Source organism: Rhinolophus hipposideros, assembly GCF_964194185.1.
Source record: "Rhinolophus hipposideros genome assembly, chromosome: 7".
Taxonomy (NCBI): Eukaryota; Metazoa; Chordata; class Mammalia; order Chiroptera; family Rhinolophidae; genus Rhinolophus; species Rhinolophus hipposideros.
The window spans coordinates 65,728,699-65,960,011 of NC_138053.1; the positions used below are offsets into that span (position 1 = coordinate 65,728,699).

General features: G+C 38.5%; 2 protein-coding genes and 1 long non-coding RNA gene across 7 annotated transcripts; all 3 read left to right on the forward strand.

The window, feature by feature from the left end:
* The first annotated feature begins 24,234 nt into the window (after positions 1–24,234).
* Positions 24,235–115,900, forward strand: ANKRD55 (ankyrin repeat domain 55). Its single transcript, XM_081052868.1, has 12 exons — positions 24,235–24,292; positions 24,454–24,544; positions 55,123–55,245; positions 60,053–60,183; positions 63,799–63,908; positions 72,669–72,729; positions 82,497–82,625; positions 95,509–95,693; positions 100,823–100,990; positions 104,564–105,222; positions 112,036–112,128; positions 114,236–115,900. The coding sequence occupies exons 2-12, from the start codon at positions 24,487–24,489 to the stop codon at positions 114,355–114,357; spliced, it is 1,839 nt and encodes a 612-aa protein (XP_080908994.1). The 5' UTR covers positions 24,235–24,292; positions 24,454–24,486; the 3' UTR covers positions 114,358–115,900.
* A 15,177-nt stretch (positions 115,901–131,077) lies between these two features.
* Positions 131,078–168,037, forward strand: LOC308500085. 3 transcript variants are annotated; one of them, XR_013993684.1, is made up of 7 exons: positions 131,091–131,246; positions 131,507–131,606; positions 135,237–135,340; positions 152,076–152,227; positions 158,185–158,406; positions 164,863–164,921; positions 167,069–168,037. It is a non-coding gene; the product is annotated as an uncharacterized lncRNA (long non-coding RNA). The 3 variants fall into 3 exon arrangements; XR_013993683.1 differs by lacking the exons at positions 152,076–152,227; positions 164,863–164,921; positions 167,069–168,037 and having other exon boundaries at positions 131,078–131,246; positions 158,185–160,566; XR_013993685.1 differs by lacking the exons at positions 135,237–135,340; positions 164,863–164,921; positions 167,069–168,037 and having other exon boundaries at positions 131,097–131,246; positions 158,185–160,323.
* Positions 168,038–175,292: 7,255 nt separating this feature from the next.
* IL6ST (interleukin 6 cytokine family signal transducer) lies at positions 175,293–226,620 on the forward strand. 3 transcript variants are annotated; one of them, XM_081054521.1, is made up of 17 exons: positions 175,293–175,565; positions 187,477–187,564; positions 194,311–194,389; positions 199,169–199,474; positions 200,367–200,487; positions 203,503–203,669; positions 204,200–204,354; positions 205,858–206,017; positions 208,109–208,191; positions 208,856–209,066; positions 209,832–210,014; positions 212,032–212,133; positions 212,303–212,449; positions 212,816–212,956; positions 216,601–216,697; positions 220,419–220,500; positions 221,315–226,620. In XM_081054521.1, exons 2-17 carry the CDS (start codon positions 187,556–187,558, stop codon positions 222,053–222,055), a joined length of 2,784 nt encoding a protein of 927 aa, XP_080910647.1. In that variant the 5' UTR covers positions 175,293–175,565; positions 187,477–187,555; the 3' UTR covers positions 222,056–226,620. The 3 variants fall into 3 exon arrangements, with proteins under 3 accessions (XP_080910647.1, XP_080910649.1, XP_080910648.1); XM_081054523.1 differs by lacking the exon at positions 194,311–194,389 and having other exon boundaries at positions 175,298–175,565; XM_081054522.1 differs by lacking the exon at positions 175,293–175,565 and having other exon boundaries at positions 187,526–187,564; positions 194,314–194,389.
* Positions 226,621–231,313: the final 4,693 nt, after the last annotated feature.

Here is a 231,313-nt window from a genome sequence, read left to right on the forward strand (position 1 = left end):
AGTTGTACAACAAATATATAACATTGTTCATGGCTCCTGGTGTGCCCCCAAAGAGAAAGGTGGATACTGTCTTCTTTTAGATTTTCACTTTGTAGCAACAATAGGACTGATGTTATAGACTTTATAAGGAGGGTCACATTTCCCCAAAGTCCAAAGTTAGAAAAGGTGCATGGCTTCATGGGCCGCTCAGTATTGTAATTCAACAGTTAAAAATTACTTAGGAAAATGTTTAATTTCTTGCTAGTCCTTGATAGAAAAGACGATTTTATGAGCCTGTTGGCTATAGTTTCAGAAATGGTTCATACTGGAAGATCTTCTTGGCTAATCAGATATTGTTCCTTTTTCTCTTCTGGTCTGAACATGATGGTGCTAAGTGATTTATTTTTAAACCTACCCTGGAATCACTGTTGTGTTTACTCACATGTTTTCTAGTCATGTTTTCATGAGCCCTGATTTGCAGTATTTGCTCATTTCTGTAGTGTAAATACTCCTGCCATGGCCCATGTCAAGCCACCAACATGACGTCACTTGACTAGGTGGTAGGAAGAGGTGTAAACAGTTGTCTCTCGTGAGTTTGTATGAGCACCTCTGGTCTGGATGCTTGTGTGTATCTATAAGCCAATTAGACCCACCTACTTAAGCATTGTCTTCAAACTGCCGCTAACTTAAAAAGAAAATTCTGTGCTCTGAGGAGATAATGGTTGAGGAAATAGACTAGAGTCCTTTTTTCAGAGTGTTCACACACTTTCAGATGACTGTCCTGTATCCATGACCAACTGAGGGATTCTTGCTGGGAGCAAGTGGGATGGGAAGAGTACAGGTGAAAGAAAATAATGTTTTGTAAGCAAATTGTTTTGAAGTCAAAACCAACCTTTGTGGTAAAGCATCTGGGATTGGCCATCTCCTATGTCTTCATGGTTCTGTTTTTCCTGGAGAGAAGTGCAAACTTCGAGAAAATTCCAGCTGGGCTCCTGTATGCAGGATTTGTAGGTCTTAGGGTTAAAGATGCCACACAGTAAATGTAGCCTGCACTCTTTCTAAGACATAGAGTACCTCTGACCCCCACTGGCTGCTGGGATTGTTGCATCTCAGGGATAGTCAAGGCCCCTTCAGAGCACTGCATTTCCCTAACTGTATGTGAGTCTTCCTCAGGAGTTCCTTGACCAGTTTCTCTTGCTGTATGGTCAACATTTTTTATCTGGTTGCCATCTATTTTTCATTGATTTTTTAAAAAATTTTAAACTCTTCATCTGTTTCTCCTCTGGAGTGGCAGACATTTCTACTGCCATTATGTTATATATGGATTTTGTTTGATCTGACAATAAGCCAGGAGAAGGTCTTATGTTGTTACACATGTGGTTCATTTTGATTTCTCTTGTTCTGGTCCTTTTGGTGACAATAACCAGGGATGCTTCTTTGTTTACATGAAGTCCTTCAGTGACCTATTATGGGTTGGCACCGGAAGCCCATCTGTCTTGTGGTCCATCTGGTAGAGCAAAAGCACCAGCCACAGCAATGCAGTGGGCATAGGGCAGGCCCTAAGGATCCCACGAGGATCCAGGGCAGTTAATGCAGCCTTGGGCCCGTGGGCAATAAAGCCTAGTCTCTAATCAAGATGCTCCATCTTAGAGCCTTGAGGTGTCTGATTCCATCCCTCATTTCCGTATTTCTATGGTATCTCTCACCACAGTACCTTGGTAATCTGACTCATGAGTTGCACTGGACTAAAGCAAGCTGGGAGAAAGGCAGCGTGTTTGTGGATGAGGAGCATGCCTTCCAGGGGGTTTGCTCGAATGGATTTAGCAAACTCCACTGATTTCTAACCTCGCGTTTGAAAACAAAACAACAGTTGTAAGTCACAGGTATTTTCTAAAGGAAATTTGTTTTTCAGTACTCCAGGTGAAATTAATTTTGCTTTTAGATCAATGCTTGAATCTAATTGTTAACACACTTTACAAAGGGAGGCTTATATCACTATTGCTATCTTAGTCTTCTCTCACTATCTTATATCATAACCCAAGTATGACTGCCCTTACTGTTTGCCTCTCTAAGTATTACTTTCAAAGACCAAATTCAGGGTTTCTTATCCTACGGAACAGCTTTCTGCTCTTGTTTCTCACAGCCAGCAGAGGGACCCCAAGGTAAGGCTCCGACTGAGTGTGAGGAGATTAGGCTACTTTGTTGTGATGAAAGATCCCCTAACTCTCTAGAGAAGTGCCATTTCACCCTAGGGTTTCCCAGCACACATACAAAAGGCTGGAGAAATAGAGCTAATGTCTCCTGGGACCATAGGTACAATAATCTCTATTTGGGGCTGAGAAGAGCTTTGCAACCACATCTCCCCCTGGCAGGGAGAGAGAAAGCATTTAGTGCATCTTTTGAGAATCATGAAAACTAAATCATGAAAAGCAGCGGAATCCTGGACCTACGCCATTATTCATCATTGACACCACAAAGCCCCATAGCTGGGGTGTGGGGAGAGGAGATGCGGAGATCAGGGACCAACTCAAGCTCATCATGCTCTCTTGGCCAATCAACTTTATAAATGTCCTATTCTTCATTGATATTATTTTGTCACTTATCACATTTTTCTCCTGTTTTTTTTTTTCTTCCCTATCCTATGGATAATGCCCCAGTTGTGTAGAAAACAATTTTTGTCTTAATATAATAAAATGTATATAACCGTCATGTAAACCACTCTGTGAACTTTAAATGTCAGTGTCTATAAATGTAGTATACCTATCATGTAAAGGGGGTGTATAGGGCAATGCAAGGGCCACAATCAAACATAAAAGCTGGTCCCTGAATCCAAGCTGTCTTCTTAAGAAGGTGAGGCATAATCCAAAACAAGCAATAAGGAAGTATCAAATAATCCATTAATGATAATAATGGTAATGATATTAGCTACTGTGCACGGAGTCCTTATCCTGTTCTCGGCACTGTGCTAAATGCTTTCTATGCATTATCTCATTAAATCCTCGAAACAACTTTATGAGATAGGTACAATTATACTTCTCTTTTTAAGGATAAGGAAACTGAGGCATACAAACTAACTTGCCAGGATTTGATTCCAGGCTGTCTGACACCCAAGACCATGCCCTTAAATATCCAGCGATCTATACTGCTCATCAGAGCAACAGAAGTTCTAAGGTGGCAGATCAGCGTGTGCTGGAGGAGGCCTTCTTGGAAGAAGGATCATCGAGAGTGTGTGTGGTTCATGGGGAAGAGAAGAAGGGGGTGACAGCACACACAGGTGGAGAAGTGAAAATGTGCAAGGCATGTTGGGGTTCCAAGAATAAACCTGCTGCCTGCTGCAGATATTTTGTGCATGGACACAAGTGGATGGAAAATGGTAGTCCAATGGGAAAAGCAGATTGAAGCCAGGTTATGGAAGGACCTCCTTGAATAACACCTTTAGAAATTGAGGTTGAAGAAGGTAGAATTGGAGCCAGGACAGACAATGAGTAGATCACTTCAGTGATTCCCATGTGAGGTGACAGAGTAAGTACCTGAGCTGTAGGTTGGAAATGCCTACCAGAGAGGAGATGTCCCCGGTGGGGTCTAGCTAAATTATGGCCTCAGGCACTTTTAATTCTAATCCCTATCAGAAAGTATCAACTACTATTATATTTTTCAACTTTGGCCTAGTCACCTAAAAATAATAACTGTCTGTGGCAGGTACTTTACCAAGTTCTTTTCATATACAAGTGTACCTTTTATTCTCACAACACGTGAGTTTAGAAATTAATATCATCATCGTGTTACCGATAAGGAAACTGAGACTCAGAGAGCAAATGATTTACTAAGAGCCTCCCAAATAAGAAATGACCATGACAAAACTCAAACCCACATGATCTTACGCCAAATCACAAATGCACTCTACAAATACTGACTGAGCAGTCATAGTACATCAAGCACTGTGCCAGATCTTGTGTGACAAATAACCTTGTCACTTTAGGGAGGTCATGGCAATTGTATGAATAAAAAAGTAGAATTGATAATGATAGGTGACAACACCTGTCTTAAGTTTCAACATTTGTAATTGGGAGGAATGTGTTTTAAATAGTGAGAGCACTTTTCAAAAGTAAAAAGGTTAATTCAAATGCAGTTTATTTCATCTCTCACTTATGCATGAGGGTAGCTGAAAGGGGTCAACTGCCTTTCCTAGATAGTGGGGCCATAAAGTGATGAGTTTGATTTCTACAGTTTGCCAAGAAAAATCACTCATCAATTTATTCGCTTCTTTCTAAGTAAAGGAGGCAAGCCCTGAATGATACCAGCCTGCCACCTTCTGGAGCCAAGCAGAACTAACCCAAAGTTCCAGGGACGCATGATGTCGACTATGTATGGGCCATCTAAAAAGACTGTTCTCTCCTTCAAATCTTAGAGTGTGAATTGACACCCTGCAACTGCTCCCAGCCACCCTCTTTTTAATAGGTTGAGCTTGGTGAAATGAAACTCTGAGGAATCTTTCAGGAAAGCAAGTCATAGAGGATTTGCAAGCAGTGGAATCAGGCCTAAGCACATATCTAACTAGGCCACTTAACTAGCTATCACTTTGAACACGTTATTCAACTTCTCTAAAGCTCAGTTTTATTGTCCTTAAAATGAGATTTCTACAAATCAAATATATGGTGACTGAATGAGTGAATGAAGAGAAAACATGAATACATTTTTGTTGGTTGGATTAGGAAAAAATATATGTTAAACACTTATAGCATATGACACCAAGACAAAAAAATAAATGATAGCTATGAGGTATTTTCAATAGAGTAGAAGTTATATAGAGGAAGAGAGGTTATGCATTTGACTGTATACACTTTGGTAGGACTTGTTATCCATTAATGTGTGTCTGTGAGATATTCAGAGATTTTAAAAACAAATTTTGGAGGAATAATTCATGAATTATTGCACTTAATCCTTATGGAAACCCTATAAACCAGATACTATTATTCCCCCATTTTGCAGATAGAGAAAATGAGACTCAGCAAGTTTAAGTGTAGCAGACACCAGCGGTTGTCTACCCAATACCCACTTTCCTTCCTTGTTGGCAGAGTTCAATTTTATTCAGATGTCCATCCTTCCTCAGGTGTCTCTGATCTATATACATATTTGGGAACCCCACTCTCCTTGCTGGGGATTGGCTTAGGCAGGAACAAGTGACCAAGTTATATTTAATAATTCATAAGATGAGGTCTGCAGGGGGCTCCTAGGAAAGGATTAGTAGCTAATAAAAAGATATACATGGGAAATTTCTTTTCTTCCATCAGATGTGTCTGGATGTGACTCAGGGAACCAAGAAAAGTAGCTAAAGACAATATCAATACATAGAAGACGGCAGTGTAGAAAGATGGGAAGAACCTGGGTTCTTCCTGATATTATCGAGCCATTGATTTAACCAACCCTAAAGAAATTGTACCTTAGGCTTCTTAATATATGGATAATACATTATGCTTCTTACTTAAACCTTTGAAACTTGGTTCCTTGTTACTTGCAATGAAAAGGTTCTTAGTGGATTCATTAAGTAATTTAGTAAGGGTCACAATCCAGCAAATGGCAGATCCAGCTCTTAAACTCCTCACCCTCAGTCCAGGGCCCCTGGCTAATGACAGGCCTGAGACTACAAGAGTGGGAACGCTGAGCAGCATGAGGACCCTGGGTGACTCTGGAGAGTCACTGAACAGAAGGGGAGGAGACACAGAACACTGGACAGGATCATCCCTGGGATGAATTTGTAGCCACTCTTATTCCATTTATCAGAGCTTTCCAGATCTGAGAAATCCACTTCCTTGAGAATTTCTTATTTACTCTTTTCCTCTCTACCTCATGCTCCCTACATTGCTTGCATAAACTTTCTTGACATACCTCTGAGTTATTAAGAGTTAATAGTTCCGTTTTACTTTTATCTAAAAGTTCTAGGACAATTATGGTTACATGTGCTTTTCCTTTTGAACAGTGGTTGAGTTCTATAGATCCGTCCAACTAAAATCATGACCACCTATTTTTTTAAAAATAATTTTCAGCAGAAAGTTCTGGAGCCATATGTAGTTTAATCTTTTTTCTGTTGAAAATGAATGCAAAACAGCTTGAGTTTGATTCATTAAGTTAATAGGGTTAATTCTTTGAGTACAATTTTCATAATGTTTTCAAATGTTAGAAAGTCATTTATGCTTTGCCTCAGCTCCACCTTCTAGTGCAGTTCAACCTGAGAGAGTAATAATTGATCTTTTCTTATTACCTCCTACATCCCACACTGACCTCAGATCTTAGATGAGTTAATACCACCTGAGAAAGGGATTTAGAGCAAGTTTTGTTTTATTTCCCCAAAAAAATACTTCTGCACTACACAGCCATGACATAATAGCTTGCATCGTGCTAACTCTGACTTCAAAAACAACTATAAACATTGGACAAAATACATAAAGCAATTTTCTAAAGGCATCGGAGACAAGCACAGACAAGAATTCAAGGAAAGCTCATGACATGACTTCTTCATACATCTCAGATATTTTTCTGAAGACATTTACAAATTGCAGGACAAAGATCTATAAAACAATAGTCTTACTGGGCTAAAGAGGCCAAAGTCAGAGTTTGGAGTAGTTTGGAATTTTGCTACTTGGGAAGCAAAGTCCTGGAAAAGGGAGAATAATGGAGAAAGAGACTAAGATTCTGCATACACATTCCCTAAGCTAAATTCCTGAGCTGAGTATGCACAGGAGGGAAAAAAACAGCTGGATAGCTAAAGAACTGATATCAGAGATTCCAGCAGTACTAGGGAGGCAAAAGTCATAATGACATCCTTACTAAGGTAAAGGTGGCTTGCTAAACATCCCAGGCTTTGAACTGAAACTTTAGAAAGGTCATGCCTTAAGAGTAACAGCCATGCTCTAGCAATAAGGAGCATTCCATAGGAATAAGGGAAAACTGAAGTAGACTAGCCCAAAAAAGCAAGTTTTCACAAGATCTCAACTATCTGCCTGCCAGAAGAAAACTTAACCTTGGAAGAAGAGAACACCATCTAAAGTCTCTATAATTTTTCATATATATATATATATATATATATATATATATGTGTGTGTGTGTGTGTGTGTATATATATATATATATATCATATCTGACATTTAACCAAAAATTACAATGCATGTAAAAATATAATTTAAAAAAATTAAAAGGATACAATTACTGAAATCCAAGTGAAAAATATGTTTAATAGAAAAAAAGATGTATAGGTGATTCAGATATTGATATTAACTGACAGGTAGTTTAAAATAACTGTGGTTAATATGTTCAAGAATATGTAGGAAATGGTAATCAAAATGGAAGAAAAGTTGGAGAATTTCAACAGAGAAGTAAATCTAGTTTTTTAAAAGAGCAAACAAATAAATAGTAAATTTTTAAAATCACCAAATACATTACTCATCTAGAATAAATCTAATGAAAGATGTGCAAGACTTCTACACTGAAAACTAAAGAAAATCACTGAGAGAAGTGAAAGAATATACCATGAATATGGAATTCAAAGATGTAACATTGTTGAGATATTCTCTCCAAATTCATCTTTTGATTCAAGGCAATCCCAATAAAAATCCCAGCGTATTTTTTTATTGGTGGAAATTGATAAGCTATTTGTAAGATTTATATAGAAATACAAAGGAAAGGACCTATGAGTAGAATGACTAAGGCAATCTTGAAAAAGAAAAACAATATCAGATATCAAAGCTAGAACAATTAAAATATGTAAGTTGGTACAAGAATAGGTAGTACACCATGGGATAGAATAGAATTTAGAAACAGATCCACACCTATACAATCAATCACTTGATTTATGACAAAGACACCAAAACACTTCAGTGGAAGAAGGACGATCTTTTCAATAAGTGGTGCTGTCCTAAACGGAAAAGAAAGAACGCTTGACCTTTCTTACACCATACCCAGAAATTAACTCATGATGGTTCACATGCCTAAAGGTGAAAAATGAAACAATAACACGTCTGGATGTAAACACAGAAACTGTCTTTAAGACCTCAGGGTAGGCCACAGTTTCTAAAACAGGATACAAGGAAATACTGATAAATTGATTTTAATTAAGAACTTCAATTCTACAAATAACACTGCTAAAAGAATGACAAAAGCAAACCTTAGAGTTGTGCATGCATTCGCGCGTATGTACACAGACACACACACACCCTAACAAAGGATTTATATCTAGAATATATATATTTTTAATTCTATAAATTGATAAGAAAAAGAATTTTAAAAATTGGACAAGAATTCTGAGCAGGCACATCACAAAAGGAGGATATAAAAATGGCCAATAAGCAAATGAAAAGGTGTTCAGCATCATTACTCATGAGGGAAATGCAAATTAAAACCACATCTTGATACCATATGTTGCTTAGACTCCAGAAATGCCAATATTTCTCCTTGAAAAAGCAATTGCAAAACCACAGCTCTGAATACCAGAAAGTAAATTAAAATAGGTGTCAATAATTATAAACAGCCTAGTTTAATTCAAAGAGTGAGGTTTCTGTTAAAAGTTTTCATCTTGCAGTGAAATAAATTTTAATTCCCCATTGTAGTTACGTAAGTTACTCTTGCCAACCTAGTACAAAAAATGAAATGCTACAACAGAAACCTCATTCTTGAAATTAAGCATGGCTGTTCACAATTATTGAAATCTACCCAAATGCACTTTCTGATTTTCAAAACGGTGGTTTTACAATTGCTTTTCCATGAGGAAACATCAGAGAAACAAGATTGCACAATATTTCAAAATAACCTCTTCAAGATATGGGATTTAGCCCAACAGATGTGATAACATTGCAAGAATGTGTCTGTTTAAGTGAACAATGAGAAAGTCTTGTACATGGAAATGCACAACACAATGAAAACGTGTACAATTTACACTCTGGGAATGAGACATTGGGTTGGGTGAGCCTGTAGTTTAGGCCTACATCCACTTGGTTTCTTCCATCACTGGCCATTCAGTACTCACTGCTCTGCTCCATGTCACTGGTTCTCAAAATGGCGATCTTTATGAAATCTATGATCTGATTATTTCAAAAGAAGACTTTTTCCATTACCGTGTGGTTGAAGGCTATTTTCTATGCTTATTAATGTTGTATAAGGGAAGATGTATGGAACTGAGAAACTGAAGAACCAGTGGAAGCATGGGTTAAAATTGTGCATTATTTAGCAAGCCCTTGCTCTCTCTACCCTACTGTAAAATGGCTTATTAATATCTTCTCCCTCCTGTTACATTCTGCAACATAGATGAACTTTGAGGATATTACACTAAGTGAAATAAGCCAGTCACAAAACGACAAACACTATCATATAATACCTTAATCCGCTTATATGAGGTATCCAAAGTAGTCAAATTCACAGAAACAGAAAGTGGAATGGTGGTTGCCAAGGTCTGATGGGAAGGGGAAGTGGGAGTTAGTGTTTAAAGGGTGTAGTCTGGAGGTCTGTCGCACAGTGATGGAAATATACTTAATAGTACTGAACCTGTATATTTGAAAATGGTTAAGGGTTACAATGGTAAATTTTATGTTATGTGCTTTTTTCCACAATTAAAAATAAAGATGTGATAAAAATAAAATCTACTCCCTGCGGTCTCCAGACCACAAGTGATTGTTCCTTCCTTTAAACCATTTGAGCTTCTTAACTTAAGGTCCACAAACCCCTTAAGGTGTTTATGGATAAATTCAGGGATCCATAAAACTTGAATGGGAAAAAATTGCATGTTTCTTTCCATTAACCTCTAACTAAATGTAGCATTTTCCTCAGTCACAACTCACAGTGGCATTAGATGTAATATAACTTTGTCATCAACAGAAATCACATATATTTTCGTATCATATATATAATATATATATCGTAGATATCTCCAAATATTGTTTATGATCAGCCTACTTCAAAATTACTGTAGTTATCAACGCTACCACTAAATCTTGCTATGTAATATGTTAATACAGAAGCTTACGTGTATATAATAGTACATAATAACATTCAAAAAAATTTTTATTATATTGCTGTGTAATCGGTTTCCTTTGCAATTTTATGTTTTTTATTTTATGCATTTATCCTGATAAGAAGTCCATAGGTTTTACCAGACTGTCAAAGAGGTCTCTGGTACCACCAAAAGAAAGAAGGAAGGAAGGAGGGAGGGAGGGAGGGAGGGAGGGAGGGAGGGAGGGAGAGAGAGAGAGAGAGAGAGAGAGAGAGAGAGAGAGAGATTATGACCCCCATGCTAACTTATTATTATTATTCTGTCATGCTCATCCTATAATATGTTATGTAGATGGCCAGACACCTCATTTAGGCTAGAAGCCACAGCTTTCATAGAGTCTGGCTGAATGTCTTGCATATATTCAATGCTCCAGATGTTTTTGTTGATTTATTAATAGTATGATTCAATGCTTAGGCCTGGAGTTCGACTATCCCTGTTCAAAATCTAGCTTGGGCAAGTGACTTAACCTCTCCAAGCCTTAATTACCTCATCTGTAAATGGAGCTATTAATACTACCTATCTCATGGGGCTTTTGTGAGAATTAAATGGAAAAAAAAAAAACACTTAAAGAGACTAGCATAGCATCTGCCGCATAGTAAACTCTTAATAAAAATTAACTGTTAATTATGAACATATTATCCATGTGAGTTTTGAATGAAACATTAAAGGCAGAATAACAAGCAAGGATCACTGAAATTAAAGGGAGCTGAGAGGGTAGGGGAGAGAAGGGGGTGGGTTGGCTGCTTCAGAGAATATAATCAGGGAATCGAATGGAGCAATTAAGCCTTACCACGCTGACACTCCTAGTGGTAGAGAGCTATGTGTATTGAAAAGTTTAATAAATGATTCCTGCCTCCTCTCAACTCTCAAAGTTGCAGGTACTGGGCTAATGTATCATTCCCAGAAGGTACCTGTGATAATAAACCAATGCTGATTTCCACTTACAGAGCAAGAGGCAGCATAGAGCAGTAGACAAAGAGCTGGGTTGGGCCAACACACCTCTGTGGCTTTTGTCTTCTCTTTTGTAAAAGCATCGTGTTGACTGGATGTCCTCTAAAAGCTCTTCAACTCTAAACCTCTGAGATGCTCTGAAGGAATTTGTGTTTATTTGAGATGATATGTTATATCCGCATAGCTGGGTCTTAGAGTAGCTAAGCGCTGCCACCTGACTTAGAGGTACTAGCCTTGGAGGGTACATATAATTGACCAAGGGGCAGGAAAGGTTCTGAGCACACAGGACTTGTTTTGAAAAGTGGTCTAAGGAGGTCATAATATAAGACCCATGAGCCATCAGAAAAGGAAAATGGGACAGCAGAAGATGCAAGATGGACAGGGGCACCAGAGACAATACTTAGTTTATACCTATTCAGGCACAGGAAATTGGATTTTTTTAAAAGATAATACTTCTCTTTTTTGATTATTGGGAGGTTAGGAGTACAGGAGGTCTGAGAATAGGTAGCTTATTTATGAAGCATGTTAAGATCATGAACAATGGCAGCAAGCATTGGTCAAAGCATTCAATGAGTGTCCATTACATACTTCTTGATCAGTAGTTAATGAATGATCTCCTCGAATACACCATCCTAACTTAGCTATTTGGCTTTTCACTAGGAGAAAAACTTAAGAATTCTGTTTTGGATCCTATTTGTTATGGTAAGCATAGAATTTAATACACAGGAGTCTGTCCCACACAAGCAAAATTGTGTGATCATTTGTTCAAGTACTTAAACAAACTGATTTCCTCTTGTGGAGTCTATCATTGCCAAAAAGGGGTTCAGAAATCACCACAGCCACCTTTTTGTTCCCATCAAATGTTATTAGTAAACTGATGCTGAAAATCATTTCTCTCACATATCAGTGTATCAAACAAATAGCCAAAACTTTTTTTTCAATATGTTCTTTGTATCTTGAATTATAACAAAGAGGATATTATAATAAAATGACAACTATGTTCCTATACCCACAGAATTTCAGTTTGTTTGTTTAACTGGATAAAGGAAAGTTTTAGCTTGTTGTCTAATTGGAGAGTCAGAGGTTAATTCAAATTTAGCTCTTGAAAATTATTGTTTTATCTTCCTAAACCTATTCATACCAAAAATTTCACGCTGCAAATTGAGATCTCTTTTTCCTCCCCATTTCTCAATTTGAATTTCAATAGAATTTCTTTCCCTGCGGGAAAGTGGGGGAAATGTCAGAAAAATAAGCTCTGGAAGCTTAAATCCTACAGAGAGGTGAAATATTCCATCAAGCTAAACTCACCTAAAGGCTGACACATTGCTGCATGAGTAACTCCAATAGCAAATCACTCACAAATAGGACAAATTACGTCAAAGAAGGATTCAGGCGTTGTTTCACCAAGAAACATATGCTGGGTCAATATGACACCAAAAAGATGGTCACGTTAGGGACCCAAAGCCTATCAAACGAGTTGTTTAGCATAATGCAGACCAAGTAAAATACATAACAGTTTGACTCACTTTTTAATTTCCTGCTTTGTAAGCTTAATGTAAATCTGTTTGTTTCAACATCATTTTCAAGGGGAAGTAAATAGATTTTTTTTTTAATTGTGTCTTACAAAGAGATTGTGAAATCACAAAGAGATTGCTGGTATCATTCAGCATTTCAAAACTGTTATCTGGCACAAACACATGTGAAAACATCCTTTTGGACAGCGTGTAAAGGAAACCCCCAAATCCCTTCATGTCATTAAATTGTTGACGATGTATTCATGCAATGGGAATGCTGCCTCAACCAGCCAAGCAATACTCCAAATTTCCTTATTTTTCTTCCTATAAATAAAAGACAATTATTTTCTCTGATGATTATTGGTTTAGTTAGCAACTCTCTGAGTCTGTTTATAAAATGAGGGTAGTTAAGACAGCTTTTTGTTCTAGTATGGTTTATGATTCTCTAAATGTTGGGACTTTGTCTCAAGACATAGGACAGGAGGAATTCAGAGGTTACGAATTTCCTGAGAGGGAAAAAAGAGATTTGAAAAAGAACTAGAAAGAGAAGAGATAGATGATACCAGAGAACTACCAGACTGCAAGCAGGAGAGTACAATGATGGAGTCCCACTTCTCTATTTAAGGGGTCAGATCTGGGTCCTGTGGTTAGTTTCATTAACCCTTTCATCTTCCTGCCTTAATCTTCCTTCAGAGAGAAAATCCTTTCCAAACTCCTGGGCTTATTAACTCCTGCACATAGAGGCCTAGATCATGACAAGTCCAGAACATGACATTTGTTCAGGCTCTGCGGAGTCAGCCCAACCTGGATAACTGGATAATAAAAATATGCTATTTTTATTAGCATAAAAATAAAAAGGCAAGAGTTCTGAGTGATTTGCTGGGCAAAATAATTCATTTCAGTTAAACAAGTATTGATGAGAACTTGAGCCCAGTCTTGTGACATCAACTCCACCTTTCTTTCCACCATACCACACTACCTAGGCTAAACTGGCAAGGTCCCACTGTTACTACCCAAATAATGCTGTATTCTTAAGTGACAGAAGCCCTGAGATTTGCGGAAGATGTTGTTTAAACGTGCATGTATTTCATAGCAGGTATTACCGAGCAACTCCCCCAGCCATTAAAAACCTAAGCACAGCCATAGGCGAAGTGGATCCTAACAGTTCCGTTGGAATAGGTTTCCATCAGGGTATCTGCACAGCAGCACCTGCGCCCAACAACTCTTAGAGCTGAAATTGCAATGGATCAAGGAGTGGTTGGGTGCTCAGGAAGGAAAGAGCACATGCAGACTTTTTCTCCCCAAAATCATGTCAGGAAAGGGAGAGCAGACCCATCTAAAGAAACATCACAATTTTGTTTTATTTTGTTTTCATGATTAAAATATGTGAGCATGCATGTAGGCTAAGGAAAAGGATCTTGAGGAGAGAAAAGGATGACGTTTCCAAAGAGATGGAATAATTCGTAAATATATATTAGAATTACTATGTGTAAGGCATTGCTCTAAAAGCTTGACATATCTAAATCAACTTAATTCACTCAAAAAACTTATGAGGAAGGCACTGATGTTATTCTGATTTTACAGATAAGGAAAATGAGGCATAGCTTAAACAGTCAGGTTATGAGACTGGGATTTGAACCTAGCCAGTCAGGCTCCAGAGACCATGCTCTTAATGGCTATGCAAGTCTGCTTCTCTAGGAAAAATATTTGTGTAGGATGAGGTACACTAATGGTAGCCTAGCATTCTCAGGGAGAAAAGACACTTCTGTTTTTCTAATAGATGGGGATAAGGAGAGTCTAGGGGTAGGAACTGAGAAATTTAGAGGATAGGAGAGAAAAGTTGAGGGCATTTACATTGGATGGCTAGGCTGATTCTTAAGGTCCATTAAATTCAAAACCATGTTGTCAGAACAAATACACAGAGGGATATTACCTCCCTACTTGCTATGGCAGGTTCCATTTTCCAGTTAATCTACCAGCTATAGTTATTTAGATAAATGAGTGAAAACTTGTGACTGGGCCAAAGACCTATTCTATGGCACTCATATGTGTTTTCTTCCTACCTGCTCTGATTTAAGCATGCTTATCATTGGACAAACTTTGGAGAAAGTTACTACCCTAGAATCTGTCCTGACATTGTTCAGCTTGGACTCTGATGTTTCCTGTAGAAGGGATCAAAGCTATTTCAGAACTCCAAAAATTCTGAAATTATGCACAGCCATTTCTTTGGAGAGACAAAGGAGCATTGATCAGTCATGGAATATGGTAGAATATGGCCACACCTTTGCAGCCAGCAGCCAGTTTTGAGAGGCTCTTTAAAAGAACCTCATTATAGAATTCCTTGAGCAGGAAACTGGTATGGAATACCCAGTGCTAAATGATGTGTCTCAAGCTACAAGTGCTGGAAGAATTCAGAAAAGATAGCTAAGTAAGAGTAATTCACATTCATTGAGCACTTTTCGGCACCATGTACTTTACATGGAGTGGTGTGGTGGTAAATCTGCTCTAAAACAAACAAAAAAAACCCTGACTGAAATTTGCCAATTTTTGTGGTGCAAATACTCCCAACATTGCCTGTTTCAAGCTACCAAACTACCTCACAAATTTCCTGAATACTTAACAGGTAGTTAGCACTAGAGAGCCAGCAGGCGCTAGTTCCAGCACGCCACTGATTTGTTATCTCATTTCATCTTTAAAACAACCTTTTAAGGTGGGTTACCATTATTACCTCCAGTGTACATATTAGAAGAAATATTTAGAGAGTTTTAATAATTTTCCCAAATGCACAGAACTAGAATGGAGCAAAGCTCTGAGGGAAATTCAGGCTACATGACCCTAATAACATCTAGCCATGGGCCCACTCCTTCTTTACCCTGAAAACAGCAGTAGAGTGGTAACGGTTGCCAGTCACTGACTAATCTCCAGCTCTGACTCCCTTCTGTTACAGATAAATTTTCTGAGGCCCCTTGGAGCTTAGTTTATATTTCTAGGACTTTTACTATACAATAGAAAGCTTCTGTGTAAAAACCTGTAAGTGTATATTTCACTTAGCATTTGAAAGATATTCTGACCCCTTGTTACACAAAGGATGGACCAACTACCAGCATCATCTGGGAACTTCCTCGAAATCCAGAATCTCTGATCCCTACCCAGATCTACTAAATCAGAATCTACTTAAAGACAATCCCCAAGTGATATGTGTGCTCATTAAAATTTAGGCAGCATGGCATTAGCCTGCAATAATCATATTGGGGTGTTCAGGAACAAAGAGTGTCTCATACTGTATGTTCTTCTCGCCGTTAGCAGGGACTGGCACTAATACAATAACACAACCCATCTTTTCCTGTCCCCTTGGTGGCTGTCAGGGGTAGAGTTTGTGGTCACAAAACAGCAACTCTACAGAGTGAGACTTGGCCTCATAAGCAACTATTCTAAGCAAACAGCCCTAGGTTTCTCTTCCATTAACCTACTTAGTAACCTCAAATTTTGTTTTTCTAACTGTACAAGAAACTTTGGAAAACTGAGTTCAACTAGTTTCCTCCCAAAGATTTCCTCTCAGAGAAATTAATGTAAAGAAAAATACCTTTTAAAAATACCAGAGTCTGCCAGGAAGGGGAGGAGAGGAGGAGTGAGATTCCTGGAGCCAGACCTTTATGGCGTGCTAACTTAATTCAAACCACAAGACTTCATTTGAACTTGGCCAATAACTCATGTGTTGAAAATAGAAGGCAAAAATATATGGCCAAAGTTAGAACTTAAAACAAAAAAAAGTTTGAGATGTTCAGCAAATTCACCATCCACACAGACATCTAAAAGCATTTGGATTGGGTTTGTGTTATACTGTATTTCTGTCTTTTCCCAAATGAGGAACTGCAATTGAACATATTCGTAAATCCCCAAGATTTCCAGTTGAGATAGAAATCTAGAAATGAAACAAATGCAATCCAGAGAAAGAAAAATTCAAAAATATCAACTTGAGATGTTTAAAGTTATTCTAATGTGTGGACACCCATGGAAATAGCAATCCCTATACCAGCCAGTACAGTACTAGCCTAAACAGACCTAACTGGGATAACAGCCGAGAAGACCCTTCACATTTTTCATCTAGACAAGGTAGGTTAGCAAACCTGCTTCTTAGAAAGCAGAAGAGCAGCTTTTGTCAATGGGATAGAGGGCTAGAAGGAAGAGCATTCTGTCCACCCAGTTATGTATTCTTGCAGAAGCTGGTCATTCAGAGATATTTCCTCAGGCTTCTGGTGACTAACAATGGCATCCAAAGACACTGAGATGCCAGGAGACCACAGAAGATGACCTCCTAAATCATCCCCAAATTGAAAACTTTCTGTGACTGGGGACCACATACCTAGTTTGGTAACCACCTTATCTCCAGCACCGTGACCATTACCTGATACGTAGTTAGTGCTCAATAAATATTTATGAATAATATTTATGATTAATGAATAAAGTCATTGCTCCAGATTAACCTGAATGCTAGAGATGCCTGATAAATACTCACTAGCTTCCCATAATGATGTGCATAAAAGTAAAAGTTTATAAGAGCCTGCAAACTGAAAATAAAAGGAAAACATAGGGGAAAGTCAGAAATGGGGTGTCTGCACTAACTTGGAATGGGGTTGTGCAGACTTGGAAGGGCAGGAAGAGAGAAAAACTAACAGTGGAGTCAGAAGGCTTCTATCACCTACTTCACCATTTTGCCAAAAGTTGGATTTGTCTCCTTGGATACTTCATGCTTAGCATTTAACAAACCAGTACCTATTGCTGGCTACTGACTACATGCATAGCACTGTTTGGACACTGTGAGAGACAGAAGGCCTATCATTCAGCTCATACCTTCTGGGCGCTCAGAATTTAGTTGAGAGTGTAAGAATAACATGATTACATAACAAATGAGAAAACACAATGCAAAGTATCAGCAGGAAAGGTGTCCCAGTATAATTTATGATTAAGTACCAAATACGGTAATGAACGTTGAAATGGGCAGAGAAATCTTTATAAAGGGGATATATTTTGAGCTATAAAAGTCTCTGACACATAATAAGTGCTAAATGTTTGTTTGTTTGTATGCTTGCTTGCTTGTATGAGTGAATAATGGATGAATGTTAAAAAGTGGGAGTTATAAGACCAAAGCAATATAAAAATTGCCTTAAGGATAATATGTATTAAGGCATATGTACATATACATATAGAGTATATATATGTATGTATAATATATGTATATATATATATATATATATATATATATATATAATACAGCATATTTTCCAGGGAGAAAGTTAATTTTGTTGCTTCATGAAATGGCTGAGCATAATACAAATAAATAGTTGGAAATCTAAAATGACAGCATAAATTTTCAACAGTGTTCCTCCAGAATTTTAGACAAGAATCTACCATATTTTACCGTATATGATCTCCCACATATAATGCACCTCCACATTTTTGACCCAGACTTTCAGGGGGAAAAATCTTTTATTTTAATTTCTTAATTCAAATTTTTATTTGTTTACATTTAGGTACTTATTTTTTGTATTATAAAGGAATTTTAGCGTTTATTTTTTAACATATTATGGTATAAGAAATTTTATGTATCAAATATTACAAAACACAAGAACAGATACAAGGTACAAGAAATTTTATGTACCGGTAACAAATTTATGATATTTACGCATCATAGAAGGCCAAGAACTCTTCGCATTGCAAGTTTGTCGTAAGTTCAATAAAACCAATTATTATATCCCAGGGCATTATTTTGCATATGGATATCGTTGTTGATTTCTAGAGTTACACTTTTAACTTATATGCATAAGTAAAAGAATTAAAAACATTTATATAGATACGGAATTAGTATCTATATAAATGTGCATGTATAATGCACATGTATATTGCACATCCTTAATTTTCCCTCACAAATTTGGGCAAAAAAGGTCCATTATACATGACAAAATATGGTAGCTCTAAATAAAATAGTGGAACTCTTAAGCATATGGGTTATCCTCAGAAAAGGTCCAAATTAGCTTATGAACACTGTGTGTTGATTTTGAAGGAATGACCTTAGATGTAGTTTATAAACCTTGACTCCAAGGATAGCAGCAACCACTCTTTTGTCATGTGGTCCACAGTTCTTTTTCCATGGTGGATAATGATTTTGAGCAGCCACTGCTTCTTCATTTGCCAACTGTGTTGGTCTCATAGAAACATCTAACCATGGGTCAGGTTGAGGGGCAGTATCAAGGTGAGAAGTAGTGTGAGGTCAGAGGGGATGAGAGTGAGCCAAGCTTCTGGGAGTTGTGGGAAAGAACATATCACCAATGAAGCAAGCCCAGTTCCAAAGGGATATAAGCTAAAGCAGACTGTAGATGGATACAAAGGAAGACAATGATTGATGCTTGATGAGTGGCTCTTGGGTTATATAATAACAATGATGGTGATAATGATGATCTTTCAGCTTGTCTGGGCTCTTCAGTGTTCTATGTTCTTCAATGTAGCCAGGTTTCCTTTCCTCTTCCTCTGCCCTCCTTTAAATTGTGACCCATCATTCCTGCTCAAAATAAGGAATATGGATGAACCAGTTAAACAGCCTTTCCTTAAGATCACTACAAGATCCTATAAAACAGCACTGTCCAACAGAAACAAAATGTAAGCCACAGATTAATATTAATTTCTCTAGTAGGCAAGACATATTCAAAAGTAAGCAAAAGGAAAATTTTTTAACTGTAGTGATACATTGTATTTAACCCAATATATCTAAAATATTATAACAATATATAATTAAGAAATTATCAGGGGGATATTTTACATTATTTCATACTAAGTCTTCAAAATCCAGTATGTATTTTACACTTCCAGCACATCTCAATTTGAACTAGCCACATTTTAAATGCTCAGTAGCCACATATATTAACTGCCAGCTACCATATTGGGCAGTGCAGCTTTAGAAGCTCTCAAATGATGACTTATAAAGATCGAATTAAAGTCTCAAAAAAAAAAAAAAACTAAGTCTTTGTAAGAGAGCAAATCCTATTTATGAGGGCACCACGCTTACAACCTAATCACCTCCCAAAAGCCCCACCTCCAAATACTATCATCTTGGGCATTAGGTTTCGATATATGAATTGGAGTGAGGGGAGCACAAACATTCAGTCTATAGCAAGCACTGTGGAAATAATTATGAAAAACCTGAATTATTTAAGTTAGTATTGATTAAAATTATAACTGATATTATACATCATGAATCTCAACAAAAAGTTTTAAATAAAGCAGGTGTTGATCAAAATACTTTGAAAATACAAAGTGCTGGTTAGTTATTAGCCTTTAAGTAGATTTGAAAATAAGGTTAGAAAAAAGTATGTGTCAGTTACCATAAAATTAACTTTTTTTTTGAATTTTTTAAAATTTATTTATTGGGTGACAATTGTTAGTAAAATTACATAGATTTCAGGTGTAAAATTCTGTATTACATCATCTATAAATCCCATTGTGTGTTCACCACCCAGAGTCAGTTCTCTTTCCATTACCATATATTTGATCCCCCTTTACCCTCATCTCCCACCCCCCACTCCCCTTACCCTCTGGTAACCACTAAACTATTGTCTGTGTCTATGAGTTTTTGTTTCTCGTTTGTCTTGTTCTTTTGTTGTTTTTGGTTTATATACCACATATCAGTGAAATCATATGGTTCTCTGCTTTTTCTGTCTGACTTATTTCGCTTAGCATTATACTCTCAAGATCCATCCATGTTGTCACAAATGTTCCTATATCATCTTTTCTTACTGCCGAATAGTATTCCATTGTGTATATACCACAACTTCTTTATCCATTCATCTATCGAAGGACATTTTGGTTGTTTCCATGTCTTGGCCACTGTAAACAAAGCTGCAATGAACATTGGAGCACACGTGTCTTTGTATAAATGTTTTCAATTTTTGGGGGTAGATACCCAGGAGAGGGATTGCTGGGTCACATGGTAATTCTATTCGTAATTTTTTGAGGAACCTCCACACTGCCTTCCATAGCGGCTGCACCAGTCTGCATTCCCACCAACAGTGTATGAGGGTTCCTTTTTCTCCACAGCCTCTCCAACATTTGTGACTATTTGTCTTGTTGATGATGATAGCCATTCTGACTGGGGTAAGGTGATATCTCATTGTGGTTTTTATTTGCATTTCTCTGATGATTAGTGATGTTGAGCATTTTTTCATATGTCTATTTGCCATTTGTAAGTCCTCTTTGGAGAAATGTCTCTTCAGGTCCTCTGCCCATTTTTCAAATGGGTTGTTTGTTTTTTTGTTGTTGAGTTTCATGAGTTCCTGTATATTTTGGATATTAGCCCCTTATCGGAGGCACTGTTTGCAAAAATCTTCTCCCATTCAGTTGGTTGCCTTTTTATTTTGTCGATGGTTTCTTTTGCTGTGCAGAAGCTTTTAAGTTTCATATAGTCCCATTCGTTTATTTTAGCTTTTACTTCCCTTGCCTTTGGAGTCAAATTCATAAAATGCTCTTTGAACCCAAGGTCCATAAGTTTAGTACCTATGTTTTCTTCTATGCAGTTTATTGTGTCAGGTCTTATGCTTAAGTCTGATCCATTTTGAATTAATTTTTGTACATGGTTACAGACAGCAGTCCAGTTTCATTCTTTTGCACGTGGCTATCAAATTCTCCCAGCACCATTTATTGAAGAGGCTGTCTTTCCTCCATTGTATGTTTTTAGCTTCTTTGTCAAAAATTATCTGTCCATTTTTATGTGGTTTTATTTCTGAGTTCTCAATTCTGTTCCACCGGTTTCTGTGTCTGTTTTTCTGCCAATACCATACTGTTTTGATTATTGTAGCCCTGTAGTACAAGCTGAAGTCAGGGAGTGTGATACCTCCAGTATTTTTTTTTTTTCTTAAGATTGCTTTGGCTATTCAGGGTCTTTTGTAGTTCCAAACAAATCTGATGATTTTTTGTTCTATTTCTTTAAAAAATGCCATTGGGATTTTGATGGGGATTGCATTAAATCTGTATATTGCTTTGGGTAATATGGCCATTTTAACTATTGATTCTTCTAATCCATGAGCACGGAACGTCTTTCCATCTTTTTGTGTCTTCTTCAATTTCTTTCAAAAATGTCTTATAGTTTTCAGCATATAGGTCCTTCACATCCTTGGTTAAGTTTATTCCTAGGTATTTTATTCTTTTTGCTGCAATGCAAAAGGAATTGTTTTTTGTATTTCTTTTTCTGAGATTTCATTGTTAGTATATAGGAATGCAATGGACTTTTGTTTGTTGATTTTGTAGCCAGCAACTTTACTGTATTCGTTGATTGTTTCTAATAGCTTTTTGGTAGAGTCTTTAGGGTTTTCTATATATAGCATCATGTCATCTGCAAAGAGGGACAATTTAACTTCTTCATTCCCAATCTGGATGCCTTTTATTTCTTTCTCTTGCCTGATGGCTCTAGCAAAGACTTCCAACACTGTGTTGAAAAGCAGAGGTGATAGGGGACAGCCCTATCGTGTTCCTGAACGTAGAGGAAAGGGCTTCAGTTTTTTACAATTAATTATGAGATTAGCTGAGGGCTTGTCATATGTGGCTTTTATTATGTTAAGGCATTTTCCTTCTATACCTATTTTATTATCTTTGTGTCTCTTATAAGGACACTTGTCATTGAATTTAGGTCCACTGGGATAATCCAGGATGATGTCAACTCAAGATCCTTAACTTATTTACATATGCAAAGACCCCTTTTCCAAATAAGGTTATATTCACAGGTTCTGAGGATTAGGATGTGGATAAATATTTTTCAGGGGTCTCCACTGAGCCCATTGCACCCTCCCTGAGCTTAAGCCTGGAAACTCTCCCCTAGTGGTTGGTCAGCTGGGCACTCATCGGGCTCAGCTCATTTGCTTTTCTCCTCCCAGAGATTGTTGACCTACACTGACTACTGTCTGAAAACCATTGTTTCAAATATTTTACCCAATTTTCTAGTTGTTTAAGCAGGAGAGTAAATCCAGTCCCTATTTCTCCAGTATGCCTAGAAGTAGAAGTTGCACCCACGAGTGTAAGTTCATTGAGTGTAGAGACCTTTTTCTGTCTTGCTCACAGTTGCACCACCATTGCCTATAGAAATGAATGGAGCGTAGCAATCCTTCCATAGCAACTGATGAATTAATGAATGAATGAATGAAAAAGGAAGTTAATCTAAATCCTGAATTTTCCTCTTGTTTAGGACCAAGTGGCCACAACTCCTTTTACTTCCATCAATTGGATGAGCTTCAGCCATCTCTCCTTAGCTGCATATCTGCTAGAGTAAGTCAGTTTCTTCCCCACTCCACTTTCAGCCCTCTCAGTTTGACTTTCATGGTTAATGTAAAAAATTGGCACTGAGACATGTAAGAGATTTAACTATGGAATACATTTTTGGTAATAATTTATAAGAAGTAGGTTCTGTCTGTGTTTTAAATAAAAAGAACACAGGGCACGTTTGGGGGAGGAGCCCATATGGGGAAGGTAAGTGAGTACATACTTGTCATAAAGAAATGAGGCTGGACAATGTGTTGGAAAATAAATGATGGTGCACTGAGAAAATATGAGAGGGAAGAAACGTGTCTATCAAAGAATACAATTTATAAATTATGTCCATCCATATCAAAAAAAAATGTGGCTACATATGAAAAAAATGGTTTCTACTTTCATTTCCACATTCACACACTAATTAAGTTAAAGAAGAGAACAGTTATTACTATTATCAACAGCATTTATTAGAGCATCTGTTATATGGCTGTTTGACTTACCCAAAAATCTGATTGTGTCTTGAATGTAGAGCTTTGTTAGTTTATTTTGAATTGATCAGATTTGTAATTACAAATATAAAATAATAGACACTTGTTATAATAAGCCTAAAACTACTGAGGTAGATAAAGAACAAGTTAGAAATTTCCTACATTAATTGCAATCCTCGGAGGTAACCAATATTCACAGTCCCGTGTGTATCTTTCTATAACTTCTTCAGTGTTCCTATGAACATATATAAACATGTTTATAAACACAGTGGGTGGTGGCTGGTTTTATAAAAATTGTAAACAAATAAAATATGTAACTTGGTTTTTTTTTCACTTAACAATAGATTAGAGACAGCCCACCAGATAAATATATATAGATTCACCTCCGATTTTTTAATCTAGAGTATGAATTTACTATCATTAATTCCACCAGGTTTTCGCCACCCAATATAATACTGCACTAAACATCCTTGTGATTGCAGACTGTTTTAATTTTATAGTCATGGATATCTGAGCCTTGAAATATAACCGTTCAAATGCCACTTCCTTCCCCTCATTCTCCCTGTCATTGGGAGAACGGGACTGAAGGGAGAATAAAGATGAGCTGTAAAAGCCTATAATGACTCCATATAGCACATGGCCAGCAGCCTCCTGCTACAATATTTACGTCCTATTCCATTGAGATGGCACTCTGTGCTCACATGACCCAAATGCAGTTCTCACTCCACCAAGAACACAGCCGAATCCGAGCTGCATTGGCAGCTTCGCACATGCTCTGTCTGGCCCTGTGAATCCTCACCCATTGAGATTTCTTTTGGTTTAAAGCAACATTCCAGCTGCTGAAGCTCTGTGACCTTGAGTGTTTTCCTGGCCAAGATCCAAGGCAGGTGCCCATCGCCTCCCCACCCCCAAATACTGTTTTTTTTAGGGCATAAGCTTTTTTGTATATTTGTTTAAGGATGGAAGGTGCACAATACTTACACACAGGTATAGCTGATGAATGAGACCATGAGAAGTAACTATTTTCCTGGCAGGTATTACATGAATAATATTTACCTAGTTCAATCATTTGCCTTGACAACAAGCTGCAGCCCTAGTGCACTTTTAATTCTGAAACAGGGGTCTTGGCAAGTGATGCTGTTATCTGACGGTTGTGTTGACTATAATGTGTGAGATGGTGTTTTCTTTTCTCTAGAGACCTGGATGCTTTTTTCCATTCTGATGGTAAATGATGAGACAGGCAACCATGGATTTCAGCACTCCATCTGTGTTTGATCAGCAAAAAGGTAAAAATGCTGCTTTAACATAGCCTTTGTTTTTTCACATCTTTAGTCCAACAGTAGGGATTTTGCAGTTGTAAGGGGAGATGAGAGGGTGTGTGTGTGTGTGTGTGTGTGTGTGTGTGTGTGTGTGTGTGTGTGTGTGTGTGTGAGATGGGGAAAGAGGATTTCACATAGAAAACAAACCTGTTCTAAATAAGCTTATTGTCTGTTTTTCTTGTTAAAGTGCTCCTATTTACAAATTTTGAAAATTGGATTTCAAGCACACCAGCCATTTCAGATAGTATTATCTTTATTCGCATTTGGTTTTTTTCTTTTCAAGTCTTTTAAAAAACATTAGAATCAGTAATACAAAAAGAACAAATCATGTATCTCTTTTCAATCTATTGATCTAATATCTCATTGCTATGGTTTCATAAATATCTCTTGATTTCCTTCACAAATAGATGTTGCTCAAATTTACTCTGTAGTTGAGATATTATCTCATCTGTGGTTGTATAATGGCCTATCACTATGTTATCATTTGCAATGACAGGATATATCTTTCTTAATCATAATATCCAGAGTAGAGGTAATTTTCCCCATGAAAAAATTGCTGTGAAATTGACCCATCCTTATAGAAAACATGTATTCAGCCATAGTCTCATTTTGCATATGAAGTGTGTATATATACATATACATAGTACCTATGTGTAATTATGCATTTTTTCTATGCATGTACAGGAAATTCCTATTCTGTAGGTGTAATAAATATTTTTAAAATATATTTTTAAATATCTGATATCTCAACCACTTTCTATAATCTCTTAGTATTCTTCAGGATCCTAAGGTCCTTTGGTCATTTACTTGTTTTGGCTACAACATAAAAATGGTGGTTTGTAAAAGCCTCATTAAGAAAATTCACTGCTTCCTTATTTTTCCCTTGTCTTGCTCTAGACCATAGCGTGTTTTCTACCCTTTAAGCTGCATCTGCTTTCATGAGTGAATTATTGTAGCTCAGCGTTTTCTCAAATAATAGATTTACATTTAGATTTCTGAGTAACTATATGTATGTGTGTATTATATTTGATGTCCAACAATTTGATTTCCTCTCATTTTGAACAGTGTGTGCGCGCACGTGTGTGTTTGTGTGTGCCTTCCAAATGTGCTGGTTCACACTGTGTTTGGATATGAACACCGTGGAGAAAGTGATTGTTACAGCTGTGCCCACCACCATCCTCTCCCCTTTGTACATTTTGTATCACTGATGGCAATCAGCAAAAGTGAAAATATGCCTACATCCAAAGACCTCATACTGCCTTTAAAAAAATGGCATTGTTGAGCTGTGCAATCCAAAGAGGAACACAATGGGTCTATTTTTTAAGACTAATTTGGGGGAGCGGGAATTGACTGCAGAGAACTAGTCCTTCATAATGAATTCATCTGTTCCTGTGTGTATCTCCTAACAAAACTGAGCCCAAACATAGTTAAAATATTAATGTACAATATTTATTTTCCTCTAGTACCTTTCATATAAACAATTCACACAGCAATTCCTCCATTCTAGGCTTGATTCTTTCCCAAGTAAGTTAACCCTTTTCCTGACATTTCTGTCTCTAGTTCTCAGTCCTTTCTCTCTAGAGGTGTTGTGGTGTGGTGGCAATAGCATGGGCCACATAGGTTGGAATGGAAGATCAGCTATTTCTAAGCTGTGTGATCTTAGCAAGTTACCTAAACTCTCTGAGCCTTAGTTTCCTCAACAATAAAATGGAGGAAATGATGCTTACCTAGCAGGGTTGTTGTGAGAATCTAAAATAATATATTTTTAAAAAGCACTTGTCACATTGCCTAATGTGCAATGTACTTTCAAACTGTGGCTGCTTTTGTTATTGTTATTGCTATTATAATTATTACCATCCTGGACTGTGAGTTCCTCAAGTGCAAAAGGTATTCACCTTTCAATTTCCAGCTTGAATTTAGCAGTTCTCAGAACAAATGAGGTCTTAGTTAATGCTGGTTGACTGGATTACATTATTTTTTTTTATTTTAGATCTCCAGGGTACCACTTAGAGCAACCCCTAGAATAATAATTAACTAAACGATATCTGAATAGCTCTATTACCTCACTAACCCTTCTACCTTGTTAAAATCATGAAAGGCCTTAATAGATTTAGACCATTATGTAGACTGGAAATACCATATTGTTGGGCAAACCATGACTTTTCTTTCAAAAAGTTGAGTGGGGGGCTTTAATAGAGAGTTTTCCATGAATTCTGAGTGTCTGGGGAATCAAAACTGGCTTTTTATGCAGATGTTGACAAAAAACATTACATCAGGAAGAACCTTAGAAGTCATGTAATCCACTGGTTCGCAAACTTGGGTACACATCAGAATCACCTGGACAGATTCTGAAAATGCTGATGCACGGGCCTCACCCCTGGAGATTTCCATTTAATTGCTGGGCCATGACCTGACAAAAGCATCTCAGGAAGTTCTAATGAACAGCAAATACGGAAGACCACTCATCCAATCCATCCCCCTAACATCTCAGGTGGGGAAAGTAAAGCCCAGACAGGTTAAAAGCTGGGGTTTAATAATAATAACATGCAGCTAATTAGTAAGAGGAGCCTGAGACCCCAGAGCTCTCTTGTTATTGTTATTGCTATTATAATTATTACCATCCTGGACTGTGAGTTCAAGTGCAAAAGGTATTTGCCTTTCAATTTCCAACTTGAATTTAGCAGAACAATAGTAAGCTTCTTTTCCTGGGCGATTTCTGGCCCTAACAGCTACTCGGGGTGGGTGTGGGGGTCAGGCAGCTCTAGAGAATGGTTAGCATTGGACACTTGAAAAATATTATGTTGGTGTCAAAGTAATTGCGATTTTTGCAATTATTTTTAACCTTTTAAACCGTAATTACTTTTGCACCACCCTAATATGACGCATAATGACCTTCAGGGCCCAAACAAGGTGGATTTGGTAAGTCTGCATCCCTCTACCTTCCTTTTTCTGTATTTCTCTCTACGTTGTGCATCTAGGTAACAAGATATCCGGCTTAGGGATCCATAGACATTTGCTCAAGTCCTGTCTGTCCTCTTCCCCGTTGCATGAACTTATACAAACTGATCTCTTCATCTGTAAAATGTGGATAATATTATGTATGCGCAGGGCTGCTGGGAGGCTTAAAGATCGGCTTTTCTGACTGGCCGAGGGGCTTAGGACCATGTCTCTGGCTCACTTGGTGAAATTATGAGGGAGGAACCCTGACTCCTTAGCGATCTCCATTCCCGCCTGGTGCTCTTTGCTTTCACCATAGCAACGTCCCTTCTGGTCCCACGTGTTCTTCCTGGCTTTCTTCCCTCTCAAAGCCCGCAAGCAGGAAAGGACCTGTAGTAAAATCGTTTACTACAGAACATGGAGGTTCTTACTGAAACTGAGATGTTCTGTAACTGAAGAGATTTGCATTTTGAGCTTTGTCTCCCGTTATGGAAAGACAAGCTTTACTGTGCCTGAGGAAGAACACCAGGCCTCAGAGAAAATGGAGTGAGAAGTGTGGTCCGAAGGGCCTCACCCACCCTGGCTCTGCCCAGATTCTGTGAAAAATGTGTTTGCTGAGCCCACCCTCACCGGTTTTTCTCAGGTAGAGTTGTTGAGAGAATAAGAGTAGGGGCTCAACCCTTCAGCCCAGATTAATACCAAGCATTGGTGTCCTAGGTGCTGTAAGAAATTACCACAAACTGGGTGTTTAAAACAACAGAAATGTATTCTCTCACTAGTCTGGAGGCCAGAAGTATAAAATCAAGATGTCAGTAGTGGGTGTGCTTCTTCTGGAGGCTCTAAGGAAGAATCCTTCTTTGCCTCGTCCAGCTTCTGGCTGCTTCTGGCCTTATTACTCCAGTCTCTGCCTTCTCTTCTGTGCATCTCTGAATTCTGTGTGTCCTCAAAACTCCCTTTACCTCTCTGTTAGAATGATATATGTGATTACATTTAGGGCCTGCCCAAATAATCCAGGATAAATAGCTATTCTCAAGATCCTTAACTTAATCTCATCTTTTGACATATAAGGTGATATTCACTCTTTTACCATATAAGGTAATAACTGTTTCAGGGGATTAGGGCGTGGATATGTCTTCAGGGTTACCATTCAGGCTGCTACATGGCATGAAAAAAGGTCAAATCCTTTCTCAGAAAGCATGCAGCCTTGTGACTTAGTTTTTGGTAAAATCCACTTATTTAAGCTGGAAGGAAATTTGGTATTTGGGAATGGGGTGGAGAGGGTATCTATTTGGTGCAGACTCTGTGCAGACATAGATTATATCGTGACAAGAACTAATGTTTACCGAGTACTAAATAGAGCGAGGCTTTGTGCTGAGGACTGTACATAGTCTAGCTCATTTAATTCTCACATCCGTCCCACTATTATTTCTACCCTTTTACCAGTGAGGAAATTCAAAAAGGTTGTGACTCACCCAAGGTTACCACAGGACAAAATGGCAAACCTGAGATTTAAGCTTTAACCTGCTTGACTTCAAAACCTGTATTCTTCCTATTACAGTACTCTTCCTTGATCAACCATAAATTTTAATGAAGAAATAAGACATCAACAAAAACTCAAATTAATGAGGATATTTTTTCACAATCAGGCTGTTATTTCATCGTGTTATGGATTTTTAAAGCTCCCGTATGCAAACATACTGGTTTTAATCTCCAACTTTTCATCTAAAATGGAAACGCTAGACAAAAAGAATTGACTATGAACCAATTTGCTCTTTGCTGAAAAGACAAAAGTTAGAATTCTGGTGTGCCAACCAGATGCCTCCAAAGGAAGAATAATCAGGTTTTGAAAGGGGCTTGGGAAGAGAGCAGAAAAAAGGCAGGCAAAGGAGCTCGAAAAGAGGGAATGATGTCGGCCCAGTGGGTGATTTTAAGTTCACAGGAACACTGAGATTTCTGTGGTTGATTTTCAGATTGATGGTCCAGCTAGAGGAAGACTAGCTGGCAGCTGACCAATCCACAGATTTGGAAGTATATTAACTATTGTTTCTGGTCAAAAGCGCAGCCTTCTCCCTCTCTTGGCCAAGAAAAAGAAGAGAGGGCAAAAGAGAGATGGGAGAAGAATTCTTTCTCCAATGCTCTTGCCCACTCAAAATCACGCCTAGGCAAACATGTTTGCTGGAATCCTATCCCTCCCCTTTCTCTGCCTCTTTTTTGTGCTGCCCTTTTCCGGCACACAGGAACCTCCCTCTCATCAACCATCTTCTGGGAAAGCTTGTGACAAACCAGTTCACTCCTGGCCCCTCTTGTGGACCTAGCTAGAGCTAAGCTTCAGACTGATCTTATCCAAACAGCTACCATTCACAGCCTTCGACAGCTCTACTGTTGGGAATGGGGCCCCTTGCCCAAGTATGTATCCCAAGGAGGAGGATGTGGGAGTGGTATGCAGAGGGAATGAGGGCCCACCTAGTCAATCAGATCTCCAGAGTCAACCTGATGTTATATCCCACAACATGGTCAGATCACCTTCAGAAGCTTCAGAAGGCAAACCCTCAACTCAGCCCCTTGTCCCAAAGTCATCTGGGTTACCACACTGAGTTATTCCTATCATCTCTATTCATAAATTCCACATTTCTTTAACAATTATTAAGCAACTATGTTGGATAACTGATATCCATAGATTTTTCCCTTTGATACATCCATTTGGATACAAAGATATTTTAAATAAAAGCCACTCAATTTGTAGCTGTTTTTGTTATCAAGCAAGTGTGAAACAAACATCTCACCCATCTTCAAATATGGGACAAGGTGAGGGTCTAGATGCATTAAGGTCCAAGGTTGGTGTAAAAGATGGTTATGAGCTAGACACCATCTTGCAGAAAGACCACATCCAGCTAGGAGTCACATGTTGAGCACACCTATAACTCTCAAGAAGTCTGTCGATCATTCAGTGCAAAGTGCTTGCTGATTCTGAGAATTCACTTATATCATGAATGAGCTCAGATTTTCTGATTTATCTCTTAAAATCATGGCGGTTTTACCCTAACATTAATTTTAAACTTGTAAATAGGTTTGTGTACTTAGTAAGGGCTCTTAGTTTGTTTTCTCTTTGTAAAACTTGAAAATAGCACTTGCTCATTGATGAGAGTATTCTTATTTTATTGGTTGTATTGGGGTAGGGAATGAAGGAAAAATGTCCCACACTACAAAGGAAATACTTCCATTTCTAAACATGTCCTCAGAATTTTAAAATACACATACATAATATTTAATAGTATTCTAATTCTTTTTTAATTTTTTGTTTGAAAATAATTTTGAACTTAAAGAAATATAAGAATCATATACAGAACACTTGTGTATTTTTTACCCACATTTACCTAATATTAACATTTTACTCTATTTGGTTTATTGTTTGCTCTTTCTCTATCTGTGTCTCTCTCTTCCTCTCTCTCTATATGTGTGTGTATATACAGAGGGTGCCAAAAAAATGTATATACATTTTAAGAAAGGAAACAACTGTATTAAAATTACACTGATGGTAACCACTTTAAGCACACCTTGTAATTGCAGAAGTCAAACATGACTTGTATTTATCTTTTGTTACCGGTATATATTGAGTATTACAATTTTAATACAGTTTTTTCCTTTCTTAAAATGTGTATACATTTTTTGGCACCCTCTATATACACATATGTATTTATGTGAATACATAGAGATGATAGATGATAGATAGATAGATAGATAGATAGATAGATAGATAGATAGATAGATAGATGATAGATAGATAGATAGATAGATAGATAGATAGATAGATAGATAGACAGATATCCTTATCTATGTGTATTCTTTAATCTGTCTGCATTTCAATTTTGTCTGTTGACTCAAAAATGTCTTTCACAGCATTTTTCTTCCGGTATAGGATTCAGTCTAGAATTAGGTATTATATTTCATTGTCATATCTTAGTATCCTTTAATTCTAGAACATTTCCACGACTATCTTTGTCTTTTATGACATTAACATTTTAAAAATTATACTCTCTCTTTTTTTTTTAAATACTTAATTCCGCCTGCTAACTACTGAGTTTGTCTGATGCTTCCTTATGATTAGATTTAGAGTATGCATTCCCAGCCAGAATACCACATGGGTGATGCATTCATCTCAAGTTAGTACAATATTGTTGAAATTTTTTAAAATGGTAATTTGAAGCTACTGATGTTAACACTATTAGATGTTGACCAGTTCTTACAGAGCTTTTAAAATATTGGAATTCTTTTTCCTCATTAACATCACCTTCTCCAAAATATTCAAGTGATAAGAAAATGAATTCAGTATGGAAAGTGTTATATTCGCTTAACTAGCAAAAGGTTCTGTTCTTCAGAGTCTCTAAGCCCCAGCCTGTACCTACCCTCTTGGCTGCTAAGATGGGCCCATGAAAACTCACCTTCCACCCTAGGGCTGGGGGTAGCTTCCAAAAGGAAACAGAGAGTTCAAACCAAGAATATTAACCAGTATCAAAAACCAGAAGAAAAGCAATAATTCTGGTTTATTAAGCAGCTCCCATGTGCCAGGCACTGTGCTAAACACTATTCCTATTATCTCACTTGATCCTCAACATAGCCTATGAAATACATCCAATTTCCAGTTCATCTGAGTTTATATGATTTGCCCAGGGCTATACAGGTTAAGGGCAAAGCTGCCTTTTTAACTCTTGCTTCTGACTCCCCAGCACTCCTCAAACTCTTCTTAACGATCGAGTTATACTTTCTGGATTCTTATAGTCCACCCCTTCAATATCTTTATGACCCCCGGCACAAGAAGGAAAAGAAAAGCAATTGTGGTTATATTTACTCAGGCTGGGCCAGCTCCCCTGAGCTGGGCTTTCATTTGAAGTGAACTCTGCCCAATGGGCTCAGCTCAGTGAAAACTGGCCTCTTCCAGAGTAGGGGAGGATCCAATCTCCATGGCAGCGTGCCTTTGGAACAAAGAAGGGCACCAGCATCCTAAGAGGAGGAATAGGTTAAAAGGGTGGGATTGCACTGGAATGTGACCTCTGGAATTGATGCGATGGGAACTGGAAATTTGCAAAGTCAGGGCTTGGGTTCCATCACAGAAGCTTCCAAAGGCAGGTTCTTTAGCATTTTCCTATTCAGTCCGTTTGTTCTATGTAGCAACAAATTGATGTTTTTCCAAGAGAGAGTTCAGAGAACCCCAACCCTGTAACAAAGGTCACACATAAATGGCAGTTGATAAAAAGGGAAAAGAATTAGTTTAACTTTGACATCCTGTGCTTTGATCATGAGTAACCTTGAGATCATTCCTTTGCTCTCTAACTCAACACAGTAAATCGGAACACAGTCTGGTATTTAAAAATAAAAATAAAATTATTTTTAAGAACCATGAGAAGGACATCTGAAATTCACCTACATTGACACTTTTATCCTTCTGATTACTTAGTGCTATTCAAAAATGGGGCCCTAGAGTTTTGGCCGCAACTCTGCTGACTCAGCATGGACCCCTGAACATAGAAAGGAGTGGAGATGGGCTCAGAGGAGTCTGGTTTTAGGTGGTCACAGCAGAAAGTAATTTAAGGATCAATTCTGGGTGTTTTGCCTCAGAATAGTGGTACTTATAGAATTGGAAGGAATCCCAGTGAAATGTAATCCAACTCCCTCCCTTTTTATATGTGAAAGTGGAACATAGAGGGGTTAGCGGTGATATAGTGTAGTGAACTATGATGGCTGCTAGAGCCAAACTGTGAGGTTGAAGTCCCAGTGCTGCCACTTGCTATGTAACCCAGCTCTTTAACAACTCCATACCTCACTTTCCTAGCTTGTACATTAAGATGCTGCCACTACAAAGGATTGCTTGTAAAGATTGAATTAATGAATACATACGAAGCACCTGCAACCATGCCCGGCCCATAGTAATCACTCAGTAAGTGCTAGCCGTGGTCGTAGGATTGTTATGAAGATGGTGATAACAGTCCTCAGAGGATTTTTTGTAAAGATCTAATGAAGTAATACATACAAAGCACTTGGAACCATGCCTGGCCCAGAGTCATCACTTAGCAAGTGCTAATGATTCTTACCAATGACTTACCTAAGGTCACATGGGCCATGAGTCTTTCCAGATGAAGATATCCTCCCCTCAAGCTGTGCACCCCTCTGTACTGAATTCATGGCATAGCACCCCTTTTTTAATCTGGAGATGGGAAGGGGCCAAATTTGCCTGAGCAAGAAAACCACATCAGAAGGAAAATAATTTTCCAGGAAAGCTCATAGGCCTTAGCGTGCTTCTACTTTCCCTTTCCTCTGTTTCTGGTATTTGTCTTCTAAGATTTGCCTTCTAGATCAAAGTCTTCCTTTTGCACAACTGTTAGCTTCCACTCTCCGTGCTGGTACCAGACAGATTTCTAGATTCTAAGCTGTTCTAGGAATATATCTAGTTTTGAGACAGAACCTCACTTTTTAAATTGTTAGTTTCATAATGTTTTACTATTTGATAGAAGAAACCTCTTTTAAGTGCTCTGTTTTATTTTTTATTTTTTTCAATGTTATTAGATATTCTTACCCATTTTTTGTTTCCTCTTTTTGTTTTTGTTTTTGGAATGATAATACATTCAGACACTTTCTTCTGTTATATCCTTCAATAAAGTTCTGTAGTTTTCCTCATTAAGATTCTGAATATATATAAAAAAAAAAAAAGATTCTGAATATATATTCCTGGGTATTTTATATTTTCACTGTAATGAGTTATTTCCAATGTAAGGAGGAGTTACCTTCTTCCTTATATTATTTAATATAGAACTATCTAGTATTATATTTAGAACTGACTAACTTAATTAGATTTTATTACTTCTAATTATTCTGTGGTTAATTCACCTGTGTCATCTTGGTCAGATGGACTAGTTTCAAATTCTGCTCTGTTACTTAATAGCTGTGCAAAATTGGGGAAATTACTCTCAGTTTATAAAACCTCAATTTCCTCCTCTGTGAATGGGGCAAAAGATATCACCTACTTTATAAAATTGTTGAAACAAATAGATAGCCAACTCAAATGAACCAGTTAGGGCAGTGAATGGAACATAAGTCATCTGTAAACGTTAACTATTATTATAATAATTTTGCTCTTTCTTTATGAATATCATCTCATTTCTTTTTGCCTCATATCTTATTGTGTTAAAGTTTCTCTTATTTCTTTCTGTGTTGCTTTGCTATTAGGTGTGATATTTGCAGTTGATTTGAAATAAATGTACTTAATTATATTAAGAATGTCATCTTTTATTCTTAGACATTTAACATGTTCTAGCAAGAGATAAATCAAATTTTATCAAATACCTTTTTATTCTTTACTCTTATAATCATGTATTTTCCCTTTGCTCTATTGGTATAATGTATTTTATTAATGGATATCCTAAAATCAAACATCCTTACAATCTGACAGAATTTAATTTAAAACTTAGAATTCACAAATTGAACTTGTCTGTAGTTCCCCCTGTGTGTGTCTTTACAGTTTATGCTAGCCTTAGAAAATAAATTAGAAACACTTCACTCTTTTTCTATGCTTTTAAAAGAGCACTTTAAAAGAACTCACTCAACCTCACTTAAGAATCTTATGCTATTACTACGAACTTTTTATTCTCCCTGGTGTGTAACCAACTTTTCACGGATGTGTTTCACATTTTGGATTAATGTGTAAAGTTTACTTTTGCCATAAATGACTATAAACTCTAGCACAGTGATGTCTGCCAGGCAGAATGTTGAGCCAAACACATGTGCAATAAAGTGGAGAGAGGGGGACAGCCTGCTGTGAGGAAGAGAGAGTGGAATGTGGAATGTCTGTCCAGCACCATAAAGGGTCACAAGTTCACTAAAAGCTTTGCCCCTGAGTGAGCAGGTAGTTGTAGACAACTGCAAGTGGGTCAGAAGGTAGAATCTGAGGCCTGACAGCCTACAGCCTTATCTGAGTTTCACCAATTTCTACCTGTGTGGCTTTGGGTAAGCCGTTTTCCTGCCCCATCCATAAAATGGGAGTAATTGTAGTGCTTATTAGCGCCTACCTCACAAGGTGACAATTAAATGAGCTGATTTATAGAAAGAGCTTAGCACACACAGTGCCTGGTGCACAATAAGCAGAACGTAAGTGTTGACCGTCCTTAATGATGGTTATTCAGACAGTGACACAATGCTGAAGAGACCCCTGTGAGCAGTGTGCTAATGCTTTCATAGGTGTAGAAGTGATTGTGTGTGTGGCAGTTTTTACTAACTTCAGGGTTATTCTAAACGTACTGCTTCAAACGTACTACTAAAAATTCTAGAATTCAAAACTGTGCAGGAAACACAAAAAAGCTAACTAAGAACCTCGACTGTGGACAGACCACAAGACTCTATGGAATGTGACTGAGGTGCACTTTGGCCACCTCCCCAAATTCATGTGTACAGTACTATAGAGAGGGTAGTCTTGAGGTCTTTGCTCCCTGAGCCACAGTTTCAGTGAATGGTCTGTAGAAGGAGCCTCCTGGTAAGGCTGCCATGACAAATTTGCAAGGAAAGAGAGAAAATCCAAGGATTGACTATTTCAAATAAAATTAATTACGACATACAAAAATCAGTTAAAATTCTGTATTAATTATAATTAAATGTTAACAAATAAATAATTATAAGGTTCCATGGGGATGACCTTTCTGATTATAAAAACAATGAAATACATATTTTATATTCAATATCGATAGATTTTGACTATATAAACTTTGAAAATGTATTTTTCAAAAACCAACTAAAACAAACTGAGACTGTAAGTGGCAAACAAGGAAAAGTAACTGTGACATGGATATTGGATAAAGAATTGATGTACTTCCTGTATAGAAAACACTTTCAAATCAATTAGATAAAGACAAATACCTTGACATAATAAAACGTAAAGGACACCAATAAATAATTCATCAAAGGGCCATAAACATATGAAAAAAGTTCTCTCCCTGGAACAATAAACAATAAAAGAAATGGCCATTGAAAACAATATACTATGCTCCTTTCACATCAGTATTAATTTTAAAAAACTTAATGCACAGTGTCATTAAGGATGGGGTGACATTTGTACTCTCAAGCACTGGTTGGGAAGGGGTCAACCTCTCTGGAGGGCAATTTGACAGAATCAAATCCATTAACTCCCAAGTTCACTTTTAGGAACGTGTCCAAAGGAAATAATCACAAATGCACCAAAGGACATATATGCAAGAATGTTATAGTATTATTTAGAATAGCAACAGAATTTATAATTCCTCCAAAAAGAGAAACAATGTAAGTGTCCAATAATAAGAGAATTGATTAAATCAGTTGTGCTAAGTTCAGTCACTAGGATTTAATGCCACATTCTATTAATATAAATATAATAACATTTTCAAATTTACCTTATGATGTGGGACATTATTTATGATCTAATGTTAAGAGAAAAAGAGCAAAAATGAAAATATGGGGTGGGCCGGGTGGCGCAGGCGGTTGGAGCTCCATGCTCCTAACTCCGAAGGCTGCCGGTTCGATTCCCACATGGGCCAGTGGGCTCTCAACAACAAAAAACCAAAAAAAAAAAAAAAAAAAAGAAAATATGTACAGCATGATCTTATTTTTGTAAAGAACAAATATGTAGGTGTAACACCAGCATAACACTCAGAACTGTGATTAGCTGTTACAGCATTAAAACCTCTTCAAACCTTCCAATCAGTAGGAATTTCCTGATCCTCACCCCACAGATGATTTCCCAGGAATACACACACTATCCACAATCCAGTAGCTAAAAATTATTGGCCCCACCTCAGCTGTTAGGCCTCCCTCCATCCCGATGGGGCCTCTGACAAACCAGTTATTGTATCCCACTGATATCACCCTTGATATTATTATGGAAGGGGATTTCAGGGCAGGGCAGCAGGGAACTGAGATGTGCTTAATAAATGAGTAATAAATTGGCCTTGGTGTTAGCAAACATCACACTGGATCTCAGAAAATTGTAGTCATTTTCTTCAGTTTCTATCATGTGCTCCAATCCATAGAAAGATCACAGTGTGGGAGATTTGGGATTTGTATCACTACCTTGGTCCTGTCCCAGCAGCAGCCACTGCCCATAAATTGTAGCCACAGGCATGAGACCATTGTCCTAATACCCGAGGGTACTACCCACCTCAGGCTGTAGCACCTTCCAGAATTTTCTCCCTCCTCTTCTTTGCCTCCTGGCCTCCAGGATGTTTGGACCTTTTCATCCCTTTGTTTGTTCCTTGGAAACTTACCTTCTCTTTTACATGACCTGTGGGTTGGGTTACCACTCATTTTCAGCCATGTCCATTCTGGGCACAGGATGGGATCAGGAGACAGTTAAGATTTTGAGGAGGAAAATGGAAAGGGCAGAGGCTCACAACTACACACTCTGAAGCAACTAGACCCTTCAGGCTTCCAAGCTGCCCCTGCTGCCAGCACCTCTCTCCACTCCTGCATCATGTTCCACAGGTGGGTGGGGAACAGAGGCTCCAGGACAGAAGTTGGGTAGAAAGGAAGCCCGTCCTGCCACATAAGTCAAGTGCATACAATACACCAGCATCTTGATGGTGATTACCTTTGAGTATATATTTTCTTCTTATCTGTATTCTCATAATTTTTATAATCCAAAGGAGTATATAAAATAATATATATGATGACAGATCAAGTACATCAAAATATTAGGGGATAGCACTCAGTGCGTCAGTTTCTTTAAGCACCCAAGGTGATTCTAATATATAGCCAAAGTTGAGATCCAGGGATGTAGTCAACCTCTCATTTTACAAAATAGACAACTGAATCTAGAGTGGTTCACAGTAAAACACTTAGCTAACTTCTTCATTGTTCATAAAGAGAATTCTTTATGAGATTCAGATATAAGTCAAATCTCTTAGTTTCTGAAAAGTCATTTCTATTGTCACTTTTTAAAGATTTTTATTAAAATGTAGCTAATATACAATATTTTATTAGTTTCAGGTGTACACCATAGTTATTCAATATTTATATACCTAAAGAAGTGATCACTGTAAGTCTAGTAACCATCTGACACCGTACAACATTGTTACAATATTATTGACTATTCTCTATGCTGTACATTACACCCCCATGACTCATTTCTATTGTCACTCTTTTAGACCTCACAATATTAAATGCTCAGAGTGCTGGTGATATAGTTTAAATCAGCCTTACTTAAACCATATATCCATAATACTTGAGAGTTGAGGGAAACTGTTCACTTACTTCAACTCTATTTAAAATGCTAGTGATATTCCTTATAAAATTGTCTAAAGTAACAGAAGACTTCTTCTTCCATCACTTTTCCTAACTCTACTCCCAAGGATTATGAGGAACAAGCCTTCATTTCATATATCTTCAATTTGCCATTTGGAAAAGAATGTGCAAAATCAAGTCAACAAACACATATCTATCAAATATCTATCACATATCCCACACTACTCTAGCTTCTATCATCTAATGTTAAGATTTTTTTTTCTGTAATAAAGGCAAAGCCATGCTGCCAAAATTCTCGTGTGGTCACGTGACAGTTGATTATTCACTAGGTTGGGTTTTATTCTCTGCCTTTATAAAGCAGCAATGAATCCAAGGCAGATTCCAGCAACAGCCCCAGTGTCATGAGACGTGAATCCATTTGCAGTGTGTTCAAGCATCTTTAGGAACCCATGAGACAGCCTTCCAGCAGCGACTGTCCATCTGACTGTGAACAGAAGGCACGCATAAATACTTTACAGGCTCAACACAATTTTAAAGAAAATGTAAAGAAAGGAGAGATCCTATCCAATTTAGGAATGAATTGGTGACCAAGAGGCAGACAGGAGAGTGCAGACAACAAGGACATCCGTGGAAGGCCGGCTGATAGAATGTGGACGCACTGGAGCTTTAGGAGCAATGCAAAGCTGAAGGACGGCAGAGAGATAAACTTGTTTGATCTCTGACACTTGGACCAGCCGCCGCAATTACATTCGCTTTCTTAAACTATTTTCAGGAGATCAAGGCACTAGGGGCAGTTTTACAAGTAGCCACAATAGAGGGCCACTAGGCAGATGCTGTTTAAAAGACCCAAGGAAGACCCCTCCTTCCCCAAATCCCTCCCAGCCCAATAGTCATTGTTCACAACAATAGGTGATTCATTATTTGGTTCTCATAGATGTGAGAAAGACAGAATGCCAAGCAGGAAAGGAACCTTAGAGGCCAGCCTCTACTCAACCCAGGTTATCTCTTCCTTCAAGAGCATCCTGAGACGTGTTTGGTCGGGAGACGTGTTTGGTCGGAACCTGCTTAAACATGACTAGTGATAAGGAGCACGCTAGCTCATAAGGTAGTCCCTTCTAGTTCTGAACAGCTCTAGTCATTCAAAAATTTATTTATGCCAATGTCTACCCACCAGAACTGGTTCTGCCCTCTGGCTCTACGAAAAACAAGTCTAAACTCTCTTTCAACTTTTTAAATATTTGAAAACAGCTGTCATGTACAACTGAGTCTGCTCTTCTTCAAACTAAACAAGTCCTGCTTTTTCACTTATTCCTCACCTTCCAAAGTCCCCAGTTAAAATGGCAAATACTGGGGCAGCTGATTAGCTCAGTGGGTTAGAGTACGGTGCTCTTAACAAGGTTGCCAGTTCAATCCCCACATGGGCCACTGTGAGCTGCACCCTCCACAACTAGATTGAAACAACTACTTGACTTGGAGCTGATGGGTCCTGGAAAAACACCCTTAAAATAAATAAAAGTTAAAAAATAATGGTAAATACCTAGGGTATTTCTGGAAAGTTAAAAAGCTAGGTGGAGTCATACATTTGATCCAGAAGAAAGCAAGGGAGATCAGAGAAAGGGTGGTCGAAATAACAATACTTGACTTACTTTTCAATTTCCAAAGGCCAGCTAGGCCAGCACAATCCTTCATAAAATTTATTTAAGACTCACACCTTCCTAATTACCAAAAAACTACTTGACACAATAGTTTAACATTAAGGAGATTTCCACAAGACTCCAATGGGTGAGACAATTCACTGAACATGCAAACTAAATCAATCAATCTATTGTACACATACTGAAAGCCCTCCCCTATGCACTAAAGATTGAGGTCTTACTTTTTAAGAATTAGTATCATTAAAATGAAAGTGCATTCTGCGTGCATTCTAGAGAGGCATCATTACCGAAATTCAACACAGACATGCTTCTTAAAACAGCAAATTCCATTCCCCAGCCCCCTCCTGCCCACCTCCTCCTTCCGGTAGAGATGCTAACTGGAATGGCATTCACAGGTCAGGAGAATCACCCGGAGGAACAATGCTGAGATTCAAAGACATGCAACATGTGTTGCATCACAAATCTGGTTATGAAGAAAGGTCTGATTGTGACCAGATATTTACCCTTGAGATAATATTGTTGGGAGACTTCCTCCCCAAAGAAAGAAATTCCTTTTTTGTCACTCCTATGGCATGAAGGTTGCTTTGAGCATTTGTGCTCTCAGCAGTACACGCAGAAAGCTTGGAGCTATTTTTCTCTTTAAAATGTTACAACGAAACTCTTTTTCCTCCGTCTATATGACTGGCACTTTATAAAAACACTCTTAAAGCCTCAGTCAAAGCACCCTGAGGGACTGGAGGAAAAAACAGAAGAAATAGTAAAATGGTTCAGCTCACAAAAATCTCTGCTGCCTGCTAAGCAAGGAGAAGGGTCTCATTAAGGGGAAAGAAAACAGAAGTTCCTCTCCATGTCAAAGAAGTAATATTGATAACAATAATTGACATGGTCTGAATACTTACTCTATGCAAGGTATTACTCTAAGCACTTCAGATGGATTAACTCATTTAGCTCTCAGTACAGCCCTAGGTAAATCTTATTCTTATCCCATTTGACAAGCGGGAAAAGAGAGGTTAAGCTACTCACCAAAGTCACACATCTAGCAGGGAAGTGGCAGTGCCAGGATTCAAACTCTGGAGGTGGGGTCTATGCTTTTGCCATTTTCCTGTATTGCTTTCATGTCCGATACATGTGATGAGTCACATGAAACTAATTTGGTTTAATGCCAGCCAACTGTATCAATGACCTTAAACTTGTTCCTGCATGACTAGAGTGTTCCAGACTAGCTTTTACTTCTACCCAGCAAAACCGGTACCAATCCTGGTTCAGGGTCCAGGTCAAGGCCCACAGAGATTTTTTATCACCAGTGGGTGGCAATATTGTCACATGGAGCCATCTGGGTTCCGTGAAAGCCTGGAATCCTCCTTGAAAGTGGAGGAATGCCTCACCACCTTACCGATAGGTCATTCTAGGCAGCCCCCAAAATACAATTTCTCTACTGTCCCCAAAGTACCCAGGATAATCCTGCCGGAGGAGAAAGGATCTGAATTAGGAGAATGCCCAGGAAACTATTCATTTAAGTGATTCTCCCTCTGTCTTGCAACAATATCCCTGGTGTATTGCAATTGTAAATTACATACTAGTCTTCCCATTAGGGCTTGTCTTTCTTAGGGGCAGAGATTCTACAACCTTTGAACCTGCAGTTTCACTTGCCTATGGTAGACGTTGAGTAAATGGATGAATGATTAAACTTTAGTTCTTCAGAAGTCATCAATTCTACTCCAGGAAACAATCTAAGGAAGATCTGCAGACTTCTTCGTAGTTGCCCAAAATGAATCCAAACTTCACTGTTGATGCTAGGGTGAGTTCAGCCACCCAAGTATCCTCAGAATAGAATGAACCAAAGAAAGCCTCTCAAGACCATCCTGGTCTGGACTCTTGAAACTACAATACCCAATCTGTCCTTGCATTGACCTGGCCCTTCTACAAAACAGTCAAAGCTTAAGAAGAATAGATGTCAAGCTGACCTCTGCGTAGATTCAACAAAGTGAGCCCAGTAATTGGTGCATCAAGGGCTTTCTCATGAAATTCCACAAAATCCCCAGGCAGAGTCACTGTGTGAAGCTCTAGAAAAGGGGCTCACATTTGTGTAAAATCTGAGAAGCTCTGAAGGTCATCTAATCAAAAATGTTTCTAGCAGCCTGTCATATGTCTGAAATCCTGCTATTAAAGAGCTAGGCCTTAGGGATAAGGTGGATAATTTATGATACACCCAGAAACCTGTTAAGGTTTGTAATGATGGGAAATAACATCTATCCTTCCAATTTTCAGATAAAAATTTTAAATATGCACTTATTTCATTTTTTTAGTCTATTAAGATATTTATAAAGGTCAGAATTAGAAAAATACATGTGTATTTTTTCTTTTTCATAGCTTTGTCAAATATCAAGGACTTGTTTTCTCAGTTATAGACTCACTAGGCTCTGTCTACCTTTTAGTGGTAGCATGTAAAGCTAGTAAGATACTCCTCTTTCACTATTTAAGAAAAAAACTTGGTTTACTTTGATAACTATAAAAATATGAAATCATTATAGAGAATTTAGAAAATATAAGAAAGTGCTAAAGAATATCCAAGAGATTATCTCTATTGATGTTTTGATGCATGTACTTTCAGTCTTTTACATATTTCATATATATATATATATATACATACATAGATGATATTTTATGAAATATAATCTACATCTGTTCACACGCTTCTTTCTTCCTATTTCTTTGTGTCTCTTTTCCATTTTCTCTACTTTCAGTCTCTCTTCCTCTGTGTGAATTCTGGAAGTTTTCTTTATGTATCCATACGTAAGTCTATCTGTTTAACGTTCACACAGTTAGAGAAGCAAGAGCCATTCAAACTGTGCTCCTTTTCTAAGCTGAATGGAAAGAAAGATGATAGATGATACCAAAAAGAGAGATACTAGAGATACTCGACAGACAGACAGACAGACAGATAAGGAGAGAAGGAAGAATTTACATATTATTTCTTGATGTCGATCTTCTGCAAGTCTTAAATGCTTTTGTGACCTTTGGTAGAAAAATTTATTTCTTGCCTCCATTTTAGATTTCATAAGGACCATTAGTCATTCATCTCCTTGTACCATTATTTATACATCTCTTACTCATTTTTACACACATTGTTTGGACTGTTTCAAGTTTAGGCCTAATAATTTGCACTGACTGCAATTTAAATTGACTGTTTCTACAAAACCTTTACAGATGCCCCTTCATTTCCTATTTCCTAATCACTCTGTGGTTAGTGTGATAGCTCAGGAATAGAAGGAACTCTAAAGTACATTCTGTTTTGCCTCACACATCTTCCTTTCCCCTTACCCTGTGCTTCACTCTGTGTCTGAATTCCTTTGGCAATAGACTTCGTTGTTGGCCATTGAGCCAAAATTGGCCATCTTCAATAACAGGAAGCTCACTGCTTCTTGAGGTGACCCAGAACATTTGTACAATGCTCTAACAATTAAAATACTCTTCTGTCTGTCACTTTCCCCTACTATTTTTAACTGCTGGAGTGTCACAGAACAATTTAACCATAAAATTGTCTACTTAAAAGCTTTTTGAAAAACAATTCTATTTACCATAGTATAGAAAAGAATAGAATACTTAGAATAAACTTAACAAGGAGATGAAAGACTTGAACACTGAACACTACAAAGCATTGCTGAAAGAAATTAAAGAAGATACCAATAAATGGAAAGACACCCTTTATTTCATGGATTAGAAGACAATATTGTTGAGATGTTAATATTACCCAAGGAGAGTCCATATGATCCCTATCAAAATCTCAATAACGTTTTTCCAAAAATATAAAAATCTGTCTTAATAGTCATGTGGACTCTCAAGGGACCCCAAATAGCCAAACAATGATACAAAAGAAGAACAAAGTTGGAAGTCTCACACTTCCTGATTTTAAAATATACTACAAAGCTGTAGTAATCAAAACAGTATAGTACTGGCGTAAAGGCAGAAATATAGATCTATGAAATAGAACTGAGAGTCTGTAAATAATCTCATATATCTTTGGTCAACTGATTTTCAGTAAGGGTGCCAAGACCATTCAATGGGGAAGAATTATCTTTCAACAAATAGTGCTGGAAAAACTGGACAGCCACATGGCAAAACAATGAATTCAGACCCTTACCTTAACATACATACAAACAATAACTCAAAATGGATCAAAGATCTAAGCATAAGACCCAAAACTATAAAACTCTTAGAAGAAAACAGCTTCATGTCACTGAATTTGGCAATGATTTCTTGAATATGATGACAAAAGTATACACAACAAAAGAAAAAATAGACAAATTGAATTACATCAAAGTTAAAGCATTGTGCATCAAAAGACATTATCCACAGAGTGACAAGGCAACCAACAGAATGGGAGAAAATATATGCAAATCATATATCTGATAAGGAGTTAATATCCAGAATACATAAAAGAATTTTTACAACTTACAACTTAACCACAACAACAGCAAAAACAAAAACAAAACCCAAACAACCCAATCAAAAAATGAGCAAAGGGGTGGCCAATTAGCTCAGTTGGTTAGAGTGCAGTTCTCTTAACAGCAAGGTTGCCGGTTCAATCCCCACATGGGCCACTGTGAGCTGCACCCTCCACAACTAGATTGAAATAACTACTTGATTTGGAGCTGATGGGTCATGGAAAAAGCACAAATAAATAAAAGTTTTTTTAAAAAATAAGCAAAGAACTTAAATAGACATTTCTTCAAAGAAGATATACAAATGACCAAGAAGAATATGAGAAGATGTTCCACATCACTAATCATAGGAAAATACAAATCAAAATCATGAACTATCACTTTATACCTATTAGTCTAGCTATTATTAAAACAAATACATGAAACAAAAACAAGAAATAACAAGTGTTGGTAAGGATATGGGGAAATTGGAACCCTTGTGTACTGTTGGTAGGAATATAAAATGGCACAGCCTCTATGGAAAACATATGACCCAGCAATTTCACTTCTAAGTGTATACCCAAAAAGAGCTGAAAGCAGACTCCGAAAGAGATATTTGTATGACCATGTTTGTGACAGCATTATTCACAATAGCCAAAAAATGGAAACAACCCGTGTCCATCAGTGGATGAATGGATAAATGAAACATAGCATATACATAGTACAATGGGATATTATTCAAACTTTAAAAAGAAGGAAATTCTGGCACATGCAGCAACATTGATGACATTCAGACATTATGCTAAGTGAAATAAGTCAGTCACAAAAGCACAAATACTGTTAATTCCACTTATATATGAAGTACCTAGATTAGTCAAATTCACAAAGACAAAAAGTAGAATGCTGGTTTACAGGTGGTGAGGTAGAGTGAAGAATGGGGACTTTTTGTCTAATGGGTAGAGTTTGAATGATGAAATGAGTTCTGGAGATGGATTGTGATAATGGTTGCACAACACTATGAAAGTACATTATGCCATTGAACTGTATCCTTAAAAATGGTAAATGGAAAATTTTATGTTATGTATATTTACAATTATTCTAAACATTAAAAAAAAAAAAGGCCTTCAAATATCTAAAGGTTACCATCATGACCCATGGTATTCTCCAGAATAAACACATCTGTTTCCTTCCATTAGTCGTCATGTGACATGAAGTCCATTCATGTCCCATTCTGGTCACTTGCCTCTGAATGTTTTCTAAGCGCCTATAGCCCATTTAATCTATGGGCCATAGACCTCAACCAGTTAAAAATGGAAAAGATCTATTACTTCTGTCAGTCTAATTACTGACTATTATTAATGCAGCCAGAGTTCCTACTAGTTTATTGTCACACTGTTTATTCCTATAGCACTAACTGCCCAACTAAAACCCTACTTTCTTTTCTAATATGTCATCGCTAAAACCTTTTGTTGGTTAGAACTCTTTCAGTTATTTAAAACAAAAACACATAAAATCTATGCAAGCTGACTTAAGCAAAAAAGGAGTTTATTGGCTTATATAAATGTGCCAGATATGGTGCTGGCATAAGCTGTGGTTTTATTCAGGAGTTCAAATTATATCACCAGCCCTCAATTATTTCCTTCTCTTCTCCCAGCTCTGCTCTTCTCCTTGTGTTGTCTTTATTCTTAGGCTCTCCACCCATAGCTCCCAGTTTCATGGATAATGGAACAAAGCAAGAGTATTGAAGTAGGAATATTTCTCTGAGTCCCCAAATGGTATAGGGTGAGTGCTGGGATGTGTCTTGTGAAACCGAAGAATGGAAACACAGACCCAGGAGAGGCAAAGCGTTTTAAAAAGAGGGTAGTTTATTGAAAGCAAAGAGTCAATGATCTTGAGCAGGAGGGGGTCCTGAATAGGGGTGCCCAACGTGGGGCAAAAGGTCCTATTCTCATATCTTCTCTTGTCCATTTGAAGAAGGGAACTGGCACCTTCTAATGAAATTCATCTACCAGATTTTTTGTTGCTGTTGTTCTGCTTGCCCATCCTAAAGGAATAAGCAAAATAACCCACTCTTATCTATCAGATCTGCTCCGTTTGTCAGGCCAAAAGGAATTTTATGATTAACCTCAAGACATTGTTACATTTTTTCCTGGAGAGAAGGAGTGATTTCAAAATCTGAAGTTTTAGGATATGGCTGTCTTTGTGTCTTTGTTTATTCCACTAGGGACCTCCCTGTCTACCTAATGACATGCTAACTATCCTGTCTCAGTCCTCCCTGTGAAGACGTATCCCTAACTGCCATTGGGGGATAGGGACCAGGAGCATTCTAGCTACTTCAGGCTGAGGAAGGGTGTAGAGAGAGACCGGCAGCTAGGGCTTGTCCAGAGGTCTAGCTAAGGGTCCCTGGTAGATGAGCGAATCCAGGTAAGGATATCTGGGTCTCTGAGGCTGTGGTAGCCAGACAGCAAGTGGTTTGCAAGACAAGCTGAGATAAATTGTAGGCAGCAGCAGGAGGTAATCTCTACAACAATGAATAAAAGGAAAGTGAGAAAGGCTTCTTTAAGTCCTGTTAGGCTTGGAAGCCAAGAAGTAAGGAAGGATAAATCTAAGTCAAAGGATCCTGTCCGTTGTTTAATGGTGAAAACTGTTATGAATTTGTTGGACTATATTTTCGATGAGCTGAGAATTGTCAGAAAGATTGAAACAACATAGTCCCTTAAAATTCTCACATCCTTGATTGTGTTTGAGAAAGAGGTAATCTATGGCAGCTCTGTTCTCAAGAACTGCTTCTCTGACCTGTCCTAACTCTTGTCCCATGGCATGGATAGCCTGTGAGGTGGCGCTTAGGGCTTTTGCCATTGAGCAAGCTATGTGATTAATTTCTACATTTAAGGCAATGGTTATAGCAGGAACTACAAAAAGAGACAAAAAACATGTTCAACTGGGCTGAATAAATGTATATCGCTGTCACAGGTGGAATCCGAAGTAAGCTCTCTGTGATGTCTAGTCTGATGAGGCTTTTCGGGTAAAAAGACAGTCTTCCCAAAGAGCAGGGTCTCCCTGTGCTGCAAGCTGGGACATAAGAATAGGCAATCTCTCCACAAAAGAGAAACCATTCAGCCGGCAATTTGACATGTGCATTAGCATAACTCATAGAGGTGGTAGTGTTACATTTTAGGCTGTTACTGACTGAAAGATTAAAACACTGGTTGGGGCAACCTGTGAAAATAACACATTGATCAGCTGGAGTTACAGTTCTAACCTAAAGATAGAACATGCTCGTGTCCTTTTCAGTGGGGATGGGTCCCCAATTGCAGATGTCAGAATGAGATATAGGCTTATTAATAAATCAAAAGATGGTGTGGTTTTTTTTCTGATTCAAGGGGGTGCAGACTCCTACTAGACAGGAGGTGAAAGTTTGCTCAACATAGGTTCCTCCTTTAAGACAAAAATCTGATACAGTCATTATAGTTTGGCTAAATCCATACATTTTCGTTTCTCTGAAACAGTATGGGTCTCTCTGGAGTCCCTTTGTAAAACACCGTTAAAAGGAGTAAAACTTGATAGGAAAACATGATGTATTAGATGTCAGAAATTGTCCAGAGGTCAATTAAAATATAGCCCAAGAAGATAACACAAAATATTTCTGTCCCTAGAACTGCTCAATGTGAGTAATGACAGGAAGGAGGGGCCGAGTCTAGGACAATATGTGTAAGGGATGCAGTAAACATTTGAGATTGTTAATGATTGGTATTAGACCTTTTCGTGGCTCAGTTTTTAGAGGGTATTGTTTCTGGCAAGGAAACAGAGTGAGGTCCTTAAGAGGAATGTGGACCGGGGTGGCTTAGGCATGACTGGCAATTGGTTAGGGCATGACCAATTATCCCCTGTATGGCCCAAATATTGGGGTTGATGTTGGCTTCTATCCCTGGGAGGCAACTAGGAATACTTCCAGGAGCTAGGAGAATAATAGTTCCCATCTCAGTCATAATGTCTCTTCCTAGTAGTGGGGTAGGACTTTCTGGCATTATTAGAAATGAATGGGAGAACAGTAGGTCACCCGATATTCAACCTAAGGGCTGAGAAAAATATTTAGTAACCAGCTTGCCCATTACTCCATGGACGGTAACACATTGATTGGAGAGGGGCCCTGGATTGGAGAGGAGGACAGAGAATGTGGCTTCTGTGTCTAGAAGGAAATCAATAGATTTTCCTTCCACTTCTAGGGTTACCTGGAGCTCAGGAGTCCTGAAGGCTAGGTGGGACAGGGGAGCCACTGGTAGAAGCCCTGGGCCCCATCAGTCCCGGGTGGAAGTCTGATTAGACGAAGCTGGCTTCGGGGGTAGAGGCCTCCAGGGACAGTCTGACTTCCAGTGATCCCCTTCACAGATGGGACAGGGCCGCGGAGATCTCTGGGTTGGCTCCGGTTGCCGTGGGCATTCTCTTCTCCAGTGACAGGACTGTCCACATTGGTGGCAGTCGGATTTTCCCCGGGCACCCTGTAAGGCAGCCACTAGCACTTCTGCCTTGTTTCTTATTTTCCTCTCCTTATCTTGGGCTTCCTCCTAGTCCCGATCGTAAAAGACAGAGTTGGCCACCTTGAATAAGTGGTCCAAGGTGCCTTCAGGACCAATAGCCATGTTTTGTAATTTCTTCCAGATATCTGAGGCAACCTGGGTTATGAATTTGTCCTTTAAAAGAATTTCGCCTCCGGGGGGAGTTTGGCCCTATAGGAATGTCTTTGATTAGGGCTTCCCGGAGCCGTTCTAAAAAGGCTGAGGGATTTTTCTTCTGAATTTTGGCTAATAGTAGATAGCTTTGAATAATTAATGGGTTTAGCCCTAGTTCTCTTCAATCCTTCTAAAATGCATGCCAGAAAGTGTTTTCTTTGCCAAATTCCCATGGCTGTACCAGGTTCCCACTGTGGATCTGCAGCGGGTACTGCTCATTGTCCTGTAGGGAAAGGCTCCTGAACAGGGTCCTATCCTGTTCTCATTATATATGAAGAACTGTTCATCTCTAAACTTTTCGGCAGCTTGCAAGGCGGCTTGTTTTTCAGAACTCATGAGAGTCTAGTTTAAAATTAACATGACATCTCTGCAAGAGAGGTCAGAGATCTGGGTCAGGTTCTGGAAGGCTTCTGTATATTTATCAGGATCATCTGAAAACTTCCCTAGGTCTCCCTTTATTTGTCTAAGGTCCTGTAGGGGAAAAGGGACTTGAACTCTGGCAGGCTCAAATTTTCCTGGCATTTCTTATAAAGGAAGGAGATTTGCTCCTAGCTGAGGGCACTTTTGTACAGGAGGTCCTGGATAAAAAGGGCAATGGGAGGGAGCAGGGCAAGGGCCAGGTCAGGAGGAAGACTAGGGAATAGTGGTTTGGGAGGGTCTTCTGACTGGGTGCCTCCTGTGTGGGCCTCCTTGGGGAAGCGTCCCATTGGAGGCTCTTTTGAAGGGGTGCCCTTAGAAGGGAACTCCTGTAGAGGAGGGAGGCTAAAAATTACAGCCAAAAGAGCCAGATCAACTTTAGATTTTTTACAGAGGTTTGGGTTGTCCCTCAGTGCGAAAAAGGCCTGTACATATGGAATTTCTGACCATTTGCCTTCCCGTCTGCAAAATAGATCTAGCTGCACAATAGTATTGTAATTAATACTTCCCTCTGAAGGCCAAGTTTTCCCATCTTCCAATGTATATTGGGACCAAACGTCAGAACAAAAGAAAACTATGCACCACTTCTTCAAAGTCTGAGGGGCAAATTTGTCCCAGTGTTTCAGGATGTAATTCATGGGGCTGTAGGCACGTGAGGGCTGATTGCCCATCTGAAAAGGAGAAAGAGCAGAGAGGCGTCCCTTCCCAATTCATCTCCCACAACTTGGTCTAGGATGTCTCTTAGAAACATGGGCCATGGACATCGCACTACTAATTCTGGGGCGCGTGAGGGAGACACGGCATGCCAGGGATTAGTCGTGTTTACCTGGGCTACCTGGTCCGTGCCTCCAGTGGGTGCCTACCCAAATCTGTGGGTGGGTGTGACCCCGCCTGAATGTTTGGTGCTGGCCCACAGGCTGATAAAAGGGGTGTATGCATCTACTTTGAGCGTCACAAAAATTGGTAGCGCAATTAATATAATGGTGGCCTTCCACATAAAAATACTTAAAGAGGGAGTATATACTTAAAGCTTGTAAGGAAGGCACACAGTCCAGGCAAAAAGGGGAAGGAGGAGGTTTTGAATCCCAACAAGTAAGGGGAGTTAGAAAGAGGAATTGGAAGCCCCAAAAGATTTCAGACATGGCCTCTTCCTTAAGAAAAAGTGAGTCTGGAATATGCTGCTTTTTTCTGAAATTTTTGCCAGTTGGCTGGCAAAAGCAAAGGTGGAAAAGTAAAGTGGCAAGATAATTGGGGCCCCATGGGTGGAGTCCCCAGTGAAACAGGGCTGCTAAACAATTATCAAAGGATTTACAACAGGTGGGAAGATCACAGAAACAACAGTGAGATTTGAGGTGCATGCCAGGACACTTCCATTTGCGCTTTAAAACCTGAAGGGGATCCCAATAGGGGAAGTGGAATGAGGATATTAAATGCCAGTAACTCTTATCCTGAGTGACAAGGGATGTCCTCTAAAGGAAGAGATTCATGTTTTTACCTTAAGATGTCTTGAGGTAGGCAGGGTGTGTTGAGGAGGTCTCGCAGGGAAGAGACCTCAGACCAGCATCTCAAAACTGAGGAGAGACGGTGACAGGATGAAAGAACAGCAGAGACAAAGGAGTCATCCTGCTGGCAACCTTATGGGCAATCGGGCTGGGAAGGGACCAGAGGGACCTTTGGGAACCACTGTAGATTAGCCATGATCAGGAACCCTCAGTTGTCTGCAAATGCCCACAGTCCTGGCCACGCGCTAGTATTCAGTCTCCTCGTGGAAAGGAGGAATAGGGAGAAAGTAATAGAAAGGGGGAGGGAGCCTCCTCCTCACAAGAGAAAACGGTCCGACTGGGGACAACATTCCCCTGGCTCAACTGGAGGGGATTGATCCCAGCCCTTCCGCAAAGCCTTACCTCCGAGGCTTAAGAGTGGCGACCAGTGTTATTTGCATTTAAGTGGCCCACGGAGGCCCACTATTTGTGTGACAGGAGAAAGAGACCAGGAGAAAGAGACAAGGAGGAAGAGACAAAAATTATGAAGGCCCACAAGGTGGGCAAGTAGAAAAGCACAGATAATATTTACCTCTCCTTCAATCCTGCGATGAGCCCCCAAATGAAGTAGGAATAGTTCTCTGTGAGTCCCCAAATGATGTAGGGGACTTTTGAGTGAGTTAGTGCATGCTGGGATCCTGTCTCGTGAGACCGAAGAATGGAAACACTGACCCAGGAGAGGCAAAGAGCTTTAAAAAGAGGATAGTTTATTGAAAGCAAAGGGTCAGAGCTCCTGAGCTGGAGGGGGTCCCGAATAGGGGTGCCCAGGGTGGGGCAAAAGCTCCTATTCTTATATCTTCTCTTGTCCATTTGAAGAAGGGAACTGGCACCTTCTAATGAAATTCATCTACCAGATTTTTTGTTGCTGTTGTTCTGCTTGCCCATCCTAAAGGAATTAGCAAAATAACCCACTCTTATCTATCAGATCTGCTCCGTTTGTCAGGCCAAAAGGAATTTTATGATTAATCTCAAGGCTTTGTTACATTTTGTCCTGGAGCGAAGGAGTGATTTCAAAACCTGGAGGTTTAGGATATGGCAGTCTTTGTTTATTCCACTAGGGACCTCCCTGTCTACCTAACGACATGCTAACTAACCTGTCTCAGTACTACTCCCAGCAACCCCAGTCAAAGTGACATCATTGTCTTTCATGGGTTCTTATTGGGGCACATCCCTGAACTAATCTGTGGCCAGGGTAATGCTTGTGTTAAAGGCTTAGTTCTAGATCACATCTTCTGCCCCTGAGCAGAGATATAGTCAACTCCACTGAATCAGCCTAGGCGTTGAAGGTTAGAGGAGGTAATCCCTGGAAAATAATCAGGTTAAGGTCACCAACCGGTGAGGGGATGTTGAGCAACAAGAACGATAGGTTTCAACAATCTTTCAGTTAGTTCAATTGGGTATATTGTGGACTAAGTGAGATACATTACCCTATGTTTATCTCTAGCAAATACAATCTTATTAGAATCCTTCTCACAAGTTATTTTGGTATCCTAATTCTATCAGGCAATGATATCCTTTCTCTCAGTTGTATGTGCTCTACAGTGTGATGAACATGCCTGATAGATTTTGTTGCACTCAGTAATGAACACATTATAAACATGTTTATATATGTTATATAACATGTAAGACATAAACAGGCTATAAACACAGAGCTCCTCAGCCCACCACCAGGATCTTCCTTCCAAGGTGATACCCCCAGCTCCGTCAGATGTGGTCATACAACCAGATACCAGGTCTATCTTTGTTCTCAAGTCTGGTCTCTGTTTCTTGTGCCAAAAAATATCATGCCTGAACAATCTTAACAAAATGTCTAGACTCGTGGGAGGATTTCTAATAGACAATGTTGTATGCAACATATGGATTCTTCATTTAGCCATCACCCAAGAAAGACCTTTTTAATCTACATGGCTCAGATTTCTACTGATCTCTAAACCCACAAGAAAAAAGAAACAGTAATAGTAGCAAAATATATACAGCATTTACTACATGTCATGCCTTGTTCCAAAAGCACAGAGGATTATATATTAACTCATTTATTCCTTACAATAAACTTATAAGATAGATGGTTGTCATAATCATCAGAATCTAAGGAAAGATGACAAAGACAGGACACTAAGGTTCAGAGAGGATAATTGGCCCAAGTTCACACAGCTGGTTAATGCAAACCTGGATTTGAACCCAAGTGATGCAGCTCCAGAATCCTTGCACTTACCACAGAAGTAGCATTTGACCTTGACACTTCTCACCCCCCACTTCCGGCTCCTGGGCAGATATATAGGAGAATCCCTTTCAAAAACAACAACAACAACAATAACAACAAACCTATCGTGGATAAATTAGAAAGCAACCATTCACTTTTACTGTCGTAAGTGAATGATGTTCCATAATTAGCTCCACCTGGCACAGGTCAACTGTTAAAAAATCATTAATGACTTCTCAGAAATACTGGGACAGAGAAACCAAACCAAAGTATTAGGACCACTGCCAACTAAAGATCAATTAGAACTCTCAAGTACCTCTGGCATGATGCTCACGTTAGTAGAAAAACTCAATATAAAAAGCTTTTCTTACACGTACATATTTTCCCTGAACAATGGCTGTGCATGGGAGAAATCCTATAGGTAGAGGGGCTCAGCACAGCGTCTCAGTAGGGGCCTATCTCCCTGTGAGCAGAACTTGCCTTCCAGTCCTTCCACTGCTCCTTTAAGGTTATTTGAACCACACTTTTATTGTCACCTTTCGCAGTACTACTGGTTGAATTGTGCACAAAGGTATAATACAGGTGGCTACCAAATTCAAAGGAGTTGCATACAGCTCGGTTCCTTCTAGAAACACTAAATCATGAAACCCCAAAGGTTCAAATGAAGGAGCTTTTTGTGAAGAAACTGCATGCAAAGATGATACAGAGTTGAAAACAATGTTTGTTCCCAAAGGGAACCCAATGAAAACTGGTTCTTGGGAGGAGGAACCTCCTGGTCGGAGAGAAGCAGCTACCGCTAGACACTACACTAAGGGAAGACAGGAAGAAATGTCCAATTTCTCTCTCTTCTCCCCACCAGTCTCCTGCCACTGCCTCATGGACAAGCCAGAGCAGGAGGGGTCCTGGGTGATGCAATCAGCAAGGGTTGGCCCTCAGGATACAAAGCAGGGCAGAAAAAGTATGGATAGGACATCCAGAGGACAGAGAATAATAAGGTGTACAATGTCTCTTTCAAAGTTAGATAAACTGAGTCATTGAAAGGAAAAGTGATGTGTTTCAGATATAAAAGGGAAACCTGGAATGAAGATGCAGGCCTTATCTGGTCTCACTAATTTCCAGAAGACTGAATGCCTAGAGGAAATCACAAAATCTCAGGGGACAGCTAATCCCTTATGCTTCTTCCCATGTTGTACTGATGACGTTACAATATGGCCCAGACTAGTCCACCTTTCTTCAGAAGTGGTGAAAGTGCATGTGAAAAGGGTGATTCAGCCTTCTGCCTGGATTCAGCAGAGAGCTTTTCATGAATCACTTGTGTGGGTGACGATTTGGATGTTCTTCTTTTAGTGAATTCGCTCCACACAGTAAACATGTCTGTTTGATTCATGAAGGTGATTCATCTGAGGAAATTGACCTGACCATGGTGCATCAGGCAGCTTCTAACGGAGATGTCAATGCTCTGACTGCAGTGATTCGGGAAGACCCTTCCATCCTAGAATGCTGTGACAGTGAAGGTGAGCAATGGCTGCATTTTGAAGCCTGCAGAATGTTCTGCTCTATCCTTTTAGAGGGATTCACAAGTGAGCAATGTTAATAAACTTATATCTGAAAGGCCACTTTGATATTGGATTGTCAAGAAGTAGCCTGCTGGGGGCTGTGTGCAGGTCCCTTGGTATTTCTTTAAATAAGGGTCTTGGATACAAAGCTTCAAATGCATTTACATCACCTCTTATGATGAAGCCACTTGGTTTGAGTTTGTTTTCCCCTTCTTTGTATAAATGACTAAAGTAACTAGGCCAAGAAAAGGGGTATGGAAAGAAAAGGCAATGGACAATGGGACAGTGTGACTTTTGGTAGTGATGGATATTGGGACAGTGTGATTGTTAAGGCAGAGAGCAAGGACTTCTGCTTCTGGGAAAATGCAGTAGATGTACTTTTTTCTCTAGTCTTTTTGCTAAACACAATGGGAAAAAAACCCAGATATCATATGTAAAATAAACATATTCTGGAAAGTGGAGTTAAAATAACAAACTGGCAAGCACTGTGGCACCAAAGGAATGACACAGTGGTGAGTTTCTTGGGTTTTCCTTTTGCCTTGTATATCCCAGACTTAGAGCTAAAGAAGCCAGCAATCCAGAAATTCAACACGCACAGACCAAAACACCCCCAACGGAAGCCTGCTCTCTCTAGCCAAAGAACCAGGACAGGAACAGCCTGACAAGACAGAGAAATTTTAGACAACAATGACTGTACTCCAGCCAAACACCACCAAAAAAAATTATGGGCCCAGCCCCACCCATTCCAGCAAAGACCAAGTGAGGGAGCCTGGACCTCCACCTCCACTTGGTGATAATGAGATCATCCGTCCCCTACCTGTTGTGGTATGAGAATTAGGACTTTCACCGTCACCCAGCAGTAATGAAGAGTCTTCTCCCTCAGATGTCAGTGAAGGCTAAGTGGGGAATCTGGACTTCTAATGGCACCACCCCTCGCTTCCCCTTTGGAGTGGTGTCAGAGGAAACCAAATAAAATAGAGGGTGTAAGTAAGATTAGGCGACTCAGGACATAACATACCAAATGTCCGAGTTTCAATAGAAAAATCACTTGTCGTGCACCATGGAAGACTTCAAATTGAATGAAAAATACAATCAGTAGATGTCAACACTGAGAAGACAGACGTTCAAATTATCTGATAAAGATTTTCAAGTAGCCATAAAAAAGGGGGCTTCAATGAGCAATTACAAACATGCTTGAAAAAAAATGAAAACACAGACTCGGCAAAGAAATAACAGATATAGAAGAACCAAATGAAAAATTTTAGAACTGAAAAAATACAATAATTACAATTTAAAACTCCGTGGATAAGCTCAGCAGCAGAAATGAGCCAATCAGAACAACTGAAAGAAAATACACTTAAAAAGAACAACAACAAAAAAAGAACAGAGCCTAGGAAACTATAGGACTATAAAAAAAGATCTATCATTGGTTTATCATCCCAGTATTTCTGGGAAGTCATTAATGGTTTGGAACCAGTTGACTTGTCCCAAAAGGAGCTTTGGATTCCCTTATGATGACAACAAAGTGTTTTGTAAAGTAGAATCGTTGCTCCCTAATGCATCCATGGTAGTGTTTGTTCCTTTGTTTGTTTTTAGAGCAGACTTACTTATGCATCTGCCTTGGGGCTAGAAGTGGAAATGAGGAGAGTTAAAGGTTAAACACTCCTCATGTGATAAGTGTAAGAGCTGTCAGACTGGGTTCAATCCTGACTTGTATTGACTATGAATGGAAAGGAAGATACAACATATCGGAAATCTGTGGGACACACCTATAGCAATGCTAAGAGAGAAATTTATAGCACAAAATACATTGATTAGAAAAGAGGAAAAGTTACACACATCATTGCCACCCCTTCTTGCAGCTGGGGTTTTTAGAATTAAAAATACAAATAAATAAAAAGTAGAAAAGAGGAAAAGTATTCGTCGATAATCTAAGTTCTCACCTCAACTACCCAGAAAATGAAGAGTAAAATAAACCCAAAGTAAACAAAAGGAAAGAAATTAATAAAGAATAGAAACCAATGGTATTGAAAGCAGAAAAACAATAGAAAAATCAATGAAAAAAGGAACTGATTCTTTAAAAAGATCAATAAAATTGAGAAACTTCTAGCAATAGTACTGACAAAGGAAAAATGAAAGAAGATACCAATTACCACTATCAGGACTGAAACCAAAGCTATCACTACAGACACTGCAGATACCTCAAGGATAATAAGTAAATAAAACAAAAAACACTACATACACAAATTTGACTGTTTAGATGAAATGGATTAATTCCTCAAAAAAGATAAACAACCACAATTCATCCAATAGGAAATAGATAATAGGAACAGCCGTATAACTATTAAGGAAATTAAACTCCTAATTTTAAATGTCTCAGACAAACAAACCTTCAGGCCTGAATGGTTTCACTAAAGACTTCTATAAATTTTTACATAATAATTAATTTTAATTCTAAATAATCTCTTGCAGAAAAGATAAAAGGAGGAAAGTTTTCCCAGCTATGTTTATGAAGCTGATATTACCCTGATATCAAAACCAGTAAAGACAATATAAAAAAATAAGCCTAAGCCTACGGACCAATACTCCTCATGAATATAGATTGAATATAGATATAGATATCCTTGTCAAAATATTAGCAAATAGAATTCAGTTTCATATACATATAAATTACACACAATGACCAAGTGGAATTTGTTCTAGGCATATGTCTGGTTCAATATTTGAAAATCAATAAATGTAAGCCATCATATTAACCAGCTAAAGGAAAAAGGTCACATGATGATATCAATTAATGCAGAGAAAGTATTTGACAAAATTCAACACACATTCATTAAATATTCTCAGAAAAATATGAATGGAGGGGAACTGCCTCCATTTGATAAAGAGTATCTACCAAAACCCCCTTTTACTTAATGGTGAAAGACTGAATGCTTTGCTCCTAAGATCAGGAACACAGCAAAGGTATCCACTCTCACTCATTCAGCGTAATGCCAGAAGTACTAGCCTGTGTGTAAAGGCAAGAAACGGAAATAAGAAGCATACACATTGAAAAGTGAAAGAAAAATACTGTTCCTTTTTTCATGGTTTGATTGTTGATGCAGAAAATCTTAAGGAATCTACCAAACATTCCTACTAAGTGAGTTCAGCAAGGGCACAAGATATACATTCAATGCACAAAAACAAATTGTATTTATATATGCTACACATGGACACCAAAATTAAAACCACAATGCCATTTATTTATTTTTTCTAAAACTGTAGTTTAAAATTGCTCAATTAAAAATACTTAGATATGAATATAACAAAATATGTGTGGGACTTGTATACCAAAAACTATAAAATGCCAATGAAAGAAATTAGAGAAGATCTAAATAAATGGAGAGACATATCGTGGTCACAGATTGTAAGCCTCAATATAATAAGCATGCAAAGCTCCCCAAATTCATATAGGTTTAATGCAATTTCTATCAAACACCAGCAAGACATTTTTGTAGAGAGACAAGATAATCTAAAATTTACATAGAAAGGCAAAGACACTAAAATAGTTAAAACAATTGTGAAAAAGAATGAAGTGAGAGGAATCAGTCTACCCAATTTCAAGACTTAGGTAGCTACAGAAATCAATGGTATTGCTGAGGACTAGACACAGATCAATGGAAAGGAACAGAACTCAAAAAGAGACAAATGTGCTCAACCAATCTTTGACAAAGGTGCAAATGTAATTCAGTGGAAGAAAGCCTCTTCAAAACATGGTGCAGGAGCAACTTGACACCTATAAGCAAAAGAGGAGGAGGAGTGGGTGGGGAGGAAAGGAGAAAGGAATGATGCCACCATTTAAGACACAGCACTTCACTGCTGTTTTTCAGCCAGTACAGATGCCTGAAAGAGTATTAGGAATGAAAGATCTGGAGAAAATTTGGATTGCTGGTTACAATCTTTCACTGAAAACAGCAGTCCTGGAATCTATCCATTCTCAGGGATCTCTAAGGATCATAGCTTGTAATTCACTCAGAGAAGAATCACAACCTCAACGTGAATGTCCAATCAAAAGACTTCTAAACAAGCCTCAGCTGGGCAGGGGATTGTGTCTGTGTTTGGTTTCTCCACCAGAAGGAGTGTGAAGCACCTGGAGTCTGCCTCGCCAGTCTGGCTTGTTCCACCATCAACATGTATAATTTTATCTGTAATTTCATTCAGGAATAAAGCACGTGAAAAACTAAATGTGTTGACCTATATTGATTCCAAATACAAGAAGTATTTCAGTACAGGAGGCCCCTTTTAGCAAGAATGTGTGCAGCCTAAGGCCACGCTACCAACACTGCGCAAGACTTCCAGTGAAAGTGTACTGGACCTGTCTGCCTGGCTGGAGTTGCTTTCCAAAAACTCTTCCAGATTCTGCATTGTTCAAGCCAAGTCCGGATAAACCTGTCTGTTACTTCCTAAATTATGCTGCTTCCCAAGGTATTCATAAGCAATTTTAATCATCTGTGCAATATGTTTTAATCAACCAATTCAATTACTATGAAATTACAGAAGATTAAATCAGGCCAGTAAAAGACATAGTTTATATAAACGTAGCAACAATCACCTTCATCTGTCTTACTTCAATCCCATACAGTTCAACACCTGGGTTTGTGTTGAGAGGAGTTCATTTATTGGTTCATTTATTTATTATAATAAATGACCAGGCCAATAAAGTCTGCTCATGAGTTTTACCAGCCAAACATGTTTTTAAAAAGACTGTTGAAATGTCTCATTCCAGGATGCACACCGTTGATGCATGCGGTTTCTGGACGTCAGGTGGACACAGTAAAGCTGTTGTTGAAGATGGGCGCCAATATTAACACCCAGGACGCTTATGGCCGCACAAGTCTATGCCTGGCAACCTATCTGGTACTGACTGTATCTGTCACGGGCACGAAGGAGTGGGGTGGTCTAAATGCATCTTTCTGGGGTCCTACCTGCAGAAGTTTGTGTTCTTGGAGGGTGCAGCTGTCCAGTGGAATTAGAACTTGAAGCTTTGCAGCAATCACCTATGATGTTTATATCACCACTTAGAGCTGGTTTCGTGGATTTAAGTCATTTTGGACCTCCCTAACAATCCTCTAAGTTAGAGTTGATATTGCCATTAGAGAAATAGTCTTTCCCATAGAACTGCATCAGCATGTCCCTTGGGGCATTTCTGGACACACGTGGTACTCCTTCTAAGGAGGCTCTCCATTAATACCCTGAGGAGGCAGCAGCACTCAAAACTGCAGGTAGCGTCTGTGGGTAGGATTAGTTGACGGGAAGGTCAAGAGTGAGGACTGTGGAGAATGATGAGAACTGGGAAGAGTGGGGGGTAGGGAGTAAGGGAGAAATACCAGGCTCTTAAGGGGCAACACCAAGCATAGGACTCAACCCATAATCAGTGCTCAGGTTAAAAATTGTCAGTCCTTGTCACAAGAAATTTCAGTTCAGCATTTCCCAACATTAGAGCAAGCATGGTAAGGCTTACTGAAAATCTTCAAGCCCCTCTCCTCTCCTCTCAAATCCTCCCTGAAACCCTTCTGGGAGACCCCAGTCCATGTCAAATAAGTCCTTAAGGCCACATGAGGTTTCATCACTCTCCTTCCCCTCCAATGAGGCTCCTGGAAACCTTCACCTTACTGCCAACGCAGCCCCTTACCTCTGCTGTCACTGCCCATTGATGGAGGTGGATTCGCCTGGGCCAGCCCTGCGGTGTCCTGAAGCTGCCCCCCTAAACTACAACACTTCCCCTCCCCAGAACCACACCTTCCTGCTAAGCTCTAGCGTGGATTGCGATGAGGCATTGCCCGGTTCTTACAGAGATTGTCTTTAGAAACTACTTTTTCATTTTCTATTTGCATTTCCTCTTTCTCTAGGACTCAACCTACAAATCTGGAAATAATTTTTCAAAGTATTGGAGTGCTTGTTTCAAATGTAGGTTCTGGGCGTACACCCTAGACCTCCAGTGTCAGACACTGGAAGCCAGCTGTGGGGAGACGGGGTTCTGCATGTTAAACAAACCTCCCGGAAATTTTTATGCCTGCTCAAATTTGAAAACCAGTGGTCCATGAATACTGGGTGAAGTTCAATATCTCAGAGAGACATAGGACTGCCCTCCCAGGCCCTCTTCCTTTTACCATATGCCCTAATAACTACTCTTGCTATGGAGTAATTTTTTTGGTGTGTTTGAACTGAGGAAAAGAGAAAATTTGAATCAGGGCATGGAGGAAAGAAGTAGAGATGGTTTCTAAAGTTGACGGCTACTAGCATTTAGAATAGAGTGAAACCAAGCTGTACTTCTTTCCAAATTCTAAAATTCAAAATTTCTGTTTTCTTGGGTTAGACAGCTGCTTAAAGGACTAAAAAGAAGTACTCCTCTAGGTTGCCTTAACTAGGGACTCCACAGAGGTGCCACCTTTGCAGACAACTCTAGCAACTAATTCTGAGGAGCTATGTGAGGGAAGTTTGCCTGCATGATAGCATCACCCTCTTCATGATGCCCCCACCTCTGTGTGGCAACCCAAGGCAGGAACCCCCTGCTTTCTGAGGCTCCATGAGAAGAGCACAGGAGGGGGGGAGGAGGGTGTCCTGGGATTGCACTCTTAAGCCCATCACTCCCTTCTCGCAAAGTTTGAATTCAAGTAAAAAAGAGAAACCTGGGAAAGGGGGCACTTAAAAAGTAAGTCTCAGTCACGGCTCCAAACTCAGTATATAAACGTATTTAACCACAGGTGCACAACCTTAGACAAGGCCAGTGCCTCCTTCCTCATTTGTAAAATGCAGTAAAAAATAATATCCTAAGTTTATCGCAATTGAAGGAGAAACACATGCAGAATCACCCAACATATAGTAGGAACAAAATATTTGTTGGTTCTGAATAGTGACCATGGGTTTCAGATGTATTCAGTAGTTTTCTGAAGAAAAAAAGAAAATCTCATACACACATAGTTCCAGGAAATGTTGCAAAATAATAAAAATGTTCCAGACCCTCCTCCATCAGATTTGTTTTTCAAAACTATAACAATTTGGCAACTCTGAAATTTGTTCAGTATGCCTTTCTTTTGCGTCTCCTGGTCATATTTTTTCTTAATCATAGAACTTGATAACTTGGACATTAGCACTAAAACCAGACTTAATGCTTTAGTAAACTATGACTCAGGACTTAAAAATACATTTAAGATTTAGATATTGGTCAATTCTACAAAACCATGTTCAATATTATAACCTATGAATTTTGCTGTACTTTTGTTGAAAGATTTTTGCCAGACTTTTCAAAAACAAAAGATTCTTTTCTTATCATTATCTTTCTTCTTCTCCATGCATTTAATAACGTTTTGATTTTTATTGCTTCCCATATTGTGAAGCAATTGTCAGTCATCTTTCTCATCTTAGTAGGTAATCTTGAGGCTTCACTATACATGAATGGAGGAAGGTCAGAGAGAAAGATATCGTATTACTCTTTATCATAATAGTTTTATCTACGTATAAGTCTACTTATAATTAAGTAACCCAAGTGGTTGTGGATGAATGTAGGAGGCATTCTCCTTGGCAGGTGAGCCAAACTTGGTTACCAGTAGCGTTGGCTCAGTTACTTAAAGAACTATGGAACAGAACAGGAGACTAGCCTGCAATTATATCTGTTCTTTGAAATGAGAAAGACGGTGGGGAACTGATCCAGCTGTAAGGGCTGACCAAGGAGGGGACAAGGATGAGATGTGGCAGTATCAGTTTCAATCTGGAGAATTAGTAGGCAGCAGGGAGTTCATACAACATGTACTGGGGAATTCATAAGTGGGTAAAACACAGCAATGGGGAACCTTTAGAGAGTGCTGGTAATACCTCCATATTCAACATCAGAAAAATCAGTCAACAATGTGGCAGGGTCCCAACCATTATAGTAGGGCTCAGGTTAGGATTCTAGATGTTGGGAGGGGGACTGATTAGAATGAACAATGTATTGTACTTGTGGTTACTAGAAAAGGAACTTGAAAAGAAGACCAAAGCCTGTTTATCAGATATAGATAAACTAAGGCACAGAGTGGAAGCTGGGGCTCAAGAATGATACAGGAGCCCACATTTTGGAATTAGACCATGGCCTTCAGGTCAGACCATTGACAAGCATAATTTGGAGCTAAGCCCGTAGAATGACAGGCTAGAACTGATTAATCACCCCTATCTCATGCTCTAGGACCTGAGAATAAAACTGAAATACCAGTGAGTGGCCCTAGAAATGGAGAGTGAGAGGCAGAAGAAAGAGTCTCGGGATTACTTTGCATCTGACAGTGTAAAGGTCCTCCAGAAAACTCAGAAATCCACACATCAAGACCTTCAGCCCTCTGTTGAGGTGTCTACACGGAGTTATGCTTTAACCACTTAAGTCAAATAAAACATTTCTATAGCTAAACCAAGAAGAAAGGAAAAAGAAAACTAGAGAAAGTTTGTTGGGCTATGCTATGCGAGGTTATGTTACATAATGAAGCGGTTGCTCTTGTATTTCAGGGTTGGCTGGAAGGCTGTGTGAGTCTGCTCAGAAATGGAGCCAAACACAATATCCCAGATAAAAATGGCCGCCTGCCACTGCACGCTGCCACTGCTGAACCTGATGTGAGGTAAGTAGTCATGTTTACAGAGCATTCAGGTTGGGAGGGGCCCAACTTGGATTAGAAGGTCATCTACTCCAACTCTCTGTGGCAAATCAAAACAAAATCCATCCTTTTTTTTTTTTTTTTTTTCTGAAGTAGGAGCAGACAGAACTACATCTTAGTAAATCAAAATGTTCTGGAATAATCTTAAACTCCAATGATTCAAACCCTTTTCTCCTAGTCTGGTTCAAGCAGAAATGCTACTTGTCATCATCTGAATTCATATATTCATTCATTCAATTAATCAATTATTAATAATTTATTGAGTGCTTTTTTATGGGCCAAGCACTCTTCTAGGCACAAGCAGTTCCACAGTAAGCAAGACAGTGTCTCTGACGTCACAGAGCTTACACTCTAGTGAAGGAGTTAAGAGGCACACTCATAAACAAATAAATAGGATAATTTAAAATAGTGATGAATGCTATGACGAAAATAACACAAGGTAAAGGAGCACTGAGTGGGCAGAAAGGTTAATGTCTGAGTTCAGAGTCATGCCAACATTTATGGGTTAGAAAAGGTCCAGCAAGAAGAGACAGGGGAGACCAGTCGGTTAGAAGGAAAACCAAGAGTGTGTGCTGCTGGAAGCCATGTGAAGAAATATATTCAAGTAAGTTGAATGATCTGGGCCCCATTCTTGTAAAACAATTGAGCAACAAAGGAAAAAGTTTTGCCCAGACCAAGTATAGCTTCCCCAATCTTCTGTGTTTAAATAGCTTCAGTCTTTTCAATCTTTTGAAAGCCCCTCACAGCAGCTGATAACAAGCATTTCCTGCTGTGGAATCAGCAACATTCTGGATGTTTCCCCAACCTTGGCTGCATAGAACATGACTCTGACAGAAATTGAGCATTCTCAAGAGCTGGGCCTCGGGCCAGCATCACGGGGTGCATACTGGGTGTCTCTCCTTTATACCTTGTGTCCAGAACTAAAACTAAAGCTCCGTGGGGGTTGAGGAGACCGAGGCCTCTTTTAGATTGATAGGTAACAGGATTTCTTCATTTCAATCTGTTTTACACTAAAATAAAAGGGTTTGGGAAATTCCAGGACTATTCCCACCAAGCCTTTTCTCTTATTATCATTGGATTAAATCCAGGAATAACAGAAAGCTACGATTTACTCAAAGCCTAATAAAACAAGGAAGTTTAGAGAAGAAACAGCAAATTCAGAGCCAACAATCAATAGACATCATAAAGGGATGACTCCTTTTGATGAATTAGGAAAAAAAAAAAAGAATGTCTCTTCTAGACAGCCCACAAAAATATTTAGTCATAAAATCATACTGTTTTCCAAAGAATAATCTTTAGAAAACATGTTGTAAATGTATCTTATAAGACTATTCTGCTGGTTTTGCTCTACTTAATTGCTTTTATTTGCATCACGCAGAGTGGTTGTTTCAAAATCTACCTAACTGATTCTGGAAGATAAATTCCTACTTTAGTTATGGTAATTATAGCTGTTATAAAAAATAAAACCCAAAACTTCAGGGTTTTAACACAATACAAGTTTATTCCAATGTAGTTGTTCCTGGATAGGGTTGGGGGTGGCTCCTCTCCACATGGTAATTCAGGGACCCAAGCGTCTTCCATTTTGTGGCTCTGTCATCCCCTAGGATTACAGAATCCTCTTTGTTCAGCTGCAAATAGGGAAAGAGGAGAGTAGAGAAGTCCCACTTATTCCTTTAAAACCTCAGCCTGCAAATGACAAGATTCACTTTGGCTCATATTCCATTAACATGCACTAGCCATTTAGCCACAGCTGGGTATAAGGCCTGTTGCGGAATATAGTCCCTGACCAAGAATCCACCTACCAGCAATGACTGCAATCCAAGAAAAAAGGGCACAAATTTCGGTGAAAAGCTGTCTCTGCCGTCAAGTTCTCTTGTCTCTGCACCTGAGGGGTGAACTAAGCCTTGTCAGTCAAAATCACATTAAAGGTCAATTTGGTCTGTAGATTAGGCTCATCATCTGAAATCACTGCAATAATAAATTAAAAACCAATCCAAGTATACTTCCTCTTTTGTGGACTTATTAGTCTCTTTCATATTATGCCCACTGGTGACCCTCAGCTGTCTAGGACCTATACTACAATACTGTAACTGAGATAACAGAGTGGTGGCTTCCCTTCTCTAAAAATTGTACCTAATGATCCAGCCACCACATTCGGAAAAACTAAAGTCAGAAAAATAAACATCCTTCTGTATGGTGATGAAATATTTCTATTGTCCTAAAGGGACACTTAATCAATTCTGGAAGATAAAATTTTGCTTCAGTTATGCTAATGCTAGCTGCTGTAACTAGTAATATCCGAAGATTGAGATTAACTGTCCCAAAACCAAAAATCATCATTTCTGGTAAGCATTCTCCAAAAACGAATTGGGTTAAACCTTAACAACCCATATAGCAAATTAATTGGTTTTGTTACCTAGAGAACATTCTAAACTAGCTTGCCTTAAAGGATTCCCTATGGCATTGCATTGCATTGCTTAAAATTAGATGATTTTATTATTGCTTTACTGAGAAATCTGATGGCCATGCAGACTTTGATAACATCTCTATAAAATGTTTCAAGCAGACACTAGCCACTTCATGCTCCATAGAAGAGAAAGTTGGCCTTCACTTGCCCATTTGAGAGTCACCATGAACTCAGAATGGCTTTCTGAGAAAAAAAATTTTGGTCTGGCTTGTAAGTATTTATCTTAATTTTATAACCATAATGCAGAAGGGAGTGACCTTCCGTTAAGCCATGTAAACCTGCTTCATTTTCCCAAGTGGACACAACCTCAGGTGAGCGTGGCTAACTACTAAAGCATGGTCTGCACTTACAACAGGGATGATAACATTTACCATGTTCTGAGGACTTCCCAGGTGCTGTCTCGTCTAATCCGTACCACACCTCTATGTGGTAGGTAATATCTTGATCCTCATTTTATGGATGAGGACACTGAGGTACGAAGAAGTAATTAATTGCCTAGTGCATGTGTGAAGATACGTAACCTGCCAGTGGGTCTGCTGTGCTCACAGGAGTCACTGTTGTGGACCCTACAGAATTTATTTTAATGGCCAGATTTTGTCATTAACCCTCAGCCTACACTGAGAGGCCTTATAACAAACAGCCTTATAAAACTTATCTCACTGAAAATATTGGATTTATTACAGCATTCAAAAATCCTTTATGAGAATCCACAAGAAAAACAATTTACTAAAGAAGGAATTGCTGTACTTCTCCTGATAAATTATTTTTTATTTTTACTATGTGGACACTGTGACTTATGATCATGTTTCTTTCTTTGCATGTTTAGAAAACTGAAAGTCCCATGTGTGTCCAATCTCTGGCATATGTGTGACCATAATTACATTGTCTTTGCCCACCCTTGTTTTCTCTTTGCCTAGTTTCTTCACTTGTAATCTTATTTTACTATATGTATCTGAAATCCACCTGAAATCCTTTTTGGACTGAGGAAAGGAGTGTCCAGAAGTGGCAACTAACGAGTCAGACTGACTGAGTTTGAATCTGACTCCATCTCTTACTGACGATATGATCTAGGGCAAATTAACATGCCAAGGCTCAGCTCACTTTCTTTTCTAAAACGTAGGGATAATACAGTACTTAGGTAAGTAGGCAGAAGAAAATGAGAAAATGTGTGGAAAGCACGGAACACGGTCAATCGTCAGTGTTCAGTAAGTGGGGGTGGTGATGATGAGGGTAATGATCATGATGATGGAAGGTAGAAATAAAGAAATACCATAGGTCAGTGCTAAAGAATGAATTCCTGCTACTGCCACCCCACCAGCTCTCACCCTGGCTTTCCTCACCTTAGCACACACAGGTCCACAGAAAATATGTCCATACACACAGGTACATGCACGTACAGTCCTGGACCCACTGACATACGTACACATTGACGTCAAATGTCGTCAGGGTATGAACAGTGCTCCTATTTGTGTCGATCCTGGGACACACACATAGAGCATAGCTAGACTTTAGAACCCAGTAACCACCAAATTCAACCATTCGACATCCCTGAAACTCCCCTCCCTGCCTTTGGTAGTGCACATACATCTGTATTTTTCTTCTAATCATAAGCACATGTGCGGGCCACACTGTAGCCTCATATTCAGGTATTGGTACTCTTTTTTAAATCTACTCTTAGATTTACAAGCAGCACGCACCTTGCACTCAGTGTTTGCTGGAGGTTACTTAGAGCGAGGCTCAAACTGAACCTACTTATAAACAAGCCAAGGGGACACTTCAGTTAATCCTTTGCCTCCAGAGGGATTTGGTTCTCTGATGGAAACAACTCAAAGCAAACCAATCAGTTCCCATATATAGCCTTAGTTAAGCTGCAGCTCAGTGGGGATCTACACTGATGCAAGGATACCTGATTTATAATTATGAAGATGAAGGCAAGTTGGATGGACAAAAGCAAAGGAGTGTAGGATTTATCTCATGATTCTCCTTCCTGCTTTGAACCCTTAGCTTCTCAGTAGGTCCAAGTTTTCTCGCTTTCAGCTCCCCATGGCTTTTCTTGCTTCCTTGGCTCTGGGACATTCAGAGGGCACCCCTATGAAAGAGGGGGAATGATCATTAAGACAAAGCTCCAAAGAGAACGGAGCTGTGTTTGTACAGCGCTGTACATGCTAGCTTTGGAAGGCAAACAGCTATTTCCTTTGAAAGCAGCCACAGGGCTCTCTGAAGGTCTTTTTCATAGTCTCCATGGTTACGGGCAGATTTTTCCCCTCCTCTACCCTCCCCCCACACACAGAAAGCACCAGCAGCTCTGTCTCTTTTCATTTCGCTTGGTTATAGCCATAAGGAGGAAGGAAAACATTTCTTTGGGGTCCTGTTTTCTGGTTTCCAGGTGATGCATTCTAATCTGAATACCTGTTTCACTATAGCAATCTCTCACATCCAGGCAGCTTCAGGGACAGGAGGGCAGGTGGCTGGCTTGGGGACCCTTTTCCCTACTCATCATTGGCCAGATCCAGGGCTGTGAGCCCAAGGGGCCAGCAAAACAGGGAAGCCCACAGAAACAAACTGCCCCCAGGATACATCTAGCTCGTCTCTCTCTCTGCCTCTCTAATCACTTAATGGTGATCAGGGAAACCCAAAATAGAAAGGGTAAAAAGAATTAATCATTATATAGAACTTATTATGGCATGTAAATGTCATTCTAAGTGCTTTATATGCATTGATTCATTTAAAGTCACAACAAATCTTTGAGAAGTAGGTGTAATTATTATCTCTGTTTTACAGATAAGAAAATGTAAGCACTGAGAGTTTCCTAGCTTGCCCAAGGTCACTGGCTGGTGGGTAATGGAGCCAGGGATGCTGACTGAGGTAGTCTGGCCGCAGCATCTTATCACTCACCACCCTGCCTGTCTGGGGTCTCTCCTGGTGAGGATCTGTGTGCACTGCATATACTCCTGCCTGAGAGCAAGACAGTGTGAGCTGGTGCTAAGAGAAGACTGGGCTGGGAGTTGTGGGAGAAATACTCCTGGGCCACCTTAGCACGAAACAGGAATTCTAAGAGAACGACAACAACAACAACAAAAACCTGTGAGGTCTGTAAGTCCTCTGGTAATTAAGATATTAATAGCTGTGGGACAAGTATGTTGCAAATCACACGCAGAACAGCATGGAAGCACCAGGCTGTAAACTAGACACCTAGTTTCTAGTCCAGGCTGGGTCACCAAGGCAATATGTGATGGCTTTGGCAAGCAATGTAGCGCCTCAGGCTGTTACTTCTCCTAAAAGAAGAGAGAGGATCCTTAACTGTAAATTTCTGTCCAGCTTTGGAGATCCATGTGTCTTAGACACTTAGGAATCAAATCGAATCATGTGATATAGATTAGCATATATCAATCAGAGTCATGGCATGGAAAACATGGAATATTAAAAGAGGTAACTGAAAAAGTTTAGTGAAAGACTGTTTGAAATTAACCAAGAGATGGTGACATAACGCCCTACCCCCACCTCCCGCCAAAAAGCAGGAAAATATTCCACCCCTAAACTGAAAGGAGTAAAGAACGGGGCTGTCATTGGAAACTGCTGTGGTAGTCGTTGTAGTTGTGACTGCAGGAGAGGGGGCCACCTGGCAGGAGCCGATGCCTCAGGTTGAGGGAAAAAGTCATTGTCAGAAAGGGAAGTACCTTCCCTGTTTCCTACTGCCAACTCTCTCCCCGGCCAAACCCAGTGGGACGTCAGAGGGTAAGGGAGCCTGGATGATGAAGTCGTTGGACGGGAGCCTCAGAGCAGGACATTCAAGGCAGAGAATGGATTTGAGAGGCCAGTAGAGAAGTATCCAGGTACAGCGTTTATCCCATGACTTTTGGGGGCCCATCGAGGATGTGACAAGAGGTCTTTCTGTCCCCACCCCCATTCTCATCTAGTGCGAGCCCCACTTCTGCTCTGAAGTGGCTGCAGCAGATCCTGTCTGGCTATACATGTCGTCAGTCTGCTCAGGGCTAGCCGAGGAAAACCAGATTGGAACGCAGCTGACCTCTCGCCTTTCCTTCCCACTCTCCCCCAGGGCTTCAGAGTAAATGAGCCCTAGAGAGTAAACAATAGACAGCAATGAGAGAGAGAGAGAGAGAGAGAGAGAGAGAGAGAGAGAGAGACCAGTTACCCTCCACTCATAAAGCACCTATAAGGGAAAAAATATCCAGTAGTGGAATATAATTACAAATATAAAAACAGTGTTACCCCAAATGCAATTATCTTTACAGGATTTTGCCGTCAGATGGAGGAATTCTAGAATTCAGAAATGAAAAAAGAGATGTGCTGCTTGCAGTCATAGCCTGTTCCTTTAAAGTCCGTTTAGTAGTTTTGTGCCTGTCACGTTATTCAGCCCTCATCACCATTGCTATTATCTCCATTACGGAAGTGAGGATACTGAAGCTCAGAGATGTCATGCAGTGGTGAGGCCAGAAATAAAGCACACTATTATCCTGGCTCCCAAAAAAGACCAGTGATAAGACTGAATTTAAACCTTGGGCTTCCTGGTTATTTCACCTCCACAGCAAATAACCAGAAGCCCACCTGTTGAAGCTCTCCTTGTATTGTGTTTATCGTGAATGAAATCTGGTAAGTCCCTCTTCTATTGTAGGTAGCAATTTAATACTTAGGACTTTAGACATCATCCAAGCTGAGAGACAATGAAAACCTGACTGGGGAGGAGGCAAAACCATTTCATTCTTCAAACAGTTCTTCCAAAAATAATTTCTGAATTTCCTTCATTGTCTCCCTGTAGATAGTCCTTTATCGCCTTAATGAGCATATTAGTTTGCTGAGGCTTCCATAACAAAATATTACAGACGAGTGGCTTAAACCACAGAAATTTGTTTTTCCACAGTTCTGGAGGCTGCAAGTCCACAATCAAGGTGTCAGCAGAGTTGGTTTCCTCGGCAGCTTCTCTCCTTGGCTTGTAGATGGTCACGCTCTTCTGCCTCTTCACATGGTCTTTCCTGTGTGGGCGCACACCTCTGGTGCTTCCCTGCTTGTCCTAATGCTCTTATGAGAACACCAGTAAATTGGATTGGGGTCACCCTAACGGCTTTGTTTTAGCTTAATTACCTTTTCAAAGGCTCTACCTCCAAATATGGTCACATTCTGAGGCACTGGGGTTTAGAGTTTCAACACATAAATTTGGGGGAGAATCAATTCAGTCATAACAATGAGTATCCACTGATTAATTCATTCAGCACCTTTCTCAGTGGTTTCCAAACCTGACGGTTTACCAGAATTTCCTGAACAACTCTTTTAAACTGTAGAAGCTGGGCTTCTCTCTAGACCTACTGAGTCAGAAACCCTAAACATAGAACCTATGTATTTGTGGTTTTAAAAAATCTCCCCAGAGAATTCTGAGACAGGGCCAGGGTTAAAACATTTAGGGTTAAGTGTTTTGGAAATAACATTTACTGTGTTCCAGCATGTTTTAAATGCTGTACACATATTATATCATTTCGTTCTCACACTGCACTGTAGGATAGACACTTTTTATCACCCCCATTTTACAGATGAGGACACTTAGGCACAGAGAGGTTAAGTTATGTGCCTGCAGTCACAGAGCTCATCAGTGATACTGCTGGGATGTGAACCCAGGCAGTCTGGCTCCAGAGTCTGGGCTCCTAACCACTAAACTCAATTGCCTCTCTCCCACAGATAGAATGTTGGCTTCTGTCAACCAAGTATGGGACCCCAGTGGGATAAGAATTTGAACTTAGGAATCATTGATAGTTGTTTCACACTGATTAGTGTCACTTCATGCTTAGATATGTGTATGTTTTACAGAGAATAAACAAAGTTGTAAATGCTAACTGCCTCCTGGTATAATCTACAGATTTAAAAGACATGACATATGTACCTAGTGGTGAAGTAGTTTGAAAGCACTCTATAAGTTTATGTAAATGAATAAAGAAAAACACTAGAGGACGTTGGTTCTTAAAATGCACACATAGGGACAGTGGGCTGGGGAATAAGATGAGCCTAAAGATTCACTTTCTCCATTCTCTTTTGCCCTTCCAGAAGCACTAAGATACAGAGGAGGTAGAAGTAGAAGGGAGAGGTATTCTATTCCTCCCAGGTGCCTTCTTACCTATCATGCTGGCTTCTTTTCCATGGATCTTTTCCTTAGATAACTGGAAAGGGCCCACCTCCACCAGACTGTATTGCTAATGTTGTGTTCTCATACAGATTCTGTTCTTTTGAGCTGCTTCTGTTTTCCTTTGCAGGCTCCTAACAGTCCTGATGCAACAGTCAAATCTCAGCGAGATTAACCACCAGGACACTGAGGTGAGCCAGCCTTCAGAAGGAACAGTTGACCCTTGTACACATGGGGGCGGGGGTGAAGGGGTAGGGGGGGTTCCGAACCACTGTGCTTCCTCTCATAAATGTGCCAGGAGGTGATCCTGAGAGGGAAGCATGTGTCTCTACTACTCATCCTCAGGCAAAAATGTATCCCCACTGTGGGTATGGGCAGCTTCTAATAGAAAAGGATTTATCGCATTAAGTACTTAAGCCTTTAGCATACCACTGAAATTTTGTAATTCCCCTCTGGTCATTGGAAAACAGATATTGCTCTTTCCTGTCTTCTCAAGTCCCAGAAACTTCAATGGCAAGCTATGGCTGCCAACACTCTCTCTGAATAAAAGATGTCAGATAGATAATAATAACAACAGGCTTCCTGTTCCCGAGGCTACATTTTTGCCAGTGATCACAATTGCTGTCTCTTGCACAAGGCTTCCACAAAGATGGCACAGCACTCTTGAGCGAAGTTCCTGAGGGAGGGTGGGTCAGCCCCAGGCAGAGTCATTCCAGAGTACCTTAGGGTCTTGTTGTATCTACTTGACTCTTTTAAAAAGCAGGACTGACTCTCATTAGCCAGCCTGGTTTCCTTAACAAGCTTCTTAGCACCAATTTAAAAACCTGGGTTTTAATGGAATATTTTATAAATATATGCTTGGTTTGGCTGCACTTCACTAAGAATGTCTGATAACTTGAAGAAAATACGATAGCAATGAAAATGCACATGCCCCCAAATGCCAAATTCCACTATCAAGGAAGCCAGCTGGCCTATTAGGGGCTCCCCTCCCACCCCCAACTTTCTGGAGCCTTCTGATTCAAGGCCTCCTCCATGCTGGCTTGGCTCGAGTGACCACACCAAAAAGCCCCTGCTTCACAATCTGGGTTGGATGCCTCCCGACTTGGTGGTCACACGCTGCTTTCATTCCCCGTGTCTGACGTGGTTTAAAGCAAAACAGCAGAAGAGAGAGCATTGCACTGTTTTAAACTTCTGCTTTAAAAACAAGAACCAGAGATGGGAAAGCACACTCCACATCACTCAGCCCATGGTGTGAAAGGGAGCTTGAGTATTCACAGCTTATGCCAGCTGATCATGAACTTCTAGACTTTGGGCAAGTTGCCAACCTCTTCCTCCACTCTCAACTCCTACCCTCAGACCCCAAACTGGGGCATATTAGAAAGGAGACAAATTCAGTCATTAATATCCTAAAGCTAAATTCCCCTTTTAGACCTCCAAATATTTCCCAGTAAAGTGATGGTTCCCTGTTTTTCCCCACCCTGGAAGGCCCCTTGCTGGTGGATATAATGAAAGTAGACACAGATCTTTCTAACACTGGTACTTGTAACACATTTTGGATAATATGTGGTAAATGTTGGGAAAGTCTCATGAAAAGTGACCTCTCTGAGGAGTTTCCCCCTGCTGATAAACCAGCATTCTGACCCTTGGCTTTTAAGCGCAGAGCGCAGGGGCCTCAAAAAGGACACTTCCCACCGAGTGTTGCAGCTTCCTCTTTGGGCCATGTCACTGCATAACTGCATGTCTGAAACCAATCTGAAGCCAACTGCTAATGCTTGCCTGTGTTTTTCATTTTACGTAGATGTTTGTCATTGCTAATGTGAGCCAATTCATATAAACTTGGAAGGGCTAGAGCTCTTTGCCAATCTGAAATAAGGACAATTCTGAAATGGAAAGAACATAGCCCAGGTTTTCTTTTTCATTCATTACCTTAGTGGAGTTCCTGTGTTTGGCTTCTCAGTGCTCTGAACAAGCAATCACCTATTTTCCTCCCCTCCTCAATATTTTTCCAGTGAGCTCCAAGCACAATGCAGTCTCCATTAAATATGAGGGGGTAACATTAAAGCATAGGCACACACACGCACACACCCTGCTACAAAACAGGAAGCAAAAACCAGCAAAGGCAAAAGAAATGAGAGAAAAGGTAACTTAGTGCTGGTGAAACATTATGGTTTCCTGATGACAAGAGAAAAGAATAAGGCATATCCTTACATAGTTTGAATGAAATTATTTTCCAAGAGTAACTGAAGGACTCCCAAGCTTGTCACAATAATGGCTAAACATTAAAGGATCAATTAGTAGAAATGCAAATCATTAAGTGATATATTAGATTGTAAACTAAAACTAGAGAGAGAGAGGACGAAGAAAATGTATGTTTCTGAAACCATTCGAGAACTGCTCAAGTAAAACAAAACGTGATATCACTTGATATCAGAGAGGTGAATATCATTTTAAAGGCTGTGCTGATTTGCGCTCAGTGACTTAAAATAATTTTTTTGTATTACTAGTTTTTACTTATATAATACATAAGCACATTTCCTTTTTAAAAATTTAAATATTACAAGTGATAGTAGGAAATCCTGGATGACTTCCACCTCACCATCTTAGCCCTGGGTAATCATTGTTTGATGTGTCTCTTTCCCAATCTTTTATATATTGTCATAGACACTATGGAGTATAACATAAAAGGTATCATCACACTCTATCTGTTGTTCTGCAACTTTGTTTTTTCACTCAAGGATATGTATGTCTTAGAGCTCTATTCATATTGACATCTATAGATCTGGCTCATTCCTTTTAATGGCTTCATAATGTTTCCCACTGTAGTACCCCCCCATCGATGGTTCCACTTTCTGAGGTTTCAGTTACCTGCAGTCAACCGAGGCCCGAAAATATTAAATGGAAAATTCCCAAAATAAAGTTTTAAATTGTGCACTGTTTTGAGTAGCACAATGAAATCTCACACTGTCCTGCTCTGGGACGTGAATCATCCCTTTGTCCAGCATCTCCATGCTGTATATGCACCTGCCCATTTGTCACTTAGTAGCTTTCTCCATGATCAGATTGACTATCTTGGTATAGCAGTGTGTGTGTTTAAGTAACCCTTATTTTACTTAATAATGTCACATTCACGTAACTTTTCTTACAGCATATAATTGCTCTATTTTATTATTTGTTATTATTACTGATCACTTACAGTGCCTAATATATAAATTAACTCTTATCATAGGTATGTATGTACAGGAAAAACATTTTATACACACATACATACACACACGTGTGCGCACATGTGTGGGGGGAGGTTCAGTATAATCTGTGGTTTCAGACATCCACTGGTGGTCTCGGAACATATCCCCCATGGATAAGGAGAGATTACTCTACTATGAAAATACCTCTACTTATTTTTCTATTCCCCTGTGAATGAACAATTCAGTTGTCTCCAGTTTTTCACAACAAGCACTATTCTAAGGAGTATTCTTGTATCAGCATCCTTGAGTATTTTTTACAAGCATTTCTCTACAAGAAGAATTGTTGAGCAGTAGAGTATACATTTTTATTTTTAATTTCTATGCCTGGTTGTTCTCCAATATAGCTGTATTAATTTATAGCTCCACCCACAGTGTAAAAGGGTGTTTGTTGTTGGTTTCCTATTGTTGGATTTTCTTGTTGTTGGGTTAATCTGCATATCCCTGATAACCAGTCAGATTGAGCGTCATTTCATAGGTGTAACGGTCATTTTAATATCTTCTTTGTGACTTGCCTGTTTAGATCCTTTTGGGTTTGGGTTGCTTACCATTTTCTTATAGAGTCATGGGTGTTTATTTTATATTTTGAACATCGATCCTTTGTTGGCTGTTGGGTTGCAAATATTTTCAGTCCACTGCTTATTTTAGAACTGTTCATGATGTCTTTCCTTGTACAGAAATTTTTCAATATGATATAATCAGAATGACCATTCATATCTACTATTGCTTTTGCTTTTGGCATCTTTTTTAAAGACCTCCCCTACCCTCAGGGACATGACTACACTATGATTTTAATTTGTTACAAGTTTCTTTTTTAAATATGTGGTTCCATTTCTGAACTCTTTGTTCTGTTCCAGTGATCCGTTGGTTTTTGTTTTTTCTCTTTCATTAACCACACTGCTTAATAAAGTGAAGCCATCCACACTGCAGAGTTTAGAACTGTAGGAAAAGGGAGATGGGTCAGATTGTCCTTTGTGCTTTTGTTCTTCTGAACGTCAGAGGACTCTCTGACATAAAGAAAGGCTTTTCTACTGCAGCTACAGGGAGAGATCAAGTTGCTAGACTCCTGGAATTGAACCTCTCTCTCCTGCTCTCATTTGAGCTTTGACGGGAAGAACACCATGAAGAGGGGCTATGAGCTGAGGGCATCTGGGTTAGGACTTCCCATTTATCCAGAGAAGCACTGTTAGGCATGGTATTTAGGATATATTGTTGATCCTACCTTAAATGCACGTTCTAATTTAAGTAGATTTTGGTGAATGGCCTGGTAATCCAAAGTTCCATTACAACAGCACTGGAGAAAACAAATCCAAGTTGCAAAAACAGATGTGAACATTTGGGTATAATTCTTAGCACTACATGCACTTATCACATACCTAAAATATAGCCACAGGCAGAGAGTGTACATACACTATAAAGGCAAAATGAAAAGAAGCAGTCCCTGGCTTAAAACATCTTTTTACTTTACAGTTAACAAGAGGTAAAATAATAGAACATTTTTTTAAAATGCACCAGAATTTTTATCCTAAAAATGAACACTTCAAAAAATTACTACTCCTAGGAACCCTCACTTCCTTCTCTCCTCGATCCCCCATAAGTCTCTCTGGAGGCAGATCATGTCTTTTTCATCTTGTACCCCCTACACTCCAGTTCAGTAACTTGCACATAGCAGATAAACATATATATATATATATATATATATATATATATATATATATATATATATATATATATATATAAAATATATAATTAAATGATTAAACTCAAGAAAAATTCGTGCATTTCTCTCTAAAAGTGCCATTCTGAAACCTTGAAAACTGCTAAGCACTTAATCAGATTTCTGGTTCTGAAAACACAAAAGTTACAGTGGTTTTGGGAAAAAAATGTTTTGAGAAGCTGATAGGACTTGTAAACCCTTAACTAAAACTTGGGTGGCACAGGCTCTAGGCTCAGAATTACTCATCTGCACAAGAGCGCTGTTCCAAAGCACCCCTGCTGCGCCCCCACCAGTTCCAGCATCATGTAGTCCTATCAGCAATCTCGAAATGCATCCGAAGTCAACTAAAACTTACCATTTTCCTTTGCAACATGCTGGAGAGTTGTGTTCCTAACTGAATGTGAGTTACTCTTCATTCTTTGATCTAATACTTTTTGTTTTTCAAAAAAGTGAAATTCTACTGTCACCAGGACCATCTGGGTGTTTGTGGCAACATACCTGCCAGTAACTCCTAGATTTTCAGCCCCTAAGTGTTTTGACCGCCCAATGAGTCCTCAGTGAAATCCCTGCGAGCGGCTAGTAGCAACACAGTTTGGATACAGAACTTACATTCGACAGACTCTGGTATTTTATACTCCTCATGAGCCTTGATAAACTGCAATTCACTAATTCATTCTTCCTGTAAACATTTCTTGAACACCTACTGTGTGCTCGGTGAGGTGGGTTTGCCATGGTGAATAAGCCCCAGCCTCTGCCTTTCAGTACATCACAGTTTAATCATGATCTATGTCACTGAGCAGGGCACATGCCAGTCGCCAAGCCTGAAGTCTGCTCCTTAAATGGCCACCAGCGTCCTAACAAAACACAACCATGTTGCCTGCCAGCTGAATAGAAACTGAAAGAAGGAGAAGGGGGCAGTTGTAGAAAAAGTTCCTAAACAAAGTGTGTTGTGCGATACCAAGAGCTATACTTGAGCTGATTTTGAAAATTTTGGTTTTCATATTACTTACTCTAAGAGGATTTAGTTTTGTCATTAGCCCAATTGAAAAAAATAGTAACAGGTAATTTCCCTTGACTTGACTGAATATTTGCAACCTGTTTATTGTAATATAAATATACAATGTATTTTTATACTATATGTATTATAATATATATTCAGAGAAGTAATAGAGTACTTCATGTCTCTATTTGAGGCCATTTAGAGGATCGACAGTTTCTGACAGTGATCCAAAATCCCTGGATGGGGGTGGAGGAGAGGAGAATATATATATTTCAACACCTTACAAAAATATTTGCCAGCTGCACTTTTAGGAGGCGACTAGAAATAATGATAAATGAAACAAATAATAATATAGAGTGACAATCCTTATACTAGTGAGAACCACTACTTTAGGAAGTGGGAAGACTCTAAATCCAGATAAAAGTCACAGAGAAAAGAATTTTCCAGCATCTGAGCTCATTTCCAAAATGAAAATCTACCAGCACGATGTGTGAAAAGAGCAACTTTCCTCCAGAGTTGAAGAGACCTGGATTTGAATCCCAATTCTGCCATGTACCCAGTCAATTGCCTTCGGCAAATTAATTAACCTGTCTGTGCTTCAGTTTCCTCACCAGTAATACTGCTAAAAATAGCTTAGGATTATTGTAAATATTCTGTGAGGTAACATATAGGAAGCTTTTGGCACCAAGTAGGTATACAAAAAATGGTAGTCTTCCTCTTCCCCACCTCACTCCTTTCCCAAAGCATGCAAGCGTTGGTTGTTTTGGGTTTTGTTTTTGTTTTTGAAGAGAGGGGTTGTTGTTTTCAGAGACTAACTCTTTAAGCCTAGCAGCTGTGGTGAGGAGACAAGGATTAACAGTCATAATCACACTTTAGTTCACAACCACATTCTCACACTGAATTCTCACATCACTAAATCATGTCTCTGGACATAGTGATTGCCATCTATCTCACTTGGAGCACTCATCAGAAATTCTAACAAGTTCCCATAGATGATTTTGGTAACAATGATCCTATCAGGCGAGTTCATTTCTATAAAGGAGGAGTCATGTTCAGCTTTTCTTTTATCTTCTTTTTAAATTAAAGTTTATTGGGGTGACAATTATTAATAAAGTTACATAGATTTCAGGTGTACAATTCTGTAATACATCCTCTATAAATCCCATTGTGTGTTCACCACCCAGAGTCAGTTCTCCTTCCATCACCATATATTTGATCCCTTTTACTGTCATCTCCCACCCCCCACCCCCATACCCTCTGGTAACCACTAAACTATTGTCTGTGTCTATGAGTTTTTGTTTCTTCATTTGTCTTGTTCTTTTGTTGTTTTCAGTTTTATATACCACATATCAGTGAAATCATATGGTTCTCGATTTTTTCTAGCTGACTTATTTCTCTCAGCATAATAATCTCAAGATCCATCCATGTTGTTGCAAATGGTACTATTTCATCTTTTCTTACTGCTGAATAGTATTCCATTGTGTATATATATATATAACACATCTTCTTTATCCAATCATCTATCGAAGGACACTTTGGTTTCCATGTCTTGGCCACTGTAAACAAAGCTGCAATGAATATTGGAGCACACGTGTCTTTATGGATAAATGTTTTCAGATTTTTTGGGTAGATAGCCAGAGAGGGATTGCTGGGTCATATGGTAATTCTATTCTTAATTTTTTGAGGGACCTCTACACTGCCTTCCATAGTGGCTGCACCAGTCTGCATTCCCACCAACAGTGTATGAGGGTTCCTTTTTCTCCATAGCCTCTCCAACACTTATTATTTGTCTTATTTGTATTATTATTTGTTGATGATAGCCATTCTAACTGGGGGGAGGTGATATCTGCCTTTCTTTGTGTGTATGATTTTAAAAAGTAAGTCAAATTTTACAAAAGCAAAAAATATCAATCAAGAACAGCAGTGAAAAGTTGTTCATTCCTTTAGTAAGTATTTATTTAGCATGTACAATGTGCTTCGCACTTCTCTAGGCTCCAGGTATTCAGAGAGGCAGACAAGGGCCTGCCCTCATGAAGCTTACACTTCAGTGACTTCAAAATTGTCTTGATTCCTTTAATCCTGGAAATTGGTAGCACTTCATGATGAAACCAATGACTGAAACAAATGGGACTCAGCACTAGAAAGGGGAAATCCATACATAATAAAAGAATCTTATTTCCTTGAGTTAAGATGTCTAATTCCAATGGGCCAAATTAAAAATGAAGAGGACCCACTGAAATGCATTGAACGATTCTGAATCACGAGTAAGTATTCAACTGATGGAATAAGAACAAAGAAGTTCCATTGCTTTTAGACCAGCATTCTTTTCCATATGGAACCAATTTCTTGAAATATCCTCAAGAGTATTTCTGGAGGCTCAGTGTTCTATGACTGAAACTTGAAACTTGAAAGCAGCCCATTATTCAATGATTTAGAATATGAAACTGGTCAAGGGGATTTAACATTTAACCCCAGTGCCCCAACAAACTCCAAACCCTGGATTCAGTTCCATACTCACTCATGGACTTGCGGACTTCTCTAGAGCTGTTTCCTCTTTCATAAAATGAGGAGAATGGCGCCTGTCAAAGTTAGCTAACTGCTATAGCAAACAACTCAAAACCTCAGGGTCCTGACACAAAACAAGCTTATTGCATAGTCCAGTGCTGGTTGACGAGGTGGCCCTGTTCTAGCTGATCAACCAGAGTCCAGGTTTCATGTCACGATTCAGTCTCATGTCCACACTTGTCTGCTGGAGGCTGGGGAATGCAGACTGTAGGAAAAGGAAAAGGAAATAGAGGTTGGTGAACTCGTAGTAGACTTCACCGTGAGACTTAATGCAGAAGATTATTTGGTGGATTAAGTGAGACAATACACATAAGAACTCATAAAGACCTCCGGATCAATAAATATTATAATCCTGGGATATTAGCCCTGCACTTCTAACTAGGCTGAGGTCCATCTCTTCCGCTCATCTCATTGTGGATGGAGCAAAGAAGGCTAAGATAGTCACTCTTACCTTTATAGTATCTGCAGAGATGAATATAAAAAGAGAAGCTTTAAAGCTGCCCACACGCTTTGCCCCTTTACCATAATCTAGCGTCATGTTAGATATATTTCATGTAATTGACAGGTGTGGGCAAGGAGAAGAGGCCATCAGACTTCATCTTAGTAAATGATGCCAAAGGTGTGTGACCATAAACTCTGAAAGAAACTGGGATTCACCAGATTAACTCATCCAGATCTGTTCTCCAACCTGCCACAGTGATTTCTTCTCAACAGTGTAGATCAGATCATGTCAACATCTGCTTAAAACCCTTCAACTCTCTCTCCATTAACTTTAGAATAAAATCCAAATGCCTCATACAGGGTCCCCATCGGTATCCCCATCCCCTACTCCCTGTCTCCCTCTCCGACCTCATCTCACGTGGCTCTCCTCTTGTCCTCATTCATTCATTCATTTATTCATTCAACAGCTAGTTCTCTAATCTCTGTTGTAGTCCCTGGGGAAACTTCAGTAAAACAGTGCCCCGTCCCCATGATGGGAGATGGTATCCTTGCGTGCCCCCAGTGACAGGTGCTTGCCGTCATGACCTACTGCTTGCCAAGTTTGCAGAGGCCCATGCAGAACAGACCCTGCCCGTGTGGTCATTCTGTCACAGCACTCCGTGTATGTTCCTCATTGCATTCAGCAGTCTGGAAAATCCTTTGGCTCGTTCCTGTGTATTTATTATCTGTCTTCCTCTATCACGGTGCAATTTCCATGAAAGCAAGGATCTCGTTTATCTTATTGACTGTAGTATCCTCAACACTTGTTTGCCTGGCACAAAGCAGAAGCTCAATAAATATATATTGAATGAATGATTTGAGGGATGAATGAACTGACAGGCAGCAACCAACCTATCTGGTGACGGCCCTCTGGCCAGGGGAGAAAGTATGAGCTCTGTTTTCCTTCCTGATAGCCTGTGTTCATCTCTGTCCCCTCTGATTTTGATTTTGTAGGGAATGACACCACTGCACTGGGCAGCTTTCCACAACCAGCCTCAGCATACCCAAATGCTGCTGAAGAAGGGGGCAGACCCCACCCTTGTGGATAAAGACTTTAAAACGGCTCTCCACTGGGCAGTGCAGGTGAGGACGTATCTCAAGTTTGAATGGTCTAAAGCAGTGTTAACAAGGCTCTATGTCAGACAATAGGAAAGGAATTAGCAAAGGTACAGCCTTAGTATTGATATGTTGTTTGTGTGTATGACAGAGCAAGATGCATGGTACTCTCCTCCTCTCCATTCGTATCCAGAGGGCCAAGAGCCAGCCTGTCACTTTGGAGGGTTTGAGTGCATCCGTTGTTGAGAAGAAACTCTGCCAAGATACAGAGCAGGAGGAGTGATAGAATATCAGGCAGAACCTGCCTTAGCCATTTTACACACATGCACACACACACACACATGCATGCACACATACACACATACACACATCTTTCTCATTGTCTCTCTTTATCTCAATGCTTGTCACTGGCGCACAGTACCCCAGGGTAAACCAAAGATTGACTAGGAAAATTCCTTCAAAGTCTTTGGACCATGGCTGTCTTCTTCCTTCCAAATCTTCCAAAGCAGAGTAATCCCTATGCTGAACCATGAAAATTGTGGCTCATGACCCTACCTCACTATCTTCAAAGGGAGTCTCTATGAGAACACACCACCAAAGAAATCAGAATAGACCCCAGAAGTCTGCAGTCCAAAGACAAGAAAACTGAGAACAAAGTGAAAGAATGACCATAGCTAACATTTCTTGAAGTGCTTTCTATTTTGAAGGGGAGTGACTAGCTAAGAGTCATCTATGCTGTCCCTCAGAGGAGAGCGGTACTAGTCTCCTTTGAGAAAACTGCCAGCCCTTTCTGTCTTTCGATGCCTCACATAAACATCCCCGCTGTTTATTTCCATCAGCCCAATAAGGGCACCCCTGCTGAACTGCTGCCAGGATCCTTGTGAGAGGAGTTTCTGCCCACCCTGATGGTGGTTTCACTCAGGTGTTTTCATGAGCCACGAATGGTAAGATGAGCACCTGGCACTTTCAGGGTGACAAATGTGCCTGAGATCAGGGGAAAACAGAAGTGATTTGAAAACTGCTCTGTTTTTGTCTCCCCAATCTTGGCTGCAGTTACTCTGTACCATCGCCAGCCCTGGGCAAAATTGAAGTGAGCCAGACTTGTTTTTGTCACCTCCACCTGCCCTCAGCACCCTGCTACATACTTTCAGTATCTAATCGCCCTCCCTGCCCCCCTCACACCAGTCCCTGTGCAGGGCCCAGTCCTGCGGCTGGTCAGAGGTCACCATCATAGCAGTGGCCCCAGTGGCCACCTGGCTGGGGATCCAAGAAGTGTCCCATGTGTACCGGTTCTTAGCTTAGGTTAGAGTGGTGAGAATCAAGCATTTTCTGTATATTCACTCTCTGATACTACCCCTGCCTTCTGCTGCCGTAGATCTGGGATGGGGCTCACATATGTGCATTTTGAAAAATTTCCCCAGGTAATTCTGACCAACATGCTTCTTCTACTGCCTATTCCTCCACCCCACCCCCAATTTAGAGCTGCTGCTCTACACTTGGCCCTGATATGGAACGATCATCAGTGCTTGTAAAATGATAGATGTCCAGACCCACTCCAGACCTTCTCAGTTGGGCTTTTTGGGGATGGGAACCCCTGTTCTAATTCACAAAGAGGCAATTTGGCAAACCCAAAAGACCAATGCACTCGACTCAGAAAATCTGAGTTTGCATTGACAGACCTGGCTTTCATCTGAGAAAAATCACCAGCAACTGCTTGGCTTAACTATCAGGGTCTCTTTGGGGTATGAATGAGACTGGCATGACAGTGATATGTACTGTTTCCCTTAAAATAAGACCTAGCCATACAATCAGCTCTGATGCGTCTTTTGGAACAAAAATTAATATAAAACCCGGTCTTATTTCACTATAAGACCAGGTGTCATATGACATAGTAAAATATAATACAATACAATAATGTAATATCAGGTCTTATATTAATTTTTGCTCCAAAGAACACATTAGAGCTGACTGTCGGCTAAGTCTCATTTTCAGGGAAACACAGTAGTGATCTATGTAATTGGAAGAGATAACTATTTTTATTATGGTTCCTGATTTCTTCCATGTCAGCATGGTTATCTTACCCACATCTTCAGTTTTTCTCTCTCTACTAAATTATATAGATTTTAACCAGCTACATTGATTTCACTCGTGTCTGCACATTAGAATCAGCTGAAGAGTTTTAAAACAATACTGATACCCAGATTCCCCACCCTTAGATTTTCAGTCAGTTGTTGTGGGGTGAAACCCAAGCATCAATATTTTCTTTTTTTAAAAAAGATTTTTCTTAAAATATAGCTAACATACAATATTATATTAGTTTCAGGTGTACACCATATTATTCAACATTTATATACCTAAAGTGATCACCATGATAAGTCCAGCAACCACCTAACACCATACCACGCTATCACAATATTATTGACTATATTCCTGATGCTGTACATTACATCTCCATGACGTATTTGTTTGATACCTGGAAATTTGAACCTCTTATTCCCCTTCACCTTTTCCCCTCCTTTTCAAATTTTTTAATTACAGTTGACATTCAATATTATATTAACATTATATTAATTTCAGGAATACAGCATAGTAGTTAGAGATTTATATAATTTAAGACGTAATCCTTTACCCACCGGGCACTATAGACAGTTATTACCATATGATTGGCTATATTCTCTATGCTTTACTTTACATCCCCGTGACTGTTTTGTAACTACCAATTTGTACTTCTTAATCCCTTCACCTTGTTCACCCTGTCCCCTAACTTCTCTCTCTCCCATCTATCACCCCAATAAATCCAGTACCTATCTGACACCATAGTTATTCCAATATTATTGACTATATTCTTCATTCCCATGACTACTTTGTAACAACCAATTTGTACTTCCTAACCCTTTCTCTTTTTCTCCTATCCCCCTAACCCCCTGCCCATCTGGCAACCATCAAATTGTTCTCTGTATCTTTGAGTATGTTTCTGTTTTGTTTATTTTGTTCTTTAGATTCCACATATAAGTGAATCACATTGCCTATGTCTTTCTCTGTCTGACACTCCACTCAGCACAGTATCCTCCAGGTCTATCAATGCCATTGCAGACGACAAGAACCCATTCCCTTCCATGGCCAAGCAATATTCCATCGTATATATGTACCACCTCCTCTTTATCCCTTCATCCATAGATGGACACCCAGGCTGCCTCCACATCCTGGCCATTGTAAACAAGGCTGCAATGAACAAATGGATGCGCACATCCCCTCAAAGCAGCATTTTGGTTTCTTCAGATAAATACCCGGAAGTGGGATTACTGGGTCTCTTTTAATAGCCTTTGTTTTAAAGTCTGTTTTGTCTGGTATAAGTATTTCTACCCCAGCTGTTTTTCATTTTTTTCTGTTTCCATTTTCATGAAATACCATTTTTCCATCCCTTTACTTTCAGTCTGTATGTGTCCTTTGATCTGAAGTGAGTCTCTTATAGGCAGCATATGTAATGGTCTTGTTTTCTTATCCATTCGGCCACCTTATATTTTCATTGGAGCATTTAATCCATTTACATTGAAAGTAATTGGTAGCAGATATGTAGTTACTGCCATTTACTATTCATATTTTTTATCTTTTTCTGTCTTAAAGTCTCTAACATTCCTTGTAATACTGGTTTGGTGGTGTTGAACTTTAGCTTTTTCTTGTCTGGGAAATTCTTTATCTGTACTTCAATTCTAAATGATAGCTTTGCTGGGTAGAGTAATCATTGTTATAGGTATTTGCTTTTCACCTCTTTGAATATTTTGTGCCAATCGCTTCTGGCCTACAAAATTTCTGTTGAAATATCATCTAGAAGTCTTATGGGAGCTCCTTTGTAGATAACTAACTGCTTTTTTCTTGCTGCTTTTAGGATTTTGTCTTCAACCATTGGCATTTTAATTGTAATGTGTCTTGGTGTGGGCCTCTTTGAGTTCATCTTGTTTGGAACTCTCTGTGCTTCGGGCTTGTATGTCTATTTCTTTCACCAGGTTGTGGAAGTTTTCTGTCATTATTTCTTCAAATAGGTTTTCAATTACTTGCTTTGTCTTGTCTCCTCCTCATACCCCTTTGATACAAATGTTGGTACACTTGATGTTGTCCCAGAGGCTCCTTAAACTATCCTCATGTTTTTTATTCTTTTTTCTTTTTGCTGTTTTTATTGAGTGTTTTCTGCTACCTTCTAAATCACTGATTTGACCCTCTGTTTCATCTAATCTACTGTTGATTCCCTCTAAAGTGTTCTTCATTTCAGTTATTGTGTTCTTTATTTTTGACTGGTTCTTATTTATGTTTCCTATCTCTTTGTTGAAGTTCTCCCTGAGACCATTGAGCATCTCTATAACCAGAGTTTTGAACTCTGCGTCTGGTAGATTGCTTGTCTCTATTTTATTTAGTTCTTTTTCTGGAGTTTTGTTCTCTTCTTTCATTTGGGAAATGTTTCTTTGTCTCCCAATTTTGGCTTCTTCCCTGTGTTAGGTAGGGCTGCTATCTGTCTCAGTCTTGGTAGAGTGATCTTATGTAGTAGATGTGCTGTGGGACACAGTGGCACAGTCTCCCTCATCACTTGAGCCAGGAATTGCAGGTATGTCCCTTGTGGGGGTTGTGTGCGCCTTCCTATTGCAGTTGAGCCTTGACTGCTGCTTGTATGTCAATAGGAGGGATTGACCATCAGGCTAATTTGTTGTGAGGCCTGGCTGTGACTACAGTGGAGGAGCTGTTGTGTAGGGGCTGACCCTACAGAGCAGGATTTGCTTTAGCAGGGCCCTGGTACCTTCCCAGTCAGCCCTTTGGGTGTATTGTCCTGGGAAGCAGCTGGGTTATGCTCTTGCTTAGTCTGAAGCTGGCCACCAGCCGTGCAGCCCTGGGGCATCCTGTGAGGGTACCTGCCACAGGCCAAGTTCAGTCACAGCCTGTGCCCTGCCTGGGGCCATCTGATATAAACCATAAAGAGTCTACAGATGGTCTCCACCTGCAATGAGCTTGGAAGTGCCTTGAGAGGCCACACTGTAAACTGAGGCCAGCTGCCACTATTGCTGGGCTTGGGGCTGTTCTGCAAGAGGTACAGGATACAGCAAAGCCAGATACTGCTTGTTTGGGTTTTGTGAACCTTTGATGGTTTTAGGAAAGTCCACAGCATAAGCCAAGAGAGGTTGATTGGATGGAAAAGCCATTTGAAGCAGCTTGGGTGTGCCTGAAATTTGGGTGGGGCAAAGTCTCAGGGAATCACCAGGGCGGGGCAGACAAATCATGTTAGCCAGGTCGATGGAAACTCAGGTATGGCAGCTGCCTGTGTCTGCAGGCCAGGATGAGGGAGAGTTCAACAAAGAAACAATGGGTTCTACCAGCACTTCTGTCTTGGAGAAAGCTGCCTCTCCAGCCCTTACCCTGCAGCCAGACAACTTAGTTCCTTCCCATATGTCCCTGGTGCCTTTCTAGCTGCTGTCCCAGTGCTGGAGCTGGAGCTAAGAGGGAATGAGTCTGTCAGTGAGACAGTCTGTCAGCGACTAAGTCTGCTCAGGTCTTTAAGAGGAACTCCAGCTGCCATCTATCACACTCAGTCACAATCTCCCCTGGTTTTCATAGCCAGAAGTTATGGTGACTTCTCTCCCTGGTACTGGAACACTGGGCTGAGGAGCTTCCTGTGGGGCTGGGACCCTTTGCTCCTCTGAAGGGAAACCTCCACAGTTGAGATATCCCTCTTGATTTTTAAAGGTCTCACAAGGTTGTGGGACAAGCCCAGTCAGCGTCTCTGCCCCTCTACCAGTCTCGAGGTGGCTTCCTCTGTATGTCATTAGAGGTAGGACTTTTGTTCAGTTAGACTTCAGGCAATTCCCAATGATGGTTGTTCTGTAGTTTTGTCATAATTTTGATGTGGTGATGAAAAGAGGCAAGCACGGTGTTTACCTACTCCACCATCTTGACTGGCTGATATTTTTCAAAGCGTCCCCTCCCTCCAGGAGATGTAATATGGAATTAGGGTAAAAACCGTTATGATAAATTAATTCATATTGATTGGTGCTAAAACCCTATCTAGCCCTACCCAAAATATTTGCATTTGACCATGATTTTGTATAAGCATAATGTGTCACTCAGTTTTATACTCAATCACTTAATAAATATTTATTGAGCACCAACTGTGTATCTGGCATTAAGAGTAAAAAGATTAACAAGATGAGTCTCTTTTATAACCCCTACAACTGTATATAATATTGTATGTGTGGATATATGAATATGTTACATATACTTTTCTGAGGAAGGAATCTGCAACTCTCTTCAATTCCTCAATGAGGATTGGTGACTACCCCCAAAAGGTTAAGAATCACAACTTCGGGAGGAACCATGTGCCCTCTCCCTCCCTGTGGTTAGTAATAAAATTCAGAAGTGGTATGTTCTGCCCTTTACACTGCAAAGAAAACTAAGGGTAATTCCAAATGTCAGCTGAAACCATAATTACATTTGCCTACTTTAGCCTTCTTATTCATTTACTGTGCTTCCCCGAAAATAAGGCCTAGCTGGACCATCAGCTCTAATGCGTCTTTTGAAGCAAAAATTAATACAAGACCCAGTCTTATTTTACTATAATATAAGACCGGGTCTTTAATATAATATAATATAATATAATATAATATAATATAATATAATTAATATAATATAATATAATATAATATCAGGTCTTATATTAGAACTGACGGTACGGCTTGGTCTTATTTTGGGGGAAACATGGTATAACATAAGACCAGCATTGTGTTCCTTTTAAAGTTTTTCCACATGCATGAGTCTATTTCCCATTGTCATTTCTTCCTTTCACCAAACTTCCTGCTTTTTTCTAGGACCGAATGAGAACACATTTAAAGCTATAGCACTTTGAAATAGAAAACATTCTGTATTTGACCCAAATAACCAAAGTAGTAAAGATTTGAAACGTTGAGTCCACAAAGTAATCTAAGTTCAACTTTTGCCCCCATTTCTCAGATCCCTTGGTAGCTGGTGGTGCCCTCTAGTGGGCCCATTGCCCTTACTCGCCTGCCCCATCTGCCCAGGAGACCCCACTGCCAGACTGTCTGGGCTAACACAGAGCCCTGTCCTCATCATAGTATCCCTTGATGGTAGTTCAGTCCCTTAGAAACATGTTCTTGCCTATCTGTAATGATACCAGCTTCTCAGGAGATAAGTTTTTTTTCCCCCTAATGATAGGAATTCTTAGATCAGTGATAGATCAGGTCAGTGAGAGGGGCAAGTATTTACTGCCCCTCAAATCTCACCACTAGCTCCTGTCTCCACTTATTAGAAAATATGTTTATTTGAAATCTTTCTCAGCAGTACTTGTTTTTGTTGTTTTCAGTGCATTTTTCCAGGGATGGTAGGAAGAAAAGAACTACACTAGTATAAAACAACTATTTCATGTTTCTTCATTCAGTATGTGATTAAGGAAATTAAACACACACACATACACACACACACACACTCACTCACACATTCACACTCACACTCACACATAAACCCTTATAGATATTGAATATAACCTTCAAGCCCCTAGTGCCTGAGACTGGTCTGGGTAAGCATGGAATCTTCCTTCTTCCTAAGGCCATCATGATCTGTGGTCAACTGATTAAATTGTGGTGTCAAACATTTTATAAATATACTTTAACCCTAAATATATTCAGAATGCCAAAGGTTACTTATAAATGTCATATACCATAGATCTAGTTCATAAGGGTCAAAAACCTTAGAGCTGGAAGGGACCATATTCAATCATTTAGTCCAATCCCTCAGTTCACAGGTGGAAAAACTAGTACATGGGGAGGTTGTCTTTGCCCAAGGACCCAGCACCCATGCAGGCATCCAGCACCTACTCAGGCACCCAGGCCACATGACTCCCAGTGCTTGATAAAAGGAGGACTACAAAACCACATAAGCCCAAAGTAAACAAAGAAAAAGTCACATTTATGAAATCCATTACCCTGGGAGCAAAGACTGACCTGTTTAGGAAACTGGACTCCTGAAGGGTAACCTAAGTTTAAGGGGCGTGCATGTGTCATCTCCTAAGTGCACAGTCGTGGAGATGAAGGGGGTGGGCTGAAGAAGGAAAAATGGGGACTCGCGTAGGAGTAAATACAGGTAAAGAAAGGAGTAAAAAGATAACAAATGGAGGGAGGTAATAGGGAAAAGAGACAGAAGCTGAAAAGGATGAATAAAATTCTGTTCTGATTGACTTTGTCCATAGTTCGTAAGACTTGTTTTACTCATTTATTTATTTATTCATTGTTCAGCAAATATTTATTGAGAGTTATGTTTTGCTAGGCTGAATCTCAGCAGAAACATTCCCAGTCATAGTTTTGACAAGGACAATGCAGAGATATCATCCCAGAGAACTTCATCTTAACCAGACAGCTAGAAGTAGAAACTAGACCCTTTCTACACACTACTACAACAAAAAGATTTTTTTTTCTATAATAAGCTTTAGGACACCAGTGAAATGAAGTAGTTTAGCAGCTGAGAGTCACCATACCTCATATCTCCCGCATCCCATTTCTATTTTCCACTTGTTCTCCATGGGAGTCAACTCCAGGTTCAGGGGTATAATGGCCTCTGGAGTCAGGCCAAGCAGAAAGCTTGCATCCAAAGGGGCAAACATGAAGATGGTTTAGACTCTAAGCCAGGATACTGGGTACTTTCTCTCTTGATTTGCCTCAGACCCTTAACTCTCTGATGTTCATGCCGAGTAGACTAGTAGATCTTCCCCTCCAGCTCCCTCCCCAGGTGACATTTCTGGTGCCAGCTGAACTGATGGGCCAGTGTGCTTCTCATAACACAAAACCACCCAGCCCTCAAAGAGCACCATGTGGCCTAAAACCCTAGCCTCTGCTTTATATAGTCACCATCCTGGGACAAGTGATGCAAACAGGCCCCTACTTCCAAGAGAAGGAAGGATATTGGAGTTCCCTCCAAGAAGAAGCCACCATAGAACTAATTCCCCAGAATGTTAATAAATAACCACAAGTCCTAAATTGCCCACTGAGACTCCTTGGAAGGTCACCTAGAATAAAAAGGGTCCACAATCAGGATATTGGAATCTTGTTTTTTGTGAGTCTATCTGTAACAAAGATATTATACATTAATTCAGCATCCTTTGTGACAAGGCTCCTTATAACTTCCCCTCCCTCATAAGGTGTAAAGAGAAAATGACTAGGACTCTGTAGTTCCCAGCAGCTTTCAGAGTATATGAAGGCAACTTTATTGCCTGTGGACTAAAACAAAACAAATACAACAACAACAAAAAAAACACAAATAAATCCACAGTCCTTATCTTGTCACCCAGTGTAGAATTCTAAGGCTCCATGAGAATAGGATCTATACAGTGTTGTTACTTCCCCTATTGAATGACATTCCTACCAAATGGAAACCCATTCTTCATTCTTCCTAAGGGCACTTCTGGGCATCATCTCATTTCTTCTCCCCTGGTGCTTCTTTTCTCTGTGACTGTCCCTGGCCTCCCAGGCCTAGAGCCTACCTTTGGCTGACACTCAGCCCAGCTTGCCAAGAAGGGAATCCTGTTACCAAGAGCGACAGAGATGGCCTCAGCTCACAAACTAAAGCTCTCCAGGGCTCTCTCAAATTCTTGTGAGGATGCACCATGGCAAACCCTTTAGGAGAGGATGTTAAAGCACCTAATACTTAACTCTAAAAAAGGTTTCTGTTCGTGAGGCAAACATCATTCTACTGATGTAGCCAGTCTAAACAGCAGTTTTCACTTTCATTCCCCCAGTATGAACATGCAGAATCAAATAAACAGACTGTTCTTTAATCGGAGACAGGATGGTGGAGTAGGGAAGTGTAAGGGCTCTGCAGACACACTCTTAATTATGGCTCTGCCACTTCTTGGCTGTGACCTTGGGCAAGTTACTTAATCCCTCTGAGCCTCCAGGTTCTCCTCTACAATACAGGTATAAGAGTTCCTACTTTGTGGGGTTATTGTCAGAATTAAATGAGTGAGTACGTGGAAATGCTCGGAACGGTGCTGGGCACAGAATACTTAGTCATTAAATGTAGTTATCACCATTATTCCTGGAAGAATCTTCTTATAAAGGAAAAGAAAATACAATGATTATGTTATAAGTGAGAGCCAAGTATAGAGGCAAGGAATTTTTTGGAAAATTCAGGAGAAAAGGCATTTTGTAGGAAAAGAGGAAGGTGTGGGAGAGTCTTCACTTATCCAGAGAAGCTGTGCAATGTTCCAGCTCCAAAGGGAGCTGACTGGGACTGGCTAGCCAGTCAGGATCCCAGAAGAGGCAGACTCAGGGACCCTGGGCTGCAGGCCCTTATACAGTTTGCTACTTCCAAAATGGCTTCTCTGAGGGTCAGGTGAGAAGGCAGGAAGAGCGAGTATAAGGAGTAGGGTTTTGTTTTTTCCATCTGTGCTTGATGCTCTCTCTTCCATTACAGTGCATTTTGCCCTTTGAACCACCTTGGTAACCTGAATTCCTTTGCTCCTTTGCTCTTCCACAAAATTGTAAACAAAATTAATTCATTGAGATGGTACTCTTTTTGCTTCTATTTTCTTTTTCGAACGACTAGCACTTTTTAAAAGGGGGGTGAGGGTGTCTTGATTGTTTCAAATATATTTGAGACCCCTTCAAAATATGTTCAAGTAATATCAGGGGAAAGAATCTTAGAAAAATGGATGAAGTAGGCATAAAAGCTAAGATGTGCTTAATGTAGCCGACTGATGGCAGGCATGCCATAGGACTTAACCAACAGATCCAAATTATTTAAAAGTCATTGTTACACAAAAGAAGGAAGGAGGAAGAAAGAGAATGTAAGAGGAAAGGTGAGAGGGAGAGAAGGAATAATGTCATAGACAGGGACAGCTTTATGGGCGTGCGACCAATACAGTCATAAAGGGTCCCATGCTCAGAAGGGAGCCCTGTGCTTAGGGTGCAATGCTCTGTGGTCACCATCTGGAAAGTCTTAAAATTATATCTTTGAATTTGTGTTTTGTAAGTGAGGTCTGATTGGACCATGGAGCCTCAGCTCACAGTCCTATCTCCCTGCTTCCCTGGCACAGACTCAGGGAGGGTGGAAAAAAGCACATGCAGGGTCACAAAATGGGGCCCCGGTCACCTCTGAAGGTTTGCACTTGTGGTACGAATCCCCAAACCAAGGGAGCCCAACACTCAATAGGAAATAAAATCACCATGACAGGTCAAGAATAGCAAGTGAAAATCACTGACAGGTTATGAGAGACACAATGGAAGAAAGGAATAATTTTTTCTCTGCTATGTGAACAGGAGACTGCACATTTTCATTGTGCCCTGGACCTCACAAATTGTTTAGCTGGCCCTGGTTGTAGCATTTAACATCCATTCAGCACTCTTCCTGGAGCTCAAAGTTAAGAGATTTAAGTGGCCCCTGGCCCTTGGTCCTGCAAGAGGTTTCAGACCTGTTGTCAGCTGCTGCTGTCTTCTGATACAGTGGAAGCACATGCAGGGCTCAATATGTGAAGGTTCACTGTGAAGTCAGTGGCAAGCTGAGTAACAGGATATCCGGAGAACCATAGGTGCAAACGGTGGGGGGGGGGAGGGGACAGGAAGAGCGAAAACAAACCGGTGCTGTTCCATAGAATTGTGATAACTGACTCAAAGGTTCTAAAACACAACCCTGGGGTCAAATAAACAGAGAGAATACAGTGGGAAGAACACCAAGAGGAAATTTTATATGGGAAAATTTATTATGAGATAGCTTTTGAACAGCATTTGGAGGATACAGAATTGCATCTTTTACAAAATTCAGCTCTCTCTTCTTGCCCTGAGCCTGGCCCTCCTGGCTCCTAGAACCATGTGGTTTCTCCCATTTCCTTAACCTGCTTTTCTTGGCTCCTATGGGGACTACCATTCTACCATAAGACCTTGTGGGTGGAGTTAAAGGGTCTTCGTACGGATTCCTTGAGAAAATCAAAATGCTAATGAATTGTGTAGTTTGTTTTATAATCTTTGCACAGACACAAGGAGAAATCTGAAAAATAAGAGTTTCCATTGTGTAATATAAAACTAGAATTTTTTTATTGGCCACTGAAGATTTATTATCTTAAATTGCAAATGCTTATGCAGTATTTATTTTTTAGTCCAATGAAAGATATTTAACTCCAACAATATGCATAGCATTTACTTACTTATTCAAGCTGAAGAGATGTGGAGCACACTCAAGGAGGAACTGGTGACTTTCAACGCTGGGACAGGTTACTAAAGAGTGTAGAATAGCGTCCCTTCGATATAAGATAAGAAGCTTATTATAGACCAATACAGAAAATGGACCCAATTTAGATGTTGCCTGAAGTTCTCTCCTTCTCAAACTTTTTGTTTTATTTATTTATGGATCAGCTACGTGATTATGGTCCACTTCCTTTCACAAAGGATTTGGGGTGATTTCAATTTCATGACAACTACGGGGGGTCATTTTGGTCATCATTATGCCACCAGTCAGTACTCATCACCGTCACTTTGTTGACATTAAAATTAACTGTCAATTTCTCAGCAGTCAACCTCTAGAGTCAAGGGAAGAAACAAAACAAATAGATTTAATGAGCTAGTTATTGTCGAGGTGGCCCAACCTCCAGTGAGCTCTGATGTCAGTCAATTATACCCGTTTTTAATTGACGTCCTCCTTGGTTCGCTAATTATGGAAGACAATTTAGCTCCTATGGGAGAGAAAAATCTCTGCAGTGACTTGAAATGAGAGGAAATTTGTTGGAGAATTTGATAAAATGTATTTTCTTTCTTTTTTCCTTTTCTTGTTTTCTCTTTGGAGTGTTTTCACTTTGTATTTTTATCTTTACATGCACAGACAGGGAAGAGCACTGGATTGCACATAACGAGCCTCCTTTGACTCTGTTTTCCAGAGTGGAAATAGAATTCTGTGTTCCATCATTCTGAGTCATCACCAGGGTCCATCCATAATCAACTATGATGATGAGAGTGGAAAGACGTGTGTGCACATCGCCGCAGCAGCAGGTTTCAGTGACATTATTACCGAACTGGCAAGAGTCCCTGAGTGTAACCTGCAGGCTCTGGATGTGGATGACAGGTATCCAAGGCAATTCAGAAAGTGTTGCAAGCTACCACTCATCTTCTCCAAATGCCAATCTTAACATAAAGAACATGTTTAAGGAGTTAGCTTATATGACTATTTCTTTATTGCCAGTAATAGTTACACATGTGCTGTGACAATAAAAACTGCTCTATTTTCGTCAGGGCAGGAAAAAATCATTGTTAGGAAGAGAAACACTGTGACTGCACAGTATTGTCAGAGTTTCCACTTTTTGCTAAATGTTCTCAGTGTTCTCAGAAGACTTTCTGTATGTGAGCTTCCTGCTCTACACACTTTTTGTTCTTAACAGTAAATCTTATTTTTTTCTTCATTCCAGGATTATGTCATAAAATCAACAAGTTTTGTTATCCAGACAAGAGCATAATAGAGACTTTGTATTCAGAACTAGATGTGACCTTATTAGGATTGTTTTCAATCATTAAAGAGGTATTGGCATAGAAAAGGAAGCTAGATCCAAGTGAAGAGAATTAACTCAGGAGTAAATAGCAACTAAATGAGAGCTTATACCCTTATTTTCCCAACATAGAGCTTTTTACTGTACAGTGCCCTTCATCCATAATCAGCTGTTAGAACTTTTTAATTACAATGCTTATCTAACCTTTGTTTTGGTTAGACATTGAGTCAATGGACATAGAATAATGTAACAACAAACAAGACTATTGAAAATAAGTATAAGATTTACATGTTATGTATGGTATTTTTACCCTCTTTTATTGAAGTGCAACATTAGCCACTTACTAATCCTGATTTTAACTACCACAAGAAGCATCCCCTGCTTCCTGATACCTGAAATCCTTGTAACACAGGGAAAAACATTCTTGAGTTCCACATAAATCTCAGAAGCTGGAGATGATTGACATGAAAGTATAAATCATTGAAAGCAGACCATTTCCTAAGAGCAGATGTTGATCATGAGCAGGTAAGAAAGTACAAGGACTTCAATTACCTGGAGGCTGGGAGGGTGGGGGGGAGTGAATGATCCAAAAAGAGAAGAAAGGAACAATTTAAGAAAGGAGGACTGAAGAAAAGTTTGCCTGCTTCAAAATACTTCTAGAATTAGCTCTGAATAGAATATTTCCCATTTTGTATTATCACACACTTAGCAATGAAAATCCAGTTCCCTGGGCCTCGGGGAAGGAAGTAAAACCAAGGGGGGAACAAAAAAGTACAAAATATAGGGTGCTATGAGAGTTCAAAGTGAAGTAAAATTTCAAGGAGAGTCTAGTTCCTGCCCCAAAGCTCAACTCACATGTTTCATGCACTGATCATATCTTGCCCTCTGTTTTGTTTCACATTTTCTGCATCATGCAACTGTGCGTTCATGTTGAAACTGTAAGCTTGTATCAGTAGTAGGATTTTTGAGAAATATTTTTAGGTTTTAGTTCTTTAAGCATTTGTAATAATTGTGACTTCCCTTTCCTTCTTCTCTTTACTAGTGGAGAGAAAGTTTTTGTGGAAAGGGAAGAAAAATAAGGCAGTGGTTTAAAAAAAAAAAAGGATGAGGGAAAAAATGAGGGAACTAGTCCTTCTGGATATCAAAATACATCATAAATCTATGATATTTAAAACATGGTGGGACTAGCGCAAGATTGATGGCACAGAACACATAACCCAGAAGTAGCTTATGTAGCTTAAGTGTCCCAAATTTTATCAGTCTCTGAGGTCACACTTTCCTTTAATACCCAACTCATTTATCTTCAGGAAGGACCGTCTTTTATCAACCTCTCCTTTCTACACATTTCTGGAATTCTCCAGGGAATATTTATAGGTTCCATAAATCATTCCTTGGCTACTGATATGTGTCAACCAATACTGCATTCCTGTATCCATCATCTTCTACCATTCAGAGGCTACCTCATCAGCCCACTGCTCCTCTCTGATGAATTTCTTCTGAATCATGCACCCTGACTCTCCACTCCTCACTGTGATAGCTTAGACCAGTCTGTTTACCAGGCTATCTGGAAGCTCAGAGATAAAAAAGTAACTATAGCTTAGGTAACCTAAAATTGGATATTACAGATTGCCCCAAAAGACTCTATGTGTATTATTAGTTAGAAGTTTTCTATATAACCTTGTTTCTCTGCAGATTCATTTAAGTTTTCCCCCTTAAATTGTTCTTCTGGACCTCTTTTTCCATGTTGATGGTCAGAAGAATTAAAACAGTCAGTCTTAGCAATTATCATGAAAGAGTATTTCACAGTGCTCCAAAGTAAACTGTCACGTGTTAGTAAACCTAATTAGATTGATGTCCACCCTTCCATCAACTGAATTTATTGGCAATATATTGTTTAAACAGGTGGGCATAATCTGGTAAGTGTCACATCTAGTTTCATAGTAAATATTGTCTGGAGACCTCTCTCTTACTGGAATAAATCACATCTGCCACATATTCAAATAAGCAGTTTGATTGATCACTATATTGAAAAATACATATATCGTCCTATTAAGTGTTCTCAAATTGCTGCCCATAGCGTAATCCGAGGAGAAGGAGAAGGATGTTTGATTTACCAAGGACACAAACTGCACATGGGGACTCTGGACACACTGTGGATATAGCTACTCCAAATACTAAGGCCCAAGCTCCTTTACAGATAGCCCCAACTGAACCCTACTCTGCCCAACCCCCAAGTTGCCTCATGTCTGAGAGACCACTTGGCTCCCCCCACAGTTCCCCTCCCCAGGGCCCAGCACGAGGCCAAGAAGAGGCCTTCCATGTCCTCCTTTCCTCCTCTAAGATTGGTCCTTTCCTAGAATGACCGACAGGAAGAACAGGCATTCTCTTCATGGGAAACCCCATTTATTTTGCCCTGTGCCCCTCCTTAACTTCCTATAGTCCCATTGCCTAGACACACTACACAGACATTCCCCGACCCACTTTTCAGTAACTCTGCCAAGGAAGCAATGTTCTGGTCCCCTTTGCTCTTGGGTCCAGTGGCCCTTCATGCTCTTATCACCCTCTTGTGACATCTGCCTTGACAACTGAGGGAGAATTATTTCTATTGTTGGGGAAGGACTTTGCTCCAAATCTGCTCTTAGTTCTGCACTTGGTTTTGGAAACAGAAAGACACTATTTATCTTATCTATCCTGCTACATCCTTCCCCTGAGGTTGAGCACAAAGTCAACCATTTTCTTAAATGGGAAAGAGGAAGGGTAGGAAAATTGTATATAGGTCAGGATCTCAAAATATGATCCAACCACATTAATAAATGGTGTTGAGAAAGTTGGCTATGTAATTGAAAAAACAGTCCGATTGGCTCCACACCTCACCAAAATGCACACATAGACACATGTGCAGTCTTTTTAAATCCAAATTAGAAGAAAATATTGATATTTCAGTAAATTTACTTTTCTTGGTGTACAGTTATATGAGTTTTAACACATTCATAGATTTGTGTAACCACCACAAACAAGATTCAGAACAATTCCATCAATTCCAATTTCAACTCAGGTTTTCCTTTTGTAGTCAAGCCCTCTCCCATCTCTAAGTTCTGGCAACAGGTTAGTTCTCTTCTCTCTGGTTTTGCCTTTCCCAGAATGCCATGTAAACAGAAATATGCAGGATGTAATCTTTTTGTGATTGACTTATTTCACTTAGCAGAATGCATTTGAGATTCATCTATATTTTTCACATAGCAGTAGGATGTGGAAGGATCCTTCCTTCCACAGTAGGATCTTTCTTATTGCTGAGTATGAGTTCATTGGATAGATGAACCACAGTTTGTTTATCCACTCACCTGTTGAAGGGTATTTTAGGTTGTTTCCAGGGGCAATTATGAATAATGTTGCTGTGTACATTCACGTATAGTTGTATGAACATAAGTTTTCATTTCTCTAGCTAAATATTTAGAAGTGAGATTGCTTGCTCATATGGTTAAATATATGTTTAATTATAGAAGGAACTGACAAACTGTTTTCTAGAGTGGCTGTTAGCATTTTGAATTCCCCCCAGCAATGTATCAAAGTTCCAGTCATTCCATATCTTCCCCAACACTTGGTATTGTCAGGGTTTTTTTGTTGTCCTTTTTTTAATTTTAGCCATTTTAATAGTTAATATAGTATCTCATAGTTTAATAGTATCTCATTGTAGTTTTAATTTGCATTTTCTGAATGACAAATGTTATTGAGCACCTTTTCACGTGCTTATCTACCTTTCATACATCTTCTTTGATGATGTATCTGTTCTGATTTTTTGCTAATTTTTAAAATTGGCGTGTGTATTTTCTTACTCAGCTTTGAAGATTTTATATATTCTGAATATAAGCCCTTTGTTGGATATGTGATTTTCAAATATTTTCTCAAGTCTCTGGCTTTTTTTTTTCATTTTATTAAGAAAATACTGGCTTTACAATTTAATAAATGTTTAAATACTGATGAGTATTTTATTTACCTTCTGACTGATGAAGGTGTTTCTGAGCATAAAATCATGAAAGAAACAAAAAAATAAAAAAGTAATTAAATGTGAGTATTTTAAATTTTTTTTAATGGAAAAATCACTAAAAACTTAAAAGTCAAGTAACAAATTAGAGAAAACATTCACAAAAGCATAAAAGACTGATACACTTAATATGTACAAAGCCCACATAAATTGAATCACTTCAATAGAGAAATTCAAACAGCAAATAAACATATATTTCAAAAGTTGAAAAAAAAATAAAAAGTTGAGCCTCACTATGAATTAAAGAAAACAAGTGAAATATCATTTTGCCTACCAAATTGGCAAACATGGTAGTAACACTCAATATTAGGGAAGCAGTTGGGACATAGCTTGTAGAAAGATAAGTTGAGTCAATCTTCTTGGAAGGCAGTTTGGCACTAAGTATAATGAGCCTTAAAATTGTTCGTACTCTTTGACCCACTACTTCCTATTCTAGGAAATTCTCAGAAAAACCAGAGAAGGCGGAAGGCCAGGGAGTACATAGAGCTAGAGGAGAAGCCCCAACACGTGTATGCGTGCCTTCATCCTGAAGGCCCATTTAATGCATACTATTTCCATACTAAATAGCAAGAAGTTTTTTTTCTGCTGCCATCTGACTTAAGCAGGAGCTACTTGCTGGCTAACCATTCATGTGCTCAGACACTTGTGTTTTTCCTATGTGGTCCCCAGGACACCTCTGCATTGGGCTGCAGCTGCAGGAAAGGCAGAATGTGTGCAGTCTCTGCTAGAGTTGGGCATGGACGGCAACCTGCGAGACATCAACGAGAGTACGCCCCTGGCCTATGCCCTGTACTGTGGCCACATGGCCTGTGTCAAGCTCCTCTCCCAAGAGAGCAGGTGAGCGCAGCTGGAGGCTCATTTCTTCTTCCTCTCAGATTTATAAAATTGGATGAAATTTTTTTAATTGCCAATGTGCAAAACCAGCAATAACTAAATAATGGTGTTTGCCATTATCCAAATATAGTGATATGTTCTTAATTCTGTGCAACAAAATGAACGTTTTAAGCCTGAATACATCAGCCTAACATTCACTCATCTCTTCTTTCCTTTTCCTCCCTTTCCACTTCCCTTAATGACATGTTCCCTAATCTTCTTTTTGCCTAAATCAGCAGTTTTCAAACTGTTTGTTCTCAGGACCCTTTTACACTATCAACAATTATGGAGGACCCCGAAGATATTTTATTTATATGAGTCATACATATCAAGATTTATCAGCATTAGAAATTAAAACAGAAATTTTTAATAAAATATTTATTTAGTTATCCATTTAAAGTAATAACAAGCCCTTTACATTTGCATGTTAACATAAATACCACATTTTTAGTTAAAATAACCTGTTCTTCAAAACAAATAAAAAAATTGCAATGGAAAGAGCTTCATTGTTCTATATTGTTTTGCAAACCTCTTTAATATCTTAACAGAAGCTTAGTAGAATATAGCTGCATTCCCACTTCTGCTTCTGCATTAAATTTGTTGCAAAACATTATTTGATTGAAGTGTGAAAACAATTTGGCCTCACATAAATATGTTGTTGGACAAGATAATATTTCAATAGCCTTTTCAGATATTTGTGGATCCCTTTTCTTTGATATTATACCAAAATTTGAAAAGCAGGAGTTTCCTAAAGGTTAGTTGCAATGTGGACTCAGTCTCCATATCAGTGAACTTTTTCTACTCGGTTCCATTCCATTAGTTTATCTTGCACTTTAAATGGGTCTTATACCATGCATGATTTTATAACATCTGGCTTTAGTCCTTTGGAAAACATTGGTTCACTTAATTATAAATATCTTCCAAATAACACATTTCATTATATAATGTCAAAAAAATCACTTTTGTTAATATCATCACTGATATTAATTTGTTAATATCTTGTCAAAAAAGCCCTTATATATCAGGAAGCTGTCAAGTTTACACTGTGATTTCAAGTTATCCAAAATTCTAATTTTTTTTTTTTTAATTAATTTTATTGGGGTGACAATTGTTAGTAAATTTACATAGATTTCAGGTGTACAATTCTGTATTACATCGTCTATAAATCCCATTGTGTGTTCACCACCCAGAGTCAGTTCTCCTTCCATCACCATATATTTGATCCCCTTTACCCTCATCACCCACCCCCCACCCCCTTACCCTCTGGTAACCACTAAATTATTGTCTGTGTCTATGAGTTTTTGTTTCTCATTTGTTTGTCTTGTTCTTTTTGGTTTATGTACCACATATCAGTGAAATCATAGGGTTCTCTGCTTTTTCTGTCTGACTTGTTTCACTTAGCATTATTCTCTCGAGATCCATCCATGTTGTCACAAATGTTCCTATATCATCTTTCCTTAACGCCGAATAGTATTCCATTGTGTATATGTACCACAACTTCTTTATCCATTCATCTATCGAAGGACATTTTGGTTGTTTCCATGTCTTGGCCACCGTAAACAAAGCTGCAATGAACATTGGCGTACACGTGTCTCTATAGAGAAATGCTTTTATATTTTTGGGGTAGATACCCAGGAGAGCGATTGCTGGGTCATATGGTAATTCTATTCGTACCAAAATTCTAATTTTTGCTTGAAAGCTAGATTTTTGTCATTGGCAACAATTACTGTCAACTGTTTATCTTGAAATGACAGTCTTACTTTATTTTTGAAAAAATTTCTGCAAACATCCCACTCTCAATAACCATTTTCAGTCTTTAAGTCATAAAAAAGGTGTCCCCTGGCAAAAAGTGTCTAGTTCAGCTGGCAACTCAATTGTACAAGTGCTTTACCGCAAGACAACAATCATACTTTAGTATATAGTAGATGGTTTATGAGTACTTCCTATTTTGTCAAAAAAATGTATACTCAAGGATCAATATTTAATAAAAATAATAATTTTTACTGGCTATTATTAAGTTAAGTGATGATTTTTGTAATGCACGTCCCTTGATGCTATTGTCTTGATTTGTGCCAAGTAGCCCACAATTTCATCCCCTATCACTATTAGAACCTGTGGTGTAAAAAGCAGCACAGTGAAAAAGGCAAATAACATCTTGATATTATTATGAATAATGGTTTAACCTTATGAAATCCCTTAAAGACTGTCAGGAACCCCACCTCCAGAGTTCAGTGGACCACACTTTGATACTCACTGGTCTAAATCACAATGTGTAACAGGAGAAGGTGATAGATTATGGAAGATGCTGAAATAACATTAATTAGCACATAAGGCATATTCTATATAAGGAAACTTGAAAAAATGTTAGAAATCCCCCGGAGTTCTTTCTGGTAGTATTAGGAGTCCAGAAGTAGAGTTCAATATTTCAAAAAGCCTATTGGAAGGTGAAAGCAGGAAGATAAAAATCATTCATGAGAATAAAGATTCAATTATGTACTGTGTGACCTGTAGAAAAGACACTCATTATATGTAGCGGAAGTAAGTGGTGACGTTTTCTTCAAATTACAGAATACAGTATCTCACTCTGGAGAATAATGTTGCAATCTGGCGTTTAGGGTATGCACATGGGTCAGGTTTCATCGTTAACTTATACCACAGAAAGCATTAAGTCAACCGTGGCCTCAAAAAGGAATAACTCAGAATTTTCCAAGGAACAAAAGCAGAATAGTGCTTCAGGGAAACTCTCCACATAACAAGGGCCTGCCGGACAATGCTGACCTTTTTTCCTGTAGAATTTGCCTGCACATTTGGTGTTGCTCACTTTTCTTCTGCTGCCACACCCAACTTCTGGCATACATACTTCCTCTTCTGTAGCTGAAATCCAGATGGAAGCATCTTTCGTTGGTTTCCTTCAGTATACTTTTTTAAAAAAGTCTTTTTCAGTAGGAAATTTAGTAAAAACTGAAAGGGATACAAAAACACACACAAACGGCATAAAATGAACAGGCTTCCTGAGGTGGATAATCAGAGCTCTGCCCAGATCTCCTGGGATCCCTTTCAGAGAACATCTGAAACCGCACGCTCCTCCACTTCTGCAACTTCCGGCCTGCTTCTACTAGTTGAAGCTTGAACTCAACCCTTGGCCTTCATCTGTTTGACTTAAAGCTTACACTTTTACTGCCTGTCCTTGAGAAGTGGAAATGATGCTTTAAGGGATGCTTTAAGCTCTTTTCAGCTTCGTTTATTCCTTGGTAAAAACAGATTATGTAGGGATACATTTGGAAAGGATAGCCCCTAAGGGAGCAAGAGGAATCTAAGACATGTTCAAACTGGGCAGAGAAACTGACTGTGGCAAGGAACCACTTCTCAAAGGGGGTTACAGGTTCTTGCACATCACTTTGACTTGAGAGTTGTCTTTGAAGGACATTCAGCTCTGAGGCATTCTGCTCAAGCACACGGAACAGAGAGAGGTATTTTGGTTGTTGGTGGTGTCTACTTCCTATCCTCATACGGTATTGTTATTTTATATTCCCATAGAACAGAGCCTACTCGACCCCTTCCTTCCCAGAACAGTAGACCCCAGAAGGAGGGACGTTTCAGCATGCTCAATCAAATCTTCTGCAAAAACAGAAAAGAAGAGCAGAGGGCCTGTCCAAAGCCTCACAGCAGAGATGCACACAGTGGGGAGCATACCTCAGAAGTCGATGACATCATCACCACCTTTGACAGCGTCATGGATACCAACTGCCAAGAACAGCCTGGTGATCAGGTGGCTATGGTTGACTTTAAAAAGAAGATCTCAGAGCATTCAAAATCTCTCTTGCCAGAAAAGAAGCCTCTGACCCATAAGGGGCTTCCACCAATCAGAACGCAGAGTCTCCCACCCATCACTCTGGCCAATAACTTCCTGACGGCCTCCCATGGGTCTACTTCTCATGCTGGCCTGAGCTCTGGTACTCACCATATAGCCCAGCGATCTCAGAAAAGCCGAAGTGAGCAGGATTTATTGAATAACAGAACTGGTGCCCAGCTGTTGCTAGATAACCCCTGGAGAGGTGATTCTAATCAGGTGCTCTACAAAGCTTGGACTGTATCCTCTTCTGATAAGCTGCTAGACAGGTTGCTCACCAGCAGGTCCAGTCACCAGGAAGTCTCCGGGCCTCCATATCTTCCTCATCTACACAATCCTTCATCAGGTAATATCCTTGCTTCCTTTTTCCTCATTCCTGGCAGGCTCTATTAAGAAATGTCTCATACAATTTCTGAGTTAGGAACTAGCGTGACAGTAGTCTAGAGAGCAGAGCCAGAACAAAATGGGTGATCAGGGCCACATTTTTTCTTGAATCCAGTAGATTCAAGATTTCCAGGCTAGGAAAAACATTCTGCTTTTTCACCCTGAGAGCAATCATAAATAAAAAAAGCATGTGTCTTCTCATCTTCCCAGCATATATTTTATATACACATAGATTTATATACATTAAATACGTATATACCCCTTTTTCAATAAATGTATCACATTAAAGAATTTATACATATATAAGCAAGTTATATATCTATTTCCCCCCTTTTTAAATAAATGTACCACACTAATTTTATATTTTTTAAATTGTCCGCGGGTGATTCTGATGCACACCGGAGACTGGGAACCATTGCTGTAAAGTAGAGGCTGCAAAATAGCTTCCAAAATCGGTTTATTACCACCGTATCTTGTTCTGGTTTCAAGTGAGTTAATCGCTAATATTTAAAAACCATGCAGTTTTACATAAAAATTGAAAATTCTAGCTTCTCCTGAGCAATTGAAGAAAAATCTGGCAAGACCGAACTCAAATTCTTTCTTGGGAATAGTTGGCTGGATCTGAGTAACCACTCTCCCCTTGGATACCACCTGTACGTTACTGTTTCAGTTCAACCCAGTCTACACCACTTTCTAGTATCTCTTCATGGAATGTCAATTGTTCTTTTTCAATGTGTTTCTGTGATTGTCCTTCTTATAGTAAAATGATATATTTCTTGAACATATATTTCTGTCAAAAGTAGGAGAATGAAAGACTAAGAAGGCTATGTGTTTTGTGTGTGTGTGTTTTTTTTTAAGAAGTGGAGGAGGGCCAGGTTTCTTTGGGAATGAAGACTATTCCTTCCTATTAAATATGCAGCCTGAGTCTGGCTTTCCTCACTTATGATGTCTAAAGCCTGTGAGGTAGAGTATGGCTCCCCTCATATATATTTATACATATTTAAGCACAGAATACATATGGGTAAGCACGTGAAGGCTATTTTCCTGGTGACCGAGAAAAACTCCACTCAAGATTTTACTTCCTCCATAAAGCACTTTGTTGGTGGCATGGGTAATGTTTTTGCTTTTGTTCTGTGGAAGGATATGGAAGGAACGATATCAGTCTGCCATCTTTTGACACTTAGCGGCCTCCACAGCCTCGACCCAGACAGCTTTCTGGAGTTAATCTGGTTCTAGCTCAATATTTTCTATTTTGAAAATCTTTTTAAATTTTGTAAGTCTTGTTCTTTTTCTGTTCCCAAGGCAGCCTTGGGCCATCTTTTCTATATTAGTTTTTATTGGATTCAGCTGCTTATAACAGAATCCCAAAGTAATGGCTTAAACAATATAGAAGCTTATTGTTCTCATGTGAAAGAAGTCTGAGTTCGGTAGTTGTCAGGTGTTCAATGGCTTCACGATCGCCAGAGATCCATGATCCTTCCACCTGGGTGCTCCATAACTTATCATATGGCCCCCATCCTTGTTAAGATCACTTAACAATCCATCATGGCTAACAGAGCAGGAGGAAGGAAGTGGAGAGAGGGGAAAAAATGGATATCCCCCAGCTGAATCAGCTGCTTTTAAGAAGTCGTCTTTCATTAAGTCCCACAAGTCTGCTTATGTCTCATTAGTCAGAACTTGAGTCATAGGGTCACACATATCTGTAAGAGAGACTGGAAATTGTAGTCTTTTAACCTGGCACAGGCTGTCCCTCCAAAATTGGATTTTTGTTTCTAAAAAAGAAGAGAAGCTAGATATTAGATAGAGAACTAGTAGATTCTGTCACAGTGCCATCTAAAACGTTTGACATTATTTGAAATAAAAGAAAATTCAATAAAAGTCATTTGAGAATTTGCTTCACTTTTCCAGTGAAGTAACTTGTAAAGTCCTGGGGTGGCAAAATAGCAGAAAAGAAGAAGCAAATTTTCCAAGGGAATCTTAAATTACTAGGTGTGCCTGTATCAAAGCATTTGTTTTTCAAACTAATATTTTTGAGTGCTGACAATAACTAGGAGCCATTCTAGGCAACTGGGTCACAATTAAGATAAATCTCCCAAGAATCTGTAGCCTAAAAATGAGCTTTAAGGGATATGGACTTGCTAAAATGATTGTGCAACTGACTTTAAGTTGGTTTTCTTCTCATGTTTAGATACAAGATCATAGGGTTCTTAATGGAAAGGACCTCAGTCATTTACTCATTTATTAAACGGTTAAGTGTCCATCTTAATTTGTCAAGAGGCAGTACACTCCAGTGGTTAAGAAAGGGATTGTAAAGCCACACTGTCTGCATTCAAATTCTGACTCTACCACTTATCGCTGTTACTTAATTTCTCTGACTCTTTGTTTCCTTATCTGAAAAAAAAAAGGGGGGGGGACAAAATAACTAACTCACAGTGTTGTGGGTTGCTGTTAAGATGAAATGAGTTGACACGTGTAAAGTATTTACAGAGATGATGTGAACATAGTATTACATACACATGTTTGGTATTTTTAACTACGTGCCAGGCCCTATGTGAAGCAGTATGCCTTAGTGACTAACGAGGCATGAACTTTGTTGCCTGTTGGCTCTCAGATCTAGTCTTCTTTCTCCTGCTCGACTCTGTATCTCAGGGAACTACACTTCCCAGGCTCCCTTGCCAGCTGCTTCCGGGAGGCCCTGGTGGAAGAATGAGAGCAGGAGAAAGAGAGAAACCATGTAGTTGTAGGTAATGTCCCTCTGCTTCCTATGGAATCTCCAACAGTGGCTCTATCTCCCCCCAGCGCCCTCCCCACAGCCCTTCACTCTGCGGTTCTGGCACCCACTAGTTTCTGGGTCTCGGTAATACCATCCCTTTGCCTTACTCCTCCAGCCTAGAGACAGTTGTATCTGCCTGCTATCGGTACCTCTGCATTGTCCTTCTACACTGTGCTGTGTTTGGCTCCTCAGCGTTCCCATCACCTGTATAAGCAACTTTTTACAAATGAAATTCCCTGTTTCAGAGGTCTCTTGTTTTCCTGGACGAACCCTGATCAATAAAGCAAGATACATCATCTCCCTGGGCCACAGTCTTCTTACCCTCTAGCTCTAAGGCTGGAACCATTTGGTTTCATGGGGCCCTTTCCAGTTATAATTTGCATGGCCTAGAAAAGTTACAACAATTTGCTCAGTCTTGCAGTTAATTAGTGACATATTCAGAACTTGAACCCAGATCTCCTAAACTGGAAGGTATCACCATGGCAATGTATTTGTCCCTTTAAATCTCAAGTCCAGTTTGTTGGTATGCTTACCAATTACCTACAATGTGATTTTCTTAGAAATTACATTGTCCTCCCCCAAATAAAAGATTTTCCTGCCCATGAGTTTTATTTTTGTGGACATTTTTAACCAATTTGAAATGTTGATTTTAAAACTACTGAGGCTTCCGGATTACAATTGGAAGGGTTCACTTAAGTGGTTTAAGTTGTTAGTCTAGGCAGGTTGAAACTCAGCAGATTTCTCCATTGAGCTCCCATATTTGATGTGAAAGCCTAATGTGGTAAAGTAATTGGATACTATAAATCACACCGCTGAACCACTGGTTTGAACTTGGATGTAAATTTGGATTTTCTCCTTTCCTGCCCTGGGTTTAGCAGAAATAATATGAGCTAGCAATTGCTGCTGTTTGAATTCCTGGCAGCTCATATCCTCTGCTTGCATCAGCAACCCTGAACATTTAGCTGTAATGATTATTGCTTAACATTTATTGAGACCTGTCAGTGGGCTAGATGGAGAGAGATGGGAGGTGAGGCACTTATCCTAATGAAGGAATTTAGAGCACATCAGCTTAATTCATTGAGAGCAGCTTTCAGAGAAAATGGAACAGAAATCTCTGAGGTGTTTGCTACCAGCCTGGTTATTTACAAGCCATCACTAGGAAAGTAAGAACATGCTGGCATCCTTTCTCCCTCAAGAGAGAACTTCCTTCTCCAGAATTTTCTAGACTATCCCAGCAGCAATGCATTCACCACCCCGTGTAGGTCTGATTATGTGACCCTTCTGTTTAAACCCATCAGAGGCTTTGCTTCTTTCTGGGACAGAGATAGATTCTTTAGCTGGCAAACAAAGTCTCCCCAGCATGGTGTGGCCTCACCTACAATTCTCATCTTCTGCACCTCCTATCTCTAGTCCTTTTTCCCTATCTCCTTGAACAGTTCCTTGAATATCTCTCAGATCCTTAACAACAACTTGCCTTTTCACTCTATAACATCTTTGTCTATGTTATTTTTACCTTCCCTTGGCTGTGTGCTTGACAAGATTCCTACAATCTTTTAAGAACCGGCTCAAAACTCACCTTCTATGTGGAAGTCACCCTGACTGCTGTAGGAGTTGTGGCTCTTGCTTACTGTGGATCATAAAGAATAGCTTTACCTTGTTGAGCCTCCTCTGGGGCAATGAACTATGTACTTCCCCTTCAACAACACTGCAGGAGAGGCGGTTTTATCCCCATTCTAGAGATAAAGACATTGAGGCACAGAGAAGTTAGCCCTCCTGCCTAAGGTCACAGAGCCTGCTAGGAAGTGGCAGCGCACACATTCTTCTGCCTTCTCTTTTTACTCTCGAATCAGGAATAAAATGAGTACACAATCAGGAATAAAGTGAGTGCTGAATTTACTACTTGTTTTAATTATTATTAATCCTTTATTCCCTCTGGTTCCCTCATTTAACTGGAAACCTTTCCTGCCTTTTTATTCCAGGACAGTGTTCTTCAACCCTCTCCCCTCAGGCTGAATGTTCCCTGGAGGTCCCTGCAACATTGACAAGGGAGCTTTGGGCTGAGCACAAACTCCATCCTTCAATGAGCCAAATGCCACTGTAAAATGAAGTTTAACTCTCCTCCCACCTCCCAAATCACTGCTACAGCCCCTCTCTGCCCACTTCTTCCGTCCTGTCAATATTGCTTGGGTTCCTAGGGAGGAAGGATAGCAGGTTTAGGGTCAGTTGGAGCCTAGGCTCTGTCACTTCCCCTAAGTGACTCTGAGCACTTCGGAGAACTTCCAGCCACAGGGTTCTCATTTGTCTAATGAGGATGATAATAGTATCTGTCTCACAAGGGACAGTGATTGTTAGGATTACATGAGATTGTGCCTACAGCATTTAGCCCAATCCCTAACAATAGGAAGTGCTTAATAAACATAATTATCATTATCTCATTTCTTCGTTTTGCAAATTTCTGCTCAAATGTTCATGGATAAATAAGGTATGAGCTGATATGGGTTTTACTGTAATTTTACTCAGGAAGGCTTTCCTTTTAAATAATGGCTTATCAAGTTATTTGACCTTCAGAGACCAAAGGAATAAAAATATAATGGCAAAATATCCACCAGAGAGACTGGAAATTTTGTTCAGTCTTCATCAAATGGCAGTGCTCAGGAGGCTGCCCTCCAGATCTGCCATTGGACTCACCTAAGCAGATGAGAGGCGGATCGTGGCGAATGCTCTCCTCCCGTTCCCCATTCTAATGACTACTTTGCTGGAACAGAAGACTTAAGCCCTATGAGCATTGCTGTAGTGATTCTGTTCCTGCTCAACTAGTAGGCAAAAGACCAACTGAATATGTGGCATGCTGTCCAGGAGACCATGTTAAACAACCCATAGAATAAAACCCATACTTGCTAATGTTTATTGAGTGTTAACCCTGTAAGCTAAATGCTTTACATTTGTTCCCCTATTTAATCTTCATGACAACTGGAAAAGACAGATACAATGATCTTCATCATTTTACATATGAGGAAATTGAGGTTGAGAGAGGGCGTACCCTGTGCTCAAGCTGGGAATTGAGCCTAATCCTGTCTGACCCCAGACCCCAAGTTCCTATGCATTTTACCTGGTCAAATTTTAAATGGACTTAAATAACTTGTGTGTTCCCTCTCTTCTATTTTCAGATGTTTGGAATATCCATCTCTTGTAATTAGTAGTGGGTTGATACATGTTTAACACCTGGCCCTCCGAGAAAAAAAAAATCAGTGTTTGCTGATTACCATGATGTAAATACTTCCACTGTGGCTGATGTCACGCCACCCGTGTGATATCAACCAGCTCACAAAAATTCCTGAAAAATTAACCATTGGCTCTCAAGAGCTGGGATGCATGTCTCCAATACAGCACTGCTTATAGTCTAAAGTAGATAATAATGATCTTCCAAGACTTTGACCCAGCTCCTATCTTCCAGCTCAGGGATTCTCAATCCTAGCTGCACATAAGAATCACCCAGGAGCTGATAAAAATCTGATGTCTATCCCAGCCCCAGAGATTCTCATTTAATTGATCTGGGGTTTAGCTAGGGCAGCAGTATTTATTTACTTATTTATTTATAACTCCTCAGATAATTCCTATGTACAGACAGGATTAAGAAACACGTCTCTAAAAGAGTATCTTACTCATCACCTACTCATTTATCAAAGATTTGATGAATAAATGATACGTTATGCTTTATTTTATTTTTCAAATTTTTAAGTGTTATAGAGTGGGTGGCCAACTGTGCTTGTTTATAAAATTTTATTTAAACTAGTTCATTTAAGAAATGGTTTTTGATACCTTCTCCTTTCATTTCAACAGTGACTGGTATATAATAGAAACTCAGAGTGTAGCTATTATTATCTTGTTAGTATTTTAAATTTAGTGATCTCTAACATCTTTTATGATTCCTTTATCCATTGGATTTTATAATTAGCACTTGGTTGAGTCTTAAATGATTGATGAAAATATGTTTGTCCCCAGGGCAAAATTTTCAGCATCTCTCCCCACACAGACCCAAAATCAGGGACCTTCCGTTCATCCGGAACAACCTGGCTCCTCTACCAGACCAAAAATGTGAGTATTATCAATCTTCCTCAGCTTCCTTTCATTGTATTAACATGTCTAGACACAACTAAATGTTATTTCAGCTTACTTTCATTTTTCAAGTAAACATCAGGTATCAAAACTTGTAAATTACAGGAAAATAGAACAGAGCCAGTCTTTAAAGATTCATCCGACTTGGTAATGCTTGTTTAAAAAACAAAAAAAAAAAAAACCACAAACGAACAAAAACAATCTCCTTCCCTGGAGGAGTTTTTGTGCTTGGATTATAAAAACTATAACAGAGTTTATTTTGCTATGTACTATTTAATGTGTTTAAGAAGGTGCTTTAAAAATTCTTAAGACTGGTCTCTTGACATTGGCTTCCTTATTATGAAGGACAGACAGAAATGTCATCACGTTTGTATTCGCAGGCTATGCGTTCCTAAAAAGAAAGAAATAATCACATAATACTGTCCATCAGTGTTATGTTTGGCATTATTGATTTCTTTTGTAATAATTTATACAAAAATTTTTCACAATATAAAATATTAATATAATCTATTTGGCCAGTGATTTTCAAGTTTGAGCCTTTCAAAGTATTGCCTGTCGTGCTTGTTACAAAGTAGATTCCAGGCTCCACACCCAGAAATTCTGAGTTTGTATATTTTCATATCTGTACTCTGAGGTAGGTTCCCATTGTATAGATGAGAAAATTGACTTCAGAGAGGTTACATGACTTGCTCAACATTACTTAGGTAGTAAATAGCAGATCCAGGAGCAAAACTACAGAATATTGTGTCAGCTGCCCCAGGAAACAAGCAATACTTCCTGGATTCTAATGTTCTTCCTTCCTTTTCTTCCTATCCTAGCCCACCCACCGGGTTATAACAGGTGCACAGGCATATATGCACAGACACGCATGCACACACACACACACACACATCTTAATTGCAGAGCTTAAATGATTTAGGAGCTGCCCTCACTATTTCAGACAAGTTCCTTAATTTTTCTGTACTTTAGTTTCCTCTCTTAGCCCATAACAGTAGTACCATGTTTCCCCGAAAATAAGACCTAACTGGAAAAGAAGCCCTAGCATAATTTTTCAGGATGACATCCCCTGAACATAAGCCCTAATGCATCTTTTGGAGCAAAAATTATATAAGACCTGGTGTTATTTTCAGGGAAACACAGTACCAACCTGATAATATTGTTGGGAGGATTAAATGAGATAAAGTATATAAAACACTTAGCAACAGTTTGCACAGAATAAATATCCAATATGTCTTTTCTGCCCCAGGCAACAGTTTGGAGGGGACCAATCAAAAGTTCTAGAACTCTAGGTAAAAACAATGAACGAAGGGGGTCGTAGTACAATCCTGTCTTTTTGCAGAAAAGGAAAAGGAGAGTCAGCATTAGAAACCAAGGTCTCTTCCTTAGCAGATCAGTTCCTCTGCCCTTACTGATTTGTGTCATGAGATTTTGGGTGGTGTGAGTTCAATCACTGAATGAAACTCAAGGCTGACTTTGTCTTTAAGCAAAACGTAGTCTAAGATGTCTAAACAAAGACATCTAATTCAGGAAAGAGTCCTTCAGCCTTAAATCCTGGTGGGACTCAGAGAAGCCAAACAGAGGGTAATTTCTTTGGCAGAGCCCAGAAGTTTTGCTTCTCACAATCAAATTTAAGGAGAGAAAGGAAGATAAAGATCTTTGTTCAACCATAGCTCTGTGGAAAAGAAATGGAAATGTACACAGTGCTTTTTCTAAAAGAAACCCGAGAACCTTTTGAGGTTTGCATAAAAGCACAGTAGAAATGTCTGTTTAGAGCCTTGTGCTGACTTGGCCATCAACAGCTACTCCACCCAAGGAAGAGAGAGCTCTGCCAGGCACGCACAGCTCGATCATGTTTTCATCAAACTTGGCCCTGACTTGTATTTGTGCATAACTGACATCCCTGACTACATGTCGTAAGCCAAGTGATATACACGTAGCTTTTTCCTGCAGTCTGGCTTTCACCCAGACAAGCTTCTTAGAAATGCCCTCACTCCTTAAGAAATAACACAGTTTTCCTACCACCATTCCTGATGAGGTTTTGAGAGAAGTAAATCTTGAAAGTCTCTCATTCTATCTTTCACCCCAGTCCTATCTGGAGAACCTCTACGAACAAACCGAGTGCTTCCTGCTATTCCAAGCCAACGAGGACACAGCATACCAGCTGAAGAGAGTGAAAACTCTGCCAATCCCACCAATGATGAAAATTAACTATGGGTCAAACTCACTGTAAAAATATAGATTATATATATTTTCAACTGTCAAAGGATGACATTACTCTAGTTTATAAGAACAGAGACTAATTTAGTAAATTGCATTCTATGAGCCATTCATAGTTTTATAACTCAAAATTCTTTATTCCAAATAAAGACATTTCCCAAATGAGCACGTAGAATCTTTGATTGTGCATATGTTGTAAGTCTGTGAGTTTCTGTACCTCTATATGCCAAAATAAAAAGTCAAAATATGTTATCAGCAGGGAAACTTAGCTATGTTTGGTTTGCTTTGTGGCATGTGTGTTGATTGTTTTCTTTTCTGAATGATTTTATATTTTAGTTTTAAAGTATGCTTTGCTGAATAAAAACCACAAAAGCACATTCCACAATGTTCTCCGCATTTATTGTAGTTCTACTTTGGACAGACAAAGAAATTAAAATTAAAGTAGTAACTTCCTTAGTCACAGTTTATGGCTTTTAAACATACAATCTTCTGCAAAATAGTTTCTACCATTGTCAGTTTCTGGCTACAGCCCAAATCACTTGACGTTTCTGTATTTTCTTCTTTTTTTTTAATTGGGGAATATTGGGGAACAGTGTGTCTCTTCTTTGTTATTTGATTATTTCCACCTATTGTCATTTTTCATGTATGTTTATTGTTCCAATAGTGAGAAGATCATGTGAGTTGGAAAGGTCTACAATCTGGCCCATCAGAATAAAATAGGCATTTCTCACACATTCTTCAAATACTCTACATATTTAATCATTCATTTTTCCATTTCAAAATAATGGTCTCTGTCTACTCAAGACATTCCCAAACTTAGGACTTAGCAAAGTCACAAAACTTATGACTGCTAACTGCATATCTCCTTACTAAGATATTTATGTACTGTTTTGATTGATTTAAAGTTCAAGGCTTAGCCATATAAGATCATAGTCATTCCATGTTATTTTTGAGCCTGATTGTTATTCTGTAAATATCTGAAGTATAACACTTACCATTTTATATTAGTATTATTTGTTTAGAGAGGTCAGACTGTTCCATTAACTCAATAGAAGCTCCTCTGAGGCCAAATTCAGTTCTTTGGCTTTGCACTTCTAGAAATTTGTACAGGGTCTGGTAAATAGTAGGCACTCGATCTTTTGTGTGTGTGTTTTGTTGTGTTTTTTTTTTCAGGAAAGGAGGAAGAGAAGGAAGTAGAGAGGTAGGGAGTTGGCAAGTTAGAGAGAGGTAGGAAGTGATAATGAAAGAGGTTGTTAGTGCACAATCTCATGTGGACAATGACAGTTTTCTGAGTCAGGGATTATGAAAGAGAAAGCCTATAGATCTAGATGGTGGCTGTTAGGAGGGCAAATCCTGGTGCAAACGGAAGAGCTTTCAGGACATAAATTTTGAAAGGTTTTGTATTCTGTTTTGTTTTGTTTGTATGCTGTTTTTATCTTTGAAGAATCATTGTTTGTAAGTATAATTTAGGTTGTTTAGTTGTGTCACCTAGCTACTTCTGAATCCACTGTCCACGATTGGATACCCTGTTTGTCTGAAAATAAGACCCAGCCAGACAAACAGCTCTAATGCATCTTTTGGAGCAAAAATTAATATAAGACCCAGTATTATATTATATTATATTATATTATATTATATTATATTATATTATATTATATAATTATACTAATTATATTATATTATACCTGGTCTTATACTAAAATAAGATCGGGTCTTTTATTAATTTTTGCTCCAAAAGACACATTAGAGCTGATTATCCAGCTAGGTCTTATTTTCGGGCAAACATGGTATCTGGGTCTACATTGCTTAGATTAGTCAGGATAGGCTAGCCTCTGCTTTGATAATAAACAACCCCAACATCTCATTGGCTAACACATTTTTTTTCTCATTCACAATACATGTCCCACACCAGGTGGCAGAGTTGGCTGATGTAGTTTCTACCTCAACATGTACGTCCTTGTTGAAAGACACTGGCATGTCACCTGCCAAGTAGATAGCTAAGAAGTCAAAGCAATTTAAAAGAAAAGAAAACACCTGTATACAGCTATGGAACAAGCCACCATCCCCCAATACAGGAACTTAAGTATACATACATATAGAATCTTCTAAAGTTGGGCCTTTTCATCCAAGTTGATTTATGAATCTTTTGTTAGCTATGAAGAAGTAATATACTACCTACTATGACCTCTTTAATACAGCAGTTGTCCTCTTGCCACTAGGTAAAATTGCTTGTTTGGGATAACTTCATTCTCAGCCAATATCTTACCAAATGAGATATTTAGTATTCATCAATTTATGCCCAACTTAATTTTTTTTCCTTCTAAAATGATTTTTCCTTGTTTTACCACTTATATTTCCTTTCATCACTAAGGGCATTTTATTTACACCCATAAAAATCATAACTTTCATTTGGATCATTACATCAACATATATCCCCAAGTACAGATAAGGAAACCAAGGCAGAGAGAGAGGTTAAGTAATTTGCCCAAAGTCACACAACTAATAAATGGCAGAGCAAGCCTTAGCAGTGAAGTCTCTCTAGTCCCATAGTCCACATACATAATTCCCAAATCACCATTTTCCTGTTCCAGAAATTTCAAAAGTGTGGTATATCTGTGGCAACACCTCTTTTTTCACTTTATTTATTCAGCCTATACACTATACAGGCAAAGTGGAGCTACTGTTAATACTTGTGGAAAGAGCCCACCGACCCAGTAAGCTATCCTAAACCAGTTAGAGTTATTCGAAGTTAGGGCTCCCGCCACCATTTTTCTTAGTTCCCTTCAGTAATCACCCAGTTTAACACAGGTATTATTTCTTCCAATAAACACTGAACTCCAGTGCTCTTATCTTCCTAGGAGTAAGCCAATATAAATAGATTTCTGTGACTCTAGCTTATTATCCCTTCTAATTCTATTAGAGCACAGATTGATACATAATGTGATTTTAGAAAACCCCTCCAAGTAGCTGATTAGAGATATAGTGCCTCCCGGAAAGACAAATCGATGGTTACATCGATTTTGCCTTTGCCCCTACTCTTTGAAATGCACTGATGCATGTCTCTAAGCAAGTGCATTCTGTCATTTTAAAGGTGGTCTTTACAAAACAGCTCTCTAGAATAGACCATAGGCTTAAATGAGGTAATCAAGATGGAATATACTGTAGTATTTGACCTCAGCATGAAATATAACACTCAAGCCCAAAATTAAATTAATCAAGGAACATGATAGCAGCTCTCACATATAGGAGCTAGGCTCTCTTACCGCCTTCTTTTTGTCTGGGGGGAATGATGTTTCAAAATCATGAAATTCTGTCAGAACCACATATTTCCTAGACATTGACATAGAAATGTTAATATGGTTGGTGAAGACTGTCAACAAACTATATGTTTCTATCAAAACTATTGTTTTTCAAAGCAAATGCCTTCCCATTCTGACCTCTGTTTTAGTCCAACTTTGGTCTCGAAATGTCCAACTTTGGGCAGCGAAATGAGTTCCAAGACATCCCCAGAGGCCAAATGTGGGATGTCAATGAATAAATTGTATCAAAAGCTACAGAGTTTCTAGTCCGTATGTTATATGAGCACAGTTGTCACCAGAAGGACAGGTAGTTTTCACATTGATATGGGAGAAACAGGAAAGGACTTGTTAATTATTACATCCCTAGTAAAAATTTTATTAATGGTAAATGATAAATTATCTTGCAATTGCTCGTGGTCCACAAACTAGGAAACCTGAAAGCAGAAGAATGACTGCCAATTTATAGCTAAAAGGAGACTACTCAAGTTTTCTCAGGTCTGTATGACAAAGTGAAGCAAGCATTTGAATTTGAGAAAAGCGAAAAACCAAGACAATGTTCCCATGTGTCTAAGTAGCTCATTCTAAGATACCTATCCCAGTGTTGTATGAACAAGTGACTTTGAGGGAGAAAAAAAAATAGAAATACAAATTTAAAATAAATTGAAAAGGTTGAAGAAATCTCCCTTCTCTTAATTCTCCAGTTCCTGAGAGCTAGCCCATTAAATCTCCATAGTAGGGAGTTGAGCAAGTATGTCTCCTTCATAGCACCACCTCCTCTTTGCCACATGCTATCAGCACAGAAAGAAGATCCAAACTTCCATAAAACCCTTTGTGTTATTCTAGTACAAGCTAATAAAGTGAATAAGATTTTGATTCCATAGATGTGCTGGAGCCAGCTCTAACCATCTTGCAAGAGTTGACTGTTAAATACAATATTCAGAAATTTTGTGAACTGGTTGTTCAAACATGTGTAGCTTGAAAATGGCCATGGTGTAAATATTTACACCATGAAAATTGGCAAACAGTGCAAATCAGGGCTTTCTTTTGAGATCTGGTTTACCCTCATACTACTGGATATGACTTTTTTTTTTTTAATCATACAGAATTAAGAGCACTATAAATTATATATGTATGAAAGCTATCCCTTTGATAACATTGATGCTATAGAACAGGGTTCAAGACTGCCTGAAGAGTAATCATGATATGCCCAGATTTTACTGTATTAAATTACAGCATTTCGTGGAATAATTTAATCCAAGAGTAATGAAACCTATACAATATATACATGCATGACTCCCCACTACACCCAGAATAGGATTTCCCCTCAGAGTTTATCATTAACCAAGTTACATTTCAATGAGTATTCGTGGATGAACATTATTTCTCCCTGTAACCTATTAGCAGCTGGCTAAGGTAGGTAGCCTGGTCTTAATGTAGGCAGCACTCTCTGTGACTTCATGTCTGATCTTGTTACTACCCCTATGCCCTATAACACTCGGAAAAATGCATGTGTTCCCCCTTAACTTCCCTCAGAGCTAAGAAATAAACACCAACCCATGGTAAGGGGTAAAAGTCAGGAAATTGATGTGACAGTTCCTTAGGCCAGCTCTCCCAGAACCAAAGGGTTAAACAAGTGTTTTACTTATATTTGCAAGCCACATTCAATTTACAATAGATCTACTGGGCAAAGTATAGATCTTTTGTGCAGAAATAGATATATACCATGTTTCCCCAAAAATAAGACCTAGCTGGACAATCAGATCTAATGCATCTTTTGGAGCAAAAATTAATATAAAATAAGACCGGGTCATAATATAATATAATGTAATATAATATAATATAATATAATATAATATAATGTAATATCGGATCTTATATTAATTTTTGCTCCGAAAGATTCATTAGAGCTGATTGTCGGCTAGGTCTTATTTTCAGGGAAACATGGTATGGGTTTGAATTACTCCATTAGTTGCATAACCAGTCACTATTTGTTGCTGAGAATTGTTAGTTTAAATCATGTGACCCGAGAACTCAGTTATGACTCAGATAGGCAGGTGGGACTCTTAGGCATCCAGTTCTAATGTCAAGATCTGGAAATTATCTACTTTTCTGGCACCTGTTCTCTGTCCTTATCTTAGTTTGTTCTGGATCAGCAGCATATGATGCTTATTCATTCATTCATTCATATTCATTCATTCTTTCAACACTTATTGATTGCTTGCATTCTGGTAATCGTCATAGGGAAAAGAACATATATAGTATAAAGGAAATTTATATGAGGTTAAGTGATAAAGATTTTCCGATGTTTATTAGACAAAACAAAGTCATTATTTAAACTGTGTACTCTCTATTTTGGTTCTTGACTTTTTGTAATTTGAAGCCAAAAAGTTATTTCTTAATAAAACCAAATATTGAGTATCAAAATAGTTTCTCTACAATTATTCTTCCACTCTAAGTTATAGAGTCTCAGAGCCTAAAAAGAAAAGAAAATAACTCTAGACAGGAACAAATCTGAATAAAAATTGAAGTGATAATCCAGAGTGTTAATATTGCACCTCTTCAAGATTCTGAAATGTAAAGCCAGTCTTTTTGTAGCTGAGAGAGATACAAGGTCAGAATATGAAGAAATCTGGATATATAAAGTGGTAACCTTACCAGTTAGGCAAAAACGAAATCATAACATTTGACAAAGCAGCCCCAGTCTCAAAAGTGTTCACATCACTGACTATTTCTTTCTCAAAATGATACTTCATGCTAATTTGACCTCATTTCTTCAGTAGATCTATTTGGGAAAGGAGAGCCAACTGCTTACACTCTGAGAAGTGGGAAAGAGAATGGGAAGGACATTGAAGCCTATCCTTTCATTTGTCAGTCCCATGCCCAGTCAGGGCCATTCTCAGCCCAACCCAGGAGAGCAATTAGAATTTCTTAGGGTGGAGGGACAGGAGGAGTACTTTCCAGCTCTTTCCCTTTATGGTAATTACCCCAGCAGAAAGTAGAGAAGCATTTACTCCTGAGGCACCGCGTTTTAATGGATTACTCATTACTTTCTCTCTCTACCCAAAACTTAACACAACTGCTCACAAGAAGCAAAACAAGCCAATTTCCATGTTCCCATTTCTTTTAACCACTTACCCGTCCTGTGGGTGTGCTCATGAACTCTGGAAGAGGGAGAAGAAAGGAAAGAGTCCTGGAAGACCTGTCAACTTCCAAAGCAATTCCCTGATGATCTGGAATTGGCCACATTCAGCACAGACCCAACTGTGCACACAGACATTGAGCATAAGGTAATAATAATAATCAGTCTCTCGCTGTTTTCGCTGTACTGCTTGTTCTTATGAGAAAAGGAGCTTAGAACAAAACGTAAATATGCTTCTCAAGTATCCTTTATCTTCAACAATTGAAGGTTTACTTTACAAACCATTTTAAAATTAGGATGAATTTAACAGAATGAAATGCTTTGCTCTGATTTTTTTGTTATTGTTGTTACTTTCAAATTTCACTGATGTGTGAGTAATTGCCTCTTTTCAATTAAATTGATTCTGGTGAATGTGTCCCCTTGACAATTTTTAAGAAAAAATGAATAATGTGATGAAGAAGAATGGCCATATAAATCCTAAGACACATGTTTTTATAAAATACGCTAGCCCTTCCAACATTGCTAGTGTCCCTTTTGATGCAAAGAAAAATACTTGTTAATGACTGTATTCTAATCTAAAATTTCATAAGTAAGTAGTGGTGGTGAATATCATAAGAAAAAACTAAGTACTATAATGTTTAATAAATGTTCCCTTGTTCTTATTTACCAGTTCCCTTCTGCTGCTAACTCTCCCTTCTCCAGAAAAGGATCAATTATTTAAGCAAAAGAGTTGTAAACACCCATTATGTGTACAGGTGAGGGAACTACAGTTATGAATAAAACAAGATGCCTACTCTCATGAAACTCATTAAGAGGAGGCCATCCAAAATTCTCCATGTTGCATTTACACAGGTAACGCAATTACAAACACTTAATTATCTCAGAGTTTCTTCTCTGATTTTGTACTATCAGTATCCCAGAAACTATAAAATCTGGATCCCAATTACTGGTGTTACTGCTGCTAATAGTCCTGATTCCTCTGGGTTTTATGTCCTGTGAGAATTGATACAATATAAGGCAGAAAAAGGAGAAAACCAGAGGCGACCACTCCACTTAATTTGGAGAAATTCTTTAAAATGGGCAATAATGACAAGGTTTCATTAAGAGGAAGTTTTCAAGAGGCATTTGTTGGTGGGGAGGGAACCAGAGGCCACAGGGTGGGGCATACACAAAGGAGACTTACAGGCAGAGCATGCGTGATGGGGAATTAAAAATCAAGAACAGAAACAGCCATCCAAAATTACAGCCACGAAGACAACAGGAAAGAAAAGAAGCAGATGGAAGTCAGTGGAGGACCTCAAACAGTAGAAAATAACATTTTTAGTTGAAGTCATAAATAAGAGGAAGGAGAAACAATAACAGCTAATGTTTTCTTGCATTCTCTGCTGACCTGGGCTAAGTACTTCCCAACCAATATAAACAGTTAATATTCCTCAGGTGTTTACTGTATGCGGCTACTGTTCTACGTTCAAAACTTACAGGCCTCATCTTGTGAGGGTTAAACAACAATCCTACAAGGTAAGTACCATTGTTATGCCTGTTTTATAAGGAAAAAGGTCACACAGCTACTAGTGGCTGCACCAGGATTCCAGCCCAGACAGTCGAACCTATGTTTTCTATGTTTGTAATCTGTGGAAAAACAAAATTCAATCGAGTAAATTTGAATATCTAATTCTAATTGGCTTAATTAAGCAATTGATTCATCAGTTGGGCAGCATCCCATCCAGGAAGCAGAAGGGCAGTCCCAGGGGTTGTATAAAATGGAAGGTTTTTATAGGAAGAAGGGTAGGGCAGGGGAGTTATTAACAAAAGAAAAGAAAGGATTAGTTTGGGGCTAGGACATCTTTTGTGGGGTAGAAGAGGGAAGGGTTTTTATCATGCAGATTGTCTCTTTCTAGGGGGTGGGGACAGAGAGGGCCCATATGACAGATTACCTCATCGGTGTTAACCAGACTAGTTGACTAAGATTATGATTCTGAGAGAAGTTGAAACAGCAATTAGGAATTAAATCTAGCTTTGGTATTGTGGCCACATACTAAACCTGACAGGCTCAGGGGAGGCCTGCATGGCAGACCTTACAAACTCAGAGACCACAAGTAACCATATAGGATGGTCTGAATGTAAAAATTCCTAACTAAAAAGCAGGTCACAGCGGTAATCTCATCCTAGGCCTGTATCTTCCTTGGCAAAGGTCAGTCTTTACCTAATGTGAGCCTATCGTCTTTTTACATCTAAGATAACATACCTTTGAAATGTCAGCATCATCTCCTTTTCAGACCCCTGTGTGTACACTCACTGCCTCAGAGCACAAGACCACGGAACCCCTCATTGTTATTTTGTTCTCCAATACCATCTCTATGTGCTGTAGATGTTAATTATTATCTGTCATATTGCTACTCACCAATATAAAAGAAGTATGTATCTCTCTGTTTCACTTTTTAGCAAATCCCAGAGATTTCCCTACTATGCTTTCTCCTGCACCCCCCCTTAATCTACCAGCAATGTATTTCATGTAACCCTTCTTATGTCTCCTCCTATGATTCTAATGTATAAAAATAAGTTGCAAAACTGCCATTCTCTGGAGCATTTTCTCAATCTGTTGAGATTTTGTTTCATGGTAGTTGTCAGTTTGGCTCAAATAAACTCATAAAAATTCTCTACAGGTCCAGACATTTCTTACATCAACAATATCATGGGCTTTAGCCCAAGTGACACCATTTTGGGCCTGTGGTTTTGCCTAGCAAGTCCCTGCATATACTGCTTCCCCCCAGAGTGATCAACCTGCTGCACTCACAGGTTGCTCACAACCTGCTGCTGTACCTGGTCTCCTGTGGTAAAACTACATTTCCCAGCCCCTCCCAGTGGGGTGAGGCATGGGCTGATTCTGAATGGGAGTGTGATGTGACCAACCTCCTAAAACTTTCACAGGGTCATTCATGCTCTCTCTATTCTCTCATCAGGAGTGACATGCACAGGACCCAGAAGAGAACTCTGAGGCCCTAGAAGATAATGGAACTGCTAGATGGAAGTAGTCAGAGTCCGATTACCAAAGACCCAATTGGTCTTTAATATTTTCAGGAAATAACCTTTCTAGTGTTACATCACTGAGATTTAGGAGTTGTTTATTACAGTGGTAGATTTTTGCTGTTAAGACCTCTTCTTTTTTTCTGGGAAAGCTGCTTGTGGTCTGCATATATATATAAGAGAATCTGCAAAACAACAGAGTGGTTATTGGCTTTACTGTAGAGCTAACACTTCTTCAGAATTCTTGGTGACCAGCAACCTGGGCCAAGGGGAACTATATACTCTTGGAGGCCAAGGAGGATTTTTAGCCCAGAGCTGGTGCAAGTTGTGTCTCCTAATAGGGTCAACTGAAACTGTACTGTGGGTTCCCTGAGGCTGAAACAGAGATCTTTGTGTTCAGGCCTCCTTCTCCTTTAGTCTCCCAGGTCATTAAGACTCTGGACTCCTAGGTTCTATCCAGGCATATCACCCAAGGGATTTCTTTGGGAAAGTTGCACACCTCCCTCACTTCTCTCTGTTTATCTGAGTATCCAAGGCCCTGATACACTCACAGCTCCAGACAATTGGCTCTTTATTCTGATATTTAACCATTCAATCACTGCTGCTACCTCTAGACCACGGGGGGCCTAAGAAGAGAAGGGGAGTGAGATTGAGATCTTGGGTGCTCTACCAACCATGGAATGCTTGCCAAGCTGCAAAAAGAAGATATCCCTCTTTTCCCACCTCCCATAATATACATGATGAGTGGTTCCTGAGAGAGCAGGGAGAGGCAATTTGGTAATTTAAATGGAGAACTCAGAAGGAAATGAGGCGATGAATGGAATGTGGTTATTGCCTACTCCTCTGTTTTCCTGTCTAAAAGTCTTTGAAAGATCCTTTTGGATTTGCCTTTGCCTTTGGGGTGGGGAGAAAAGCTCAGGGATGTAGAGCCAAGGTTCTGTGGAAAGACCGACATCTTGGAAGCCTGCAAGCCTAAATCTCTGGACAGGATAAGACCCAAACATTCTCTGAAGGTGAACAGAAATGATTCTGTCTAAAACAAGGGCAATATTTGGACTCTCTGTCCAAAAGTTTGGCTCTTGGTCAAGTTCTACAGTTATTTAGGCTGGTGATCCCCAGTCTAATTTTTTAAAAAAAGCAATCATCTTTGTGTCCTATAGAAGGAATGAGCCAACTGGTTTCCTGAGTACCTTGCCAACACCAGAGGTTACTTCACGTGGTTTTAAGATAGTCTAACGCATATCCATAAGAGAAAAGTGATTTATTTAAATATTCTCTATAAGTACCTGTCAATACCATAAAATCATAGAACTTTGGAATTGGAAGAGATCTTAATGAAACTTAATTTTCCTGTGAATTGTATGTTGGATGGATTAGAACATCTTTAAATCTCCTTCCAACTGTAAATGTCTATGATTATATATATATATATATATATATATGTATATATGTTATGTATTATGTATATATGATATGTACATACACATAAAAAGAAGCCATAAAATATCAAGATGAATAATTTGTTTGAAACACTCCAAAATGTACACGCGATCAATGTCTATGATTATATATATATATATATGTATATATGTTATGTATTATGTATATATGATATGTACATACACATAAAAAGAAGCCATAAAATATCAAGATGAATAATTTGTATGAAACACTCCAAAATGTACACGCGATCCATTTTTTGAAGAAGTAAGTCTCAGCAGAATGTGAACATGGAAACAATGTTAATGTTGTCTGCCTCTCCCATAGTAAACAGACCATTTTCCCAGGCACTAGATAAACTCAGGCAGGTCCCAGAACTTTTCCAGGCCCAAGTACAGACTGTCATTTTAAAAGTTCAGAACAGTTTAACATCAAAACTTCAACCTGATTCTCATCTAAACTTCCAGCTCAGTCTGGCTTCAGACTTAGAAGCCTGCAGTGGAGAACTGGGTGTCGGTGGCTTTTTTCCTCCTTTATCCACCTTTTTCCAACTCCCTAGCAAATGTTTTAGACCCCTCCAGGTCAGACCCATGGCGAGAAGGGAGGAGGGAGCAAAGATGCAGTCTTTCAAGGCTGATAGAGTTGTGCTCAGGACTCTGCCTTCGGGTGCTAGCTGTGGTATAGCTGCCTCTTTCTCGAATGGGACTTCTTAAAGTTTATCTCACTCTCTATGTCCCTTGCTAGGAACAACTCTCCTCTGGCCAGCAGCTTATGTCTCCCCACTAGTCCTGAGATTCTGACTGCCCTCCTTTCACTGGGATCCCTTCTCTACTCTAGGAAGTTCTCTTGGGCAAGATCCATTTGTCTTAGTCCATTTGGGTTGCTATAACAAAATACCACAGGCTAAGTAACTCATAAAAACCAGAAATTTATTTCCTACAGTTCTGGCGTCTAGAAGTCTGAGATCAGGGTACCAGCACAGTTGGGTGAGGGTTCTCTATTGGATTGCAGACTGCAGACCTCTCACTGTGTGCTCACATGGTGGAAGGAGCTAGGCAGTTCTGTGGGATTGCGTGTAAGAGCAGTAGTCCTATTGATGAGGGTTTCACTCTCCTGACCTAATCACTAGTCGCCTCCCAAAGGTCCTCCCTACTAATACTATCGCATTTGATTAGTTCTTAGGGGTGGAGCCTTCATGAATGGGATTTGTGGCCTTCTAAAAGAAACTCTAGAGAGCTCCCTTGCTCCATCTACCATGTAAGGACAAAGGGAGAACACAGCTATCTGTGATCCAGAAAGCAGGCCCTCGCCAGACACCAAAACGGCCAGCACTTTGATCTTGAACTTCCCAGCCTTCAGAACTCTGAGAAATAAATTTCTCCTGTTATAAACCATCCACTGGATGGCACTTGTTATAGGAGTGTGAATGGACTAGGACAACACCTTTTCTTCCCAGTCCGAATGGTGGTTTGAGGAAACATTAAATGGTACAATATGGTCTCTATGAAGATGAAATGGAACAACTTAATCCAGGGATGCCTGGCTATTCCTGTTAGGTCTTTACAAATTGATCTATGACACATGTGGATGACGACTTGAGATGGCAACTACACAAGTCAGATATGTAAGATACATAATTATTCACAAACTCTGCCAGACATGCTCAAAATCTCAGGCCTGGAAACATCTGTTTGTTCCAGAAAGCCATCAAAAAGGCTACTCACTCATCAATAATGACCTCAGCGTGCCTCACAAGGACCTCCTTTTTCCAAGTACATATTAGCGATTGCATTCCTACAAGCAAACCAAAAGATAGCTTATTAGTTTATTAGTCACTTAATTATGACAGATGGGAAACATGTGGTCCAGCTCAACAAGTTTACAACTATTCCCTAAACAAGTACATTTTTAAGCGATGATAATTTGGCAAGAACACTTCCAGGCATCTAACGAATGGCTACATGCATGTGGTCAAAATATATCATGGAAAACCAGGAAGTCTGTCACGCTGTGGTCAGTGTTGCTTAAAGTCAATGATTAGTCCTTGGGGCTGTTTATACACCATCTCTACAAGAATGATCTCAGTTTAAATGACTACTAAAATAAAAATGAAAGTGACTATTTAAATATCATTTAAGTGGACGAAATAAGGAAGTGGTTTGGCTTCTTTCCCTCCCCCTGGAAAATAGCATGTCACACAGTAAGTGCTCAAAGAGTATTATTCTTGGTGAAAGGAGCATTAGGACAATAATTTTAGTTTCTCAGGACAGGCCATCTCGCTGAACCGCTCTTGCCCACAAGCATTAACTGGAATCGCAGTCGTTTATTCAAAAACCATTTGTCCTGGCACTGTGCAAGGTGTTGGGAATGGTACAGTCACCCCGACATGGTCCTGTCCACAGGTGCTTATCAGTGTTAGGGAAACAGGAGATGGAAACCGAAAATAGAGGCTGGGAAGACTTCTGGTGGAAGTACTCTATGGGCTCTGGGAGCACCTGAAAATCCGAAAATGCTTCAACGAGGGAGTCATATCTCAAACCTGGGATCTAAGAAATGAACTTGAGTTATCCAGGAAGAGGAGAGAGGAATAGTCCCAGGAACCTCACAGACAAAAGCTAGGAGATGAGAAAGCGTGTTTAGGATACTGCAAACTGTTCCCTATGATGGGGTAGAAGTACCAATGGTGAGAAAAAGGACCAGAAAGGTGAGCAAAGAGCACAAGATGAAGGTCCTTGAAAGTCATGTGGAAGAATCTGGACTTTGTCCTAAGCACAATTAGGGTGACAAAGCATAATTAAAGGGGTATAAAGTGAGGAAAGGGGGTTGCATGCGCTGATGTGAATGTGTGGAAAGAGCACTGGCTGCAATGTGAAGAACGGAAGAAAAGGGACAAAAATGGAGTTAGGGAACTGTTGCATTAACCAGGTAAGAGATATAATAACTCCAAGTAACATAGGGGCAATGGGGGTAGAGAGAAATAAATGGATTTGAAATATTAGAGGTAAAATTGATGGGGTTTGGTGACTGACTGGACATGGGACATGTGGCACAGGAGGAGCCAAGGATGACATCAGAATTCTGACTAGGACATCCAGAAGGATGATGGTGTCATTCACTGAGAAAGGGAATACAGTCATGTGCTACATAATGACAGTTTGGTCAATGGTGGACCACATATATGAGAGTAGTCCCATAAGACTGTAATGGAGCTGAATTTCCTATAAGAAATAGAAGCCTTATGTAGTTCAGGAGAAATTTCTTTTTCTTCAGTGGGACCAGTGTCTGTGGGGTTTGGCAGTAGATTCCCTCTCACTCACAGCATCTCAACTTTGAGTGCACAGATTGTATTCCAATCTGTCAGCCACTGACTTGTTTCAGTACAGAGGAACCTGTTCCCCCAGCACTAAATATCCAGAGGGCGCTACAGCCCTCCCAGATCCAGCTGGGCGATCTTCAGAGTGCACTGCTGTAAATTCTTTGTTGAGGACCTAAGATCCTGTACAAGGACACACGTCCATAACAGCTACCTTAACAAGTATTAAGTGCCACTACCACTTTAGTGAAGGTTTTCTGTGGTGATGTGGAGCCAGCCTGTCCCTGTACTTTGGAAATATTTTCAGGTTGTAAAGATGTAAAGATTAGGTAAGTTTTATTTCTTCCATCAATTCAATGCCAGAGAGAGTCTTTTGTGACAATGGAACTAAAAACAAATTCCCAAAGTCAAAATATTGAGTCCCTCTCTAGGTTGAACAACTTCTTTTTAATGACCACAAAGTTCCTTAATCTGACCACTGCTGTAATGTGTAATAGCCAAAACCATACTGCCATGACAACCCGCTGTGTTCCTTTCTCTCTTTATCTTGATGTCTCACTGATTCTCAGGCCCCCTTTCACTTCCTCCTGACAGTCACTATTATGGGGATCTACATCTTACCCATCCAGTTTCCTTTAATATTTCCAACAGTCCAGCCCACATCCCTGTTCGTGGAGCAGCATTGACAGCTCTGATATTCTATTTCTGACCCTGTCAGAAGGAAGCAGGGGGCGGGCTTGTGGGACAGTATTTATCGTCTACAATCGTGGACAGTATTGTCCGAGGCCTTCACATTCACTCACTACTCACTCCCTGACTAACTCAGAGCAACTTTCAGTTCTGCAAACTCCATTCATGGGAAGTGCCCTATACAGGTGTATCGTTGCTGTCTTTCCTACTGTATTTCTCCTATACTCTCTGTATGTTTAGGTCGTAAGAACTTATCGTTGTGTTACCTTTGCCACAGTATTCAGCACAGTAACACACTGCAGGTTTGTATCCTAGGAGCAATAGGCTGTACCCCACAGCCTCAGTGTATAGTTGTATAGTAGGACCACCCAGATTTGTGTAAGTGCACTCGATGAGAGTCTCACAACCACAAAATCCCCTAATGACACATAGCTAAGGGTATATCCCTGTCATTAGGCAATGCATGACTGGACAGTGGGGAAATGGACTTGCAGGTGGAGATGATGGGCTCAATTTAAAATGTTCCCATTCTGAGACCACCTGTGGATGCCTGATCATGGTATTGTACACCAGAAGCTAAACATTAATGAATGCCAACTATAATTTTATATATATAATGTGATGGCTCGGTGTGAGGTCGGAGGGATAGTGGATGGCGGGAGGGGGGTTCACAGTGTGAGGGATATAAATGATGAACGTCTAAGTATTACCTTGTCTTGTACACCTGACACTAATAAATTTAAAAAATAAATAAATAAATAAATAAAATAAAATAAAATGTTCCCATTCTAAACTGCTGGTAGGATATCCATAAGGAAACGACAAGTATGCGATTGAATTTTTATAGATTCTGTGGTGAACAAATACACAGAAATGGAACCCACAAAGGATTCTAAGAAGTTGTGGTGAAAAAGATGGATACCACTAAAGCCAAGGGAAGACAGTTTCAAAAAGACAATGGTCAGCAGTATTAGGTGCGACTTAGAACTCAAATCAGAGAATGCTGAAAAGCAGCCTTAAAAGTTAGCAGCAAGGTTGTTAGTGATTTTGGCAGGAGCAGTATCAGAGGAATGCTGGGACAGAAGCCAGACTTCAAGGCAAATTTCAGAGTGGAGGCTAAGGAAGTGGTGATATTGGGTATAGACAACTCTTTCAATACACTTGACTGAAGACAAAGGGAATCAGATAAGGAAGTGGGTGGATGTTTTAAAATGTACGTTTCATTATTGTTCCCGTAATGTGAGGCCAACAGATCAGGAGACTAATGCCATTGAAAAGATAGTTTGTCACTATCTTTTTGTCACAGCTCCCAAGAGGAGGAGGCCACACCAGGCCACACAGGGCCTGGTGGGAAGCAGAGGGAAAGAGGGGCTAAAAAAGGCAGGAGACTTTATTCAATTTTCACAGGAAGGCAAAACAAGGCAGGGTAAACCGGTTTAGGATTTAGTTAAAATAATTTCAGCAGACACAGGGGCTGTCTCAAATTGTGTGGTATCTGGCCCTGGGGTGATTAAGGCAGGAAGCTAAAAGCGCCCTGTGAGAGCCCCATAAAGGAGGTGGCTGGGGTATCGTCTCTGAATTGTTTGCATATAAAAAGAACACATACTCTTAGGTGAGTTGTTTTATATCTCCAGGAATTAGCTAACCCTGGGAGGAGCAGTCCCTCTCTGGCCAACAAGACCTCAAATACCAGAGCACCAAGAATACAGAATTATGAAAATATAGTTAATACATTGGAAAAGAATGTGAAGGCAAGGGAGGGTATTATTTTTTAGGGTGGAGGAAACTTGGACTTGTTTAAAGGCTGATGAAAGGAATCAGCAGCAAGTGGGGCAGCAGGAGAGAGAAGAGACCTACAACAGAGCAGTCTATCAGACTGCAAGAGAAATAGAGAGCCTTAGAACTGACCTTGGCAATGAGCTATGTCTTCAATTATGATGGAGAGAAAAGGAGGAAAGAATGAGCATCTCTGTAGGTAAGTGTGTGGGAAAAATTTGGGGGCGTTTCTCTCTGGTAGTTTTTTATTTTCTTTTATAAAACAGAAAAAAAAAAATTCCCCAACAGAAGACTGATTAAGACTGGAATTTTTCTTCTATTTTATAAGAGAAAAAGATATATCCATAGGTAGATAGGTCAATATAGATAGCTAGGGCCAACTTCTCTTCCTGTTGTTTCACTTACAAGTAGAAAACAAGACAAAACAAAACTTATTCAATCATTCTGTTTCCTTCCCAGACACCAGCTGTATCCAGGAGGAGACACCTTAGCCAAGCTCCAGTGAGCAGGGTGGGGGACCACCACAGCCGCTGATAAATCCTGGGTGCCGTCTCAGATCGTAGGTGTGATTGTTACCTGCTTAGTGTGTCCTCAGTCACTGGAATGTTGGGGAAGGACAGAGAAGGGAGGGTTTTCTGGAGCCCAAGAGGATCTGGTAACCCTAGGGAAGGCTTATTGAAGAAGTAAGGGCTGACCTCAGAGAAGCAGCGGTTAAGGTGAAGAAAAAAAGAACCTAAAGGGAGAAGTCCAGAAAGGGCCATTGCAATCCACTCCTACACGGATACAAGCAACTGCCTAAAATCCACACTGCAGGTTATCCAGAACTTGTAGAGTCTCTTTTCCCCCTTCACTCCCTCTCCCCGTCTCCCTCTCACTTTTATGATTCTTTAGACCCGTTTCTGTATTCACTAGCTTCAATAAAGCACTAATCTGCTTCAAAATCCAAGAGATTGTTTCCTGTTATTTAGCGAGCTGGCTTCCTAATATACTCCCAGAAAGCTGAAGCTGTTTCAGACTCCCAGGCCCCACTTCCCACTGGGGCTATACACAGAAAGCGGAATGCCATCTCACACAGCTGAGACCAAAATGCTGCAGGCACCTCTGCGTGCCAGGGGATCCAGACCCCAGCCTGGAGTGTGCATTATTAGGAGGGTTCTCACTTAAAAGCAGTTTTCAAGCTTCTGGCTTTCCTTACTGTTCTTAGCAATCTGCTTTCCAAATCAACCACAAAGCAAAGCAGTGGCCAAGTTATTTGCCCAAGTGGCCAGGCCTCCCACTGGGTCTTGAGGAGAAAACAGAGAAGCCTCTTCCATTCCTTGACCTCTGCCCCCATTCTGGGGATAGAGGTTTTGGTGACAAAGAGGGGTGTCCTTGAAAGGTCACCCCACCTGCCACCAGCATCCCTGTGGGGACAAAGCCCCAAAAAGCAGTTTCCAGGCTCTCAGCCTCACATAGAAAGGTGCTGGCTCGGGTAGTAAATGGCCATCAACTGTGATCAGATGGCCAGCAGCTGTGGCTAGTTGGCCGTCAGCTGTAACCCGTAAGCCATTGGCCACTAATATAACTGCTGTGGCTACGCTAGCAGAGGAGAGAATGGGGGCTAGCAAGAAGATGGTGGCTGGCAAGAGCAGATTGCAGAGAGGCAGATGCCGCCTGTGAGAATATATTGGTTTGACTCCCCTATCTATGGCTCGGTAGGTGTTCCTTTTTGGCCTCACCATGTCCTGCGTTCTTGGGCGGGGAGTGGGAGCTGGGACCCTGCACGACAAATGGCGCAGCGAGCAAGGTCCCCTGCGTGACAATCCCTCTCCCCAACTCTCTCTCTCTCTCTCTCTCTCTCTCTCTCCCTCTCTCTCTCTCTCTCTCTCTCTCTCTCTCTCTCTCTCTCCATTTATCTCCGTAAGCTGTTGCAAAAAAAAGAGGCTCAGAGATGCTTTAGTAAAACCTCTGGAGAAAAAGTTTTCATAAACTTCCACAGTGACTATTCCAAAACCAAATAACATCCTGATTTTGCCAGCCAGTGAAATGAAAGTAGGGAAGGGGGGCAACTGGAGAGGGGTGTGGAGGAGAGCATCAAGGCAAAAATGAAAAATAAAACAATTATTAAGAGGAAGAGCCAGAAAATGAAAACGTTCCAGCTGACCCCTCATATTGAGAATTTTGTGTAAAAGTATGAAGTCCTCTGTTTTCTCCCTTTCATTACCGATCAAGCATTTTACCATGCTCAGGAAGAATAAAATGGGACTTACTCCACCACTAGAAATGTAGCTGTTGGAAAGTTTTTTTCTTCATTAAAAAAATAACTACAAGTAGAAATCCAATGAGCCAAGGTCAACAGTTAGATTTTCATATCAGGCTGCAGGAAACTGTCCCTCGGGGTTCTTAGCCGCCTGCACCCCTTTGCCATGACTTCACTCCTCCACTCCTCTCTCGGCTTAAAGAGGAATTTACACTTTTAAGAATCCTCCCTGTGACTGGAATTTTCATATTCTCCCCTTGGCCCAGGGCCTCTGATCTAAACACACAGCTGTTCCAAAACTCCCTACCAACTCCACTTTCTCCCAGCCTGAGCCGCCCACTCTTCCCCCTCCCTCTGAAGTGAAAAGTAGTTGCTGCTCTTGCTGACTGATTTGCTGCAGCAGCTCGCCAAGTCCAAGACGATTTCCTATTGACCTTATGGCAGAGACTATTGACCAAATCCCTCACATTTCTCAGTGAAATCAATGGAAACGTCTTTTTTCTTTCTCTCTTTCTTTTTTTTTCCAGCAGGAGCAGCCAATGTGAATGATTTTCTGTCCCGAGATAGGCCATCAGTCTGGGGCAAGAGGGTGGGTGGGGGTGGTGCTGCTGGACCTTGCATCACTTAGAAAACAAGTTGTTTTTCTGGGATGAATTTAAGAGGTTTATTGAGTTCATGGAAGTTAGGAGGAGAGAGTTTTAACTTCATTCCAAAATGGTGACTGCTGGCTGCTGTTGCTCATAACACAGACTCAAGGGCTCCAAGGTCAATGACTCCCTTTCTAGCCTGTTTTATGGGCACTGGGCCTTCGGGTAGCTGTTACTGGTGGCTGTAGGGAGAGCTATGCAGGTTCCCGCTGTTATTGCAGGCTCACAGCAGCTGACGGTAAAAAGACAGGAAAGGGACATCGAAGCCTAGGTGAGAGCACAAGGTAAGTAGGTCTTGAATGTTAATGCCTGAGGGTTGTGCTTGGCTGAGTGTCAAAGCAGTGGCTAGAGGTGGAGGGTCCCTGATGTGGAGAAAACTCCCACAGTGGTGGCTGTGATTCTTCCTTAGAATCAACACTTCAGAAGTTTGGTGACGTTAAAGAACACCATGAAAGGGGAACTTTGAATAGAATTGGCCAGATTTCTCCAACATGTCAATAACCTTTGAAAGGGGGAAGGGACTCTTCTAAGTCAGTCAGGGAACAATCAATATGTGGTCCCCGAGTGGATTCGAGTTTGAATAAACCAGTTGTAAAAAACCTTCTGGGGACAATGGTGATATTTGGGAACTATTATTAATTTCATTAGGTATGATAATATGACCGTGGGTGTGATAATGGTATTATGGTATGTGGTGTTATGGTTTGTGGGGACAGTCCCAGGGAGCAGTTTCCAGGCTATCAGCCTCATGTGGAAAGGTGCTGGCTCGGGTAGTAGATGGCCATCAGCTGTGACTAGTTGGCCATCAGCTGTCACCGGTCAGCCATTAGCCACTAATATAACTGCCGTGGCTATGTTAGGGTGTTGGTTGGTTGGCAGAGAAGCAGATGGTGGATTGCACATCATGTGGCTCCTGCTTCCTGTGTCTCCACCCCAGTTGCCAGCGAGAATATAGGGGTATGAATCCCCTATCTATGGCTCCATGGGTGTTCCTTTTTGGCCTCATCATATCCTGCATTCTTGTGCGGGGAGCGAGAGCTGAGTCCCTGCATTACATGGTTCTAGCAGAAAACGTCATTATTATAGACATGCATACATGAGTATTTAGGGGTGAAATTCTATTCTATCTTATATTAAATATAGTGTACATGGACAAAAAGAACAGGTGACAAATATGGCAAGGTGTAAGCAATTGCTAAAGATAGAGAAACCTGCGTAAATGAGGGCTCATAATGTACTATTCCAGTTTTCTGTTTACAGGCATACCTCATTTTATTGCACTTCACTTTATTGTGCTTCACAGATGTTGCATGTTTTACAAATTGAAGGCAAGACCCTCCACTAGCAAAATGATTACTGAGATACTTTATTGCAGTGGTCTGGAACTGAAACCACAGTATCGCTGAGGTATGCATGTATATGAAATGTATTATTTAAAAAATCTAAGAAGGTGGAAAGAGAAAACTCCCCATACAGGTCAGTTTTCTCCCACAACATTGTTTGTAGTGCCTATGGGTGAGATGAATAAAACGCAGTTACTGAGGTAACAGTTCATTGGCAGACAAGTATGCAGATTGTGTCCCAAACAGAGCAATGTATCAGGTGCCATGGGAGCAAGGAAGGAGTGTGAACCTAAGGGGGTGGGAATTGGGGGCTAGTATTGGGAGTTGGGGTGAAGAGCCTTCCAGAAGGAAATGATACCTGGGCTGACACTTGATAAATAGAAAGCTTATTGGGCAGAGAATTTACAGGATTGGCCTTTCTCCTCCAGCAAGGAAGCACTCTCAGATTTGGAGGATAGGGTTGAAAAAGTGGATGGAAATGGGGAGTACTGGGAAGGGGGTTGTCAGAGAAGATGGCTTTTTAAGCCCATTCGTGGCAATCTAGCTTAATAGGCCCTGAGAGGGGGAAAGCATATTTACCTGAGGGTCTCGGGGTGGGGGATGGGGGAGTCACAGGCCAAGGAAACCATTTTTCAGAAAAGCAAAAAAATGGATCACCAAGCCAAAGAGAGCTTTAAAGAGATGAACAGGCAGCCCCAAAGTTGTAGGCAGGCGTTGGAAGCCTTCCCCAGCAAAGCCTCATCACCCATCGTGGTATCCTGCTTCCCACCTGGAGGCCCTGTGTTTGAGCTCCAGTTGTCTGTTCTGCTTTCAGACAGGGCTCCAAAATAAAGCTCTACTCCTGCTTGGGATTCCAGGGTTCAAACACTCTCAGTTAACTTAATCCTTATTAAGTTTAACTAACCTACTCCTAGTTGTACACTGACCTAAACGAGAGGCAGACATGAGCAATAAGTAATTGGGGCGACTCCAGAATCAACAAGCTAAATATGTCCTTGCAGGTCCAGGCAGTGGTCCCCACAGCCCAGCAAAAGGACCTGTGATGTCGTTGATGATCTAGCAGCCTATTGTTTCCAAAAGGAGTAGAAGTCAGCCTTCTGGAGAGCATCCAATGTGTTTGGTTAAAGGAAATAAGAGGTCATAAATTATTCAGAAGACCTTTTTCACAAGAGCGTTAGGGCTGTTGGAATACTATCACAGAGTGTGAGGTTTGGGAAGAAATTTGGAGAACTACTAACACAATCTTCCACTCAGCAGGAGTCCCTTTTACTTTCAAGCTGGTGACCCACTCGTGTGTTGCCTCTGTCTTTCTCTTAAACAGAGGCCACACCTGTGATTAGGGGTGTGCAAGTTGAGACTGTTTCTGGAGAGAAAATAAACAAAACAACTTCATTTCATACAGCGATCTTTTTTCACTGTGGAAAGTAGTTTTCAAGTTTATTTGTCTGATGTTAGAATGTAAACCAAAAGGATCTGAAGTATTTCTGGTTAGGGACCATTCTTTATCCTTAGGTACCTTGTAATTAATTCTTAGATTGGGGTTAGGCTCCAAAAGTAAAAACTGTTTATGCTTGAGTTAAAATACCTTTAATTTCCTTTAAAGTAAGATACTTAGTCAAATTCTCTTCGAGCATTTGAACCTAGTTCAATGTCCTTAGTTGAACACCAGATAATATATAGTTCGCTTGAATTTAGAGCCTTTATTGTATTAAAAAAATAAAAAGAAATAGCCAGCATATTGAAGCAGTTGAGCCACATTCAGAGAGAAAGTGCATAGCGGTCTGAGAAGCCATTGGAATAGAGACCCATCCAGGGAAGGCAGGTCCCAGCCTCCCAGTGCGTGCCCACAAAGGCACAAACTGGGAGAGCTATGGCAGACAGAATCGCAGCACTACTGTGTATCCCTGAAAATAAGACCTAGCTGGACAATCAGCTCTAATGCATCTTTCGGAGCAAAAATTAATGTAAGACCCAGTTTTATTTTACTATAAGACCAGGTCTTTAATATAATATAATAATATAATATAATATAATACAATGTAATGTAATATAATATAATGCAATGTAATGTAATATAATATAATATAGTATAATATATAATATAATACCGGGTCTTCTATTAATTTTTGCTCCAAAATACGCTTTAGAGCTGATTGCCTGGCTAGGCCTTATTTTCAGGGAAACAGGATATCTAAATTGCCCTTTTTCCTCTCTCACTTTTTCTAGCGCACATATATTTGATTTTTCAAAAGTTAAATATCCTGAATACATCATTCCAGACAGAAGTTTAAAGAGTTCAATTTTCATTAGTCCATTTTCTTGTTTTATTTTGTAAGGTCTCATTAGGATTTCTACAACTGCTCACCTGGAGCTAAAATGTTTTGTTTTGTTTTGTTTTTATAATAAGCCAATTGTTTATTGAATACTTCCTGTTGGCCAGACATTTGCTAAGCATTATGACCAAGACTTAAAAATAGTCTTTGCTCTCCAGGAGCAGACAGCAAAGTTGAAAAAGAAGAATCTAGGATGCTGAATTGCCAAAGAATAAACAATACAGAATAAACAATTTGCAAAGAGGTATCATCTTGGTTTGTGATGAGAAATGTTAAGGCTCTCCTGAGAAGAGTGAAATCACTATTGGGGTGGGCAGGTCTGAGCTGGGAGGCAAGGACCTCAGATCAGACCATCCGGTCTGAGTTTTGCCTCTGCCACTTACTAGCTGTGTGACTTTCCAAGTCTTAGTTTCACTTCTGTTACATGAGGATAAAAATAGTTCATACTTCCTAGGGTTGTTGTGACGATTAAATAAGAAGGTGTATGTAAGTGCCTGACATATAGCAAGCACTCAAAAAATGCTATTTTTTATTATTATACTGAGCAGGGCCCTGAAGGGTGGGTAAGATTTAGACAAACAGACGGGGGAAAAGAGGGTAGCATCCAGTCTTTGAGTCCATCTAGACTAAGTGAAGATAATGGGAAGGAAGTACAACAATGATGAAACAGATGTGAATTCTGATCCAGGTTCTCCTATTTCTTGTGATTTTGGCAAGTATGCTTTGTGCTGCAGTTCCCTTATCTATAAATAAAGACAATAATAGTGGTTACCACAGAAAGTTGTAGTAAGTATCATGAAAGTGTTCAGAGTAGGCCTACCTAAGATGTACCTCTTTGGTACATGAATTATTTTGAGCTGAAGCAATCAAGACCCTGTGGGCTCATAAGAAACTTTTACCTCTCCTTTAAAGAATACAAATTAAAGACCTTTCTCATAATGAAATTTATCACCAGAGGTAATTTTTTATGACCTATGCATAGGGCAGGACAAAAATTGTATTTCTAAACATCTATTCTTCGTATCCTGCTAATGACCTTCCTCCTTTCCTAAGCCCGAATGCATCTTACCTCATCCATAGCTCAGCATGCCATATATACCTCATTTTAACTTTCTGTCTCTGAGCCTCTTGTATATTTGGGGTTCCTGTATGTACATATATAATTAAATTTTGAAATTTTCTCTTGTTAATCTATCTCATGTCAATTTGATTATTAAACCAGCTGGCAGGAACCTAGAAGGGTAGAGGAAAGTTTCTCCCCACCACACATACACACCACATAGGGTTATAGTGAGGCTTGAATGAGATAATGTATTTTAAATGCTCAATATAACATCTTGGCAGGCAAACATTAAGAGATTGGTGAGCTGTTATGGATTCTGGAGGGAAAGATGAGGGCATGAGAATGGAAGGAAGACTTACTTTATGTATACCTCTATGTCCTTTTATTTCTTTTTTTTTTTTTTTTTTGTGGGTAGAGATTACCAATTCAAAACACATGTACTCTCAAGAGGCACATATAAAAAGAGATCAGTATGGAGCCTGATACATAGTAAATACCAAATAAATGGAAACCGTTGTTATATTATTGCTACAATAAACTAATGTATTCCACATAGAATAAGACCACATTTTTTCTCACCTTGCTAAAAAGAAAGAGTACAGAATAATTTCAAGAAATAATCAAAATCTGTCAAAGCAATATTTTAAAAAATAAGATTTGTAAAACATGCTGAAATCATGATTAGCCTTCGGAAGGAAGCAAACTGTTTGTAGGTACTTAATTTTAGCAGCATCTATTATAAGAACCATAATTGACCCAATTACAATTTTTTTCCTATTAGCTATTTAAACAATCCCAGGAGGATTTATACTTCTTTCCTCGAATATTTAACTATTAAGGAACATGCCTTAAAATAATAAATTTATTTACTTTAAAAATTTGTGTATCAGCTTGATATGTTCTCATGGGCAGCAACACGGCATCCTAAGCAAAATGTCAATTCTAAAAGGCTTCCCCAATTTCTCCAGAGACCCATTGGCCAGGAGGTTAACTAATCAGCCCTGAGAATCCCAGGCTTTGCTTTCTAGTCTTGGCTCAGAGGCCTGCGTCCCCCTGGGCACTCACACTCCCCTAGTTTCCTATCACACACACCATCTTCTAGGGACTTGGAGGGAATCACTGCCATGAAGAGCTGCCTGCCAGGAGCTCAGTTACCCGCAAGGCACCATGGCAGGCAGGGGAATCTTCCTGTCAAACCAATTGTTGACTTTTTAAAAATCTGACCACTTCACATTTTCTATTAGTCATCAGAGAGCTTTGCTTTCTTTCAGATAAATTCAACCTAAGACTCTTTCCTCGTACTACAGGAAATCTATTGTGTGGCAAATATGTTAACACTGCTTAAATCCCGGAGTAAAATTACAAGAAGCAAAGAGGAAACACTCTACAAACCCTGTGTGCTTGAGGTTTCATTTTTAAATAATTTTAATTTTGCCCTGAGTCATATGCAACATTTTTATAGAAGTAGATTTTACTTTTCACTTTTCATATTGGAGATTGTTTTTCCATCTGGTTTTTCCACTTTCAAATTCATTAGTGACGAAGTTGAGGTCAAATTCTCACACCTCATCAGTGGCAACTTGAAAACAGAAAACTAAAATTGATTTGAATAGAGGACAAAATGTACAAAAAATACATTGAGGTATCTGACTTTCTCAACTTCCTGCTGTTTGCCCAAAGAGCAGAACAGATTTCACATTCTTATTTGGCTCCCAGACACTGCTTTGGAAATCCTCTTATGTAACAGCCAAGATACCCATATTTAGAGCCCAACATGTGAGTGAGGGCAAATGATTGCTTTCAAAAGAATACTGGGAGTTATTATTTCTTGCAAGTGGATATGGCATTTTTTTTTCCAAAGAAATAAAGGCATTGATTTTTGGGGATCTTAGCAGTAACAGTTCAAAATTTGCATTACCAGAAGAAAGAAAAAGCTTCATCTTATAGGAAAAGATGATGGACTTAGTGATGGGAACTGAGAAGATTTTCTGTAAAGCCATGAATTAATGAAGATTAAGCTGCAGGGCCCCTCAGTTGCCCAGGTCCCTGTGGGTGCTGGCGGTTAGTTGCTGGTAGGAAAAGGAAGGAGGACAGGATGTAATCAGAAAACATTTCTATGTAAGCATTTCTGCTGAACTCACTAATCTCAAAGGAAAAAGACTCAAACCTCCATGGATACAGTAATTTGCTGTGATTTATTTTCTCTTTCCATATATTTTCATACAATTTTGATATTCATAATTTCATATTATTTTCCTTAAAAGGAGTGCCTGCGGGAGAGGAAGAAACTTTACCCTCCTAGGTTCTTTCAGCTGATTTAATAATTAAATCTACATGAGACAGATTAACAAGAGAAAATAACCAAATTAAATTACATACATACATACACATGGGAACCCCACATACATGAGAGAGTCAGAGACCCCAAATGCATGAGAAATTCAGGGACAGAAAGTTAAAATGAGGTATACATGGCATTTTGAGGTAAGGATGAGGTAAGGTGCCTTGGGGCTTCAAAAAGTCATTGCAAGACCATAAGAAGAACACATCAGTAATTAGTTTTCCCTGCCATATACATAAGTCAAAAAAAAGTTATTTCTGTGATATCTCTTGTTATGGGCAAGGCCCCTAATTTAAATTCTTCTAGGTAGTTAAGTGGGACAGAAGTTTCACTTGAGCCCACAGTGTCTCAGTTGCCTTTAGCTCAAAATAATCCACATACCAGAGGTACATCTTGGGGTGACTCATTCTGAACCCCTACAGCCTCAAATTGTATAAGCTTCAGGACCCGCTCAATCTGGCTCCACTACTGTATAAGAATAAATCATTTTGCATTATAATTTATTGCCTAGTTTCCTTAATTGATTGCTCCTTTTAACTTTAAAAACAGTTATTACAGCATAACCTTTTTTTTATTTATTTAGCCAAGCCATAGCATAGACTGAGAATTTAAAAAAATGAGGGAGTGAGGGAGGGAGGGAAGGCGGGAGGGAGAGAGAGAGAGAGAGAGAGAGAGGGAATAGGCTCTGGCAGGACTTTCTTCTAGAAAATGGACTATTACGGTTTTTCTCCACTGAAACATTAAAATGTCCTAAACTGACAATGTGTTTGTGACTCTTCAAAATTATGCACACACACTGATATTTCAAAGAAACCAGCACATTTACCTGAGCAAGATTTGTTGTACTGAAGGATGCTGTTAGAGAGGACTTATCGTTGGCTCTCCTATAAGGATTGAGTTGAGCACATTTTTTAGGATTTCACACTGTCCTATTCCAGGAGACTCTCTAAGGAATTTTTCTCGTCTTAGTACCAAGAATGATTGATTTATTATGGGCCACTGGCCTTTTTATCTTGTCAACTATGTGACTTGTATTATCAGCGCCACTCTCCATTTTGAGTTGGTTGCTGGTAAGCCTAAAGTTAAATTTGCAGCAGGGTCATTCCTAGTAATTATGGTGTGCTTTTGTAGTCACCTTCTTGGTTCTGTTTTGTGTTGTATTTCTTCCTTTATTTCAAATTATTGTTATTATTTTTAAAGATTTTATTGGGGAAGGGGAAGAGGACTTTATTGAGGAACAGTGTGTTTTTCCCAAGGACCCATCAGCTCCAAATCAAGTTGTTGTCCTTTCAATCTTAGTTGTGGAGGGCGCAGCTCAGCTCTAAGTCCAGTTGCCGTTGTTCAATCTTAGGGGGCTGCAGGGGGTACAGCCCACCATTCCTTGAGGGAGTCGAACCAGCAACCTTGTGGTTGAGAGCACGCGCTTCAACCAACTGAGCCATCCAGCCACCCAGGAGCTCAGTGGCAGCTCATTGTCTTCATTCTAGTTGTGGAGGGCACAGCTCGCTGGCCCATGTGGGAATCGAACTGGCAACCCTGTTGCCCAGAGCTCAGGCTCTAACCATCTGAGCCACCCGTCCACCCCTCAAATTATTACTCATGTTATATTGTTGCATTTTATATATCCTTTCTCAAGAGAGTAGGGATATGAATTAATTCAACATTCTTTCCAAAGCATTCTGGTTATAGTTTTATCATAGGTGTATGGATTTTTTGAAGGAAGAGAATTAAGATATGAAGCATCCTTCTTGTTCCTTTCCATTTCCTCCTTTGTACTCATGCTTGCTCATCAGGAGTGTCAATGTGCCTTTCACATCACCCCAGCATTTGTCACTTAACATCAGGGAACACTAATGGTGGTACCTACTTCTAATCCATCTTTGCCCACACTCAAAATTTACCCCACCCCTATTCCTGATAAGGTCCTGATGCTCTGAGAGTACTTACAAAGATACAGATTGTACTCAGGATATCGATGAAATGCACTCAGAAAACGTTCCCAAGAGTCTGAGAGTGTGACGCATTCTGGCCCTAAAAATGGTATCACAAATAATTTAGCCTCCTGACCATTGAGGGGAGAGTCCCAATCTCCCTGGACCCTCTTCAACACTTGAGCTATTACTGGAGGGAGGCTAGGCCTCCTAGAAGAAGCAGATAAGGGCTGATGTGCCAGGGTGGCTTGAAGGTGGGGAAAGCTGCTGCTTTGCAGGGAGAGGTGGTTAACTCTGGTCAGGACAGTCTTCCTTTGGACTAGTCTGAATTTAATAGCCCCCATCTCAAACTTTTAATCATTCAGGATTTCAGATTCAGGTCAGAGAGAGAACAGAATATAAAGAGGAGGCACTCACCATTACCCCAAATCTCTAGTTCTAATGTCCTTTTGCTCCAAATGCCTCTATCAGGTAAGTTTTCAATCCCCAGACTGCCCTCCTGTAGAATTCTCCACCCCTCAAACTTTAGTCTCCTAGAATCCCTCTCATTGATATCACTGATCTTTTTTTCTCTATTTCAATCAGAGACACTTTTCTCAGACTTTTTCTCCTATTCCTAAAAAGAGGGGGTGGGTTGGCTGTGGGTAAATTTGAGTTTCTGTATGAACCAGATTGATCTACGTGTTTTATTTCCACCTACAAATTGAGATGACTACCACTGAGTTATGTCACCTAAGAAAGGAAGATCGACATTCAAAAGACTCAGATGGGAGGAGATACTGAATGATTTCTGAGTCAGCTCACATTGCCATAACAGAGTCCCATAGACTGGGCACGTCATAAACAACAGAAATTTGTTTCTCACAGTTCTGGAGCCTGGAAAGCCCAAGCTCAGAATTCTGGCAGATTCAGTGTCTGGTGAAAGCCCACATCCTCGTTCAAACACTCCACAACTAAGGTTGCAGACATCCAAATTGCGAATATGGCAGACACTATCTCTTGCCTCCCCAATGTTCATTGGCCCACATTTTTCTTTGCTAACAAAATCCCAGTTTTGTTCAAGTTTTAGGTGATCATGTGTTTCAGAAACATTGGGCTCTTCCCTATTCCAGTGATGAATCCTGATGAGTCTGATCATGGTATTCTATTCCTTTTTTACCAAGGCTAGCATAGGCTTTTGAAGAAACTCAGGAAGAGAGTCTGGTAGGGGACTTCTGGAAGAGTCTTTATCATTCTTACAATGAAACACAAGGAAGGGATATGTTTCTTCCTTTCTTCCAACCTTAGTGCAGGATAAACTATGGCAGCTATGTTGAGGATATGAAGAGGTGAGCCTATGAACAAGCTGAGGATGGCAGAGCAGAAAAGTGGAAAGAACCGGGGTGCTTGATTACGTCTTTGAGCCACTGAATTAATCAACACTGAAACGCTCTTACTTCTAAAATTGTAGTGAAATGCAATATAATTCCCCTATTATTTAAACTACAGTCAGTTGTGTTTTCTGTTACTTGTATCAAAACTATGTCCATTGCTTCAATGACCGAAGGTACAAGAACCAAAAAAAAAAAAAAAGTACTCAATACTTACCCTGATGAAAAGAGCTAAGAGCACGCATGTTGGGAACAATTAAGGTTCTCAGCTTGACCAAGTAGCACCAACTTAAGTTTTGAGCTTTACAAATACCACCCTTGACAATTTACCATTTCCATTATGATTCATTTGCCTAAAATTATGCATATTATACAGTAGTTTCCCCTAAGTTATTTTATACTCACTATCTTTGGGAGCGTGGGGCAGCTGACTGTACTCTAGAATAAGAGGTCAGTAAACTTTTTCACTAAAGGACCAGATAGTAAATATTTTATGTTTTTTATGTTTTTTATGTCTCTATCTCAACTTCTAACCCTGCCATGATAGCATAAAAGTAGACATAGATATCACGTAAATGAATGAGTGTGGCTATTTCCCAATCAAACTGTATTTATGGATGCTGATATTTGAATTCTATATAATTTTCATGTGTCACAAAATATTATTCTTTTGATTGTTTTCAATCATTTAAAAATATAAAAAAACTCAAAATGAGTACATGTAAAATTGGGGAAATCTGAACAAGACCAGTGGATTATATCAATGTCAATTTCCTGGTTGTGTATTGTTTTGTAAGATGTTACCATTGGGAGAAAGTCAGAGTACATGAGATTTCTCTGTATTCCTTTTTTTATTATTATTGTGGTAAAGTATACATTTTAAAAATGTATCACTTTAACCATTTTTAAGTTATAATTTGGTAGCATTAAGTACATTATAGTACTGTACAACCTTCACCATTACCCGTGTCCAGAACTCCATCTTTCAAAAATGAAACTCTGTATCCATTGAAAAATGACTCATTCCCCACTTTCCATAGCCATTTTCAGTATCTATGAATTTGACTATTCTGAGTACTCATATAAGTAGAGTCATGCAATATTTGTTCTTTTGTGTCTGGTTTATTTCACTTAGCATAATGTGGTCCATCCATGATGTAACATATATCAGAATTCCGTTCCTTTTAAAGGCTGAATAATATTTCATTATATGCATATACCACATTTTGTTTATCTTTTCATCCATTGATGGATGTTTGAGTTGTTTTGGCTATTGTGAATAATGCTGCTATGAACATAAGAGTACAAATATATGTTCAAGTCCATGCTTTCAATTATTTTGTATATACACCTAGAAGTGACATTAGATCATAGGGTAATTCTATTTTTAATTTTTTGAAGAGCCACCATAATGTTTTCCATAGCAGCTATACTATTCTACATTTCTATCAGTAGTATACAACAGTTCTAATTTCTCCACATCCTTAACAATATTTGTTATTTTCTGATTTTTTTCTTAAATTTTCTTTATTTTTAGTAGCCATCCTAACAGGTGTGATTTGGTATCTCATTGTTTTGATTTGCGTTTCTCTAATGATTATTGATAGTGAGCATCTTTTCAAATGATTATTGGCCATTTTTTATATCTTCTTTGGAGAAATGTCTGTGAAAGTTCTTTGCCCATGTTTAAATAGGGTCACTTGGGTTTTTTTGTTTGTTAAATTGTAAGAAATTTTTATATATTCTGGATATTATTCCCTTATCAGATACATAATTTGCAAATATTTTCTCCAATTCTGTGGGTTGCCTTTTCTCTTTCTTGATAGAGTCCTTTGATACACAAAAGTTTTTAATTTTAATGAATTCAGTTGATCTAATTATTTTTCCTGTATTCCTATAACTGCATGTGAATATACACTTTTCTCAAATTTAAAAGTTCAACCAATCGGATAAAACGCAAAAACCATTCTTAGCTCTTGGGTCATTAAAAAGAAAAAGAAAAAAAGTAGCAGTCTGCCAACCCTTGCTATAGAATAGAAAATAGATTTGTTGCAATTGTTTCCTTGTATTCAAAAACTCTATGTAATCTCTCATCCTGTTCCTAACCCACTACTTCTGGGGCTCAAGAACTTAAAAAGACTTCAAAAAAAAAAAAAAACTTAAAAAGACTTCGGCTACTTATATTGCTGTATATGTAAATATATATTTATGCACATGGCTCCAACTTATTTGTTCCAAAAATTAAAGGACTTAACAAAAAAAGTAGCTACAATTCCACATTTAATTTTAAGAAACCAACACCCCGGATCTCTTCTTTTTGTCTGTATCACAGCATTATTTTAATTTCAATATTTTTTTATACCCCAAACAGAATTTACTATCCTTTAACTTTTCTGGCCCTAAAGACACTAACATCAATAATAATTTAATATATCCTTAGTTTATCTTGTTTCCAAAGTACAGTATTACCATCTTTGACATGGTCTCATGAACACTCCAGGTTTTTAAATACCCCTTTAAAGCTTTGCTCTTAGCAGATATCTCCCGCTTTTCAGAAGTTGGCTTTGTACCACTTCAACTTAGGAAAGGCTTCATGGGAATTGTCTGCTTTCAGATAGCGGGGAAACCTGTGGTTTATTCTCTTTGTTGCATTATGGCAGAGGTCTGGAGGACTGGCACCTTTGCAGTCACCTATCCAATCTTCTTCCCCTCCTGGGAATCGTCCCCTCCCCTCTTATGGACTGCAGCTGGGCCTCCCATGGCCTCCGGAGGTAGCCTCTTCTATTGCTTAAAAGCTCTAATTGTTAGAAAGTCCTGATAGCATTGTAATCCAAGGAGAATTTTCAATCCCTTTTAAAAGTGAGCCCAGAGTCTTGTTTAAAGAAGGTTTGCATGATGATTATGTTCTAGTTCTGAAATAAGGAGATGACTTTGCATCTCTTCTTTGGCATGACTTTTACTTATGTTGTCTAATTTACCTTAATGTTACATAAATTCTTTTACATATCGAGTATTTATAATACATTTTAAAAGAAGCAAGCTGTCATTCTTGTTTCTATTAGAAATATGATTATACAAAATACATCAGTGAAAACCATCTTGGGGGGTTTGGGGGATAAAGGGAATGTCTCCAAGGCCATAATCTCAACCCAAGGCCCAGTGTGAATTCTCCGACAATTCAACAGCCTCCCCCAAAGTCATAACTGTCTCCCTCCCGTGGACTGATCTTTTAAAAAGACATATCTATAAATGAATAAGTAGATTATGTCACCCTCTTGCTTACACACATTTTAATAGGCTCATCAGTGTCAGAATAAAGACCAAAGTGGCTATCATGTCCCACAAAGCCCAGCACCGGCTGCCTCCAACCTCGTGTTCGCATCCCCCCAGCCCTCAGTACTCTATAATACTGTTTCCTCTGCCTGAATGTTCTGTTTCCAGCACATGCAATGTTCCCTGCCAGGGGTGTGTGTTTTCATTTCTCTTGGGTAAATTCCTAGGAAGGAGTGAGACGTTGTGTTATACGCTAAGTGTATGTTTAACTTGATAAGAAACTGCCAAATTCTTTTTTAAAGTGGCTGCTCCATTTTGCAATGTATGAGAGTTCCTGTTGCTTCAAATCCTTCCTAGCACTTGGTTTTAGTAGTCTTTGTTATATGCCGCATTTTTAACAAAGCATAGAATAATATCTGATTATGAGGTTCTGCCAAAGTGCATAGAAGATGAGTAACTCCTTTGAACTCATTTCAGTGAGAGCTCTCTGGTCTAAGTTATCTCCCATTCACCTTCCAGCCTTCATAGTAAGATTGCTGTGAAAGCACAGGGGGGATTTAACGTGCTTAACCACAGAGATTGTTTTTCAGACTGAGGTGATCAAAATACAATGGCTTCAAAGTCTTACCTTAACATCTCTACAAAACTCAGACTTACCCCTGACCACGACTTCTCTGTTGGAATCAAAGTAGTGAGTGTGAAGGTCACATGTGTGGAAATGTCACAAAGGGCATAGTCACGGAGGGTGCGAAGACTTCCGGGAACGGAAATACTTTTGAAGGCTGGTTGATATATTTTCCAGATCGACTTCTGGTTAAGCTCGTCGGAAGACTAGCAGTAAATTCTTTTTTTCCTTAACAGAAAATCTACATGTTGGAAAGCACTGGGACATGCAGGTACCTTTGATAATTGTAGGATGCAATACTGGGTGTGTTTAATATCACACCAATTAAAGGGCTGACGTGCAAATTGCTAGGAGTATTTTACAGACAAGTTGCTTTTGATTTTATTAGAATACTCCAGTAAGAATGTTTTTCACTAAAAGTTAATAGAAGGCTGGCTCTGGGTCTAGCCTTTGCTAAGGTAACATGTTAATGAGTCATCAGAAGCTATAAATAGACCTCAGCACAAACTTCTGTCCACAATTACACCACTATCCCACGAAGAGAGTTGTTACTAATGACAGAACATGCCTGCTAGCCACTATTACAACCAAGGGGCATGCAGACTAGGGAACCACAGCCTTGTGGGAAATGTGCCCTGAGATACGATTTGCCAAGATGTCATTATGTGCTTTCTTGGTCTCCCTTATAGTCTGTGAAGTAGTTGTATTGTTTTCTTTAGGGATCATCATTGTGTATGGCAGCCAAGATTTTCAAATTCTCTCTCAGATGATAAATCCCAGACAATAACTGGCTTTAAGCAGATAACTTCTTTATCTTTGTCTCTTCCCCTCTCTTTCCCAGCACATAGAACAGTAGATCCTATCACAAGAAGCATGTACATGGAAGGGTTCCGTCATTATCTATTGGATGGATAAATGGATGGAACATCTAAATGTTCCCCCCACCAAAAAATACATGTCTACCAAGAGCTTTATTATGGTTCCTCACACTCCTACCGTTCACATTTCCTCAGGTAGTAGTAGGAGAGAATAAAACTTCACCTGGAAGCAGAGAGAGGGCGAACATGTTAAGCACTACCATTCACTATATCTTAAGTCCAATTGCACACTAGCTCTAAAGGGAGGCTAGGATACAGGAACAGTAAGGTTGAGGAAAACAAAGTGGTCTTGTACATAAAATCTTGCTGGGAGACAGCCACAGAGCACTCTACACTGAGAGTCTGTAATGGCACCAAGTTCTGGGAGAAAAAGTCCAGGAAGAGACGTGTTTGCTTGTTTGTCCTTTATCCCCATGGCTAAGTCTGTAGTAAATGCTCTCAGTCTGGGAAAGCTGAGGGGAAGGAAGGTGGGAAACGTGAGGTGTGTGTGGTAGGGCTGTTAACTTCCTCTTTTTGCTTGTGTTCAGATGCAGTCTAGATGGATGGTGGGACATTCAATCAGTGATCTCTTCTTCACTGCTTCTGGTCAAAACTGCATCCTCCATGTGATTCCACCCCTGGTTCCCTTATCTTTCCGTTCCCCTCCCCCATATCATACACAATACCCTTCCTATGGGGCATCCCCCCATTTCTGTTTTAAATGCAATCCTGTCTGTCTTTCTTCCCTTTTACCAATAAACTCATGAAACCTAAAGGGGAAAAGACAAACGTAGTCATGCAAGTGGAGAAGACAAACATCGAAAATTCTATGAAATGGAGACTAATCTATCTGAAGAGGCTCCATTCCTGGGAGCAAGTGAAAGGGAGAGAATAGACTCCCCTGGAACACTAGGGTAGGGTTCTCTGGAGCTGGTAATAAGAAGTCCAAACTATGATTTTTCAGTCCTCCTTGAGATGCATGGGGCTTGGCATGATGCCTGCCTTTCAGAAGGACTTCCCACAACCCACCATGGCAGCTTAGGAAAACTCAGAGGTACACAACTCAATTCTGAAATTCAACTCCCAATTCTTTTCTTCTTTTGGCTATTTCCTCATCCTCAAAGCGGCTAGGAACACAAGAATACCAGAAGAAAAAGGTGTTCACGTAGGAGGATCCTCTGGCTTAAGAGGTGGCTAAAAGTTCAAATGATACAGAAAAGACAAAAACAGGAAGCATAACAATACAGGGTTCTCTAGGGAAGCAGAGCCTGAAGGAAGATTTGAAAGGGGAGTGGATGACCATAGAGACCCAAGAGATTCTCGCCTCTCTTCTCTCTGTGCCTCAGCTTCAGTCTTTAAAGATAAAGATTAGTCCAGAACTACGGTCTCTCATGTCATTGTCCTATGCTCCGTTGAACCTCACAGTCCTGTCTGGCTAGTTTTTCTCATATCTGTATGCCTAGCCATACTCTGGCATAGTCAGGGTTATGAGTTTTAGGTATTCTATGGTATGTCATGTGCCACTGCAGGTTTGATTTATTCAAGTGTTGCAATAAGCAATTGTATCTCTAGTGGTGGAAAGTAAATCCCCAGAGGGATGGGAATTGATAGCCAGCCCCTCGCAAGCATCCAAAATTATTCTGTAGACTGTCTCAACACACTCTAAGAAGGGGATGTCCTTAGTGGTCCTGCGTTACACAGGATCTTAGCCACACTTCTCCACTGCAGAAGGAGCTACACCTAGCTCCATGCTGATCCCATGGAGCTCTGCTGAGATCAGGGCAGCATTCTGATGACCTCAGAATTCTGGGTCCATCTAAACCAGGATCAATCTCAAAGAAGACACAAAAGCTATAGACTTACCTTCTAATCACCAAAAACTGTTAAAAGTCCCCAGACTTTCTAAAGAACATTTAGTGTGTTACAGATTCCCAAGTTCAAAATTGGGCCCATGACCCAGTGCATCTCCTGAGACCAGCCTCTAACAAATATGGACATCTTCAACATGGAACCCACCCATAAACAACCTCTCCAAATCAGGGCTTCTAAACATCAGACCATCTGGGGAGCAATTTTTTTTTTTTTAAATTGAGGTAAAATTCATATAACATGAAATTTACCATTAGCTATTTTAAAGTGTACAATTCAATGGCATTTAGTACGTTCACAATGTTGTACAACCATTACCTGTATCTATTTGTGAGATACATTTCATCATCCCAAAAGGACATTCCTTATCCCCTCGTAAGTCATATTTGCAGAGTGTTTTAAAAGCACATATTCCAAAGCCCCATACATAAGGGGACATAGGAATATTTTCAAAACTTTCCAGGTATCTCCCTCCTAAGAATTTACCCAAGAAAAAGATGAAAACGTATGTCCACACAAAGAGGTATATATGAATGGTTATAGCAGCTTTATTCATAATCATCAAACTTGGGAATATACACATATAAACAAACGGTGATACTTCCATATAATGGAATTGAATTACACATAGCAATTAGAAGGAATAAACCTTTGATACAACAACAAGGATAAATCTCTAGTGCATTGTACAAGGGGAAGGAATCTACTTTCCACACTGTGTTCCATTTATATGACTTCTGGAGAATGATAGTGATAGACAACATATTAGTGGCTTCCAGAGTTTAAGGGTGGGAGCAGGTTTGGGGTTCAGAGACACAGCACAAGGGAATTTTTGGAGGGATGATGAAATGGTTTTGTATCTTGATTGTGGTGGCGGTGGTAATAAGCATTTGTCAAAACTCATAGAACTTATAGAACAGTGAATTTTACTGTATTTTAAATTCTACTGTAGTTAAAAATAAATTGGAAAACATTTTAAACCTCTCTGGATGTTTAGGAAGTGCAACCTGTTTGGGGAACCAAACAGTGCATAGAAAATGTTGGACAACCTAATTATTCTATAACCCAGTCAATTTACACTTTGGACACCAGGGACCTTCTAACTTATCATTACTATTTCTCTGGTTATCATCACAGCATTGAACATTTCCGAAGACGAGAAGCGTGAGCCACCCAAATTCCTGTTTTGCAGTACTGTGATAATCAAATTGGACATTGTCACAGACTGGAAGTACGAAAGCAAGCTGTCATGCCCTGAAGTGGTATATAGCCAGTTCATAGGACGTGGGGTAGGCAGTGGTTTTGTTTCATTACTTGTCAAACTGAAATCACCATATTAAATGTGACTTTAGAACCTTCTTTAAGAATATGAGTTATACTTTATCTCTTAAACAGTTTAATTTTAATCAGATTAATATGGAAGTCATTTCTATTCGTGGAGATTAGAATACAACCAACGAACTTACCACAAAATATCCTGTTTAACAACTGAAGCATCATATTTAACAAAACATCATGTTCAACAATTTATGTTTAAAAGTAACCCCAAATCAGAAACCAAAACCTGCAGTTTTTATGTGATAAATCCAATGATCTTAATCAGTGTAAATCATTTTGGTTATTTGCATACAATTCGACCCCTATTTTATAAAAGGGAAAACAAGATCCATTTGCTTACTTACTTGGCCAAGAGCCAAAGTGAGTTAATGACATACTTGACTATAGATGCCTCATAGAGTCCTTTATTTGTGAAAATTTACAACCATGGAAAACAAATTAAAATCATGGGCAGATGTTTATGTGGGTAACCAGCCTCACTAATTGTGGGGCTAACCTTGTGCTCAATCTCACTTTAAAAGAAAAAAAAAGCCATATCCTGCTGTGGTTAATCATCTACTCATAAAAGGAGGCTAAAATTCAACTAGAAAGTTCTAAGAAGAAAAGAAGTAGGCAATGTTTAGATTGGAAGACAATGCTAATTTCAACTGCAGGATAAAGGGAAAAGAACAAAACAAAACATCTCTCTGTGCAGTAAGGTAGAGCCTATCTGGTTTCTATCCCACTAGGGTACATTTTCTAATTTGCAATTCTCTGCGTGCCCTAGTCTCAAATTATTTCTGTCAACACTATTGCTTTGCTTCCTCATCGCTTTGCAAAAGAAAGCTACAACTCTTTCTGAGGCATTCTGTTCACGTTGCTTCTTTTTTTAGAGCTGCTTGTGCCCAAGAGGAAATGGAGCTACAAGTGTTTCCTTTCCATTCAAAACTGGAACTTTTTTTTTGTAGTGGGGGGAGGTAGCTGAGGACTTGCAGCTTGCTCCCAACAGCTTGAGATAGCCTGAGTTTTCCTATAAGCCTCTCATGAAGTCCTTGTGTTATAAATTATTTAGTTTAAATTTTATCACAACCGCCAGGAAGCAACATGGGCAAATTCTCCTGACGCCAGATGGCTCAGCAGACTTTTCGGATGTTGCTCCTCTATTGCACATCCCTATTTCTATTGCCCACACCCCTAAAATAGATCCAACTAGAAAGTGCATTAAAAAGCTTATGATTTCACAGGTCCCTAGGCAAAAGTTCCTCTGTGGAGGAGTAATTTGACCAGGCCTCATTTGGGGACTAGTGTTCCTCTGCCCTTCCCACCCAACCACCTCTGCGTGGGGAGGAGTATGTACAACTCCAGGGTGTAGGCAGGCATTCTATGCAATAATTTGTGTGCATAGTGTAAAATAAAAATAATGTTGGGGAGCTGTACAAATTTGGTAGTAATAAGTAACTTCAGGAAAACTGCCATGTTTATTATATAAATTGGAATGTAAATCATAGGCCATCTATGAACTAGCTAAAAGAGAGAAGGGTACCTATTGGCTCGTATAATCAGAAAAGGCAAAGACTGATTTGGACTTGAAACCACCAATATACTTTTCCTCTCTGCCTCTTACTTCTGTCTTTCTCTGCCAGTGGAGGAGATGGCAGGATTTGGGGACCCATATTTTAGTTTAACAATAAGAGGGAGAAGAAAGATTGTACCACATGTGTTTACACACCCACTTAATCATATTTAGCAAATTTAGACTGCATTATTAGAGCAATGGAGTGCAAAGGAACGATTCTCCCAAAGGAGGGGGAAAGCACAGACATGGCCCCAGGGAGAATTGTTCTGAGTCAGAAACAGATTATTTTTATCTCAAGGTTTCATGTATTTACGTCAGTTTGAGAAGCACAGACATCTGTCATATGGCTTCTCAAAGAGCCTCAAATTCGATGTCATGGGAAGAATTCTCTATAGGGAAGCATTGTCTTTATTCTCTGATAGGAAATTGGATGGATGATGAGAGCTCCAGGAATCTGGGGGAGACAAAGCAATTAGAGTTAAAAAGACTTTTTAGAAAAAAATTAATAGGAATGTTTAGTAATGGAAAAAGAATAAAGGATGGAAGGAATAAAGTGGAGAGAGAAGAAATTTGGCATGAGCCTGGGCATTGCATTAAAAAACCCTAGTAGTGAGAAGGCCAAGGAATTACTAAAACTTAGGAGATGTAACATTAAATTTAAAGTTCTTTGTGTTGTTACGATATAAATTCTATGACAAAGACAGATTTAGTATTTTACAAAACCCATTTTATTTTCTTCCTGGACTAAAAACTAAATTATATTTCCCAGCCTTCCTTGGAGTTAGGTATAGCCATGTGACAAGTTCAAGTCAATAGAGTGTGGGCAGAGGTGACATGTGCCGCCTCCAGGCCTGGCTAATGTATAATAACTCCCACATTACCCTCTGCACTCTTCCAATAGGCTGCTTGCACAGGATCAGGAAGAGGGCTCCATGACCCCAAAAGAGGGTGAAGCCACTAGATAAAAGGACCCTCAGTCTGTGAAGGACTGTAGGGATAGGGCCACTTTCAACCTAAATTGGACTGTGATATGAGTAAGAAAGCATTATCTTTTTGTTGTTGTTAAATTATAGCAATAGGTGGAAATGTAATGGCTCAGTGCCATGTCAGAGGGATAGTGGATGGGGGGAGGGGAGCCCACACAGTGTGAGGGATATAAATGATAAACGTCTAAGTATTACTTTGTCTTGTGCACCTGAAGCTAATAAAAAAGAAAAATTAAATAAAATAAATAAATTAATTTTAAAAATTATAGCAATAGGAGCTTGTTTGTTACATCTTACCTGACTCATACAAACTTTTTCACCCCGTCCCCTCTCAAATCTTCAAAATGTCCTATGACAGTGGCAATTATAAAGGAGGCTGAGTTTCACATCTGGGTTAACATAGCATGGAACAGAAACTACATTTACAGAAAGGCAATATGTTCCATAATCTAAACCCATTTGCAAAAGCAGGAATTCAGGGCCACAGGTGACCATAGACCGTAAACTCGGAAGGAATTTGCTGAAGTATTAAAGTTGGCTTTGACGTGTACAGAACATGGAATGAGAGAGATTTTAAGAAACTGTATCTTATCTGGATCTGAAGGGAGTGACATTTGAATTACATTGTTTTTATGTGGTTGGGGATGCTATGACTGAAAAAAAATTTGACTCACATGTCAAGGATGGAGATTTAATAAATTTTATGATCAAAAAAATCCAAAATAATACTTAAATCACTTGGATGCTTCCAGAATTATTTACTCTCAGAAATCCCTGATAGACAGCTGAATGGGGGTGTTTAACTTGTAGTGAAAACAGCAGATAGGATCTACGCTTGCCTGGCTGCCCAACCTACATTAGGTTCTCCCCATGTTTGTCTCTTACAGCGTGCTGTTGTTTTCCTTTAAGGCACTGATGAGGTATTTATTATGGCATTTACTTTTTAGGTATGCTTCTCCCATTAGACTCTAAGCTCAATGAGGACAAGGGTTGTGTCTGTTTGCTGCCACAATATACGAGGTCTGACAATTAAGTTCATGAACTCATCCTAGCAAAAGTGCTACATACTTCATTGCTGAATATCACTAGGGTCATTTTCGAATGAAAATATACAATAATTAATAAATAATATTTATAATAATAATAATAAATAATAATAATAAATAATAATAATAATAAATAAATAATTTTTATTTAATTTTTCTTTTTCCTTGGGAAGCTATGCACCAATGCCAGCACCTAGTCCACCCTTCAAAGCATTTTTGGAACTCGTTTTCTAGAATGGCCATCAGAGCTATCATTGTATTACCCTTGGTGTCCTGAATGTCATCAAAATGTCTTCCTTTCAATATTTCCTTTATCTTCAGGTAAAGAAGTCATTGGGGGACAGATTGGGTGAGTAGGGAGGGTGTTCCAATACAGTTATTTGTTTACTGGATAAAAACTCCCTCATAGACAGTGCCGTGTGAGCTGGTGCATTGTTGTAATGCAAGAGACATGAATTGTTGGCCGATAGTTCAGGTCATCTAACTTTTTCACACAGCGTTTTCAGCACTTCCAAATAGTAAACTTGATTAATTGTCCAGTTGGTACGAATTTGTAATGAATAATCCCTCTGATATCAAAAAAGTTTAGCAACAGTGTTGCAACAAGTTCATGAACTTAATTGTCAGACTGTGCGTATATCTGGCACCTGGTACACTGCCTGGCACACAATTCATGAATATTTCTTGGGATGAAATGAAACCTGTGAGTGTGGGAGCCTCTGACAGTCACCTGTTGGCCTAAAGAATTCAACTGCTAATTTTGTATTGACAAATCAAATATGTTTTACAGTAACTGTCTGATAATTTGAAAATGTTTTATTAACTTTCTCTATGTAAAGAACAAATGGCATTTAACATATATAAATATGATATGATGTCTCATACATTAATTTTACAATAGCAACAGCTAGGTAGCGTTATTATTGATAACATCTGCTTCTTCCTAGAAAACACAGGAATCCTTTTTTATGTGTTACAGCCTAGGCTGAATTTGAAACTGAGTGTCTCTTTCCCTTCAATACAGGCAGCAGCAGTATTAACTAAATAGCCTTCCTGGCTGAACCTCAGCTGAGCTGCCTATAGGAACCTTTCTTATCAGAGTTCCAGGAATGATTACTTTCGTTTTTTTAAGAACAAGGTATTGAAAAAGCATAGGGGTATCCTTTTTTCTGAGTGTGTTGTACGATTTTGGCAGTTGTTCCTCCAATGGTATAGCTTAGACTCATAATTATGCTTTTCCTCACCATATCCCACCCTCCCCCAACCACTGGAATCCAGAAGTCCAAGCTTGCACCTTCATGCCTTCTTAGCAGTTATACAAATTTATGTTGAATATGTACTTATCTCTTTTCTTGTGTTTGCTTGTAAGTTTATTGGGGCTGATTCAATAAATACCTATTGATTTTCTTTGTTCCTTTATTCTGTGAATGAGTCTTCAGGATAATTAGTGTTTCTTAGAATAGTAGAAAAAAAAAGAGTAAGTTCTACACCAACTTCTCCATTTTATAGATGAGGCAACTAAAATCTAAAGTAACCAAGTTTTCTTGCCTGACACCAGATAGCTCGATAGCAGCAGTTCACTTTCCCTGCGATTTCACTTCAATGTTACAATATGGTGACATTTCACATAACATTTTCTGAAACACAACAGTCTCATTTACATACCAAATGATTACTTTGAGCTCACCATGAAATTGCAGAGTATTTTACATCTTATCCTTATTAACAGATACATATCATTCCCAGTGTAAAACTTTTAGTAATGATTATATTAAATCTCTTTCAATGTCTCAGATATGCCACATGACTTTGTGAAACCGCCTTGCTATTATGCACTATTTTACCTCAGTCTGGAACCTTCTTTCCTACCTGGGGAATGCTTCTCATCCATCAATACCCACTTCAAAGGTCACCTTCTCTTTGCAGCCTTTCTTGTCTCCTCAAACTCTCTCTTCTCTGTATTTCCATGGCTCTTTATTCTATGTTTATATTCCATGAAGCTGAAAGCCTTGAGTCCAGGACCTTGATGTTTACATGCCTCTCCCAGCACCCAGCATTGATTTTTGTACTTAATATATACTTAAGTAATATAATTGAAGGAATAAGTCAATGAATTAATAAGTAAACTGAATTAAATATCCTCTGCCCAAAATTGATTACTTCTCGGTAGGTACAGCAGAGAAGAGGGGAAATTAAAGATGCTTTATATATTCTGTATAGTCAGTGTGGTTCTTTTGGCTGCTAAATGACATAAAATATCTGTACAGCGCTGACACAGACACTCAGTAAATGCTCTTTTGTTTTTCTTTCTCCATATCCAGCCTCTTTTATGTACATACAATTATCGTGGTGGAATGGAGATCAGAAGATCAATATTTGAAGTTTTGTTAAATGGTTGTGAGGAGAGAAATGAGCTCCTTTGTCCTTCCAGTGATGGACTGGACTGTCCAGTAGAGGTGGCCAAGCAGGTTCGTGTCCAGTCACGGTGGAATACAAAGAAGATGCAGATCTATGTGGTTGGAATGACGAGGACTTAATTGGAGGTAACCCTTGATAAAATGCTCAGCACATAGTTAGCCTGAAGTATTAGCTTATTGTTAACTCCTCTCGTGAGTAGCGACTTTCCAGAGCCTAACTGTGGGAAAGATTAAGCTACTTGTGAGCTCACAGGGGCATAAAATGCCATGTTCAATTAACCATGTCACTTTGGGTATAAGACAGGGAAATGGAACTTCTTGTCCTGCTCGGAGAGCAGGAAGGATGAGGATGTGGATGTTGAACATGAGGAATAAGGAGACGACGCCATGCCAAAGGCTGGAGAAAGAACGTTCCAGGCAGAAGGAGTAGCAAGTCCAAAGGCCCTGTGGTGAAAATGTTCTTGGGGTGTTCTAGGGACAGAAAAGAAGGCAGAGGGGTAGGAGGCTAGAGAACAAGGAAGAGTGAGGTGGTACAAGACGCTATTAGAGATAGAGAGGAACAATCACATGGTACCATATGAAAACAACCATAAAAACAAAAATAGCAAAACTTGCAAAATAATATTGCAAAAAATGAAAATAGTCCATGTTCATAAAACCGAATTTGTAGGTTTAATCTGAATCTAATTAAAATGAGTTTTCATGTGTGGGAACTTGACAATATGATGTTAAAATAAACTCAAAAAATAAGCATTCAAGAATTTCTAAGCAATTTTTGAAAGAGCAAACCTATCAGGTATTAAGATGTTTTAAAGCTAGAATTAATTAAAACACTGTTGCATGATGCAAAATAGAACATTTGTAGTCTTTGATCTAATAATTCCACTTTCAAGATTCAATTCTGATGATCTTAAAGATAGAAATAGAGATCATGTTAAGAATACTTATTATAAGATAATTTTTGACAAAGAAGCTAAAAACATACAATGGAGGAAAGACAGCCTCTTCAATAAATGGTGCTGGCAGAATTGGATAGCTACGTGCAAAAGAATGAAACTGGACTGCTATCTGTCACCATGTACCAAAATTAATTCAAAATGGATCAAAGACTTAAGTATAAGACCTGACACAATAAACTGCATTGAAGAAAACATAGGTACTAAACTTATGGACCTTGAGTTCAAAGAGCATTTTATGAATTTGACTCCAAAGGCAATGGAAGTAAAAACTAAAATAAACGAATGGGATTATATGAAACTGAAAAGCTTCTGCACAGCAAAAGAAACTATTGACAAAATAATGAGGCAACCAACTGAATGGGAGAAGATTTTCGCAAACAGTTCCTCTGATAAGGGGCTAATATCCAAAATATACAAGGAACTCATGAAACTCAACAACAAAATAACAAACAACCCAATTGAAAAATGGACAGAGGACCTGAAGAGACATTTCTCCAAAGAGGATATACAAATGGCAAATAGACATATGAAAAAATGCTCAACATCGCTAATCATCAGAGAAATGCAAATGAAAACCACAATGAGATATCACCTCACCCCAGTCAGAATGGCTTTCATCAACAAGACAAATAGTAACAAGTGTTGGAGAGGCTGTGGAGAAAAAGGAACTCTCATACATTGTTGGAGGGAATGCAGACTGGTGCAGCCGCTATGGAAGGCAGTGTGGAGGTTCCTCAAGAAATTACAAATAGAATTACCATATGACCCAGCAATCGCTCTCCTGGGTATCTACCCCAAAAATATAAAAGCATTTCTCTATAGAGACACGTGTACTCCAATGTTCATTGCAGCTTTGTTTACGGTGGCCAAGACATGGAAACAACCAAAATGTCCTTCGATAGGTGAATGGATAAAGAAGTTGTGGTACATATACACAATGGAATACTATTCGGCATTAAGGAAAGATGATATAGGAGCATTTGTGACAACATGGATGGATCTTGAGAGTATAATGCTAAGTGAAATAAGTCAGACAGAAAAAGCAGAGAACCCTATGATTTCACTGATATGTGGTATATAAACCAAAAAGAACAAGACAAACAAATGAGAAACAAAAACTCATAGACACAGACAATAATTTAGTGGTTACCAGAGGGTAAGGGGGTGGGGGGTGGGTGATGAGGGTAAAGGGGATCAAATATATGGTGATGGAAGGAGAACTGACTCTGGGTGGTGAACACACAATGGGATTTATAGACGATGTAATACAGAATTGTACACCTGAAATCTATGTAAATTTACTAACAATTGTCACCCCAATAAATTTAATTAAAAAAATACAAATTAAAAAAAAAAGAATACTTATTATAGAATTATCTATAAAACTGAAAAATTAGATGCAAACCTAAGTGTTTAACAAAAGAAAAGCATTTAAATAAATGGTAATGCCTCCATAACATAAATAGACGTATTTTTAAAAATATTTAATGGCATAGTAAAATGCAATAATGTGTAATGCTAAATGCAAAGAAGCAAGATGAAATACTATGTGTATCGTATGGTCTAAGTATTCTAAAGATAGATGAGAAAAAGGCTTGAGGAAATATCAAGATGTTCACAGTGATTATCTTGGAGAGGTGGAATTACAGGTGTATCTGATTTACTCTTTTTACTTTTCTGTACTTTCTAAAATTTTCACTGAAGAAATCGATAAGGTATTTTTTATAATCAGGAAAAAGCCAATGCACATGAGATTATGTTTAAACAGAATTATCTGGAACATTCTTTTGAGTGACTTTTACTCCTTTCAGGAGATAAACCAGATATGGTTTGAGAAACCCCCAATCTTATCCATTTAACACTAAGAGCAGCGGCTGTGACCCTTCCTCATTTCTGTCAAAGGCAGAACTGCAGATGGAAAGGGGAAAACAGCTCTGTCCTCATGGAAACAGGAGAGCAGTCTGGGAACCACCTGGACTGCCCAGTCTGCGAGCAAAGAACATTCACAGACTTAGAGCCCTATTAGAACAAAACAAAATACATCAGCTTTCACTCTTAAAACAATTTCATGTGATAAGCATAGCGAAGGCCTGAATAAGATATGTTAATACTCTGGCCATTTTATTTTTACAGCATACTAACAGAGGAATGGAAGCCAGAGGACATGAACTGAACTCTTAATTTATCAGCTGTATGACTTTGAGCCAATCCTTTAATTAATCTCTCTGAATCTTAATAGCGTCACTTCTCAAATACGAGTAATAAAAATCCATGGCCAGTCAACTCAAATGTGTTTGTTCAAATGTGTAAGAGTCCTTTCTCCCTGCCTGAAAGGACTGTCATTATCACTGGTGGAATAGGTTGCCTCGTGTCAAAGGAAGGAGAGAAGCTTCATAGAACTAGGTATGGTATGCTGGACTCTACCTATTTCTTTGTTACACTGCGATCTTCTGAAGTCCCGACTGTCCCCTTTCCCAACCCTCAAGGCCCTCAGGAATGTGAGAAGATATGAGCTCCATTACTGAGCTACAGCTTGGCCACCTCTGCCTGGTTTCAAAAGCGCTCCCTTTATGTAATCTGAATAGACTTTTAATGTGAGTGAACATTACGTTTAAACCGCCTAGGACTATGTTTGCTGTTAGTCATATGTTTGTCTCCTTAAGATAACAGTGTAAATACCCAAAGCCTTACTCTAAAAATGTTATTAATGTACTTTTTCTTTAGTTAATAAGTATAAAGAGAAGTGCAAATAATTTCATGGCAGTTATGCATGTTTTTTTAGCCAAATGCTTTTGTTTCATCAACTCTGTGTAAAACAGATGTAAGAAGCTTTGGCCTGCAGGAGGCAAGGATTCTAAAGCAGTCAGTCCTACAAAGTTCTTCTCCTAGCAAATTCAGTAGGCCTCTGATAGTTAATCTAAAAGCTGGCAAACTTAACCTAACAAATAAAAGGGAATATGCATAAGATTTCAGAGATCTAAGATATCAGCAAGTTTCCATGCTACCTGTGGGAAGTCTGTAAACCTCAGTACCTCCAACTGTAAAATGAAGGTAATTTTGATGACTCTTAAGGTAATTTCTAGCTAAAGCCTCCATGACCATAACTGTCAAGGTCCTCTTTGTTCTTGGCCTAAATTTCCATGCTGAGTCTCTCTGCCTAGACCAAATACAAAAGAAATTCAAAGTTTCTCCACTTTTCCCTGAGTGCCATGGGAAGAGAGCTCAGAGGGGTCCCTTCCCGCTCTTTAGAGGGATTCGGCTTTTCTCTGATTGGCTTTCCTCCGCACAGATCAGCGAATCTGCGAGACCAAGGGGTAGGCACACCAGGAGCCTGCCTCACATTCCCTGTGTTATAACAAAATACCACAGACTGAAGGGTTTAAACAACAAAAATTTATTTTCTCATGATTCTGGAGGCCAGACATCTGAGATCAGGTGCCAGCATGGACAGTTGCTGGTGAGAACTCTTTTTCTGGCTTGCAGATGGCCACCTTTTCTCTGTTTTCACATGTCCTTTTTTTGGTGGGTTCACATTAAGAGAGAGAGAAAGCAAGCTGGACAAAGGAAGAAGCTGGAGGTGGGAGGCTAGGCACTTGCTCTCTCTGTTTCTCCAACTTCTGGTATGGAACTCTAATAATTCTACATTCTAACCTGAACTTCTATGTTGTTATGAAGTATATTTGTCAAGCTAGGAGGATACAAAATATTTAACAGTATTTAAAAAATGATAGGTGGGCCTCATTTATACTCTTTCCTGGTGTCCAACAGATGTGAGGAACAAACCTGGTTGCATATTGTTCCAGTTCTCGCTGAACTCCATTTTCAACTCCACGTCCAATGAATTAGTCAGTGTTAATCAGATAATGAAGTTAAGGAGTGTAATATTAGTCTGAACCTACCTGAGATCAGGTTCTTAACTCATCACTACAGAAACTCTATGTCATGATTCCTGTATCATAGTATTAACTAATATTTAATCCAGGGTTTCTATGTGCCAATTACTATTCTAGCACTTTACATGTATTAACTTATTTGATCCTTCTGGTAGCCTATGGAATAATATTATTACTATCCTCATTTTATAATCAAGGAAATATAAACAGAGATTAGGAAACCTGTCCATGGGCATCCAGCTAATAAATGGCAGAGCGCAATTTGAACCAGACAGTTTGGCCTTAAAATCCTGCTCTTAACCATTCTGCTATAGCCCCCTCAAACAAAAGCTACTATTTATTGAGCACTACCACTATACCAGACCCCATGTCGTTGCTAATACTATGAGATCAGTACTATTATTTCCCCATTTTACAGGTGAGGAAACTGTACCTTAGGAAGATTAAAACTTCCATTCAAAAGTACACCCCTAGCGAGTCATGTTCATAGATTTCAACACGAGTAATCTGATTATAAATCCACACTCTTAACAATTCTGGTTGCTGAATGAACTTTCTTTGAAGGAGAACACACAGGTGATGAGGAAAGCCTGACCATGTCATTGGATCAGATTGTGATAGTTACCACAGAGAAAATTCATCTATGTTCAATGAGGAAATAGGCTGTTTTGAGTAAGATAGCAATTTGAGGAAGTTAAATGGATTAAGATTACAGGTTGTGTTTCACATTGGGAAATAGAGTTGCATTTTTAGTGCCTGTGGCTTGATCTGAAATCTCAGAGTGAATCATTACCATCACACTCTGACTTTAGGCATGTCTTCAGTCCCAGCGAGAGGGATGTATTCCTCAGGAATTGATGAGCTGTTTGAAGGTAAGCTCTGAACCTAACCCTTGAATCTGCTTCAACCTAATCCAACATGATCTGAGGTGCCTGATAATATAATAAATTCCCCCACGAGAATGAAGTTTGACTCTGAATGAAAGTTTGTCAATTAGGAGACTTTTTCTATGATTCCACAGTTCTCCTGCTTTAGGACATTGTTCAAATCCTCATCGATATGATTGAAAGCTGGAAATATGATGATATGAAAAACGTCTGAAAACACGTTATCCCACCTCCCAACATTCATATCTAAAGGGTCTCTCCAAGACAAGGGGTCACAGAGAGACAAAATGGATCAGAAAACTTCACTCTTCGGCCCCAGCTCTGATGACCCCTGTAGTCTGCTATGACACCATCGGTGTTATTGTTTTAATCGAGAATCCAGCAGATTTTCACAGCGATGTCTTGGCTCAAGGTGTCTTTGAGTGTGTTCCAACCCTTTATCTAGTGCAGGGCGTTGTTTGCTGGTCTTCACTGTCTTTGAAAATCCTGTTTGATTATGGGGAAGAGCCTGCCTAGTGTAGTTTAAAGTATAAACTCATACTCAATGAAAACAGAACTTTAGTTCAAGGAAAGAAGATGGCTGCCCATGCCGTGTGGTTTCCTGGGAAGGAGACTGTATCTCAAAATAAAAAAAATACAAATTTAAAAATACAACCTCTGCTCTAGTTCATGTGAGACATTTCTATCATCACACTCTAATTTCTTTATCTTAACAGAGCCCCATTAGATAACAATGTCAAAAAGTTAAGGCCTCACATGACATTCCCAAATGCTAAATGGTCAGGGTCACATGTCTAAAATTCTTTTATGGTTATCATTTTCCTTTTTTCTGTAATTTTATAGGACAAGAATAAATGGCAAGCTGGGATCAGCAATGAGATAAAAGAGCTGGAATAAACCTGGTTAGTTCCTTCTTTTGACCTTGCTCCTGCTCCCACATTCACCTCTACACCCTCCTTATGTATTTACTGATACCTGAACCAGAGGGGCACTGGCTGAGATAGAAGACCTATAGCACCCTAAGAACTTTTCATACCAAGTCCTTTTGACACCAAGGCTGTGGACCACAGAAACATGACAGGTTTGGGTGAGCATTACCGTGTGGGTTCCCACAGACCTGGAGCCAAAGCTGTGTGACCACTTCTACTACTCAGCTCAAGATCAGATGTTGGTAGACAATGAACCCAAAACATAAGGATTCCATTCCAATATTAATACTCCCGAAGTGACTAAGGGCAAGATACCTATCTTCCTTACATATACAATGAGGAAAACACATGAATCTATCTAGAGAGGTATTGTGAGAACAAATAACATTTTCTTACATAATCACAAAGGGGCAAAAAGTGCTCATACCACAGCTAGAGTCTTCGAATTAGAAAATACTGCCATTTTTAGCTTCATAAAATATCTAGGCACCTAATTCTACCTTTATAAATACCAGGTACTCTAGAGTTCAAAATTCTGTAACTATAACTTTCATACATGCACATATAATTCCGCCTTCTTCATAGCAAGCAGTCCATAAATATTTGTTGACTAAATGATAGATGATTAATCAATTGATTAAATGAAGGCTTTCAAAATCAGATATACCACTAATAAATAGAATCACAAGCTGTTATTCTAAATGAATAACTCAGTGACCATTTCCTAAGCTAAATTAATTACCATAGTCTATTATAATTCTGCATTAGAGATATTAAATATGTGAAATATGTAATAAATTTCTAAATCAATCGATTTATTCATAGCTGGGTTTGAGGTCACAGAAGCAGAGAAAGTGACAATCATGTTAATGAGATCCAGTGCATTTTGCTATGCTGTGACCAGAAGACTGTACTCTCAAAACCCCTACCCTGCTCTACTTTTCTTGTTTCTATGACATTTATTACCTCCCTACAGAGTATGTAATTGACTTACATATTATGTAAACCACCTAGCTCTTGGAGTTCACATCTGTGTGGCAAAGTGTCAGGTTTTTGTTTTTTTTTCTTTAAACATCTACGTTTCTTCGTATGGTCTCATTCTTGGTAATCCAAAAGCTTAGTTGATTACACGGCCCAGGATGAAGCTCATTTAAAAAATATGCAGATTTTAGTTGAACCCAAGTTTAACCTACATATAATGTGTTTTCCGAAAAACCCAACCCAACATTATATTATGTATGACCCACAAGAAGATACGGAATCTAGCTCATAGAAGTAATGTCTTAATGTATTTTTGCATTGGTCAGAACGCACTTACAGTATTTTGTTCAGTTATAAACAACATTATTTTGATGAGACAGACACAAGCTAGAGGGATCTCAAACTGTGAGTCTAGAGAGCAATCTGGAAATTGTATCAGATAAAGAAAAATGTAACGCATTGTGAATTGTCATTTTTAAAAATGTAAGTATTAGGATGGTCATGATAGCTGGGATTTCCGGTAAAAAAAAGGTAGTACATATAGTTTGTCTTCACTCAGGCTGCTATAACAAAATATCATAGACTGTATAGCTTAAATAACAGAAATTTATTTCTCACAGTTCTGGGAACTAGAAGTTCAAGATCAAGGTGCCTGCCTATTCAGTTTCTAGTGAGAGCTCTCTTCCTGGCTTGTAGATTGGTGTCTTCTCATCTGTCCCCATGTGTCCTTTCTTCCATGCATGCAGTGGGGAGAGAAATATTTCTTCCTCTTCCTCTTCTTAAAAGGCCATTAATCTATCAGATTAGGACCCCATCCTTATAACTTCATTTAATCTTTATTACCTCCTGAACTCCTTATCTCCAAACACAGTCACATTGGTAGTTAGGGCTTGGACATATGAATTTGGGGAGGTCACAATTCAGTCCATAGCATTGTGTATAGTCCTCTAAAGTAAACATTTTGAAAGACATGCTGTGACTCATAGTGAGAAAACTTTCTAGCTAAAGCTGTTCAACAATGAAACCAATTGCCCACTCTCTGAATCTATGGCCTTCCTATCACTGAAAGTAGTAACTCAGTTTAGAACATTTTTTTTTTATTTAATTTTTTTCTTTTTTTTTTTTTTTTGGTTGTTGAGAGCCCCCTGGCCCACGTGGGAATCGAACCGGCAGCCTTCGGAGTTAGGAGCATGGAGCTCTAACCGCCTGCGCCACCGGGCCGGCCAGTAGTAACTCAGTTTAAAGAATCATCTCTCCATGATGTTGGGATGAAGATTCTTATAATGACTGGAAGTTTAGAACAGAAGACTGCTCTCCAATTCTACCATATTTAAACGTTTTAAATGTTGTTATTCTACGAGATTCAACCCAAATTACCCTTCTCCCAAAGTACTGAAACCATATGTGGTTATTTTGGCATGAGAAGAAAAGTCTAGTAAAAGGTTTAAACCAACAAAATTTAAACAATTTTGGATTAAGTAAAATTTCATAATTTTTGGTTTTGCAAAGAGCAAGGAGATGTCTACGATTTTCATCAGGATTTTGCTAAAGTTTATGATTTTTGTGTGGGGTTGGGAGGAAGTGGTTTAAGTAAACTCTTAAACTGCATCCCAAACACTGCTTGTTATCAGTTTTTGGTGTTTTTTTTTAAAGAAATTCAAAAAGGTTAAACCTAATTCCATGAATAAGACTAAAGGTGTCTAATATGTAAGATCATTTCAAACCTAGTGTTTGGTATCCTTTAGGTAGAAAAAGCCAAGAAAAAGAAACTAGATTAAGAAAGAAAAACAGAAATATTCTTTCACTACTTTCCTTCCAGAAATTACATGGCCCCCTGCTATGACTGCCAGATGTAGTAAATTTTCAATAAAAACTTTTAGTTCTAGGTGAACCAGAAATACTTGGCACCCAACACTATTAATTCTGAACCCTGTTTCACTGCAAGCTGCATTATAGTCAGTTTTTAAAATACGATATTTCAGCTTAATACAAAATATGTTTCACATTTTCATAAAAATTGTAAGTCAATTAAACATAAGACATAAAATGAGTTAGTTGCAATTGATGCCTTAGTATTTCATAAAATAAATTATTTTGTTAAGAATGTTAAATAAAACAAACAAAAAAAAGAATGTTAAACAAAAAAAAAATATCAAAAATCGTATGAGTAAAGAATAGTTTCCATGTAAATTAAGAGCAATTCTCCTAACACACATCAGTCAGGATCTAACAGTGTAAAATATGGTTGTTACTGATGACTTTCCCCCTCTCTCTCTCTCTCTCTCTCTCTCTCTCTCTCTCTCTCTCTCTCTCTCTCTCTCTCTCTCTCTCACCCCCCCTCTCCCTCAGATCCTTGGACACAGGACAAAGAAGAGACCTCCCAACTGGAACACAAATATTATTGATGAATCCTAATTCACTATCCTGTGCTCACTTAGAGAAGGGTCTTTGACTCGAGCTCAAGCACCCTAAAGTAAGGAAACCATGTGATTTATATTGAAAATGACCAGGGTACTATGAGAGTGAAGGGGCCATAGTTACACTGGCTTAACAGGAATAAACAGGAACAGTGCCAGGCAAACCAGGACATCTGGTGGCCTTATCCATAGGAGACATTATGGTTGTTGTCCCAACCTCCATTCTACTCTAAGTGATTCTTCTAAGGTAGTGGTCCCCCACCAGAAGTACTAGCATCATGTGGCAATTTGTTAGAAATATAATTCTGACCCTACACCTACTGAATAGAAACTCTGAGGTAGGACAGGGCAGCACTATGTGTTTTTACATGTCCTCCAGGTTATTCTAATGCAGGCTAAAGTTTGAGATCCACTCGTGTAAGCCAATCATAATATTCCATTTCCTTCATCAGTGATGGGTTTAGGAACAGGCAGGTATAAAGCCAGTTTGAGCCAATGAAACATAAAAAGAGGCTAGCTTGGAATTTCCGGGCAAGATAAATCAAACTCTCTCTTGTTGGATGTGAACAAGGAAACACATTACCTGACTGTGGAACGTGACTGTGAACTGTTAGAGCAGAGACTTGAGAAAAACTTGGCACTATTTGGCTGCTGGATCAAGCAGCCCATCCAACCTTTGGACTACATGAAAATTAATTTGTGGAAGTCATTTCTGTTTGAACTAGCTGAAAGCATCCTTACACATCAATGCTCATTCCCACTTGTCTTGAACCCACATTTGCACTATGTCTTCTCCCACAATGCCACCCTCTCACACATTTCTCCCTTCAATATCCCTACTTTTCACGTAGTCGTATCCTGCCCCTCCTTCAAAGTCCAATTCACGCCCTCCTTCATAAAAGTCACCCTGACTGCTCCACCCCAAATTGTCCCCTCCTCTTCAGAATCAGTTTTCCATATTTTCTGAGCCCCTGATCTGTTTTCATTCTGCTTTCTCACATGTTTTATCATGTGTAAGGGCTTGGTACCTGGTATGGAGTGCGGCATTCCAAGAATGCTCAGGAAATATTTGCTGTAAATGGTGGTTCCACTGATCTATGGAGATAAAGTATTGGGTTAGCAAATGCATTCTAACCCCACGTCACAGTTGTTCCTTGTGTAGGACCACCACATCAAACCCTGACTTAAGTACAACTCTAATCCTACTGTGGCCTCTAACGAGACTTAGACAACTTTATGACATCTATTAGCCAGAATCTCCGGTTACTAGATAAATGCTTGGCAACCTTCAGAGAACAGGACATTACTGTACTGAGGTGGCAGCGGGTAGGGGGTCGGGGGAGGGTGTCTATGTGGTGATAGGAAATGGACTTGCCAGACCATCATTAGCTCCCAACCCACTTCTCTGCATTTGCTCTCTTTGGAAACGATACCACCTATGGAGTTGTGTTTGGTGGCAGGAAGCTAAGAGTGTACATAAGCTAGAGGTTACTCTGGCTTCTAAGAAGACAGTATAGCTTAGTGTCTGAGGATGTGGGTTTTAGACTCAGACCACTGGGATTTGACTCTTGGTGGAGACTGCTGTCTACTTATAGAGGAGGAGACTATCTGGGGTGGAGCAAAGCAAGTTATTTGACTTCTCTAACGATCAGTTTCCTCATCTGTAAAATGGGGGTAAAAATCATACCTACTTCATTTTCTGACGTGAGAAACATAATAAATAAGATCTTGTATATAAAACACTTAGCATGCTATGTGGTACATAGTAAGCACTCGATAAATAGTAGTCATTGTTAATGACCCAATCTCTCTGTCACTCAATGCCAGCTTCCTTCCTCCCTGTGGCTGTGGGAAGTGAAGTGCTTTACGCTTCCCTGTTCATGGGAAGGGCAGTGAATGAATAGTAAAGTGAGTAAACTGGATTCTCAAGTGCAATTAGAGAGAGCAGGCTTTGCCTTGGCTTTCTGCCTGCCCAGCAGCTGTGGTTTAGCATCTGAATGTAAAAACTGCCAATATTCTTCTTAGCACAACACTCCTTATACTACCTCCCTAACCCACCACCCTATGACAGATAGTCACACACTCAGCTAGAAAGTTCTATGGTTGATATTAGCAACTTACATTTGCCAGCGCTTTATGGTTTAGAAAGCCCTTGCTCATCTGTTCTCTCATTTGGCCCTCATACCATCCTCATGCAGGAGCCCGGGACAGCCTTTCTCATGCCATTTTACCCTTTGGGAAAGTGAAATTCAGAGCGATTATGTAACTTGCCAAAGGCTTCAGAGTCAGAAAGTTGCAGAGCCAGGGCTCAGAGAAGTTTCGACTCCAACTTAGTCATCTGCCCACCCCCTTCACAGATCATATGCCCTGCACAAGGAATGAGGTTTTCCAAAGAAAAGCATAATGTGTATGTTCTACATGTCAGCTTATTTCAGCCAAATGTACGATAGTAAAAGACTTCTCACCTCCCTTTCCAGGATCCTTTGCTTAATGTTCGACTATATATACGGTTCCCAAGAAAAAGAGGGGACATGTCAGTCTTTTAGTTAGTTATCCAAAAAGTGTTTATCGTCATGCCTTAACCCTAAACAATAAAAAATCCTATTTAACTTGAGTGTTTGCCCAATTCTCTAACTTCTTATGTTCCTTCAAACCAAAGTTTCCATATTTGACTTGTTGAACGAACTCAAAAGGAGTCTGGAGGCTTCGGCTAGAAATAAATGGTAAAAGATTTATTCTAAGATTTGGAGTCTGCAAACTGGGAACTCAGGTAGGCAAAAACCCAGAAGTGTTACAAAGAAGAAGGAAAGGTGAAAAATTCTTACAGTAAACGTATATTCTTGAGAATTATTAGTCCTGCATTCTTAGCCCTAGGATTGCCTTTTTAGTAGGCACTGCCGTCTTCCCTTGAGGAGACAGATACACATTCGCCTAAGCCATTATTTAATACAATTCATACCGTATCTTTATCCAAATCCTAGGCAAGGGGCCATACAAGCCCACAAGATGAATATTTTTTAAAAAAATTCATGTTGGTACTTTCTCACCTTCTGGTTTTAGTAGGAGTATCAGACTTGGAACCAAAAAATCTACTTCATAACTGAAGAGTGTTCTTTCAAATGAGGGTCAACAAAGGAAAGCTCTTGCTTCTTCACTAGTTGTGTAGGAAGTAACAAAAGCTAATTATGTTCAGACTCCTTGGGATGATGATATTCTGGAGCTAATCTGGGCCATTTCAAAGCTGCAGCCCTACTACCTGACTTCCTCCTCCTATGTGTGTATCTGGGAACAGGATGCACCTACCTGCTGCTCTCACTTCTGCACTGGCCTTCCTTCTCTGAAGCCAAGCTCCCTGTGAAAGAGGGTAATGCAAGATCACCCGTGCACAGCCATTTGACAGGGTTTCCCAGAGGTCTGGAAGAATGAGAAAGCTAGTCTCCCTCCACTTCAGTTTGCATCTGTGTTTAACCTTTATACAGAGCTGCTTACTTCCTTTCAAAGTCTTGTTCAACCGTAGTTATTCTTTAAAATGAAATAAAATAAGCAAATACTAATGACATTAAGAAGTTTCTGCTAACTTCTCAATTTTAAAATGATTAGTTGTGAAACTATGGTGTCAGAGGTCAGAATAGTGGTCACCAGTGGCCTTCCAATAATGAGAAGGGAGCAGGAGGGGCTTTCGGGGGCGCAGATCATGATCTGCTTGGTTCCGTTTCTTGATCTACGCGTAGGTGCAAGTTGCATGGCTGTGTTCAGTTTATGAACATTTTTCAAGTTGTGCTCTTATGGTCTGCTCATTTTTCTGAATATATATTATTCTTTAGTAAAATTTGTGAAGTGGAATCAAAATGTTGTTTAGTTTTGTTGCTATGAAATGAATTTTTCCTGTTTTCTAGCTTGGAAATTTAGTTGCAACTTAAAATCGTATTTCATCTCAAACTTATTTTACTAAGTGAATTATTAAACTGCTTCATTGTGAGACACATATTGAATTATATACTTTTGTTTGCTGAATTAGATGCCATTAGGTTAGAAAGATTTTTTCAACACATACAGAAAAGCTGTCCCCAACTCACCATTGAGTTGATAGTTTTTAAAATGTTTCTAAGGTATTTTATGCTAATAATGAAAAACATAAAACTAGGGGACTAAATTTGGTAGGAGTAGGACCAAGAACACAGAAGAAGGAAAAATTTTAAAAGAATAAGGGTGGTCCTTCCTCTTAGGCAGTAGGAAAGGATAGATATATAGTTGCCTGCTAAAATGGAGAAAAAGTAAGGATGCTCACAAATGATGGTCTTTGTTTTTCCAAGGAATAATGAAACAATGGTCTGTACCAAGAACAAATGTTGGGGTGGGGCTGGTTGTTCAAAGAAAAGGGAAACAGGAAATAACACTGACATGGCTGAAGGTGAAGGGAATTGAAGATACTAATGAGAGTGCAGTTAAAATGGCTGGTAAGAGTTTTCACAGCTTGGGAAGAGGAGGTAAGAAATAACTGGTAAACTATGAGAACAAAGACTAGAGGTCATTGAGGAGAAATTGCAGGCTCAATGGGAGTAAGAGGTAGAAGGATATGTGGCTGTGGGTGGAGAGGGTAACTCACAAGTCAAAATTTTGCAGATGGCATTTGATGACTGGATTGTAGCCTGGATTGTAGACTGTGTAGCCACAAGGTGTGGCTACATCTGTGGGTTTCTGATACAGAGTGAAGTTGAAAATCATTGGAAGAGAGAAGGATGAGAAATTGTGAGGTCAGCGTGCTAACTGAATCATTATCATGGATACTGAAATCATTAGATGTAGGTAGGTAGGACATGGGGATAGTTCCAAAGAGGACACAGAGTTTCTGAAGCACAACTGGGCACAGGCAAGGAAGTAAATGATATCCTTGTCAGGGGCCAGTTTAAGCAAATAGCAAGGCAAAGTTTATCTTCGACATTTATCACCTTTGTTCTGTAGCATCTTTTCCTAGCTTTGTTCACCTATTCTCAAATGACCTCAGTGTCCTCTTGTAGCCCTCTCTCTGCATCTGTTCCCCAGTCTCTGCTTTTGACTATCTAAAATCCCAAATGGTCGTAAGGTATAAATGGAAAGATTTATTTATGTGACACTTCTCCCCATTAATCTTTGCATTTTGACAGAGCTTTCTAATGGCAAATCCTTACCCTGAAAGTAGTCCTTCAGGGCCAATACCTACAGAGGTGTCTGCAAAGTTTTTTAATTCCAGCTGAAGGGAGAAGTACTCTTGCTCTGAAAATCTTTCTCCAGTATCGATTCATTCTTTTAGCCTAAGATTTTATCCATTCCCACAAAATGTGAGTTTCTTGGAGGTTCGGGCTGGGCTGAGCCAATACAGGGATATCCACAAAAGAATTAACTCAGTCCTTTGTTTTTCTGACTATTGTGCAAGGCAGGCTGTAAGTTATTGAATCCCTCTGTCTACTCCCTGTGCCAGAGAATATCACCGTTTTCAATACACGCTGTGATGCAAAAAGCTTTCGGAAGCATTGATATAGTAGGCATTCAATACTGTTAACAGCTGACATTTATTGAGCATCTACTAGGTGCCAAGCATTTCACATATTTTAACTCATTTAACCCTTGCAACAATACTATGAGGTCGCTACTGTTACTCTCATTTTGCAGATGAAAAAACTGAGAAGATCTCAAGGTCATAGTCATGGCACGTCGCAGTACTAGAATTTAAACCCAGGTAATTTGGAACCAGAAGGTACACTTAACCAGTATACATTGTCCCTAAATCAATGTTTGCTAGATGGAAATAAATTTTTTAGTTGAAAAAAGTTTTTAATAGAAGTTTGTGTTGAAACGAACACCCCTATAAATGGCAGAACTAGAATACAATCCAGTCCCACTCCCTGGGTTAAATACAGGATGACAGCAGCAAGCGCTAAACACGGGGGAGCTTTGTCTCTCCGGCAGCACCATCCCCACGCTTGCCTGGGTCTCCTTTAGCAGTCGACACAGAGCAGACCCACTTTTCTGTCTTTTAAAAATTATATGCTCACAACTAAGAGGTCATAATTTGTTGTACTCCGTCTGAATCCTCGGTATAATGAAGAACCATATAATTGTGTCACTATCTGGCTATAATTTGTTCAAGTCCGTGAAACAAACCATATTACACACACACACACACACACACACACACACACACACACACGCACGCACGGCTTTATTTTTTAAACTTCTCATTTTGCTTTGGAAAAACACGTATCAACGTGAGTCTGTCTGACGGGCCATTTACCAGGCTTGGAGGACGCGTGTAATGGAATTGGTTTTCACTCGGTATTTTCATCACTGACTGGGAGGTACACACCGCAAAGAAAAACTAGTTTCTTGGCGCGTCACCAGTGCTGGGGTTCACCGATCAATCACACTCAAACTCACTCACTCACTTAAGGTTCATTTACAGAAGACCTGGACCGAAGCCGCCGCGGCTAATCTGCGGTCATCTCGTGTGGAGTCGCGGTCACCAAGCCCTTGCCTTTCCCCGAGGATCTCCCACGCCTCTCCTGTCTCCCAGGGAGCCCGGCGGTGTCTCGCGGCGCGGATTCCCTCCCGCAAGGATGCGAAAGGAGGCCGAAGGAGCCTCGGCGAGAAACGAGAGTGGCAGGCACGCGTCGCACCCGGGCTTCAGTTCACGACCCCGTTATTCCACGGAAAAATGGAACATTCCGCTCCTTCCGCCCGCAGCGGGGAGGTGGGGGGAACCCTTCGATCTAGTCTGGGAGACGCGACGCGGACGCAGCCACCGAAATCCGGGACGCTGGGAGCCGCGTTACGGGAATCGCTCACGCCTGGCGTCCCGCCCCCTCGCTGTCGGGAGCCGCTGGGCCAATGCCTGGGCGCGCCGGGTCTCGAGCGGGCCAATCAGCGTACAGACCTCAAGTTCGGGGGCGGGGCGCGGTGGGGGCGTCTCGGGGTGGAGTCGAGGGGGCGCCTTGCCCCGCTGCGGGAGGAGGGCCGCGTGCAGTGTGTGCGGGGAGGAGTAGGGAGCGAGTGGGAGCCGCGGCGAGAGGCCCAGAGGCCCGCGGAGTCGCGCGGGGCACCCCCGGGCGCAGCTGAGCGGGAGCCGCGGTCGCCGGGCGCACAGCCCCGACAGGGCCTAGCGCGGAGAAGGAGGAGAAGGACGTGCGCCCTGGAGACGCGGAGGATCGAGGCGCCGCGGAGGATCGAGGCGCCGCGGCCCGAGGTGAGGAGGAGCCGTAGCGAAGAGAAGGGCCGTGTTGCGGGAGGGAGAGGGTGAGGGCTCCGTCGAGGCGGATGTGCCAGGCGACCTGGCACTCGTGGGAGCCACCCTTCCCTGGGGGAGAGGGGCGTCCCGGCAGCGCGCACGCTCCCAACTTGTTGGCCCCAGCCTGGAAATCCCCGCATTCCTTCTCCCTAGTCCCACACCTCCGAGTTTGATTCCTACAACCTTGTCACCTAGATTGCTCAATGCACAAAAAAGCACAGACACCCCCCCCCCCACACACACACACACATACACACTCGCCCGTGCCTCCCTCTCCTTAATGAAGCCCTCGCCTCCAAACTCCCCTCTGGATCACACCGCGTTCTGGTTATCAAATCCCCACTTTTTTCTTCCCAATCCTCTTTCCATCTCCCTTTAAATTACATTAACCACGCACTGGATTTTTCAGTTGTCAACCCGGAGGTGTATTTCTCTTCCCCAAAGATATCTTTTAATCCTTAAATTGTAACGTTTCAACGCTGCTGACAGTTCACCATACTTATATTCTTAACTAATCTCCCTCCCTCCCTCCCTCCCTCCCTCCCTCCCTCCCTCCCTCCCTCCCTCTCTCTCTCCCTCCCTCCCTCCCTCTCTCCCTCTCTCCCTCTCTCCCTCCCTCCCTCTCCCCTTAATTATTTGTATGGGTCCTAATCAATCCCATATAGCACTGTATCCTAAAGTCACCAAATGTATGTCTTTGAAATTTCACACACCCCCACCCCAAGCTTAAAGGTTGTTCCCAGCAGCAAGGTTCTGTTTTGCAGTAGATGCACAGCATTTTATTTATAAATCTAAACTAAAAAAATAAAAAATAAATCACAGGTTCAAAATAAGATTTGCCACTTTTGTTCTTTTTTTCTGCGGAAGGAAACCCATTTCAGTGTGTGCAGTATTGGGCATTTCAGCAATTATACTGCTGTAAAGTAATTATTAGACTGTCAGGATGAATCTTCTGAAAATTGGAGTGTTTGATTTAGTCAGTGCAGTAAACAAACCCTTTAGACGGTGACTGCCAGCTTCTAGTTGGGACAACTCTTAATTTGAAATTACTGACTCAGCTCATCGGAGCTGTTTACCATTATCTTGATTTCTTAAATTCAGGTTAATTCCTACTTGGAAGTGTTTTGGAACTCTTAAGGGGAATACTACATTTATAGAACCAACTTGATACTAAGTTAAACTGTGCTTTCCAAGTGTTTTTCTCTTTTGGGATAATTTTGAACACTTGTTTTTAATCACAAGTGGAAGAAAATTACAGGATGGAGAAAGTATCAGAAAAGTAGGGTAAAGTTTGTAGTGGAATTTTCCCTTCATCAAGTCTGTGTTGACAATACTGTGCATGTTTAATTTTCTCATAGGTAATTTAGAATATTACAAATATTGCTGCCAGCTAATTTAATACATTTTCTTATGCAGTGAAAAATCATCAGTGTTCTCATTTTTTACTTACATATTGCAGTAACTGTTTCCCAAGGGCATTGCTGTCCAGTTACACACTAAGGTGAATGTCAGTTATTATATATCTGGGAAGTATGTGTTAAGATACTTATCTTATTAAAAAAAAAAGGAAACTCAGCGGTCCTTGTGAAAAGGAGGCTCAGTGTCCCTGTGAAACCTAGATCTGTGTAATTCCAAATCCTATACTCTCAGTCACTTTGTCATACAGACACATTTCTCATAGAGGAGGTACTGCTGCAGTTTGGTTTGGGAGCTCATTGACTCCCCATAACTCCTCTGCAGTGAGAATTTTTTTCCCCCAGAAGCTATTTCAGAGCTTCCATTTTAATGGGAGGCAGTATTCCCTGGCCCTAATACATTTGCATCTGGGCTAGAGAAGCATGGAATGTTTTCATTGCCTTCTCCATTTCTTTAATTGCAAAGGCAGTACGATCAGAATTGAAGTTTCTACTGACCTTTATTATTTTACCCAGCAAATACTAAGCAGTTACTACTGGCTGTAGGAACTCACAAAAACGTGCAAGAGATGTCATCCGGATTTTCAAACAATTTACAGAAAGTCAGTTGACAAACGTGAAAAATTACAAGGATGCAGGGCAGTTTTAATTAAATGCAGCGTGATCATTTAAGCCTTGGAATGATCAAAGGATTTACCAGAGGTCAATCTTGAAAATGTGGGTAAGATTTGGATAAAGGGACAAATGAAGGGAGCCCATTCCAAATAGAAGTCTATGTGGAAAGAGCCAGAAATAATCATGGTATATTAATTATAATAGCCAGTGCATACGCAGTGCTTGTTTTGTGCATCACTGTTCTGAGCACTTTGCCCATATTAATTCATTTAATCCTTATAATGTTATGAGGTAGATCTTATCCTCCTCTTACAAAGAGGTAAACTGAGGCACAAATAGCTTGCCCAGTGCCACACAGCTAATAGATGGTGGATCCCAAATTCATACCTAGACAGCCTATCTTCAGACTCAGCTCCTAACCATGATATATATACTGCCTCTTCATATAGTAAACTTGAGTGACAGTGACTAGAGATGGCTGTACCAGAAGGTCTTTTAAAAAACCCACTCTTGTCCATTATGTGCCTCAAAGTATGTTAGATTCTAAGGATATCAAGACATAGAAACAAATCACATTATGAATTATCAGCATTATGAATCCTATTAGGGAACTATATACAAGTACATTGGGAGCAAAGATGTTTGTGACAGTGGGAGGAAATTTCACAGAAAAGATGTTTCATCTGAGTTACAAACAGTGCAAGGCATAGCCCAGGTAAAAGATTCTAGAGACAGGGAATAGCATTTTGTAGAAGCAGAAACTCTGAAATAACCAAGGATGTTAGAGAAATTAGTTGGCTGTGGCTTGCGCTTAGACCCTGTAGGAGTGACTCATAGGGAATGATACAAGGTAATACCAAGTCGTGAATGGCGTGGTGAGGTCAAGTAAAACGAGGAGCTTAAATGTTTGCTTTGCATTTGGGAAACACAAATGTTTCCCAGATTGCTTGCTATTCTCTAGAAGTATAGTTAGTGGTGGGGCAGCTTGAGGGAAAAGTCTGAGTAGAGGGTTATTTCTCTCTTTTTTTTTTTTTTTAGAATAGACCTTAACTTTGGAGAAGATAGATTGGGACAGGCGCACTGAAGCCAATTTTTTAGGTTCTTAAACAGCTAAAATATTTGGCATTGTTATCCACCCTTTAAAAAGCTTTTTAGGAAAAAAAGTGACAAGTTTAAAGTTTTGTTTTAGAGATTCTCCCACCAATAATGTTCAGAATGATTTGGAGGGAGCAAAGAGACTGGAAGCAGGAAGGCAGTTATAAATATTAAGGGGATTAGTGCCTAAATTAGGTTGGTCATAATTGAGGGTAAAAAAGAAGAGACAAATGGAAAGATATAATTTGAAAGAAGGCTGGATGATTTGTAATTGAGAAAAGCTAGAATGTAATGAATAGGTAAGAGACAACATGGACTCCAATTAACAGGCAATTCAAGAAGGGTGAGTGTTTTTAGATGGAGGAAAGATAAGTACTGTGATTTAAAAAAAAAGGGGTGGTGGCGTGCATTTTTATGTGTATATGTGTGTGCGTGAGCATGTGTATACATGTGTATATTGTTTTTAGACCTGTTAAATTTATTTGTGTCAGAGGCAGAATATTCAAGACGATGATACAGAATATTCGGACGATGTAAGGTCCCAGCCAGAATTCTTGAAATTATTTTGTTTGAAGGTAATAGTTGAAGTCTTATGTCTTCAAAGAAGTTGGTATTTTAAAATAGTAGTAGATGCCAAATACTTTTCTGTTTATCATAGCCAGCAAATAAAACCTAGCAGAGAATTCAGTAAAGGAGACAGTAGACAAAGGAAAGAATTCAGCTGCATGATACGGTTACATAGAAACCAGGGGACGGGAGAAATTCAAGCAGCAGAGATGGCCAACAATGTGAAATGCTTCAGAAACTCTTGTGATAGTGTCACATTGGCTACATTTTTTAAAAATTTTGTGTCTATCTAGTATATCTTAGTGAGATTTAATGAGAATTAAGTTAGCTTACTGATCATGAAATGTGGTTATAGTATAAATTATTGTTTTAAAGCTGCATGTATACATATCCAGAACAGGAGCTTCATTCCTTTCAGCACAATAAACCTATTGCTCTGTTAATATTTGAATATTCTGCCTCCAAAGTATCGTTTTCCCTTTAGTCAAACTAATGAGTTTCATGCTTTGCTCTAAGGTAGGTTGGTTTCCTCATAACTTCTGAAGAGTTCTTTTCATATTGGTCTTCTGCATAGTCTGTTGTGTTTGCATATATTGTTGTGTGTATTCCCCACGCCCACTTCCCACCCAAGGTAAACTCATCAGAACTGCTTCAGTTAACACAGCTCTGGTTTATACACTGGCGTGCTCTCGGATTTTGCCACTGGTAATCTTCACTTGACAATTAGAGTCCATGATGATGTATAGCTCTAGTTTCTCTGTCTAGAAAACCTTTACTCTTATTTCATAACTGGGCTTTCCTGGGCCCTATTAGAACTGGGTATTCTCTGTGTTCCTGTAGCACTCTGCATATTGTGCCCCTCTATACTTTGAACTTCTTAAGGGCAAAAATCTGTTTATTTGGCTTCAACTATAGTGTTTGTAATGTTTTGTTTGTCAAGCTATGGTGAGAACAGAGATGGTCATCAAACTACTCTTTAAACCCTTTCATGAGTCTAAAATAGTCAACGATAATTTGTAAAAGGCCTTCTTCTCCTAACTCTTAAGGTCATAAACATACTCTGTCCAATGCTCTTACAATTTTGCTTTTGCATTTTGATTCTTAATCAGGTGTGTATGTATCTGTGATAAAGTAGGGCTCTTTATCTTTATTTTTTTCCTATGAAGTCAGTTGTCCCAGTACTATTTTTTGAATAGTTCTTTATTTCCCCAGTGATATCAAATGCTTTTTTAAAAATCATATATTCTTATATACACTTAAAGCTATGTGGGGGAGGAAGAAACTTTCCTCTACCCACAAGGTTCTTTCATCTGGTCTAGTAATTAAATCTACATCCGAAAAATGAACAAGAGAAAAATAACCAAATTTAAATACATGCGTGCACATAAGAACCCACATACTTGAGAGAGTCAGAAACCCCACCTAAACGAGAGGTTCAAAGACAAAGGGAAAATGAGGTATATGTGACATTCTAAGCTAAGGATCACTTGGGGCTTCAGAGAGGAGGGAAGCCATTGCAGGACTAGACGAAGAGCGATGTTCAGTAATCAGAAGTTTGTCCTGTCCTATAACTCGTCATAAAAAGTTATTTCTGGTGATAAACTCTTATTATGGGCAAGGCCCCAAATTTAAATTCTTTAAAAGAGAGCTGAAAGTTTCTCATGACCCCACACGGTCTTCATTACATTCAGCTCAAAATAATTCACGTGCCACGGTGGCATATTTTTGGGGAGGCCTGTTCTGAACCCTACATCTGTTTCTGGACTTTCTGTTTTATACTGTTGATTTAATTGTTCTTATGCCAATGCCATGTTTTAAATACTATAACTTTATAGTATGTCTTAGCAAGATGGTACGGCAAGTATTCTGTTTATTCTTTTTGAAAATTGGCTTTTGACTATTTCTCTCTGTTATTTTATATGAAATTTTAAGTTGGTTTGTGAAGTTCCTTAATAAACCACTTTGTAATTTAGATTAAAGTTATATTGCATTAATATATTAACTTGTGAAGAACTGATGTCTCTATTTTGTTTTCATTCCATGATAATCAGGTTTTACTAATGAACCTTTTAAGGTAAGGTTTTATAGTTTTCGCCATCAAGTTCTTGCATAGTTCTGATTAGGTTTTTTTCCTAGATATATTATAGTTTTTGATGCTGCTGTGAATAGCTTATTGCTTATTACTGGTGTATAGGAGAGCTATATTTTTTTATCTTTTGTTCAACTATTATGTTAAACTCTCAATATACCTAATAGTTTGGCATTTAATTCTTATTCTTTTTCTTGATAGATCGTCCTATTATCTACAGGTTTTTCTTTTTCCACTTCTATATCTTATTTGTTTGTTTATTATATTTTCAGTTCAGCCCTCTAGAACTGTGTTGAATAAATGATGACTCCCAAACATCTCTTTTGAATCCTAACTTTAATAGGAATGTTTATAATTTTTATCTTTAAATAAGATGTTTACTAGAGGTTTCTGATAGAGTACTGTGGCAGCAATAGCAGGAGCTGCACTGATGATAACAGCTGTTACCAATTTTTGAGTCTATACTATGAGCCAGTTAGATTCTAAGCACTTTGTGTATTATCTAACCTTCACAAAAGTCCTAGTAGGTAGTATGTGGGTAGGTGTTGGTATTATCTTCATTTTTACACATAAAAAAATAGGAAGTAAGGGATTGTGAGGACAGAGCCCCAGAGAGCAGTTTCCAGGCTCTCAGCCTCACGTGGAAAGGTGCTGGCTCGGGTAGTAGATGGTCATCAGCTGTGACTAGTTGGCCATCAGCTGTTACCACTCAGCCATTAGCCACTGATGTAACTGCCATGGCTATGTTGGTTGGTTGGTTGGCAGAGAAGTGGACAGCGGATTGCGAATCGTGCGGCTCCTGTTTCCTGTGTCTCCAACCCAGCTGCCAGCAACCCAGCTGCCAGCGAGAATATAGTGGTATGACTCCCCTACTTATGGCTCCGTGGGTGTTCCTTTTTGGCCTCACCATGTCCTGCGTTCTTATGCAGGGAGTAGGACCAGAGACCCGCATGACAGGGTATTTCCTGAAGCTAATAATAAAATTAAATTAAATTTGAAAAGTAAGGGATGTTAAATAACTTGCCTAAGATGTTTAACAAAAAAAATAGAAAAGCTGGGATTTCAGCATAGGCAGTCTGATTCCAGAGTCCATCCCCTTATCTTCTTTATTATACTTCATCAAGATAAGGATGTCTTTCAGTCTTAGTTTTCTGACATTTTGTTGTTATTTTAAAATTTTGAGTGAACAGTTGATTATTAGATGCTTTTCAAGAACTTTATGATTGTATAGTTTTCTTCTTTAATCTATTAATAAATATAATGGGTAACATTGGTAGCTTTTCTTATGTTGAACCATACTTGTATTTTTAGCTCAATACTTGTTGGCATTTATGGGTTTGTTTTGTTTTCAAATGCATTGCTAACATAAATTTGCAAATACTTTAATTAGGCTTTTTCATACCAGTATTTATAATAGTTTGACAGCAGTGTTATTGTGTAATTCTTGTTTGATTTGGTATCCAAATGACTGTGCAACTTGCACTTCTGGCAAAAATGGGGTAACAGGGATAGGATTTACCCTCCTACCTGAAACAGCCATAAAACAGAAAAAAATGAAACAGCGAAATGAAACGTGAAACAGCGATAACCAAGAAACTGGACACTAGATGATGAAAGGCAATGATCTTGAGAGATGGGAAACAAATGAGGTGAACCCTGTAATGGCACTAGCCTACTACCTTGAGAACGTTTCCAGACCATGGCCCAGGTAGGGGGAATCCATGCCAAGCCCAGCGGACACTCTGAGCGGAAGAGATGGCGGAGACACCAAAGTGGCTTGAATTCACAGAAGAGAATACAGGTATCCCCTGCTTTTCGAAAATTTGCTTTATGCCACTTCACTTTTACGAAAGACCTACATTAGGACATGTTTTCGCTATCTGAAAGAAATCCAAACAGGATTTTTGCTTTTCAAAAAAAAAGGCAAAAAGCAAAACTAGTGTTCAGGGTTTGTCTTGCAAGGAGCCCTTCTAGAGGTAGCAGCAGTGGCACTGCCAGGCTCCTTCCTCAGGAACTACGCTCAGCATCTCAGCATCAAGCACCACAGCTTTGAACTGTGTCTTGGGTGTGTGTTTTATCCCTGTTTTGTGCACCCACTACCAAGATGTGTACTATGGGAATTGCTTTTTCACTTTACACCATTTGGGCTTACGAAAGCTTTCATAGGAATGCTCTACTTTCAGACAGCGGGGGAAACCTGTACTGGAGAACTCTTGAAACAAGAATTCTTGAAAGCTGCAGAGGTCCCCTTTAACTCGCATCTGAGTACTGACCAGTGCCTGCATGTGAAGGAACTACTGAAGGCCTGGGAAAGAACCCCGTGAAGGAATTAGAGGTAGCAGTGCTTGGTGCTCCCTCAGGGTCAGGAATGGAACCTGTCCTCACCAGCCACATTGGAGAACATCTTGATTCATGAGACATTGTATAGAGTACACAAGTGTGTTGCCTCAGTGTAGGGAATGATTAGCCTTAAATAGGCACTGCTCAACGTCCCACCCAATGTATCTTAAAAGCAAGATCTGAAAGGGTCAAACTGTTTCCACGTAACTTTAATGGTGTCTTGGAACAAAGTTTAAGAATATTAATGGGAATATAAAAAAATATCTGACACCCAACAAGATAAAATTCAAAATATTTGATATCCAGTCAAAATTATCAGGCATGGGGCCTGCCCTGTGGCTCAGGTGGTTGGAGCTCCATGCTCCTAACTCCAAAGGCTGCCGGTTCAATTCCCACATGGGCCAGTGGGCTCTCGACCACAAGGTTGCCAGTTCAAGTCCTAGAGTCCCGCTAGGGATGGGCATCGCCCCGTGCAACTAAGATTGAACATGGCACCTTGAGCTGAGCTGCCTCCCAGATGGCTCAGTTTGTTGGAGCGCGTCCTCTCAACCACAAGGTTGCCAGTTCGACTCCCACAAGGGATGGTGGGCTGCGCCCCCTGCAACTAGAAATGGCAACTGGACCTGGGGCTGAGCTGCGCCCTCCACAACTAAGACTGAAAGGACAACAACTTGAAGCTGAATGGCACCCTCCACAACTAAGATTGAAAGGACAACAACTTGACTTGGAAAAAAAAGTCCTGGAAGTGGACACCGTTCCCCAAGAAAGTCCTGTTTCCCTTCCCCAATAAAATCTTTTAAAAAAAATTATCAGGCATGTAAAGAAGTATGAAGATACAGTGTATTATGAGAACAATCAGAATTAACCCAGAGCTGACACAGATGTTAGGATTGCCAGACAAAGACATTAAAACAAGTGTTATATCTGTGTTCTGTATGTTCAGGAAGTTAAACAGAGGTACAGAAAATATGAAACAGACCCAAAATGAACATCTAGAGATGAGAAATGCAATGTGTGAGATGAAAAATGCACTAGATAGGATTAATGATAATTTAGACATTGCAGAAGAAAAGATTAGTAAACTTAAAGCCACAACGGTAGAAATTATAAATAAAACAGAAAAAAAAAAGAAAAAAATGAACAGCATTAGTGACCAGTGGGACTACTTCAAGCATCCTGATATACTTGTTACTAGAGTTCTCAAGGAGGGGCAGAGACAGAAATATATTTAAAGAAATAATGGCCAGAAAATATTCCAGATTTGATAAACGCTATAAACCAATAGACTCAGGAAGCTCAACAAACTCTTAAGCCCAAGATCTATGATGAAAACTAAACCGACGTGAATCACAAAATTAGGATGCATGCTGGATTTAGTCTGTGGACCATAGTTTGCCAACTTCTGTTCTAAAACACTATTTAATTTGCTTATGTTGCTTATTGTCTGTTATGAGTTGAAATGTTGAAGTCCTAAGCCTCCAGTACCTCTAAAGGTGACCCTGTTTAGAAATAGGGCTGTTGGGATGTAATTAGTTAAGATGTTTCTTTTGTTCCCTCCTGTGTTCCTAGCATCTAGAAACATACCCAGCATGGAAAGCACTTAATATATTTCTTGGATAAATGAGTTGACTTCCTTGTAATGGGGCAGGTGTATAGTAGTATATAAATACACTGTAATTTAACCAGTCCCAACTTTTTACATGCACATAAGCTTTCATTCCTCTTGGGAAAATTGGGGTGGAATAGCTAAGTATATGGTAGTTGTATGTTTAGCCATAGTCTTCTTTGGTGATGTGTCTATTCAGGTATTTTGCTCACTTTTTAATTGGGTTTGTTTTCTCATTATGTTTTGAAAATTTTTAAAGTATAATTTGGATATAAGATCTTTATTAGAAAATTGATTTGTAAGTATTGTCTCTCAGTCTGGCTTGTCTTTTTATTCTCTTACCAGTGGTTTTTACAGAGCAGAAACGTTCATTTTAATGAAGTCTACCAATCAGTGTTGTATCTAAGAAGGCTTTGCCTAATCCAAATTCTCAGATTTTCTCCTATGTTTTCTAGTTACAAGTTTTAGGTTTTACATTTGGGTCTGTGAACTATTTCAAATTAATTTTTGTAAATAAAGTTTTATTGGAACTCAGCCATGCCCATTAATTTACATACTGTCTTTGGCTGCTTTAGCACTCCAATAACAGTTGACTAGTTGCAAGAGACCTTAAGGCCCACAAAGCCTAAATTATTAGGTGAGTGCAAAAGTAATTGCGGTTTTTGCAATTATTTTTAACCTTTTAAACCACAGTTACTTTTGTACTCACCTAATATTTATTATCTGGCTCTTTACGAGAAGTGTTTGCCAACCTATTTTAGAAGGTGCTAAGTGCTATTGAGGGAAAAATAGGAAAGAGGATAAGCAATTCAGGGTGGTCAGGGAAGACCTTTGTGAGAAGGAGAATTTGAGCAAGGCTGCAAGGAATTAATCTTTACATACTGACTTAGAAAGATGCCCAATGTATAGTGTTAAGTGGAAAAAGCAAGTTACAGAACATTATTGTGATCACATTTTTATAAAATAAGAAAGTATATATTGGTACAATATAGTTAATACACACATAGAAAATTGTGCAACATGTATGCATCCCTGTGCTCACTGCAGCATTACTAGTGATAGCTAAGATATGGAAGCAAGTTAAATGTCCATCAACAAGTGGATGGATAAAGAAGACGTGTGTATAAACAATGGGAGGGCGGTTGGAGGGCTGGATGAAAAGGGTGAATATTCAGCAATAAAAAAGAATGAAATCTTGCCATTTGTTACAACATGGATGAACCTTGAGTGCATTATGCTAAGTGAAATAAATCAGAGAAAGAGAAATACAATATGATCTCACGAATACTGTGTGGAATATAAAATAAATAAACAGACAGACACACAGAGGTAGAGATAAAGCTGATGGTTGCCAAAGAAGAGAGGGTAGGGAGATGCAATTTTTAAAAAGTTGTGTTGTTTTTTGAGATTCAAATAATGACAGCCATTCTGAACTAAAACAAAACCAAAAAAAGGAAAAATAATTGTTCATTTGTTATCGGTGAGATTATAGAGGACTAGCACATGACATATTTTCAATTTTCATTTGAAAATTTACAAGTAATTATTTGCATTTTAAAATATCAGTGTTTTAAATTTAATTTCTTGTATGTTATATCAAAGGCTTAATGTGTGACACAGTAATAAAGAATTCAATTTTTTGCCTAAGTTTAAGTTACCTTGTTACATTTCAAAGAGGATCCACCACTACTTAATGCTAGAATTTAACTGATACTGAGCAAATCTTAAAATTAATTTTTACATCTGTGTGCATAAACTTGATAGTTGAAGAGTCAGTAGCCTTATCTTTTGCTAGTGGAAGATAAAAGGTATGATCCTGTTAAAGATTTGCTTTAACTGGTTTTGTTAAATTCAGCAAAATGTCCCTTTCACATCTCTGACATTATACAGACATCAAGGAAGTTGGGATTAGGCATGGGGGAGCCGATAATGTTTCCAAGTATGTATCCAAACAACAATAGGATGTTTGAATACTCATACAAGTGTTTATGGGGTTGCTTTCTGCTGAAGCTCAGAAGGTATCTAAAATAGGATATGTTCTGAAGACCTGAAAACCTAATAGCAGACAGGAATTTAAGAAGTACACATATAATAAATATTATCAAACCCGGTTTTCTGAAAAAGGCTCTCTTCTCTTTACAGTGAGACCCAATGAAAAGAGCATGACATTTGGAGGCGAAAAGCTTGGTTTCAAACCCCTGCTTCTTCACTTACTAATTTTATGATTTGGGTAAGTAACTTATCGTATCTGAATTTTTGTTTTCTTTTGTAAAGTTCCAATAATTAATCCCTGCCATTTCAATCTCATAGAATGTACAATATCAAGAGTGAACCCTAAGGTGAACTACAGATTTGGGGTGATTATATTATGCCAGTGTAGGTTCATTGGTAAAATGTGCCACTCTGGTGTTTGATGTTGATAATGGGGCAGACTATGCGTTCGTGGGGTCAGAGAGTATGTGGGAAATCTCTGTACTTTCCTCTCAGTTTTGTTGTAAACCTAAAATTGCTCTAAAACAAAGTCTTAATCCCTGCCCTATCCACATGCTTCCCTAGGATTTTAGGAGAATCAAGTGAAATAATTTAAATGAAAGCACTTCTAATATACTAATCTAAAATAGTATACGCAAGTGCTTGTTAGATATTATTAATTCATAATTAACACTAGTGGAATAAAGCAGAGTTGCATACTTTTTTAAACAATGTAATAGTAGGCACAACCATTTTTTTGCAAATTTATTCAAAGTAACACTGTACTGTGTATGACGTGATATAAAAGATACTGTATTGAAATTTTTCCCATCCTGATCCCTGCTCAGCTTATTCATTCAGTAAACATTACTTTGCCTTCTATTTTATAATTGTAGTTCATTTATTATGTACTATTTTACAATTATAGTAGTAATGTTACTACAGTATAGTTTATACTGACATTCTTCCTCACATGCAGTGTAAATCTGAGTGTATTATTTGTCCTTGGAGCAAATTAAAAAGAAAAATGAAACTCAAAATTCACAATCCGTAGGTAATAAAAATAACTTTTAACGGGCAATACTGTTAAATTATTTATCAATTATAGCTCCACTACTTTTTCTCCCATGTGAGAAAAATCCATGGGCATGAAAGTGAATGAGGATGAACAACTATAGGTATAATCTTGAATTTGTTCTAATTTTTTAAGTAAAGCATTCATAAACTTTGTTACTTTTAACATTAATGGTAGTGAATTACTTACAGTGCATCTTATAGCTCGTTTCAACACATTGTGTTGAACTATCATAATTGAAGAATTGTTGCTGTAGAAGAACCATTCAGTTATTGGAATAAACCTTTCCTGTATCTATAGTTAGTAGCCATGTTTTGGCTTCATAGAAGCTTCCAAGATAACATGCAGATTTCAAGGAAAATCAGTATATGCAATATGGGGTTGTAATGTATACACAGAAAATTCTGCAAAAGATGAGGAGAGAATAGTGCTAATAATAGACTTTTAAATTGAATATTTGCTGTCAACAGAATGATAGGAGGGGGAAAATAAGCAGAATACTGTCAATTTTGAAACAAGATGAGCCCCCAAATGAAGTTGACTATACTGTATATAATATAATATTTTAGAAGGTGCTAATTGTATCTCCAACTCTTAGGTTTGAAATGTGAAATCAAGTTTGTTAATAGATGTTCCTTTGTCACATCTCAATGATAATCCTTTAAGAATTAGGAAACATTACTTTCTAGCTGTTAAAATGTGAAACGTACCCTTGCCTGTTTCCCTTTTAGTCGTGTTTCATGGCACTGCTCAGATAAATCTGATTGCTTTGATGTGATCATAAGTACCTTTGTGGGACCTCTTGTTTCAGAGTTTTGTTATAAGAATATAGTACATCAATAGAAAGATTGCCAGTTTTTAGGAGCTATAGAAAAACCTCTCTACAGTGTGAGCAAGGTATTTAATAGGCTGGATCGTCAGGATGGCATGACCACATGCTCCTCTACCAACGTGCTCAGACATTTTTGTTTTGTTTGTTGTTTTCATGAACAGTTATGTAGTTATGTGATGTGGTGGAGTTTTCTAATATGGGACTATTTAAAGTTGGGAAGTAAGGAATGAAACAAAGTGGAAGAAAATGGTTTCTGCAACTTAGTTCTTTTATACCTTTACCTGAGATAGTTTAACAGTTCATTATCAAATAATTTTGGTACAGAGTGACCGTTACATGGATAGAGAGACCGTTACATGGATAGAGAGTACAAAAAGTCAAGTTAGTATTTAGATTTGATAAAAGAACACTGTTTTCCAAATATAGTACTATAAAGCCCTCATCACGAAGTTAATAGTTTTATTTGGGAGAGAAAGTTTACACAAGTATTTTTTAATTTAAATTTATTTTTTGACTAAGTACTAAAGTCACATGGTACAGCATTGGAAAGGTGCAAAGCGTATGCAGCAGAGTATCTTCCTTCTACCCTGGTGTCTCAAACACCCAGTGGGATCCAGTATTGGAATTTTTATTCTTCTAGAGGTATTTTATGCATATGTAAGTAAATTAATGTGTTTTATCTTGTTGGTTTTGCCCATAAATATACTGTTCTGTACCTTACAATTTAGATATTACATATCTGTACATACAGAGCTTTCTTATTTTTATGGTTACATGTATGTTTGGATAGGCCATAATTTAGTCCCCTATTCATGAACATTTAGTTTTTACAAGTTAAAACTGCTGTAGTGAGTAACCTTGTACGTGTGTTGTTTTGCTTACATCTGTAGGATAAAATACTAGAAGTAGAATCATTAGATTTAAACGTATTTGTATTTCATTTTTGGTCAATAGTGCTAACCTGGCCATACAACTTGTCTGGATACGTTTTATTTGTTTTTAATTGAGGCCTAATTCACAAACCATAAAATTCACAGTTTTAGTTGTACAACTTGTTTGGAAGGTTATGCTAGTTTACACTTGAACCTGCAGTGTGTGAGAATCCCTTTAAGTCATAGTCTCCCAGCACTGCGTTGATAACGTTCGTTTTTATGTTTTTTCCAATAGTGGAGGTGAGAATGATATCAAGATAGTTTTTGTTTGTTTGTTTACTATTTTTACTAAGTACAGCTTACATACAAGTCCACAAATCCTAAGTGTACAGTTCGATGGATTCTTAACCACCATCCAGGTCAAGATACAGAACATCTGCAGCATCCCATCTGCCCTCTTCTCCCCACGCACTCCCAAAAGATAACCACTTTTTTGATCTCTATCTCCGCTGAGTGTTTGCCCTGATTTTGAACTTCATGTAAAGGGAATCATATAGTGCGTATTTTGTTGTGTCTGGTTTCTTTCTTCTGTGTTATATGTGAAATTCAGTCATGTTGTTGTGAGTTGTGAGTACCTGTAATTCTTTTTCATTTCTGTGATTCAGTTATCTGTTCTACTGTTTGTGGATTTTTGGTTACTTCTACTTTTTAGCTTTTATGAATAAAACTTTCGTGAACACTCTTTTATCTATCCTTTGGGGAAATTAAGCACTCCTTTCTTTTGGCTGTACCCCTTGTTTGGGTTCGTGTTGTTTGTTTTTAATTGAGGTCTAATTTATAAACAATAAAATTCACCAGTTTTTAGCATAGAGTTTGTTAGGAAACAATTCCCCATGGGTCTCCTGCATTTCTGCAGATCTTACGAGCACAGCCCTGATTGCCTTTTTTCTAGACAATCTTTTCAAGGATGTTGGAAGATAGAAGTAGTATCTCTTCATAGAGCAAGGGACAGGTTTGCTCACAGCCTTGGGAATTAGAGATAATGTCCCCCTCCCGAGGAAAGGGTAGGCATACTTCCTGCCATTTTAAAAGAATCATGTTTCCTAAGCTTGGTCTTCTATTCCTGTAATGCAACCCACTGTGCATACAGGTGTTACCTGCCTTCACAACACTGTGTGGGAATTGGGGCTCAGGCAGTCGGCACAAGAAGATGCTGATACTACTCTGACTACTGCTCCTGGTATGAGTAATAAGTCCTTTGTCCCTGACTCAAGAGTCTCATGTCTTCTGCTGGTATCCAAGGCACCCGCAGGCTAACTCATTAGCCTGCAAGTGGGGTAAAATCGCAGCTTTCACCATTCTTGACACAATTGAGTGGATTTTGACAAATGTAGATACTTGTCACACCACAATCAGGTCAGACAACATTTCTATCTCCCCCAAAACTTCCTTTGTGCCCCTTTACATTTATCCTGTTTCCCCATCTCAGCCAACCCCTGTTCTGCTTTCTGTCACCAGTTTTGCCATTTGTTGAATTTCCTATAAAAAGAATTATACAGTATGTAGCCTCTTGCATCTGGCTCCTTTCATTCAGCATAATGTTTTTGAGATTCATTCATACTATTGTATCATCTATCACTAGTTCATTTCCTTTTATTGATGAGTGGTATTCTTTTGCTTGGGTAGTTGTTTATCCATTCACCAGTTGATGGACTTTTGGGTTCTTTCCAGTTTGGGACTATTATGAATAAACCTGCTGTGAGCATTTGAGTATAAGTCTTTGTGTGGTTGTATATTTTTACTTCTCTTGGGTACATTCGTAGGAGTGGAAATGCGAAGTCTTATGATGTGCTTTTAACTTGGTAAAGAATTGCCAAATTATTTTCCAGAGTGGGTAACATCTTGCATTCCTATCTGAGTAGTTTCGTTTGTTTTTTTTTTTTAATTAATGTTTATTGAGTTGATAATTGTTAGTAAAGTTACATAGATTTCAGGTGTATAATTCTGTAATACATTATCTTTATCTCACATTGTGTGTTCACCACCCAGAGTCAGTTCTCTCTCCATCACCATATATTAGACCCCGTTTACCCTCTTCTATAACACCTTCCCCCCTTACCCTCTGGTAACCCCTAAACTATTGTCTATGTCTATGAGTTTTTGTTCCTTCATTTGTTTGTTTTGTTCTTTTGCTGTTTTCAGTTTTATATACCACGTATCAGTGAAATCATATGGTTCTTGACTTTTTCTCTCTTATTTCGCTTAGCATTATAATCTTAAGATCCATTCATGTTGTCACAAATGGTCCTATTTCATCTTTTCGTACCTCCCAATACTACTCCATTGTGTATATACCACAACTTCTTTATCCGTTCATCTATCGAAGGACATTTTGGTGGTTTTCATTCCTTTTTTTTTTTGGTTTTCATTTCTTGGCCACAGTAAATAAAGCTGCAATGAACACTGGAACACACGTGACTTTATGGATAAATGTTTTCAGATTTTTTGGGTAGATACCCAGGAGAGGGACTGCTGGGTCATGTGGTAATTCTATTCGTAATTTTTTGAGGAACCTCCACACTGCCTTCCATAGCGGCTGCACCAGTCTGCATTCCCACCAACAGTGTATGAGGGTTCCTTTTTCTCCACAGCCTCTCCAACACTTGTTACTATTTGTCTTGTTGATGATAGCCATTCTGACTGGGGTGAGGTGATATCTCATTGTGGTTTTTATTTGCATTTCTCTGATGATTAGTGATGTTGAGCATTTTTTAATATGTCTATTTGCCATTTGTATGTCCTCTTTGGAGAAATGTCTCTTCAGGTCCTCTGCCCATTTTTCAATTGGGTTGTTTGTTCTTTGTTGTTGAGTTGTATGAGTTCCTTGTATATTTTAGATGTTAGCCCCTTATCAGAGGCGCTGTTTGCAAAAATCTTCTCCCATTCAGTTGGTTGCCTCTTTATTTTGTCGATGGTTTCTTTTGCTGTGCAGAAGCTTTTAAGTTTGATATAGTCCCATTCATTTATCTTAGCTTTTACTTCCCTTGTCTTTGGAGTCAAATTCATAAAATGCTCTTTGAACCCAAGGTCTATAAGTTTAGTACCTATGTTTTCTTCTATGCAGTTTATTGTTTCAGGTCTTATGCTTAGGTCTTTGATCCATTTTGAATTAATTTTGGTACATGGTGACAGCAACCCATGAAAAGTTTTATTCTTTTGCACGTAGCTTTCCAATTCTCCCAGCACCATTTATTGAAGAGGCTGTCTTTTCTCCATTGTATATTTTATGCTTCTTTGTCAAAAATTATCTGTCCATATTTATGTGGGTTTATGTCTGGGTTCTCAATTCTATTCTGTTGGTCTTTGTGTCTGTTTTTCTGCCAGTACCATGCTGTTTTGATTATTGTTGCCCTGTAATATAAGCTAACTTCAGGGAGTGTGATACCTCCAGCAGTATTCTTTTTTGTTAAGATTGCTTTGGCTATTCAGGGTCTTTTGTGGTTCCAAACAAATCTGACGATTGTTTGTTCTGTTTCTTTTAAAAATGCCATTGGATTTTGATGGGGATTGCATTAAATCTGTATATTGCTTTGGGTAATACAGCCATTTTAACTATGTTGATTCTTCCAATCCATGAACATGGAATGTCTTTCCACTTCTTTGTCCTATCTGAGTAGTTTTAGTTTTCATCTTTCATTATGAGTGAGGTTGAAAGTATCATCTCATATGTTTGAGTTACTTGTATTTCCTTTTCTATAAATTGCCTATTCAACTCATCTTGCCTGTTTTTCAACAAGGTGTTGGAATTTTTTAGTGATTTGTAGGCATTCTTCATATATCAGGGTATTATTTTTGGTCATGCCATGAGTTACAAACTTTTTTTTTCCCATTTTGTCACGTAACTTTTGAGGTTGTTTATGGTGGTTTTTGCCATGCAGAAATTTGTCTCTCTGAAGTTCTCAATCTCAGAGTATTTACTAATAGTGCAGGATTGTTCTTTGAATTCGCCATAAAGTATAAATTGTTTTCCAGCAGTATTTTACGTAGCCATAACTCCAATGGGAATAAAGAAAAATGTTCTGAAGACTTGAATTTGTTTTCTACATTCTTACAAGAATTTTACCAACTTTTAGAAAACAGCTATACAATGAGAACAAAAGAGCTTTAGAAATTGTGCCCTAATTTATGTGTAATAAGAGAAAAAATATTATGTGTGTCTTTTACAGAAGTATCTATGCAAGATGTTGACACTGCAAACTTGGACAGTGCAAGCCTTGTTTATTTTTCTCAGCACTGAATCTTTAGGTAAGCTTCATTAAATGCCCTACCTTCCAACCCCACAAGTTAGATTTATTAATTATGTAATTAAAATTACGTATTCTTTCTAAGGTCATTATTAAGAGAATACTGTCTTATGATTTTAAAAAGTAAAAATACTCGTGATAAATTAGAATTTGTGTAATTTGAGTTGAAACAGTCACTCAGTAACCCTAAATGTTGTTTAGCAGTACTAACAATAACTTTAAGGTGGAGAAGGAAAAGAAGATGCTGTTGGGGTTTTTGTGGTTTTTTTTCTTTTTTTTTAAATAAAGAAATAGGAAATCTGTTAACTTTTAGCACTTCACTCCTCAATGGCCAAAGGTGTCACTGAGCCGCAGTCTGATTGTGACCAGAATCAAGAGGTCACTAACCTACCACAGTACTGCTCAAGCTGCTTCACAGCCTGATGCCTGTCTGAGAACTGGTTGTCAGTGGTCCACAAGGAGATAAGTACAGAAATTAAGAATAAATGTTTAGAAACTCATAACAATTTCACATAGCTGTGACATCCAAGAATGTAATCAGTGGACTTGTCCATGGAACTTAGTATAGAACAAAAGTATAAATCTGTCAAACATTGGTGGGGGAAACCATATGGGTCCTTCACACGTAGTTTGAGAAGCACTGCTCTGAATCAACAGCTCTCCAAATCCAGGAATGCAGCTTCCTTTTGAACACCTCAAGCAACACAAAGTTTATGTTGAAAATCTTTCTTATTTAGAAAGTCTTTCCTTATTCTTGAACCCCAGTTCTCCTCTTTGTAACTTTTTTCTATTAATCTAAGTTCTAGAGTTGAACCACTTTCCCTTTCCACTGTTCAACTCTTCAAGTATTGAAGGAGTGCTTTCATGTGTCTCTAAGCCTTCTCTTCCCCAAACTAAACTTACAATCATTCTGTATAGCAGTTGGCTTCCAACACTGTGTGTGCTGATTACCCTCCTGATTTTCCTCTTGGTTGCCCATCACATTTATCTCTCCCACGTATCAGCTTTAAGACTTTGGCCAGTCACTTAATCTGTGCATCAGTTTCCTGGTATGTAAGATGGAGTTAATAATGGTCCCTACCTCCTAGGGTTATTGGGAGGATTGAATGAGTTAATATACAGAAGGCATTTGGGCAATGCCTTCATAATAAGCATTATAAAAAGGATAGTAATTATATATTTATTACTAATTTGAAAAAAATACACTTAAGAAAAATAAATCTAATACAGTGCTAGACATGATCTGAATACAGTGACTTTATTACTTGGATCGAACATCATTTTTATTAAAACAACATAGTTTTGTTTGTTTGGTTGCTTGCTTTTTTTGCTAAGATACACTATAGTTTCATGTCAGGCTATTTACTGGGCAGTGGAAATTCTTAGGTTTTTTTTCACATGAATTAAGCCATTTCTCCCTTACCCTATATTTATTTCTTACCAACCTAAATAGGAGATATTTTCCTCTTTTGCAAAGTACGTTATATTAGTTTTAGCCTATTGGTCTAATCTTTCAGCATAATTTTGAATCCTAACATTATCATCCAAAGTGTTGGCAGTCCTTCATAGTCTTGTTTTTCTAATTCGCTAAGTGTTTATGTCTCACTGTATCTCTGTTTTCCCCTGAGTTAAGTAGTGTTGAAAATAGCAGGATTACATTATCTATTGCTTCCTCACAAATTACTCCAAAACTCCATGGCTTAAAATAACAGTAATTATTATTTCTCATGGTTTATGTGGATCAGGAATACAGATAGACACAGCCAGATTGGTTCATCTTTGCTCCATGATTTCTGGGATCTCAGCTGGACTATTCAGATTGGGGGCTGGAATCATGTAAAGGCTCATTCCTTTACATGTCTGGTATTAACCCCGGCTGTAGGCTGAGGGCTTTGCTGGGACTGTTGGCCAGAACATCACGTGTGGTCTTGGCTTCCTTACAACTTCTGGCTGGGTTTCCAGGGCAAATGACCCAAGAGAACAGAGAGCTAGTCGGAAGTTGTATCCTATTAATGGTCTAGCCTTGGAAGTCACATTGCTTACTCTGTTGGCTGAGGCAGACATAAGCAGCCACACAGATCTGAGGACAGGAGGAGAATACAGACCCCACTTCTTTATGGATGGAATATCAGTCACATCGTAAGAAGAGCACGTGGGATGGGATAAATAGATATATAAGGGTGACCATCTTTGGAAAATACAATCTGCCCCAAGGACTAAGGGCACTTCTGTATATTCTACTCAAGACCTCCTTCTCATTGACTTTTTTCTTAGTATTTTATATATATTTTTATATATGTAAACATATGTAAGTATATATCATAAATATGTTTTATATTTTTATATGTTATATATATATTTTGTATATATACACACATATATACATGTATATACATATATATGTCATCAACCAATTAAAATTTATTAGTTTGAACCTATGAAATTTCTGTTTTTGTAGGTCAACAACAGCCAAATATCAGTTTTCATAGTGTTCATTCTAATATTTGTTACAGTATATTCTAATCCACATTTCTTCTTGTTCATATGAATAGCCCAACTAATTTCATCAAATACCTTTTTTTAAATTAAAAAAAGCTATAATTTAATCTCCAGTAGCCTGGTAGCTCTATAAAAATGGGATGACTTTGGCATGGGATAGTTTTAATGAGCTTGTGTTTCACTTCACTTGCCCATTTCTAGTATTTCTGTTATACTATGTGATTAAAAATTATTAACATTGAGTCTCTGGTTATATCTTCTGTTTGTAATATTCTAAGTTATATTTCATATTTACTGTTTCCAGTAATTACTTTAGAGAAAGTAAAACAGAAGTGATTTTACCAAGGAATAAAGTGAGGTCTAGGGAGCTGGAAGAACTGGCCCAGCATCACAGAGTAACTTATTAGTTCCCTACAAGATGAAGTTTTATGCACCTGGAAATTTAGAGTTAGACGTGCACTGGGACATGTATAAACAATGGCAAGGTCATGTAAACAGGCTACATTATAAGTTTTGAAACAAAGAAATACACATTCCAACTCTGGGCCCTGTAGCCTTTATGAGAGGTACCAGGTTTCCATTTAGCAATACAATTTTGACTACAAAATCTGTTTTTAATTCTTCCTGCTTACTTTGAGAGATACAGAATAAGAAAAGCTATTTAGCTTTTTAAGGTATTTTAATCCTTTGTGTGAAACCAAGTTGGGATTTGGAAGAGTTTGGTTGATAATTTAGGTTGACTATGAAAATATTTCAGGTTTCTTTATAAATTAAGGAGTTCAAGTAAATTATCTCCAAGTTTCTTCTCAGATTCATAATTTGTCATTCTGTGCGTTTTACCTTAACTGCTGGAACCAGTCATCCGTAAGGGAACCTTTCAAATCCTATCAGTGTGGCAAGATTACTTTTGTCTGGAGACTAATAATAATGATGATAATGCTACCATTTATTGAAGGCCTATTGAATACCAGGCATTGCAGGAGGTGTTTTACATAAGTAATTTCTAATCTCAAAAAATTCTTTAAGGTAGCCATTATTAACTTTGTTTTCCAAGTGAGAAAACAAGCTCAAGTAGGATGGGTAGCCAACCACTCAAGAACCCATTGGAAAATGGGATTCACTAAGGAAAGCTACCTTAAAACTCTGGACAGTGAGGCTAGAGAAAGAGAACGGAATCATGTTAACTAGTTGGGAATTTTACCTTGATGAGTATAGGTAGCCATTAAATAATTTAAAATAGGAAAATGGCATACTAATTTTTGAATAGTAACTCTAGCAGAAGTATGTAGGATAAACTGGAAGGTGGTCAGACTGTCATATAATCTGATGGTCTGAGCTTTAGCAATCAAAATAGGGTTGGTATATATATTACGAGTGTAGAACCAAGAAGATTCAGTGCAGTATCGTTAAGTTGGAGGAGCCTAATTAGAGATGTTGAAAGTGACTGCAGTGTATCTGGCCTGGATGACTGGATGGGAATGGTGCTACTAGCAGAGATAGAGAAATAAAAATAAGTTTGAAAGGGACTGTGATGCATATCGTTTTAGAAATGCTCATTTTAAATACCTATTGGACTATCTCAGGTGGATATGTCTTGGAGCTGTTGAAAACAAAAAGCTAGGGATAGGGGTTTAGATGTCATCAATATGGAATAGGTGACAGTTAAAGCATATAGTTGTGTTTAATTTTTTATACAGCATGATTTTTTATTTTTTAATACGGGATTTTACTCTATACACTTACTGTTAAAACTAATATATTTGGTCATCTTGTTCTATTTATTCCAGTTTTTGTTCCCTTGCTATTTCCTTTTTTTGTCTGAATTTTTATATTTGAACAATGTATACTCTCCCTCCATGACCTCATTCACACCCCCAGCAGCATTGAGGACTGGAGAGGAGTAGAGACTACCACTGCCTGTTTTCTGGGAGCTTTATTTAGACCTTGGGTCTGAATGGAGGAACAGGATTGGTGGTGGAGCAAATGAATCATGCTGCAGGCTGTCTGTGTTTTCTAAAGCACTTAGAATATCATAAAAAGGGCTGAAGCTCGCATAGGTTTTTTTTATTATTTTTTTTTAATCCAGCTCCATCTTCCTTATAATTTGAGTATTTCTTTACAAATTTTGGCTTTGAATTCTGACCATATTAATTTTCGCTTCTTTTTCTGTTTCTTTAGAGATATTTTAGTGAAGATTAAGGGACTGCATTGATACAAAATATTATTTTGTACCAGAAAAATTCAGTTCATTTTTATATTTTCTATTATCATTCCTTTTCAGGTGAACTTCTAGATCCATGTGGTTATATCAACCCTGAATCTCCAGTTGTACAACTTGGTTCTAATTTCACTGCAGTTTGTGTGCTAAAGGAAAAATGTATGGATTATTTTCATGTAAATGCTAATTACATTTTCTGGAAAACAAACCATGTTACTGTTCCTCATGAACAATATACTGTCATAAACAGAACAGCGTCTAGTGTCACTTTTACAGATATATCTTTATTAAATATTCAACTCACTTGCAACATTCGTACATTTGGACAGATTGATCAGAACGTTTATGGAATCAGAATAATTTCAGGCCGTAAGTTTTGTTTTTGTCTTATTTCAGACTTTGTCATGACTGTTGAATTACATTTTTAATGTTGTATGTTGGCCTTTATGAAATGCAGTAACTTGTTGGCTCAGTGACTTTTGGACATATTTATTTAAAAAAAATAAGCTTAGAAGTGGAACTACAGTTTCATTACTATTATGCAAAAAAACATAGAGTAACGCAAGTTTTATATCTTCCTGAAAGCCAAGTATCTGTCAGTTTTCTAGAAAAATCTTTCGACAAACCCCCGAAAGAGTATTGTTGAATTGAAATCTGTATATTTATTCATAGTAACTTTGACTACTCCTTAATTGCCTAGAGAATGCACATTAAGCAGCCACCTGAAGAAGGCAAATAAGTACTGGAGAAAGTCTTCTTTGTCAAAGTAAATAAGTGAATTTAATATGATCTGATAGTGGATTATCAAATTTGTGGATAACCCAAAACTATAATTTTTCCATTTGCTTTTCTTCTAGGAGAGTTTGGGAAGGCAATAGAAAGAGACATATAAATGAATCATTTTTGCTTATATTTAGTTGCCTCTTACTAACATACAAATCTTACTTTTCAAAATACACTTAATGGAGAAATCAGTTGATATTGTTATCCAGTTATAAATGAAAATTGATCTTATGTAGAAAATTAATTTGAAATATACTAGTTAGTGACAGTTATGATAGAAAATGTATATTAATGTCTAAAAAGACGTTTGAGTTTAAATAAATTAATTTTTTAGGTACCATTCTTTCATTACATCCATACTTTTGGCTTGAGTTTCTTTTTTCTAATTTAGGTTGTAAATGTCTTGGGGTAGTATTAAGTTGCATGTTATTTGTGGATATATAAAGCTTTTTGAAAATTGCTAATTGTTCTTTTTTAGTGCCTCCAGAAAAACCTCAGAATTTGAGTTGCATTGTGAAGGAAGGAGAGAAAATGACATGTCAGTGGGATCCTGGAAGAGAAACATACCTGGAAACAAACTTCACTTTAAAATCTGAGTGGCAAGTTATTTCAAGTTTGTCATATGTTGAATTAAGTTAGTCATTTGTGCTGGAATATTTATTTTGTCATACAATAATATTAAAGGCAAATTGTTAAACATTTTATTTAATCTTTTATTTTAGAACATCTGAACCAGAAAAGTAGAAAGAATAGTATAATAAATCCCCATGTACCCATCTTCCAGCTTCAATAATAACCAGCTCTTGACCAGTCTTATTTTATATGTACTCCACCCCAGATTGTCTTAAAGAAAACTTCAGTCATCTCACTCATAAATATTTTAGTACATGTCTCTAAGGACACTTTAAAAAAAAAACATAACTACATACCATTATTACACCCAAATATAATTGAAAATACTTTAACATTGTCACATTTTTAGTTAGTAGTCAGATTTTCCCAGATGTCTCATAAATATATGTGTGTTTTTTACATTTCTTCAAATCAAGATCTAAATTATCTCCATACATTGCAGATTGATACGTCTTGTAAATTTCTCTTAACCATAGGTTCCATCTGCTTCTCTCTTCTTTGCAATACAGTTGTTAAAAATAACAGTTACTTACTGTTCAACATATTCCTCTATCCCTTTATTTTCTAAAAATTGCTATTAGATCTAGAAACTTGAGATCAAATTCAGCTTTTATTTTTGTTTTTTTTTGAAAAATAATAGGAGTGATGTGTACTTATATCTGGAGCCACCACATAATGTTTGATTGTTTTTCCAGTACCAAGACTGAGCAGTGATTTCAGGTGTTGTCAGCCTGATTCATTCATTATAAAATTCCCCATTAGTTTTTTCAAACATAAACAGTGAAAGAATTTTACCGTGAAGGCTTACATATACTCATCACCTAGATTCTACAATTAACATTTTACTATATTTGCTTTATCACATATCTGTTTATGCCTCCTTCTCTCCATCCATCAATCCATCTCTTATGCATTCCAAAGTGAGTTGCAGACATTAGTATCTCACCCTTAAAATTTTAGCATATACAGCAGTAATTAGATATAATTAACTAGGTATGTTTTTGTTTTTAGGTAAAATTTATGTGTATCTTAACATGCACTTACATATCTTAAATGGATCATTCAGTGAGTTTTGACTAGTGCATACACCTGTGTAACTCAAACCCGACAAGATACAGGACATTACTAACACCCTCAGAAAGTTCACGCCTGCCCCTTACTAGTCAATCCCAGCCACCACCCTGTCCCACCAGGCAGTTCCTTGTCTGCTTTTCTTCACTATAGATTTTTGCCTTTTCCAGAATGTCATATAAATGGAATCAGACAGTATTTGCTCTTTTGTGAAAGGTTTTTATGACTCAGCTGAATGTTTTAGAGATTTAACCATGTTACTTCCGAAAAATTTTTTTACTTAAAGGTTTCAGCAGTTATCAGTGATCATTATTTGTATGTGAGGTGCATAGTAGTGGTACTCTTTTTGTTTTTAACCTGAAATACTTGAAACTTCCTTTTATCAACTATTGGTTACTTTGAGGTACAGTTCATATAAGAGAAACAAAATGGTGTTAATATTCCCCTCTGTTAACCAGTTTTACAATGAAATGGTTCCTGGTATCTTACAAAGGTAGTTAATGAGAGGGTTTTCCCCTCATTATGAATTCATATTTTAAAATATTTTATGTGTTTCAATCCGTTATGGTTATCATTCTTCTTGATACTTAAACTGTCCCACCTTTGGTTAGTGGAAACTTATTTAGATTGGCTCATCCTTTTGACACAGCTTCATTAGTCTTTGATAATCAGCTTCCTTGGTTTCTGATATGACATGGTTTTCCAGGTTCATCTTGATAGATTTCTTGCCCTGGACCTAAAACTAACCTCTTCCCTAGTAGCTAGCCACGGTTCCATTTAGTGTGAAATATTATTTACAGACTACAGTTTGCGTGGTAGGGGAACTTACTGCTACTGGTTTGTCATTGTTTTTAGGCCTTTTCAGTGAAATCCTAAAAATAATTTTAAGATTGTTTTTCTTTCACTACAGATATAGTTAAATTACTATATTGAAGATACTTGAAATAGTTCTATGTGTTATCCCGCCAACTCAGTACAAGAGTTCATGTTTCGTTTTGCTCTTTTTAGGAATTTACTTAAAATTATAAACTAGTTAATCCAAAAGGTCAGATTTATAAAATAAGGTATATCAACAGAAGTCTCAGTTCCCTGTCTTTTGTACCTTATTTCCTCCTTTTATAACTATTTTGGTTTGGTTTGGTTTTGATTTATCATTTCTATTTAAAAAAATAATGTGTATGTATAGGTATTCTTAATTGATACATAATTTAAACATATGTAAGTCCTAGAGACTTACATTATGCTAAGTGAAATAAGTCAGACAGAGAAAGACAAATGCCGTATGATCTCATTTATATGTGGAATTTAAAAAATAGAATAAATGAGCAAACTAATGAGGGGGAAAAAAACATACGTAAGAAAATGCAATAACATCATTTGAAACTTTTCTGTAGTGATAGAAGTCAGAAAGTGGTTGCCTGGATTCAGCTGGAAAGAGGCTAAGAGAACTTTCTGGGATGAAATTTTTATCCCCATCCTCCTATCTTCTTCAAGCATATTGTGCTTAGAAAAGCATACAGTGCTTAAAAACATTGCTGGTACAGTAAGGATTCTGTTTCAGAAAAGGAAAGAAACAGTAAATAGACAAAATACAGACCACAGGAAATAGATAATTTTTGTAGAAGGGTCAACAGGGATAGAGCATAACATTCTAAATGCAATATTCTTGGAGTAAAATTTGAAAATACTTTTGTGTTTAATATACAAATTAAACTCAGTTTTACAGAAAAGCAGGTTTTTAAGAAATTTTGTTTTTAGTTATCAACAGTTTATTCCAAACTTATGGGAATCAACTTGTTTATTCTAAATTATAATAATCTGGGTTTCATCAAAGTCTTTTCAGGTAACCTTTTTCACTCTTAATTTTTTCAAATCTTTTTAATGAACGATTCTTCCATTTTTGTATTTAGGGCAACAGAGAAGTTTGATGATTGTAAAACAAAACGTGACAACCCTACCTCATGCACTGTTGATTATTCTCCTGTATATTTTGTCAACATTGAAGTCTGGGTAGAAGCAGAAAATGCACTTGGGAAAGTTGCATCAGATCATATCAATTTTGATCCTGTAGATAAAGGTAGTTATAAACCTGAATTTGAGAATTTATTAAAGTAGTTTTTAAGATTTTAATTAATGTAAAAATAAGCATTTTTATTATCTTAGTGATTTTACAAATTCATTTTATCAATAACATTAAAATAAATTTGGAAAAAAGAAAAATATCCATAATCCAACCACAGTAACAGCTATTTTTACTGTGAATATTATCTTCAGGTATTTGTTCAGTTATCACACATTTTACAGGATTGTAATCATAGTATACATGTTCCATTTTTATTGCTTTTAAAGATTTTTATGTATTATAAGTATTTAATTGTGTTTTGATATCTGAACCTAAAAAGATTAACAAATGTAGTAAACTGACAAGGAAAAGTTTTTTTAGAAACTTTTTCCTTTCCGTTATCGTAGTATGGCATAGCATTGTTTTCAGAGACATCAGTTCATTTAGTGAGAATAAATGAATATTGTGAAAGAAAGAAGATATAAAGAGTATATTTGAGTTTGTGTAAGAAGTTGATAAACATTAGGATTTATTTTATTCTTTAGTGAAGCCCTTTCCACCACATAATTTATCAGTCAGCAACTCAGAGGAACTGTCTAGTATCTTAAAACTGACGTGGATCAACTCAAGTATTAAGAGTTTTATGAAACTGAAATACGACATTCAGTATAGGACCAAAGATGCTTCCACTTGGAGCCAGGTAAATTGAAAGTTACTGTTTGTTCAAATAGTTTTTCTTGTAACCTTCTAACCTAAAAGTGTCAACCATTTTCTGAATGTTTTAAGTGAAATATTTTGCTTGCTACCTCTTCTAGGTCAGTTTCAAGCAAGGGCAAATAGGAAGACTTCTAGATAGAAAAAAAAGTTTTGCTAAATATAGTAGCTTTTAAGTGAAATATGGAAGTGATGCAGGGTGATAGGGAATAGCATTTTTGATGGGAGGTGAAACTAACAAATAATAAGAAGCAAATTAAGTGGAGGAACTTGTAAGACTGAAAAGGAAAGGGACAGTGACCCAAAGATGATGCTGTCAGGAAAAATACTTGGAGCTTTTTTAAAAAGTCTTCTCACCATAGCTTTGAGATCCTGATACTATTCTTTGTTATAACTCTATTTAATCACTAACGGTATGCTTTTGTTTTGTTTCTCTGTTTACAGTAATAAGCTCATAAGGAAATTGAGCCCATGACCTTACTATTTCTGTTCTCCATTCCACTTATCTAAAGGGCTCAGAATACAATTAGAAAAAGCAGTAAACCAAAATGGATTAATGCTTCATGTTGTAAAGAGAGGATACATACCTGAAGTTCTTCAAAATGTCTTTTGATACAGAGTTTTAATTCATTGGTACAAAAAAGATTGACACCTATTTTGTATCCAGTATTAAAGTCTCAGAGTAGTAGAAAGAAAGTAGTTATTTGTCTATATGTAGTCTCTTTTTTCCTGAAAACCAAGCTTATCTACAGAGATAGCTTTCCTTTTTCTTGATTGGGTACGTGTGTCTTCCGTTTGCCTGTCCACATCCTTCTCCACCCTGCTCCTTGTCTTGTATACTGACCTGTATGGATTTCATCTGTAGTTTCCCATTTTCTCTAGTTTCCTATTGAGTTTGATTAATGGGAGGAAGGGGCCTGGCCAGAGAGAGGAGAGATAGAAGTGAGATCAGCATATTTATTTTCCCCGTTTCCTCCTTGGAACTTCCAGTGTCTCTCAACCTGTGGTCACTACTCCTCTCAAGTTAACCCTCTCTAACCCTTTTCTTCCAGGTTCTAGTACCTTCCCTCATCCTTTTGGGCTGAGGGGTGGTAACAGCTGTAAGCTCCAGAGTGCTGACTGCACTATCTAAGGTTTCACTATATTCTGCCCATATTCCCTTTAGTAAACCCTCCTTGAATTAAGTTCTAATTGGAATGTGCCTTTTTTTTTTTCCTGCTGAGACCCTGAGTGTTATAGGCCCTATGGAAGCAAGAAATAAAAATAAAGAAAAGGAAGAAAGAAAGAATTAAGTAGAAGATATTTTCATACTTCCCAAATCTATTAACTTTGATTTTGACTGATTTTTGACTTGCATTTATTTCTCTCCAGAGCTTGAGTTAATTTATTAGTGTTGTTTCATTAAATTCATTTCTAATCTTATGTAATTTGGAAGACCTATGATAAATACCATTGGGTTTTTTTATTGGTTGATTTGCTTTGTTTTCAGATTCCTCCTGAAGATACAGCATCCACCCGATCTTCATTCACTGTCCAGGACCTTAAACCTTTTACAGAATATGTCTTTAGGATTCGCTGTATGAAGGAAGATGGTAAAGGATTCTGGAGTGACTGGAGTGCAGAAGAAAGTGGGATTACATATGAAGATAGTAAGTAAATAAGTATATAAAGAAATGAAGCTATTGGAATTCTGGCTTAAATTCTGTCTGCTTTTAATAATATAGACCTTACTGCTTATATTGTGATCATTTTATTCAAACTAGGACTTCACACTTTTATTTTTAAGGACATTTAAGATACCAAATTTAGTGTGCATTGTTGATGGTATGAATGTATTTGATACCTAATTAACTAAAATCTCCTGGTATGATGCCTTAACAGTTGATAGGTCCAGGACATTTTATTAAAGAAGAGTGGTCCATAGCTATCTCTAATTAGATAATCATATCCTGAATCATTAAAATCACACTAGCTAGCAAAATATACCTCAAACCCTTACATCAAAAAAGACATTTATGCTATGTTTTTTATTCATTTTTTTCTAACAACACTTGATAAACCCCTGGAAAAAGATCCTTAAGTTTTGGTTGGTTGGTTGATTTTCATTTTCATTTTTTTCCCCATGATAATGCAATTTAAAAACGTATACATAAAATGGTGTACAGTTTCAAGAAAGATTCCCTCTCCAAAGCAGCTAACATTACTAATTTCTTCTGTAGCCATCAAGAACTAATGGTCCTATAGCATGTAGATTTTTCTTTTTGAACATTTTCCTGTCATAATCTTCACCCTTTAGGAGGCAGTGGCAGCAATCATGGCTTTAAAACTTCTTCTAACTGCCCATATCCCTTCACTTCCAGCTTTACTAGAGGTTTAGATAGTGAATTGAGAATGTCAAAGGCGAAAAGTAAAGTACTCTTTCTCCACTAAGAATTTTTTCTCATTCTCATAAATACTAGGAAAGAAAGGAATCCTGCTATTGCTGGTTTGGGGGTCCTCAACTGGATTCTTTTGTCTTGGCCAGGAATACTTAAACTGGATTCTAGAGGCCTTTTTAAAAGTATCTGGGCCAGTCTGGGCGAGTTCCTGAATTGCTTTAAAATGTAGACAAAATATGCTAGTTAGCGCCTCTGTGCATTTTCTGGGGAGATGGTACATAACCTTTGTCAAATGAATGAGAGCAACTGGAACCCAAAAAGTTAATGAACTATTAACTTAGTGAATGAAGCCTGTAGGTTGGTTCACTTTATATTATTTCTAGCCCATAAAATTTTCTTTATAATTTCATATTCTTTACTCGGGTATTTTTGTACTTAACGAATTTATCTGTTTGAACCCCCTGCATCAGCAGCCTTTCCCCCCCGCCTGCTAGTCTGCCGTTGCTCTTTTCTCTGTTTTATCAGCTATAATTACCTCTTCTATTCATGATCAGCACACCACTGCTTAGATTTTATTCAGATCCCTTTTTAAATTCTATTGAATACCGTATTTTGCAATTATATTTATAATTTTTTTTTAAATCAGTTGATCCTACAGGAATTTTAAAAACCTAATTACTAGCATTTGATACTTTGTTTATAAAGTGCTTTTTTTGACATGGTTGGTGATTATCACAACAGTCTTGTGAATTAATTTGTATTATATCCTATTATACTGAATCATCCCAACATAAGGTAATAAACTTATACTATATTTACTCCATTTGTTTAAGTTTGTTTTATATTCTTATATTTATACATATAGGGGTTTTAAGCATATATTTAAATAAGATTTTTCAATTTTATTTTTAGCAATAAGAAATAGTGATGCATATATAGTCATGGGATGTAAAGTACAGCACAGGGAATGTAGTCAGTGGTATAGTAACAGTTATACACGTGTAAGAGGGGTAACAGATTGGGGGAGTTAACACTTTGTGAGGGGTGTAAATGTCTAATCATTAGGTTGTTTTGTACAACTGAAGCTAATTAAAAAAAATAGTGATGCATCTTAGGATATATTTGTCACTTTACAATTTTAAGATTACAAAAGAGTCCGATATAATTTAAATCATCACGCTATCACCCTGGCTAAAGGAAGACCCAGACATATCATGCTGGGTTGGAAAAATGCTGGTATAAAGAAAGACACCATGTGATAGGAGAGCAAGAATATTAAAAACTAAGAGAATAATTTCCAGAATTTTATTTTACTGTTATAATGAACACTTTCATTTTAAAGAGTTTATGTCATTTCTTTAGGACCATCCAAGGCACCAAGTTTCTGGTATAAGATGGAGCCATCCCATACTCATGGCTGTAGACCTGTACAACTCATATGGAAGGTAAAAAAATCACATAATGTATGGTTCTTTTATCTCTTACGTAAATACATTTTATATTGTATGAGTGGAGTTCTTTTAACTTAAATTTTTATTCATATTAATATCTGCAAAGCATTTGACAACTATTTTTAATAAATAGAAATACAAAACTTTATATATACTATCCAGATGTCAGGTTCATAAATTGCAGGTAATACCTCATAGATACTTGAGCACAGTTCTATGAAAGTTCTGTAGGAAGTGGACCTTGTTTTCTGTTGAACTTTTCTGAGTGCCTCAAGAAATAATACTTTGGGTTAATCAAAATGTATGCCATTAACAGGAAATAAAAATTATTGTGCCCTCCATAAATGTCCATGATGAATCATTCTGAAAACAGGTAGAGAAAAATACACAGGCATAAAATAATTTAGGCCCAAATAGCTACAGTGCATAATTGTATACAGAATTAAAAGCTAACAAAATGATGCTACTTTCCTCTTAGTTGAAGTCATGCTTTTACTCTTAATTCAGTAATAGTTTTACTTTAGTAGTGAGTTCATAATGAGATTGCCAATCCCTTTCAATAAATATTTAGAGATTTGACCTAATAGAATTGATGAACATGAAGAAATAATGATTATTCAAGATTTATGAAATACATTTTTAAAATATTTTATTACAGACATTGCCTCCTTTTGAAGCCAATGGAAAAATTTTGGATTATGAAGTGACTCTAAAAAGATGGAAATCACATTTACAAAATTACACAGTTAATGACACAAAACTGACAGTAAATCTCACAAATGATCACTATATAGCAACTCTGACAGCAAGAAATCTGGTTGGCAAATCAGATGCATCTGTTTTAACTATCCCTGCCTATGACTTTCAAGGTTTGTTTCTGCGAGATGGGGGTTGATTGATGGGTTGGAAAAGGTAGTTAGGTATGGACAGGGTACCTGTAGAAAACAAATATTCTAAGACCGTCTGCTCAGTATCAGTGATGGACGTAGTTTTACAAATCAGCCTGCAGCCAAATAATCTGTTCCATCCTTACATGGCTGTCTTAAACTTTGCTATAAGCTCCTTAATAAGCATTTTCTAATTATTTATCTGTTTATTTAAAACACATTTTTAAGATTTGGGAACTTTATGACTTAAATATATTAATTATCTGTCGCTTTCAAAGAACAATTGCAATTTACATACACAAAACATTTGAAGAATTTTGGAAAAGGAAGAATTTAAGTTTCAATACATTGATTACCTGTAAATTTTAATAAAGTGCTTTTATACATGTTAATACAGAGGTGCCAAAAAAAGGTACACACATTTTAGAAAGGAAAACTGAATTAAAATTACAATACTCAATATATACCGATAATAAAAGATGAATACAAGTCACGTTTGACTTCTGCAATTACAAGAGGTACTCACAGTGGTTGCCATCAGCGTCCAGACACTTCTGATTACAGTGAACTACTGCTTGAGTATAGATGATATCTCTTAAACTGTGTATACATTTTTTTGGCTCCCCCAGTATATGCTACAAAAACTGAAAGCAAGATAGATCACATGGTTATGAAAATGAATGTAAAATATCACAATTTCAAATTTTTAAATATTTTTCATATTGATATTCAAACTTTGTTTTAAAGCTGCTCGCCCCGTAACGGATCTTAAAGCATTTCCCAAAGATAACATGCTTTGGGTAGAATGGACTGCTCCAAATGAATCCGTAAACAAATACATACTTGAGTGGTGTGTGTTATCAGATAAATCACCCTGTGTCCCAGACTGGCAACAAGAAGATGGTAATGTACATCGCACCTATTTAAGAGGTATACCTAACTTACACATTTAAATTGATACACTTTTTTTAACTCTTTAGACAGAGTCTTCTTCTATATACTCTCTCCTGCTTTATAGGCATTATGGTCCATTGAAAAGACTTCCAGTTTATCATAGTTACTAGTACATCTAGTTTACTAGATATGTGACTCTCAGCAAGTCACACTTAACTGCAGGATCTGTTTATGGACAAAGTAGGATATCACTATCTTCTCTGTATACTTCAGTATTGTTTTGATCACAAAACTGTAAACTACGACAGAAATATAACCTTTCCTGCTAACTAGTTGTATGTTCTCTGTACCCAATTTAACTGCCTTATCCTTCACTGAGAAAATACTTTTCCTACAGTATCTGGATGACTTGCTAACTTCTCACAGCTGTTGAATGGAGGAAACATACCTAGAACTCAGATTTCCTTATGTATTTTCACTGGAAATACTAATTAAGGACAGGAAGTAATGATATCATAGAGCTCCAAAATGGATTGCTCTGTGTTTTAAGGTACTACTTATTAGGTGGCTTTAAAGTGTTATAACTGCTTTAAAGAGAAAACAAAAACACTCAGCTTGTATATGTTTTTTTAGTAAAGAAGGATAAATAGAATTCAGCTATGAATAATGTGATTAATCAGAGAAAAGCTCTAAGCAGACATACATGCCATACCAACAAAGTAAAGTTTGTAAGCTTTATTCATAAAATAGAGTGTTTGGCCCTCATTAGCCTACTATTTACTACAATTTTATAATAAATTTTATAATTAAATAATAAACTCAGCTGTCTAGTTTATCAACCTTATCAAATTAAAAGCATGGTGAACTAGAGAGGAAACAGATTGGTAATAACTAGACAGTAGCAGCTTTTTAACAAAACCCAGCATAGGCTCTGGAGACCTTCAGGTTGCACAGGGATCAGTAGCCCTGATAACGTCACTGTATTACAGCAGTATATAAAAAATCATTTATTGATAATATTGAGTTATCAAGAAAAGGTGAAATTACTCTGTTGAAGATGGCAATGGAGAAAAAGTCGAGAACCCTATGATTTCACTGATACGTGGTATATAAAACTGAAAACAACAAAGGAACAAGACAAACAAATGAAGAAACAAAAACTCAGACATAGACAATAATAGTTTAATAGTTACCAGAGGGTAAGGGAGGAGGGTGGTAAATGAGCGTAAATGGGATCAAATATATGGTGATGGAAGGAGAACTGACTGGGTGGTGAACACACACTGTGAGATATAGATGATGGATTACAGGACTGCCCCTGACACTTATGTAACTACTAACAGCTGTCACACCAATAAACTTTAATTAAAAAAAAGATAGCAACGGAGCATATATTACTTCATGAATAATACTTAAGGAAATATAAATTACGGTTGAAGGTATAAACTTCAGAGTAACACCTTATTTTCTGATGTGGACAGATAAAATGCTTTATAAAAAGAAAACATTTACTATTGTATGCTAAAGAAATAGAAAACTTAATTTGGAGAGATTATAATAAGTATTCAAGATTATTTTTTTCTTTTAAAGTTGTGTTACTTTCTGGGAAATAACACTAAGTTTTTTTTCCCCAGTTACCTGACAAACCAGGGCCATTAGTACTTTCTCTAGCTCTTACTTAGTGGAATCTTGCTCATTAGGCAGTTACCAGAGAATTAGATAAGATTTACAAAAATTGTCAAACTAGAAGTAAGACGCAGGATAATTTGAGATCAGTGTTTTATAAATCCTGAATATAAATGCAGTCATTACTTTTACTGACGATATAATTTTTTATCCACAGTATTGGCAATAAAAGTAACCTTTTACTTTCACAAACAGTTTTACTTTATTAAGCTTGAATCCAGTAACACAAAAGGCAATGCTTACTTAAAAAACTGCAGTTTAAAAAAAAAGTTTAGTGATCATGAAATTATAATGTAAAAATAAATTATGGAATTATGCTTTTTTGTTATAGAAAAAAACAATGCTTAATCTACTATTCTTACCTTAGGGAACCTAGCAGAGAGCAAATGTTATTTGATAACAGTTACTCCAGTGTATGACAATGGACCAGGAAGCCCCCAATCTATAAAGGCATACCTTAAACAAGCTCGTAAGTCCAAACTCACTTTCTTTGAAAAATGTTGACCTTTGTATTAAAAAAGACATTTTATTCCTTTTAAATAAGGATATGTCTCATTATGTTCAAATAACTTTATAATAATGAAATTTTACTTAGTTCTAATGATTTTCAGTTAGCAAATACCTTTATTCTCTTCCAGCACCTTCCAAAGGACCTACTGTTCGGACAAAAAAAGTGGGGAAAAATGAAGCTGTCTTAGAGTGGGACCAGCTTCCTGTTGATGTTCAGAATGGATTTATCAGAAATTACACAATATTTTATAAAACCAACATTGGAAATGAAACCGGTAAAACTATCAGTTAATAAGAATCAGACTTTTTTTCTTAAGCTTTCAAATATTGTCTCACCTCTTATACATCTTAGTATATTATCCTCAGAAAAGAGATACCTGAGAATATGCCTTATGGTTGCATTCATGGTTCTATTAAAGAAGTATTATGTTGTGCTTATAAACAAAGGATATTATTTCAGTTATGAAAGTTGTTTTCTGGTAAAATATATTTTTATTTCTTTTTAGTACTTTTTAGTATTTCTTTTTAGTACTTTTTAGTATTTAGTACTTTTTAGTATTTCTTTTTAGTACTTTTTAGTCAAATGTATGAAGCAAAAACACTGAATGGTTGAATAAAGCATAATTATTGATTTGTTCCAGCTGTGAATGTGGATTCTTCCCACACAGAATATACACTGTCCTCTTTAACTAGTGACACTTTGTATATGGTACGTATGGCAGCATACACAGATGAAGGTGGAATGGATGGTCCAGAATTCACTTTTACTACACCAAAGTTTGGTAAGAAATAATGACATTTAGGCTTCCTTTTCTTTCTCTTCTTAAAATTTAATCAGACTAAAAATGGACTTAATTTATATGTTAAAATTTGGTTAAAAGTACATCTTTGGATTCATAGAAATGAAGTGTTCAGAAATTATGACATTTATGTGTTTTTATCTGGTTTTAATTGTTTTCTTTAAACTATAGAAAATAGTTTTCCTCACGTTTTTTGTTGTTTTCTTTAACTGTTTCTGACTGATTCTACCTATACCCTAATAAATCCCAAAAGAATTTGTGTATCTTTCTATATGGGTTCATTTTTTTCCACTGGCAAAACTTGGATGTGGTCTCTTTCCTTCTTGTTCCTTCCTTTTATAGGCAGGTTACTGGAAAGACTAGTCTATCCTTGCACTCTCTACCTGCATACCTCTAGCTCATCCTCTTTTTTTAATAAATTTTTTTATTGGGGAATAGTATGTTTCTCCAGGGCCCATCAGCTCCAAGTTGTCCTTCAGTCTTGTTATGGAGGATGCAGCTCAGCTCCAAGTCCAGTTGCCATTTTCAATCTTCAGTTTTAAGGGGTACAGCCCACCATCCCATACAGGAATTGAACTGGCAACCTTGTTGAGAGCTCGCGCTGAGCCATCTGGCCACCCCTCCAGTAGCTCAGCGGCAGCTCATTGTCTTCAATCTAGTTGTGGAGGGCATAGCTCCCTGGCCCATTGGGGAATCGAACCGGCAACCCTGTTATTCAGGGCTCGCGCTCTAACCAACTGAGCCATCTGGCCGCCCCCTCAAGCTCACTCTTTAACCTGCTGAAACCAGGCTCCCAATCCACCATTCCACTGAAACTTCTCTGATGTCATTTATAGAAGACCTCTTAGTTGTCATATCCAATGGATGCTTTTTAGTCTTCATAATTTGTTCCTACACTTCTCAGCATTTGAGTCTGTTGGCCTCTCCACCCTTGGAACTGCCTTTTCCCTTGGTTCTTCTAACCTTTTTTTTTTTTTTTTTTGTATTTCAAATGGCACTCTCGAGTCTCTTCCTCTCGGCTACTTCCTTTTTGGTCTGCTTTTCTGTTCTGTTTTTAATGGTTTGTATTCTCCAGAGCCCTTTTCTTGACTCTATTTTCTTATCTGCCAGTTCAGTCTGTCTACTTCCTATCCATGACTTCAGCCATCCTCTCGTTCTTTCCCATACATACTTATCTTTCTTTGTTCCATGCCACAACTATCCACCTCTGGCCAAAGCCAGAAATTTGGATCCAATTTTAGTCGATTTTTAGCTTTTTTTTTTTTTTTGGCTCACATAAGCTGAGTATCAAGTAATGTTGATCATACATTCTAATTATTGCTTGTGCATGTCCTTTCATAATCTCTTTCATTCACCCTAAGCTTCTCATCTTTTTCTGTCTTTCCCAGTGCTTTGCCCTGTGTTAGGTCCTCAGCTTCATTTGTTTTTGCTTTTCCTTTGGCCTACCTTAAGCAGACTTAAGCAGAATTCTTTCTTGTTCGTAGTATATTTTGAATCATTATAGAAATTACCTTATTTTATTACAATTATATTTGTAATCCCCACCGCCAAATACCAACACACTCAGTGATAGTTAGCTCCATATTCCTCGTTGGTTAAATGATTGTTAAATGAGAATATGTAAATGGATGAGCAACTACATAAAATAAACAATAAAAGATCCAGAATTTTGCTGTGATGGCCAATAATGAATATAGTTTCTGGGATAAGATTTGTAGTGACAGTTAATAGAATATATATGTAATAAATATTTGAAATAAAACTTTGTGCCATGATCTTCAGAAAAATAAAAATAACCTTTTAAATATTATCCTGTTTATAAAAGTAATGTTCAATATACGGAATTTAGACTATATAGTAAAATACAAAGAGGAAGAAAAGTCACTCCTAAATCCCTCATCCAAATCATCTCTTAACATAATTGGTATATCCTAGTCTTTTTATGCATACATTTTTTCCAAAATTAGATAATAATTATCAGTATTACTTCATTATCTGCTTTTTTCACTTGACTTCTCTATTGTTTGTTGTATTATGGATCTATTATGGCTTCTTCACATAGCATTGACTTTGCTCCCAAGAACCTTACAGCTTAGTTGAAATATGGCATAAGTAAACAAAAAAATGGAGAGTCATTTGGGCCACGTAGACAGTAAATAAAGTGGGAGTTTAAAGATATCAGTATGGTGTGGAGTTTCACTTTCAAAGAAGATTTTGTGGAGGAGACTGTACTTGAGTCTTGAAGTTAGGATGTGGAAAGAGGAGGAAGAAGGCATCTTGGAGCAGCATGCGCGAAGGTCCAAGGCATGAAAATAAGCAGAAGTTTAGCAGGAATAAAGGGAAGGTTCTGCCTGAATTTTGGCGTAAATGTGAGAACCTTAGCATTCAAGAGTTAATATTTGCCATCCTATAGTTTATTCCTGAGCATTGATCTGATTTCTTGATTTCTGTTAGGTTTCATAGGATGGAAAGTCACTTACAAAGAGAGATATGTGTGGTGGAAAGATTAAGTAAATAGCATGCGACTGCAATGTTACTTTCATACATTTTTCCTGTAAAATACTAATTAAAAGGGGACTGGAGGAGTTAACCAGAAGCAACCATAAGGCGAATTATTAAAAAATATCTCCAATATAAGTTATGCCAATTAGTAATAAGCCCTCCATTAAATGCAGATAGGAGATTCGTGTAGTGTTTAGCAATCTTAGGCTTATTGCTTTTTAGATGATAATATTCCTCCTTTGACATTCCTGTGCCTATTAAGATTCTCCTAAAATTCTTAGCCCTATAGGAGAGATATCATCTTCTCGAAAATAGTAAATAACTCTCGAAAATTATCTGAAGTTTGCATTTTTATTCCCTGTAGAAAGTTAACATTTGAAGTTCAATTATTATGATTATTTTACCGCTTTTCCAGTTCTACCCAGTACCCATAAAACTCAAAGATAACTTTTTGCTAATACTCTGCTGAGTGCAGATCATAAATGTAATAAATGGTTAAGTATGAAAGCTCTAATTTAACAGATAGATTATCCAATAAACTGAACTAATCATCTTATTCCCCCAGCCAACATACGTATATGTATTTTATGCTTACTATGTGGCCAGATAACTGAATAAAGGCATAAGTGGCTGGGATATGATTTGCCAAAGAAAAACAGCCTTTAAGTCTGAAAAGGCTGTAAAAAGAAATAGGATGGTATTTCATCTTTTTTAATAGTACAGGCATACCTCAGAAATTGCAGGTTCAGTTCCACCGCAGTAAAGTGAATATCGCAATAAAGGAAGTCCCACGATTGTTTTGGTTTCCCAGTGCATATTGAAAATTATGTTTCTCCTGTAGTCTTTTAAGTGCACAATAGCATTATGCCTAAAAAAACTGCACATATCTTAATCAAAAAAATTTATTGCTGAAAAATGCTAACAATAATCTGAGTCTTCAGTGAGTCATAATTTTTTTGCTGGTGGAGGGTCTTCAAAAAAAATTGTATCTGCAAAGACCAATAAAGCGAAGCACAATAAAATGAGGTGTGCCTGTAATCAGGTTGGGAAGCTGCGTTGTTTTTCTTTAGCATATCTGTCAGTAGTTATTTTCCTACTTACCCCTATCTTGTTTTTCAATTTAGCTCAAGGAGAGATTGAAGCCATAGTTGTGCCTGTTTGCTTAGCATTCCTATTGACAACCCTGTTGGGAGTATTGTTCTGCTTTAATAAACGAGATCTGTAAGTACCCATATTCATATTTTTGCATTTTTACCCAGCTTTATTGAGCTATAATTTACATGCAGTAAAATTCATAAATTTTAAGTGTACAGTTTGATGAATTTTGTAACTCTATACAGATGTATTACTACCATCACAATCAAGATAGAGAGTATTTTTATCACCCTAAAAAGTTCCCTCACTTCTGTTTTGTAGTCTATCCTCTCCCTCAACCCCAGGCAATCATACCTGCTCTGTGACTGTGCTTTTGTGTATGACATCCTTCCCTTAGCATGTTTTTGAGATTCATCCATGTTGTTGCATATACTGATTTTTTTCTTTTTATTGCTGAATAGTATTCTCTAGTATAGATACGTCAAAATTTGTTCCTGCATACATCTGTGTATGGAAGTTCGTGTTGTTTGTTTCATTTTGGCTATTATAAATAACGTTGCTATGAACATTCGCATACAAATCTTTGTGTGGTCATGTTATCATTTTTTTTGAGTACCTACTAGTGGGATTGTTGGGTCATATGGTAAGTACATATTTAACTTCATAAGAAACAGTCAAACCGTTTTCCAGTGTGGCTGTACTATCTTGTATTCCCACCAGCAATGTGAGAGTCTCAGTTGTTCCATATCATCACCAGCCCTTGGTACTGTCAGGGTTTTTCATTTTAGCCATTGTTTCTCCTGCGTGTGTAGTGCTCTCATTGTGGTTTTAATTTCCATTTCCCTGAGAACTAGTAATGGATCTTTTCATGGGCCTCTTATATATCTTCTGTGGTGTATCTTTTGAAATCTTTTAGTGATTCTTAGATTGGATTGTATGTCTTGTTAATATTGAGCTGTAAGAGTTCTTATTTATATATGTATTCTGTTTACAAAATTTTTGTCATATATATGTTTTGCAAATTCTGGTCTGTGGCTTACCTTTTTGTTGTCTTAACTGTGACTTTAGAAAAGGAAAAGTTCTTAATTTTGATGAAGTTCATTTTATCAGTTTTTTTTATAGTTCTTGTGTTTTATGTCTTGTTTGAAAAATCTTTGCCTAGCCCAGTTGTCACAAATATGTTCTACATTTTCCTCTAGAAGTTTAATCATTTTAGCTCTACGTCTATGAGCTCTTTAGAATTAATTTTTGTGTATGGCATGAGGTCAGGGTCAAAGTTCATTTTTTCCAATAGATGTCTTGTCATTCAAGCATCATTTATTTATTTTCCTTCCTCCTCCTCCCTCCTGTCTCCCTCTCCCCCCGTCCAACTACGATTCAAGCTGTTGTTCTCAGTCTAGTTGTGGGGCACACAGCTCCCTGGCCCATGTTGGTATTACCGGTATGCGCATTGCACGCCCCCCCCCACCAGCGGAGGCAGTCGGTTGCCGGCTGTTGGTCGACCACGGCGGCTCATGGCAGCTCTCCGAGGCTGCCGTCTACTCATGTTGGCCGCCAGCTGCTCAGCTCCAGGTCGAGCCATTGTTCACCATCTGAGCTATAGAGGGCGCAGCTCACTGGCCCGTGTGGGAATCGAACCCGCAACCTTGGCGTTAGGCACACAGCGCTCTGGCAGCCTGAGCCACCCGGCCGCCCCTCCAGCAGCGTTTATTGAGAAGATTGTCTTTTTTTCGCTGAATTGCCTTGATTGTGCTTTGTCACGGTCAGCTGTCCTATAGGTTTGGATCTATTCCTGGACTCTCAGTTTTGTCCCACTGATGTGTGTATCTGTTTATGTAAATACTACTCTTGATTATTATGGCTCTCGAGCAAGTCGTGGGATTCCTCCAGTATGTTCTTTTCCAAAATTATTTTGGCTAAGTTCTTTGCCTTTTTGCATAAATTTTAATATCAGTTTACCAATACCATTTTTTTTTAAATCCTGCTAGAATTTTATTGGGACTTTATTGAGTCTATAGATTAATTTAGGGGACAATGCAATCTGAAACAGAGTTCACATGTTCATGAGTCTTTTGGCCCATGGACATAGTAAATCTCTTTATTTATCTGGGTTTTGATTTCCTTTTGCAATGTTTTGTAGTTTTCAGTGGAGAGGTCTTGCACATCTTAATGTTAAACTTATTCCTAAGTATTTTTTATACTACTGTAAATGGACGTAAATTTTTTTTATTTTCTAGCCATTGATTTTTTAAAAATATATTGATCTTGTATACTGAGACCTTGATGAATTCATTTACTCTAATAGCTTTTTGGATTCCGTAGGATTTTTTATATACATAATCATGCTGCCTGCATGTAAAGATGGTTGTTCCAATCTTTGTGCTTTAGTTTTTTTTCTTACTGTACTGGCTAAGACCTCCAGTGCAGTGTTGAATAGAAGTGGTGAGGGCCAACATCTTTTCATTATTCCTGATTTTAGGGGAGAAAGTATTGTCTTTCACCATTGCATGTGATGTTAGTTGCAAGTTGAAAAAGTTCTCTTATATTTTATTTCTATTTTGCTGAAAGTTTTTGTCATGAATGGATGTTGAACATTCTCAGATGCCTTTTCTCCTTCTATTCAGGTGATCATGTGATTTTTTTTTCTTTCTTCCATGAATATGGTAGATTTTATTCATTGATTTTTCAGATGGTAAACCATCCTTGCATTCGTTGGAGTTTTCTGGATTCATTGTGTTAATCATTTTTGCGTCTGTGTTCATAGGTGATATATCATGAGCTCTGTCCTTTTCCTGTGATGTTTTTGTCTAGTTTTGAATCAAGGTAATACTGATTAGCTCCATAAAATGGCTTCATGAAATTAATGGGGACGTGTTACCTCCTTAATTTTCTGAGAGTTTTTGTGTAGGATTGGTATTACTTCCTCTTAATATTTGATAGAATTCACAAATGAAGCCGTCTGGGCCTGAGGTTTTCTTTGTGGGAAGATTTTTAATTAAAAGTTTAATTTCTTTATAAATATAGGGCTGTTGAATTTATTTTAGTCTGATTTGGTAATGTGTGTCTTGCAATGAATTCATCCATTGATTGGTTGGTCTGTTCCTCTAGGTTGTTAACTTTACTGCTTTTTATATTATGTCCAGATTTTATACTTGTTCCCACTGGAGAGTCAGTCTGGTAGAATCTTATTACTCATTTTCATTTTTATATTTGAACTTATTCTCAAGATGACTCACTTCCTGTATACTTAAGTACACTAATAGATCTCTAATTTTGGGCTACAAATTATAGTAAAGTAAAACATACATAAGTAAGTTTTTTTATGATGAGAATATTCCGCATTAATTGGGTGTTTTCAATATTGTTGGTCTTTCTTTTGAAAAATCAAATTTATCATATTTTATGTGGTACCAGTGTGAAATTTTATTTGTTATCTAGACTCCTTTAATTGGAAATTGAACATTTTTGCTTTTTTTGTTGGAAAGGGATGTGCCACAACATTTTGTGACCTGGCTAAAGTTTTTAAGTGGTTTTTACTGAAGAATTTAATTTAAGATATTTTTCTAATTGAACATTGATTACTAGTTTTAGCCTTGTTAACAATTTTTCATTTTGACTAGGATTAAGATCCTTAAACATTTTAAATAGTATTTTTCTACTGATTACAAGGAAAGTAATTTTTGATTGGCTTTGAGATATATAGTAGGTATTGTTTTTTTACTTAATTGCTTTTTTGTTTTTACTTAATTGGTTTGATTCTTAGATGAACATGTTTAGAAATAGGGACTATTCATTGTTTATTACATGTGGTTGGTTGTACATATGCCATATTTCTTTTCCTCTCCAGAATTAAAAAACACATCTGGCCTAATGTTCCAGATCCTTCAAAGAGTCATATTGCCCAGTGGTCACCTCACACACCTCCTAGGGTAAGATAAAATGTTTCTGACTTGTTTATAATACACATGCCTATTTGTATACATTTGTAGAGTTCAACCAAAAGATAAGCAGACTGAATCAAAAAGTAAATGAAAACAAAATAGCGCATAAATGAGAATTTTAATCAAAATTTAAAATAATACCTATACATTTTCTAGCTCATTATCATTATAGCATATTTATTTTGATAGTACTAATATCAGTTATCAGTATCTTGATACTACATAATTGAAAACTTAGTGTTTAAAAAAAGAAGACAGTGTTAATACTGCTATGTGATAACTCTGTAAGGCATGCATTTTGGATTGGATATATAGTCTACTGCATTTTAACACTGATGAAATGATTTGTATGTATTATCTTCTAATCCTTGAATTTTATATTAACAAACTAAAATGTGTTACATGTTATGTGTTCTATGAAACTTGAGTCATTTGAGTTTATTTTTTCTTCATGTTTTCTAGTTTTCCTGTCCAGTTAATTCTATGCTACCTTGTCTTAAGCATGAAATAAGAAATACTATTCATACACCATTAGCTTATCAAAATGGCACATCAAGAGTATGATTTAGAATTCTGAGGAAATATAGCCTGATTCATTCATACTACTTAGAATCATTTCACAATATCTGTGATTCAAGTAGTTGACTGATTTGGTAATGTAGATTATCTCTGCACCATTAAAAGTTATTGAGAAGTTTCAGAGATGCATTAGCTCTGTTGGCTTTAACGTTTGCCATATATATTTCAAAGTTTCTAAATAAACGTATGCCATAGGTAATAATCCATTTTCTCTCTTTCTTAGCATAATTTTAATTCAAAAGATCAAATATATTCAGATGGCAATTTCACTGATGTAAGTGTTGTGGAAATAGAAGCTAATGACAAAAAGCCTTTTCCAGAAGATCTGAAATCATTGGACCTATTCAAGAAGGAGAAAATTAGTACTGAAGGACACAGCAGTGGCATTGGAGGGTCTTCATGCATGTCATCTTCTAGGCCAAGCATTTCCAGCAGTGATGAAAATGAATCCGCACAAAACACTTCAAGCACCGTCCAGTATTCCACTGTGGTGCATAGTGGCTACAGACACCAAGTTCCATCAGTCCAAGTGTTCTCAAGATCCGAATCTACCCAACCCTTGTTGGATTCCGAGGAACGGCCAGAAGAGTTACAGCTGGTAGATAATGTAGATGGCAGTGACGTCATTTTGCCCAGGCAACAGTATTTCAAACAAAACTGCAGTCAACATGAAACCAGTTCAGATGTTTCACAATTTGAAAGGTCAAAGCAAGTTTCATCAGTCAATGACGAAGATTTTGTTAGACTTAAACAGCAGCAGATTTCAGATCATATTTCACAGTCCTATGGATCTGGGCAAATGAAAATGTTTCAGGAAGTTTCTGCAGCAGATGCTTTTGTTCCAGGTACTGAGGGACAAATCGAGAGATTTGAAACAGTTGGGATGGAGGCTGTGATTGATGAAGGAATGCCAAAAAGTTACTTACCACAGACTGTAAGACGAGGTGGCTACATGCCTCAGTGAAAGACTGGTTCTTGTTACGATTTCAGCAGTACCTGTAAAGTAAAGCTAAAAATATTTTATCTGTAATTTCAGATAAAAGTAATCTTCACTCACTGAAGATGATCATTTGCCCTTAAGGACAAGAATGTACTGTCCTCCCACATGGGCTATTTCTATCCCAGAAAACGTGGGATTCTACTTTAAGCACTACAGAAACTGACTTCCTCCTCTGAATAGCTGAATGACTTTGTGCTGTTTCAGGATGTTTGCACTGAAGAAAAACAGAAAGCTTCTCTGAAATTTATAAAGTAAAATGGTTACCTAAAAAACAAAGTGTATTTAAATAATAAGCAGTGATAAACTTAGCACAGCTATATTGATTTTAATGCGAATAGTCATCAAATAAAGTGGCCCTAAGGAAAGATAATATAAAGAATTAAAGGAGCAAGGTCTAGACCTTGCTAATTTATGCTACATCAGCTGACAACAATTTTAAAAGAGGTCCAGGCAGCCTAACTGTTATGTATGAGCCTAACTTTTGTTGCCTGACTCCCCTCCAAAAAAAAAAATTGCACTCGTTTGTATTCATGCCAACACATAAATTACTAGTTTTCTTTCATTGGTAATGATGCTGCCAGTTACTGGAGAAGAGGAACTCTGGAGTTTTAACTTGACAAATTAATAAATTTTTGAATATAATCAGTAATCTAAATTTCCAAAAATTTGCTATCGTTATTAACAACCTCTTTGAAGGTCTATTTTATACATTCAGCCAAGTTCCCAGATAAGAGCTAGGAATGAAAGCCAAACTAAAACATTTAAAAAATTCTTTGCCATTTATAAAGGCTTAAATTGTTAACATTTTTTATATAAACATTGACCCTTCTTGTTAAGAGTTCAGAGAATTTAGTTGATGAAGCACTTTATACAATGTTTTCAGCTTGAAATGTGTTTTAATATGTTTAGTTTTTATTTTTATGTATGCCAAGATTGAAAATTCTTTTTTCCTAGTAGATGTTTAAAGCAAACTAAGTTAGAGGACTTGGGCAGTTTTCACCAAAACAAAAGACAATCTCAAAAATCTGCATACTGATCTTAGTAAATATCACAGTTACTATTTTAATATCTGCCAGTCTGAGGTAGTTGGAACTTAGTTCTACGTTGTGATTTAGGAATATTTTAAACCTCTTCCCACACGTTCTGTTCTTCAGGGAATAAGTGAGCCAGGCCTCCAGAGTTTAGTGCTCAACCTACTTTCGCGTTGATGCCTTCTCCCAGCCCCAACATTTGATGAGGAGGTAGGGGCTAAGGGTAGGAGCTGAGTACGTAAGAAAAAATTGTCATAAATCATTAGTTGCTGAGTACTGCTATCAAGTAAGTTTGGAGAAACAGGTTTTGTTTTTCTGTCATTTAGGTTACAGAAATCAGGTCAACTTACAATAGTTTGTAGAAGTTAGTGAAGAATAAAAGGCTAAGAAAAATTGGTATACATTCACAGTTGAAATAGGATTCTACTCATTATCAGAATTTTGTTCACATTAGACTTCTTGTTACACTTCATCCTTTGTATTCTTGCCTAATACTTTTCAGAGTTCTTACACATGTATGGTCTGTGTGAGACAGAGCAGATGCTTTATTCTTATATATCCAGTAATATTTTAGGTGAGACCAACATGAGATTGATAGAATGACAGAATTATATGAGGAAAATTAGGCACAGAAAGGTCAAGTAGGGACAGAGAGACCCCAGACTCACACTACAGAATAATGGCATCACCACCATTTAAGTTAGTCATCAAAGGCTGGTCCAAAACAGCATTAGATTTATCTTGTTAAATGTCTGTCATGAAATTTATGTTTCATTTCCTCAAAATAAGTAGTCACGTTATTGCAATTACGTTTAGTTGTAAACTTTCTCATAACAAACAGCAGTGATAGAAGAACATTATATTGTGAAGTTTGTACATGGAGGGGGTCAGCTAGAAAATGTGGACTCGTGATGTAAGGGAATGAGAATGAAAAGTCATTTAAGAAAGGATATAATATAAGCACATTTCTCTGTTGAAACTTGAACAGAACATGGTGCTGTGAGTGAATGCCTCCCTACCGCGATCACTTCAGACAAATGGATATGGTTACTGTGCAAAAATCTATTCAGGAAATAAACATAATCTCATCACTAATATGTAATACACATTTTTGCCCCAAAAAAGAAAAGAAATGAATTTTTTTTTAAGTACAAAATAACTTTGCTAAGGCATGTCTTGAATAATCAATTTTGATGCATATAAATTTAAATTGTATTTTAGGTGAGCAGAGAAGCAAATCCTGGTTTTTTTATGACATTTAGTCCATCTAAAAGTTAGTGAATTTATCACTCACTAAATCTTTAGTATCCAAAGTGGAGTTTAAAGTAATGCTAGCACATCGGAAAGCCTCTTCATGGACAAACATAATTCACAACTTCTGGTACAATTGCCCTCTTGTAGGATTTAAAAAAAAAAAAAAAAGCATATAATGATATATATTGCTATTGTAATTGGACTATTAGTCACAGTGTCTTTGGTATCCTACTCCTATCCCTCATCAAAGCATGATTCTGAATAACTAGCCTCAAACCCATTAAAATCAAAATTAGATTTTTTTTTTTTTTTTTTTTTTAACGTGGATCAGTCAGCACTCAGGAACGTATCAATGTGTGAGTAGTAGAAGCAGGGGGAAAAGCAAAATCATTCACACGTTCTGGTTTCCTGTCTGTTCTCTACCTAGTTGTTCATTTAATTTCAACCTATTCCTTGGTAAGAAATTTTACACAATAATTCATCCAGTAACCCTAGCTCAGTGAAGTTAAAGGTCAATGAAGTTGAACTATACTTTTAAAATGTTTGTTTATGATAGGTCCTATTTAAAGTGGAACATCTAAAATAGCTTTATAAAGAGAAGTCAGACGAATTTTGGAAGATGTCTTTTTTTTAACCAACACAGTTAACTAGTTAAAATCATAACATAAATGTAGAGGTAGAATAATTATATAGCATTCCCTAAAATATTTCTGTTAACTGGCTTATATTGACCAAATATAAATCAAATAGGAGAGCTTTTTCATTCTGTTACACAGGCGTACCTCAGAGGTATTGCAGTTAGGTTCTAGACCATGGCAATAAAGCAAATAGCGCAATAAAGCAAACCACATGAGGTCTTGGATTTCCCAGTGTAATTTATGTTTACACTGTAGTCCATTAACTGCAGTAGCATTATGTCTTTAAAAAAATGTATATACCTTAATTTTAAAAATGCTAGCCGTCATCTGAGCCTTAAGTGAGTTGTAATCTTTGTGCTAGTGGAGGGTCTTGCCTGGATATTGATGAGATGCAGTATCTGTGAGGCGCAGTGAAGTGAAGCGCAAGAAAACGAGGTATGTCTGTATTCCACATTATTCCCCTCTGGTTGGTTTTAAGAAATTCCTAAACCATACAGTTCTGTTTCGATAATGTTGAAATGTTAATAAGCCACATAAAACTTCAATTGTCAAAAATTATTGGGGTAGCTGTCTATTGTAGGTCATGTTGATTCTATTGCCTAGGTAAGATTACTTAAAAAAATTTTTTTTGCACTTTTCTGTAAATTAAGAGAGTATGGAGCCATAAAATGGCAAGGTATTTAATTTTAGCCTAAAATTGGGCATTGCCATTGATTTCAAAGAAGGTCTAAACTAGCAGCGTTACAGCTTAATTCTTCTTTGGACTGGTCCTTGACAGCAGTTCCTTTTTAGAGTGATTATAAACTATTCAGATATAGGTCAAAATAAAAATTTTCAAAGCCAAATATAGTATCTTTTGGACTAATATATATTTTTTCATCATATGCTACTAGTATGTGTATTAGCATAATGATAATCTAGTATATATTGCATTAAAAATAAAAAGGCAGTGCTGGGTGAGCTCTTCTGTTACCCTTTTCTTCCTAAATTTCTAAGAGCTTTTTGTAGTCATTAGGTCCTTCAGGTTAGTTTAACTTCATTAACCAGTTGTTTAAAGCTAATAGGTCATGGTGGAAATGCATTTACGGCCAGTGGTGGTGAGATGTTCCGATCTTTTTATCCCTTCAACACAAGCTTTGTCTGAAGGGTAACTACATGTTTCAAATGCTGTTACATGAATATCAAAATGTGATGTGTCAGAAATAAAGGGACATTTTAAAAGGTAGATGTTTGAAAATTCTTTAGTCTTAATGTATATGTTGAATACTATACTCTAAAAATAAGAGTGCAATTTGCTAGTACTGCAGTACAGTAATCAGCACTGGTATGTCTCCTCTTTGTATCCCAGCTATGTCCCATTTACTTGTAAGGGGAATCCTTTCAAGTTCACTTGCTGTTTTACCCCCACCTAATCTAACTTCATATAGAAGACTTCACTTGTGTAGAGAGAGTATTGTACGTATTTTTATCTTTGTAGTGAATTGCATGTGCTAATTGTAACCACAACTGTTGTTTTTATGTTGACATAACTCTAAATGTTATCGTAAATATTCTCCTATATATCAGCTCTAATCCTTTAAGTTTAAGAAATAAATTCTTGTTCAGATTTTTTGTGTGTTACTACTGTTTGCTTTCATTACATATAATAGTTGCGGTAACAGTATCACTACTGGTGCTGGGTCTTGATTGAAACTAACTACATACATTATGAGGCTTCCATGGCTTTTCAAATGTTCATCGAGCATAATGGAATAGGATTTAGGAGAACATTGATAACACTGTCTTCACCTTAATAACATATAGAATGGACTTGGAGATGGCAAGTTCATGTACTTGTGTTCCAGGTTTATTCACTAAGATGAGTTCTGGAAACCTAGCGTTGTACCTACCAGTGGACTTTTTCCTACTGTGTTGATAAGAGACCAACCAAGTACAGAAGTGCTATGCCATCTTGTGGCCTGTCTGTGCCCACACTCTAGAGTCTCATCTTTGTCACAGTGAGGCATGAAGCCCATTGATACACAGCACCTCATTCATACCCCTGAGGGTACTGAGTGTATGAAACTAACCAATTCCACCTGGAAGAAATCTGAACTACTAGATCTGCTCATCTTCACATTGTGATTTCTTCTAAAATATGCAGGGAGTCAAAAATGAATCCACAAACCAGACAAGTTAACCTTCCCTTCACATAAGCTAAAGGTTATAGAAATAATACCTTGGCTTTGCGCTATGTGTTCCTTTGAAACCTATTTGGCTATGGCTCTTAGGCTCCGCCTGACATCTTTGTGGTCCCTCTTGTTTTACCCAAATTTATATTACGGATTCAGTCCATCCCTTTTCCGAAAAGATTACAGAGCTCCCTCAGAGCATTCTGTTTCCCTCGCCCAGAGACAGAGAAACAGTTTTAATTTTCAGTTGAAACTTCTTTCTTTTTAAAGTAATATAAGATTCCTTCCATGCTTTCAAAATACAAACATAAAACTTAGTACAGTACAACAAACTGCTCTTATGTACGTGTTTAAATCTGATGCTTTGGCTAGTAAATAGAAGAGTAAGAGGAAAGGAGAAGTGAGGTAGAAAAAGAAGTGTAGAGAAGCAGAGAGAAGCACAGACCACTGTTCCAGGTAAGTAGCTCACGTTTCTGTCGCCGCTCACTTAGGTCGTCCCTTGGCTTACCTAAAAAGACCTTAGGCTACTTGGTTCCTCAACAGCTTAAAACAGTTCTATCTCCCAGGAGGAAGAAAAAAACCTACTTTTAAATTCAATGTTCATATATTTTTATAGTAATTTCTCTCCCAACTGCTAAAGGTTTTAAAGAGAGGGAAGGCATAGCTTAGTTTTAGAAATCTGGATATTCAAAACCTGATTCTTTTACGTTTCCTTCACTATGGCATGTCATTTTGCATGTAGGAACGTATAAGTAGAACTGTCTTTTATCATTCTTGGAACATTTTTTAGTAAGAATTATACCCCACTTCGACATGGTTATTTATGCATTTTATGAAATAAGTATCTTACTGGGATAACAAGGTGAGATATACAGTGGGCATTCTCACACAAAAATGAAAGTGAGGGGGAAACCAAATTCAGATCAAAGGTTTCTGACTCCAGCTGCCTCATCATCACGGCCATGGGCAGTCCTTTCAAGCCCGAGTAGCCCGAGTAATAACAAGCGGCCAGAAATACTTTGTCTCCCACAACACTTGCTCAAACACCTTTTAAAAGCGCAGGCCCCCTTTGCTAGAACTGTAATGATGGGTCCAAGATACTACTAGTAAGTACACATCTGGATTCTGTCCCTACAGGAAGTTGTTTTCCGTTTTGGCGATAGCCAGAAAAGGTCTGGACTAACTAGTGATCATTTTAAAATGAGTTAATATAAATTTCTCTGGAATTGGTTCTGTGTGCTTCCAGGAAAGGGATCGTGCTTTTAAATGAATGGCCTAAGAGAGAATAAGTAAAAAGATACTCCAAGGCACTGAGATTCTGACAAAACGATTCTGCACAAGCATTCAAAGAAGGAAAGGGCAATCACTCTTCATTCCAGGTCAAAGTGGATTTTGTCTGTTGTTCAAGCTAGACTTACAAATACTGGGTTACCCAGCCGACATCAGAGCCTAGGAAAGGACCTCGGAGAAATCTAAGTTCTATTTTTAAAATTGTGACTAGAAATGTTCATGTTTCTGGGGTGAGGGGTTGTTCCCTGCATGGCCAAGATATTTCTGAGCACCTACTGGGGGCCAAAGGTTGGTGCTGGGTGTCTAAAGGTAAACAAGTGCCATCTACGAAATGCTTACTTTGAGTCATTAAATCCTTAAAAACTCTTATGTGGCAAATACCAGAACCCTTTACAGACTCAGGCTCAGAGAGCTCAAACCACCTGGATCATAATGGTTGACGAATAGCATAATGAGGTTCCAACTCTAGCCTGACTCCAAAGCCCACGTGTGCCAACGCTGTGTGTACCAACTGTACCCAACTACTTGTAACAAAAACCTTGATGATTGGCATGCCTGAGACCAGCTTGTACAGGAATGCGCTTCTGTTTCCCCGAGTTTCCTCTTTCCAAGTTTCTCTCCCCCTCATCGTCCCTGCCTCCATACCACCATCTAGTCTCATCAATCTTCCCTTCCCAAACGAGCCCCTTCAAAGTGTCCTGAGCCTTGAGACCAGATCAGTGTGTCTTAATCTGTATCCCTGTTTATGCCCTCATCTGAATTAGCTGTGAAGCCTTCCCTCCACCCCACCCCACCCCGCAGCACGTCCATGTTCTCTAACCACATATAGCAACACCTAAAAGGGAGGTAAATGTGTCCTTTCCTGAGCAGAATGCATTTAAACACAACTCCTACAGTCTCTTTGACCAAAGAAAAGGTGCTCTAATGGTGGAATCTGGCCCATTGTAGCCGGTGACAAAAGGATCTAGGGGCAGGGCAGGACACCTTTCCTGAGTGCTCACATCACACTCCTCCTGCCCAGGGGGTTCTGCCACACGTCCGCTGCCAAGTGCACGGTACCCATCTCCGCCTGTCTACCCCTGGGGCTGCTCCTTCAATGTGGCTTCCAGCAGCTCCCGCCCAGCTCCTGCCCATCCACGAGGGGGCAGCACTAGCAACATAAAAGGCCTGCTGCTGTCCAGCTACTCTGGCTGTACTGCCCACATTTCCTTTTCCAGCTCCATCCTCTTTCCTGGCCCTGCTGTGCCTCTCTTTCCAGCCTCATAGCCTCCTCTCCAGAGATAGACTCTTTAGTCCCTGGAACCTACTATGTTTCTTCTTACCTCCCAGCCTTACACATACTATTTCCTCTCCTAAAATATTCTCCTGGCAAAATTCCTTGTTTAGCTGGAAAATTTTTACCTACTTACCAAGAATAGACTCAAACAGATGGTCCTCAGTGACACCTTCCATTCACCTCCCTTCCCCACCCCCTTTTTTTAAGAGTTAAGGGCCTTTTGTATTCTGAAACCAAACAAATGGCCAGTGTCTGTCTCTCACTGCCTAGGAGCTGAACCCCCTGGAAGCATGTTCCCCATCTTATTCATTTCCGAGTCCCTGGCACCTAGCACAGTGCTTGGTGTGTGTGTGTGTGTGTGTCAAATCTTTCTTATAGGAAGAGATGTATGGCTGAACATGAGGTCTGCCAATTAAGTTCACGAACTTGTTCCAACAATGTTGCTCACCTTTTTTGATATCAGAGGGATTATCCATTATGAATTTGTACCAACTACACAAACAGTTAACCAAGTCTACTATTTGGAAGTGCTGGAAAGGCTACATGAAAAAGTTAGACGACCTGAACTTTTTCCCACCCATTAATGCCTCTTGCATCACGACAAGGTACCAGCTCACATGGCACTGTCTGTAAGGGAGTTTTTAGCCAGTAAACAAATAACTGTTGGAACACCCTCCCTACTCACCTGATCTGGCCCCCAATGCCATCTTTCTTTACCCGAAGGTAAAGGAAATATTGAAAGGAAGACATTTTCATGACATTTAGATCATCAAGGGTAATATGACGACAGCTCTGATGGCCATTCCAGAAAAAGGGTTCCAAAATTGCTTTGAAGGGTGGACTAGGTCGGTCGGTGCATAGCTTCCCAAGGGGAGTACTTCAAAGGTGACTGTAGTGATATTCAGCAATGAGGTTTGTAGCACTTTTTCTAGGATGAGTTCTTGAACTTAATTGTCAGACCTCATAGACAGAACAGATTTTTAAATTTTTTAATAAATTATTTGATTTTTAGCATGTGTCTCAGGTTCCATTTTTCCCAGAGTCGCATAGTACCACGGACAGTCAGAAATTTGCCCTCTTCTCCACTCCCAACATGAAAGGATTTCCTGATTCCCATCCCCACCTCACACCCACTCTCTCAAAGGGCAAAAGCTTTTTTAAAGCAACATATACACTCAGTGAGTCAAGAAACAATAATTCAAAAAAAATTAAAGCCAGGATTGACCCTAAGATCATTTTGTTCAATCTTATGCTGCAGACAAGAAAATGAGCAGACAGTGATTTTTCCAACACCACCAGAGGGAAAAACTCGATTGGGCGGAAGGAGGTTACAATAGAAAAAGGAGACAGTCCTGCCCTCGGAAGCTATTGTCTGGAAAGGAAAATGAAATAAACTCTTAGAATCAGGCTTAGCCTTAAAAAGAACACATCAGAAAAGGCAAATAGATGCAGGCCATGCAAACCAGAGTTACTTCTGGGCTTAAATATAAGGCAGCCCCAAATATATGGATCTCCCAATTTCTCAACAAGAAAACCTTAGAGAAAAATTTTTGGACAACTTG

Excerpts from the sequence above, each read along its gene's own strand:
- IL6ST (XM_081054521.1), top strand. Across the intron at positions 210,015-212,031 it reads ACATCGCACCTATTTAAGAG|GGAACCTAGCAGAGAGCAAA; the intron begins GTATACCTAACT and ends TTCTTACCTTAG. Across the intron at positions 220,501-221,314 it reads CACCTCACACACCTCCTAGG|CATAATTTTAATTCAAAAGA; the intron begins GTAAGATAAAAT and ends TCTCTTTCTTAG.
- ANKRD55 (XM_081052868.1), top strand. The coding sequence starts at position 24,487 with ATGATGAGACAGGCAACCATGGATTTCAGCACTCCATCTGTGTTTGAT. Across the intron at positions 24,545-55,122 it reads TGTGTTTGATCAGCAAAAAG|GTGATTCATCTGAGGAAATT; the intron begins GTAAAAATGCTG and ends TGATTCATGAAG. Across the intron at positions 55,246-60,052 it reads AGAATGCTGTGACAGTGAAG|GATGCACACCGTTGATGCAT; the intron begins GTGAGCAATGGC and ends GTCTCATTCCAG.